The 288,358-nt window shown below is 35.3% G+C and overlaps 5 protein-coding genes across 8 annotated transcripts; 3 read left to right on the forward strand and 2 right to left on the reverse strand.

The window, feature by feature from the left end:
* Positions 1–6,812: 6,812 nt before the first annotated feature.
* On the reverse strand, positions 6,813–8,111 carry LOC127839556 (NXPE family member 3-like). Its single transcript, XM_052367944.1, has one exon. It carries the CDS (start codon positions 8,109–8,111, stop codon positions 6,813–6,815), a length of 1,299 nt encoding a protein of 432 aa, XP_052223904.1.
* A 5,414-nt stretch (positions 8,112–13,525) lies between these two features.
* On the forward strand, positions 13,526–39,787 carry LOC127839557 (uncharacterized). Its single transcript, XM_052367945.1, has 3 exons — positions 13,526–13,631; positions 37,516–39,750; positions 39,782–39,787. The coding sequence occupies exons 2-3, from the start codon at positions 37,693–37,695 to the stop codon at positions 39,785–39,787; spliced, it is 2,064 nt and encodes a 687-aa protein (XP_052223905.1). The 5' UTR covers positions 13,526–13,631; positions 37,516–37,692.
* Positions 39,788–39,791: 4 nt separating this feature from the next.
* Positions 39,792–175,007, forward strand: LOC127838592 (uncharacterized). Of its 3 annotated transcripts, none has more exons than XM_052366419.1 (11): positions 39,792–40,066; positions 166,011–166,120; positions 166,249–166,343; positions 167,709–167,777; positions 170,330–170,487; positions 170,760–171,003; positions 171,247–171,559; positions 171,903–172,073; positions 172,348–172,756; positions 173,037–173,284; positions 173,635–175,007. In XM_052366419.1, the coding sequence occupies exons 1-11, from the start codon at positions 39,859–39,861 to the stop codon at positions 174,067–174,069; spliced, it is 2,460 nt and encodes an 819-aa protein (XP_052222379.1). In that variant the 5' UTR covers positions 39,792–39,858; the 3' UTR covers positions 174,070–175,007. The 3 variants fall into 3 exon arrangements, with proteins under 3 accessions (XP_052222379.1, XP_052222382.1, XP_052222383.1); XM_052366422.1 differs by lacking the exon at positions 39,792–40,066 and adding an exon at positions 151,375–151,900; XM_052366423.1 differs by lacking the exon at positions 39,792–40,066 and adding an exon at positions 160,172–160,611.
* A 5,728-nt stretch (positions 175,008–180,735) lies between these two features.
* On the reverse strand, positions 180,736–186,795 carry LOC127838081 (uncharacterized). Its single transcript, XM_052365648.1, has 3 exons — positions 186,569–186,795; positions 183,117–183,238; positions 180,736–181,324 (listed from the first exon to the last, which is right to left on the reverse strand). The coding sequence occupies exons 1-3, from the start codon at positions 186,581–186,583 to the stop codon at positions 181,222–181,224; spliced, it is 240 nt and encodes a 79-aa protein (XP_052221608.1). The 5' UTR covers positions 186,584–186,795; the 3' UTR covers positions 180,736–181,221.
* A 13,655-nt stretch (positions 186,796–200,450) lies between these two features.
* On the forward strand, positions 200,451–268,047 carry LOC127838555 (glycerophosphocholine phosphodiesterase GPCPD1-like). 2 transcript variants are annotated; one of them, XM_052366371.1, is made up of 19 exons: positions 200,451–200,534; positions 202,433–202,515; positions 203,057–203,212; positions 204,113–204,273; positions 213,031–213,090; positions 214,081–214,232; positions 214,717–214,794; positions 215,020–215,130; positions 216,960–217,125; positions 220,571–220,709; positions 222,157–222,211; positions 225,810–225,902; positions 227,676–227,750; positions 233,520–233,556; positions 236,299–236,426; positions 238,561–238,691; positions 250,822–250,957; positions 265,969–266,129; positions 267,346–268,047. In XM_052366371.1, exons 2-19 carry the CDS (start codon positions 202,484–202,486, stop codon positions 267,413–267,415), a joined length of 1,941 nt encoding a protein of 646 aa, XP_052222331.1. In that variant the 5' UTR covers positions 200,451–200,534; positions 202,433–202,483; the 3' UTR covers positions 267,416–268,047. The 2 variants fall into 2 exon arrangements, with proteins under 2 accessions (XP_052222331.1, XP_052222332.1); XM_052366372.1 differs by having other exon boundaries at positions 200,480–200,534; positions 202,368–202,515.
* Positions 268,048–288,358: the final 20,311 nt, after the last annotated feature.

Consider the following 288,358-nt stretch of genomic DNA (forward strand, 5'->3'; position numbering starts at 1 on the left):
TGTCGCCGAAGGTACGCTAACTGGCCCGTATTGGCCCCGTTACCCCATAATAGGAGCCTATGATCGCGATTATCTCTCGGAGTACGTGACCCAGAGCGACGAAACTTGGCAGACTTGTTCGCCCCGATGGGTCACGCATGCCGAAAGTGCAATATGGCGTCTCAGTGCCATCGCTTCCGGTGAAAGTGTCGCCGAAGGTACGCTAACTGGCCCGTATTGGCCCCGTTACCCCATAATAGGAGCCTATGATCGCGATTATCTCTCGGAGTACGTGACCCAGAGCGACGAAACTTGGCAGACTTGTTCGCCCCGATGGGTCACGCATGCCGAAAGTGCAATATGGCGTCTCAGTGCCATCGCTTCCGGTGAAAGTGTCGCCGAAGGTACGCTAACTGGCCCGTATTGGCCCCGTTACCCCATAATAGGAGCCTATGATCGCGATTATCTCTCGGAGTACGTGACCCAGAGCGACGAAACTTGGCAGACTTGTTCGCCCCGATGGGTCACGCATGCCGAAAGTGCAATATGGCGTCTCAGTGCCATCGCTTCCGGTGAAAGTGTCGCCGAAGGTACGCTAACTGGCCCGTATTGGCCCCGTTACCCCATAATAGGAGCCTATGATCGCGATTATCTCTCGGAGTACGTGACCCAGAGCGACGAAACTTGGCAGACTTGTTCGCCCCGATGGGTCACGCATGCCGAAAGTGCAATATGGCGTCTCAGTGCCATCGCTTCCGGTGAAAGTGTCGCCGAAGGTACGCTAACTGGCCCGTATTGGCCCCGTTACCCCATATAGGAGCCTATGATCGCGATTATCTCTCGGAGTACGTGACCCAGAGCGACGAAACTTGGCAGACTTGTTCGCCCCGATGGGTCACGCATGCCGAAAGTGCAATATGGCGTCTCAGTGCCATCGCTTCCGGTGAAAGTGTCGCCGAAGGTACGCTAACTGGCCCGTATTGGCCCCGTTACCCCATATAGGAGCCTATGATCGCGATTATCTCTCGGAGTACGTGACCCAGAGCGACGAAACTTGGCAGACTTGTTCGCCCCGATGGGTCACGCATGCCGAAAGTGCAATATGGCGTCTCAGTGCCATCGCTTCCGGTGAAAGTGTCGCCGAAGGTACGCTAACTGGCCCGTATTGGCCCCGTTACCCCATAATAGGAGCCTATGATCGCGATTATCTCTCGGAGTACGTGACCCAGAGCGACGAAACTTGGCAGACTTGTTCGCCCCGATGGGTCACGCATGCCGAAAGTGCAATATGGCGTCTCAGTGCCATCGCTTCCGGTGAAAGTGTCGCCGAAGGTACGCTAACTGGCCCGTATTGGCCCCGTTACCCCATAATAGGAGCCTATGATCGCGATTATCTCTCGGAGTACGTGACCCAGAGCGACGAAACTTGGCAGACTTGTTCGCCCCGATGGGTCACGCATGCCGAAAGTGCAATATGGCGTCTCAGTGCCATCGCTTCCGGTGAAAGTGTCGCCGAAGGTACGCTAACTGGCCCGTATTGGCCCCGTTACCCCATAATAGGAGCCTATGATCGCGATTATCTCTCGGAGTACGTGACCCAGAGCGACGAAACTTGGCAGACTTGTTCGCCCCGATGGGTCACGCATGCCGAAAGTGCAATATGGCGTCTCAGTGCCATCGCTTCCGGTGAAAGTGTCGCCGAAGGTACGCTAACTGGCCCGTATTGGCCCCGTTACCCCATAATAGGAGCCTATGATCGCGATTATCTCTCGGAGTACGTGACCCAGAGCGACGAAACTTGGCAGACTTGTTCGCCCCGATGGGTCACGCATGCCGAAAGTGCAATATGGCGTCTCAGTGCCATCGCTTCCGGTGAAAGTGTCGCCGAAGGTACGCTAACTGGCCCGTATTGGCCCCGTTACCCCATAATAGGAGCCTATGATCGCGATTATCTCTCGGAGTACGTGACCCAGAGCGACCGAAAACTTGGCAGACTTGTTCGCCCCGATGGGTCACGCATGCCGAAAGTGCAATATGGCGTCTCAGTGCCATCGCTTCCGGTGAAAGTGTCGCCGAAGGTACGCTAACTGGCCCGTATTGGCCCCGTTACCCCATAATAGGAGCCTATGATCGAGATTATCTCTCGGAGTACGTGACCCAGAGCGACGAAACTTGGCAGACTTGTTCGCCCCGATGGGTCACGCATGCCGAAAGTGCAATATGGCGTCTCAGTGCCATCGCTTCCGGTGAAAGTGTCGCCGAAGGTACGCTAACTGGCCCGTATTGGCCCCGTTACCCCATAATAGGAGCCTATGATCGCGATTATCTCTCGGAGTACGTGACCCAGAGCGACGAAACTTGGCAGACTTGTTCGCCCCGATGGGTCACGCATGCCGAAAGTGCAATATGGCGTCTCAGTGCCATCGCTTCCGGTGAAAGTGTCGCCGAAGGTACGCTAACTGGCCCGTATTGGCCCCGTTACCCCATAATAGGAGCCTATGATCGCGATTATCTCTCCTCATAGTACGTGACCCAGAGCGACAAAACTTGGCAGACTTGTTCGCCCCGATGGGTCACGCATGCCGAAAGTGCAATATGGCGTCTCAGTGCCATCGCTTCCGGTGAAAGTGTCGCCGAAGGTACGCTAACTGGCCCGTATTGGCCCCGTTACCCCATAATAGGAGCCTATGATCGAGATTATCTCTCGGAGTACGTGACCCAGAGCGACGAAACTTGGCAGACTTGTTCGCCCCGATGGGTCACGCATGCCGAAAGTGCAATATGGCGTCTCAGTGCCATCGCTTCCGATGAAAGTGTCGCCGAAGGTACGCTAACTGGCCCGTATTGGCCCCGTTATCCCATAATAGGAGCCTATGATCGAGATTATCTCTCGGAGTACGTGACCCAGAGCGACGAAACTTGGCAGACTTGTTCGCCCCAATGGGTCACGCATGCCGAAAGTGCAATATGCGTATGTTTTTGCCCTGTCTGTTTGTTTGTTTGTTTGTTGGTTTGTTTGCGTCAAACTTTAACATTGGCCATTACTTTTGCAATATTGAAGATCACAGGTGGAAGTAACGTACCCTGGATAGTATATATATATATATATATATATATATATATATATATATATATATATATATATATATATATATATATATATATATATATATATATATATATATATATATATATATATATATATATATATATATATATATATATATATACTATTATTTTTTTTAGGAGCCCAATACATGTATATTAAAATAAATATATAAAATCATGTTTAATGAGAAACAAATTGACAAAGAGCCACGAACAAAAAATCCCCTATTCACTTAAAACAACGAGGCGTGTCACATAATGCATGCATATGCAACCACGGATACCAAAAGTTCATTCAAATCGACTTCATTGCGATCAAATTTCGGTGTTTTTGTTTGTCTTTCTCCGAGAAATATTAACAGACGCCATTCAGCTGCTGCAAGAACCGTGAATACAACGAATGTTTTCATTTGCCAAGACGTTTACCTGACTGGTACCGTTGTTCGCTGCACTTTATATGGTAAGTTGGGGAAAAAGTCGTCCCGCATGATGACCCCAAGTTTGAACTGGTCCAAATTTGATTTTTGATGTATGCGTTTTTAAATATTGATATTGACGAAAATGAGTAAATATATGACTTGGTAAGTGTTGGTGGAGTTGAGATATTTAATAGCGGTGTGATAACAGCTTTATACGATGAATTTAGACATGTTCAAGTACTGTGCATTGCTTTGTCTTCAACAAAGACCAACTTACTTGCGTTTCGCCGTTAAAAACTATATTTATGTACTGTTGGACATACTTTCATTACTGAGTATACTTAATAATATGCACCCTGAATTAAATTTGGAAAATATATGCAAAAAGTAATACATTCAAGGAAAAGGAAATGATGTCTGGTGTCATGACTCGTGAATCTCGGGGACAGGGCTTCATAGTTCAAACCATGAATCGTGGACAACCCGGACCAGAAAAATCGGGCCACATTAATGATATTTATTAATGTAATTGTTTCTGAAATTGGATCATTTGTATGAGCTATAAACATTAATTGTGCGGTGCCATGGGAAAAGGGACGGTCAGGAAAATATGACCAGCTTGAAAGGACAAGGTGATTAGGATCCCAGACTTCACCAAAGCTCAGACAGTCGGTCTGACAAGATTAAACGAGAGCGCCGATGGCGTTAAAAGCATAGGTGCAAGATACAGGGAAGAATGGCGTCACGTGGTATAATGTAGTTCGATATCGCCATCCGCGAATTTCTCAAATCAATAATTTCAAACAATTACCGACTATTTAAATAGATAATCTTTCCATTTACATCAGTGTTTGAAACGCTTATGAAAAATAATTACCCAAGCCTTTCAAAATTTAAGCACGGACAGATCTGTATCGATTCTTTTCTCTATTCTTTTCACAAATGAAAATAGACGCTACCCTATTCGTCTGCGTCAAGAATTTGTCGTAAAACTTGTGGTAAGCGTTAGATGCAGACGTGCACAACAGATTGAGTTCTGAATACAGATTTCTGAATGCAGATTTTTATAGAAACTCCTCACAGCAATTACTTCCCTTGCTTCGCCCGGTCAGTAACTTCTAGTATAAGGGAGGCCACTGCGTAGGAGATTGAGATTTATAGTGCAGATAGAATTGTTTTACGAACGAAATTTGTTTTAGGTTATAAGAAGATTTTTTGACATAAAACGGTCTTAGAAAAATTCACTAAAAATGGTGTCAGCAATATTCTTGGAAGAAAACGTTAGAAAAACGTTTCCAAAAAAAATTGTAAGAATGACCATATACTAAATCAAATAGATATTTCGTCTGATTTTTGATCAGGTAAGGCTTCATAAAGGGCAACCGATGGATGTGGATTTTCGAAATGTGGTATATACCATAAGCATAGGTGCGTAAACGCACCTATGCTAAAAATATGTCAGATGAACAGAAAACTGTCAGACCAAGCCATTTATTTATGTTATTCCTGAATTTTACCAGACAATCGGTCTGACAAGATACTAAAATCTGTCAGACCGAATGTTGAACTTACAGCTTTCGCGAAATATGGGATTTGAGCTGTTCATTATTCATTCACGCGCCGATCTGGATTCAAACTGGTCGCAATCCCTATAAATATATTATACGCTGGGTAGCTCATACTTGTCGATAGTTGACTACTTTCTTTTGAAAGTGACTTCAGTTTGTTCTTACAAGCATTGCCACTGACTGTGTGGTATAAAAAGACAGTGGATTGAAACCTGTCCTTTTTACTGTTATAATATATGTCTTTTAGGTCTTTTTTCCCATGACTATGTTCAATTATGAATGTGTTATGTTTGATAATGCTCAATAAAATTGTGCCTGGGTTGTTCATAAATGAATTTAATTATGTGGTCAAGGTTGTCACATACATGACCAGGTATCCCTATGTGGTATAGGTTGTTCCGGATCATATAGTACCAAATCAATAAGTAAAATTCTGTCACCTTACAATAAATTTGGACTATACAGCTACTTATATACTGAGTTTGGGCCATGAAAATCAAACCTATACAGCTACTAGTTTTTTAGTTACATTGAAGTAACATAAAATATATGAGCAGCATCACAGTAAAAGGGACCTTTAATAAGGCGCTTGTGACCAATTTGGATCCAGATCAGCCTGTGCATAAAAGCGCAGAATGATGCGGATCCAAACTTTCGCTATTTAGTCAGGGAAACCAAAGATTCCAATATGATTCCAATATCAGAGGGTGGGGATTTTTTGTTCATGACTCTTTGTCAATTTGTTTCTCATTAAACATGATTTTATATATTTATTTTAATATATTGGGCTCTTAAAGGGATCTTTTTACGCTTTGGTAAATTGACAAAATTGAAAAAAGTTGTTTCAGATTCGTAAGTTTTCGTTTTAGTTATGATATTTGTGAGGAAACAGTAATACTGAACATTAACCATGCTCTAATATAGCCATTATATGCATCTTTTGACGATTTTAAAACCTAAAAATTATAAAGCGTTGCAACGCGAAACGATTGAATAATTTGGAGAGTTCTGTTTTTGTCGTTAAATTTTGTGAAACTACGAAGATTGCTTATATAAGGTATAAAATACGTCAGGAATGTGTACTCGGCGGAATAGCTCAGTAAGCTAAAGCGTTTTTACTTCAGGACGCTGGCAGGACTCCAGGGGTCACTGGTTCGAAACCTGCTCCGGGCAATGTTCTTTTCCTTTTTTTTATTTTTTTTTCTTGATTTTTTACTGGAGCTTTTATGATCCAATGTTTACATTTATCAATATAAAGCATTTAATGAATACGTTAAAAAATGCCAAAATCTGTGAAAAGGCCCCTTTAAAAATATATATATATACTATCCAGGGTACGTTACTTCCATCTGTGTTGAAGATAGCAACTTGATATTTGGCATGGGTGTGTATCTCATGGAGCTGCACATTTTGAGTGGTGAAAGGTCAAGGTCATAACCACGTATGAACAACATGAATCTAAATATTGCTGTTCAAGCAAATGAGTAAAATCCTAAAAACATGTATGTTTAACAGTTTTACATTAAAACATGATATTAAAATACCAATCTAATAAAAACGCCTAAACATTTTTTTCTGAAATATCCGGCATGTTAATACTAACACTATGTTGTATGCATCATACAAATTCCAACTTTAATAACAGATTTTTTACATAAATATTATAGATCTCACGAAAAGAAAGTTGAATAACGAATTATTTGCTGTACAAACAAGGTGTCACAAATGAAACTACTGTTTAACAAACGTACGCCATAAAGTGCCTGATCTGGTTCTGCAGTGTCACGGGGCCCGGATGGATATTTCTGGTCTCGTGTATCACGTTCAGGGACCACGTGTCAAGGTAGACTACTCTGTCGTGAAGACTTTCAAACTCCTGCTGTAATATTTCTATGTAGACCAAAGTCAACGTATTATCAAACCAGTGAGTGTCGTCGAAGCAATAATTGGGGCCTTTGACGAAGAATAATGCCTTTGGTTTTAAGGTCAAGAATTCTTTAATGCTACTCACAAGTCTGCGAGTTCTATCTCTGAACACGGATATGGGGAAAGATTGAAAATGAGCATGGAAAGCGAACACAAATATTAACTTGTCACCAGTTATGCTACTTTTACTCAGTATTTGAAGTTCAGAATATACTGAAGTTATACCGCGAAAAGGCACTACTGGATTTGTGAAAGGCATTGCGTGCTTTAAATATGTCACATTTATATCAAAGCTTGAAAACGTTTTGCGCCAGTGGTAGGTGTTGTTTTCACCAAATCGTCTAAGATTAATGCCCGGCCTTGTTTCCAGTACCACGTTCACAAAGAATTCCGCATACTGTCTGGCAGTAGAATCCCCGAAGAAATACATGTATTTTCCTTTTAAACAACTCCTGTAAGTGTTGTTCTGATGTTCTATGTACGACTTGCAATTTAATAAACTCCACGTGTTATTCATCCAAAATCCGTTAATATTATTAGTTATGTTTTCCCAAGTTAATCCTTTTTGCATCTGTTTACATAAAGGCTTTTCTATATACAAATCGTGTGTATTCGCTGGAGCTTCAATATTAGCAACTGCATTAATATGTTCAACTGATGGAACGTATACTTTCAGTGGGTTGTTAGCTTTGACCACGCCATCAAACGAACCCGCATTGAATGATTGAATGTGCTCACAGCTCAACTCTTTTGGGCGTGGGTGGGCACAGAACCACGGCAATCCATCGTTGATCGAGGTATAGTTGCATACACGTGTGTGATTCACCATCATTTCACTCGGCAAGCACACTGTGAAGTCGGTTTCGTTTTTATAAAGAAATTTCCCACCAATTCCCCACACGTTTTTCATCGAAAACACAGATGTTCCGTATGTGTCCATAGTTCGCAGTCTTAAACAGGTGTTTTCTATTTTTGCCGCATTCTTGACCCTAATAACAGTCGTTCCAGCCCAAGGAATTCTAATCCGGACGCTGTACGTTCCGTTGTCATGGTCATGCATGTGACTGGCCAATTTGCCGTCACCTTTGATTTGCTGAGCAAGAACTATCATCATGTCACCACCAGCAGCTTTGGACTCATTTTCAGCATTAGCAGTCTTGACAATCACATGGAAAAGCTTGTCATGTTCACTGCCAGTTGGTATCACCGTCAGTTGTGAATATTTTGCACTTGTTACTGATGAATGTATGCTTTTAGTATTTACTCCTTTGCATTTTGTGTTTAACTGAAATGTTCTTTGACCAAGAAAAGCTCTTCTGTTGGTATGATGTTCGAGATTTTTTAATATGTTTGAATTTAAACGTAATTTATCTTTTTGATATGACGATTTGCTATTAATGTATAAATATTGTACATACATTAGGTATAATGCTATGAAAACAAGTATCGCTGAAGCAACTCTTGTAGACTTAAAGGACATAAAACTCTGGCTTCTGGAAATATATGTCGCCATCTTGGATATTTTCATTTATGGAAAAGAAGATACTATTCCACGATAAATCGTACAATTCCGCATCCGATTTTTCACGTTAACTTTTCTCGACATTAGCTCTGAAAATGGAAATGTTTACACCATTAAATTGTTTGAAGTCAATAACATGTATGCCATTTTTCTATCAAACTACGAGCAATCGTTTGTAAGAAAGTCACCACCACACCGTACACCGATATCGGAATATGAACTGAAATGTAAATAAATGGCATGTTCGTGGTGAATCTGAAAACCCCAAACCAATAGTCAATACACATGTAGTCTGAAAAGGTCATCATCGATCTTTATTGTTAGTATTTCCATGATATTTAACAGTTGGCTAAATAAACGTTTAAGGCAAACCAAATAAAGTACACTGAGTGTGTTCCAATGCGTAAAATGTATGTACAAGTAAATGTAACCTTACCATAATAATGTATAATTTGTTACTAGTTTTTTTTTAAATTGTAATTTTCTTCAAAATAGAAAGGTACTCTTCCATTCTCATAATTATGTGGAGTTGCATAGCTATCAACAACTTAATACATTATAAAGATATTTTATTGTTCCTTCATTAAGTCTTAATAAATGTTTATGTGTTTTGTCAAACGAATTTTTTTATGAGTGTTCATGGTATAATGCAGTTTAGCAAATATAGATTTCTTGTTAATATTATGTCAGTGTCAAGGTAGTGTGTGTATAAACAGCCCACATATGTACATGTATGTATAAGAATAATCAATTAATGAGTTCTAAGTCGCATGTTTACAGCCAGTTTAGAATATACTAATTGTGTACCTGTTGATTTACTATGGAACGCCTTCACTGTCGTATAATACCAAAACTTGTGATATTACGTCAATCTGCTTGTGCATGAATGCCTGTGACCATTATATATAGAAATAATCACAATATATAAATACATATTTTGAATATAAACAGATAAAGCATTAATATATAAACATATAATTTTCTTATATATAGACAAAATGTAAAAATATACAGATACGAATGTATTATACACAGATAATCTTTAATTGTATAAAGGCATTACTTCTTTATATAAAGGCAAAAGATCTTTATATGAACATAAATCTTTATGTAATAATGATAACGAATATTTTTTCATTATATATAGGCATAACTTAATTGTTTATATAAAGGTAAAATACCTTTATATAAACATAAATCGTAATTATATAAACACATATCGTCTTAATATGCAGATAAAATTTGAAAAATACTTTAAAAATCTTAAATGAATTTATGTAAATATGTAATCTCAACACGTAAAGATAAATTTATAGTACAGAAAGATTTTAATGTTTTGTATTATCCTAAATAGTTGTTTTATTAAGATAATTACGTTATTACATAAATCCATACTAAGTTAATATGCTTATGAACATCGAAATAAATTACATTAATACAAAATTTCGTCAGCAATATATATAATCTTAATGAATAAAAAGATAGCATTAAATATACGAAGCTTTTATTACACACTGGAGAACATATGTTTTGCATCATTTCACAACAGTGGATATGGGATACTTGGGCGACTTGGAGTGAAGAAGGAGTGATACGGCGCTTCAGACAGGAGAAGATAACAACGGACATCATATCACTTATGTCGCTGTACGACTGTAATTGCTTGGGTGTAAATGACAAAACAACTATCATGAAATTGCGTGTTAAATGTGTTTTGTTACCGGAGTAATCCGTGGTAAAATAATACTAATTTATGTTCATATAAAGATCTTTTGCCTTTATATAAAGAAGTAATGTCTTTATATAATGGACGGTTATATATTTATATATAAGAAAATTATATCTTTATATATTAATGCTTTATCTGTATATATTCAAAATATGTATTTATATATTGTTATTATGCATATATATAATGGTTACAGGCATTCATATAAAGATCTTTTGCCTTCATATAAAGAAGTAATGCCTTTATATAATGCACGGTTATATATCTATATATAAGACAATTATATCTTTATTTATTAATGCTTTATCTGTATATATTCAAAATATGTATTTATATATTTTTATTATGCATATATATAATGGTTACATGCAGTCATATAAAGATATTTTGCCATCCTATAAAGAAGTAATGCCTTTATATAATGGAAGATTATCTGTATATAATACATTCATATCTGTATATTTTTTACATTTGATCTATATATATAAGAAAATCATATCTTTATACATTAATGCTTTATACGTATATATTTGAATTATGTATTTATATATTGTGATTATGCATATATATATAATGGTTACAGGCATTCATGCGCAGTCAGATTGGCGTAATATCACAAGTTTTAGTATTATAAGACAGTCAAGGCGTTCCATAATTTACGGTCTCAAAACATTTAAGAAGCATATAAACATACAGTCATCTCTAAATTGTTGGTTGCTAAAATTTATACTTTTACAAAGTGTATGTAACGTAAAATACACGCACCTCACAATAGTTTAATGTCCGTTTGTTCAAGTATTGTAATAAACCTAACGCACTTAATAACCCATCATGCAATGTTGTGTTTTTTAAACAGTTCCCATACACTGAAACGAGACACTCATCTTCCACAAACCATTTGATAATGTTACTGTATGCTTAGCTCTTGTACATACTGTTAAGTACAAGTCTTATTGTGTGGCTGTTTATCTAAGCGTTAAATGCATTGAAATACATGTAATGCAAAATGTATTCAAATTACTTCCACACTATTATTGCAAATAAAGCTGTCAAATGCAGGCCATACAAAGAGAATTTTGTAGTTGTTAATGATGTTATGCGACATTCAGAACGACTCATAGGATAAGTGTGTTCATAACTGGAGCATTATTCATATTTCTCTGTTTAATCATGAAATGAAAGTTGCCGCCATAAAAAGTGACATCTGAAACCATTTCGTCAAAATTAGGGCGAGAACCAGAACGTAACAACTCCACTTTTCATCAACAATCACTCTTTTCACTTTCTGCAGGTTATTCAAATGCTCTTCAATTTGCATTTTTCCCTTGAATCATATCATGTATACAACATACTTTATCAGACAGAACCCAGGTGCACTACATTCTCATCAACAAATGTGATGTGATGAATTGAAAATTAAAAGTTGTGAAAGGTGGTGACAATTGCCTGCTTAGTGAAATTATTATGTCGCCAAATGAGTTTCATACACCAGAAATCTCATTCAATATCTATGTGATAATCTTAGTGAAAATCAACAGACATAAATTAACAAATATAGCCTCAGATTGACATTGATGGAAAATGAAAAACTGAACATTTACCATGAGAAAATCAATAACTTAACCCAATTATGCCTAGCGTCTTGAAAAAATGGCATTGGCAGGGTCTGCGCTGTTTGCTTAAAGGAATTTATGTAAACAAATTCTAAATATAGAAATAAATATACTAGACATCCCTTATTTTGGAAATAAATTGATCCAATTTAGAAGGATTGGAGAGTACACTAGGCATAAATGGGTTAATGGCAGAAAGCCACTCGTCGCACGATCATGCTGAGGCAATCCTGTTTGCTAAACCAAATTTGCTTCGGTGGATCATTGAGTCCTGTTCTGAGAAAACTGGGCATAATGCATGTGCGTAAAGTGTCGTTCCTAATAAGCCTGTGCGGACTGCACACTTTCCGCTTTTTTTTATTTTACGTTTCAAGGAAGTCCCTCCTTACCGAAAATAAAGTTAAGGCGGAAAATGTCGTTCCTGAGCCTGTGCGAACTGCACAGGCTAATCTGGGACGACACTTTACGCACATGCATTAAGCCCAGTTGTCTCAGAACACGACTTAATTTATTGCAATAACCGATACTATCCTTTCTATGAAATACAACCAGGTTTATCGATACAAGAACGAGAAAAGAAAGATGCGAGTCAATCTAGCCAGAGAACATCGTCATTTAAAGAATCTTTGCGAGAATCAAGAAGATGATTCTCACTCGATGAAGAAAATAGAGTCTGCAAAGATTACTGGAGCTTAGGGTCATATCCACGTCAGAAGGACTTTGTTTGCCTAAAAATAAGACATGATGGGTCGAGTCGTAAAAGGAAACACTAATCAAAACGTAGTGCTTGATTAATAGTATATCGCCTAGATGAAAAACTTGTTTTCAAAGCTTTCTTTCAGAGGATGTTCTAGTCTAGTATACCTGAAGTAAATAAATTTTACAAAGCGTCCTCTACAAAACCGCAAAAGTAAATGGTTTAATATTTATGACTAACATCGTGCGGTTGTACTATACAACGTTTGTTCAAATACTTTGTTTTAAACTTCTTATCTGAGACTTTTGGGTAAGATGTATGATGTTTAGTTTTTTACATCGTATGGTGGTCCCCTACCTAGTTTATTTGAATCAAACTCCTGTGATTAAAATCGGCCGCCCTAGGGATTACTTTCTTTCCTAGTATGTAAAACTTTTTTTAATCTTCTTCGCTGGAACCTTACGGTCCAGAGGTTTGTTATTAGACATGTAATTTCAAATCGAATATATATATATATATATATATATATATATATATATATATATATATATATATATATATATATATATATATATATATATATATATATATTTGATAGTGAACTTTTTTTTCCGAGAAGTAGATTTTTCGTTGTTTTTTATTATTATTTTTTTTAATTTTAAATTATATTTTTACTCATTTTTATCGTAGTCACACGCGAACCACCTGTACACATAATTAAGTAGTCATCATAATATTGTTTTGCGGCTTGTTGTTGTTTTGAACTGTGATACCTGATTTTTACTTTAAAAGTATAAGCTATCTTTTATTACTCTGCAGTCATGAAACTATTTCGCTCCTATCATTAATTTTGCATACTTCGAATCCTCACTGCCGAAATGAAGGCAATTATGGAATTTTTGCTCATTGGCCCATTCTAAGGGAAATAACTAGCACCAAACGTAGCTGAACTCAGTTGTCTGTCATCTGAAGCAGGTGCAGTGAAGACTCCCGCAAGATGGCGCATGTGACGTCATAGGCGCGCGCTGTTCAAGATTGTTTACAACGGATCCCATTAAGCGTTTATTGAGGTAAAATACGCGTCTATTCATGGTGCTTTTATCACGTTAGACGAATTCTTTTAATGTAAAATTTTAGCGTAACTTAAACACATGCTTTTTACAATGCTCTTGCAAAAATGTATTGCAAACTATGTTTAATTGAACAAAGAAATGCCACATGCGAAACGGTCACGCGCTAATTAACGGGAGCTGTCAAATTGTAAACATTGCAGATTTAAGGCCTAAATACGCTATATTATCATTAATGCATGTACAAATCCATATCATAGTACACAAACCCAAATGCATGTTTATTATTGTGAAATCCAACGATTGCTATTGGCTTAATTTTATTTCGTGGTCGCGAAAATAGGTTGCGTAGACGTCTAATTGTCAACACTAGATGTGTATATTTTCCTTGAGTGCCATTTGGTTTGGCTCAGGGCAATTTGCGAATAGTTTTTTGAAGTAAATTGAAATGATTTAAATAGTTAAATGTTTCGTGAAATACTTATTTGATTGGTTGAATTTAAAAGAAAGCAATAACTGTCCAGGATACATGTTTATTTAAGTTGCTTGCCAAATAAGCAAGGATGGTTAAACTTCCATGTGTTGTACATATGGCTGCATTCTATTCTTGTTATGATTATCATGAATACAAATGTGCCAAAATAAAAATAACCCACAAGCACTCATTATGATTTGAAAAAAATAATCATAGCATACACATAGTTGCAATAATTCAACTCTCACTTTTATAACCAAGAGCCAGCATAGCAAAAATCATCAAAGGCGCTGGGAGAACGTTTATATGGACTAAGCGTACACATACAAATTTAGTAGTATTCCATCTGTCCGTATCCGCAAAACCGCATCCGCAAACAAATAGAACAAGTTGCAATACTCTGCGCTTATTCCATACATCCACATATCCACACGCGCAATAGGCGTCGCAAAAGAACGCTCAAGCACGGAGTGTATATTGATAGGAGATGAATCGAGTATTTGACCCTTACTGTAGTAAATTCAATCTTATGCAAATACTATTCATCCGATTTTATTGGATTATACGTTAAATTGTTGCTTATTAATTCCTCTTTCAAAAAAATATAACTTTTAGTATATTCCTGTTGTTATTAATGGATTTATAGCGAGTTTAACACAAGAAATACACAGTTTATGTTTTACCACCGCGCGTTTTAACGTGTTGTGGCTATCAATCTTTTACGATTAGCGTACAGCGAAGCGCCGAGGTTATACATTTTGATATTCCCACTCACGTCTTTTGTTAAATTAGAGTTTCATTTCTCGGCCGATTTTGACAAATTATATATCATTAGAAAGCTTACGTTACGTAGTAAAAGGATATATAAATATATATTAAGTTTTTCTTCTGATTTCGACAGCCCGGCGAGTTATAACTTTAACTTTTTCAAATATCATACCGTTTTGGAGTTTTAGAATCTAGATTTACGGTTGACATGTTCGTACTTAATACCAATTTGTAGCGTTTATATTTGGAGTTCAGTTTTTAAAATTACATCTTGCTTAGGAGAATAGAATTCTGTATACGATAGCATAAAAAATTGTTTAAAAACGAAAGTAATTAAGAAATGAAGGCGGAAGAAAGTAGCGCGCGTTCCTAAATGCACTGAACTGGCGATTATGCTTTTGTTTAGAAACCGGCCATTGAATTTTCTTTGCCATGATTATTATATTTTTTATGGAATATATTGTAGTATTTTGTTCACGAAACATATCAATAAAGCTTATTATAAATGCAGTGCCTTCCCCAGGAATTTTTTCAGGCGCCCCGGGGCCAATCGGGGGTGGGTTCGGGGTGTTCCCTCCCGACGTTTTTTTTTTCATTTAACGTGTCAATTCACGTTCTGTGGTGCGTTATAACTCAAAGAAAAACAGCGTCAAAAGACGTCATTTGGTGCGCTATGACTCTTCAAAAAAATCTCCCAGTCATTTAAAAATATATTTTTCTATATTGTTTAATTGTTTTAAAACTTTTCCGCACAGATAGTAAAATCCCGAATCGAACGATTCCCCAATACATCCGTTTCAACCCGACTCTATTACTGTATACTTACTAATTTTCAAGTTTCTATTTATTACCCGATAATCCCGTTTATTCCGTTTTTATCAATCTCTTTCTGGTAAATATTTACGATAAAAGCTTTCAGTTATTTCTTTAACACAAACCTTGCCATTTTTTAAGTGACTATTTATAGATGATTTGATGAAATATTGCCTCTGAATATGCGTCAATCCCCTGACCTGTTGTGGGCTTGTTAAAACGCTCAATACACGCCATTTGTATGCAATAGACGCGACGTTGTACATGCTGCATAATTTTCGCGCTCTTTTTAATTGAGAAAAAGATTCGACACAAAATAAATCTGCACTGCACTGCTAATTTGAAGCAAAAATATTTAACCTTGCGGTAACATTTACATTCGGAAGTGTGTTTCGGATTAAAAACGCGTTAACATCGACTTACGGGAATGGGTTTCTGATTACAGATTTAATCAGTCCCATTTGAGATTTCAACAAATATTAACCGTTGCGTTATAAATTCAACGATAATTTGTTTAAACACTTTACGAGTCGAATAAATGTTTTGACGGAATTATGCATGAAATTCACGTTGTCCACGAGGATAACGGCCGGTTGCCATCATCAGTCTTCTAACTATCGATTATCGGACGAAACATTTGCAAGTGTGCGTAATTAATTCAACGAAAATTTGTTAAAGCGCATTACGTGTCGAATAAATGTCAGAAAAACGAGGTGAATCAGTTCTATAAATGGACATGTTGAAATATACATATACTGGAATTAAATAAATTGTTATCACATAATTGTAACCGGGAGTCATTTGCACAACTTACTCGCTATAATAATTAATTGTTTACCACTTGCAATTAATTTCTCGTATTAATTATGAGTCATAGGTAACACTTGTTTACAGTAAAAAGGTGTGATGATGATGCCCGAAACCGTCTTTAATGTTCTGTACTGTACTAATTACCGGTTTTATATTACTCAAATGGTACAACTTCTTGCTAATCAAGCTGCGATAAACTCTTACTTCATGCCCGACGTCAATCAAAAATAATGGTCGATAGTTAACCCCCGCCCTCATAAGCATTCGCGTAACCGATTGGACGATGAACTTCACAGTTTGACGACTGGAAAGTTACCAGATACATCATTGTCAGCATTTAAATGACCGTGTAATGTGGCTAAAATAATCGATACGCGCGTCATGCTATTCTCTTATCAGTGGATTATCCATTACCCCATGTGGTGTTTATGGCGATTACTTGTGAAAGTAGGTACCGAGTGCTCTTTTAAAACAGGGAATATTGATACACTGATAGGGAAACCTTGATTTTTTTGGACAATCTACACTTTCTTTTACTGAAGAATACACTGATCGGAAAATTTCAGGCGCCCCGGGGACTCTGATTTCGAAATTCAAGCGCCCCGGTAAGGGGCGCTTAAATGGCCTGGGGAAGACCCTGAAATGAATCTTAATAAATTAACGATTTCAGCTCTTGTTTATAACACAGAAAGGGTGTTAAATTTATGATGAAACAGCGTATATAGCGGACCCTCTCAATATTATTCAGCTTTGCATGCATAATTGAAATAAAATGGGTGTCAAAAACATTCATCGTTTGCTGTTTGTTATCAACGAGGTAATTATGTATAATTATATAAAATGTTATTTACCTTAAATTATCAATTTATTCAAGATTCTTGAAAATCACGGTCGGTGTTACGCGGGTCATTTCGTATTTTGACATCAGGTCATCATGTCCAACTATTCAAAATCAGATTTTTTTATACTGGGACGATGACGGCTTAGATTTAGACAGGCAGACAGATAGTTTATTCAGACTTATACAACAGTACATCGTCTTCAACTCAAATATATAAATTATTTTTAGACAAATTGTTAGGTGATAACACATATAGGAGTGATGATTCTGAGAATGTTGCCATGTTTCTTATCCGTGTAATCTAGAGTCCGTGGTTTGCGCATTTTTATCGCGGTGTTCAATAAAAGATATCTCAATAATCTTGTTTATTGATAGATCTGTGGTTTTATTGCCCCTGTGTTCAGCACAAACCAATTATCTCGTTATGATCAGATACTGTGCCGACCAATACTAAATAACACTATGGTGTCGTACGCCACAGCAGGGACCTATACTTGTATATTGGTCCCTAACCACAGGTGGTAATGCTGGTCAGTTTACACTTTTTATGATACCTCCATGTCTTCTCGTGGTATTGGTGGTCATTTCTTGGAGTAATGTAACGCCAAATACTCAATTTTGCGTTTATAAGATATGTAGCGTATTGAAAACATTTATAGTCATCTGCCCATACAGATTGCCATAAACTAAATACTGTATAGATGTCAGACAGCTTAATCATAATAATTATTAGTGCTTAATACCTATACATGTACATTTTAAACATTTAAAAAATCTAATACTTAACATTTAACGTATTTAGCGGGTACCGGTAAAAAAACTCCGTCATTTGGTAGTCCTATAAAGAGTGTATGGTAGTGTACGGAACAACATGATTAAAAACAGCATTCTCATTTGACCACAACGGGGTTAAATAATCTTTCTGAAAAATACAAATAATACAGAGTGATAATTTAGAATTCTATATTTTTATAACTCTGATAACTTATACAGATATTTCAATATACATGCATAGACAGTTGACCGTTATTTTAAAGAATCTTTAAAAAAAAATAATTTATTGATAATTTATGGTTAATAACCTTTCATATAATTTTACATAATTACCTTTTTGATAATAAACAACAAACGATGAATGTTTTGACACCCATTATATTTTAAGCAGGGATCATATTTTCCCGCAACCCCAATCGGTCCGGATTAAAATGGGGGAAAAAGTATCCGAAAAGTTTACATCCGAAATCATGAAAAATACGTTATTATATATACCATTGCTTTTGCCATTCACTTAATACACGTAATAAACGTACAAGTTAAATTCCATTTGGCATTTGTTTTAAACGGAACATACGAGTTTTCTCAATTGTTTTTATCATTTGCTATATCATTGTTTTTTCGTGTGTCGTTTTCAACAGACATTTTATTCATCGTTGTCAACTATTATAAAGCTGCGTAAGTTGTAAACGATGTTTTAAATCGTTGTCGACTTGATAATAGCTTACAAACATGCTTGGAAATAAACACATCTGTGCGGATGTTGGCTACTGACTATAACAAAACAACGCAATAGTAATCGTGTGCTTAATACATAAATACATAAATACAAATAAATATTTAGGACTAGGCAACAGGATATAGTACAATCATACATGAATGTCATTAATAATGAGATAAGATAAAGATAAGATTCTACTAGAGATTTCTACTAGTTTTTATATAATTTAAAAAATGTTGTGCATGAAGCCGCTGACCTGCATCTATACGTAGATCTAAAAAACTGCCATAAAATTTGCGAGCATAAAACTAAAAAGAAACGAAAACAAAATGTGGTAACGCTAAGAAAGTGGGTAAAAACGAATTATTTAAGTATCAGATCGAATCAATTTCGGAGTGAACTGGTCAGCAGCTTCCTCACAATAAAAGGTTGCAAGTACATATATGCATTTCAGCACAAGCAACAGGCAATACAAAATATTTAAACAATAAAACTCAGCAAGATAATGTTGACATGCAATACAAAAGCACAAAATGTTTAAAAAACGCAAAAAGCACCAAAAGCACAAAAAGCATGGACAAATAATGAATAGCAAATGTACACAATCCTGTCATTGTCTGCACATCTTCAACACGATGAACAATATGGGATTACATGTTTATTAACTTATCAAGCTTCTTGTTGTTGCAAAATATTTGCCGATTCTTCACTGAACGCCACTTCTGGTAAATAACCTCGGGCTCGAACGCAGACAAGTCAGGGCCATTGATGGCAACGCGCATTAAATTGTCAAGATTTTCCAAACCCATTCTGCATCATAGACAAGTTTTTATGAGGTTTTGAGCTGAAAACCCACGTTCACAGTCTACTGTACTGACAGGGAGCACCCTGCAGATGGCAAGAAGCCCGTCATGTTTGGGAACTTTGCCCACATCTCTTCTTGAGACAGTATTTTGTCAGCAAGCCCCTCGAATGATGACACTTTGAGGTCGAACATGTAATTTTTGAACAGAGAAAATTCTTGGAGGGCTCCCTCTTCACAAACGGGCGGCGATTTGCCACCGATCTCTTTTCCGAAATGCTTCAAAAGCACAGAGATTTGCTTATTGCCATAATCGGCCTTGTCTTTAGTGGAGCTTGGAAAGTCGGGCGGGTTGAACAGCATCATTGCTTCCCATATTTCAATTTTTGGGAAACGCTCCTGAATGCTGTTCAACAGTATTTCTGCAAACTCCGATTACGCAACAGGCAGTAGTGTGTCTTTGTGGGATTGTTTTATTAACACCCCATGAAACGTCTCTTGCGTCTCGTATGTTGTCAAAAATTCACGCAGGTTTGGTCCATAGGAAGGTTTCTCAACCAAATACTGCTGTTCAATGGAACAACATGCAGTTCGGATAGTACCAGTAAGTTGACTGTATGAAAGCTTCTCTAATTGCATGCAATGCCTTTGAAACCAAAGCAAGTTCCGACATGATGTCAGAAAAGAAGTGTGTCAGAAATAGAAACTTGTATGTTCTGCAAACTTGAAACAATGACAATGCCATGACATAATCATCGGAATCGCTTTCCATTGACTTCAAAAGCCAGTGCAGTGTTTTTCTCACATTCGTTACACTGTTAGCAAAACTTAACCAGCGAACTTGGTGCACAGCTGTAGGTTTGACTTGTGGGTCTTCAAGAACATCTTGCCAAACTTTCAAATGCTCAAGTCTTTTACTCGATCGACAAAAAAACGAGTAAAGTGAATGAAGCAGGCCTTCGTAATATGCGACTTCTTTCACAGACTTCGCTGCATCAAGGCTACTCAATGCCAGTCTGTGGGCAGCACAATGCATGTCAAGCATAACTGGGTTGTCCGATTTCAAGCGAACAGACACACCATTTTGTTTTCCGGTCATGACTGCGGCCCCATCAGAGCTAAACCCATACACACGTTCTAGGTTTATGCCACGGGCCTTGAGAACACCCACAAGCAAGTTGTGTACCACGCCAAAATCTGCAGCACTGAGTTTTATCAACGTAAGGAAACTAGTGTGCATGTCTCCATCGTGCAAATAGGTCACATACACAATCAAGTGTTTCTCCAAACCAATGTCTGTGCTCTCGTCAATCATGATACCGAGAGCAGGGCTACTTTTCACTTTTTGTAACAAGGTGTTGTCTATGTGGTTTGATATTATCTGTATGAACTCCACGCAAGCATTTGCATCATGGTACAAAGATCTTGTAACAGGCGTGTCATTGCTGACTTGTAACTCGCAAAGTATTGGATACTTTTCGATAGGCATGTTTGACTTAGCAACTGTAAACGCTGTGCGAATCAATCTACAGACCGCCAGTCTTATGTTGTCAGCATTTTTGCACATACTTTTGTCAACAGACGACATCCTTTGTGCTAACATGTCTGATTCCATTTGCATGGACGTTTTGTGACCACTACTATTCTCGTGGTCTTTCAATATAGATTTGCGAAAGTTGGTAGAACCTTACGAAAATTTGGACAGGTTGTTGTGTTTTACGCACATAGAGCACAACATGGCTCCATTGTCATACTGTAGCCAACTAAATTTGCCCAGCCAACTAGATGTGAAATTTTTACTTTCACTACTACTGTCATGCCTTGCCTTTTTGGAACCATGCGCAGGGGACTTGTCCCGCTTGGGCTTTGATAATGGGTTGGCACTTACAACAGCCGAATCTGTACCATTGCCACACCCGCTAGAGAGAATTTCGGAATTTGAATCGACAATTCTAGACACGTTTATGCAACTTTCATTTCTTAGTTGCAGACTAATGGGTTGCTCAAGCCGACAGTCTGTTTGAGAATCCGGTTTGCCAGACCGGTTCTCATGTGAACTTGGGTCGCTACTCCCAGTCACTGAATATGCACGTAACACCGGTTCGCTACTCCGGTTTTCATTCGGTTTCAATTGAGTTTGCAGGTTTTTTTTTCCACTTTTTGGGAAGATAGCCCATGGCTTTGGAATTGGGAATTTTATCGGCATTTTCATGAAATTGGGAAAATAATGTATTCCAAACGAAAAGTCCACTGATTAATAAGGGAAATACTAAATTTGATAGAAGTCTTTATAATCATTCAAATTAAAAGAACAAAATCATATAATACTTTGTTAGATGTAATTGATTTAAAATTGAGATAAATTAGACACTTCTTTCTAAAAAAAAAAAAAAAAAATTTTTTTTTTTGGAAATTGGGAATTTTTTGCCACATTTTGGGAAGTATACTTTTTGGGATTGGGAACATAACAGAATTTCGGCTATAAAATAGAGCCAAAAAAATCCCTGGTTTGTAACCACGCAACAATCTTGCGTTGTGCCATTTTTCAATGAAAATGATGAAAAATCTAAGATTTAAGGTCTATAAGTAATATCTTGGTGTGATAAACATACACATCAGTAAACAAATAGATAACTTATTCGCGCATATGAGCTACAAACATTTCTTTTTAATGCAATTACAATCGTAACAAATTGTTTTGTTTCACATTCACGTCAATTAACATCAAAGACCGATTATATACCAGTGCGCGCTGTCACCTTAGCCTCTATACCAATAATAACTATCAATAGACGCACAATGATACCGATAATCGATCGATATGTACATCACAGGCCTTAAGTCTCTTTAATTGTTTTGCGGTTTTTGCAGTTTGAGAAATTTTCAAACACCCTCATTAATTTCGGACACGTCTTTAATCCCCTATTCATAAGTTTGTTATTCTTGGTCGGACGTGCAATAAACCGGTCCAGACCGGTTTAGAGACTGGACTGCAGCGATAGATTTATCAGTTTATCACACCTAATCGAGATAAGACTGTCATTAGGGTGTGCTTTGACGTGTATATTGTGTAACTTGCAATCGATTTTATGGGAATTTTAGCAAACAGATTCGGACCGACTGTTTGGGATTTTCAATTGGTCTTTCATGACCCCAATCGGTCTAGGACCGACAAAACCGAAACAAATATGATCCCTGAATTGAATTATGCAAAGCCGAAAAATATCAAGAGGGTCCGCTATATACGCTGTTTCATCATAAAATTAACACCCTTTATTGTGTTAAAATCAAGAGCTGAAATCGTTAATTTATTAAGCTTCATTAATACTTAGGTTTATTGATATGTCTCTAGAACAAAATATTTCAATTTATTCCATAAAAAATATAATAATCATGGCAAAGGAAATTCAATGGCCGGTATCTAAACAAAAGCATAATCGCCAAGACCGTAGCATCAGTTCGGTTCATTAGGATCTCGCTACTTTTTTTCGCCTTCATTTCTTACTTGCTTTCATTTTTAAACCATTTTTTTCTTCTATCATATACAGAATTATATTCTCCTAAGCAAGATGTTATTTTTAAAACTGAACTCCAAATATAAACGCTACAAATCGGTATAAAGTACGAACATGTCAACCGTAAATCTAGATTCTAAAACTCCAAAACGGTATGATATTTGCAAAAGTTAAAGTTATAACTCGCCGGGCTGCCGGAATCAGAAGAAAAACTTAATATATATTTATATATCTGAAAACTACGTAATGTAAGCTTTCTAATGATACATAATTTGTCAAAATCGGCCAAGAAATAAAACTTTAATTTAACAAAATACGTGAGTGGGTACATCAAATGTATAACCTCGGCGCTTCGATAAAAGATCGATAGTTACGACACGGTCACGTGACTTAAACACAACAAGATATTTGGCGTAACGGTCCCGTTTCTTATCCGTGTAATCTAGAGTCCGTGGCTCAAGTGAGCATTCTAATGCGGATGCGGACAAGATACGGATGGCATTTAGCACGATGAGGGGGCTGTCATCTAAAAAATCAACTGAAAAACTAAGCGAATTCTTGAAAAATTACCCGGAATTATACAACCAACGCAGTTCTGCATATCGGGACTCGGATTTCACTTCAAATGTTTGGAAAAGCATAGCCAAGGCACTAGAAGAAAATGTTTCAGGTAGTTACCATTTGTATTCTTTTACAAACAAAATGATGATTTTTATCTTATATCTACTGAAATTCACGCTTGTCCTTCATTATAATCATCTCAATTGTAAATTTCAGTTTTATCCATATAATAAAAGAAAGATACGTTCGACGTATGCGGATAAATGGAATATAGCTTCTGTATTATGATTTTGCGGATACGGATGCAGATACAGATGCGGATAGATGGAATACTAGCCTTAATGTCATAATTGATATATCACCAACATGCATTTTCTAAAATCGCCACAAACACCATTATGTTTTGCAGTGACCTGTACGTGCAACTAATCAAATGGTCATCATGCCTCAATTACAGTCTACACTATGCGCTTGTGTTGCACGTCAACATTAACTCATTTGCCTACCTTTCACTAGGGCCTTTAAGCACAGGGTAGTGCAGGGGTTAATTTGCCCTATAACGCTTGCAAAACTAGGTAACCTAGCAATGAATTGATAAATGAGATGACAAAGCAGTGGTTTTTAGCTCACCTGAGCGATAGCTCGAGGTGAGCTATTGTGATCACTCAGCGTCCGGCGTCCGTCCGTCCGTCCGTCCGTAAACAATTTGTAAACATCTTCTTCTACTAAACCATTGAGCCAATTTCAACTAAATTTCATGTGGAGCATCCCTAGGTCATGGGACAAAAGAATTGTTAAAAAAAATTTGATCGCATAACCAAGATGGCCACCATGACCATATATGGTAAAAACCTTAAAAAATCTTCTTGTCAGAAACCGCTCATCAGATTTTCAAAAAATTTCACAGGGATGACCTTTGAGGGCTCCCCTGAAAAAGTTGTTCAAAGAAATTTGATTCGTCAAAAAACATGGCCGCAGGAGCTCGTTGAACTTTGCATGTTTATTCGTTTTTGCCTATTTTGTGAAAACTTTCAAAAATCTTCCACATTTTTTGTCCGATCCTTTCCAAATTTGCACAGTGTCTTTATATCAATGAGGACACGAACCCTACAAAAAATGAGCATTATTGGTCCATGAAGTACAGAATTACCTCCCCTTGAATTGAGAAAATGGTGTTTATGCAATAAAGTCCAAATTTTTCATCCAATTCTTTCCAAACTTGTAAGGATTTAGCAAGGTTCAAACAAGGGAAACAACTACGGTTTATGCATGTTCTTTTTATTACAGATTTGCCTCCCTTTAATTCATTCAAAATCTCATTTTACAGCAGAGATTCCAAATCTGACCTGTAAATGAGCCCCATATTTACTGCTGGTGCTATGTTACCTTTTCCCATTTGATCATTCTTAAGTATTGGTCTTGTAATGCTGCTACTGCTACTGCTACTGCTACTGCTACTACTACTACTACTACTACTACTACTACTACTACTACTACTACTACTACTTCTACTACTACTACTACTACTACTTCTACTACTACTACCACTACTACTACTACCAGTGATTTTTTTTGCTCAAATTTACAGCCGAATTTCGGCTGCTTCCCAATCGCAAAAATACACGTTTTTTCCCAAAATTCTGACCAAAATTTCCCAAAAAAAGCCCAACTTAAAAAAAAAAAAAAAAAATTTTTTTTTTTTTTTTTTTTTTTTAGAAAGAAGTCTCATATATCTTAATTATGATTTCTTAAATCTAGGTCTCAACTTTATTTTTTAAACATCTCACAAAATATATAACTTGAATTTAGTCATTTTTGTCCATAAATCATTCCCAAACTTGCCACTTTTATTGATTAAAAAAACAAACCAATTTGACCAGACTCCTTTTCTAGAAAACTCCCTGAACATGCACTTAAACACAATATCACTTCTATTACTTATAATCCTATTTATAATGCTTAATTTTTCCCAATTTCATGGTTTATCGCACTATTTTTCCCAATTTCACGGTTTATTGCGCTAATTTTCCCAATTCAAAAGGCACAGGCTGTAACAAATTAAAGCAAAAAAAATCACTGACTACTACTACTACTACTACTACTACTACTACTACTACTACTACTACTACTAGTACTACTACTACTAGTACTACTACCACCACCACCACCACCACCACCACCACCACGTCTACTATTACTACTTCTACTACTACTGCCACTACTACTACTACTTTTACCACTACTACTACTACTACTACTACTACCACTACTACTACTACTACTACTACTACTACTACTACTTCTACTACTACTTCTACTACTACTACTACTACTACTTCTACTACTACTACTACTACTACTACTACTACTACTACTACTACTACTACTACTACTACTACTATTACTACTACTACTACTACTACTACTACTACTACTACTACTACTACTACTACTACTACTACTACTACTACTACTACACCACCACCACCACCACCATTCACAGTGACAAAAAACGTATTCACACAATGGCTGCTACTACAACTTATAGCCCATATATGGGGGCATGCATGTTTTACAAACAGCCCTTGTTTCTATGGGATTTTAACCACAACTGTTCATGTTTATCTCCGACACATATTTTTAGGTCACCTGTCATGAATCGACACGGTGAGCTTATGTGATCGTGTGATGTCCGGCGTCCGTTGTGCGTGCCTGCGTGTGTCTGTGCGTCCGTCCGTCAACAATTTGTTTGTGTAGACAGTAGAGGTCACAGTTTGCATCCAATCTTGATGAAATTTGGTCAAAATGTTTATCTTGATGAAATCCAGTTTGGGATTGTATTTGGGTCATTTGGGGTCAAAAACAAGGTCACTAGGTCAAATAATAGAACAACCTTCTGTAGACAATAGAGGTCACAGTTTTCATCCAATCTTTATGAAATTTGGTCAGAATGTTTATCTTGATAAAATCTGGGTTGGGATTTTATTTGGGTCATCTGGGGTCAAAAACTAGGTCACTAGGTCAAATAATAGAAAAACCTTGTGTAGACATTAGAGATCACAGTTTTCATCCAACCTTTATGAAATTTGGTCAGAATTCTTGATGAAATCTGGGTGGGATTGTATTTGGGTCATCTGGGGTAAAAATCTAGTTCAAATAAATAGAAAAACCTTGTGTTGACAATAGAGGTCACAGTTTTCATCCAATATTTATGAACTGTGGTCAGAATGTTCATCTTGATGAAATCTGGATTGGGATTGTATTTGGGTCATCTAGAGTCAGGAACTAGGTCACTAGGTCAAATCATAGAAAAACATTGTGTAGACAATAGAGGTCATAGTTTTCATCTGATCTTAATGAGTCAGGTGAGCGATTCAGGGCCATCATGGCCCTCTTGTTTTCAGTTAGGGGGGAAAGGGGTCGGGTCCCCTGAGGGAGATAAAATTCGCGCGTAAAAGGGGAAATTTCAATGCTTAACAGTACACAATCAAGTTTTAACACTATAATTTACCATACATAGATAGAAAAACATTATTCCAAAATATATACGGCAAAACAACATGTTTTTTTTATCCAATATACACATTGTAAAGTTGCAATCTCGTATGTGATTGTGTGTAAATGCTCTTGCAACAATTGGCCATTGATAATACAATAGCATATAATACACTGATCAAGTTTGTATGCCTTTTCAACAATGTTGAAGTTTGTACAGGCAATATAATTCTACCAAAATCGTCCTCATTCTGTCCCTTGTGTTTAAACCATTTCTGAGAACATCTAAAATGCGTGATTTAAAAGAATTCTGTGTTTCACCTACCATTAAAGTTAAAACAGATTTTTTATCAATTTTTTTCTGATAGCTTTTGCTGTTGTGCGACATGGTGGAATACATACGTTTTGCAGTAGATGTCGTTATAGTGAACAACGTACGGTTTGCGGTAAAGGAGTAAAGGCTTAAAGAAAGTAAACCAGCAGATGCGGCAGTTCAGGAAAATTATAGTAACGAAAGACATAATTAAATGAGGTATTGATTAAAATTGAATAACACTTCCGAGAGTAGAGCTATAACAATTCAGTTCGATGCATCGAAAAACCGGTTCAATGCCGCTGATTCGCTTTTCGATACCAATACGGCCAATTTCGATTTGATTCACTGCAATCCCAACTGATCCGCATTTTAAACCTTACTTTCCAAATCCGTCGTCTAAAGTTCTTGTCATTTGTAATACCTCTTGTGATTGGTCAATAGCCAATGTGGCATCCAATGAATGAATGAGTAACATGCTGAGCATTACATCAGTCGGTAAAAAGGCTTCTGCAACCACGCCGAAAGATGCACCGTAAAAATTTAAATCAAAAGTATGGGAACCTTTCGGGTTTCGAGAAGGTTCTGATGCAAAGGCAACTTGCAAACGTGTTGTGTTGACGTAAGTTACCCATATGGTTTGTTTACTAAACTGTGTGCAATCTGGTAACATGTTTTTATGCTCCCCCAAAATTTATTTTGGGGGGAGCATATAGTCGCCACTTCGTCTGTCCGTCAGTGTGTCCGTCCGTGCAAAATTTTTGTCCGGGCTATTTCTCAGCAACTACCGGTAATGACTGGAATTCAATGAAACTTTATGGGAAGCTTCACTACCAAGAGGAGATGTGCATATTATCAGCGGGTTCTGGTCGGATGAATTTTCACAGTTATGGCCCTTTTAAAATTTTCCATTAACTGTTCATATAGTGTAATTTTTGTCCGGGCTATTTCTCAGCAACTAATGACCGCAATTCAATGAAACTCTTTGGGAAGCTTCACTACCAAGAGGAGATGTGCATATTATAAGCGGGTTCTGGTCGGATGATTTTTCACAGAGTTATGGCCCTTTGAAATTTTCCATTAACTGTACGTATAGTGCAATTCTTGTCCGGGCTATTTCTCAGCAACTAATGACTGCAATTCAATGAAACTTTATGGGAAGCTTCACTACCAAGAGGAGATGTGCATATTATCAGCCGTTTCTGGTTGGATGATTTTTCACAGAGTTATGGCCCTTTGAAATTTTCTAAAAAAAAATGTCTTGTCCCCCCAACTACTGTGCCCTCAAGACGATTCCTTTTATCGGAATATATAGTGCAATATTGTGACCAAAAAAAACTTTGGGGAGCATCGCCCGTCTCCGACGCTTTCTTGTTTTTTCCTGTTAAAAACGTGATACATTGCGCATTTTATGCTATTTGAGAATAATTGAAAAGGAAGTTTTGTTCAATAAATTTGTTACTTATAAAACAATGTTGCGTTTTTAAATTTCATTAAAAAAATAAACACTTTAAATGTACAACTTAATAAGTTAATAACAAATACCAAACATATTATATCATGCTCTGGACAAACCAAACATGAAATAGTTTGCAAAATAAGCAGCAAATAGTTTAATTTGAATCGAATAGAAAATAATCGAATCGGACCATATGGTATCGATATCGAATCGAATGATGGGTGAATCGTAACAGCTCTATCTGGGGAATTGTTCAAATGTTTGGGGGAAAAATATATACTCTAGAGATGGGGGGAATGGGGCCGAATAACGCTGAATATTTCATTTAAAAAAAACACTTCAAAGGTTTGCAAATGTTGCATAATTCCCATGAAGGGACTAGGTAGTTGCAGTATCTGAAAAAAACAACACTGAGCAGATAATTTCAAAGGGCCCTGGGACTCTGATGCCAAAATTCCAATTCCAGCACCATGGCGAGAGATTCTCAAATTGGAAAGCACTGAATGCAGACCCAATTGTGGGATGGGGGAATTTCCATCAAACATGGGTTAACTTAACCACGTGACGCTATTTAAGAGCTTAGAGCACTGTAATTATTTAGTAATTACGCAAAATCAACGACTGAATTTTTAATGTTACATGTACCTCCTTTCAGAAAAGTTTGCGAAAGTGAAAGCAAATTTCTGAGATACGCGTGTTTCGTTAAATTTTACCGAGTACACTTCATTCCGGATCGCGATATAACTTGTCAGGTCATTTATGCATGTGACCTATAATATGAATGCATAGTTTGGCAATCTCAAAACACGTTATTTACCTATATATTGCACTATGTGTTATGACCATTGGTGTAACAAAAAACATTATTCAATTGAAGTATTTTCAAATGCCTATCATGAAACGTGCTATCCAAAATCATTTCCAGATTTCATTATTCACAGAAAGTTAAGAAAATTCTAGCAACAAAGAAAAATTTCTCTGTATTTCATGTTCAGATGAAAATCATGCGAAAATTTGACTTCATGTTCAACATCACGTCATTCTCCCAAGTGGATTTTAATATTTGATTTCTGATGAAAAAAAACTTCGAAGCGCAGAGGCAATTCGAAAATAGCTTTGTGAAAACAGCATGATACCATAACAGCCTGCAAATAACTCGCAGTCTGTTCAAGTTTTATGGTGTCTGCTGCTCATCAGTATCTAAGGGTTGGAGATGAAGCCTTTTAAACTTGAATCTAGTAAGAAAGGTATTGTATTAATAACTTTCTAAGGGACCACAAATGCGTCAAAATATGTTTCTACGTGGTAAACTGGTAAACGGTTAAATACACCACTTTGTCTGTCTGATAACAAATGTCATGCTGCACATGAGTGAACATGAGCCAGTGACACATTTAAGTGCTCATTTAAAAGCCTGCCGGTACTTATGTTAACCAATAGAACATGGTTCATCTGCAGGTGTTAGATAACTTTGGGCAGGTGTATTGCTCAATGACATGTTCATGAAGGAATGTTTAAAAGGTATCTAAAGTGAATTTCATAACTGTTACCATACATTTTCATAAATAACATGGCAACTGTGTGTATCAGTTTTAAACATATTAAAATTGATGTTAGAAAGCATTATTCAAATATTTCCGTTAAAACTGCAAATGGAGGGCAATGCTATTATTTTGTCTAAGTCTAAAGGTAGTTAAAATTTTCTGTAACAAATTAATAATAACTCTTAAATTCAGTTTACCCAGTACCTAGTAAGAATTTAATAGGACAAGTTATAACTAACCTGTTGCATCGTAAAAAAATGAATTCCCATCAAAAGTAGCTCCACAAGGTACCAATATAGTTAATCAGTATAATTGTGTGGTTGTTTAACCAATATAATATAAATAAAGTTGCCTTTAAAAGGCTTAATTGCCAACAACTTGTTGTTATAAATATTGGGCAACATGCAAACACCGGCTAGCTACTGTGGCCAAAAACGTCTGGGAACCCTCTCAGACAGGTAAGGAATTCAGTTAAGGGCCATAATTTGTGTGCTTTACTCACTAATCAATTCTTAATTTAAGTATCATGCCCTTGTTCAGACTTCATCATTAATAGATTTATAATCTGATGACCGAAGCCATGATTATTATGTCTGATTTTATAGCCTAATGACCCTTAGGAATTAATTTTATAAGCCCTTGTGATGGTTGGTAAAATAGTGGCCAATAACATATACTCCCACATTGTGGAAGCAGTAAAAGCCTTATAATCATTGGTTGTAAACAATTTGTGTTTTTTTGATTACAAGAAAAGATGTCTCACCATTCAATGATCAAAGTTTACAGGCTGAATCAATATCATTCAATTAATATAATTAGCATTTAATGATTTTTTGGTGTTGAAATCTGTTTAAAGAGATCTTAGTATTTAAATGTTAGTCTTATACAATTAGTGTCCGTATGCAATAACATTAATAGCACCAATATTCATCTTAATACATGAGGGTATATTTTATCTAGTTATTATATTAATTTTATATACTGATTGAAATCCAACCATGTTTCCTTATCATTGATTTTTAGAAAATATGCTTTTTGACTCTTTAGTAGTCGCAGTAATGAAACACAAGGTATTAAAACCTAACAAAATCTGACAGACTCAAAGATGTGAGCCATTGAGTCAGTTTTGGCTCTTGACATTTTGTAATAAAGTAAAGACCTTAATTGTTTAAATCAAAGCAATCAAGTATAATTACAAAGGTTTGTTCAAATGTTTTGTATAGAGAACTAAAAAACAATGGCTTGTAATGCCAGATATTTAATTCTTAGTCATTTTCAAAAAGGGCACTTGTTTTTCTGTCCAGTGGATGTCCAGATGTGTTTGCGTTGTGTTTGCGTTGTAAAGATGTATATCTCGTTGTGAACTGATAGGCAGTGTATGTGGAAGATTGAAATTCTGATTACATTTGAGTAGAAAGTGCCCAACAGTTGAGATCACTAACTGTAATAGACTAATTGGACTTGATGATTTTGTGGTATTCATGTTGCATGATTTAAAATTAGGAAATGGAACGCGTCTGACATGTAAATTAGTGGAAGATGACAGCCTGTGAAAGTGTTGATTTATTATTTTGGTTTTGTATTATGAATGAGTCGCTTATTCGTGGTTAAATAAATTGCAAATAGTGCATGCATTGGCTTAAACATTATGCCCCCGGTAGGGTGGCATAGCAGTTGAACTGTCCGTTAGTCAGTCTGTCTGTCCGTCTGTCCGAAAACTTTAACATTGGCCTTAACTTTTGCAATATTGAAGATAGCAACTTGATATTTGGCATGTATGTGTATCTCATGAAGCTGCACATTTTGAGTGGTGAAAGGTCAAGGTAAAAATTCAAAAAATAAAATCCAAGGGCAGGGGTGTGAAAGTTCAGCGGATCGGGTTGTCCGGGTTCCGTGATTTGCGTAAATTCGAAAAAATGGGTGAAAGTACAACCGAATCCGCGGGTGTATTTCATAAGCGGCCCGAAAAATCTGCGGCCTGCGCATATTACACTGGTATTCTGTCTAAGCATTTTTTTAAACGAGCGATGTCATTTGCTGTTGTTTCCCAATCTTCCAATTAAAATCAGTCTTTAAAATGTGTTTCATATTTCTTTGCCGATTCGATTGCAAACGACAACTTTGTGAAGCTTTAATTAAGACGAACGAACAAATCTGACAAAATCTCGGAGATTTAACAATTATTGAAAAACAAATTTAAATGGGAAAGGGAAGAAACAGCAGTGGATATAAATCAGAAAGTGATACCACTTTCTGTATGGGTACGGAAGATCAACTGTCTTGGTAAGGCTGAAGTCATATTCTATTCATGTGAAAAAATATTGAGCTATGTAAACGGTAAACTGTTGTAAATTGTTGTTAGTTGAACACTGTAACATTGTTGACCTTATGTAGAATTTAAAGGCATTGGGCTCAAACGAAAGATTGCGTCAACGTTCACAGGTATCGGAACTCTCATTGATTTTGATCACAATTGATACTGGTGACTTTGCATAACATGTTAAGTGATTTTAAAATGATTTTCATAAAAAAATCTTGTTGATAAGTTTAAGATGGTGTTTATTTAAAAATCTGTTTTAAGGTTTGTCATTGCGTAATGCACGCAATTCGGGTAGTCAAAATCAGGCTACAGAATTTTCCTACCCTCAGACTTCACCCCAATCACACCCCTGAAGGGAAGTAATAAGCTTTAAAAGGGAGATAATTTCTAAACCTGCCAAATGATATATTGAAAATTTATTTCAGAGCGGCGAAATAGGAGGCATTGTGTTTTCAGGTCGGACCTCAAAGACCTCGTGAAGAGGCCGGTAGGACCTGTAAATAAACTCTGATTTAAAAAAAAAAAAAAAGGCATTGTGTTTCTGACAAACACGTCTCTTGTTTAGAATATTTCTGCTCAAATGTTCCAACTTGAAAATATTTTTGCCTAAAATGTAACACAAAACAATATTAAATCAATTCAAAACCAGATTATTGACATCAGGCCCAGCTCTGCTATGTGCTATTGTCTAATTCACATATATGAATATAAGGGAGGTTCAAATTTCAGAGAATTCTTGAACAATTTTGCATGTATTGAGACATGTTGAAGACTTTAGTTGGTGAGTTATAATATTATTTTTCGCACATGCAAAAGTCTTTCATGCGGAAAAACTCCTGAAGTAAAGTGCTGTCAAAAATTAATTCATTGTAACTTTATCATGATTATCAAAGCTTTATGGGGATTTGAGTATCAAATGTCCCCTTGCTCAGGGATTACATTTCAGTTAACCACATTGCTTCCTTCTTGGATGACCATAGAGGATGGACGTTTTTGAATAACTGGACCACTATTGAAATTGAATAGCTATCAATTTAAAAAAACTTTTCAGACTTTTTTGTGAAGCTTTCAAGTGTGAAATATTTGAGACGTTTTGATTTTTTTTATTGGTACTAGAATTGATTGCGTGTCGAAGCGAGATGAATTTCTGGTCTTAGACTAGTGAGGAGGCTGTTAAATGATATTTAAGGAGATTTGTTTTGATGTGATATGCATCATTTAAGATATTGTGTAAATTATAAGAAAAAATACTTTAAAGAAGTCACAAAGATTCAAAATTGATTATTTACCCATTAATATGAACTGCAATCAGCGCTTCCGTTAGCTTTTAAAAGTTGGAAGTCCTGACTTCCAAGCCTAAAATTTTGGACGTCCCACACATAAATTTTGAAGTCCTGATTTCATTTTATAATTTTAATATACCTACATGTTCCAACTCTATCTATTACCCGATAATCCAGTATAATAACGATTTCTATTTTCAAAACCAAAATACGGACAATAATGACGTCCGCAAACGTCTGCCATTTTACGCAAGTTGAATTGTGGGATGGGGGAATTCCTATTGAACATGCATTAATCACGTGACGCGATTTGAGAAAATAGAGCACTGTTCATATTTAGTAATTATGACAAATCAACGACTGAATTTTAAATGTTACATGAAAATTATGATCGACGACAAATACTGTATCCGAAAACGACTGTCCGAAAAAAATGTACGTGTTTTGCACATGAAATAATCTGTGCACATCGTTTGACTGCAGAAAATGAAAACCAATAACTAATTAAATACGTAAGCAATATATCATTTGGTTAACATATTGCTTTACAATATGCTATTGCACTACTTTACTTCGCTTATCGACACTTAAAATATTTCAAGATGGCGGGCATTTGACTTGTAAGATTTTTGGAAACTAGCGAAGATATTTCGTCAGTTGCAGTTCATGTCTGTACCATCTGCTAACAAATCGGAAATAAATAAATAAAATACCGGGGAAAATCGGTACTGAAAATTTCCGGAATGCCGACTATTAAATTCGTTCTCAAATTATCGCGCACTTGAACGAATTTTCGTGAATTAATTATTTGTCGGTTATTTCCATACTGTCTTCAGATTTTTTTTCATCGCAAATCAGGAGATTGATAGACAATTTTTCTATCGCCAGAGCCTAGATTTCATTGCATTGGCGATCAGGCGATGGGTTAATTTTGCAGACTGCTTATTTTCAAATGCGTATAAACAAATGTGTTATCCGAAATCATTTCCAGATTTTATTATTCACGGAAAGTTACGAAAATTCTAGCAACACATAAACATTTCTCGTGCATTTCGTGTGCATATGAAAATCATGCAAATATTAGACTTCATGTACGACATCACGTCAATCTTCCTCAGGGAAAGCGTGGACTGAAATATTTGATTGCTGAATAAACACATCCTAACGCAGAGGTTGCTAATGTATACAGCTTCACGTGGGGTCTGCGTGTATTCGGCTGCCTGAGTGCTGATTGGCTGATGCGCTTACCAATAAGACTTTGATTGACAGCTTGAGAAATCAATATTGGCCACTCGCTGTGAAATTCATTGAAAACAGTAGCCCTAAGGCGAAGTTAACGGTCTGAATAACCCGATTTACTGTTGACATTTGTACGTGTTGTGTATTAGAAAATAGCGTACATGCGGATTATCGGACGTCCAAGGGACTTCCACCATTTGCATAATGGACGTACCACTGCCGTTTTCGGGCGTAATTTACGCCCGGACGTCCACTAACGGAAGCGCTGTGCAATTAACATTTCGTGTTGAGAATTGAAGAATGGTTTTGTTCCAAGCACTTTCCCATTGAAAAGGCAATAATTGAATTTGACTTTTGGAATAGTACATGTAGTATGTTTATAGTTCTCATACTTTGTCAGCTGTGTCTGTTAAAATAAAATAAAAACAGGTTTTTAGTCAAAGGAAGAGACCTTGTTTGACTGTTTTTGCAATAATGGTTGTTGCCATTATTATTTCCATGTAAATGAGAATATTTTTAACAACCCAACCCTCTACGTAATTAAAATTTATTGCTGAACCATGAAGTAACAGTCTGTTCAGGTTTTATGCTGTTTGATGCTCATCAGTAACTAAGGGTTGGAAATGAAGCCTTTAAAACTTGAAACTAGCAAGAAAGGTCTTTAATTAAATTTAACCTTCTAAGTGACTACAAACATGTCAAAATACATATCTAAGTGGTAAAAGGTTTAACCTTCAATAGCAGGGTGTTTGAAGCCTAGAAGCACATCTGATTACCAATATTTGTTATAACCTAATAAAAAACAGGTTGGTAGCATACACAATATTTAAAATAACTTAAATATTTATTAGGCTAAAGGCCTGATGAGATAAGATTAGGTGACAAAGTCATGATATTTGAATGGAGTTGTCCCTATCTTTAATGAGATGTTTGTTACAAATTATCATCAAGGCCCCTTTGATCTTGTCTCTTGTTACCTTCTGTGCTATTAATGAGTTTCCATTCTATTTAGAGAGGAGATAATCTCCTGTAAAAACAAAAACATCCTGAATCTTAAGTTTGGATCTACCTATCTTTTGTGACCATCTTAATGTAGCAATATAGCGGCCATTGTTCATAGTAGTATGACTTCAGGTACCATAGGGCCATACAATAAGTTGATACATTTGGTGTAATGTAACTAGCGCATAATGATTTATTGTTTGATTGTAGTTTTTTTCATGTCAATGTAGTTTAACTATAGACATTTGAAAATGTTTCTGAAATTAAATCGTACTTCAAATGATCCACCGCAAAAAAGTTTTAGAAATATTTGCTATACTATGTGTATGACATTTTTGTCACAAATAACTTGTTGGTGATGTTCCACAAATAAAGTGTTGCCATTATTAATAATATGCATTTTTATTATGTAATTTGTTATAAATATCAACTGACAAGTTGACATAAAGGACTGGTGAAACTTTTCTAGCATCCTGCGTCCTGTTTCGCTTGTCATTTTAACTACACAGTACAATGTAGATAGATCTCATTTAGGAAAAGTTCAGTGAATTAGAATTGTTACTCTGCACCTCTTACTTCTGAGTATTTGCCATTTGTTTATTTTGACACTGAATTTTTGTGTGGATCATAACTCTTAAACTATTAAAGCAATCAACAAGGTAGTTGATAGGTAAAATGATATTTGTGTTGTTCTTAACAACATAACACTTAGCTATCAACATTAAGCTTCATTTGCAGATAGACGTCATGTAGTGGATTTTCAGTTCACAAGAACTGTTATTCTATATCACATACATTTGAAGTAATTGCCCTTTATTTTCATCTACTTTATTATCCAAGCATAATTGTAAGACTTCTTATTGTGCTAGGAGAGCTTTACAACATGATTGTCCATATTTTACGATAGGGATCCAGCTTCTGATCACTCAGCAGTCTCACAGAGTCATAGGTTCCGTATGGTTCATATGTTGAAGTACAATTCATATTACATGTAAAGTTTTGGTCTTGGAAAATGTAAGCTGACATAACCCTTTCCCCCATTTCAAATAGTGAATACAGTTCAAGGAACCCACAGGATACATGTACATAATAAATGGTACATGTATTATTATTTCTTTAGTGTAACTTTTATTTTATTTTATTTTTCAGATTCCAGGAAAGCTGTGATCTGAAAACTGGGTTAATTCACTTCCACAAGAGAAAGAAATGTGACGGGCAAAATCTTTACTTTAAAGTGTCTGGTACAGTGTAAAAAAACTGAGAGTTATCATAAATTATGCGTGTAGACAGGCTTATTAAAACCAACAAACAAAGTATGGTGCTGGCATGAAAAAAAAACAAAATGCCATCATGGAGAAGCAAGAAACACTTGATGATGTGTCTGAACATTGTTATCCTAATTCTATAAACATGTATTCAAAGATTTCAGTAAGTGAAATGATAAGAAAATGTGAAAGTGACACATTAATGGAGTATGATTCTGTAACAGATACAGATAGTTCTATTAGTAGCATTGATGGTGAAGTACCTGATGAATTCAACAGTTCTCTGAAAACTTTGATAAACTTGTCAGGGTGTTGTATTGACGATGATACTGACAATGAGGCAGGTGTCACAGATGAACCTGCAATCTTGGAAAGGTCTGTTGGTGCTAGTGAGCGCAAAACTTTGCAGAAACCAAATCTGAAGAAGGTAGCATGTCCATTGGCAAGTATGGAGTCGTTAACTGACCCTGTAATAAATCATAAAGGTGGCTTTGATATTTCTGTTTGTAAAACAGACAAAACTGTTGAAGTAGTAAATGAACTAGACAAAACTAAACCTGATGCTCTAATGGAGGAAATTGAAACTCAAAATTGTAGCAGACACCTGATTTCTGGGCAGCAGTTGATCACTGTGCAAATGAAGACTGAGTTAACTGACATCAGAGAGTGTTTTGAAGATTCTCAAGATAGTGCACTAAAAAACAATTGTGAAATACTAATTGAAAATGTAACAAATATTGAAATAGAAAACCCTGTAATTGAAAGAACTCTTTGTATAGGCACATCATCACCATCTGAAAGTGCATCAGGTAATGAAGAAACCAAACCTGATCATGTTGATGATGAACTCCATCAAGTGATGGAAACTGCATTAAATGCCTCTGTACCAATAGTAAGCAGAATTGTTAAAGACTATCTGGCCAGTTGTGAAATACTGGACAAGGTAGAGACTGAACTCATGCTTGAAAATGATATGGACACAGGTTCTGGTGAAATAATGAGTGACAAGATTGTTGATTCTGAGGTTTATGCATTTGCTGAACATAAAAACAATGACATGACAGGGCAGTTTGGTAGCTCTTTTTCAGACTGCATGGACAGAGATAGGTATTCAGTGTATGGAAAAGAGAGATCCAAAAGTCCAGTCACTACTATGTGCACTGAAAAATGTTCCAAAGCTGAATTCAGGGATGATTTTCAAGAAGTAGAAAATAGCAATGAAGTGGACAAAAATGTGAACGATGTTTTGCATGCTAACCACATACATTCTGAACCATTATGTTCATCAACACCAGTCCATGCAGGAAGAATAAAGCGGGTATTTGCTGGCAAGGACTTTGAGTGTTCTTCTGTATTTATAAATCAGACGTCAATAACTATGTGCACTATCAATGGGAACCCTCTTCCATTGTGCACTTCTACACCTTTAGTAAAATCTAATCAGGGTTTACAGCAAAGAGACATAAACATTCATCAGAATTGGGCTTGTGACAAAAAGAAGTCTGGTTGGAAGACAGAAATGGCAAGAAATGAAAATATATACACCCATAGCGAGGAACTTCGAGAATTAAAAGACAAAGAAAATGTTGGACTAGAAAGAAACAACAAGGAGAGGAAGTCAAAACGAGTAAGAAATAAAATCAAGGGGACAAGGAAAGAGAAATTTAAAGAATACATGGGGCCAGGTTTGACTACGCAGTTTAATACTCAGACAGAGAATAATGGAGACTTAACAACATGCATGTTAACAGAATACAAGGGCTTTGGTCTTACAGGACCTTTACCAGTAGATGAGTGTGTTTTTGGCAAAAATCTTTACAAAGGACTGACTGAAAGAAACATTAATAGTATGAATGGTGAAATAGCTGCTGAGAATAAGAAAGAGACACTGCTAAAAACAATGTCAAATGTCGATTTGATGACACCAGCTGGTTTGGAAGGTTTTGCCATGCCAAAGATCGACACAAATGCCATAAGAGCAAAATTCAATGCATTTCTTGGACCAAAACGTATCAGAGCTGTGCAGAAACCTAGAGACAATAACCTTGATCCATTGAAACAACAAATACATGCATTGAATAAACCTAATTCTCAGGCAATTAACACAGCTGGAAAGAAGGTCGTATTCAATCGCTACTTCTCTGGACCAGTCTTGAACTCCAATCCGAATCTCCACATCGCACCAGTTCAAGGTATACTTCGGACGACAAAGTCACATGGGGCTTTAATGGGTCAGTCAGAGAGAAAGGAGCAGCACATCGTGTGGCGAGACCTGAAGGATCTTGCTGGCAATGGCCCCTCTCTGCCCCCAGACGAGGTCTACCCTGGCAATGGCATGATTCAGATGGTGAGAAGCGACAGGTCTGAGAACAGCTCTGTTGACAAAGCCGAGAAAGACAGCAAGAGGGTTGACCCTGCTGTACTGCAGTCGAATGGTAAGTTGAAATGTTTTGGTGTTGTGCATGTCTTCCACATAATGTAGCAATAAGCATGCTTTTTTAGGTTTGAAGCATATTCCAGACTGTTACATTATGACAGTCTATGCCTTCAGTTCCTAAGGGAACACATTTTTTTCCCTTTCCCCCACTCCTCCTTTTCTTCTCTTCATTTTGTCATATGTAGTTGTATTTGAGAGTTTTTTTTACAGGTCGTTCCTGCGTCTTCACGACGTCATTAAGTACTGACCTGATTATCAGATGTAAGAATGATTGCAAGTCTATTATCAAGTTCTCTTAAATACTGTACAGTGAAAAGTTGAGTATAAAAAAGCCGAAAAGTCTGATCCATAAACAGTTTGCTGATAAGTGCATTCTTAGGAAATTCAATCAAACTTTGTTCTAGTTTATTGATTTATGTATTCACGATATTAAATTGTTCACACTTTAGGTAAATTGATGCAGGGCTTTTTGTCTGGTTTTGTGAAGTAGCCTTGGCTCACTTTGTGAAAAAATGAGTCTCGAACTTTTCAAAATTGTGAAAAAATGAGTTGCAAACTTCTGAAAACTGTGAGAAAACAAGTCATGAACTTGTAAAAATAGAAAATTCAGTTGGTTAAGATTTAGCATACTAAAATCATGTTTAATACTTGCATCATATTAAAATGTCTTTAAATAATGCATTAAAATCATATTTTTATTGTCTTGAACCTTTCTTTCAACAAATTACCACTTACATTTTTAGGTCAACATTTGTCAAGTATTGTGGCCTTGCTACATTTGTGAAATATCCATGTCGAAATTGTGAAATGGCCGTCCACAGCCATTCTCTTAGAAGGAAAAAAAGCCCAGTGATGAATGAAGAATGAAATGGGGGGTAATTTTAGTGTCTTTAATCTAATTTATTAGATTGGAGTTGTTTCCCTTAAGTTGTCAATCAGTACAAAATGGCTAGAAAATCCCTGTATTTATTGTATTAATTATAATAAATTTAGGTTTTTATTGATAAATAGGGTTGCAGAAGATTAAGCAATTTAAACTCTATTTTAGTAGTAGGTGTTCACTTTTTAATAAATATTTTTCAGGTGAAAGGTTTAAAAAAAGTTTGTAGACGGCAACCAAAGGATCATATTTGAGGTTTTATTAAAAATTGCATGTACAAATTAATTTGGAGTTATGTTTTTTTAATATCTGACAGACACATTACAAAATTAATGTTATTTGGAATAGATTTCTTGGCAATGGCCATTTTCATTTGCTTTTTTCTTTGGCTAGTTGCAACACATTGATCACATTCTTTCCACAAAGGGTTGTTAACACCTGAAGTTTGGGTTAAAGGCAAATCACCTTCTGGATTTTTTCCTGAGTGAATAAATCAGAAACCTGACACTTACAATCTTGTCCTTTGGCATCAGCTTGCCCTTTAGGGGTCTGACCCCATTTCTTGACCTTATCCAATTAGGATTGACACTGCTAATGGCCTGACCTCAGTATCTCTCCCAAGAAGGGGCTGCATCCTGAAAGGGAAACCCAGGGCTCAGTGTTACAGAGATCACTGCAAATTGAAATCCCAACATGTTGCTGGCAGGACCTGGTGTCAGGGAAATAGTCACCAGGGCCTTGAGGATGGGAGAGCATATTGTACAGAGCACCAGCTAATTATGAGAATTAATATGCACCTTGACCCTGATAGCAAACACACATTTAACCTTACCTGTGGCTGTCTTGTGTAGTGTGATAGGGGCATGCTCAAATTGATGACGAAATTTGTCACAGGTAGGGACAGAATGAAAATTACAACAGACAGGGTCAATCTTGGAAATCATGCTGTGGTTTTAGATGGCAAAAACAGTTTGCAGCTTTTTAAGCTTCAATGAATTAATCTGAAATGCATTTTTTATTGTCACTGGTTGCAATGTTTCCTTTGAAATAGAGCATCTTGAGTTGTCAGTTGAAATTGAATAAGGGGTCAATCAAAAGGTGATCCCTAGGACAGAGTCTTTCTAAGATTACAAATTTGATGCAAGTTAGTATGTCACCCGTTGAAAAGTGGCTTTTTAATGCCACCACTTCATCCTGTTAAGCACATGCAATTTTGATACCTCTTGAAGGTGTCAATTAGGAACAATACTGGACAGGATTTTAATGGGCATCTCCTATTTCCAGTTGAAACAAAATTATAGCAATCAGATATAAATTTACCTTCAAAGATTTGATTTATGAATGTTCAGAAGATTTATTCAAAGTCATGCAATTTTAACAAACTACAAATTGACTTATGAACCTAACATGAAAATTTGTTGTATTTATTTATACTTGAAATTTTATTAGAAAATGTTCAATGAAGGAGAAAAAAAGCAATCAATTTTAATTAATTTATGCCTTGTGGACACTCCCATCCTTCTAAATTGGATCAATTTATTTCCAAAATTAGGGATGTCTAGTATATTTATTTCTATATTTAGAATATTTCTCACAGAAATTCCTTTAAGCAAACAGCGCAGACCCAGATGAGACTCTGCGATGTGGTGTCTCATCTGGGTCTTCGCTGTTTGCAAAGGCCTTTTTCTAGACGCTAGGCATAGATGGGTTAATATTGGATTCCTACACTATTAAAATCATCATCAAAAGAAAAAAAAATACAGTAGGCCGCCATGTTGGAATACAGTAGGCCGCCATGTTGGAATACAGTAGGCCGCCATGTTGGAATACAGTAGGCCGCCATATTGGAATACAGTAGGCCGCCATGTTGGAATACAGTAGGCCGCCATGTTGGAATACAGTAGACAGCAGAGTTTTTTGCATTCAAATTCGGCAGCATTCCCAATTGAAAAAGTATATATTTTTCCCATATGAGGCCTAAAAATGCCCAATTAAAGGTTTCTAAAAAGGGACCGGCCCCATTTCCAAATTGGTGGGAAAAACACAGGAATTAGCACTTGCAATATGAGGAAAAAGAGGTACATGATCACTATAATTTAATTGATTACTCAATTATTAGTATCTTCTTGAAAACTAGGGGACCCCTAGTAGGGGTTTACATTGCATTTGGCAAATTTTAATCGCCGAACAGGGTAAAATTGCAATGGCGGCCTTAAGTATTGAACCAAAATATTTACTGAGTTAATTAAATTTAAATGAAATTTATACAAAAAAAAACGTTTAAAAAATATGGAAATAACAGTTTTACAAAATAATGAAGGATGCAAATCTAATGTAAAGGTTATACTGCAATATGCAAACTGTACATTTGAAAATTCATTAGAAGACCATGGCAATGAAAATTTAAATATATCTTGTCTATTGTTTAGATATTCAAATAATTTATAAATGTAAAGTCAGTACTTAGATTGGTTATGACCATGCAGCCTACTGAACTTGCATACCCATATTGTCCACTCATATGACCTGTTCACATGGACATTCTAATCTATCTTTAAGGTTGGTAATGTAATTGTGTTAATTGATCTATAATTGGTTCTGGATTGCCAGGTACCCTAGCATAGTCTGGCTGGGGACTGGAAATTCAACCATAAATCCCCAGTGGCCAGCTAGAATTACTACTCAAACAAATTAAGACACTTTGCAGATCCTTAAAATGTCTTGGAATGGTCCTGCTTCAATTAGGGGCTAATTTACTGATCCAATAAATGCAATCAAATCCACAGAGAATGCAGCCCACCGGACACAAACTCTTTTTCCAAGTGGGGTGAATTTCAGATGATAATTACCTGTACTCCAACTTCATTAGATGAAAATTAGTGTTGCACAAGGTTAAAGGGGTTGCAAAACATTGCTTATGTAACAAGTGGAAGGTGTTTAGATAGGACCTGATACAGAAGCTCCCTAAAGTGTCCCCTATGTAAGCACTTCCTGCCAATTGTATCAACATTGTCCCCTTAACTTGATATTTGCTAATAAGCCTGATGGCTGGGCTTGAAGTCGATTACGTTCTGTTACCCAGGAATTATTATGTGGTTTCAGAAATAGGATCGAAATTAAAATTTGCCCTTCCTATCTCTTCAGAAATGAACCAGGCATATAATGTTGTGTGGGTAATTGATATGTATTTTAAACATAAAAATGTAAATACAAAGTTTTTATTCTATAAAATATATTTTCCAAATTGTGAATTCTATTAGTTCTTTCATGATAAAAATGTTTAATAAAGGGGAAAAAACTCAAACAGTAATTATTTCATTTTCCAGTCATTTAATTGATAGTTTCAAATTACAGCCTGTCTTTGAAATAATTCTTTAAAAAAATTGTATTAAATTTTCTTTTCAGATTCCTTCTTAAATGCACTTTCATAAATTGTGCCGTTGCATTTCTTTATTGGTCGCCACCAAATTATTTCAGCCCATAGGACATCTGGCCTAGCAGAGTGTGTTCAAATGTCACAAGACCATAATAAATTACCAGCAATTAGAAGGCTATAATTATGACAGCCATAAATCTCTTAATCAATTTAATATCGCTTTTATGCCATATTGGAATTTGGTAATTTCAGAAATGCAGAATGTGCCGTATGCAATGGTTTTATTGAATTCTCTTTTTAAGGTTTCTTATTATATTTAATGGAAATTATTCTAATTTTTGCCCTTTCATAACCATAAATACATGAAAAAGCATGCTTTATAACAATTCAATTTATAATCATGTATGTATAAAAACAACTAGTTGCAAGCATAATAACTAGTCTTGATTTTGTTATGATTAGTCAGATTATTGTTACAGATGACATAAAAGGTGATAATTATACAATTGAATCCACAAGCACTTCTCAAAAAGCTAAGTTTATGTGAAATAAGCACACTAGTACTTAACCATAACTAAAGAACAGTATTTTGTTATTAAGTCTCTTTTTAACACAGCATGTGAAAGAAATGGGAAACTGAAAATGGCTTCAGACCTTTAAGAATATAAATGAGTTTTGATGTTTTAAAATCATCAAACTAGTGTTTTCTAGAACTGATTCACTGGACATTTGCAACTGTTTCTAATTAACCGCGACCAATTATCTTTATACACCCTATCACTGTTCTGCCATGCCCAATCACTGTGGCTCTATCAAATATAATCACTCTGGGCATGCATTATCATGGTAATTAAGATATGTTAGCCCTTATTTATTTTCAGGTTTCCATTTAATTTGTTCACATGAAAATCACCCAAGGTGCTTTGATAATTTTCGCATTAGCAGCTATTATTGCCCACAGTTGGTGTCTTGGAAAATTTTAAGTTAGTGATATTTGCAGTAAATCACTGTCAGGCAATTCTGGGCACCATGCAGCAGGGAGTCCAGTTCCTAGTGATAGTACACTAGAAAATAGTGTGGAAACCCTTGGGGGATATGGATTTACATTTTTAGTTGGAGCTTCAAGATAATAATTTTAACATTTCTTAAGAGGTGGCCTGTGCCTTACCTTTCTGATGGTAGTTGGTCATTTTGTCAGATCTTCTTTGTTTACCCTTTTTCTTAAATTCAAAACAATAAAAAAATTAGTAAATTGCGAAGACAAATAAAGCTGATTCAATTTTGCATCTTTAATATAAGAATCAGTGCTATTGACATATTTGAATTATGTCATTGTGTTGCTTAATCTTCCTTTTTGTCTCCGCATATCATTTTCTCACAATTTTTCTATTTGCTTCTTTGAATTTTGCATTACATATGTTAACTCTGCATTGCACTATTATTTGTAGCTTCCTGGTGTAAAATCCTTTTCTGTGTTCAATTGGTGACAATTGTCATTAAGTGTAATTTACAGAAACCTTCTGATTGATGCACAATCTTGACCAGTCCGCTTAAAACACTGCAGCACTCAATATAAGTGAGAGTCCAACAGTACACATGGCTGCTGGTCCCTAATTAGCAGAGATGTATGGCCCCTTTCAGTGGAATGACCAGCCCTGATGGTAAAATTCACAGATTAATTATATCATTAATCACAGAAACAGGACAAGTTACAAGACTCATTTCCCTTTTCTGAAGAGGAAGTAGTGAGGGTGTGCTTGATTAAAAATCTGTCACACTTCCTGTCTGGAAATGTGACTCTCCGGTTAAACCTGTTCTGCACTGATTGTTTGGTAATTTCCAAAGTAGCCTGTACATCTTTGTTTAGGTAGCTCAAAGCAGTAACACAATTGTCTATTTTTCACTCATGGTTTTAAATGAAGTACTAAAGACGTATTTCTTAGAATACATGATTGCCGGAAATTTATCAATGGCTGGGATTTGCTAAACAATGTCAGTTTTACAACAGCTTGATGAGGACATGGCAATGAAAATATCAATGAATTTGAAATGCAAATTACAACTTTTACATGTTTACAATTTTATGTGTCAAGTAAAACTGATATTTTTATGAAATCAATATATTTTTTAAATAAGATTAAAGGAAAAAATTTATGAAAATGTAATTTGCATTAAGCAGGCTAATTGCATTTGGAATCACCTGTGTTAGTGTTACATATGGAACATTATAACAGCTGTTTGCTAGGGTTGTAAACTTTAAGGTCTTAAATATAACTCAAAATGTAATTAAGCACAAGTTTGTGTACAAAGTTATAAAGATTAAGCCCTGTCTTTTTACTTTCAAACAGATTATGGCTGACAGCTAATTTGTTTTCTTGACAGACTTATGAGAACACTAGTAATGGCCCAGGGACTGTGAGGCCATTGAAGGCCCACTGGCCCCTGTGATGTGGGACACATGAAAGGGTTCTACACAGGTCCCTGGCCATATATCACAGGTAGCCATGAGGGACATCAACAGCCAGTTATTCCTACCTTGTTCCCACCCTCAATCAATAATCCAGGAACACTGGGCTCATTTAACACAGGGCCCCTTTTGAGGCCTTTCCCATAAACCACTCTTAACATCAAATTAGTGTTGACATTATAAACCCCAAAACACTGTATATTACAATTCACACAATGCATCTAGTGTTTGGCACAATTGGACTTTTTGTAGCCCTTACTTATAATGCTAAGGTGAAAAAATGCAAATGTTTAAGCAATATTAGTTTCTTTTGTACCAAAAGAGCTCTTATTTGGCTTAAAAGTTCAATTTATGTAATAAATATTCTTTGGATACATTAGCACTGGCCCTAGATAGGGTCATGGTGTGAATGGGTCAGAGGACATTTAGAGCTCTGGGAGCCCTCTTATTTAATGCAAGGGGTCAGGATAACTAGAAGGGGCTGGGTCCCTATTGCAGAGTCAAACTGGAACCACACATTGACTTTATTGTTTATTGATACTTTTATGATGGTCATTTAATGCCACCATAGTGGCAAAGGTAATTCATTGTTATCATCTGGTTTTTTAGCCATGTTTCATTTCAATATTTCTGAAACCATCTTCTTGTGTCATCAAGAAACAGTTTTTGTTTGGAAAGGTGATTCAAATGGAATTGTTTAGAAATTGGTCAGTTAATCCTAATTCAATTCATTAATGCAACATTACAAAATTCATGTAGGATATGTTTTTGTTTGTCAACATGAAACTTTCATGTTAAACGCTGAGTGTTCATACATAACCTTCTACAGAATTTTTTTACAGAGGCATTTGTAGTTATAGTTTGTGCCATTAAAGACTTCAAACAAAATGGAAGGACATTAATGAACAGGATGACATTTTGTTTATTATTTCTCAGTAGGCTTTCACACTGTGTGGTTCTTTCAACTCATTATTTTTCACTTCACTGACATTTGGGATGTCCAAGATTTGAAGAAGCTTTTTGGGCCAATTTCACCTGCCAGATTTGATTTATATTTCACTTATTTTCCCCATTTATCACTGACTGGTTTTCAATTAATGCTGGGTGGACTGGTTTTCAAGCCAACCATTTAAAATTGGACAGTTTTGTTCCTAGCTGCAAGAACAACTGCCATGGCATTGAAGTCCACTGACCCATACAATGTTTGTTTTGTTGGACTTAATTTGTTTTTCTGTTAGGGTTCACTCGCTGATATTGTTGCATGGCCTCTCAAACATGCAATCAGGCAAAGCAGCCCATGGAAATAAATTCTTATCTCCTTAATTTGAAATTGCATTATAATTTCACAGCACATCTGTGCATGTTATTGAAGGCTCTGCCTGACACATGAATGTCCTATGTGAATATAGCCATGAAACCAGAGACCTGACAAGCCCTCAGTTTCATGGACTTTGGGGAATTTATTGTGAAATAAATGTGACAATTCCTATGGTGCTAAAATCTCTTGAAGGTGGACAGGACATACTTCAGTTTTATTGAAGTAAAATACTATAAAAATACTGGAGGCCAATTAACTTGGCCTGATGGAATTAGCATGGCCATTCTTGCATTGAATGCAGTTTGGTTTCAACTGATGGCATTTTGATTGGTTTTCACCATCTGCATCAGCACTTGCGCCCCCTTTTTGTTTTATTCAAATTTTGTTATATATGTTATGCTTTTTAGTGTAATTAATGTTATTAATGTTGTTATTCGAAGAAGAGGGGGTATATTGTTTTGCTCATGTCGGTCGTTCTGTCCGTCCGTCGGTCCGTCCACCGTCCGGATGATAACTCAAGAATGCTTACGCCTAGGATCATGAAACTTCATAGGTACATTGATCATGACTCGCAGATGACCCCTATTGATTTTCAGGTCACTAGGTCAAGGTCACTGTGACTAGAACCAGTAAAATGGTTTCCGGATGATAACTCAAGAACGCTTACGCCTAGGATCATGAAACTTAATAGGTTCATCCATCATGACCTGCAGATGACCCCTATTGATTTTCAGGTCACTAGGTCAAAGGTCAAGGTCACAGTGACAAAAAATGTATTCACACAATGGCTGCCACTACAACTGACAGCCCATATGGGGGGCATGCCTGTTTTACAAACATGCCTTGTTTGATGTATTGTATTGACATACTTTGCCTGAAGTTCTATAAATATTGACTCAGTGTACTTGGATATTGTAAAAATTCTTATGCATGACACTATAAATATCAGACAAGAAGTGAGCTAGGAATTATTCCATTTCAAAGTAAAGTTTTAAATCTCTATCAGTGATATTTTTACAAATTTTTTCATCCGAGTCCTGGGACTCGGTAACTTGCAAATCTATGAGTCCCCGAATTGAAAGAATGAGTCCAAATATTAAAGATATTATTTTTTGAGAAATTTCAATGCATTTTTGGGACTCGCATAATTCGAAACTATGCATTTCCAGAGGATTTTATGAGTACAGGACTCGCAGGTAAAAAAATCACTGGACTCTATTAAAAAGCAATAATATCAGCTAAAAGCAGTGTTTAAGAAAATAGCTGCTCATGTAAGTGACCATTTGTTGAGCTTCTTTTTGATGAACTTATAAATATGTATCCAATAATTTTGAAAATTATTACACAGTCAGTGAGTAAAACAGTTGTTAGAACATCTTGAGAAAAATAGAAGGGTGCTTTATCCTGCTGCTTTTTAGTGCCCCCTCCCCCCCACACACACTCGCCCCTCTAGGTTGGCGTAAAACAAACATGTTAAAATCTGTTCTATGTTGTATACGTTTGCTAGTGGAAATGGAAAATTAAAAGACTGTTCTTAGAAAGACCTTTATTACCAGTGCAGGGTTTGGATAATTCGTAGACTTATGAAATAATAAAAAAATATGTCCCCAATCTGGTTGTGCTTTCCGTCCTACCCCTTTTGTGCAGTACCCTACCTGCGCCTTTTGTGATCCTTGATATCTTTCTGTAACCATAATAGTATTCTGTATAACTTGTAATTGCAAAGCAATGCTTCTTTCAAAAATGTTTAAACAAAGTTTATTATTTGCATTTAACATTTTTTTGATATTCTTTTAAAGTTAGAAAATTGTTCAAGTTCAGATAATTTAAATTTCTGTTTCAATTAGTTAAGTTTTAAAGGTGCTTTTTTTAAACTGGAAATCTGTATTTGCATTAGATTGTCTGTTTTAGTTACATTCGAGTTTCATAGTCGTATTTGAGTGGATTTATTATCAGAAGAACTCATTTACATATTTAAAGGTCACATGATGCTTCCATTTTGTGACAGGAGACAGTTTTTACTGAAAGTTAAGTGATTAAATTCTAATTTAGGTGAAAAATGATTCAACAAAGGTTAGAGGCCAAATTCTGCTAGACAATAATGGCAACAGGTCCATGAACAAAAACTTGGGGGTTTGGCCATCAATTGTGTAAGAAACAATAGATTTTCAGTTTGTTACCATCACTTTTCACTCGTTGGAAAACAAGATGTGTTAAAAGTCTAACCTTTTACCTGCAGTCATTTGACAAAAAATAAAATAATGAAAACTTAAGAATAACTGACTTTGATTATTAGCTTGATGCTTATTTTGAAAACGGTTTTTCAAAAATGTGCCATTGATAAATAATGATTAAAATACGAAGCAGATGGTAAATTTCAAGTAATTTTTTTAATCAAATCAAAGAGTCGCTTTTTTATTTCGGTTCAGGGAAGAAACGGTGATTTGAATGCTATTTTTTGCCTTTTAATACTGTGAAAAAAATGTGTCATTTAACAATTTTGCAATAAATAACTCTGGGACTGTTTTTAGTCAATTTTGAACATCCAGGATCCCAAAAGAAAGAAGGGGTTTCACTAGACTAATTTTAGTGCCAGAAAAGTAAAGTGTTGAAACTGTATACAAATTAATATAAGGTAGACAAACCCTTTGTCTTTTTTCGTCTTACCAAGTTTCATCCAGCCCGTTTTCAGTGGGATTCATGAATCATTTCTTTAACATGGCATTTCAAGGTTTTGAGTTCATGATCTGTACATAAACTGTTCATGATGTTCATGAAAAGTCCTTGAATCATTCGAAGGGAAATACATCAGATGGGATCTCTATTTCAAAATGTCACATAACACACAATTCAGTTCCTTAATAGCGCCTACTGGCTGACCATCATACATATCTTATTCATGAATGTAACCTTGTTCAATAACAACCATTTTATTTGTTAATATTTTAAATAATTATTCTAAGACGGAAACACAGACATCACAAAAACATTCCTTAAAGCAGCATTACCCAGATACTTGCATCAATGGCTTCTAAACATTAACAAACATTAACAAACATTTATCAAAATTTCATGATGGCCCATAACAAAATATCAAAGAAATATGACAAATGGCCTAATGTTTAAGTCACTTTAGGTCAATTTCAGGTCTCGGTTATAGCCATGCCCTTCCTGTAAGTTCCTAATTATTCATGATTATTATCTAATTAGGCTGATCATCACTTTAGGGGCCATCCTTTTGATCTGGTTACACCAAGGTCATAGGGCTGTTGGACATGAAAGGGTCCATTGTCAGGTACAAAGGAGTCTTGGGAAGTACACGAAAGTGGATTTGAGGGGATTATTGTCAAGACTGACCCCCTCACTAGAAACTGGGCTTATGAATAATGAATATTGTATTATAATCTGAGGTATTTTACAGACTTTAAATTGTGGTTACTGGTCCACTAAGAGCATGCAACATATGTCCATGATAATTATGTGTTAGATTTTATGATTCATTACTCTGTAAGAAATAAATCAGCAATCTCAAACCCAATTCTTGCCTGATGTATCAATATTGTGCACTGAATGCAGGATTATTCTCAGCATCAGTAAACAAGAAATCTGAAAAAAAGCTTTAAGAGGTTGATTTTTTTCGTGTTGGACAGTATACAGATGACCAGAATTGATTGGTCTATACAAACACTTTATTGAGTAGCTTCAATTACTGGCATGAGAGCCATAACTTACCCAACAATTTCCCCATTACTTGGTGAAAGGTTAATTGAGTGATTGGAGTGCTATTTGATTGTCTTCATTGAAACCGGGTGTGAGCCACATCCGGCTACACACCACCTTGGGCTACTTGTTTCCAGTCCATCAATCACACAAGATAGATCAAGGGCTCCAGCAAAAAAGTTCAAGTGAAGTTAGATAAGGTTATTCAGCCAACAAAGGTATGGGAATTTGGAAAATCGCTTATCTCCACAAGTTATAATGAATTCAATTAACTGGAGTGTGTGTGAGATTTTCCACATGATTAAATAGTTAGATGTAGCCTACTGAGGCACACAGCTTATTTATTCATTTGGTCAGCCACCTTGAATAAGACTGGTTTGTAAATCTCTTATGCATTCTTTTTCAGTTTGGCATTTTTTTCTCCCAGTTTGTAAGTGGAATAATATTAGCATGAGGTTGATGAGATTTTTCTTTGCATATTTGTCATATTTCTTGGTAACCAGACCAAGAATGACTGTGGGATTTGTAAATCTTATTCAGTCTTCGGAATTTACTTTCCCTTATCATTATTTATGATTAAGATGAGCACTCTGTAGAGGAGTGTTATAATGATGGTTTAATGGCTTCATCAGACCAGGACACATCTGAACTTGGTTCTCAAAGCCTTCAACATGTCCAGGACTTGATTTGCTCGGATAGGGGGCTTATAAGTTCAAGAATATATTGAATATATTGAAAATGTTGAAGTCAACAATTGCCAATAAATGGGTGCACCTCAAGCCGAGTTGATGATTTTTGTCTGCAAACGTGTGTGTGTTTGAATGAATTTTTCAAAATGTTGCAAATGCATTACTCTTGGGTTAAATTAAGTATCATTAAAACGATAAAGGAATATAATTTTATCATGATGCATAACTATTATTATCAATTTAAAATCAGTGATACCAGTGGAGTTTGTGTGGCCTTTTATGGTTTGTACCTGTGTTGCTGACTTGAGGCCCATTGCTTTTTGTGAGTTCTTTCAATTAACAGAATATGTTGAAACGTGTGGATGATTTAAATAAGTCCACAAATGGGCATCAAGATTATAATAATGATTAAATGCCTGTAGAAAATGCTAGTTCCATGAAAACTAAAAGGGATGCCTTCTGAAACCTCCTAGGTTTGTTTCAGGGATCATATTTTCTGGCAACATCAATCGGTCTGGATTTAACTGGGGAAAATGTGCCCGAAAATTTATATCAGAAATCATGACAAATTACGTTAAAATATATACAATTGATTTTGCCATTCAAAAAGGTGGTATAATAAAAGTACAAGATAAATTCCCTTAGGCATTTTTTTAAACGGTAAATACGAGTTTTCTCAATTGGTTTTATCATTTGCTATTTCATTGTTGTTTCGTGCACGGACTCAAGATGGGTCAATATACGCTCCGTGTTTCGTGTGCTGTTTTATCTGACTTTTTTTCATCGTTGTCAATATTATTAATCTGTGTGATTTGATACCACGCATCTAAACTTCCGGTCGTGGTTATTCAACAACAAACAATAAAGTACACGAATTATTTCTATCTTAAAACAATTTTTACTAAAGCTTTATACAATGTATATTATTTTTCTTGTGTACTTGTGTGAAGTTCCGCCCATAAAATAACTTTAGGCTGTTCTGTCGATCAGATCTGCGACTTTCATTCATTTATTGCCGGATTATTACGCTGGTGGAAAATGTATCGGCATGTTTTGTTTAGTTACAGCCCCTGCTTTCAGTGTATAAGGTCCTCCCACAATTATTGCAGAAAATCCGATTTTCTTCTTTGTTTATATGAAAGTTTAAATGTTTCATGCATGAAATGCACAATTTCCACGAGGATAACATCAAGATTTCCATCTCCATTTAATCGTGGACGAGTACACATTACGGACCGATTAATTAGTGTGCTAGGTATAAGCCATTGAAATTATCGATTGATATTGACACGGGTTATTCACGCATGACTAATACACAACCGCGCGAATCTTCGCTGCTTGGGGGTCATACTAGTCGGCTGACATGCAATAAATTGGTCCTGACCGGTTTAGAGACTGCAGCGAATGGTATATGACACCTAACCGAGATAAGAATGTAAATAGGGGGTGTTAGCATGTTCACTGTGTAATCGATTTCATGACATGCGAATTTTAGCAAACAGAATAGGACCGAATGTTTGGGATTTTCAATCGGTCTTTCATGACCCCAATCAGTCTAGGACAGCCAAAACCGAAAAAAATAGGATCCCTGGTTTGTTTAACTCTTTCAGTGCTGGAACCAAATTTTGAAGGCCTTTGCAAACAGTTTGGATCCAGATGAGACACCACAAAACGTGGTGTCTCATCAGGATCCAACCTTTTTGCTATTCTGATAGTATTCTTTGCAAAAATATCTAGAAAAATGCTAATTTTAGAAATTCAGCAGACAACATTTTAGCAGACGACAAATTTCCCAGCATGCAAAGGGTTAAAAACATAATGAATTTTTGCCAGTAAGAGGCTACATCATTCTACATCAATGCAGTCACCTGCTTGTCAATTAGATTGATTTTAAAGTGATTTCTAATTTAATCATTTACTGTTTAGGGTAATACTGTTGTTCTTGTTAAAAATTTCCATTTGAGATAGAACAGTTTCATGTACATGCCTCTTTATGGCCAGACCCCTGTGTGCCTTCGTGGTGTCAATCAGAATGAGTTAATTGCTCCTTGTTTTGTTCCCATTGGGATGTTAATTGGTAGGGATTGTACTGAGGTTTGTCTTCTAGACCTATTTCAATATAATTATTTTCACAGATGGTTTGCAAGGTTCTGCTGCCTTCTATCATTTTGTCAGTTTCCTTTGAAGTCTTTGACATTGCCTCAGTCACCCTTTTCATTGAAATTGATTTCATCTTTATTTCATAATAGTTTTAGATTTGTTGATTTATACTGGTTGATTTAGCATCATGCTGGTATCATCATAGTATTATAACTACCGTATTTTACCATGTATAGCGGGCTCCCATGTATAATGCGCATGCGATTTTTTAAAGCCAAAATGGAGGAAAAAAAGAATTCAAGACCAAAAACCTAAAAATTGGGCCGAAAATGGCCGCCATTCTTAAATTGCGCAATCATTTAATCTAAGTTTTTCCGGCGCTTATTTTTTTGTTTTAAAGTAGGGAGCGTTAATACGATCAGGAGCATGGGTTGCATAGCACTATATTTTCAACAATTATTCTCTCGAGAACACTGTATATGTCCTTATTGCCATGCACTGCGCGTGTTTTTTCAAGACCCCTGCGCGTTAAATTCGACCACTATTACCTATTCCTCACATTTTAACAGTGTAACATTTTCATTACCTGCCGCTCACAACATCGTATGACATAGTCTTCTGCAGACCCGCAACATTGCAATGTCCAATTTTACACAAATCGTCTGTTGATCCCATTTTATTTTTCATCGACTTAAAATATTTCCCCATTAAGAGATGCTCCCCATTAAATCCAGTTTGACCCGGTATTTCGTGCCTTCACTGTGTCTAGTTGATTAGTATTTATAGCGAGACAAACAATACACCCGAACTCTCAATTCTATACAGTTGGCGTTATCGGCGTTATCAGCGTTAAGCCATTAAACAAATATCATTTGTTTGTCTCTATTGAAAGAAAATAAAACTAGTCTATATCTCTATTGTTGGTTTGTAACCTACGTAGTATACTCGCACGGTAGCATATTAATGCAGAGATCGGAAAATCATTGATAAATGTATTCGTTGTTTCAATGCTTAGGGCCAAGTAATTTCGGCAAATCGGAACTCAACTTACGTAAAAAACTTGCTCAATTAACCGTTTAACCCCACCTCCTTTCTCTGCAAAAGGTTTGAAGGCGGAGCTTTGAACGTGCTATTATTTAATTGGACGATTGCCATTGAGGAACAAACAAACGATTGGTTCGGCATGTTGATTGCTAGACAAAGGAAGCCAATTTTGTCGGCGAGAAACTTGTCGCTTTATTGCTTCAGACAGGAAGCGGCTTTCCTTTGATGACATCAAACTGTCAATTCACATAGAGTGCAAATTTTTGGAATTGCTAACATTAACCTTTGGATTAAATAATCAAAATAAAGCAATAGCAAAGTTGAGAAATATGATTGAAATAATTAGCGTCAGTTCAAATAAGACGTTTTGCGTTGTAAATCAACGAGTTTTCATGACAACAAAAACTTTAATAAACAATACCGCGACGACGCAGGGATCGATATACCTCAATTTTTTTTAATGAACAATCAAAGAAGAAGTGTAAAAACACCAACAAAGACATTTTTTTCATCTTTTAATTTTTGTCAAAACTGTTACTACCCCGTTCATTCCTACCGTTTCCCGCTATTTGTTGTTTTGACAACGGCCTCTATAACATTATAGGGTGTAGTTTTCTGCAATAAAAAAAATGGCAGCAATTGTGAAGATTTACGATTACGAAATGGAATTTTTTGCAATTTAGCAACCAGGAAAGCGTTGTGTCAATGTATTACGCGCACTGAATTTTTATTTTGAAATTTGAAGGTAAAAAACTACGCGCTATGCATGGTAAAATACGATAGTAGTATATTTTTATAGTCTGACAGAAAGTTAAATGTCGGGAAGCTATTATGACACTTTTGAAGAGCTTTATGACCATGCCAATGGACAAATACATATTAAAACTGCACTTGTCCTGCAAGATGAGTGCCTTTCATTTTTCACTCACCCTGCAAAAAGATGCACTCATCCTCCAAATATGTGTGAAATAAAGATTGCAAGGGGCTGATATGACTTCTAAAGTTTTCTTTATCACTGCTGAAATGTTTATTCAGATTATGCATGTCAACTGATCACAAATATGTCATAATCATCTTATGAGGTAAATATCCTGTTGATTAAGTTATTGGTTAATGCCTTTGTAATCTCCATTGTAAGAAGTGAAATGAATTCCTCGATGAGAAACAAAATAAGTGTCAAACAAGCCACATTAACATCTGCACCTCTCAAGGTAGACCCACTAGCACACGCCCAACCTCAACGAAAGTCTGCATTTCGCCTGACAGCGTCACCAGCTTCCAACGACTTTTACTCCTCGCTACATTCTCAAAAGACATCCAGCGTAATAATTACCGTATACGTGCGCTTATAAGACGCCCTCGCTTATAAGACGCACCCCGATTTCGGACTTTATAATCGGTGGATTTAAGACTGACCCGCGTGTAAGACGCGGTCAAATTTTGCCGTATCATCGGCCGAAAAACGGCAGAATGTTGAAGAAAATCAATAAGAAACACATTGAGAATTTTCAAACTCGCGCTGCATACAATTAGTAATTCACGCAAGTCCGAAAAATAAAACAATCAAACAACAAAGTTAATAATATTTGTTTATTTCATGATATATAAGTAGGTTTTAATTTATTTTCAATTATTATTCATACATTATAAATAATTTTCAAATTAACACAATTTCTAACAATTGCGTATTTAATCAATTTGCCATAACAATTTCAAACATATTACGTTAGTAATTGATCGTATCAGTCATCTTAAAATCCTTCGAAATCCTCATCATCACTTTCACCAAACAGTTCGTAGAATTCCTCACTAGTGAGATTGTCATCATAAACCCAGTCGCCGATATCATCATCATCATCGTCGCAATCACTAACCTTTGCACAGGCCGATACATCCTCAGATTGATCGCGATTTTCCACAAGATCATCAAACAACTCGTCGTCCTGTGTACCATCCATTGAGTTTGAGATAATAAGAGTTTCGTTTGCGTTTCATTTTGACGATTCCAGTAGTTGTAATTTGTTAATATAATTGTATTGTTTGACGGGTATTGAAAACTAAGAGGCAGATATAGATTACCTTGATTATGCAAATGTTACGCCCATTGTCTATAGGTAATGCCTACTTTCATAAAATTAGCCTATCGCGTGATAGAGTGAAATCACGGGTCAAGAAGAAAGCCACCTGTGGATAATTGCATGCGGTCGCTCTTTGCTCCCGCTGTCGTGGGTCCCTAATAAATAAGGTGTCATCGGCATAAAGGGGTCGTCTGAATTAACGTGTTTATTTAACAATTGACAGTTGCAAACTGGTAACTATTTTCAGACGATACCCTTATAACTATTTATGTCTGAATTAACAATTAACAGCGTCGAAAAAAGACGATCAGGTGATACAAATTTGTAAAGAAGCACTTGTAATCGCGTGTTCATTTAACAATTAACAGTTTCAAGCTGTGAACTGATTTTGCTGTTATTTTAAGCATGTTTGGCATCGTGTCGCCGCTTACACACGTATACTATTATGTCCAATTTATATGACATTTAACAACGTCGCGCGCAGACTATCGGGTGATACAAACTTTTCAAGTATAACCATGGACAATATAACGCCTTACGACCCCAAAATAACAAAATTCAAATAAAAAGTAGTAGACAACAAAATCAATAACGATACATTTTATTTCAAGTAAATCGGTAACTGAACATAGCGTTCCGATACACGGTACGGGCAAATACAGACTTTAGAGAAAATGCAAATGGCTGCCGCGATGATTCAAAACAATTGACAAGTGTCCAACTTGGCCAGCGTAAGCCCAGTAAACTCGATATTTTGAAAACTTTCACTTATTTTCACAAGTATCTCGCTTATAAGACGCGACTCCCACTTTAACTTATTAATTTGAGTCTTAAAACTGCGTCTTATAAGCGCACGTATACGGTAAGCAATTATCAGGCAGGAGACACTTCTGTGGACTCAAAGACCCCTAAAATGCAGTCCCTATCCACTTACAGCTGGCCCCTTAGTGCACAGTCTGTCCCCCACTGGGCTAATCACGTGTTCAACATGTTGAAAGTGTAAAACCCTGACCCTAAGTATTGTCAACCAGAACCCTTACCGGTAATGCATCCCTACTCATTAACTTTGTGACCTTTTATTTATCCTTGTTTTTGTATCATTTCAACCTGGTTGTTATACATCATTATTTTAATCACAGGGCATTACAGTGTAAACAGGCACACTACAGGAATCAAGCAAATTTGGGCAAACATTTAACTTTATCGTCATTCAGTTTAAATTGCAACTTGTTGCAGTTCCTAAAATTGTATGGCAACAGCTGAAAAGGAGTTACATCATTTTTTAAAGCCAAACTGGAGGAAAAAAAATAACTCGTGAACAAAAAGCCTGAAAATCTGACCGAAAATGGCCGCCATTTTTATATTGCACAATCATTTAATCCAGGTAATTTGAAAGCTTAATAATGCATTCAAACGAGGAAGCGTCATTATGATAAGGAGCATGAGTTGCATGATGTACAATTAAGGCGCCCAAAACATGGACCAAATCGTAAAACACCTACTGTTACCTGCGAAAAAGACCTTGTTGACACCTACCTTTACCAGCCCACCATAAGCTGCCAACGTAGAATTGCACAAATGTTGTTTCAACAGCAGCCCCTTCAGTCAAGTGAGTTCTGGTTTTAGGTTACCAGACAACTCGCCCCAAAGCCAACTCGCCCCAGGACAAGTCGCCCCGAAAATCTGGACAAGTCGCCCCAAATATATTGGACAACTCGCCCCAATCGAAAGACAACTCGCCCCAAATTGAATGACAGCGTGCAACGAAATATTTTGTCATATATATAATACTCTTTGTGAAAAAAATGTATTAAATAACATTTTTGACTTTAAAAGGAATGCTGACTACACAAAACGAATAATACATGGGGAAAAAAATAAAAATAGAAATGTGTTATATTCATAATTTTATTCATAATTTATAACAATTACGGACTCACGATACTAACATTTGTTTTTATTGAAAACATACAAAGCCTCAATTTTAGCATATTAAATGAAATAAATAACACAGATTTATGAATGAAAAGGCAATTCAAAATATTATCAAACATTTCCATTTATTAACTCATTTTAAAAATAATTTTAAAACAGTTTGTAATGAGCCTTGATGAATACTATCAAACATTTCAAACATCCGTAATAATTAACACAAACTTTCACTCAGAAACAAGCTTTTAAACACAATGGTTGAAACATTTCTAACAATCAGAAGAAGAAAAAAACAACAAATGAGCAATAATTTATTTCAATTCAATCTAGCAACTTTCAGACAGGCATTTGGTCCGTAAATGATGAATATTATCAACCATTAAAAAATATAATAATGGTAAAACATTACAAACACACAGTAACTTTCACACACAAACAAGCTTTTCAAAAACAAGGGTTGAAACATTTCCAACTATCAGAAAGACATCAAATGAGCAACGTTCATGCATTTGGTCCATAAATGCCACTGCATTTCCTCAGTAGGCCGTTGACTGACAATTCTCCGCTCTCGTACGCTTGAAGATTTTTCCCTGGAGAGACGTGTTCTTCCTTCGTTGTCGCCTGGATAGCTTTCCTTCTGATACCATCTTCACCTGTGTTGGGAGAAGGGAAGCCTCTTCACAAAGAAGGGTCAGTAGTAGGTAGAAAGGCAAATTGGCTTTCTTGGCGTGCTGATTTAGTTTCAAGTGCCACCCTTCACAGTCATTATTTGTTCGGACACTCCGATCAAACACGCTCCAATTTTCAGGTCCCCACACCGAAGATTTAAGCCATGTCCTGTCCACATACTCTAGAAGGTCGGCCAGGCGTTCGTCTGTTGTTTTTTCTTTCAGTCTGAAACAAATAAAAATGAATCAGTACTATTACAAGAGACCAGTAATTTGTAAAGTAATAGTCTGAACGGTTTTTCGAATTATTTCTAAATAAGTGAAACGTGGCCATCCAGTTATTTTTTGTATTTCTTTGTGTATTTGTCAAATATATAATCTACCTCATAATCGCTGGTTCCACATGTTCCGCTGGCAGGAACGGTATAGACATGACCTTGCGGACAAAAGTGAATACAGTGTCGCGTTGACTGTAGGCGCTCTGTAAAATCAATGAAATACTATATAATAAGTGATATGAAACATCGGCATTTGTATGTGTTATTTTTTTCCTAGATTTATATAACGGCGAAAATTTAAATTTTCGTAAGTACAATCATAAAATTATTTATACACATCCATAATAATATTTATTACATGGAGACCGAGGCTTTGCACGTGCCGCCATACGGCCTGGTTCCAGTGAAAGGCACATCCTTTAATTGTTGGGTCGACGAAAACTGTTTAATATCGTCAGAACCGCACAATTATAATCAAACTAATTCGCGGAAGGGAATATTAAATAATATACTTACGTGATGGATTACTGTTGATTCTGCAACCGGGGCGGCCATAGGAGAATAAACGTCCCCATTCCTCAGGCACACTATGAATAGTGGGAATGCTTCTGCAACATTCTGCACATAGAAAGTGAATTTCTCTTTCGCCTCTTGTTGCTGCTTTGTATTCTGCCAGGGATATACCTATGATTTAATAACAAATTCATAGTATGAACATTCAACGACAATATGGGATGAATATTTTATAACAATTATACACATGTGTAAACGTATCTTTAAATGACACATTTTTATTTATATGTTATACATGTTATTAGAGTTAAGCAGTCAAAAGTATATTTTAAAATGCCAATATGGGTGTAAGACTCGCGTTTCTGACTTGTATGTTTACATCTCGGGTACACCATATGTATGACACCTACTGTTTGATGTTATCTATTACAGTAATTGATAGAAAACACTTATTGATTAACACGTCTGTAATTCTCAATTAAAGGTAAAGTGTGGCAATCGTTATTGTTGTAGACAACATCGGCTCATGTTTGTATCTCGGGTACGCCCTATTTATGACACATATTGATTGATGTTATAATTTACACTAATTGACAATAATTGGTAATAAACTAAATTCTATGAATCACATTTCCTTGACATGCTTTTTAATTGAAATATGTATAATGTTTATATGGCTATGTACTGATTGTATTCGACAATCAAATTGTGTGTCTGTCTGTCTTAACGATTTTTTTTATTATTCCGTTATCAGTTTAAAAATGATGGTATTAAGATGTTACTAAACAGTAAATACCCAACGCGCGGTACAGCGCAGATTAATGCATCTGTCCGCTCGATAAATAATGTTATACACTAGGTATTCTGTGCATTTATAAACGCGTAAAATTCCTAGCAATACAGGTAAAGTCATTATTTTATGTGGATATCACAGTACAGTTAATAAATTTCTATATCTTCTAATCACAGCATACGAAATTTTATAATTCCGAAGTAATCTTATTTACTGAAATATGATCTATGGTAGCGGTAGCTAGAATGGTATTATAATGGGGTACTATTAAGTTCGCAGTAATATGTTCTTTAAATAGAGATAGTTTAATTAGAGGCGATAATAAAGTGTGAAGGTGGATATTAAGAAATAAGATCCATATTCGCATGACACTGGCAGTATACACGCATTTTCAATAAGAAGGGGCCAACATAGAGTATGATATTTACAATAACTCAATCAATTATGAAAAAAATATTAATAAACATTATTGGTGGTAGTATTCGTCTTATTTGATAATATGTTGGTTCTGTTTCAATTTAAAGTTTAGCATATCCCGACAAACGAACCTTACATGTCAAACTGAACGGCTTTTTGTCAACAGCGATATCTCAATAACCAATAGCGTCAGAATTACCACAACAAAATGCTATTTTAAAAATATGTCAAGCACATACACTTAACAAACAATACGATATTTCTTTATTTAGTGTCGAGTTTTCACGCCTTTTTTCAAAATATGCGACTTATGTATATACATAGAGGATATTAAATAAAAGGTTAATGTAAATTCTTATCATTAATATAAAATGCACATTTTATCATAATATTCAATCATTTCAGCAGATAGTAATGTTCAATACTAAGGATTTATACAAACGTTTAAAATATATTTGTACTGACAAGTAAAAAAAACTGTAAACACATTCAATATTACACCATGAGCAATAGTTTAAAGCGGTATACATCACCCAAATAACGCAAAGATAACGGTCCAGTGACTTCTGACATTTATCTGAAAGGTTTTATGATCGTTATCAGGTCGTAAAAAACATCTGTTATGTGTCACCGGATTAACGGACATTGGTTGATTACCCGATAATATGCAAGTATCCAACAATTTAGATTCATTATTTATGGGGAAACAAAAGCTGCCTGACCTAAAAAATGTAAGACACAACAAATAATTATATTATAAGTTTACTTACCAGAATCATAGCCTATGTGTTGCCATCGCTCGCAGGCATCGCAAGAAACAGCACGTTGCCTCTGCCCAACTGTCTTTCCACAATATATACAATTTGCCACTTCTGCCATTGCAGAAACACAAACACAAAACTAACTAACACTAGAAAATTATTGTATCCGACATCAAATAAGCACATATATATGTTTGAACACATGGCAGATGCACTGAAACCCACACAATTATATAGCAATCGTATTCGAAGTCACAAATAGTATTGTCCGACACAAACAAAACACATACTTTGGGCTCATTCAGATACCCTCTTTATATATAGTCAGCCCTTATAATTACTTTGCAAACAGCATTGTTGTCTGGTTAAGCGTGTTACCTTATTTATTCTTTAATCACGCCAAACTGTCATACCGTTTGTCTTATTAATAAATCTTTGACCAGACAATGAAAGGATGCCGGCTTAATTAATTTTCGTCAATTTACACGTTTTCAAAACATAACTAACACAAAGACATTCCATTATTCTTTAATTAAACCAAACTATCATACAAAATGTCTCATTAAACAATCTTTGAACAGAAAATGAAAGCATGCCGTCAAAATAAACGTTTAACATTTCACACGTTTTCAAAACAAGACGAACTAAATGGGGCTTATTTTAATAAACACAATCATAAAAAAGCTAATAACAATTAATTATTAAAAGCAATCCGGTATGTAAACAATTATTGAATTACAAAGTTTAACAATATGAAATGAAAAAAAAAACATCATACAACTACATTTCCTAAAAACAATAATCACGAATATTTGTATATTGATACATTAAACTTAACAAATTTTATATGAACAAAATTTCTATAATACTATATATAAGAAACAAAATTGGGGCGAGTTGTCTTTCGATTGGGGCGAGTTGTCCAACATATTTGGGGCGACTTGTCCAGATTTTCGGGGCGACTTGTCCTGGGGCGAGTTGGCTTTGGGGCGAGTTGTCTGGCTCCCCTGGTTTTATGCTATTTGCAAAAGCCATTTTCACTTTGCTTTTTATGGAGGAACGGGTTCAAAAATGGGCATTGGCTTTAACACTATTGGTGTTTGTAAGTGCAAAGTTGACACTGTTTTGTGTAGGAAACTTATTGGCATGTTGTTGTGATCAAGTGAATAAAATATTGGCATGTATTTAAGCTGATGTGATATTTTTACACTTGTATCAGTACATTGAAGAGAATTGTGAGTCAGTCTTGCTGGTCATCAGGATATTAATTAACTTTTTAGCTCACCTGAGCGATAGCTCGGGATGAGCTATTGTGATCACTCAGCGTCCGGCGTCCGGCCGTCGGTCCGTCTATCTGTCTGTAAACAATTTGTAAACATCTTCTTCTACTAAACCATTGAGCCAATTTCAACTAAATTTCAAAAAATTTGATCACATAACCAAGATGGCCGCCATGACCATATATGGTAAAAACCTTCAAAAATCTTCTTGTCAGAAACCGCTAATCAGATTTTCAAAAAATTTCACAGGGATGACCTTTAAAGGCTCCCCTGAAAAAGTTGTTCAAAGAAATTTGATTCGTCAAAAAACATGGCCGCAGGAGCTCGTTGAACTTTGCATGTTTATTCGTTTTTGCCTATTTTGTGAAAACTTTCAAAAATCTTCCACATTTTTTGTCCGATCCTTTCCAAATTTGCACAGTGTCTTTATATCAATGAGGACACGAACCCTACAAAAAATGAGCATTATCGGGCCATGAAGTACAGAATTACCTCCCCTTGAATTGAGAAAATGGTGTTTATGCAATAAAGTCCAAATTTTTCATCCAATTCTTTCCAAACTTGTAAGGATTAAGCATGGTTCAAACAAGGGAAACAACTACGGTTTATGCATGTTCTTTTTATTACAGATTTGCCTCCCAAAATCTCATTTTACAGCAGAGATTCCAAATCTGACATTGTAAATGAGCCCCATATTTACTGCCAGTGCTAGGTTACCTTTTACCATTTGATCATTCTACTACTACTACTCCTACTACTACTACTAGTACTACTACTACTAGTACCACCACCACCACCACCACCACCACCACCACCACCACCACCACCACCACCACCACCACCACACCACCACCACCACCACCACCACCACCACCACCCACCATCACCACCACCACCACGTCTACTATTACTACTTTTACCACTACTACTACTACTACTACTACTACTACTACTACCACTACTACTACTACTACTACTAATACTACTACTACTACTACTTCTACTACTACTACTACTACTACTACTACTTCTACTACTACTACTACTACTACTACTACTACTACTACTACTACTACTTCTACTACTACTACAACTACTACTACTACTACTACTACTACTACTACTACTACTACAGTGACAAAAAACGTATTCACACAATGGCTGCTACTACAACTTATAGCCCATATAGGGGGGCATGCATGTTTTACAAACAGCCCTTGTTTCTATGGGATTTTAACCACAACTGTTCATGTTTATCTCCGACACATGTTTTTAGGTCACCTGTCATGAAGTGACACGGTGAGCTTATGTGATCGTGTGATGTCCGGCGTCCGTTGTGCGTGCCTGCGTGTGTCCGTGCGTCCGTCCGTCAACAATTTGTTTGTGTAGACAGTAGAGGTCACAGTTTGCATCCAATCTTGATGAAATTTGGTCAAAATGTTTATCTTGATGAAATCCGGTTTGGGATTGTATTTGGGTCATCTGGGGTCAAAAACAAGGTCACTAGGTCAAATAATAGAACAACCTTCTGTAGACAATAGAGGTCACAGTTTTCATCCAATCTTTATGAAATTTGGTCAGAATGTTTATCTTGATGAAATCTGGGTTGGGATTTTATTTGGGTCATCTGGGGTCAAAAACTAGGTCACTAGGTCAAATAATAGAAAAACCTTGTGTAGACATTAGAGATCACAGTTTTCATCCAACCTTTATGAAATTTGGTCAGAATTCTTGATGAAATCTGGGTGGGATTGTATTTGGGTCATCTGGGGTAAAAATCTAGGTCAAATAAATAGAAAAACCTTGTGTTGACAATAGAGGTCACAGTTTTCATCCAATATTTATGAACTGTGGTCAGAATGTTTATCTTGATGAAATCTGGATTGGGATTGTATTTGGGTCATCTAGAGTCAGGAACTAGGTCACTAGGTCAAATCATAGAAAAACATTGTGTAGACAATAGAGGAATAGTTTTCATCTGATCTTAATGAGTCAGGTGAGCGATTCAGGGCCATCATCGCCCTCTTGTATTATACTATTGGCGCACAATTACATTTGAGGCACTGACTCAATGTTTAAATATTACTATACCGTATATAGGAATGGTGATAAAAAAATTTGCCAGTTACTGTATTTCATTGGTCACATTAACACTTATACTTATTTATTTTTCATGCAATATTTCTTCAAATACCGCTTTCAAAAAATGTCTTTTAGAAAAATTGTTATTATACGCCCGTCTATGACGGGACGTATTATGGTATACCCCGCGTCCGTCCGTCCGTCTGTTAATGTCGTACGCTACGTCAAATATCCTTTGACAGATTTTCTTCAAATTTTAACACAATCTTAATATTGATAAACCCTGATCCCCTTTCGTTTTTGACGGAATTCTGAATTGTCGTTCCAGAGTTATGGGACTTTGTTCGTCAAAATTTCGTGATTTCATTGAATGTCCTACTGTAGCTCAAATATCCTTCGATGGATTTTTTTCAAATTTCAACACAATCTTAATATTGATAAACCCTGATCCCCTTTCGTTTTTGACGGAATTCTGAATTGTCGTTCCAGAGTTATGGGACTTTGTTCGTCAAAATTTCGTGATTTCATTGAATGTCCTACTGTAGCTCAAATATCCTTCGATGGATTTTTTTTATTTTTTTTTTAGTATCCCTGAAAAATTGAACAAGGTGAGCTTTTTTCTATTCCGATTGTACACTACCACTTACCCATCTACATTTCTCTTTTATTATTGGTCAAAATATCTATAACAGGTTTACTTCAACTCCATATCCTCTAAAGAAATGCATACATATACTCAAAAAAAGATATGGTATGAATGTCAAGGAGACGGCGCTCCATGCTCATGTACTTATAAAATAAACCATGTATTCAAATACAAATAAACTGAAGTAAAAAAATGATTCAAAGGGTTATTTATTACCTTACTACTTCATTGGCGAACGACGGGCGTATCATGCGCTCATGGCGCAGCTGTTTATTTTTATTTTTGTTGAAAACAAACAAAGAAACATTTTTAAGATTGTTAAACACAACAATCTGTTTAGAATTGAATGTTAACAATTAAACACTCCAATTTGTAAGCAAGAACAGGGGGTGTATTGCCATTAAATATAACTTCAAATACAATTTCAATGCATTCTTAAACATAACATAACATAACTATGATGAAGCATCTTAAGTTTGGAGTGAGACAATTTTTAGCTTGGCTGTTTTCGGAGAAAACCGGAGGTATTGTCATATCCAGCTTGCACCCGCAGCGGAGCGTTGGCACCTGTTATGCGGTGCTCTTGTTTTCGTTTTCTTTAAAGGCGTAAGTACACACACTGCTGATATTGTGCAATTAATTTTAAAGGTGTCATTAAATATTATTGTCACCTGTATCACACTTTTCAGTTGGATCAGGTTATCCTTTGCATTACAATTTTTCTTGGGCTCTTATTGACCTTGATATTTGCTGCAATTTCATTGTGGAATTTGTGGTAAGGGATGAACACATGTCACATAAAAAACAAATTAATAGAGTATACATTTTGTCATATTTGAAATGTATTGCATTTATCGGTCACATCTTGTTTCATAAAGGGATTAAATAATCCATGAAGTCATTTTAAAACTGATATAATACCTCTTGTTGTTGCTTTATTCAATTATGAACGCACGCTCCACTATAAGCCAGAATATTTTGTTAAATTACATGTTTTTTGCTTTGTTTGTTGATGGGAAAGTGTGTTATAAATGGATTAAAAAGTTGTCTCAACATGCGTTTCAGAAATACATTTTAGCCACATTTTTACACATTCATATATTTTTACCCTCCAGACAATTGATTATTTATTACTTTAATCAAGTGTTGAAAATATTGCTGAAATAGGCCGCACAATTGCTTTTTGGCTGTTGGCATAACAGTTATAAATAAAGAAAATGTGAATGTATATTAAATTGTTTTGAGTTTAAAATGTGTTAATAATCAGAATAATAAACCAAAAAAAAGAACATTTAATTTCTCAGTTTATCAATTTGGTATACTATTGCAATATTTTTAGAGGGTCACCTCTCATTAAAATAAAATATGTGTACAAAAAGTTAACACAATTCATACTGTAGTCCAATATTGAAGTATGGATTAGGGAATATAGTAATGTACTTGTTGCATTGTAACATTATGAATTCATCATTATCACATTCTTCTCCAAAGTGGGTACATAATTATATTGACATTACAATGCAGTGCATGCTAATGATGGGAGAAGGCACACCTGTCTGCTGGTAGCAATCTGGGTGTAAAATTGCCCAATATGGAGAGAGCACTGGCCTTCTATGACCACAGGGAGAGTATTTGCAGCTGAGGGCAATATTGCAGTGGAAGTGTGACATTCTCCACCCACCTTACATTGGCCTTGTACCCAGTGTTGATGGGAGAATGGTGGGCCAACAGCCCTGAAAGGAGGCTGGGGCTAGGGCAGGTTGGTGACAAATTTGACAGCCCAGCTGACCCCTATGAATGTCCCCCTTAATTGGCCCGACCTGCTTTATCTTTGGAAAGAGGATGACACAGATAAGAATTGACAGTCTTGACAAATTTCATTTCATGTTTTGTTTATGTGACTAATGTAAATATTAAGTTTATTGACTAATGTTTTTCCTCTGCTTAAAAAAATCCCTTATTTGATAAGAGATATTTGCAGATTGAAAGCTTGCGTGTGTGGCCTTTTTTGTTAATATTAAACACAGATCACCTTTTATGTTCAATTTAATACACATAACTCATTGTAAGGTTTTATGAAACAGTACTAATGATATATCTTGTTAGTTACATGTACCTTATATGTTTAAAATTGGTGCTGAGTTGATTCAAATACTTTGTATTAGTTTTCTTTGACATCAAAATTACAAACATAAATTTATACCATTGATATCTGCATTTGTAATGGCCCTTAAATTTGCTGTTTGATGCTTACATATATTTCTAAAACCAAAAACATTATTTAATGTCTTCATAACTATATACCAAAAAGGAGACACATTATTTTACATAATTGCACCCAACCTGCATCAGGTTTAATCATAGTATGTTTTAAAATCTCCTACAGTGTAACATCCATTTGGCAAATTGCTGTTGTGATTTTTTTCATCACCTGCCTTTGAATTTGAAATTTTAAAAACACACTTTCATGGGGTGCAGTCATTTATTTTGACAAGTGTTGGTCTCTGCCAATTTAATGCCCTCCATTTATTCTCCATTCAACAACCTGTTTGGCTAGATATAATCTTATCCAATCAGAACTCTCCATTTCAGCATATGTTTTCATTTTCAGCAACAAGAGACTCACTCATATTTATGGCCATATTTTCCCTCTAACGGGAGGCAAAATACGTAAACATTACTTTAAATGACAATTGCTTTATACCCTTAGCTTTTTTTAATCTTTTTACTTCTTAATGTGTTTCGCTTGGAATCATCGCAAAGTCAATATAAATCTGTATCATTTTTGTATGAATGAACAATTCATTTTTGTCAAAGTTTAATAAGAAGAACATTCAATATTATGTGCTTGTATTTACTATTAAATTAATTTTCAATGATTCTTAGTGTTTAGGTGTCAAAATCACTTAGACCTGAATAAGTTTGACAGCAGATGTTTCTGATCCCAGCGATTTTTTTAATTAAAGGTCATTCAATAGATTGAAAATAAATGTGTGGACAATAGGCAGGCAGGTGGTTGTTTAATTGGGTAAGATTGATGTTTAATAGAAGTTGTCAAGCAGGTAGATTGTTCAAGGGCATGATTTGAAAAAGCCGCAAGATGATTGTAGCTTACATATGATAATTACTTTTATTTCCCCCTAAGACCCACCAGACAACATAGAACATAAGTTCAAGGAGCAAAAGATACACATAATACTGCACAAGGATTTATATTCTAGGACATGAAAAAAACACACAATAAATTCATGGATTCATGATTAATAAAAAATCCCAGTGGAATTTGAATTGATTATGGCAAGTGTGTTGGTTACATGTCAGGGGTGTGATTTTTCCGGGGATTTCCGCGTATTGGATTGTCCAAAACCGCGGATCGGGTTGTCCGGGGTCATTTCCGCGATTCCCGTAAAATCGAAAAAAAATGGGTGAAAGTTCGACCGAATCCGCGGGTGTATTTCATAAGCGGTCCGAAAAATCCGCTGCCTGCGAAACCTCTCGGCATATTACACTGGTATTCTGTCTTAGCATTTTTTTAAATGAGTGATGTCATTGGCTGTCGTTTCCGAATCTTCCAATTAAAGTCGGTCTTTTAAAATGTGTATCATATTTCTTTGCTGATTCGATTGCAAATGGCGACTTTGTGAAGCGTTAATGAAGAGGAACGAACGAATCTTACAAAATCTCGGAGATTTAACAATTATTAAAAAACAAATTTAAATGGGAAAGGGAAGAAACAACAGTGGATATAGATCAGAAACCGATACCACTTTTTGAATGGGTACGGAAGATCGACTGTCTTGGTAAGGCTGAAGTCATATTCTATTCATGTGAAAAAATATTGAACTACGTAAACTGTGGTAAATTGTTGTTAGTTGAACACTGTAACATTGTTGACCTTATGTAGAATTTTGAAGGCATTGAGCTCAAACGAAAGATTGCCGTCATCGTTCACAGGTATCGGAACACTCATTGATTTTGAATTTGATCACAATTAATACTGGTCAATTTGCATAACATGTTAAGTGATTTTAAAAAGATTTTCATAAACAAATCATGTTGATAAGTTTAAGATGATGTTTATTTAAAAATCTGTTTTAAGGTTTGTTATTGCGTAATGCACGCGATTCGGGTAGTCAAAATCAGTCTACAGAATTTTCATCCCCTCAGACTTCACCTCAATCACACCCCTGCATGTGTCTGCGACAAATAATGGGTCCCTCTACTTATATGCATTATTATTGTATTTTGGGACTCTGTGACAAAAACATGCAAAGCAATTAATAAAAAATTGACAATCTATGAACATTTATCATTTTACTTATGTGTTAACATTGATACTCGTTCAATAATCTTTAAACTTCCCCCACACCTTGTATTGTGTGTTGTGTTTTCCCTCAATGCCCATCTATTAATCTATTCTGATTATCTCTTGATGTTCAAGCGACTGTCCAAAAGCACTGTGTGGCCTGGCGTGCCAAAGTAGATGTGGACTATAGAAAGTCACAATTGATATTTCAGTTTAATGATCCCTTTAAACGGGATGTTGTTCGGGTGTCACCCTAGAACTGAGGCAACGATTATAAAAATATTTATTATCGGAAAGAGGTGTCACAAAGGAATTGTATTGAAGTCAGAGTCACATTGGTACAAAATTGCTACTTTTCACTTTCCTTTGTCATCGTACAATTTCCATATTTCAAGTCATTATGGGCAGCTATTGTTGTGGCTCTATAAAGATTAATACCCTTGTCATTAATATGAAATCTTCAGAATCCTTTGATTTGGGGACTAGAATGGAAACATAAGGTGTCCAATCAATAACCAATGAAACCAATAATGGCAAAATAGTTTTTTATGGAGCTGCATATTTATGACAATGGGGATAACTGTTATATGCATCCGCTTGGTACAGGTGGGTTGGGTTGGTGGAGAGGGAGAGTTATTGAATTACCATAATTATGGAAAAGAAGCTGTTAACCATAGCATGCACATAGCATGTTTTGAATTTGATACAGATTCTTGGCGGAAATCAAGTGTGAATTGTCTTTTATTAAAAATCTTTATTAAAAAAATGTATCAAGACAGGTGGGCCACTAACTGTTAAAATTAATAAGACACATTTTAGGGGAACAAAACAGAGACCTTGAAATTTTAAGTGAAAGATAACTCATTTAAAATTCTTATTTTGCATCCATTGATAACATAAATTGAGCACTCTTAAGAATAGTTTACAGGAGCAAGCAGATGAGGTCAGGCCTCGACACTAACAGTGTCCCTGGAACCCGAGACCCCCAAATTTTGGTGAGGGACACTATTTTTTCGCGGGATTTTGCTCTAATTTTAATAGGCAAGGTTCCATGTGGACACCAATCTGTAGAAGTTAGTGTCAAGCCCTGGAGGTGTAATACTCCAATGTAACCTTGAACAATCATGTGTCACACGCTCATTGTGAGGACTGAATTTATTCTCATCACTGCATCTGCAAAGTTTGAAGCATTCAGTAAAAGATTATCTCTGCCACAGTTGTTGTGAATTTGCTATGAAATACATTGCCTTTTAATGCGTATTTTTCCAATTTCTTAAGGATTTTGTATCTACAGACAGTTGGAATCTTTAAATCTTGGATGATCACCACTGATATAGATGCAATATTGGTAATTTTGATTGTGATTTTAAGCGCACATTCTGAACAAAATGAGTAATATATTAAGGTTTGTACAATCTTTTCAATCATTCAGGCAATTTATTTATTTGTTCAGCATCTGCTCTTTTCTGACGTTTTGTGTTGCTGGTAATACCAAACATGGCAATGGTTTCAGTATGTGCTGGTATTTCTTAAGACAAATCATAGTGTCGAGAAACCCCAAACAAGATTAATTCTCTGAAAGTATATCCTCTAGGCTTGTTTCGAGCCAACAACAACCATTGGTAACAGATGTGTCCACATTGTGGTTCCTTGGCAACCAGACAGAGAAGCTTGCAGCATTTGTCCATAAACAATGTTTTACAGCCAAGAAAGCAAAACAGATGGTGGTCATTTTTAATGCAGGACGTTTGTTATTACGATTGTGATGGGGCACAATGTTTTAAGTACTCATCCTTGTCATATACATGTATACAGGAGTAGTGTCTCAGTTTGCTGTCATTTAAGGCCAAAATAATGATTTCCATGGTTTGGTTCTACCCGACCATACCTTTAGCCCCCCCCCCCCCCCCCCCCCCCCCCCCCAAAAAAAAACAAAACAGAAATAAATGTTTCAGAGGCCATTGCATTTGGAATTGTCCATATTTGTAAGACTTAAGCTATTTATTTGTTAAGGCCCTATGTGTCTTTAAAACAACAACAACAACTCAATCCCGACCTTAGAAAACCTTTTATACGCCAACGTTTCACAGTGACACACATTTCATGTATTAGGTCTCGAATGTTGATGTTGGGGTTCCTTGTCAGAGGCTTCACCATTTGTACTGTGTTTGTGGGTATGCCTTCTGGTTGGACATTAGGCCTGCGGCTAAGGGCTAGTAGTACATTTGACCAGCTGAGCCGAGAGTTTGTTTACAGACAGCAGGGGACTTGTTTGTTTGGCCTTTGAGTGGTAATGTGATCTGTCAGTCATCACAGTGATACCCGTAAATCATGTTTTCTTATAAAAGAATAGTTTGCCAAGTGTGAATGAATATTCAATGGGTTTGATTTTTATGTGAACAGCTTCTAAAAGCTGAATTTGCCATGCTGCTGATTCTCAAATGCCGTCATTCAAGAACCATAATTATTATTGTATATAGGTATTGGTTTCAGAGGTAACAAGCAAATTCATTGAATTGATATCCCCCGCCAATATGCTTCTGGACACAAAAAAGCTTTTTTTTCAAGATACAAAGGGCCATAACTCCGTTATTAACAGATACTGTACAATGCCATTTAGCGTGCATCATCCTAGTATCCATATATATACTCATACCAAGTTTCAATGAAATCCATCAAAGTACTTCTAAGATATGGCTCCGGACAGACGGACAGACAGACGGACAACGCCAAAACAATATCCCTCAGCCAATAGCGGGGGATAATAAAAGACAAACTATATGTACATGTAGCCAAAGAAGACATATAAGAAATAATTGGTACATTATTATATAACATATAATAGGAGGAATAATTCATTGTTTGGGACACTTTAACAACATTCAGCATTCCTTTAGTTACCACCAACATTCTACAGACCATTTCCCAATGTGAATCCAAGCATGGCATTCCTTTAATCTGAATTATTTAGCATCGAATTTCATTGACTTTATTGAAATATAGAACTAATCATGTTTGCTTTGCAAATTTTATAAAAAAAAATCATTTGATTAAAATAACATATATGCATCTATTTGAATAGCAAAGAAATGTGGTTGAATAATATCTACATGTCACGGTTGTGCTGGTTTAAATGAAATTGTACTTTCAATTTTGTGATGAGCCTGTTAATATTCAGATGGTAGTTTAGGCAACTTTAAGTGGCTGCAAAGGACAGTTTTCTTGGTTATGACAGAGATTACGCTGTCACATTGGAGGTGTTATGATGTGGGTTCAACTGAATAGTCCCCTGTCATGCTGTACACCATAGCTGCAGTTCCTTACACTTGAACATTGTCAGTTTCAAGTGGCAAGCTGCAATCATTGTACACAACTCTACTCATTAAATTTACTCCTAATGTGTACTGGTTGCTTTATTTGGGGATAAAAGGGATCCTTACCCGATAAAGTTACTTTCAATGCTGAAAGGTATTAAAGAGGGGACTGCAGTTTAAATAAAACAGGCATCCTTATATAGCTAGCTGGTACGGTCGGTTAAAATTGGGGTGTTTTGAAAATCAAGAAAATGTTGTGGAAGAAGGAGTTCTTATCTCCACACAAAACCACCAACATTGGATAGGTTGATGTGATGATAAATGTTGGGAGATGTTTAAAGTGGAACAGAAGGCCTTGTTATGTGCACATAAAACTTTTGTGTTTAATGGACTTGTAAACTCACTGACAATTGTAATAAAGAAAGAAAGAATTTGTGAAATTACAAAAACGTGCTGTTTGGTTATATCAGATAATTATATAGATCATTTTATAATTGGTTTTACTCAAGTTAATTCATCAAACAATAAAATGTCTTGAACAAGGGATTAATTGAATGGACAATATTGGATACTTAATTTGTTTAAAAGTAAAGACATCAAATTAGTTTATTTTAAATTTGTAGTGCTTATTTTTTAATAATCTACTATCAAATGAATATGATTGAGTGAATTCAGCAGTGGACTTTAATTTTACTAATTAAAAGTATGTAATTTAAATGTGTGTCAATAAATTGACAAAATATACACTGGTTTATATTGTACATTATTGAAAGAAATGGTGTCTAAAGGCTTGTTTCAAGTTGCGGAAGTATTCCCATCAGGGGAGGCAATCAGTCTGAACAGTAACATATGTGAGGAGAGTTACCTGCCCTATCAGCAGGTTTGGAAAGGTATCATTTTTTAACTTTGTGAATCTGATATAGTTTAACGTATTTAGTATTTTACCTTCCATAACTGTTAAGTCAGGCTAGAGTTTTGGTTGGTAAAATGCAATAAAAAGACATGCGTAAAAAGTATTAATAAAAAAAACACTTTCGTGATTTTTCCATCCTAAGGGCGCAAATCACTACCTGCAAAAAATCAAACAGTTCAAATGTTTTTTGTCCTTATCTCAGCAATCTGTATCTGCTTATTACTCAATTTGCAATTGTATGTCTTAAATTCATAGTAACCAGACAATGAAGTCAGGTTACTATGATTAACATATTTTAAATGAACAATGTTCAGAAAATATTACTGTTATGCATTCAGGTGGTTCAAGTATTCCATAATACATCAGCCTGAGGGGATCTATTGCACATTAATGGGATGGTGCAATAATATCTGCTCTGTCAAAAAAAGACTTAATGGCTTATAATCAAACACTGCAACTTGTGCATAATGCTTTTGATCCAGCCCTTGAATATTTTTCTGTAATCTGTTCATTGAGCCTGATCAAAGAAAAGACCCCACTATATTTGCATTAATATAAATCTCCTTGACTTGTATTCTGTAAAAACACTTAAAGCAATAAAAAATAGATTTATGGCAATAATTCCATGTTTATCATTTTCAATATGCCAGAATTAAGGTCCTTAAATCATCCTTCCTATGATTTACACAGGCCCTGTCTATGTTCTCTGCTTATGACCTGCATTTATTTTACACCCAGAAAAAAAACAAGTCTATTAGAGTTGTATCAAACACTAAATGGTTTATACTAATATCATTTAAATGGGTTAATTCATTCAGTGCATGCACTTCAACCAAAAGGAAATGCTGTTTATTTCGTGAATTATAAGTCTGTCCCTTTATCTGATAGGGTCCACAGTGGAAAAAAGGAGTTGTGATGTTATCACTAGCATGAAACCTTTCAATTTCACTGTAATTGATTCTCACATAAATTGATACAATGCCGTATACAAGAAAATATAATTAACATGTAATTATTGATGGCTGGCATCAAAGAAGTGTGCTATTTAACTGATATATAACATACACTTACACTACTTTAGCGCTTACTGTGTGACCTTTTCTATGGTGAATGAAAAATCACATTTTTCAGAGGTTCTGATTATAATTTTTAAAAGAATGAAAAGGGGTGTAATCTTGATTAGTGTTAAGATTAATCTATTTAGTGAAATGGAATGACTGAGGAAAGAGAGTTAGTACAGCCTGGTAGGGAAGATGAACTTTATCAATGTTTGACAGCAGTACAATGGACCATTTACAGAGAAAGTAAGGTCTCAATTTCACACCATCATCAATTTATTATGGTATTGGTCACCTATTGGTCTCCTTTGCATGGGAACATGTCAAAAGCCATTTAATTCTGGTCTCCTAACAAGATAGGGAAGAGTTCTTGTTGTTGTAGTGTAATTTGCCTGAACATAAATGTGAAATAAATTTTATGAAAATTTCTCAATTTCTGCGCCAATGTTTTGATAAGGGCAGCAAATTTAGCGACCTGTCACATTATTTCTTCTTAAAATAAAAGGTGAACATAGTACTATTCTCGGTGTGACTTCAATTTGCATAAAACACCATTTTATTTGCTGTATTTTTAAAACACTCCAAAGATGGAGCTAATTTCCATTGTCATCTTTGGGTTAATTCATTTTCTTCTGCTTCATTAGAATGTATTGGTGTCAATTCCATTTGGAGTCTTTGAATCATGAACATTTATTATTAATCATTGATGATGAATAAACACCTGAAGAAATGCTCTATCACCTCTTGACAATCATTTTTGATTGAAAATGTGCGACCATGACTGTTTTTTTCTACCCACCAGATTTCTTATGTGGCAATTTGTAGCTACATATCAAAGATTTATGTAAGTAAGGCAGTTGTATGCATGTAAATAGTGACATTAGAAGAATATGCAATTGATTGGTGGTCAGACCAATACTGGCATAACCCCCCCCCCCCCCCTCCATATAAAAACTAAAATGAAATTCTGGTACATTTCCTGGAAAACCACATGACCTATGAAAAGAAAGATTAAATTAATGATTCAGCTACTGTTGACTATGACAAGGGCATTTTCTTACTTCTTTTTGGAATAAATTGATAGGGTAAAATTATGAATATCTGAAGTTGCTTTACTTAAATGTGTTTATTAAAACTTAATTATTTGTATAATCATTAAAAACTTGTTTTTGCTTTAATTAACGTTAATTTTCCAATTTAATTTTGTTCTGTGGAATTTTTTTAAAATGTGATTTTTAGCTCTACTGGCCGAAGGCCTGAAGAGCTTATGTCATAGCGTGGTTTCCATCGTCTGTGCGTGCGTGTGTTAGACTGTTTCTTGTTTACGCGATAAAGTCCACAGTTTCCATCCGATTCTTTTCAAACTTGTTCAGTGTCTTTATATTAATGAGGACTCAAACCCTATTGAAAATGTGTTACATCAGAGTAAAAAGTCCAGAATTATCTCCCCTTGAATTTGAGAAAATTGTGAAATAAGGCTTGCTTACGCAATAAAGTCAACAGTTTTCATCCAATCATTTCCCAACTTGCACAGTGTCTTTCTCTGAATGATGAGTCCAACCCTATTGAAAATGAGCAATATCGGAGTTATAAGTCCAGAATTATCTCCCCTTGAATTTTAGAGAAAAAAAGAAAATCTCCAACATTTTGCCATAACTTTTGCAATATTGAAGATAGCAACTTCATATTTGGCATGCATGTGTATCTCATGGAGCTGCACATTTTTAGTGGTGAAAGGTCAAGGTCATCCTTCAAGGTCAAAGGTAAAAAAATAATAAAAATTCAAAGCGGCGCAGAAGGGGACATAGTGTTTCCTACAAACACGTTTCTTGTTTGTTTACATATAAAGTTGTATCCTTTTGAAACTTCAACGGATGTTTTATATCATCAAGAGCCAGAACCCTATTGAGATTGAAGAAAATTTGTCCAACTTATTGTTGAAAAGGAGCCATTTGAAGTTTAAATTTTACGTTTCTTCTTGTTTATGCGATAAATTTCCCATTTTGGGTCTGTTTATTTAAAACTTACTCAGATTGTTCATACTATCAAGGGCTTGAGCCCTATTGATACCAGCCAGTAGAGCGATTCAGGCCCTCATGGGCCTCTTGTTCAGTTTTGGTGGAAAAAAAAATACTTTTGGTTTGGTGGAATGGGTCAAATGTCTGGGCCCAAAAATGGACGGAAATTTGCCCTGATGGCGCTCAATCAAAACATTAGAAATATTGAGAATGTTCATCACATATCTGCTTGCATTTTTTAGTTTTCAAAATCACATTGCTCAATTGGCTATTATTTGGCCAAAAGTTAATCTTGCTGGAAATCCTCATTATATTTGGGTGTAAGTGGTTTATGGCTATTAAATCATGGGTGGTAGAGTTTCTCTTTGGGTTCTTTTCCTATGCTCAGGTTTACTTCTGCTGTAATGCTAGTCAATTATAGTGGACTATAATGCCCATTGCCAATGAAAATTGCTTGCTATCCAGCTTGGATAATTTTGGAGTTGTCATCATACAAAAAGATATAACTTTTGAGTACATTGTTCTGGTGTAAAAATACCCCACCCACTTTCTTAATGATGCTAATGAGATTATTATTCCATTTTAGGTGAAATGAGGCATTTTATATTGTTATTTTAATTTGTGGAAAATGATCTTGTAACTTTGCACAATATTAAATCTAAACATGGTAGATTGAATGAATATTACTGCGTTTACTTGCTTATTTGTAAATCTTAAGATAATGGCTTTTTATGACTGAGGGAAAATCATCTTCAATCATGAATACTTTTGAAGAAAAAAAAATGAATGCACCACTTTTTCCCACCGTTTGAACATTCTTATGTTTCCTTAATGCTTATAATGATTAAAAACAGATTCATAGCACCATGAAAAAGCATTTGGCTACATTCAAGAGTTCAGTTTTCTCATCTAAAAAAATCACATCCAATAAATGACCGGCAAATTTATTGTATAGTGAGGACACATACCTAAAATGCTTAGAAATCTATGTGAACACATTTATTGTTGGACTAACACTGCCTAAATTCCTACCTTTCAGCCCCTTAACCTGGTAAATTAAGAATATCAGGTCTGTGGTCAATAAATCTGTCATTTGTGGTTGTATAAATCTTGACATGGGTCTCTGACCACTGGCAACTGAACATGAAGGGAGCTTGAGGGATCAGATGAAATCTCTTCATTTGTGGGAAATATGCAACAATTTCTGCCCATGTGATGGATAAAATTACCATTGTAAAGTACTTACATATAATTGCTCAAATATTTAACTAATAAGAAATTATGAAATCACCTTTAAAAAAAACAACACAAATATATTTTTTACGCTGTTGATTTGTTTAAAAAATCTACATTAATATTCTGTTTGATTCAGAATCATATACCTAGAATATGAAACCTTAACCCTGCTATGATCATGTGATATACAATTCAAATTATTTGTAAAATTACAATATTAGCCAACAATTTTATGTGAATTGCAGGAAATAAAGATAGAAGTCCAAGATTTCCATCACCTGATTATGATTCAAAGAAATATGTCATGACTTAAGATTCCCAACACAACCTCAGCCCCAAAATTACTCCCTCTTAATGTGTTCCCAGCCCCTTGTATTCATTCCCATGACAATCTGTTTTGTCATTTATAATGCTCAATAATCTTTGTTTTCTTATCAGATATTCGGCCACAATACTTTTTTTCGCCACAATGTTTTATATTGATATGTCAGACAAGCCATCAGTGCTTCAATTCAATTGTTTGCTTATCAATTTTCAGAACTCATCACCAAATCCGCGCTTTAGTTTGATTTTAACTGAACATATTGCAAAATATCTTGATGGAATTTGATGGAGTCCCATGAAATTTGAAGTGTGATATTGATAGCCACTGCTAAAGATAACATTTTAATGATCATATCAAGTGTCATATTTCTCCACCTAGTCTGAAGGTGTCTATCAGTGATAGAGTTGTAACAATTTTATTGAAAATTATTTTTAATGGTAAAGATTTGATAAATATGGTCCCACAATATAAAATTCCATCATGTAAATACAAAAGGAAACCACCAACATAACAATTTTTTATGATTTATATTATTACATTAATAATCAATTTAATGTGCATTTTTACAGGTGTCCATAATTTAACATTCACCTGTGACAATCTGTAAATCAAAGATGCTTTTAAATGCAAAAGATGCGAGCAGACAGGTTCATACGAATACAAATTGTTTTATTTAAAATAATTTCATTGAAGTATGTATTTGCTATATTCATTATGCTTTATGAAAATAAATACAAGTCATGTCATTATAATTTGAGCATTTCAATATTTTGTATTCCAACAGGAGTTTATAAAATTATTAGGCTTTATAAATTATGATGAGCAGCAGATTGTTCAATTTGGTATGCATGTTTTATGACCACACAGATTATTGGGATTTTTTGTAATATCTTTTTTCAATAATAATTACTTTCAATAGGTTCATGATTGTTTTACAAACACTTTTATGATTCATTCTGTTGTAAAACTGTGCCATGGGGTTTATCAGTAGTTTTCATCAAATATCATCTCATTGCAATAATTATTTCTCACAAATGTTGTTAACACTGTAGATATCCTTTAACAACACCTAGAAATGTGCCTCAAGCCTCTTATACAAATGAGCTTCTAAAGTTGAAACTACTTGTCCCCGCTATCCAATTGGACCAGTCAGTGGATTTCACTGGTCAACACAAGTAATTTTTTAATCATGTCTCAAGTAATTTTTTAATCATGTCTCATCAATGGAAGTGAAATTATTGTCATTGCTTCCACATTATGTAGCAGTAATCATGTTGTTTAAGTTATGAAGCATATTCTAGACAGTAACGGTATGCCAGTCATGTCCTTTAGAAAATGGAACACACTATTTACCCCCACCTCCTCTCCTCCTTTTCTCCCCTTTTCAATGTCAGATGTAATTGTGATTTATAACTATAATCAAGTTCTCTTAAATATTGAACCATGTAAAGTTGATAATAAAAGAAGCTTAAAATTATTTTCAATTATTTTTTTGCTGAATATTGCCTTCCTAAGAGTTTAAACAAATTTTGTCAAGTATATAGAGTCATGTATAAATCTTAATGTTGCATAATACTAATTGGATCAGACTTTATATAAAGAAATGCATGCTCTGTCCTCCAGACATGCATACAATCATGGGAGATAATTTTAGTGCCTTTACTTATAAAAGTTGTTTCCCTTGAGGGGTCATTCTGTACAGACAGGTCAGGAAAAGCCTTGTTGAATGACATTGTTTTAAATTACATTAATTTGGAGTTTAGACTCTATTGAGCATAAATATACTTATGAATACTTATGAAAACTTATCTTTAAACACTTAATCTTAAGGTCTCTGAAATATTTTACATGTTGGTTATTCATTATATTTTCAAGATAAATATATTTACTGTATTTATATTTTATTAATTATAAAATGTAAGTTTTAATGATAAATAGGCTTGCAGAAGCTTTAGCAATTTTATTTTTTGCTCTAATGGCCTACTTATGTCACTCTCTGGAAAATGTATGCACAGTTTGTAGAGGACAACTCAAAAATCATATTTGATGTTAAATTGCTTGTTGCAACACATTTTTCTCCTTCTTAGCAAAAAGAGTTTTAAACATCATTGATTTTGGTTAAAGGCAAAGCATCTGTCTGATTCTTTCCTTAGTGAATAAATCAGGAACCTGACACTAACAATCTTGTCCTTTGGCATCAGCCAGCACTTTAGGGGTCTTGTCACTTTTCTTGACCTTATCCAATCAGGATGGAAACTGCTAATGGCTTGACCTCAGTATCTTGCCCAAGAAGGGGCTGCAACCCTGAAAGGGAAACCCAGGGCTCAGTGTTACAGAGGTCACTGCTAATTGAAATCCCAACATGTTGCTGGCAGGATCTGGTGTCAGGGAAATAGTCACCAGGGCCAGGAGGATGGGAGAGCATATTGTACAGAGCACCAGCTTATTATGAGAATTGATATGCACCTTGACCCTGATAGCAGAAACGTATTGAACCTTACCTGTGGCTGTCTTGTGTAGTGTGATAGGGGCATGCTCAAATTGATGACGAAATTTGTCACAGGTAGGGACAGAATGAAAATTATAACTGACAGGGGTCAATCTTGGAGATCATGCTGTTGTTTGAGATGGTAAAACAGTGTGCAGCTTTTAAAGCTTCAATGAAATGCATTTTTTATTGTCACTGGCTGCAATGTGTCCATTGAAATAGTGCATCTTGAGTTGTCAATTGAAATTGAATAAGGGGTCAATCAAAAGGTGATCCCTAGGACAGAGTCTTTATCAGACCTGATGTGTTACAAATTTGATGCAAGTTATTATGTCACTCAGTGAAAAGTGGCTTTTTAATTCAACACTTTATCCTGTTAAGCACATGCAATTTTGATACCTCTTGAAGGTGTCAATTAGGAACAATACTGGACAGCATTTTAATGGGCGTCTCCTATAATAATCTCATAAAATGATTTAACTTAGCAGATTTGAAGGTTTTCAAGATTCTGTCAGTCATGCAATTTTATCAAAGTAACATATTGACATACAAAAATTAGGTGCAATTTTTGTTGACTATCAATAAAAATTGGAAGTTACATTATTACAAAAAAATGAAGAATAGAACACTAATTAAAAAGTTATAATGCAAAATGCATACTTAACAACTCGAAATTCATCATCAGAAGACCATGGGAATGCAAATTAACATTTATCTTATCTCTTATAAAGATATTAAAATAACTCTTTACCACTTAAGACATGTGATTTCACACATTTGAAGTTAAATTTTATTAAAGACCTTTTTTGCTTGATTTACATTGTCAAGGCTTCATTCCCAACCCTTATATACTGATGATCAGCAAACAGCATAAAACCTGAACAGTCTGCGAGGTACTAGCTGGCTATTCTGGTTTTATGCTGTTTGCACGAAGCCATTTTCACTTTTGCTTCTGAGTGGGAAAGGGATAATTCCTAACAATTATAAGGTACAAAGATGGTAATGACCATGGGGCCTACTGAACTTGCATTCCCTTATTGTCCACTGATAATTGACCTGTTCACATGGACACTCATGTATCTACAAGATGGGTAACGTAATTGTGTTAATTGATCTATGATTGGTTCTGGATTGCCAGGTAAATCCCCAGTGGCCAGCTAGAATTACTACCCAAACAAATTGAAACACTTTGCAGATCCTTAAAATGTCTTGGAATGATCCTGCTTCAATTTGGGGCTAATTTACTGATCCAATAAATGCAATCAAATCCACTGAGAATCCAGTCCACTGGAAGCAAACTCTCTTTCCAAGTGGAGTGAATTTCAAATGATAATTACGCCAACTGCATTAGATGAAAATTAGGGTTGCATAAGATTAGTGTGGTTGCAAAACATTGCTTATGTAACAAATGGAAGGTGTTTAGATAGGACTTGATATAGAAGCTCCCTAAAGTGTGCCCTATGTAAGCACTTCATGCCGATTGTATCAACATTGTCCCCTAACTTGATATTGGCTGATAAGCCTGATGGCTGGGCTTGTTCAAGAGAGAGTGGCCATTATCTCCTCAAGAAGCTGCAGATGTTGCTATGAGATAATACTCTTGATACTGGTCTATAAATTACTTCCATGGACAGGTAGTCTTTGAACAGGGTCAGTTCACAAGAGTTGACTACCTGTTTTAACATTAGAACATATTTTGGGGTCTCAGAATAACAAGATTTTGCCCTTTCTATTGGGTCAGAAATGAAACAGGCATATAATGCTGTGGGAGTGATTGATATGTTTATTTAACAGTAAAACGTTAATACAAAGTTTTCATTCTAGAAAGTATTTTTCCAAATGGTGAATTCCTTTGCTGGGAGAACATTTATGTTATTGAAATAGTCTTTGTTATAATTTTTTTCGGCGTAAGCTGAATAAGCCAGCTTTTCACCCTGACTTGACCTTTGTAAGTGTCCAATAATACTCAAATAAAATTTCCCGCGGCTAGGTACGAATGAATACACTTCATTTATTCCATTGGCTGATTTGAGTATAACACCAGAACATTGGAAACATATCCGCGTCTTTGTAACACTGTTTTACTGCATGAAACAATTTTATCTCTAATGAAAAGGCCCAATAGATAGAACAGTTTTACAATCAATTTTCGACATAAATACAGTTTGCGCGTTCACCTTTTATTTTCAGAGAATTACCAGGGCAAAAGCGTTTAACTAAAGGCTATGTTGTCATATTTAGTACTTACTTGCATTGCATTTCAACCCGCGAGGTTTCGGGTCAATACGCGGTCATTTTGTGAAAGTCAGAGTTTATATACAGTTCATCACCGGAGTTCGCAAAAGGGGTTGCGATCATTGTGTCTTACTGACAATAACGTAGTGACTGTAATGCATTGCATTCCAATCCGCAAGGTATCAAGGTCAGTTTGCGGTCAGTTGCAGAAATCTTTATATAAACGCCGTCTCGTAAACTTTGTGCACTTGAAGTCTGTTTTGATCAGAAAGATACTAAATAAAGATATTCGGCGATATTATTGTGGTATGTCAATCATCGATTTTTAATATGGTTTCAAAATTTGCATGATAAGGACCAATTTTGATAAAATTAATTAGAAATATTTATCCATTTAGACCAGTTTATTAAGCATGACCACAATAATTCGCTATACTATAATTATGCAATTAAATAAGATTCGAGTATTGCCGGCTGACCTATATGCACTCGTTTATTTTCATGTTTCTTGTGTTTTTCTATTCTGTAAATATAGATATCTGAGTAATAATATCACATAAAGCAAAATAAGCCACGAAATCTGGCGCAACACCCCGTAATTGATTTGCTTATGATGTAGCTAACAACTGCGCAGAAAAAAGGCATCCGCTACTTTTTATCTCATAGAGATAACTTTTGATCGTTCATAAACATCGACCACAATCAACGCCGTATATCATTTTTAAAGATATTTCTTGTCTTTATATAGTGCAAAAAAATCATTTTTTCCCAAAGTAATTCAATTGCGAGTTTCACATTTCAGCCTGGGTTTGAAATTAATTCACTTTTATAAAAAAATATTGATTTTTTTTTCAGATTCCTTTTTAAATGCACTTTCATAAATAGTGCCGTTTCATTTCTTTATTGGTCCCCACCGATTAATATCCGCCCATGGCACATCTGGTGTACCCGAGTGTGTTCAAATGTCACCAGACTGGCTCAAAATAAAAGCAATTAGAAGGCTATAATTATGACAGCCATTTATTTTCAGCAAATTTAATATTGCCTTTATGCCTTATTGGAACTCAGTAATTTGAGAAATGCAGAATGTGTCATATGCACATTATGTTTTCCCCTACCGTTTCACCGGAGGGGACTAATATGGTTTGTGCTCCGTCTGTAGGTCCGTCCGTTAGTCAGTCTGTCCGTCCGTCACACTTTTCTGGATCCTGCAATAACTTTTAAAGTTCTTAATATTTTTTCATGAAACTTGTAACTTGGACAGATGGCAATATGAACATTATGCACGTCATTTCATTTTGTTCCTACGTCAAAAATTCTGGTTGCTATGACAACAAATAGACTAGAAATACTGTTGAAAATGGTGGTTTTCTGGATCCTGCGATAACTTTGAAAGTTCTGAATATTTTTTCATGAAACTTGGAACATGGATAGATGGCAATATGGACATTATGCACGTCATTTCATTTTGTTCCTACGTCAAAAATTCTGGTTGCTATGACAACAAATAGACTAGAAATGCTGTTGAAAATGGTGGTTTTCTGGATCCTGCGATAACTTTAAAAGTTTTGAATATTTTTTCATGAAACTTGGAACATGGATAGATGGCAATATGGACATTATGCACGTCATTTCATTTTGTTCCTACGTCAAAAATTGTGGTTGCTATGGCAACCAAATAATAATAACCTGAAAATGGTGGAATTTCTGACAATGGTGGAGCCGATAGGGGACCATATTGCTTGACAATAGCCTTGTTTTTCATTTTCTATTTATATTTAATGGAAACTTGTTCTTATTTATGTCCTTTTAGTACCATAGCATGTAAAAGCATGCATTACATCAAGTCATTTTATAAGCATTTATGTAAACTATACTAGCTGCAAGCTTTTATTTTGGTAAATAATTCCAGAAAAGGTGATCTTTTATAAAGCAATTCTCAAAATATTGATTTTTTGCAAAATAACCTTTCACCATGAACAATAACAACATAATAGTTTGTTTGTTTTCAAACAACTTATCTTTTATTGAACTGAACTTGTTAAAGAAATTGGAAAATGAATATTGTTGTAGACCTTTGAAAATTCAAATTTTGATGTTTTAAAAAGTAATGGATCCATTTCATCCAAACATTTTTTTCTAGAACTGACTCGCTGGACATGTGCAACTGTTTCTAATTAACCACAACTAATTATCTTTATTACAGTCTATCACTGTACTGCCATTCCCAATCACTGTAGCTCTATCAAATATAATCACTCTGGACATGCATTATCATGGTAATTAAGGTATTTTAGGCCTAATTTATTTGCAGGTTTCCATTTAATTGATTCTCATTCAAATCACTGGAAGTGCTTTGATAATTTTCCCTTTGGCAGCCATTATTGTCCACAGTTGGTGTCTTGGAAAATATTCAGTTTGTGATATTTGCAGTAAATCACTGTCAGATAATTCCTGGCATGCACAAGCAGGGAGTCTACTTCTTGGTGATAGTTCACTAGAAAACAGTGTGGACACCCCTGGGGGATATGGAGTTCTAACATTTTTAGTTGCAGCTTCAAGATAAGTTTAACATTTGGAAGTGGCCCGTTCATAACCTTGCTGAATGAAGTTGGTCATTTTGTCAGATCTCTTTTGTTAAACTTTTTTCTTTAATTCAAAACCAACCAAATATCATAACACTTAGAAAAATAAAGATTATCTAAAGTGCAAGTTGCTGAAACCTTCTAAATGATGCATCCATTGTGACCACTGTACTTTAAGCACTCAATATACGTGAGAGTCCAACAGTACACATGGCTGCTGGTCCCTAATTAGCAGAGATTTATGGCCCCTTTCAAGTGGAATGACCAACCCTGATGGTGGAATTCACAGATTAATTATATCATTAATCACAGAAACAGGACAAGTTACAAGATTCATTTCCCTTGTCTAAAGAGGAAGAAATGAGGGCTTGCTTGATTTAAAATCTGACACACTTCCTGTTTGGGAATGTGACACAGTTGTTAAACTGGTTCTGCTCAGATTGTCTGGTTATGTTAATAAAATCCTGTAAATCTTCATTAAGGTACATATTTGTTTTCCTGGCTGCACATTATTGTTAATGCAATATAAATGACATTATTTTTAGAACATATGTTTGCAGTTATTTTATCAAATGCTATGATTTGTTACATGTTAACACATTTATAAGTCAATTAAATAATATTTTCAATCATTTTTTATGGGATTAAAGTAAAAATGTATGAAAATGTTATTTGTGTGTGATTGCTTGTAGAATTACCACTAAGTGTTAACATTAAGACAGCCATTTGCTATGGTTGTAAACTTAGGTCTATAATATAACTAAACATGTTATAAAACACACTTTGATGTTCTTAGTTGTAAAGCTGCAATCAAGTCTTGAAAACAGATTGTCTGACAGCTATTTGTTTTCTTGACAGACTTATGAGAACACTAGTAATGGCCTAGGGACTGTGAGGCCATTGAGGGCCTACTGGCCCCTGTGATGTGGGACACATGAAAGGGTTCTACACAGGTCCCTGGCCATATATCACAGGTACCCACGAGGAACATCAACAGCCAGTTATTCCTACCTTGTTCACACCCTTTATCAATAAACAGAAACACTGGGCTCATTTAACACTGGACCCCTTTCAGGCCCTTGCCCATAAACCACTCTTAACATCAAATTAGTGTTGACATTATGAACCCCAAAACGCTGTATATTACAATTCACACAATGCATCTAGTGTTTAACACAATTGGTCTTTTTGTAGCACTTACTTATAATGCTTAAGTGAAAAATGCAAATTTTAAAGGAATATTAGTTTCTTTTGTACCAAAAGAGCTTCTTTTTGGTTTTAATAGTTCATTTTGTGTAATAAATATTCTTTGGATACATTAGCACTGGCCCTAGATAGGGTCATGGTGTGAAGGGGTCAGAGGGCATTTAGGGCTCTGGGAGCCCTATGATTTAATGCAAGTGGTCAGGATAACCAGAAGGGGCTGAGTCCCTATTGTAGGGTCAAGCTAGAACCCACACATTGAATTTATTGTTTATTGACACTTTTATGATAGTCATTTAATGCCACCATAGTGGCAAATGTAATAAATTGATATCATCAGTTCTTTGGGCACACCATTAATTTGAATATTTCTGAAACCATCCTGTTATGTCATCATGCAACAGGCAGTGCTCCAGCTAGGATTTGAAAAGGGCAGGGGGGCTTTTTTGTCAAAAGGGCACTTTCGACGCGCAGTATTTTGTGAAAAGGGCACTTTCGATGCGCAGTATTTGTGAAAAGGGCACGTTCGAGCGCGCGGGTGTTTCTGGAATGCTTTCTATTGCATGTTCACAGGGCGTGGCGCCCTTCGATTTAGGCCTAGCTGGAGCACTGAACAGGTTTTGTGTACAGTAAGTACAAATGAAATTGTTTGACTATAATTGAGTGAGCAAATTCTAAAACAAGTGCCACATAACATTATTTTTAAGATTATCATTTTTATTGAAAAAAGAACTTTTGTTTTGTTCACCTGTGAGTGTTCATAAAATTACTTTCTACAGAAAATATTTACAGCGACATTTTTGTATTCTATTGATTGTTTTAATGTTTAAATTTAAAGCTTGTTTAACATTGAAGACTTCAAACAAAATGGAACGACATCAACACACAGAATGATATTTTGTTTATTTATTTCTCAGTAGTTCTAGACAGGATTTCACACTGTGTGGTTCTTTCAACTCATTATTTCCCACTTCACTGATGTTTGGGATGTCCAAGTTTTGAAGAAGCTTTTTGTGGATCATTTCACCTGACAGATTTGATTTATATTTCACTTATTTTCCCCAATTATCCCTGACTGGTTTTCAATTAATGCTGGGTGGACTGGTTTTCAAGCCAACCATTTAAAATTGGACAGTTTTGTTCCTAGCTGCAAGAACAACTGCCATGGCATTGAAGTCCACTGACCCATGCAATGTTTGTTTTGTTGGAGTTAATTTGTTTTTCGTTAGGGTTCACTTGCTGATATTGTTGCATGGCCTCTCAAACATGCAATCAGGCAAAGCAGTCATGGAAATAAATTCTTATCTCCTTAATTTGAAATTGCATAGTATAATTTCACAGCACATCTGTGCATGGTATTGAGGGCCTTGCCTGTCACATGAATGTCCTAGGTGAATATAGCCATGAAACCAGAGACCAGAAGCCCACAGTTTCATTGACTTTGGGGAATTTATTATGGTGCTGGAATCTCTTGAAGGTGGACAGGACATAGTGCAGTTTTATTGAAGTTAAATACCATAAAAATACTGGAGACCAATTAAATTGGCCTGGCCATTCTTACATTTAATTCAGTTTGATTTCAACTAAGGCATTTTGATTGGTTTTCAGTAGGCATTATTTCACTATGGTTATAAGTGTTATTCTTAAAAGTATAATACATGCTATTTGGTGTATTTTATTGACAGGGTTGGCTTCAATATTCTCTCAATATTGCCATAATATGCCTGAATGTTCTCTAAATATTGACATAATTTGCATGAATATTTTCTAAATATTGACATAATTTGCCTTAATATTCTCTAAATATTGACATCATTTGCATGAATATTTTCTATATATTGACATAATTTGCCTGTTCTCTAAATATCGAGATATTTTGTCTGAATATTCTCTGAATTCTCATTAATGTAAAGAATGATTGCAGCATTGGTGATCTTGTTACTGCCTTTGTTAATATAGCCAATAACTTCTGAAACTTATTATACTGTGTTTCAGTTTAAATATTATTGGTAGACAATCTATAGCAATATATATAGCTATATCTATAGCTGCATCCTGCTCCTTTTTAGAAAAACTAACATGTTAAAATCATTATTCATAATATACTTTTGGAAGTAAATATGGTAAATGAAAAGATTATTTTTACAAAGATCTTAATTATGAGTGTAGGTTTTAGGTATTCCATAGATTTATTCAACAAATAGATGATAGTTAATACAGGGATTTTTGTGTCCCCCACCACATATTGTTTTTGCCCTGTCTATTGGTTTGTTGCTTTGTTTGTTTGCGTTAAACTTTAACATTTGCCGTAAGTTTTGCAATATTGAAGATAGCAACTTCATATTTGGCATGCATGTGTATCTCATGAAGCTGCACATTTTGAGTGGTGAAAGGTCAAGGTCATCCTTTAAGGTCAAAGGTCAAATATATGGGTCAAAATCGCTCATTTAATGTACACTTTTGCAATATTGAAGATAGCAACTTGATATTTGGCATACATGTGTATCTCATGAAGCTCCATGTTTTGAGTGATGAAAGATCAAGGACATCTTTCAAGGTCAAATATAAAATATATGGGTCAAAATCGCTCATTTTATGTACATTTTTGCAATATTGCAGATAGCAACTTGATATTTGGCATGCATGTGTATCTCATGGAGCTGCACATTTTGAGTGGTGAAAGGTCAAGGTCATCCTTCAAGTTCATAGGTGAAATATATGGGGACATAGTGTTTCACAAACACATCTTGTTTTATTCTTTGTCTGCACAGTTATTTTGAATATTTTTAAAGAGTTTAAACTAACTGTCAAGTTCAGAGAATCTAATGTATCTGTGAAATTTGTTAAATTTTCAACATGTTAATTTTCATACGGAATTCTGATTTACATTAGGTTGGCGCCTTTAGTAAGAATAGTGTTTCATACAAATTCATATTTCAATATTGAGTGGAGTAATTCATTGCCTGAGAGCTCATTTACATATTTTAAGGTCACATGACACTTTCATTTTGTGACAGATGACAGTTTTTTCCTGAAAGTTAAGTGATTAAATTCTAATTTAGGTGAAAAATTATTCAACAAAGGTTAGAGGCCATAGTCTGCTTGACAATAATGGCAACAGGTCCATGAAAAAAGAATTTGGGGGTTGGGCATCAATTGTGTAAGAAACAATAGATTTTCAGCTTGATGCCTTCATCTCTCACTTTGTAAAAATAAATTGTGTTAAATGTCCAAACTTTGACCTGTAGTCATTTAACAAAAAATAAAATAATGACAACTTAACAGTAAGTGAATTTGATTATTGCCTTGATGTTTATATTGAAACTTTTTTAATGGGTTATTGGTGAATAATTATATAAAGTATTAAGCAGATGGTTCTATTAATAGAATTTTCAAGAGATTGTTAAACTTAAAACATTTGAAAAATTTAGAAAATGGGAATGCAACAGTTAAATATATTCTGATTCTTGCCTTTAAATACTGATTAAGAAACCCCTGGTTTGACAATGTTGCAATGTATACCCTCGTTTTGTGACCTTATATGTCTACTTGAAAATCCAGGATCCCATAAGAAAGTATGGGTTTCACTAGATAAATTGAAGTCCCTGAAAAGTAGACTGTTAACACTGTAAAAAAATTAATGTAAGATAGACAAATCCTTAATCCTGCTTCCTTTTACCAAGTCTTATCTTCTGTTACCCTGTTCCCTGGGGTTCATGAACTGGAGTTCTTAAATCATTTTTAGCTCAGCTGTTTACGGAGAAAACCTGAGGTATTGTCATAGCCAGCTCGTCGTCTGCCGTAGGCATGGTGCTTAAACCTTAACATTGGCTCTAAAATCAAAGTGCTTCCACCTACAACTTTAAAACTTCATATGAAGATGCACCTTGATCACCCAGTTTTGGGTCACTAGGTCAAAGGTCAAGGTCACTGTGACCTCTAAAAAAAATAATTTTTAAATTAAAAAATTCTGACAAGCTTTCGCAGCTGAGCGTTGGCACCTGTTATGGGGTGCTCTTGTCTTAACTTGGTATCCCAAGGTTTTTAGTTCATGAACAGTAACTGTTCTTGGACTGTTCATGATGTCCTTTGATAGTCAGTGAATCATTTGCAGGGGAAGGCATCAGAGGGGAATTCCATTTCATATTTTCACATAACTCACAAATCAGTTCCTAAATAGCACTTACTGGCTGACGATCCAAAATATCTTATTAATGACAGTACTAGTTCATTAACAACCATTTTAGTTGTTGATTGTGTTAATAATGACTCTAAGCCAGAAGCACAGACATTTCAAAACAATCCTTACCTTCGTGCAACATGACACAGATGCATAAATCAATTAGTTGTTAAATTTAACAAACATTTAAATTTAACAAACATGAATCAAAATTTAATGATGGCCTTTAACTAAATATCTGGGCATTACCCTGATACTTGCATCAATGGCTTCTAAACATTAACAAACATTTATCAAAATTTCATGACGGCCCATAACAAAATATCAAAGAAATATGACAAATGGCCTAATGTTAAAGTCACTTCAGGTCAATTTCAGGTCTAGTTTATAGCCAGGCTCTTCCTGTAAATTCCTAATTATTCATGATTATTATCTTATTAGGCTGATCATCACTTTAGGGGCCATCCTTTTGATCTGGTTACACCAAGGTCTTAGGGCTGTGGGACATGAAAGGGTCCATTGTCAGGTACAAAGGGGTCTTCCGAAGTAAATGGATTTTAAGGGATTATTTTCCAGATTGACAACTGACTGGAAACTGGGCCAACAAATAGTGTTTTCCAATCTGAGGTATTTGACAGACTAATAAAAATTGTAAGGGGTCCAATAAGAACATGCAAAATAGGTATGTCTAAGATGTTGGCCAAAGGTTTTAGTATTCCATGATTATGATGTGCTGGGTTGTATGATTCATTTATTTTGTAAGAAATCAATCAGCAATGTAAAACAATTGTTGGCTGGCATTCCAGTATTGTGCACTGTTTGCAGTATTATTTCCAGCTCAAAATTAGTTTGTAAGAAATCATAATAAAGTGTTATAAAGTTGACTTTTCGTATTGGACAGTATGTGGTTGACAAGGATTTATTGGTCAATACAAACACTTAATTGAATAGACTGTTCCAGAATTCAGTCATTACCTAATTATCTCCCCTGAATACTCTCCGCATCCACCATTACACTGCTGCTAACAACCGGTAACATATATAAGAGTACCGATTATTCAACGGATGAATTTCTTTCTAAATTCTAAGGGGGTCATGACATGACCTTGGTTTTATGAAATAAAGTTTTTCTGCCAGGGGAGATGTAACGCTAAGTGTTATCACAAAAAAACGTTTGAAACACATTAAGGTATTTGTCTAGGAAAACTAACACATTGACACATTAAAAAAAGCATTTAATTAAATTAAATGCAATATTTTTCATTTGATTATTTGCACCAATCTTTAAGGGGCCTTTTCACAGATTTTGGCATTTTTTTTAGCTTATTCATTAAATGCTTTATATTGATAAATGTAAACATTGGATCGTAAAAGCTCCAGTAAAAAATCAAGAAAAAAATTAAAAAAAGGAAAAGAACATTGCCCGGAGCAGGTTTCGAACCAGTGACCCCTGGAGTCCTGCCAGAGTCCTGAAGTAAAAACGCTTTAGCCTACTGAGCTATTGCGCCGAGTACACATTCTTGACGTATTTTATACCTTATATAAGCAATCTTCGTAGTTTCACAAAATTTAACGACAAAAACAGAACTCTCCAAATTATTCAATCGTTTCGCATTGCAACGCTTTATAATTTTTAGGTTTTAAAATCGTCAAAAGATGTATATAATGGCTATATTAGAGCATGGTTAATGTTCAGTATTACTGTTTCCTCACAAATATCATAACTAAAACGAAAACTAACGAATCTGAAACAACTTTTTTCAATTTTGTCAATTTACCAAAGCGTGAAAAGATCCCTTTAAAATCGTGTAAGCCTTTGCATTCCAGTGTTTAAATGCCCCTTTGTTCTGCATAATCCGACACGGCCCTCAATCCATTTTAGGGGAAGCGGGTCGCTACCCATAGCAGGGGGAATTTTCGCGGCGTTTCCCTTTTTGGGGGATTTTTAACTTACTCTCTAATTATAACATTTGTACATGTTTACACTATATGCATTGCTTATTTCATAATTTAGTATGTTTGACAAGATTAAATTAATATAGAATTGATTTTTTTGGGGGTGGGGGGGATTTTTCCCCCCAAAAGGGGAAAAAAAGTATACTTTTCAGGGGGGGGAATGCGGCCAAATTTCGGCCGTAGATTTGACAGATTGAGGGCCCTGTCCGATTATCTCGTTTTGTTCAGCTCTAGGATAGGTGCCCCATAACCTTAACCTTGACACATAACCTTTTATTTATAAGATTATAGTGGTGAACTAATTTTCTGCAAAATGTCTAACACTGATTAAAGTGTCCAAAAATTTACCCTTTTAGTTGAAGTATAAATCAGTGCACATTGATGTTGTGTCCTTTATATATATATACTTAGAATAACAAATACTTAGAATAACAAATGGGGAAAAATAGATATCTGATACTTCATTGCCCCACCCACTATCCTGACAATCCAGATAACTTGAAGAAATTGGTGCAGTGTAGCCTCTGTACTTTTTTGCACCTTTTGAAGTTCAAAGAATATAATTAGAATGCTAGAGACAACCATTGTCATGTAAATATGTGTGCACATCAGGTAGAGTGGATGCTTTTTATTTGCAAACATTTGTGTGTGAGTGATTGCTTATATTAAAATGTTCCAAATGCATTGCTTTTGGGGAAAATTACTGCGATTAAAATATATCAGGCATAATAATTTCAATTGGATGCATAAGTATATTTAATTCTAAAAAATCTGAGTAAATTTGTGTAGCTTTTTATTTTAATGTGCCATAGAGATCTGTGTTTCTGATAAAGCTTAATTAAAGTTTAGACAATTTACAGAAGCTGTTTAAATGTAAGGATAATTTTAATTTAGTCCAAATCTCGGTATCAATATTATAATTATGATTTAATGGCTGTTAAGGAAAATTCAAACATATGCCCTCTGTAACATTTGATTTCTGTTAAAACCTCATGAATTTTGCTGGTTAGACTCTACATCATCCAACATCAATGCAGACACCTGCTCCTCAATTAGGTTGATTTTACAGTGAAGTTTTAATTAAATCATTTATGGTTAAGCTTAATACTGTTGTACCTGCTTAACATTTCCATTTGAGATAGAACATTTTCATGTTTGTGCATCTTAAGAGCCAGATCTCTGTGTGCCTTCCTGTTGTCAATCAGAATGAGTTAATTGCTCCTTGTTTTGTTCCCATTGGGATGTTAATTGGTAGGAATTGTACTGAGATTTGTCTTGTGGAATGATTACAATATCATTATTTAGTTCCACAGATGGTTGGCAAAGCTTTGCTGCCTTTTACCATTTTGTCTGTTTTCTTTGAAGTCTTTCACATTGCCTCATCAACCCTTGTCATTGAAATGTATTTAATGTTTAATTTGAAACTAGATGTGAAAAAGAGATTTTAGATGTGTTGACTTATGCTGGTCTGGTTTTGTAGCATCATGCTGGTATCATCATAGTGTAATAACCAGTCAAATATTTTCATGTCAGTGTAATAACCAGTCATTCATATTTGAATACTGAGTGTTATAACCAGTCAAATATTTTCATAGTCTGACAGAAAGTTAAATGTCAGGAAGCTATTATGACACTTTTGAAGAGCTTTTATGAACATGTCAATGGCCAAAAATTTGTCAGGACCGCACCTGCAGGATAAGAACCTTACAATGTTCACTTGTTCTGAAAAAAGTGCACTCAGCCTTCAAATATGTATGAAATAAAGATTGCAAGGGGCTGATATGATATTAAGTGTGCTTTATCACTGCTGAAATGTTTTCTCTGATTATGCATGACAGCTAAATGCACAAAAAACAATTGATTGAGTTGTTGCTTAATGACTGTGTAATCACCATTTTGAGCATTGAAATAATTTTATTTCAAAAAAATATATAAAATAAATATAGACGAATATTTTGCTGAATCTTGTGTACTTTTCAATTTTGACATTTCGCTGATGAAATTCAGACTGTTTATAACTCTACTTTGTAGTTAGACAATGCTCTGAAAAATCAGTGCTTATGATGGATACAGCCTGTCATAATCCACAGGCAAAGTTCAAACCTAAAAACCTATATTTTCTTGGAGCAAAGTCTTCCAAAACAATGCATAAATGAAATTTACCATAACAACTTCATGATCCATGCATTGGAGTTCTACTTTCTAAGTGGATATATTTTAGAAAAGGTATTTAATTCAGTGTAAAAGAGTCTTGCTATTCAGAAAATACATGTTTTAACATCAGATTTGTTCACTAGTCCTGTCTAAACAAGAAATTAGAAATTCACTTGTCCTTTCAAAATTTCACTGCTCAATATGAGCGGATGAGTTGAATTTTTGGCTCCTGAATGTATTTCATGTAGATGAAGTTATTTATGTTCCTCACTTAGGAAATACAAATGGGCTGTGCTCTGTGAAAAAGGGGTTTAATGCATGTGCAAGGATAAATAAAAGGTCACAAAGTTAATGAGTAGGGATGCACTAAGGGTTCTGGTTGACAATACATAGGGCCAGGGTTCTACACTTGCAACATGTGGAAGCATGATTTGCCCAGTGGGAGACAGACTGTGCACTAAGGGGCCCGCTGTAAGGGGAAAGGGACTGCATTTTAGAGGTCTTTGGGTCCACAGAAGTGTCCCCTGCCTGATAATTGCTCAATTATTACGCTAGATGTCATTTTAGAATGTAGCGAGGTGTAAAAATCGTTGCAAGCTGATGACGCTGTCAGGTTAAATGCAGACTTTCGTTGAGGTCGGGCGTGTGCTTGCGGGTCTACCTTGAGAGGTGCAGATGTTAATGTGGCTTGTTTGACACTACAGGGTCCTGTTTGGTGTGAGCTTGCTGTAAACCTCAACACCTTTTGCACCATGACTTATACGTGAGGACCAATTTTACCAGGTGGACATTAAGACACTAACTGATTTGACTGGCTAATTAATTTATATATTCAATGAATAATTAAAAGTTTTTTTATTAAACAAACATATATTTCTACAAATGTAGATATTTCTATATCAATATTTTGTAGAAGTTTTTTTATTAAGTCCTCTACCACTATAGTGGGGGACATATTGTTTTTGCCGTCTGTCCGTTGGTCTGTTGGTTTGTTTGCGCCAACTTTAATATATTGTAATAACTTTTGCTATATTGAAGATAGCAACTTCATATTTGGCATGCATGTGTATCTCATGGAGCTGCACATTTTGAGTGGTAAAAGGTCAAGGTCATCCTTCAAGGTCAAAGGCCAAAGACATAGTGTTTCTGACAAACACATTTCTTGTTATTACTAGGTATAAAATTATCAATATATTGTATGATTTTGTTGGATTATTGCAAGGTTATTATGTTTTAAACTGCACTAATATCTGTGTTATTAAATTAAATTAAAGTATTATTAACAATTAATTTGGTGGGCTGGTATTTTCTGATGCAGATTGTTCTTGTAGTTTTGACCTGATTTATTTAGTGAGCATGCAAACATTCCAAATTTTCTTATTTATATATACCTCGACTTTTGATCGAGTAGACATAATTTTTAATAGCTGTCTATCACTAATGTCACACAGAGCCCTTAACCCTTTACCACTTTGATATGTATTTTCACGCATTTGCAGTCCCTTAGAAAGTTTAATTTTATTAAAGGCTTCATTTCAAAGCCTTAAATACTGATGAGCAGCAAACAGCAATTAAAACCTGTACAGACTGCAAGTTACTCGCTGGCTGTTCTGGTTTTTATGCTGTTTGCACATAGCCATTTTTACTTTGCTTCTAAGTGAGAAAGGGTTAAAGATTCCAAGCGAAATTCATTAATTGAAGACTTCATTTGATAACGAGGTCCACAAAGTACATGGCAAAGAATTATATTCAGACAATTATTGTTGAAGTAACATGAACAAACTTAGCTTACATGAAATTCTGTTGACCACTAAAGGGAATAATAAACATTGATAAAAATAATTAAATGAAAATATAATGGCCCCTAGCACTTGATTTGTGTCCATAATAAAACCCATATCAATCTGGGTGTAAATTATGTCCCCAGATAATGTTTTCCCTTAAGGCTATAATATAAATGAACAGCCAAGAATGTGATATCTTGAATTGTGAAATTTATTCTTTTTGAGTGTGTTTTCTCACATTTTTGAGAACGCTTTAGAAATTGTAATTAAGTTATATATAATACAATGTACATGCATATTTGATAACAATAATGAAAAAGGAAAAATAAATCCAGGGGTGCATTCAACAATCCTTTCTTTAACCTCAGACAGAAGATTATATTTAGGACATTCTTGAATTGTTTGTCACTACAGAAGTTCAGTTTATATTGAACTTAGTATTTCACTTAAGATTATTTTTATACCCCCACGAATGGGTCATGCCGTGTCAAAAACTAGGTCACATGGTCACTTAGCGCATTTTAAACATTGAGCATGGTGTCCGGTCTCTAATTCAAGTAGTTTTCATCCGAGCTTAACCAAACTTGGTCAGAAGTTGTATCAAGATGATCTCTAGGCGAAGTTCGATTATGGGCCATGCTGGGCCAAAAATTAGGTCACAGGATAACTTAGTGCGTTTTACACATTCATCATGGTGTCAGCTCTCTAATTCAATTAGTTTTAATCCGATCTTCACCAAACTTGGTCAGAAGTTGTATATAGATGATGTCTAGGCCAAGTTCAAACATATCTAGATGATGTCAAGGCCAAGTTCAAACATGGGTCATGGCATGTCAAAAACTAGGTCCACGGTCACTTTGTGCGTTTTAAACATTGGGCATGGTGTCTGCTCTCTAATTAAAGTAGTATTCATCCGATTTTCACCACACTTCGTCAGAAGTTGTATCTAGATGATGTGTAGGTCAAGTTCCAACATGGGCCATGCTGTGTCACAAACTAGGTCACTGGGTCACTTAGTGCGTTTTCAACATTGAGCATGGTGTCTGCTATTTTTTGTGAAGACAACATGCAAAATATTCTGTGTCAATGCGGCATGTGGGGGTATTCGTCACGTCTGTGACAAAGCTCTAGTTGGGGTTTAGAAATAACTTACCAGTAAGCTTATGTTGGCATTTATAATTAAACTTTGATGACCTTCATCAACATATTAGCAAAACAATAAAGATTTTAATTTCATGACTAATTTGACAGAGAACATCCAGAAAATCATAAAAAATCTGTCTTGTTTCTTTAACCTAAGAATGCTTTAGGCATTTATTATATGCCCAGGTGCGAACACACTAGGACAGTGGTGATCACCTGGTGTGTCAGAAGCCGCCTAGAACATACCCTTTGCTGATGAGCTAGCTCAACACCCTGGGTGTGAACATGTACCAGTCTTCTCTAATAATTATGAGGGTTGTGGTTGAAAATGTTCTATCTTCATAATGTATCCATACCAGATACAAAACTTTCACATTTAAACCCCCTTATTGTCCCCTACCGGTTTCACCGGAGGGGACTTAAAGTTTGCGCTCTGTGTGTCTGTCAGTCTATCTGTCACACTTTTCTGGATCCTGCGATAACTTTAAAAGTTCTAAATATTTTTTCATGAAACTTGAAACATGGATAGATGGCAATAAGGACATTATGCACGTCATTTCATTTTGTTCCTACATCAAAAATTCTGATTGCTATGGCAACAAAAAATATATTTCTGACAATGGTGGAGCCGGTAGGGGACATATATTGCTTGGCAATAGTCTTGTTTTGAACTGGGTGGTAATTAACTGTTAGTACTTGGTTTGTGGGTTATGGCGTTAAAACAGTGGCAAGGCTTCATTGCCTTTACACCATTGGTGTTGGTAAGTGTAAAGTAAACACCTTTGGTGTAGGAAACTTATTGGCATGTTGTTGTGCTTAAGTGAATAAAATATTGGCATGCACAACCTGATGTGATATTTTTACACTTGTACCAGTGCACTGTGTTCCCTCTGGGCTTTAAAAACTTGTCGCCACTTAATCTTGCCAAATTTAAAAAGTTGTTTTGAAAAAATTGCCATTTGAGGTAATTTGTCGCCAACAATTTTTTACTGTCGCCATTGTTGATCGCCATTGGGAACCATGAGTTCATCAATCAGTGTAGCTGTCTTCAGGCTGTCTCATTTGCATTTTGTGCAGTATTGAGACTTTCTAAACATGTTTGCTGGTTAGTTTATTTAAACAATATTTTTGGAAGAAAAAAGTGACATAACAACTGCTTGAGGACAAACAAAAATGCTTATATAAAATGATATGTTTGGCAGCTTTTGATATCATTTGATATCAGCAATTTTTGTTTGTACTCGAACGGTTATTCTATGGCAAGGCCAATGTTTGGGACCAAATCTAGACCTGCTTGCTGGTGACCTTAATACTGTCTGGGCAATTTCAGGCCATGTATTGCATTTGTCGCATTGACTCGTATACTATAATACTAGTGTATTTTATCATGCAATATTTTATAAAAATACTGCATTCAAACAATGACTAACAGAAAAAAAATCTTTTTTAACAACAACACTGAAGCTATTTTGAATATTTTTAAACACAAAATTGTGTGAAGAATTAAACGTTAACTCTTGAAGACTTAAATTTGTAAGCAAGAAAAGGCGATGAATTGCCATTAAATGTAACTTCAAATACTAGTTCAATGCACTCTTAAACATAAACAGATAAAGCATTGCAAGTATGTGGTTATTGCCCAACATTTACTTCAAAGGGATAAGTACACTGATATTGTGCAATTAATTTTAAAGATGTCATTACAATTATTGTCACCTGCATCACACTTTTCAGTTGGATCAATCAAAACTCGGCTTACCAAGTCCTTGGATCAGGTAATCCTTGGCATAACAATTTTTCTTTGGCTCACATCGACCTTGACATTTGTTGCAATTTGATTGTGAAATATTGTTAAGGGTTTAAACTCGTGTCACATACATACATATTAATGGAGTTTAAGGCCACGACTTTTTTTTTTATTGGTTTACAAAAATTATTTTGAAAATGGTCCATCGGGCGGTCGAAAAAAAAAAAAAAAAAAAAACATCATTGGAAAAATAAGTTAATACTAATAACATCAGAACAAAGACATCATATCTTTTATAACCTTAACACAGAGACGAAAAATCAAATTATGCAATGAAACACATCTATATCTTCAAATGAAATGAGTCACCTAAAAGCACCTTTTGTAACATCAGGCAATTTTAAACACTCCATTAAATGACATGCGTTCTTCTCCCATTAAAACGAAAAACTGCGCTTCATTTCCGTAATTCGATGCGCACCATTACGCAATGCGATGCCCGTTGCATAGATCTTATATAAGATAAACTACTCATACACAAAGTATGTGTTTGCTCTTATTGGACTTATGACATCGTCCATGAAAAAAAATCGAGGTAGATCGATCCCCGCGTCGTCGCGGTAAAGTTGTTGTTGTCATGAAAACTCGTTGATTTACAAAGCAAAACGTCTTATTTGAACTGACGCGAATTAATACAATCATATTTGTCAACTTGGCTTTTGCTTTATTTTGATAATTTAATCCAAAGTTTAATGTTAGCAAGTGTTTTTACTGGAATTGTAAACAAGGAGCCAGTTAAAGTCTTACGAAAATGTGCAGTCTGTGTGAATTGACAGTTTGACGTCATCAAAGGAAAGCCGCTTGCTGTCTGAAGCAATAAAGCGACAAATTTCGCGCCGACAAAATTGGCTTCCTTTGTCTAGCAATCAACATGCCGAACCAATCGTGCGTTTGTTTCTCAATTGCAATCCTCCAATTTAATTATAATTATAGCACGTGCATAGCTCCGCCTTCGAATCTTTTGCAGAGAACGGAGGCGGAGTTTAACGGTTAATTGAGCTAGTATTTTACGCAAGTTGAGTTCCGATTTGCCGAAATTACTCGGCCCTAAGCATTAAAACGACAAATACATTTATCAATGAATTTCCGAGATATACCGATTTGTTCCGATTTCCAAACTTTCTGTACAGTTCCTATAAACTATGGCGGACGTGTTTACAAAATTCCTAAACACATATATCGTAAATAATGGCAGTGTTTTATTGGATTATTTATACTAATTATCAAATTGCAAGGTAATACTTTTTTATCTACTATAATATCGGGTTTGTTTAATATAATAAACATGTTAAACAATATAGTTGCGTCACAGACTCGGAAATAAATTTTGATGCGGTCGACATTTTACTGACGCTGATTTTCCTATTGTCTGTAATTAAATAATTTTTGAGAAGTGCCCATAAAAGGACTGGTCGTACTGTGTTACATTGAAAAATATCCCGATCTCTGTAATATATGTAAACCAATCGTTGATTGTACTTACTTGATTTTATTCGCAACCGTACTCAAACCGGATCGTTTTTTTTCTCGTTTCGCTCGTTTTTCAGTGCGGTCGGGAATAATATATATATAAAAAAGACGATTTTCCGATTTTATTTTTTTTCCCATTTTCCAAAAATTAGGGTCGGCGGTTTTGTAAACCAAGAAATATAAAAGTCGTGGCCTAAATTTGTCATATTTGAAATTAATGGTATTTATTGGTCACATCTTGTTACATAATGGGATTAAATAAGCCATGAAATCATTTTGAAACTGATAACATATGTCATGTCATGTTGCTTTATTGTACATAAGCACACACATTATACAAAAGAAGAATATATTATTAAAATATTTGTTTTTCTCTTTGGCTGTTCATGGGAAAGTATGTTATTCATGAGTTAAAAAGTTTTCTTAATATGCATACAATTTTTAATACGCATTTGCAGCATTTTCAAACTTTCAGTGTTTTTTCCCTACAGATAACTGATTGTTAATCAAGTGAAAGACACATCTTAAATATTCCTCAAAATTGCTTTTGGCTGTCAGTCTAATAGTTCTATACAAAAAATCCTCGAACAAATGGACAAAATATTGCTTTGTTTGAGCTATAATCACAATATGGATTCCACCAAAGTGTTACATTTTTTCATGATTGAGTTTGTTAATGTGGTACACTCTTGCAATATTTTTTAAAGGGCCACTTAAAATGTGTAAAACTGAAAACAAAATTGCATACTACAGACCAATATTGAAGTATGGATTTGAGAACATAGTGATATACTATAGCCTTATCAATTCATTATCAACACATTCACAGAACACATGATAATTTACTTGTAGCATACATTATTAATTCATCATTATCACATTCTTCTCCACAGTGGGTACATAATTATATTGACATTACAATGCAGTGCATGCTAATGGTGGGATGGGAGAAGGCACACCTGCCTGCTGGTAGCAATCTTGGTGTAAAATTGCCCAATATGGAGTGAGTACTGGCCTTCTATGACCCCAGGGAGAGTATTGGCAGCTGAGAGCAACATTGCAGTGGAAGTGTGACATTCTCCACCCACCTTACATTGGCCTTGCACCAAGAGCCACAGTCAATAGGAGAATGGTGCCTTATACAGCCGGAGTAGGAGTCCTGGGGCTAGGGTGGATTGGTGACAAATTTGACAGCCCAGCTACCCACTAAAATGTCCCCCTGAATTTGCCTAGCCTGTTTTATCTTTTGAACAAAGTGACTGAGATAAGAATAGACAGTATTGACTTATTAGATTGCATTTTTTTTGTTTTTGGGCCTCAAATGTAAATTGTAAGATTTTTTATCAACGTTCTTCCTTGCTAAAAAATCACTTTTTGTAAGAGATAGATGAATTTTTAAAGAGAAAGATACAGATTTTAAGCTTTCAGCTGGGTGGCCATATTGGTTAATTTTAATGAGCACAAATCACTTTTTGTATACAAATGGTATCAATTTAAAACATATAACGCGTCATATGTTTTTATTAAAAATTACTTGCTATAACTTGTTACTTTGGTTATATGTTTTAAAACGATGCAAAGTTGATGCAGTATCTTTTATAAGTTTTATTTGATGTTTAAATAACCAAGATTTATTGATACTTTTAATATCAGCATGTGTTATCTTTATTAGACAAGTGTTTTATACTAACATATAATTGTAAAGCCAAAATCATTATGTATGGTCTTCATAACGGTATACTGTGTACAAGAAACATTCTTTTACATAATTGCTCCAACCTGCCTTAGGTATGTTTTAAAATCTCCTACAGTGTTACATCCATTTGGCAGATAGCTGTTGTGATTTTTTTCATCACCTGCCTTTGAATTTGAAATTTTGAAACTGGCTTTCATGAGATGCTGTCATTTTGACAACTGTTGGTCCTTGCCAATTAAATGCCCTCCATTTATGCTCCATTCAACAACCTGTTGCACTAAATATAATCGTATCCAATCAGAACTCTCCATTTCAGCATATGTTTTCATTTTTAGCAACAAGAGACTCACTTATATTTTACAATCATTTTGCTCTTTAGCTGGAGGCATTATGAGTATACATTGCTTTAAATGACAATTGCCTTATACCCTAAGCCTTTTTTATCCATTTACTTCTGAATGTGTTTCGCTCAGAGAAACTCTAAACAAGAAATCAATTTGATTCTGTGTGTCTTTTTCTTTCTTTTTTTTCTTTCTTTTTCTTTCTGCCATTCTCTTGGATGAACAATTCATTTTGGGTCAACTTTTAATGTGAAGAACATTTACTATAATAAACCTGTGTTTACTATTAATTTAATGTTCAATTATTCCTATAGTATTGGTGTAAAATCACTTAAACCTGAATATAAATTTGACAGCAGATGGCTCTGATCCCAGAGAAAAAAAAATAAATTAAAGGTGGTCATTTGATAGATTGAAAATAAATGTATGGACAATAGGCAGGCAGGTGGCTGTTTAATTGGGTAAGATTGATGTTTTATAAACTTTGTCCATCAGGTAGATTTTTCAAAAGCATTTGAATGGACCACTTGGTGTACAGATTATTTTGTAGGGGGGAGGGTTAGGCTAAGTTAGACTAATAGTGTAAAGAAATAAAGAGCAAATACAACAGTTTCACTCTCAGCAGTTGTTTAAGTTTTAGTTTAGGAAGTTCTGATTTTAACCCTTTCCCCCATAAAAGCAAAGTGAAAATGGCTTTTGCAACCAGCATAAAACCTGAACAGCCTGCGAGTACCTCGCAGTCTGTTCAGGTTTTATGCTGTTTGCTGCTCATCAGTTTCTCAGGGATGGAAATGAAGCCTTTAAAACTTGAATTTACTAAGAAAGGTATTTAATTAAATGTAACTTTCTAAGGGACTACAAATGTGTCAAAATATGTATCTAAGTGGTTAAGGGTTAAAGTGGTCATTTTTATTTGCTTAAAGATCCCTGAGGCAGCACTGACAATATGTATTTGAAGGCGTAAAAGATACAACATGATACTGCAAAATGATTTATATTTGATGATATATCATATTTGATGATGTGCAATTTTGTAACTGAAAAAACAACAACACAATGTATCATATAGGCGTCAGTAGATTAAACTTTCTGTTGTTAGAAATTGTAATGAAAACAACTGAAGAGATCAAAATAACTTTTATGTTTCTTTCATGATTCCAACAAACAGAAGGGTATTTATAGTATAACAGTACTCCAGCTAGGCCTAAATTGAAGGGCGCCCTGTCCTCCCGAACCTCCGCCCTGCCCTTCCTAGGGCCCCCCCCCCCCCCTCTGCCCTTAAAAAAAAAATAAAAAAAATAATAATTTTTTTATATATGATGATTTAATATCTCTTATTACAATACATTGTAATTAATTTATTCCTCATTGTAGGCATTATATTTAAATTGTTTAATAATAATGGGAATAATATATTCTAACAATTATTAATAACATATAAATTAACATGCAAGAGGAAGCATTCTAGAAACGCCCGCGCGCTCGAAAGTGCCCATTTGACAAAATACTGCGCGTCCAAAGTGCCCTTTTGACAGAAAAGCCCCCCCTGCCCTTTTCAAATCCTAGCTGGAGCACTGGTATAATTATATGACCTTCGAGTTTTAAGTCTATCAGTCTATAAACAATAGTTATGTACTTTTGGGATTCTGTTACAAAACCTGGAAAGAAAGAAATAACATTTGTCAGTGTGCGAACAATTCCCTTTCATCTCTTTATTTATGTATGAAAATGGATACTCTTTCATTAATATTTAGATTTAAACTAAAATAAAAAGGAATTCTCAACACATTATATTGTGTGATGGGTTTTCTTTCAAAGCCCATATATTAATCTATTGTGATTTTCTCTTGATGTTCAAGGGACTGTCCAAAAGCACTGTTTGGCCTGTAGTGCCAAAGTAGATGTGGACTATAGAAAGTCGCAATAGATATTTCAGTTTATCAATCCCATTAAAGAGGATGTAGTTTTGGTGTCATCCTTGAAATGAGGCAACCATTAAAAATTATTTATTATCAGAAAGAGGTGTCACGAAGAAATGTATTGGAAGTCAGAGACATCGGTACCAAATTGCTGCTTTTCACTTTCCTTTGTCATCGTAAAATGTCCATATTTCATTTCATTATGGGCAGCTATTGTTGTGGCTCTATAAAGATTAATACCCTTGTCATTTATATGAAATCTTCAGAATCCTTTGATAATGGGACTGCATTGGAAACAATAAGGTGCCCAAACAATAACCAAGGAAGCTTCTAATGGCAAAATAGTTTTTTTATGGAGCTGCAAATTGATGACAATGGGGATAACAGTTATATGCATCCACTTGGTACAGGTAGAGTTATTGAATTACCATTATTGTGGAAAATAAGCGGTTTACCATAGTATGCATGTAGCATTTTGTGAATTTGATACAGATTCTTGGTGGCAATCAAGTGTGAATTGTCTTTTATTAAAAATTAATTTTAAAACATTGATTTACCAAGTCAAGATAAAAAAGGATGAGGAGAAAAAGTTAACAAAAATGGGCAAAACAAATCAGGGAACTTAAATTTGAAGTTAAAAATTATCTGTTAATATTTTTCTTAAAAATGCTTGACAGCATATAATAATTATTCTCAAAAATATCTTGTGAGGAGAGGTGTTATAGGTGAGGCTAACCCTATAACAAACAATTTGTGTCACACACTCATTACAAAGACTGAATGTAATCTACTCACCACATTGGCTAATTTTAATGCATTCATTTCATGATAATCTCTTGCACAGATGTTGATCAATTTTCTCAGTGACTAAGTTCCAATTTTCTAAATTAATGCGTGTTTTACCCCAATATCTTAAGTGTTTGTCATCTATAAGACAGTTTGATCCCTGAAAGCTTGGATGACCACCCTTGGTGAAACTATGGAATCTTTTAATTGGCTTTAAAGTGCTTATTTAAAAAAAAATCAACTTGTAAAATATTGTCTTAAGGTTTGTAGAATCCTGTCAATAAAAAAGGCATTTTTTTAATTTGTTCAGCAGCTGCTCATTTCTGCATTTTTTCAATGGTATATTTCACTTGGCAATGGTTTGGTGTGTGTTGCTATTTCTACAGAGAACTGACAGTATTAACAAACTTAAAGCAACGTAACACTGAGAGTATATCCTCTACGCTTGTTTCGAGCCATGTCACTTTAGCCAACCACAACCTTCTTGGGTAACAGATGCTTCCACATTTTGGTTCCATGGCAACCAGAGAGAAAAGCTTGAAGCATTTGTCCTTAAATAAAGTTTTACAATCGAAAAAGTAAAACAGATGGTGGTCATTTTTAATGCAGGAGGCCAGGTATTGTGATTGTGATGGGGCATAATGTTTTAAGTGCTCATCATTGTAATCTATGCTGGAGAGGTGTCTCAGTTTGCTGTCATTTTAGGCCAAAGTAATGATTTTCATATTTTGGGTTGACCCGGCCATACCTTAAGATATAACAAAACAACACAGAAATTAATTTTTCAGAAACCAATGTTTAAGGAATATTCCATATTTGTTAGATTTTTGCTAATTTTCTTTTTTTTGTAAACCGGCTATGTGTCTTTAAAACAACAACTGAATCCCTTCTTTAGCAAACCTTGTTTAGGCCAATTTCTCACAGTTACACACATTTCATGTATTTGGTCTCCAATGTTGATGTTGAGGTTTCTTGTCAGAGGCTTCACCATTTGTTCTGTGTTTGATGGTATGCCTTTTGGTTGGACAATAGACCTGCTGCTTTGGGCTAGTACATTTGACCAGCTGAGCCCAGAGTTTGTTTACAGACAGCAGGGGACTTGTTTGTTTGGCTTTTGAGTGGTAAAGTGATCTGTCAGTCTTCACTGTGATACTCCTAAATCATGTTTTCTTATAAAAGAATAGTTTACAAGGCGTGAATTAATGTTTAATTGGTTTGTTTTCTATTTAAACAGCACTTAATAGCTGAATTTGGAAGCTCAAAGCATGCTACTGATTTTGAAATGTATGCAGCAACTGTAATCCTTTTTTGTACATAGGTATTATTTCAGAGTTACTTTGCAAGCTTTTAATAAATGAAGTCAAAATGTATTAGTAATTAATGTCTGGTACATATTTGTATATGATATATTCTGAGAAAACACTCATTGTTAGGTGCCATTTAACACCATTCGGTTTTGCTTGAGTTACCACCAACATTTAGACCTTTTCCAAATGTTAATCAAATCATTGCATTCCTTTGATCTAAACTCTTCAGCATCCGAATTGATTGACTTTATTGAAATATAGAACAACTCATGTTTGCTTTGCACATTTTATAAATTTATTAACTTGATTAAAAGAACATGTATGCATCTATTTGAATAGCAAAGCAATCATGTTGAATGATATCAACATAACATGGTTGTGCAGGTTTAAATGAAATTTTACTTTTAATTTGTGCTGTACCTAATGTTGGGATGGTAGTCCAGGCAACTTGAAGTGGCTGCAAAGGGCAGTTTTCTTGTTTTTGACAGGGATTACCACTGTCACATGCAAGGTGGGATGATGACGGTTTGACTGAATAGTGCCCAGGTGACATGATGTACACCATAGCTGCAGTTCCTAACACTTGAACATTGTCAGTCTCAAGTGGCAAGCTGCAATCATTGTATACCACTGACTAGAAAAGGGATAAGCCTGTTAACAATGACGGCTGCTTTCAACTCAACTCCTTGAAGCTAATTTACTCCTTATGTGTACTGGATGCTTTGTTGGGGGATAAAATCCCATACAGTTACTTTCAAGGCTGAAGGGTATTAAAGAGAGGACTGGAGTTTAACTGAAGCCATTATAACTAACTGTTATGCTTGGTTAAACTAGGGACACGTTTTGAAAATCGACAAAATGTTGCAGAAGAGATCAATTCTGAACTCTTCGAACTAGAGCCTTCATTTGATAGTTTGATGTGGGTTAGAATGTTGTGTGATGTTTTAAGTGAAATAGAAAGATTTGTTTTGTGCATATAAAACTTATTTGTGTTTGTAGGACTTGTGAACTTAATGACAATTGTAATAAAGTAAGAATTTTGCGTAAAATTGTGCTGTTTGATTATGTCATCTGTTATATGATGAGTTAAACTAAAGTTAATTGATCTTCTATAAAGACCTTGAACAAGGAATTAATTAAATGGATATGATATCTGATACTAATAGTTCGTTGCAAAGTGGAGACTTAATATTAGTTTAATTTGTATTAGTTATGCATGCTCATGATTGAATAACCTGCTGTGAAATGAACATGCCGCTGTGATTTCATTAGTGGACATTTAAAAATGTTTGTCAATAATCTGACAAAATATTTACAGGTTTATATTGTACATAATGTAAAGAAATGGTGTCTATAGGCTTGTTTCAAGTTGGTGAAGTATTCCCATCAGGGGAGGCAATCAGTGTGAACAGTAACATCTGTCAGGAGAGTTACCTTCCCTATCAGCAGGTTTGGAAAGGTATTGAACTTGTGAATCTGGTATACTTTAATATATTAAGTTTTATGCTTTCCGTTATACTGAGTTGGCAAGCTAGAGTATCTGTTGGTTCAATGCAATTTAATGTGTAACTGGTTTAAATAAGGAAACAACTAAAGTGTTTTCCCATGTGCAGGGTGCAAAATCAGTACCTGCAAAATCTAATGAACAATTTAAAATCAAAGTTTCCATATCTCTGCTGAAAGCCTCATTGTGCAGTTTTATACAAAGGCAGATATCATAGTAACCTTACTATGATTAGTCAGGAAACCATTATAACATTTTTCATTAAAAACAGTCTTCAATAAATGTATTATTTTGCTTAAAACTGGTTTAAAGTTATTCCATAATACTATTAGCCTGTGGGGATCTATTGCACATTAATGGGATGGTGCAATAATATCTTCTCTGTCAAAAAACAGACTTTATGGCTTATAATCAAACACTGCAACTTGTGCATCATGCTATTGAATTAGACCTAAGTATTGTTCTGTGGCCTGGTTGATTGCTTTTCCTACACTTGTCACTTGTGCTAGGGATTGATTGGGCCTGATCAAAGGGCAGGCCCCACTCGATATTGCAATGATATAAATCTCCTTGTATTTTGTAAAAAACGCTTATAGCAATAAAAAATATATTTATGTCACAAAATCAATGTTTATCATGTTCACTATGCCAGGAATTAAGGTCCTTAAATCATCCTCCCTATGATTTACACAGGCCCTGTCTTTGTTTTCTGCTTTACGACCTGCATTTACACCCAGAAAAAACAAGTGCACTTCAACCAAAATGAAATGCTGTTAATTTCATGAATAGTCCTTCCCTTTATCGGATTGAGTTCACAGTGGAAAAAGTAGTTGTGATGTTATCACTAGCAAGATTCCTTTCAATTTCATTGAAATCGTTTTTCTAAAAAAAATTGATACAATGACCTCTCACAAGAAAAATATAATTAACGTGTCACACTATTGATGACTGTCATAGGAGAACAGTGTGCTATTTTACTGGTATATCACATATACTTAAACTACTTTAGCGCTTACTGAGTGACTTGTTCTATGGCGAATGAAAAATCACATTTTTCAGACAATGCGCTGATTATATTTTTGAAAGAATTAAAAGGTGTGTAATCCTGAGTGTTAATTAATCAATTAAATGAAATGGAAAGACTGCGGAAAGAGAATGAGTACAGCCTGGTATGGAAGATGAACCTGATCAAATTTTGACAGCAGTACAATGGACGTATACTGAAAAAATCAGGTTTCAATTTCACACCCTCATCAATTAATAATGGTATTGGTCACAGATTTGTATTCTTTGCATGGGAAACATGACAAAAGCCATTTAATTTAAAACTAATTCTGGTCTCCTAACAAGATAGGGAAGAGTTCTTGTTGTTGTAGTGTAATTTGCCTGAAAGAAAATGTGATATAAATTTTATGAAATTTCTCAGATTTCTGTGCCCTTGTTTTAATAAGAGCAGCAACAAAGATCTGTCACATTATTTCTTCTTATGAAAAAAAGGTTAACACAGCGCTGTTCTCGCTGTGACTTCAATTTGCATAGAACACCGTTTTATTTGCTTTATTTTTGAAACACTTGAAACTTGGAGCTAATTTCCATTGTCATCTTTGGGTTAATTCATTTTCTTGTGCTTCATTAGAATTTATTGGTGTCAATTCCATTTGGAGTCTCTGAATCATGAACATAAATTATTAATCATTTATGATGAGTAAACACCTGAATGAATGCTCTATCACCCCTTGACAATCATGTTTGATTGAAAACGCATGCCTGTTTCTTCTTCCTTTTCTAGCTATCAGATTTATTGTGTAGCATTGTAGAGAGTTTGTGATGAACTAGAGAGAGGTAAGCAGGTATTGGGGTCTTGTGTATGTAGCATGATAAACCATAACCCAGCCAAAGTGTGTTCTGGGCTCTGCAAAACATTTTAGAACCGTTCTATAAAATTTCTAGAATTGTACTGGAACAAATGACTAGAAGTGTTCTGGAATCATCCATAAAATGTTCTAGAATGATTTTGGAACAGTTGTTGAACGTTAAATGAGAATAATATCTAGAACAATTGTTCTAAAACAGTTCTGAAGGTTTGTTCTAGAACAGTTCTTGAACCATCATTTTAGAACTATTCCAGAATTGTTCTTGTATAAATTTCCAGAACTGTTTTAGAACAATTGTTCTAAAAAAATCTCATTTAACGTTTAACAACTGTTCCTTAATAAATCTAGAAAATTTTCAGTATGATTACAGAACAGTTCTAGTCGGTGTGTCCTAGAACTGTTCAAGGACATTTTCAAAACTGTTCTAGAACGTTTGTTCCAGACTTATTTGAAGCAAACCTTCGGAACTTTTCTAAAGTTTATATATTTTCTTATATAAACTTTATTTAATAATGTTAGGTAATTAGGTTAATCCTTATTATTTATTTTACTTGGAACTATGTTTTTATTCAACTACAACAATATACTTCAAATAGTTACAGAATTAGAAAATAAGTATAATATTGTTGACATCAATATTATGTATAAACAATAAGTATAATTAATATATGAACGAACATTTTAAATGGAGGAAATTCCCCTAACATACCGGGAGGTAATATGTAGAACAATTGTAGACCTTGGTTCTAGACCTGTTCTTTATGTGTTGTTATTCCCCATGAGAACTTTTGTAGAACTTATTAATTTGAAATTGAAGTCAAATTATCATTGTCTGAATTAGTTTATTTTAAATATGTAGAACAATTGTAGACCCCATTAGAACTTTTGTAGAACTTACTGTTTCTTAAAGAGTTCTAAATGTGTTCTAGAACTACATTTTAGAACATTTTTAGAAATTTCTTGAACTTATTTTGTCCTTGAAGTGTTCTAAAAATGTTCTTGAATATTATTGGAACAGTTTCAGAACTAAGCCATGTTCCACAAATGTTCTGGATTTATTCTATAAAACTGTTTTGGAACAATTCCAGAACATACATTCTAGAACGTGAATATGGAACATTCTAGAACTGTTCATGAGGTTCTAGAACAGTTCCAGAACTGTTCCAATTTCTAGAACAAATTTTCGCAGGGGGATGGCTGCATGGGAATCCACTTGACCCACAGGCATGTGTACAATTGCTTTATGATTATATGCTTATATAACTTTTAAAATCACTTTACCCTGGAAGAATTGGAGTAAATTAATTATTAAACTATTGTTGAATATGGCCAGGGCATATTCTCACTTCTTTAAAAAAAAAAATAAATATATGGAGTAAAATGATAAATATCTGTGGTATTTATTAATCAGGGATTTTTTCATGGGGGGGGGGGGGTGCAAATGTTTGCGCACAAAAAAGGAAGCAAATATGCCCTAAGGCCGCTCAATCATTAGAAATGTCATGAGATTCATCCCAAATCTGTTGTATATATATATATATATATATATATATATATATATATATATATATGTTATATATTTTTTAGTTTCAAAATCTCATTGCTCAACCATGGACTATTGTAGTTGGGATTAAATTTGGTTATGAAATTTAGTTATTTAATAGGCCAAAACAGTTTTCTTGACAGCCTTTTCTTCTTGCTTAATCTTGCTGGAAATCCTCATTATGTTGGGGTGTAAGTGGTTTATGGTGTTTAAATCATGGGTGGTAGAATTTCTCTTTGGGCATGGAATGGAATTTGGAAAATAACAATTCATGCCAACAAAGTCCAAGATTTCCATCAACTGATTACTGATTATATCAATATGTAACGATTATAGATTCCCATCTACCAAACACAATCTACGAACCAAAATTCCTCCCACTTCATGAGTTTCCAGCCCCTTGTATTAATTCCCATGACAATCTGCTTTGTCATTTATAATGCCCAGTAATCTTTGTTTTCTTATCAGATATTCAGCCACAATACTTTTTTTCGAAACAATGTTTTATATTGATATGACAGACAAGCCATCAGTGCTTCAATTCAATTGTTTCCTTATCAATTTTCAGAACTCATCACCAATGTGTAGGGTTCTGCGCCTTCTCCTAATTTTAATCAAATATGTTGCAAAATATCTTGATGGAATTTGATGGAGTCCCATGAAATTTGAAGTGTGATGTTGATAGCCACTGCTAAAGATAACATTTTAATGATCATATAAAGTATCATATTTTATCTACCGAGGTTTATTTTAGCTAAATCAGTGATACTGTCATACTCACAAGAGTTGTAAATTTTTTATTCCATTTTATTTTTGATGGTCAACTTATTTGATAAATATGGTCCCACTTTGTAAAATTCCATGATGTAAAAATAAATAAGGAGATCTCCCAAATAACACTTGTTTAATGATTTATATCATTACATTAACATCAATTTAATGTGCATTTTTTTATATGATGTGCAAATACAGGTATTCATAATTTAACATTTCCCCGTGATGATAATGATGAGCAGCAGATTGTTCAATTTGGTATGCATGTTTTATGACCATACACATTCTTGAGAATTTTTGTAATATCTTTTTTCAATAATAATTACTTTCAATAGGTTTATGATTGTTTTACAGACACTTTTATGATTCATACTGTTGTAAAACTGTGCCATGGAGTTTATCAGTACTTTTTATCAAATATCATCCCATCCCAATAATTATTTCTCAAAATTGTTGTTATCACCAAAGACCTATAGATAACACAGATTGGAAACACTCCTCTTCGCGATAGCGATATGCGATAATATCTAACGGTGGGCGCGGGTCACGTGACATTGATTTTGGAGATGCCCGTGTACCTGTAGATTCTTCCCTGTTCCAGCTACTGTTGGCCATTTTGTTATAAAGCAATCAATTATTCTTCGTAATTAGTCATTAATATTTGTTGTCGTAGGGTATTCTGAGCATGATCTGGTAGTTTATATTATATTGATATTGTTATTAACATTCTTAATGTATTAATTAGTGTTTTTAGCGCTCGGTTGTCAGTTTGCAGAGCAATGAATGTCTGAAAGCGCAACGTTACGAACTTCGCGTGGTGAGCAAATTCGGTCGCCGAAAAAAGACATATTGAATATTTTTTGTGTGAATAAAAATAAGTATTTATTTTCTGTGTTGATAATTCTTTAGGTTTTGGTAGTTGTTATTCTAATTAATTATTAATTTATCAGAATTTGAAAGAGAACACTGGATTCGTTCATTTTCGATAATTTTTGAAAAATTGAAAGGCCCAAAGCATTTTTTTTTAAACATCTTCATTAAGCATCACATATTGATAACGTAAGATTTTTATGCTAGGTGAGATGTTAATCTATGTATGGGAGACGAAAATGAGGTATTTTAAAGGATTTTGCCTTTGTACAATTTGTACTATTTTATACTGTTATTCCATTCAATCATTTTTCACACCTGTCGCCAAAGTGGTTTGTTTCTTTTTGACAAACTTTTCTAGTTCTCATCCCATAGTAAGATTTTTATGCTAGGCAAGATGTTAATCTAAGTATAGATTTAAACAAACCAGAAGAAAATAGTCAATTTAAAGTATTTGGCCTTATACAATGTTGGTACAATTTTAAGCTCTTTTCTTCTGTTGTACAAGATTGCTGTCAAACGTGTTTTTGTTCTTTTTGATAAACTTTTTCATTTTTCATCCCAAATAGATTAAGTCAGATTTTTATGCTTGGTGATATGTTAATCTAGGTATGAATAAACTAAACTGGAGGAAAATGTTCATTTTAAAGGATTTTGGCCTTGTACAAAGATGGTACAATTTTAAGCTCTTTTACCCTATTATACACACATGTCGTCAAAGGTGCTTTGGTTCATTGTGAAAAACTTCGTCATTATTCACCTCAAATCGAAGAAATAAGATTTTTATTCTGGGTAATATGTTTATCTTGGTATGAATAAAAAACAAGATGAAAGTACAATCAGGGACCTATACAAACATTTGTTTGTATAGGTCCCTGGTACAATGTATGGGTTTAAATTCTCATTTAATATCTTTTATTAGTATTACCAGTTTTCCTGTCAATGTTAAACATGCAAGTTAATATACAAACATATTTTAACAGATAGCTGTAATATTACTATTAAAACACAAACAAAAGCTGTGAGATGACTATAATTCGCCGGCCGCGGCCACTGATCACACAATTAAAATCAATCAACAACGCAAACTGATAATTGAAGTTAGAATCCCTTCTTTTAATTAATTCTCAAGAATAAAGAAAAAACACACAAAGCATCTTCTCCAGTTCACTAATTGATCCGACGATTAACACGCGCGTGAAATGTTGTTGTTTTTTTCTTTTCGCGAAATCCTAGCCCACGATACTGAAAGCTTAATTTAATTACCAAAAGAAAAAAAAACTGGATTACAAACAAAACTTTAATAACCTATAACTTATGAATAAGATCTAAATAAAAAGATAATTAAACAATTGAAAAAATCTACACAATCAATATTGAAATAAGTTTAACTGAAACCGTTTTTGGATCGAACGATCATAGCATTTATTATACTGTAATGTTGTTTTAATCAGAGACCTAGATCTATGTGTCCCCATATATCTATCCGTTTTGAAATAATAATATTTTATAAGGTTTTAACTGTTTGAAATACCAAATTATACAAGAATATTTTATCAGCAAAAGCCTTTCAAATAAACTATTCAACAGCATTCTCGCCGCGATTTGGAAGTTCTTAGCGCTATTTCTTCAACGATCGCGGCATTATAAATTCTTATTGTAGGTAAATAAAATCGAGATTTTATATAAAAAAAACAACATAATTACCCATGTTTCTATGAAATTTTATTTTATAAAAATCGGATCATTATTGACAAAGTTACAGCCGCCTTTCATAGCGCCGTAACATTTTCGCATAACTTTGCTCGATAATCGTAGCCGTTGCTACTGACGCGTCGCTATCTTATCGCAATCGTGATACACCGGCTATCTCCGGACTACTCCGATTGATTCATGGAAAAAATCGTCTGCTGATCCTCAGTGTACTTACCGGTTTCTAGACCACGTGACCCCGCCGAGAGATAGCCCGATAAGGCGCGAAGTTTCCAATCTGTGTTATCTATAGGTCTTTGTTATCACTCAGTTGAATCCCTTTACAACACCTATAAATGTGCCTCAAGCCCCTTATAAAAATGAGCTACTACAGTTGAAACCACATGTCCCAACTGTGCTCTCTTATTGGTAAAGTGCCAATTTGGCCAATAACTGGATATCACTGGTCAAGACAAGTGAACTTTTAGTCATTGCTTCCACATGATGCAGTAGTAATCATGTTGTTTAAGTTATGAAGCATATTCCAGACAGTAACAGACAGTATGACAGTCTTGGCCTTCAGAAATGATAACACACAATTTTATCCCTTAGCCATTCTCCCCCTATCCTCCCATTATCAATGGCAGATGTTATCATGATTTAAAACTATAATCAAGTTCTCTTAAATATTGAACCATGTAAAGTAAATAATAAAATAAGATTAAAATTATTTTCAATAAATTTTTGCTGATTATTGTCTTCCTATGAGTTTAAACAAATTTTGTCAAGTATATAGAGTTATGTATAAACCTTAATGTTGCATAATACTAATTGAATTAGACTTTCTATAAAGAAATGCATGCTCTGTCATCCAGACATGCATATTATCATGGGAGATAATTTTAGTGCCAATACTTTTGCTTATAATAGTTGTTTCCCTTGAGTGGTCAGTCAGTACAGACAGGTCAGGAAAAGCCTTGTTGAATGACATAGTTTTAAATTACATTAATTTGGAGTTTAGACTCTATTTTATCAAACATATACTTATGAATACTTTCTTTTAACTTTTTAAAAGGTCTCTAAATTTTTTTACATGTTGGCTATTCATGATATTTTCAAGATAAATATATTTACTGTATTTATATTTTCATTAATTATAAAAATGAAAGTTTTAATGATAAATAGGCTTGCAGAAGCTTTAGCAATTTTAATTTTTGCTCTAATGACCTACTTATGTCACTCTCTGGAAAATGTATTTATAGTTTGTAGAGGACAACTCAACAATCATATTTGAGATTTTATTAAAATTGGCTTGATAACATTTATGAGGAGAGTGATGCAATTTTAATATCTGACAGACACATTATAACCATGAGTGGCAATAACTTGTTCTTTCTTAATTTTTATTTTCAGTTGTTTGTTTAATTGCTTGTTGCAACACATTTTAACATTCTTAACACAAATAGTTTCAAACACCATTGATTGTGGTTAAAGGCAAAGCACCTGTCTGATTCTTTCCTTAGTGAAAAAATCAGGAACCTGACACTAACAATCTTGTCCTTTGGCATCAGCCAGCCCTTTAGGGGTTTGACCCCTTTTCTTGACCTTATCCAATCAGGATGGACACTGCTAATGGCTTGACCTCAGTATCTCTCCCAAGAAGGGGCTGCAACCCTGAAAGGCAAACCCAGGGCTCAGTGTTACAGAGGTCACTGCAAATTGAAATCCCAACATGTTGCTGGCAGGATCTGGTGTCAGGGAAACAGTCACCAGGGCCAGGAGGATGGGAGAGCATATTGTACAGAGCACCAGCTAATTATGAGAATTAATATGCACCTTGACCCTGATAGCAAAAATACATTTAACCTTACCTGTGGCTGTCATGTGTAGTGTGATGGGGGCATGCTCAAATTGATGACGAAATTTGTCACAGGTAGGGACAGAATGAAAAGTATAACAGACAGGGGTCAATCTAGGAGATCATGCTGTTGTTTGAGATGGTAAAAACAGTGTGCAGCTATTAAAGCTTCAATGAAATGCATTTTTTATTGTCACTGTGTCCATTGAGATAGAGCATCTTCCATTGTCAGTTCAAATTGAATAAGGGGTCAATCAAAAGGTGATCTTTAGGACATGGTCTTTATCAGACCTGATTTGTTACAAATTTGATGCAAGTTAGTATGTCACCCATTGAAAAGTGGCTTTTTAATTCAACACTTTATCCTGTAAAGCACATGCAATTTTGATACCTCTTGAAGGTGCCAATTAGGAACAATACTGGACAGCATTTTTATGGTCATCTCCAATGTCAAGCTCAACCAAAAGGATAAAATTATTTAACTTCACAGATTTGATAAATGAAGGTTTTGAAGATTTTGTCATGCAATTTTATCAAACTGACACATGGACATACAAAACTTAGGTGCGATTTTTGAATTATTCTCAATCAAAGATGGAAGTTAAATAATAAGCAAATAATGAAGACAAGAAAACTATTTAAAAAGTTATAATGCAAAATGCATACTTAACATCTGGAAAATCACCATCAGTAGCCCTCGGGAATGCAAATAAACATTTATCTAATCTCTTATAAAGATAATAAAGATATTAATTCATATATATATTATATACATTATTTAAGCCTTTCAGTGGGGGTAATTGGATAAATGGATTATCATCTCTAAAGGTTTTGAGTAATCAGGTGGTGATAATTGGACATGATTATCTGCTCAATCGAGTAATGTCATTGAAAATTAGGCACTGGGGGGCAAATGTCCACTTCTAAAATAAGCACTGGGGGCAAATGTCCAGATGCAAAATAAGCACTGGGGGGCTTATATCCTACCTGTTATTTCTACTGGGGGGCAATTGTCCAAATGTTCATTTTTTCATTGGGGGGGTTTTGTCCTGGGGGGCTTATGTCTGGATCCCTATATATATATATATATATATGTACAAAGATGGTAATGACCATGTTGCCTACTCAGCATGCATTCCCATATTGCCCACTGATATGACCTGTTAACATTCTTATGTATCTGTAAGACGAGTAATGTAATTGTGTTAATTGATCTATGATTGGTTCTGGATTGCCAGGTACCCAAGCATGGTCTGGCTGGGCACTGGAAATTCAACCATAAATCCCCAGAGGCTTGCTAGAATTACTACTCAAACAAATTAAGACACTTTGCAGATCCTTAAAATGTCTTGGAAAGGTCCTGCTTTAATTAGGGGCTAATTTACTGATCTAATAAATGCAATCAAATCCACTCAGAATCCAGCCCATGGGACACAAACTCATTTTCCAAGTGGGCTGTATTTCTATGATATAAAGGCCAACTTCATTAGATGAAAATTAGTGTTGCATAAAGTTCCTGCAGTTGCAAAACATTGCTTATGTAACAAGTGGAAGGTGTTTAGATAGGACCTGATACAGAAGCTCCCTAAAGTGTCCCCTATGTAAGCACTTCCTGCCGATTGTATCAACATTGTCCCCTAAACTTGATATTGGCTGATAAGCCTGATGGCTGGGCTTGTTCAAGAGAGAGTGGCCATTATCTCCTCAAGAAGCTCCAGATGTTGCTATGAGATAATACTCTTGATACTGGTCTATAAACTAATTCCATGGACAGGTAGTCTTTGAAAAGGGTCAGTTCTCAAGAGTTGACTACCTGTTTTAACATTAGAACATATTTTGGGGTCTCAGAATAACAAGATTTTGCCCTTTCTATTTAATCAGCAATGAACCAGGCATATTATGCTGTGGGGTGATTGATATGTTTATTTAACATTAAAATGTAAATACAAAGTTTTCATTCTAGAAATTATTTTTCCAAGTGGTGATTTTTTTTTTTGCTAGGAGAACATTAATGTTATTGGAAGAGTCTTTCGTCATATTTTTTTGTTGTTGATAACGTGCAAAGCATCTTAATATCAATTATTTTATTTTTCACATTCAATTAATTCAGCCTGTCTTTGAAATTCATTTACTTTTATGAAAAAAAAATTGTTTTTTTTTCAGATTCCTCCTTAAATGCACTATTCATAAATAGTGTACTTGCATTTCTGTATTGGTCACCACCCATTAATATCCTTCCATAGGACATCTGGCCTACCAGAGTGTGTTTAAATGTCACCAGGCTGGCTCAGAATAAATTACCAGCAATTAGAAGGCTATAATTATGACAGCCTTAAATCTCCTATCAAATGCAATATCGCTTTTATCGCCATATTGAAACTAGAATTTTCAATATGCAAGGCTTTTACAGAATTTTCTTTTTAGCTCCACTGGCCAGAGGCCAGCTGGGCTTATGTCATGGTCCTGTGTCTGTTGTGCGTGCGTGCGTCCGTGCATTAACTTTTTCTTTAAACATCTTCTTCTCCTACTGGTCCAATTCTGATGAAATTTTTCAGGACTGTTCCTGGGGTGAACCTCTTCCAAGTTTGTTCAAATTATGCTCCTGAGGTCAAATTTGACCCAGCCCTGGGGGGTCAAAAATTGAAAATTTGCTTATATAAGGCCTATTTTGTGAAAACTTAAACCCTTTGCATGCTGGGAAATTTGTTGTCTGCTAAAACGTTGTCTGCTGAATTTCTAAAATGCATTTTCTTGGATTTTTTTTTTCAAAGAATACTATCAGAATAGAAAACAGTTTGGATCCTGATGAGATGCCACATTCTGTCGCATCTCATCTGGATCCAAACTGTTGCAAAGGCCTTCAAAATTCGGTTCCAGCACTGGAAGAGTTAAAAATCTTCTCGTCCATAACCATTAGGCCTAGGGCTACCAAATCTGGTATGTAGTGACATCTTATAGTCCTCTACCAAGTTTCTTCAAATTATGCCCCTGGGGTCAGATTTGACCCTGCCCGGGGGGTTAAAAAATTGAAAATTTGCTTATATAAGGCCTATTTTGTGAAAACTTTAAAAATCTTCTTGTCCATAACCATTGGGCCTAGGGCTACCAAATTTGGTATGTAGTGACATCTTATAGTCCTCTACTAAGTTTCTTCAAATTATGCCCCTGAGGTCAAATTTGACCCTGCTCCGGGGGGTCAAAAAGTTGAAAATTTGCTTATATAAGGCCTATTTTGTGAAACTTTAAAAAAATCTTCCCGTCCATAACCATTGGGCCTAGGGCTACCAAATTTAGTATGTAGTGACATCTTATAGTCATCGACCAAGTTTCTTCAAATAATGCCCCTGGGGTCAAATGTGACCCTGCCCCGGGTGGTCAAAAAGTTGAAAATTTGCTTATATAAGGCCTATTTTGTGAAAACTTTAAAAATCTTCTTGTCCGTAACCGTATCGCATAGGGCTACCAAATTTGGTATGTAATGACATCTAATAGTCCTCTAATAAGTTTGTTCAAATTAAGCCCCTGGGATCAAATTTGACCGTTCCCCAGGGGTCACAAAATTGAACATATGCTTATATTGGGCCCATTTTGTGCAAACTTTAAAAATCTTCTTGTCCATAACTATTAGGCCTATTTCTACCAAATTCGGTATGTAGTGACATCTAATAGGTCTCTACTTAGTTTGTTCAAATTATGCCCCTGGGGTCAATTTGACCCTGTCCCGGGGGTCACAAAAATGAACATATGCTTACATAAGGCCTATTTTGTGCAAACTTTAAAAATCTTCTTGTCCATAACCATTGGGCCTAGGGCTACTAAATTTTGTATCTAGTGATATCTAATAGTCCTCTACCAAATTTGTTCATGACTCGCAGATAACCCCCTATTGATTTTCGGGTCACTAGGTCAAAGGTCAAGGTCACAGTGACCCGAAATAGTAAAATGGTTTCCAGATGATAACTCAAGAACGCTTAGGCCTAGGATCATGAAACTTCATAGGTACATTGATCATGACTCGCAGATGACCCCTATTGATTTTCAGGTCACTAGGTCAAAGGCCAAGGTCATGGTGATCTGAAATAGTAAAATGGTTTCTGGATGATAACTCAAGAACGCTTATGCCTAGGATCATAAAACTTCATAGGTACATTGATCATGACTCGCAGATGGCCCCTATTGATTTTTAGGTCACTAGGTCAAAGGTCAAGGTCACAGTGCCAAATAACGTATTCACACAATGGCTGCCACTACAACAGACAGCCCATATGGGGGGTATGCATGTTTAACAAACAGCCCTTGTTGTATTTTGAGATGATTCTTTACAAAGAAAGATGCTACTATTGTATTTATTATAAATATGTGAAAGGCTCTTAAGAAGGAACCAGAGATTATTAACCCTTTACAAAACACTAACAAGATTTTACAGGTTTGTAGCTGACGACTTTATAAATAATTGTGATAAAAGGAGAAATTGCTTAAGATGAGCAATTTCTCCTTTTATCACAATTATTTCTTCCCTACCTGATAATTTCCTTCAGATTCCATTTCAATTTAATTGTCGTCTGCTACCTCTTTCAAATTGGGAATGTCCAAAATGTGTCGTTTGGTAAAGGGTTAAGGCATTTTGATTCATATGGGTCTTGTGAATCTGTTTCAAATCAAATGCCTAAATTTGATCTTCAGCATCTAAAAATATGTAAAATAGAAAGAATAACAATATCTTTTGGAGAGATAAATGTACCTACGTTATAAGCAAAGGACCTGTGCAACAATTCATGGGCTTTTTAGTCTGTTTAGTTAACCGGTAGTAACTTTTTCCATATATAAAAATGCTCACCCTTCCAACTTTAAGCGCCCAGTGGGAGGAGGGATAGAAAGAGAAAGCCACACGCTTGAGTACATTTCAACCCATGCGCATTGCACGTTTTTTTCGCATAAAAAAAAACAGTGGAGCGATACAGGGCCATCATGGCCCTCTTGTTTTCTGATTGTTTTTAATGGAATATTGCCTTATGTTTATCTGTTCATTGTAATGGAATGAGAGTGCATGCATTTAAACAAATATATTTCAATATGTACATAAAACAAAACTAGCTGCAATCCTTTTAGACTAAATGTTTAGTTCGGGACGTCAGATAATTACAAATAATAAAAGGTGATGCAAGGCAAGGCATGATAAATAAATGGTAAATTGAAAATGGCTTTAGACTTTTAACATTAAAAATAAGTTTGGTTTGGTTTGCTAGCATAGATTATCTGGACATGTGCAAACTTAATGGTTTCTAATAAACTGCACCCAATCATCTTTATTATGGTCTATCACTGTTCTGCCATACCCAATTACTGTAGCTCTTTCAAATATAATCACTCTGGAAATGCATTATCATGGTAATTAAGGTATTTTAGGCCTAATTCATTTGCAGGTTTCCATTTAATTTAATCTTATTCAAATCACTGGAGATGCTTTGATAACTTTTCCATTGGCAGCCATTATTGTCCACAGTTGGTGTCTTGGAAAATTTCCAGTTTGTGATATTTGCAGTAAATCACTGTCAGGCAATTCTGGCCATGCAGTAGCAGGGAGTCTAGTTCCTAGTGATAGTACAATTGAAAACCCATTGGGGAAATGAGGGTTTACATGTTTAGTTGCAGCTTCAAGATAATAAGTTTAAAACTTGGAAGAAGCCTGTTCATAACCTTGCTGAATGAAGTTGGTCATTTTGTTAGGTCCCCTTTGTTAACTTTTTTTCTTCAATTCAAAACCAACAAAAACTCATAACACTAAGAAAAATACAGATTATCCCATGATTGCAAAATTGTGAAAGTTAAATATTAGAATCAGTGTTATTCATATTTGAAAAGTGCCATTGCATGGTTTCATCTTATTTGACTTTATGTTTGGCTTTGCATATCATTTTCTCACCATTTGTCTCTGTATTTGTTTGAAATTGAATATCATTTGTTTACCCTGCAAAAAGGCCATTATTTCAAACGAAGGCAACACCAAAGAAAGAACAAATACAGGGTTTTGGCTGCAAGTTTGATTAAGCGACAGTAAGGTTGTTTGTTGCCTCTTTGATAAAAAGTTTGTGTTGGTTCTTGTTTTGGTAATCTCCATTTGTCCATTTGAAATCCTTTTATTCTGATATTTGCAATATTAATTTTTAGTTTCCTGTCATAGAATACTCTAATGGAAACGATATTGACACATCTCTTAAATATACATAAATAGCCTTCAAATAAAGAATTGAAGCACAAGAATTTTAATGCAGATTTTATTCTACACAAAATTTCAATTTTAAAATACAGTTTTAATGATTATTTTATAAATATGTTAATGATTATTTATGACAAGGCTTTTTATTTTTATAAAAGATTTTCATTTTCAGATTAAAAACTTGTTTTTGTTATGAAAATAAAGTGCTCAGTTTGTATGCCTAGAGAATTATTTATAGCCTGTATAAATGGTGACCATTGTCATCAAGTGCAAGTTACAGAAACCTTCTAAACATCTTGACCACTCCACTTTAAACAATGCAGCACTCAATATTAGTAAGAGTCCAACAGTACACATGGCTGCTGCTCCCTAATTAGCAGAGATTTATGGCCCCTTTCAAGTGGAATGACCAGCCCTGATGGTGGAATTCACAGATAAATTATATCATTAATCACAGAAACAGGACAAGTTACAAGACTCATTTCCCTGTCTGAAGAGGAAGTAGTGAGGGTGTGCTTGATTAAAAATCTGTCACACTTTCTGTCTGGAAATGTGACACAGTTGTTAACTGGTTCTGCACAGATTGGTAATGTTAATGAAATCATGTAAATCTTCATTAAGGTACTTTTTTCTGCATATGATTGCTAATGTAATATAAATATTTTATTAGACCATATTTTTTCAAATGCTATAATTTGTTACAGGTTAGCAAATTTATAAGTCAATAAATTATTAATACATTTTTTTTTAAAGATTTAATAAAGTAAAAAATGTATGAAAATGTTATTTGTGCAGGATTGCTTTTGAAATTACCAGTGAGTGTTAACATTAAGACCTCCATTTCTATGGTTGTAAACTTAGGTCTATAATATAACTAAACATGTTATAAAACACACTTTGATGTTCTTAGTTGTAAATCTGCAATCAAGTCTTGAAAACAGATTGTCTGACAGCTAATTTGTTTTCTTGACAGACTTATGAGAACACTAGTAATGGCCCAGGGACTGTGAGGCCATTGAGGGCCCACTGGCCCCTGTTATGTGGGACACATGAAAGGGTTCTTCACAGCTCCCTGGCCATATATCACAGGTACCCATGAGGAACATCAACAGCCAGTTATTCCTACCTTGTTCACACCCTTAATCAATAAACAGGAACACTGGTGCTCATTTAACACTGGACCCCTTTCAGGCCCTTGCCCATAAACCACTCTTAACATCAAATTAGTGTTGACATTATGAACCCCAAAACACTGTATATTACAATTCACACAATGCATCTAGTGTTTAGCACAATTGGTCTTTTTGTAGCCCTTACTTATAATGCTAAGGTGAAAAATGCAAATTTTAAAGAAATGTAATTTCTTTTGTACCAAAAGAGCTCTTATTTGGTTTTTAGAGTTCATTTTGTGTAATAAATATTATTTGGATACATTAGCACTGGCCCTAGATAGGGTCATGGTGTGAAGGGGTCAGAGGGCATTTAGGGCTCTGGGAGCCCTCTGATTTAATGCAAGGGGTCAGGATAACCAGAAGGGGCTGAGTCCCTATTGCAGGGTCAAACTGGAACCCACACATTGAATTTATTGTTTATTGACACTTTTATGATAGTCATTTAATGCCACCATAGTGGCAAAGGTAATAAATTGATATCAGTTTTTTGGGCACACCATTAATTTGAATATTTCTGAAACCATCCTGTTGTGTCATCATGCAATATGTTTTATGTAAGGTTAGTACAAATGAAATTGTTTGACTAAAATTGAGTGAGCTTATTTGTAATACAACCAAAATAAAATGCCACATAACAACATCATTTTGAGATTATCATTTTTATTGCAAAAAAAAAGAAATTTTGTTTTGTTCAACTGTGAGTGTTCATAAAATAACCCTCTACAGAAAAAAATTACAGAGGCATTTTTTGTTTTATATGGATTGTTTTTAATGTTTAAATTATAGCTTGTTTAACATTAAAGACTTACAGCAAAATGGAATGACATCAACACACAGAATGATATTTTGTTTATTTATTTCTCAGTAGTTCTAGACAGGATTTCACACTGTGTGGTTCTTTCAACTCATTATTTCCCACTTCACTGATGTTTGGGATGTCCAAGTTTTAAAGAAGCTTTTTGTGGATCATTTCATCTGCCAGATTTGATTTATATTTCACTTATTTTCCCCAATTATCCCTGACTGGTTTTCAATTAATGGTGGGTGGACTGGTTTTCACCAACCATTTAAAATTGGACAGTTTTGTTCCTAGCTGCAAGAACAACTGCCATGGCATTGAAGTCCACTGACCCATGCAATTTTTGTTTTGTTGGAGTTAATTTGTTTTTCGTTAGGGTTCACTTGATATTGTTGCATGGCCTCTCAAACATGCAATCAGGCAAAGCAGACCATGGAAATAAATTCTTATCTCCTTAATTTGAAATTGCTTAGTATAATTTTACAGCATATCTGTGTATGGGATTTAAGGCCCTGTCTGTCACTTGAATGTCCTATGTGAATAGCCATGAAACCAGAAACCAGAAGTTTCATGGACTTTGTGAATTTATTGTGAAATAAATGTGACAATTCTTATGGTGCTGGAATCTCTTGAAGGTGGACAGGACATAGTGCTGTTTTATTGAAGTTAAATACCATAAAACTACTAGACACCATAAAACTTGGCCTGATGGAATTAGCCTGGTCATTCTTGCATTTAATTCAGTTTGATTCAACTAAGGCATTTTGATTGGTTTTCAGTAGGCATTATTTCACTATGGTTATACATGTTATTGTTTTAAGTATAATACATGCTATTTGGTGTATTTTATTGACAGAGTTTACTTGAATATTCTCTAAATATTGCCATAATTTGCATGAATGTATTCTAAATATTGACATAATTTGCATGAATGTATTCTAAATATTGACATAATTTGCATGAATATTTTATAAATATTGAGATATTTTGTCTGAATATTATCTGAATTCTCATTAATGTAAAGAATGATTGCAGCATTGGTGATTCTGTTACTGCCTTTGTTAATACAGCCAGCAACGTCTGTAACTTATTATACTGTGTTTCAGTTTAAAAATTGTTTTCGACGATCTATAGCAAAATAACAGGGAACTGCATCCTGCTCGTTTTTGGAAAAACCAACATGTTACAATCATTATACGTTATATACTTAGTTAAATTTTCAATGTGTAAATTTTCATACGGAATTCTGATTAACATTAGGTTGGCGTCTTTAGTAAGAATAGTGTTTCATACAAATTCATGTTTCAATATTGAGTGGAGTAATTCATTGCCTGAGAGCTCATTTACATATTTTAAGGTCACATGACATTTACATTTTGTGACAGGTGACAGTTTTTTCCTGAAAGTTAAGTGATTAAATTCTAATTTAGGTGAAAAATTATTCAACAAAGGTTAGAGGCCATAGTCTGCTTGACAATAATGGCAACAGGTCCATGAAAAAAGAACTTGGGGGTTGGGCCATCAATTGTGTAAGAAACAATAGATTTTCAGCTTGTTACCTTCACCTCTCACTTTGAAAAAAAATTGTGTTAAATTGTGTTAAATGCAGTCATTTAGCAAAAAATAAAATAATGAAAACTTAACTGTAATTGAATTTAAATATTGCCTTGGTGTTTATATGGAGACTGTTTTTTTTAATGGGATATTGATGAATAATTATATAAATTATTAAGCAGATGGTAAATAGAATTGTCAAGTGATTGTTAAAAATGAAATTCAACGTTTGAAAAAAAATTATATATCACTATATAAACAGGGAATGAAACAGTAAATTATAATAATTATGCTAGACAGATAGATAGACTTTTATTTTCCTCCATTCACGGAGAGCATAACATATACTACAGATTAGCAAGGAAGTACAATCGAGTACATACAAGAATCAAGTATATTTGAACATCTAGGATCCCAAAAGTCCCTGGAAAGTAGACTGTTAACACTGTACATAAATGAATGAAGGATACCGTAAAACGTTGTGTATAACGCGCATTTATGTATAACGCGCATCTACTTTTTAAAGCTAAAAAATCGGGAAAAAAAGTTTTTGAAGCAAAAAAATCGGGGGAAAAATTCCGTACCGCAGGCTAACTGAAAATCGTTATATTTACATTGCCGATCTTACTTATTCTTTTATTGCTTCAATTATAAATTATTTTTAAGACGATAACGATACAACTAGTTGGTGTTTTTTTTAAATCATATTATGCGTAAAAATAAATGTTTGGATTTAAATGAATTATGCATGAAATGCACACTTTCCACGAGGATACCATCAAGGTTTTCATCATATGTCTCCGAAGTAACTGTCCACGATTTTATCGTGGAGTACACATAACGGATGGATTAGTTATAACTAAAAAAATGACATTATTGATTGGTATTGTCACCTGGTTATTCATGCATGACTAATGCACAACCGCGCGTTTTATTTACAATGCCGATATCATGCGTTCTTTTCGAGTGTCTAAAATTGACAGGAGACTTTAACGACTCAAACTTCTCAACACTATCGCGACATAACCGGCGATAAACAAACAATGGAGGTGTGAAGCCGTTTGCCGGTTCGCATGTTTTGATAATAGCCCAGCTACACAAAACTTGACAGGTGACGCAAATTGCTCAATAATCACATCCTCAATCTTGACAAGACGTATGAAAACGTGTAAACAAACACAGCATCAATTTTATTAACACATTTGAAAAGCAAGAAAAATAATCTTAAATATATCGGGAAATACCTTGCCTACATACTATTGTAAATCGACAAGTGCCCCCAAATAAATTGTGTAACCCTAGTACAGTAGGGTATAATATTGTGGGAAAAGTAAACAATAACATTTAAATAAAAATGGCTTCCTCGTTTTTCATTCTCTTCTTCAAATTTTTTTGATTTCAATGCTCTGTACGTACCTGAAAAAAGATAGAAAATATATATGTTAACTTTATAATGTTTGTTCATCTTATTCAGATCGTCAATATAACACTATTATTAACATAGCTACTGTTAAAACACCGGAAAACAGAATGATGCGAATTACCGCTACTGGGTAACTGACAGCGAAAAAATGTCTTGGCATGGCTGTAGTTGTGCATAACGCGCATCAAGTTTTTAAAATGAAATTTTGGGGTAAAAAAGTGCGCCTTATACACAACTTTTTACGGTATTCAAATCCTTAATCCTGCTTCCTTTTACCAAGTCTCATCCAATCCTGCTCTCTGGGGTTTATGAATTTGAGTTCTTAAATCATCTCTTTAACTTGGTATCCCAAGGCTTATAGTTCATGAAAAGTTACTGTTCTTGGACTGTTAATGATATTCATTGATAGTCAGTGAATCATTTGCAGGGGTAGACAGCAAAGGGGAAGTATATGTCTAATTATCGCATAACTCAAAATTCAGTTCCTTAATAGCACTTACTGGCTGGCAATCATAAATATTTGTGACCATTCAAGAACAATTACTACCATTTAAGTTGTGATTTTGTTAATAATGACTCTAAGCCGGAAGCACAGACATTTAAAAACATGCCTTACCTTCATGCAACACGACACAGATGATTGCATCATTAAGTTGTTAAATTTAATAAGCAGGAATCAAAATTTCATGATGGGCTTAAACAATATATCAAAGAAATTTGATAAATGGTCAAATGTATAAGTCACTTCAGGTCAATCTAAGGTCTTGTTTATAGCCATGCTCTTCCTGAAAACTCCTAATTATTCATGATTATTATCTAATTAGGCTGATCATTACTTTAGGGGCCATCCTTTTGATCTGGTTACACCAAAGTCATAGGGCAGTTTGACATGAAAGGGTCCATTGTCAGGTACAAAGGGGTCTTGTGAAGTAAATGGATTTTAAGGGATTATTGTTAAGATTGACCCCTGCCTGTAAACTGGGCTTACAAAAATAGTCTTGCAGTCTACATGTTGTAATAACTGTTACTGGTCCAATAAGAGCATGCAACATATGTGCAAGACTTTGGTCAGCCTTTTCAGCATTCCATGATAAATATTTGCTGGAAATTTTGATTTATTATTCTCTATGAGATAAATCAGCAATCTAGAACACAATAATTGTTGTTCCAGTATTGTGCACTGGTTGAAGGATCATTCTCAGCATCAGTAAGCAAGAAATAAGAATAAAGCTTTAAGAGGTTGATCCTTTTTGTGTTGGACAGTTTGTGGCTGACCAGACTTAATTGGTCAATACACACACTTGAATAGCTCCAATTAGTGGCAATTGAGAGCCATTATTTACCCAACAATTGCCCAATTTCTTGGTGAAAGGTTAATTGAGTGATTGGAGGGCTACTTGATTGTCTCCATTGGAACTGGTGTGAGCAACATCCGGCTACACACCACCTTGGGCTATGTGTTTCCAGTCCATCAATCACACAAGATAGATCAAGGGCTTTAGCAAAAACGTTCAAGCAAAGTTAGGCAAGGTTAACTCAGCCTACAAAGGGATGCGAACTTCGAAAATTGCTTATCCCCACAAGTTATAATGAATTCAATTAACTGGAGTGTGGGTGAGATTTTCCACATGAATTAATAGTTAGGTGTAGCCTACTGAGGCATACAGTTGATTTATTCCTTTGGTCAGCCACCTTGAATAAGTGGTTTGGAGTGTCTTATAAATTCTTTTTGTCTGGTTGGCTTTTTTTCTCCCAGTTTGTAAGTGGAATAATATAAGTATTAGATTTATAAGATTTTTTCTTTGGGTATTTCTTGGTTATCAGACCAAGAATGACTGCAGACATTACAAATCTTATTCAGTCTTCAAACATTTGCTTTTCGTAGTCATTATGTATGATTTATCAACTAAATCTTCTAGTCGTATTATGACTGTTGAATCATTTGCTCTATCAGACATGTTAGACTGGGACACATCTGAACTTGGTTCTCCATGTCTTTAACATGTCCAGGAATAGGTGTGAATGCGGAGTACAATTTATATATGGGCCGCACTCTGTGAAAAAAGTGGCTTAATGCATGTGCGTAAAGTGTTGTCCCAAATTATGGACAACACTTTCCGCTTTAACTAGATTTTTGCCAAAAAGAGACTTCCTAGAACCGAAAAATATAATAAAAGCAGAAAATGTCGTCCTTGATAAGCCTGTGCAGAGTGCACAGGCTAATCTGGGAGGACAGTTTACGCACATGCATCTAACCCCCTTTTAACCCTTTCCTTGACAGCCATTTAGCCAATATAAGGCTCTCCAGTTACCACAAGACCTAGCTGCCTGCTGACCAGTGGCTGATAGCCATCTTATTAATATCAGTACCCCATCTTTACAGGCATTATTGGAAAAACGCTGTTTTATGACCCTCATTGCTTTTGAACCTAATATTCTCATAAAAATTGAAATATTATTGAAAAATACACAATATGAAAGTTTAAGCTAATAAAATTTCCTTTCCTTTGGTGTAAACTGTATGTTTCTACCTTAATTTATTGGTCAGTTATAGTCATGCAAAGTTGACCGTTGTGTGTTTTACTGCGTTTCAATGCAAATCTACCTCTTTGGAAACGCAACCGTCATTGCCTTTAAACCTGATTTTCTCATATAAGTTGAAATATAATCGAAAAACACTCAATATGAAAGTTTTAGCTAATAAAATTTCCTTTCCTGTGGTGTAAACTTGTGTTTCTACATTATTTTATTCATCAGTTATAGTCATGTAAAGTTGACCGTTGTGTGTTTTACTGGGTTTAGATACAAATCTCTTTCCAGCTCATATAGAAACTTTGCGAAGTTGGTGTGTTGAATCAAATACAAGTAATTATATTTTGGAATATTTTTTTTTTTCTTACTTTCCAAACTACAATTCTTCTTTCTTGGAGATTTTTTTATTTTATAAATTCATTCTGTAAGCCTAAAAATTCATGTAAATTCTTATAAATAACTATAGAAAAACACAGAGTTTCTCAAACAACTTCATGCATTTTCAAAATCAATTGTATTATTTCTTATAAAATTCGTACAATACTTGGTATTTCTATTACATTAATTCACCAAATGATTTATAAACATTTATAGATACCAGTAACAATTTAATTGGATGTTGCATAATGTTCCATGAATATTCATATAATTAATTTGCATTTTGCATTTTATTACCGATCGAAATCCGGCAATATCGGCGTCTTCAATAAGTCTTCAGTTCGTGTATTTATTTGCAAAATTCCAATTTTAAGCGGCTACTTTATTATCAAATACTCCAGTTTATAATCTGATCGCCAACATATAACTTTATAACCCAGAAGTCGCCGACAAACCCATGTATTCATGTACCAAATTACAAAACGCCGAGGTAACATGGCACGCGCGCGAACGTCACCTGAAGACTACTGCTGCGTCCGGTAAACATGTTTATTCAAAGTGTCTAGAACCCGTGTTTCTTATCCCTAAATGTTAGATTAGCACGTGCGCTATTAATTATTATTGGTCAGTTCAAAGGCAGATTGAAGACCGCCGACTGCGTCTTTGTTTTATTGCCCAATCAAGCACCGATAATCCAACATCCTGTGTATTACGAAACACAAACTTTAGATAAGCACGCATCGTTTGTAAAAACATTTTAGTGTACATGCCATTAAACGTATCGATGTAATTCTCGTATATGATCTCGGAAACAAACATTTACGATATAATGGAATCAAACAACAATAAGAATGAAATCGATTTACACCCAAATGATATTATATCCCTATGGAACGTGTTTATTTTTGCGACATTTTTAACGAGTTATTAATACGTTTTCGGAATATGTCCAAATTAAATACGGTTCGAGAAAAGCAGTTATTTTAGGACATTACGAAATGCCTGAAGCGCGCACATCCCGGAACGTGATTTACGCATGTCAAATGGTAAACCCTCGTCTTGATTGGTCGCCAATTGCATCATAACTTTAAATAGCAACATTACCGGATGTTTACTCGACAGTTTAGAAAAATGATGAACGCAGGTGTATATGCATTTCTGTTACACTTAAAACGTCATTTTAAGCATTTAAATAGCAAATTAAATCGTGCCGCGTATAAACGCGTATATATCAGGTAATAGATGGGGTAGTAGAAATGCGTAGATAACAGGGAATCGATACAGGCGTAGATACGCGTATTTGACAGGGAATGGATAAGGTCGTAGAAACGCATACCTGTCAAGGAAAGGGTTAACAGAGCACGGACCATATCTTCCTGTGATACACATCTACAAGAAGTTTTCTTTTCCCATTCATAATTAAAATGGTTGACACTATATCTTTCCCTTGCATCTAACCACACTTGCTCTTTGTTGTTTATCATCCATATTACTTAATTCTTTACCTCTTAGATACATATTTTTAGCTCGGCTGTTTTCGGAGAAAACCCAAAGTATTTTCATAGCTTGAGCTAGTCCGTTGTCCGCGTCATGCTAAAACCTTAACATTGGCTCAAAATCAAAGTGCTCTCACGTACAACTTTGAAACTTCATATGTAGCTGCACCTTGATGAGTTCTACAGGCAACACCCATTTTTGGGACACTAGGTCAAAGGTCAAGGTCACTGTTACCTCTTTAAAAAAAATCTGACAAGCTTTCCTTTATTCAAAACTGCACCCGCAGCCTAGCGTTGGCATCGGCTATGCGGTGCTCTTGTTACACATTTGTAGTCAATTAAAAAGTGAAATATAATTATAGACCTTTCTTACTGTATTCAAGCTTTAAAGGCTTCATTTCCAACCCTAAGATACTGATGAGCAGCAAACAGCATAAAACCTGAACAGACTGAGAGTAACTCACAGGCTGTTCTGGTTTTATGCTGTTTGCATGTACCCTTTCTCACTCTGCTTCAGAGTGGGAAAGGGATACTTACATAAAAAATATAGTTTGGAACTGTTTGTACTATGATTATCTAGTATTTAGACTCTTATAGTAAGTTAAACCTATAAAAATTCAGATTAGGTACCATTTAATTGTGATGTTGACACATAACCTTTTATTTATAAGATTATAATGGTGAACTCATTTCTGCAAAATGTTTGACACTGATTAAAGTGTCCAAAAATTTACCCTTTGTGTTGAAGTATAAATCAGTGCATATAGGATATTGTGTCCTTTACTTAGAATAATAAATGCGAAAAAAATAGAAATCTGATACTTCATGGCCCCACCCACTATCCTGACAATCCAGATACTTGAAGAAATCGGTGCAGTGTAGCCTTGGTATTTTTTTCACACAATTATATGCTGTGATGATGGCTTTTGAAGTTCAAAGAATATTATTAGAATGCTAAAGACAACAATTGTCATGTAAATATGTGTGCACCTCAGGTCAAGTGGATGCTTTTTATTTGCAAACATTTGTGTGTGAGTGACTGCATATATTAGTATGTTCCAAATGCATTGCTTTTGGAGAAAACTATTGCGATTAAAATGAAACAGGCATATTATTTCAATTTGATGCATAAGTATATTTAATTTTAAAAAATCTGAGTAAATTTGTGTAGCTTTTTATTTTAATGTGCCATAGAGATCTGTGTTTCTGATAAAGCTTAATTAAAGTTTAGACAATTTACAGAAGCTGTTTAAATGTAAGGATAATTTTAATTTAGTCCAAATCTCGGTATCAATATTATAATTATGATTTAATGGCTGTTAAGGAAAATTCAAACATATGCCCTCTGTAACATTTGATTTCTGTTAAAACCTCATGAATTTTGCTGGTTAGACTCTACATCATCCAACATCAATGCAGACACCTGCTCCTCAATTAGGTTGATTTTACAGTGAAGTTTTAATTAAATCATTTATGGTTAAGCTTAATACTGTTGTACCTGCTTAACATTTCCATTTGAGATAGAACATTTTCATGTTTGTGCATCTTAAGAGCCAGATCTCTGTGTGCCTTCCTGTTGTCAATCAGAATGAGTTAATTGCTCCTTGTTTTGTTCCCATTGGGATGTTAATTGGTAGGGATTGTACTGAGGTTTGTCTTGTAGAATTATTTCAATATCAGTTATTTAGTTCCACAGATGGTTGGAAAGGTTTTGCTGCCTTCTACCATTTTGACTGTTTCCTTTGAAGTCTTTGACATTGCCTCACCCACCTTTGTCATTGAAATTGATATCTTCTTTTATGTGGAATTTCATAAAAGATGACTGTGAAAAAGAGATTTTAGATTTGTTGACTTATGCTGGTATGGTTGTGTAGCATCACACTGGTATCATCATATTGTTATAACCAGTCAAATATTTTCATAGTCTGACAGAAGGTTAAATGTCAGGAAGCTATTATGACACTTTTGAAGAGCTTTATGACCAATATTTGTCAGGGGACCAAAAGATGTCAGGACTGCACTTGTCCTGAAGGATGAGTGCCTTTTTACTTGTCCTGAAAAAAAGTGCACACATCCTTCAAATATGTATGAAATAAAGATTGCAAGGGGCTGATATGACTTCTAAAGTTTCCTATCTCACTGCTGAAATGTTTACCAGATTATGCATGAAAACTAAACACATTTAAAACTATTGATTAAGTTGTTGGTTAATACATGTTTAATCTCATTTTGAACATTGAAGTTATTTTATGCTAAATTTAAAACATTAATTAAGACAAATATTTTGCTAACTGAATGTTGTGCCCTTTTTAACTTTGACATTTTGCTGAAGAAATGCAGACTGTCTGCATAGGCTAATCAGGGATGACACTTTACGCCTTAACTGCTTTTTTGCTAAGAAGAGACTTTCTTTAAATGACAATTATAATAAAAGCGAAAGTGTGCAGTCCACACAGGCTAATCTGGGTTGTCCGCACAAGCTATTCAGGGACGCCACAAACAAACACATGCATAATTCAGCAGCATAAAACCCCCTTTTTTACAGGACTTGGCCCAAATTTATTAATACTGTTGTACACCTCATCAGCTGTTGCCATAAATTCATAGCACTGCAACAAGTTGCAACTTTGACTAAATGACAATACAATGAAATGTTTGCCCAAGGTCCTTGTATTGCTGGATTCCGCAGTGGGCATGTTTACACTGTAATGCCCTGTGATGAAAATAATGATGTATTACAACCAGGTTGCAATGTTACAAAAACAAGGATAAATAAAAGGTCACAAAGTTAATGAGTAGGGATGCACTAAGGGTTCTGGTTGACAATACTTAGGGCCAGGGTTTTACACTTGCAACATGTGGAACACGTGATTAGCCCAGTTGGGGACAGACTGTGCACTAAGGGGTCAGCTGTAAGGGGAAAGGGACTGCATTTTAAGGGTCTTTGGGTCCACAGAAGTGTCCCCTGTCTGATAATTGCTCAATTATTACGCTGGATGTCATTTAAGAATGTAGCGAGGTATAAAAATCGTTGAACGCTGGTGACGCTGTCAGGTGAAATGCAGACTTTCGTTGAGTTCAGGCGTGTGCTAGCGGGTCTACTGTGAGAGGTGCAGATGTTAATGTGGCTTGTTTGACACTACAGGGTCCTGTTTGGCGTGAGCTTGCTGTAAACCTCAACACCTTTTGCACCATGACTTAGACATGAGGACCAATTTTACCAGGTGGACATTTCAACCCCATCTGATTTGACTGGCGAATTAATTGATATGTTCAATGAATAATTAAAAGTTTTTTATATGAAACAAATGTTTATTTCTACAAATGTAGATATTTCAATATTGTACAATTGTGTTGGATTATTTATCATTAAATTGTAGATTGTTGGATTATTGCAAAGTTGTTACATTTTAAAATGCACTAATATCTTGATTATTTAATTAATTAAAAGTATTATTGACAATAAATTTGTTTGGCTGGAAATTTTACTGATGCAGATTTTTCAATGTTCTTGTAATTTTGACTTGATTTATTTAGTGAACATGCACAAATAATTCCAAATGTTAATATATATTTATACTCCTGACTTATGATTGAGTAGACATATTACTGCGTATGATCAGTTAATTTGCAATATCTGTCTATTACTAATGTCACAAGGGGCTACCTTGAAGATTCTCACTAATGTCACAAGGGGCTACCTTGAAGATTCCAAGCAAAATTCATCAAATGAAGACTTCATTTGATAACGAGGTCCACAAAGTACATGGCACAGAATTATTTTCAGACAATAATTGTTGAAGTAACATGTACAAACATAGCTTACATGAACTTCTGTTGACCACTGAAGGGAATAATAAACATTGATAACAATAATTAAATGAAAATATAAATTTTGGCCCCTAGCCACTCAATGTTATCAAGGATCACACTTGATTTGTGTCCATAATAAAACCCATATCAATCTGGGTGTAAATTAGTTACCCAGATAATGTTTTCCCTTAAGGCTATAATATACATGAACAGCCAAGAATATGATATCTTGAATTGTGAAATTTATTCTTTTTGAGTGTGTTTTCTTACATTTTTGAGAACGCTTTAGAAACTGTAATAAAGTTATATATAATACAATGTACAAGCCTATTTGATAACAATAATGAAATAGGAAAAGGTAATCTAGGGGTGCATTCAATCATTCTTTCTTTAACCTCAGACAGAATATTATATTTAGGACATTCTTGAAATTGTTTGTCACTACCATGCACGCCATACGTCCCCGATTGTCGGGGATTGTCCCGGAAATGAAGAACATGTCCTGCAGTCCCAGAAATCTATCAAATGTCCCGGATTTTACATAATCCATATATACATGTACCTTATCTTCAGCTTAACTGCGCCTGGAATCTGTGTGCCCATTAATCCCCAGCATCTCCATGGCAATGCCTACACAAATAGGTGACTATGCTACATGTCAAAATCAATCAATTAACACTGGGGTCCTGTTATCATATGGATTGTCTCAGGTTCGCAGTCAAACCGAAAAGGCAGCATTGTTTAATGTGGTTGTTAATTGGCTTTAATATACTACATTATAATTTCCGGCTGCGTAAGGGAAAATAAGTTGTTCACACATCTGAAGTCCAACATCGTTAAGTAAAACATTAAAAGCAGGTTATGTTCACACTTTGAACCGACAAAACAAAAATCTGTCTTGTTTCTTTAACCTAAGAATGCTTTAGGCATTTATTATATGCCCAGGTGGGAACACACTAGAACATATGTGATCACTTGGTGTGTCAGAAGCCGCCTAGCCCATGCCCTTTGCTGATGAGCTAGCTCAACTCCCTGGGTGTGAACATGTACCAGAAACCTGGGCTCCAGTCTTCTCTAATGATTCTGAGGGTTGTGGTTAAATATGTTCTATCTTCATAATAAATCCATACCACCCCTTATTTTAAACTGGGTGGTAATTAGCTGTTAGTACTTGGTTTGTGTGTTATGGTGTTAAAACAGTGGCAAGGTTTCATTGCCTTTACACCATTGGTGTTGGTAAGTGTAAAGTTGACACCGTTTGTGTAGGAAACTTATTGGCATGTTGTTGTGATCAAGTGAATACAGTATTGGCATGCACAACCTGATGTGATATTTTTACACTTGTACCAGTGCACTGTTTTCCCTCTGTGCTTTAAAAAGTTGCCGCCTCTTACGGGTACTTTCACAAAATTTAAAAAGTTGTTTTGAAAAAAATCGCCATTTGAGTTAATTTGTCGCCAATATTTTTTTAACTGTCACCATTGTTGATAGCCATTGGGAACCATGAGTTCATCAATCTGTGCAGCTGTCTTCAGGCTGTCTCATTTGAATTTTGTGCAGTATTGAGACTCTCTTAAAATGTTGGCTAGTTACTTAATTTAATCTATTGGAAGAAAAAAAAGTGGCATAATAACTGCTTGAGGACAAACAAAAATGCTTATATAGAATGATATAGTTTGTATCTATTGAGATCATTTGATATAAGCAATTTTTGTTTGTAATCAAATAGTAATTCTATGGCAAGGCCAATGTTAAGGACCAAATCTAGACCTGCTTGCTGGTGACCTTAATACTGTCTCGGCAATTTCAGGCATTGACCGTCCCAAGGTGGTGACCCCAGCTTTATTCTTATATATGGCAAGCAAAATGCACATTAATTCCTTAAACCACAGTTTAACAGTTAACTATATAGTTAAGAGACTTTGAACCCGGGTTCAAAGTGCCATTATGCACATTAAAGGGGCCTTTTCACAGTTTTTGGCATGTTTTGAAATAAGTCATTAAATGCTTTATATTGATAAATGTAAACATTTGATCTTAAAAGCTCCAGTGAAAAATCAAGAATAAAATTTAAAATAGGAGAAAAAAGTAGCCACAGCTGGACTCGAACCAGTGACCCCCGGAGTCCTGGAGTAACCTGGAGTAAAAACGCATTAGCCCGCTCGGCTATTCTGCCAAGCATACTTAGTTAAAGTATTTTATGCATTATATCAGCAATCTTTGTAGTTTCACAAAATTAAACGACAATAACAGAACTCTCAAAATTATTCAATCGTTTCGCGTTGCAACGCTTTATAACTTTTAGGGTTTTAAATTGTCAAAAGATGCATATATATTTGCTATATTAGACCATGGTAAATGTTCAGTAATACTGTTTCCTCACAAATATCATAACTAAAATGAAAATTTGCGAATCTGAAACAACTTTTTTCAATTTTGTCAATTTACCAAACCGTAAACAGATCCCTTTAATTCCTTAAACCCGGGTTAAAGACTTTGAACCGCGGTTCAAAGTCTCTTAACTCTATAGTTAAGAAACGACCAATGAAATCGTGACATTTGCCTTCCAATTGTGGTTTAAGCTCCGCTGATTGGTAGTCTCAGAATTATGTAGATATTTATTTTTAGACACACTTTGAACCGCGGTTCAAACTCTTGAACTCGGGTTTGAGGAATGAATGTGCAAACGGCACTTTGAACTCGGGTTAAATAATTAATTTGCATTCCACGCGTCTTAACCCCAGTTTAGGACTTTAAACCGCAGTTCAAGACTTTGAACCGCAGTTCAAAGTCTCTTAACCCTATAGTTAAGAGAAGAATTAATGTGCAAACGGCACTTTGAACTCGGGTTCAACGTTTCTTAACTATATAATTAACTGTTAAATAATTAATGTGCATTCCGCGCCACTTAACTGCAGTTTAAGACTTTGAACCGCAGTTCAAAGTCTCTTAACCCTATAGTTAAGAGATGACCAATGAAGACGCAGCATATACCTTCTACTTGTGGTTTAAGCTCCGCGTATTGGTTGTCTCAGATAACAGATTGGTATCTATTTTTAGAACACTTTGAACCATGGTTCAAAGTCTCTTAACTATATAGTTAACTGTTAAACCTTGGTTTAAGGAATTAATGTGCATTTCGGAATTATGTAGATATTTATTTTTAGACACACTTTGAACCGCGGTTTAAACTCTTGAACTCGGGTTTGAGGAATGAATGTGCAAACGGCACTTTGAACTCGGGTTAAATAATTAATTTGCATTCCACGCGTCTTAACCCCAGTTTAGGACTTTAAACCGCAGTTCAAGACTTTGAACCGCAGTTCAAAGTCTCTTAACCCTATAGTTAAGAGAAGAATTAATGTGCAAACGGCACTTTGAACTCGGGTTCAACGTTTCTTAACTATATAATTAACTGTTAAATAATTAATGTGCATTCCGCGCCACTTAACTGCAGTTTAAGACTTTGAACCGCAGTTCAAAGTCTCTTAACCCTATAGTTAAGAGATGACCAATGAAGACGCAGCATATACCTTCTACTTGTGGTTTAAGCTCCGCGTATTGGTTGTCTCAGATAACAGATTGGTATCTATTTTTAGAACACTTTGAACCCGGGTTCAAAGTCTCTTAACTATATAGTTAACTGTTAAACCTTGGTTTAAGGAATTAATGTGCATTTCGCTTGCCATACTTATATGTATTTATGTTGTTTTGTATTGTGCTGTTTTGTACTGTTTGGGCAATCGGTCACTTGCCTTAATTAAAGGACCAACTTATTGTTTATAAAAAGAATTCAATACTGCTCCAGCAGCTGGAGTTTCACTTCTTTATATTGTATTGCATTTGTCGCATTGACTCTTATACAAAAGTATTTTATCATGCAATATTTTATAAAAATACTGCTTTCAAACAATGACTAACAGAAAAAAATCTTTTTTAACAACAACACTGAAGCTATTTTGAATATTTTTAAACACAAAATTGTGTGAAGAATTTAACGTTAACTCTTGAAGACTTAAATTTGTAAGTAGGCAAAGGTGATGAATAGCAATTAAATACAACTTCAAATACAAGTTCAATGCACTCTTAAACATAAACAGATAAAGCATCGCAAGTATGTGGTTATTGCCCAACATTTTCTTTTACTTCAAAGGTGTAAGTACACTGATATTGTGCAATTAATTTTAAAGATGTCATTACAATTATTGTCACCTGCATCACACTTTTCAGTTGGATCAATCAAAACTCGGCTTACCAAGTCCTTGGATCAGGTAATCCTTGGCATAACAATTTTTCTTTGGCTCACATCGACCTTGACATTTGTTGCAATTTCATTGTGAAATATTGTTAAGGGTTTTAAGTCGTGTGACATGAATGCATATTAATGGAGTTCAAATTTGTCATATTTGAAATTAATGGCATATATATTTGTCCGGGTCACATCTTGTTACATAATGGGATTAAATAAGCCATGAACTCATTTTGAAAACTGATAACATATGTCATGATGTTGCTTTGTAGTTAATAACCACAACATTCTACAAAGGAAGAATATATTATTAAAATATTTGTTTCCTTCTTTGTCTGTTCATGGGAAAATATGTTATTCATTAGTTTATAAGTTGTCTCAACATGCATACAAATTTTAATACGCTTTTTGCCTCTTTTTCAAACTTTCAGTGCTTTTTTCACTACAGATAATTCATAATTGTTAATCAAGTGAAAGATTGAAATATGCCTCAAAATTGCTTTTGGCTGTCAGTCTAATATTTCTATAAAAAATCTATAAAATGGACAAAATATTGCATTGTTTTACCTATTATCAGAATATTGAACACATCATAGTGTTATTTCATGCTTCAGCTTTTTAAAATTTGGTACACTCTTGCAATATTTTAAAAGGGCCACTTAAAATTTGTACAACTGGAAACTAAATTGCATACTACTGACCAATATTTAAGTATGAATTTGAGCACAAAGTAATAAACTTATTGCATGCCTTATGTATTCATCATTATCACATTCTTCTTCAAAGTGGGTACATTATTATATTGACATTACAATGCAGTGCATGCTAATGATGGGATGGGAGAAGGCACACCTGCCTGCTGGTTATGACGTACCATTTGGGTCAAAAGTCAACAAGACCTACTGGGTAAAAAGAGAAATGTACATAGACGTACAAATATTGTACTTCAATGACAAATATGAAATATACTTCGACGTATATAATTTGTATATATCTCTTGAGCCGCTTTTCCTTCAGATTTATTCATAATAAATGTTTAAAATCTCTTTTTTAATTGAGGACAAAATGAATAAAAATATAAAATTGAAAAAAAAACAAAAAAAAAACAAAGAATTAAAAATAAGTATCTACTTTACGGTATTTATTCTAAAATCGGTTTAAGTAATATATATTATACTCTTTATTAGACAGCCGGCCGATGTCTGATCTATATGTCATAACTTGACGCACAAAGGGATAGGGATTATCACAGCAGGTTGCTTATACACAGTGTAGACTTCCGCTGTTTTATTGTGGTAACACGATTGTTTAGAAAGCATAGACAAAATAATATGGAATCAAATTTTGAAATTAAAATCGTATAAAGAGTCTGAAAATAGCGCAGTGAATGTTTAACATGCGGATCAAAGCAACAGACGTACGGGGTCTTCTGATTAGCTAACACTCAAGGGTCGTTAAAAATTTAACCTCGACGTACAATTTTGTACATCGAAGTACAAAATAATGTACGTCGACGTACATATTGTACGTCGACGTACAATTCTCTTTTTACCTAGTAGGTCTTGTTGACTTTTGACCCAAATGGTATGTCATAGCTGGTAGCAATCTGGATGTAAAATTGCCCAATATGGAGAGAGCACTGGCCTTCTATGACCCCAGGGAGAGTATTGGTAGCCCAGGGCAATATTGCAGTGGAAGTGTGACATTCTCCAGCCTCCTTACATTGGCCTTGCACGGAGAGTGTCAATAGGAGAATGGTGAGCCTTATACAGCTGGGAGTGGGGGGGGTGGGGGGGGGGGGGGGCTGGGGCTAGGGTGGGTTGGTGACAAATTTGACAGACTAGCTACCCTCTAAAATGTCCCCCTGAATTTGCCTGACCTGTATTATCTTTTGAACAAAGTGACTGAGATACGAATTGGACCGAGATACAAATTGACAGTCTTGACTTATTTGATTGCATTTTTTTGTTTCTGGGACTTAAATGTAAATTGTAAGATTTTTCCTAAACGTTCTTCCTTGCTAATAATCACTTTTTTTAAGAGATAAAAATCACTTTTTTAAAGAAAAAGATGCATTTTCAAAGATAAGGGAGAGATACAGATTTAAAGCTTCCTGCTGAGTGGCCATTTTGGGTAATTTTAATGAGCACAAATCATTTTTTTTGTACAAATGGTATCAATTCAATACATATAACTTGTTATATGTTTTAATTAAAAATTACTTTCTATAACTTGTTACTTGGGTTGTATGTTTTAAATTGATGCAAAGTTGATGCAGTATCTTTGTATTATTTTTATTTGGTGTTTAAATAACCATGATTAATTGATAGTATTAATATCAGCATGTGTATTATTCATAAGACAAGTGTTTTATACTAACATATAATTTTAAAGCCAAATCATTATGTATTGTCTTCATAACGGTATTCTGTGTAGGAGAAACATTCTTTTACATAATTGCTCCAACCTGCCTTAGGTATGTTTTAAAATTTCCTACAGTTTAACATCTAATTGGCAGATAACTGTTGTTATCACCTGCCTTTGAATTTGAAATTTTCAAACTCTCTCTGCTGGGATGCAGTCATTTATTTTGGCAACTGTTGGTCTCTGCCAATTAAGTGCCCTCCATTTATGCTCCACTCAACAAACTGTTGTGCTAGATATAATCTTATCCAATCAGAACTCTTTTAATATCAGCATGTGTTATCTTCATTAGACAAGTGTTTTATACTAACATATAATTGTAAAGCCAAAATCATTATGTATTGTCTTCATAACGGTATACTGTGTACAAGAAACATTATTTTACATAATTGCTCCAACCTGCCCTAGGTATGTTTTAAAATCTCCTACAGTGTTACATCCATTTGGCAGATAGCTGTTGTGATTTTTTTTTCATCACCTGCCTTTGAATTTGAAATTTGAAACTGGCTTTCATGAGATGCTGTCATTTTGACAATTGTTGGTCCATGCCAATTAATTGCCCTCCATTTATGCTCCATTCAACAACCTGTTGCACTAGATATAATCTTATCCAATCAGAACTCTCCATTTCAGCATTTGTTTTCATTTTTAGCAACAAGAGACTCACGTATATTTACGATCATTTTGCTCTTTAGCTGGAGGCATTATGAGTATACATTTCTTTAAATGACAATTGCTTTATACCCTAAGCCTTTTTTATCCATTTACTTCTGAATGTGTTTAGCTTGGAGTAACTCTAAACAAGAAATCAATTTCATTCTGTGTGTCTTTTTCTTTCTGCCATTCTCTTGAATGAACAATTCATTTTTGGTCAACTTTTAATGTGAAGAACATTACTATACATGTAATGAGTCTGGGTTTACTCTAAATTAAATGTTCAATTATTTGTATAGTATTGGTGTAAAAATCACTTAAACCTGAATATAAGTTTTACAGCAGATGGTTCTGATCCCAGTGGAAAAAAAGGTGGTCATTTGATAAATTTGAAATAAATAAATAAATGTATGGACAATAGGCAGGTGTTTTTTTAATTGGGTTAGATTGATGTTCTATAAACTTTTTATAGATTTTTCAAAAGCATTTGAATGGACCACTTGGTGTGCAGATTAGTTTGTAGGGGGAGGGTTTAGTTAGACTAATAGTGTAGGTATAAGTTAGACTTAAAGTGTAGAGAAATAAAGACAACAGTTTTACACTCAGCAGGGTTTTAAGTTTTTGGTCTGGAAGTTCTGATTTTTAAGAAGGGTAAAGATCATCACTTGTATTTTCTTCATGACCCCCAAGGCATCACTGAAAATATGTGCGTTGAAGGAGTAAAAGATACAACATGATACTGCAAAATGATTTATATTTGATAACATGTAATTTTGTAATTGAAAAAACAACAATACAATGTATCATATAGGTGTCAGTAGATTTAACTTTCCTGTTGTCAGATATTGCAACGAAAACAATTGAAGAAATCAAAATAGCTGTTATGTTACTTACATGATTTCAACAAACAGAAGGGCATTTATATTATAATTCTATGACCTTTGAGTTTTAAGTCTATCAGTCTCTAAACAATAGTATTGTACTTTGGGATTCTGATAAAAAAAACCTGGAAAGAAATAATAAATGTCCATTTGCGAACTATTCCCTTTCATCTCTTTATGTATGAAAATGGATACTCTTTCATTAAAATTTAGATCTAAACTAAAATAAAAAGGAATCCCCAACACATTGTGATGTTTTTTTCCCTTACAGCCCATCTTTTAATCTATTCTGATTTTCTCTTGATGTTCAAGGGACTGTCCAAAGGCACTGTTTGGCCTGTCGTGCCAAAGTAGATGTGGACTATAACTAGATATTTCAGTTTAACCATCCCATTAAAGGGGATGTAGTTTTAATGTCACCCTATAAATGAGGCAACCATTAAAAATTATTATCAGAAAGAGGTGTCACGAAGGAAATGTATTGAAGTCAGAGACATTGGTACCAAATTGCTGCTTTTCACTTTCCTTTGTCATCGTAAAATTTCCATATTTCAAGTTAGTATTGGATGTCATTGTTGTTGCTCTATAAAGATTAATACCCTTGTAATTAATATAAAATCTTTACAATCCTTTGATTATGGGACTAGAATGGAAACATAAGGTGTCCAAACAATAGCCAAGGAAGCTTCTAATGGCAAAACAGTTTTTTATGGAGCTGCATATTTATGACAATGGGGATAACAGTTATATGCATCCACTTGGTTCAGGTGGGTTGGGGTGGTGGAGTGGAAGAGTTATTGAATTACCATAATTGTGGAAAAGAAGCTATAGACCATAGCATGCACATGGCATTTGGTGAATTTGATACAGATTCTTGGTGGAAATCAAGTGTGAATTGTCTTTTATTAAAAATTTATTATAAAAAATTGATTTACCAAGTCAAGGTAAAAAAGGATGAGGAGAAAAAGTTAACAAAAAACATGTGCAGAACAAATCAGGGAACTTGAAATTTGAACTTAAAAATTATCTGTTAATAATACTTTTCTTAAAATTATATACTTGACAGCATATTAAAATAATTTTCAATAATATCTCATGAGAAGAGGTGTTATTTGAGGCTAACCCTTAACAAACATGTGTCACACACTCATTACAAAGACTGAATTTAATTTACTCACCACATTTGCAAATTTTAATGCATTCATTTCATGAGTATTTCTTGCACAGATGTTCATGGATTGTCTATAAAATTAAGTGACTTTTTAATGCGTGTTTTACCCCAATTTCTGAAGTGTTATTCATCTATTAGACAGTTTGAACCCTAAAATCTTGGATGACAACTACTGATATTGCTGAAACTATGGAATCTTTTAATTGGCTTTAAAGCGCTCATTTTGAAAAAAAATCCAACGTGTATAGTTTTGTCTTAAGGTTTGTAGAAACCTGTCAATTAGAGCTGTAACGATTCGGTTTGATGCCTCGAAAAACCGCTTCAACGCCGCTGATTCGATTTCGATACCAATACGGCCAATTTCGATTTGATTCACTGCAATCTCGATTGATCCGCATTTTAAACCTTACTTTCCAAATCCGTTGTCTAAATGTTCTTGTCATTTGTAAAATGTGTTGTGATTGGTCAATAGCCAATATGGCATCCAATGAATGAATGAATAACATGCTGAGCATTACATCAGCCGGTAAAATGGCTTCTTCAACCATGCCGAAAGACAAAATTAAAATCAAAAGTATAGGAACATTTCGGGTTTTGCGAAGATTCTGATGCAAAGGCAACTTGCAAAACATGTTTTGTTGACGTAAGTAACCCATATGGTTTGTTTATTAAACTGTGTGCATTCTGTAAAGAAGTCAACTGGAAGTTGTTTATATACATGTTTTTTTCTGTTCAACACATGTGATATATTGTGCATTTTATGTTATTTAAGAATAACTCAACAGGAAGTTTTGTTCAATAAATTTGTTACTTATAAAACAATGTTGCGTTTTTAAATTTTATTTAAAAAATTAAACACTTTAAATGTACAACATAATAAGTTAATAGCAAATACCAAACATATTAATTCATGCTCTGGACAAAACAAACATGAAATAGTTTGCAAAATAAGCAGCAAATAGGTCAATCTGAATTGAATCGAAAATAATCGAATCGAATGATGGGTGAATCGTTACAGCTCTACTGTCAATAAAAAGGGCCATTTTTTTATTTGTTCAGCAGCTGCTCATTTCTGTATTTATTTTCACTGGTATATTTCACTTGGCAATGGTTTGGTGTGTGTTGCTATTTCTACAGAGAAATAACAGTATTAACAAACACTAAAAGCAACTCAACACTAAGAGTAAATCCTCTGGGCATGTTTCGAGCCATCTCACTTTAGCCAACCACAACCTTCTTTGGTAACAGATGCTTCCACATTCTGGTTCCATGGCAGCCAGAGAGAGAAGCTTGAAGCATTTGTCCTCACCTCAAACAAAGTTTTACAACCGAAAAAGTAAAACAGATGGTGGTCATTTTAATGCAGAAGGCTGGATAATGTGATTGTGATGGGGCATAATGTTTTAAGTACTCATCCTTGTCATCTATGCAGGGGAGGTGTCTCAGTTTGCTGTCATTTAAGGCCAAAGTAGTGATTTCCATGTTCTAGTTCAACCGACCATACCTTGAGATAACTCTGCCACTCGCCAAATTAGCCAATGGCTACAAATTGACTTATTTGGCTAAAAAAAAATTCTATTTGGCTACAACTTTTTCTTCCTTAAAACCTAAAAATAGCCAAAAATAGAAGAATTTTGCCATAGCAAGGCGAATTTGCCTCAAGAAATTTTTGAGCCAGGGGAAGCAACAAAACAACAAAGAAATTAAATTTTTAGAAGCCATCGCTTTTGGAATATTCCATATTAGTTAGTTTTTTGCTAATGTTCTTTTTTTTCCCCGTAAACCCACTATGTGTCTTTAAAACAGCAACTCAATCCTTACATCAGCAAACCTTGTTTAGGCAAATTTCTCTCAGAGACACACATTTCATGATTTGTTTGGTCTCAAATGTTGATGTTGAGGTTTCTTATCAGAGGCTTCAACATTTGTACTGTGTTTGTTGGTGTGCCTTCTGGTTGGACAATAGGCCTGCGGCTTTGGGCTGCTGCACATTTGACCAGCTGAGCCCAGAGGTTGTTTACAGACAGCAGGGGACTTGTTTGTTTGGCTTTTGAGTGGTAAAGTGATCTGTCAGTCATCGCAGTGATACCACTAAATCATGTTTTCTAATAAAAGAATAGTTTACAAGGCGTGAATTAAGGTTTGTTTTCTATCTTTAGAGCTGAATTTGGAAGCTCAAAGCATACTACTGATTTTGAAATTTTGTCATACAACAACTGTAATCCTTTTTTGTACATAGAGTATTCTTTCAGAGATACTTTGCAAGCTATTAATAAATGGAGCCAAAATGTATTAGTAACTAATGTCTGGTACATATGTGTATATGATATATTTGGAGAAAACACTCATTGTAAGGTGCACTTTAACAACATTAGGTTTTGCTGGAGTTACCACCAGCATTCAGACCTTTTACAAATGTGAATGAAATCATTGCATTCCTTTGATCTGAACTCTTCAGCATCCAAATTGATTGGCTTTATTTACTTTATTGAAATATAGAACTAATCATGTTTGCAAATGCATATTTTATAAATTTATAAACTTGATTAAAATCACATGCATGCATCTATTTGAATAGCAAAGCAATCCTGTCGATTGATATCTACATAACATGGTTGTGCAGGTTTAAATGAAATTTTACTTTCAATTTGTGATGTGCCTTTTAAATATTCTGGATGGTAGTCCAGGCAACTTGAAGTGGCTGCACAGGGCAGTTTTCTTGTTTGTGACAGGGATTACCGCTGTCACATGGGAGGTTTGATGATGTGGGTTGGACTGAATAGTCCCCTGTCATGCTGTACACCACAGCTGCAGTTCCTAACACTTGAACATTGTCAGTCTCAAGTGGCAAGCTGCAATCATTGTATACCACTGACTAGAAAAGGGATAAGCTTGTTAACAATGAAGGCTGCTTTCAACTCTTCTCCTTGAAGCTAATTTACTCCTTATGTGTACTGGATACTTTGTTGGGGGATAAAAGGATACCAGATATAGTTACTTTCAAGGCTGAAGGGTATTAAAGAGATGACTGGAGTTTAACTGAAACCATATAAAGCTGACTGTTATGCTTTGTTAAACTGGTGGCGTTTTGAAAATCAACAACATGTTGTGGAAGAAACAAATTCTGAACTCTTTTAACTAGAGCCTTCATTTGATAGTTTGATGAGGGGTAGAATGTTGTGTGATGTTTAAAGTGGAATAGAAAGACTTGTTTTGTGCATATAAAACTTGTTTGTGTTTGTAGGACTTAATAATGACAATTGTAATAAAGAAAGAATTTTGTGTAAAAATGTGCTGTTTTATTATGTCAGCTGTTACATGATGAGTTAAACTAAAGTAACTTTAATTTTTTATAAAGATCTTGGAACACAGAAATAATAGAATGGATATTATATCTTAAACTTAGTTCGCTTCAAAGTGGATACTTAATATTAGTTTAGTTTGTATAAGTTATGCTCATGATTGAATAACTTGCTGTGAAATAAACATGACGCAGTGATTTCATTAGTGGACATATAAAAATGTGTGTCAAATATCTGACAAAATAATTACACAGGTTTAAATTGTACATTATGTAAAGAAATGGTGTCTCTAGGCTTGTTTCAAGTATTCCCATCAGGGGAGGCAATCAGTGTGAACAGTAACCTCTGTCAGGAGAGTTACCTGCCCTATCAGCAGGTTTGGAAAGGTATTATTGAACTTGTGAATCTGAAATACTTTGATATATTAAGTATTATGCTTTCCATTATACTGCGTTGGCCAGCTAGAGTATCGGTTGGTTCAATGCAATTTAATGTGTAATTGGTAAAAATAAAGAAACGACATAAGTGTTTTCCCAGGCGTTGGGTGCAAAATCAGTACCTGCAAAAAATCTAATGAACAATTTAAAACAAAAGTTTCCATATTTCAGCAATTTGTATCTGCTAAAACCCTCTTTGTGCAATTTTACACAGAGGCAGATATCATAGTAACCTTACTTTGAAGTACCATTATACATTTTCCATATAAATATCCTTCAATAAAATGTATTGTTTTGCGTAAAACTGGTTAAAGTAAATTACTATAATAATATTAGCACAGGGGGGTCTATTGCACATGAATGGGATGGTGCAATCTTCTCTGTCAATGCCAGACTTTATGGCTTATAATCAAACAGTCTGCAACTTGTGCATCATGCTATTGATCCAGACCTTAAGTATTGTTCTGTGGCCTGGTTGATTGCTTTTAATACACTTGTCACTTGTGCTAGCTATTGATTGGGCCTGATCAAAGGGCAGGCCCCACTCTATATTGCAATGATATAAATCTCCTTGTATTTTGTAAAAAACACTTATAGCAATAAAAAATAGATTTATGGCACAAAATCAATGTTTATCATGTTCAGTATGCCAGGAATTAAGGTCCTTAAATCATCCTCCCTATGATTTATGCATGCCCTGTCTTTGTTTTCTACTTTATGACCTGCATTTACACCCAGAAAAAAAACAAGTGCACTTTAATCAAGATGAAATGCTGTTAATTTCATGAATAGTGACCATCCCTTTATCGGATTGAGTTCACAGTGGAAAAAGTAGTTGTGATGTTATCACTTGCAAAAAAAACTTAAAATTTTCACTGTAATTGTTTTTCTAAAAAAAATTGATACAATGACCTCTCACAGGAAAAATATAATTAACATGTCACACTATTGATGGCGGTCATAGGAGAACTGTGCTATTTTACTGGTATATCACAATATTACACTTAAACTACTTTAGCGCTTACTGAGTTACTTGTTCTATGGCAAATGAGAAATCACATTTTTCAGACAATGTGCTGATTATATTTTTGAAAGAATTAAAAGGTGTGTAATCAGTGATCAATCTGTTTCGTGAAATGGAAAAACTGAGGAAAGAGAGTGAGTACAGCCCAGTATGGAAGATGAACTTCATCAAGTTTTGACATCAGTACAATGGACCATATACTGAGAAAGTCAGGTTTCAATTTCACACCCTCATCAATTAATAATGGTTTTGGTCACACATTGGTAACCTTTGCATGGGAAACATGACAAAAGCAATTTAATTTAAAACTAATTTTGGTCTCCTAAAAGATAGTGAAGAGTCCTTGTTGTTGTAGTGTAATTTGCCTGAAAGAAAATGTTAAATAATTTTAAAGAAAATTTCTCAGATTTCTGTGTCCATGTTTTTATACAAGCCGCAAAAATGACCTGTCACATTATTTCTTCTTATGAAAAAAGGTTAAGGCAGCGCTATTCTTACAGTGACTTCAATTTGCATAGAACACCGTTTTATTTGCTTTATTTTTGAAATACTCCAAACTTGGAGCTAATTTCCATTGTCATCTTTGGGTTAATTCATTTTTTTCTGCTTCATTAGATTTTATTGGTGTCGATTCCATTTGGAGTCTCTGAATCATGAACATTTATTATTAATCATTGATGATGAGTAAACACCTGAATGAATGCTCTATCACCCCTTGACAATCATTTTTGATCGAAAACGCATGCCTGTGACTTCTTCCTTTCCTATCCATCAGATTTATTGTGTAGCATTGTAGAGAGTTTGTGATCAACTGGAGAGAGGTAAGCCGCGAGGTATTGGGGTCTTGTGTTTGAAGCCCGATAAACCATAACCCAGCCAAAGTGTCTTCTGGGGGCAATGGTTATGACATACCATTTGGGTAAAGTCAACAAGACCTACTAGGTAAAAAGAGAAATGTATGTTGACGTACAATATGTACACCGACGTACATTATTAATTTTTGTACTTCAGCGTAAAAAATTGTACTTCGACATACAATTTTTACTGATCCTTGAGTGTTAGCCAATCAGAAGACCCCTTACATCTGTTGCTTTGATGTGCATGTTAAACATTCACTGCGCTATTTTCAGACTCTATATGATTTTTATTTCACAATTTGATTCCATATTATTTGGCCTATGCTTTCTAAACAATCGTGTTACCACAATAAAACAGCGGAAGTCTACACTGTGTATTAGTAACCTGCTGTGGTGATCCCTATCTTATCCTTTTGAGCGTCAAGTTACGACATATAAATCAGACATCGGCCGACTGTTTAATAGTGTATAATATTTATTACTTAAACCGATTTTAGAATAAATACCTTCAAGTAGATACTTATTTTTAAATCTTTTTTTTTTTCAATGTTTATATTTGTATTCATTTTGTCCTCAAGAGATTTGAAACATTTATTATGAATAAATCTGAAGGAAAAGCGGCTCAAGAGACGAGTGTTTTGATTGGCTGTTCAGAAAATGTGTACGTACAAAAATATACATGTATGTCGAAGTAAAAATTGTACTTCGACGTACAAATTGTACTTCGACGTACAAATATATACGTCGAAGTGTATTTCACATTTGTATGTTGAAGTACAATTTGTGTACGTCGACGTACATATTGTACATCAACGTACATTTGTCTTTTTACCTAGTAGGTCTTGTTGACTTTCGACCCAAATGGTATGCCATTGATGGCTGCATGGGAATTCTACTTACACTTGACCCACAGGCATGTGTACAATTGCTTTATGATTATATGCTTATATAAATACTTTCAAAATTAGTTGTTTACCATTTATTGTGAAATTATTTCTGTGGTCATTCTCTGGCTTTATATCTAAGATTAAGTTACAGCAGTTGCAAGTTTTTAAATAGTGATATAAGTAGAATTTGCAATTTATTGGTGGCCACCATCTCCGGTGTGCGGTAAAATGCCAGAGGTAAAAATGCCACAGGTAAAAATACTACCTCCCTCCCAACCCCACCAAACATAAGATCACAACAAAATTTTGTATCTGTCTTTAACAAATATACATCTGGAAATAGAAGCTGCAGCTGTACATTCAAAATTCATAACATTTTAAGAGAGTCTAGTAGGGCTGAAGGGCTGGGACACACCCCGCAGGTCCACACAGTATTCAGCCTTTAAGGGGAGAAAACCTCATAAACTTAAAAATACAGGCTAAGGTGCATTCTGGTACATTTCCTGGCAAACCAATTTACCCTGGAAAAATTGGAGCAGATTAATTATTTAAATATTGTTGGATATGGCAAGGGCATATTCTCACTTCATTTTGGAATACAATTTAAAATTGATAGGGTAAAATAATGAATATCTAAAGTTGATTTTACAAGATGTGTTTGTTAAAAATAAATTACTTGACAGCATTTTAATACTTGTATTACTAAAATTAACATTAATTTAAGATTCCATTCTACACTGTTCATGGTACTTATTAATCAGGATTTTTTTGTAATTGGGGGGTGCAAATGAGTGTGCATAAAATGGTACGAAAATATGCCCTAGCGGTGCTCAATCAATAAAGTAACCATTAGATATGTCATATATCTGTTTTATATTTTTATGTTTCAAAATCTCATTGCTCAACCATGGGCTATTGACTAGTTGGGATTAAATTTGGTTATGAAATTTAGTCATTTAATTTGCCAAAACAGTTTTCTTGACAGCTTTTTATTGCCTAATCTTGCTGGAAATTCTCATTATATTGGGGTGTAAGTGGTTTATGGGATTTAAATCATGGGTGGTACAGTTTCTCTTTGGGTTCTTTATCTATGGTTGGGTTTACTTCTGCTGTAATGCTAGTCCATTATAGTGGATTAAAATGTCCATGTCCAATGAAAATTGCAAGCTATCCAGCTTGGATAATTTTGGAGTTGCCATCGCACAAAAAGAAAAATTAGTGAGGACATAGTTCTGGTGTCAAAATACCCCACCCACTTTCTTAATGATGCCAAGGAGATTATTTTTCCATTTTAGGTGAAATGAAGCATATTATATTGTTATGTAAATTTGTGGAAAATGATCTTGTAACCTTGCACAATATTAAATCTAAACATTGTAGATTGAAAGAATATTACTGTGTTGATTTGCTTACTTGTAAACCTGAAGTTAATGGCACACTGGGAAAATCACTTTCCATTACTTTGTGAGGATAAAAAAGAAAGAAAAAGAACATCATTTTACAACATTTTCCCACCATTCAAAAATTCAAATTCAAACATGTTTCCATATTAGTGATCAGAGATCATGATTTAAACCAGAGTTGTAGCACCACAAAAGCAATAGGCTACATTCTTCAGTCCATATTTTCATTTAAAAAATCACATCCAGTAAATGACTGATTAATTTATTGTATTATATAGTATGGACACATACCAAAAATGCTTAGAAATGTATGTGAACACATTTATGGTGGGACCAACATTGTCTAAATTCCAGAGTTTCCTCTTCAACCTGGTGAATGAAGAATATCGGTTCTGTGGTCAATAAATCTGACATTAGTCAGGTTATAAATCTTGGCATGGTTCTCTGCCCACTGGCAACTGAACATGAAGGTAGCTGGAGGGATCAGAGGACATCTCTTCATATGTGTGAAATTGTTGCAATTATTTCAAACCATTTTTATGAAATTGTGAATTGTTAAGTACTTGACTTGATAATAATTGCTCAAATATTAAACTAAGAACAAAAGAAATGTATTTAACGTAAAATTATGCATTTTTTTTACACTATTGATTTTTACTGCTTGGTGCAATACTCATCTTTTACAATCATGTTTCTATGAATAAAAGTCTATCATTGTTAAGCAAACTGATCAAATTGAGCTTAAGAGTTGGCAATAAAAAAAATCAGTTTTAAACAATAATCTTAACAAGAAATATCTTTAAAAAAGATATACGGCGTAAATAGTTTAATGAATGAGATCAAGGATAGCGAATGTCTTTTTCTGTGCAGTTCTTAGCTGCATCACACGCAGTACGGGATGTTACGCGGAGTTTTCGCGGCTTATTTTACATTATAACATATTGCTGGTCATAAACCTATAGATACAAAACAGAAAACCAAAAGAAGAATGGAAGTGAAATTTAAACATATGAGTCAACCGGCCACACGAGAAGTATCCGTATTTATAGGCGCGTTCTTCGAACAAGCCTGTTTTAGTGGTTTGTCGGGCATTGCTATTTGATTCGATTATTTACAGTATCGAGAATCATCGTGCTCATGCTTAAAGTGATATTATGGGCATTTTGCACTGTTGAATTGAGCTGAAAAGAATTAACAGGTCAAAATAGTTAGTTAAAATGTGGTTACTGATCAATTATCTGCAACTCACCTTGCTACCAGTTGTTTATAAAAATATATTTTATATTGGATATTCTTACGTGACCCACCCAGTCCTGTAAGCCGAAATGATCCGTAAAACAATATTGTGTCTTTGTGTCGTATGAACAAATCTGCACTAAAATTAAATTTAGGTTCAACTCGTAAACGCATGAACAGTTGTCAAACGAAAGAACGGTTGATATTCAAATGCATTATTTTTCTCTTTCTGGTATATTGTTTTAGTATGTTGATGCTGCATTAATTAATATAAGTGTATATGAAGTAGAAACATCAAAAATAATCAACGGTTGCGATAGACACCTATAAACTGTTACATGCTCATAATATCACTTTAGTACATTAGGCAATATGGTGGAATAATTATTGTTAAATTTATCAAAAATAATATTTATCATTGTATTGTTGAAAACACATTAAGAATCTATTATTGACATACCATAATTATATTGCTGAATATCTTCATTTAACATGTTTCTGGTCTAAATAAAATTCCAGGTCATCTAGTTCACGGATAGCGTCTTTATTATATAACGATTATTTTACTGGCCGCGAACTCCGGTGATGACCTGTATATAAACTCTGAATGTCCGCGAATTGACCCGAAAACTCGCGGGTTGAAATGCAATGCTTTAAAGTGAGGCCTCGCTTCCACTGCTCTTTATACTTTTACATGTTAACATGTTGACAGGAATATGGAAGTAAGCACTAAATATGAGAACATAGCCTTTTAAGTATAAACGCTTTTGCGCTGGTAATACTCTGAAAATAAAAGGTGTACGCACAAACTGTATTGATGTCGAGAATTGAGTGTAAAACTGTTCTATCTATTAAGCCTTTTCATTAGAGATAAAATTGTTTCATACAGTAAAACAGTGTTACAAAGACGCGGATATGTTTCCAATGTTCTGGTGGTATACTCAAATCAGCCAATGGAATAAATGAAGTGTATTCATTCGTACCTAGCCGCGGGAAATTTATTTGAATTGTATTGGACACTTACAAAGGTCAGGCTAAGGTGAAAAGCTGGCTTAATACAGCTTACGCCGAAAAAAATATAGTTTACATAACATAAATTGGTTAAGGTTTCCAAAATCGCCATGACTATTCTGTTTAATTCAGCATCATGCCTTTGGATTATTCAACCTCAAACCTACTAAGGTCATATGATATTAAGTTCAAATTATCTGTAAAATTGTAATGCTTGCCTAAATTTTAATGTGAATTGCAGGGAAAAAAATATACAAGTCCCATATTTTCATCACCTGATTAAGATGTATATCAATATGTCATGATTAAAGATTCCCATCTACCAAACACAATCTAAGCCCCAAAATTCCTCCCACTTAATGTGTTCCCAGCCCCTTGTATTCATTCCCATGACAAGCTGTTTTGTCATTTATAATGCCCAATAATCTTTGTTTTCTTATCAGATATTCTGCCACAATACTTTTTTTCGCCACAATGTTTTATATTGATATGACAGACAAGCCATCTTAATGCTTCAATTCAATTGTTTGCTTATCAATTTTCAGAACTCATCAATGAAGTGTAGGGTTCTACGCCTTCTTTTAAATTTAACCCAATATGTTGCAAAATATTTTGATGGAATTTGATGGAGTCCCATAAATTTTTAAATGTGATTTTGATAGCCATTGTTATAAGATAACATTAAAATGATTTTGTTAAGTGTCATATTTCTCCACCCAGTATTTAGGTGTTAATCTAAGCTAAATCAGTGATATTGTCTTATAGAGAAACAATTTTATCCAATTTTATTTTTGATGATCAAGGTTTGATAACTTTGGTTCCACAATTTAGAATTTTTGTAATGATGTAAATAAATATGGAAACCACCAACTTCACAAATATTCATAATATTAATGTTATTACATTACTAATAACTTGATTATATACATATTATTTGATGCGCAAATATCCATAGTATGACATTTCCCAATGTCAATCTGTAAATAAAAAATTCTCATCGCTTATGAAATTCAATGTATTTGTAAGATCCATTTAAATGTAACAATTGCGAGAACAAACTTATATAAAAATTATTGTTGTTTTATTATTAGTAAATGAATTATCTTATGATTTGAAATTTTTGTATACAAATCACAATTTATGAACATCAATAAATAAAGAATGTCATCATTTAAGCAAAATATATGTTTTTTCTAATGTCAGTTTTTATCATTCGCATGATTTGAAAATAATGATCAGCTGCAGATTGTTCAATGCAATATGCAAGTTTTATGACCACGTACATTCTTAAGAATTTTGTAATATCTTTTTCAATAATAATTACTAGATATGCATGTTTTATGACCACAAACATTATTGAGAATTTTTGTAATATATTTTTCAATAATAATTACTATCAATTCGTTTTATTGTTTGACAGACACATTTATGATGCATACTGTTGTAAAAGTGTGCCATGGGGTTTATCAGTAGATTTCATCAAGTTTTGACCTTTTGCAATAATATTTCTCAAAGTTGTTGTTATCACTCAGTTGAATCCCTTTATCAACACCTAAAATCTGTGCCTCAAGCCCCTTATACAAATGAGCTACTACAGTTACTACAGTTGAAACCACATGTCCCCACTTTGCTCTCCTATTGTGAAGGTAATAATTGAGCCAATCAGTAGAGGGTTTGCAAGCTTGCTTGGGCCAATCAGTGACCTCGATATAAAGACTGTCTAAGTGGCTGAATAACTGTAGTAAGGTAGAGAGATGTATGGTATTAGAGAGACAAGGGTGCGTGTGATGAAGTGAAATACAGAATTCTTTATAAAAATATTGTGACATTAAACAAATTTATACAGTTTTGATTTTCACACTTTGTAATGGTTATTTGTGCATGTGTATTATTTTTAAGTTTGATTTTATAAAGCATTGTTGAGAAAATAACATTTTGGACTACTGACACTTGGGTTTAACAAATAAGTGGTGTCTATCATACAGTTGCTAATTGAATACAGTTGCTGTCACAACTCCAATTAAGTACTTGCAGTGTAGCGTTCAGTGTGTGATTGGCCACATCATGGAATAGTCTTAAGTGTACACTTTCTGAGCTTTACCACTGGACTTACATTTAAGAAGTGGTGGCAAAGTGATTTACGGACTTAAATATTCAAACATTGTGAACATGATTATAAAAGACAACACATCCGACTCTGGAGACAGCAGCGTTTCTTCTAAAATATCAATGTTGCGCCAAGGTATATTAAATCTTTATCAGTTTAATTGCTCTATGATAGCTAGTTTTTAATATTATTTACTTGGGTAGTGTCTTATTTTATTGATCATTTAAAAAATACTATAAAAAGTTAATTGTGTTTTGAAAAGTAGTACAATGTCTTTCACATTTTAAATGTGTCACTTTGACATGTATGAGATTTTAATCAACTGTAATAAGTTAGTCATATTTTAACAATTTATTATCAAATAACGACCTGCAATATAATGATTCAAAATCTAATATAAGTTCAGAAAAATTATATGCGATACCTGTATTTAAAATATAAAGTATTCGTACAGTTTGTAAAATAATAGTTTAACTATAATATTCATGTTAAAATTTATAAATTAATGGGTTAGTTTTTAATAAGGTGCTATTCCATAGAAATTCTTTCAATTATTAGTTACATGATAAGTATATATAAATAAGGAAGTAAACTTATTCATGTACAAATAATGTAATTATAATTTTTAATAAAGTAGAGAATCATTAAATACATATACCAGAAAATCTATAATACTGTACTTCAATGGGGAAGAACATTGTTTAATCTATGTGAAATTTTCCAATGTTGCACTGTTCTGTAAGATTGCGTAATTTGCAGAGATAAGAGCTAGACTCATAGGCATGTTTCTTGTTCTTGGGAGGGGAGGGGGCAATCTGGTGATCTTATCCAGGGTATCACACCCCTTTGGGGAGTTGTGGGCAGCCACTTAGAGGTCTGGAAGTGGTGTCAGTGGCTAGCATTAATTCAGGTCCCAAATGGTGTTCATTGCTCTGTGCCAACAGGCTGTGCACCAGTATCGATATATATACAACTGCTGTATTGGAATACAATTTCAGCACTTTCTTTAACAATATGCATTACAACCCCTCTATAACTATGTTGTTTGAGCTATTAGAAAAATAATTTTGATGTTTTGCAACTCCAGTAATGAGCAATGTTGTATTTGGTCAGAGATTAAATAACGCCTTGATCAATTTTAATTTCATGGATAGTTAATTTGCATATTTTCCCATCCCTGCCAATAAATGTCAATTAGCACCAATTAGCAAAATCTAAAGTATACAGACAATGATTTAAACCTGCATGAAAACTATCTTAATGAATGTTCACAAGTTTCCATGAAACCTGTGACCTGTCTGCTATGTCAGAGTCCTAGTTCCAGTTGGACAAGCGATTTCATTTTAAGCATCATTTAAAATCTTGGTCTGATACATGTACAAGTGAAGTGCATTTATTATAGTGGTTTGCAACCATTGAAAACAATCCTGTCTTTACAAGCAAGGTTTCAATATGATATACTTCTGTTGTATTATATGCAACTTATTCTGTGACGGCTGCATTAGGTTATTTTAATTATTTCTGTGTACTATCTGTGTACCAGTAGATAATAAACATCTTTGTCAGTTTTTGGTGTCTTTAAATCGTATTTGGGCATCTATTAATTTCAACCAGAAATAATTAGTTTTTTATTAACGTGGTAATTGCCTCACAAAATATTACTCTAATTTGTTTTCAAAGATTTAAACTCCTCAGTTTGTAACAATATTATGTTGCTATGCTTGCATAAACCTTTTCCCACTCCAAGGCAAATTGAAAATGGCTATGTGCAAACAGCATAAGACCAGAATAGCCTTCAAGTAACTCACAGTCTGTTCAGGTTTAAAATATGCTGTTTGCTGCTCATCAGTATCGAAGGGTTGGAAATAAAGCCTTTAAAACTTGAATGTAGAAAGAAAGGTCTTAAATGACATTTAACTTCCTTAGGTACTACAAATGCGTCAACATACCTATCTAAGTGGTAAAGGGTTAAATACGTATCTAACTGGTAAGTGGTAAAGGGTTAAACTAACTTAATGATACATGGCAAGATTGAGAATAAGAAACCGTTTTATGCCACAAGTCGCATGTTTAAGTTGATAAGAAAGACAAGACCAGATGAAGAACTTAGGCAAAAGTCAAGCCCCTTTATACTTGTTCTTGGCTGTAAATGGTCTTGACTGGAATGCAAGGATAGAATCAGAGCACACGCCTATGGTTGGTTTTAAAAGTTGCCGGCGACCCCATGTTGTCTAACCTAATAATGTAATACATACCTGAGCTTGTGTTAGGGATATAGTGTACCTGTGCACACATTTACTTTTGCTTTGTTTGCTACCAACCAAGTAGTGGTCCTTTTATCCTCTAATGAATGAATGAATGGGTATTGATAGAAGTTTCAAAACATCTGAAGAATGTTGTAAGATTGGTTCTTAATACCATTGTTGATAACCTAGATTAAACAAGAGATGTTATTTGTTAAAAAGTTTCTGTTGGCTTTTGACAAGGTGATGCCCTTTTACCAAATGTGTTAGTGTAGCTATTAAAGCAATTGCAATAGTTTGTATTTAATTGCCTGCATTGTATATTCGTTTGTGTGCCAAAAAAATTAAAAGCTATATTAATAAAAGAATTAGCAAGCGTTATAATCTATCTTAAATGCAAATAAAAGATTAGTGCTGCAAACAATACGCCAAAAAACGGATTGCAATATTGTCTGTTAAAAAACCTCTATTGCAATATATTGCTAACTTGTACCAGAATTTTAAATTGCCAGCTAATCACCAAAACCAACTTAATTACACGAACATAACCTTTGTATTGTATGTTTAGGTTCTAGTTATATCCTATTGGCAAATCTTTTTCCCTTGGAATTGTCTATGAAGTCCTACTCTGCATTCGTTTTGTCTGCCATTTTGAGAACTATTATAAAAGCAGACAAGAAGAATAATAACCCTAAAGAGAATTGTGGATGTTAAAAGCCGGTTGTTTAACTTATCAGAATGCAGTTACGTAATGTTTTTTTGATCATTATTACTTCTGTTTATAATAACATCAAGTAACGATTTTATTATGTAATTCTTTTTTTTTGTATTCTGACAAGCTTCATCTTAAATTTAACACTATGACATGCAAAAGCAGATCTTGCGGACTCCCATGTAACGACGCTACTTCGTATATTAGACTTTTTAGAATGCTATTTTTAGGTAACTATTTATTTTAACTAAACACCGTTTTGTTTTGTTTACCTTGATATCATTATTTCGGATAGGTTTTCTGGACGAAATGTGGATGAATTTTTGCAGAATTTTCGTACCGGTATGATGAAAAGGCACTATAAAAGATGCAGGTGTAATTACCAAAATTTGAAAAAAGGGGCAAATCACAAAATCTGCAGTCTTAATTATCCAAGTTTAAAAAAAAGGGCAGGTCAACATGTACTTTATGGCATTTTTATTGCTCTTTTATTGCTGCCCTACATTAGGTAACATTTCAAAATAAAGTGTTGGTTTTATTATAAACAGTAATCAATAACACAAGTTTGCTGTCAAACAATCAGTGACAGAGAATTCATCACTGCATGTCAGGAAGTTTTGATATGTGGGCAATCCACCCAGCTAGAATGCCCCTGGACTGAATTGTTATCTAATAAGTAGTTGATCGTTGAGTGTATTTCCAATTATTGATTTGACAGCTTATTTGTTTTTGATGAAATTTATACAAACTGTGAAAATCCATAAAAGAATAAACCATCTGAACTGCAGTTAAATTCGAACAGAGATACAACCAATGCACAAAAATAATCAAAATTTTTATACTTATTACACTTATTAAAATAAGGATTTTCCAGGCTTTATGCTTAAACCAAATGATTTTTTATGTCATAGTTTATTTCTTAATGCACCATAGTTAATGTATAAATATATATTTTTTCCATTATAACTTTATTATATTTTTTCCACAAAATGTACCTTTGAGGAACTAAGTTGTAAAAAGTTAACTTGCTATAGACATAATTCATACTCATAACATATAATAACATGTTAAATATACTAAAAATGAATTAAACATGATATTTTAAGGGTACAATTGTGAATATATGTAAAAATATTTAGTAGGAGTGGCACTTTTTAGGTTTACATACAACCTACCTTATCTGTAAGTTTAATACAATGAATGTCAGGTGATAATTACACAAGCAAGTCCTGATAACATTGCTTGCTAATTAGCAATAATGGTGGCACACTTTAGTGGCACAAATTTCTGGACATTAAATCAGACAATGGGTCATTATGGGGAAAGGAAATTGCAATCAGGTGGCGAAATCAGCGCAACTCCAGTACACAATTTCACTGTGACCATTATGTGACACTAGCCAACAATTAGAGTGTTAATTATTTAAGGAAGCTGCTGATAGTGTGTGTCAACTAGCTGCCAAGTAACACCTTGCTCTATATAAACTTGTGAAAGCAGTTCTCACTCAATTTGAACTTGCTTTTCATCCAGTGCACATGTAGTAGCTAAATACCCAGATATGCATTGTCATTGTAGACATTTGTGAATTATTTATTAGTTCTTTATCAAATTTCTTAGTGCTAAGTTTGTTTGTGCTTTGAAGTTATTTAGTGCTCAAAAATGGTTGTTTATCAGTCAGGTAAATATGGATAGCTTATTTTTTCATAAATTGTGAAAATAGTGAAAATATTTTAATCTACTTAATGATTCATATACTTGCAAATATTTAAATTGCTATCCAAAATAATTCATGATATTTAAAAAAGTGTGCCTGGATACAATGCAATATATTTGTATATAAAACTTTAAACATAAACATTATTACATCCTTTTTTATTAACAAATTGTTAAAAAGGTCAAAATTATATGTATATTTATATGTATGGTTACAAGTCAAAATGTATGCAATTATTATAATGTTTAATGAAATAAAGCAAAGAATGTATCAAGGTTTGTTTGTGTAAACTCAGGGCACTGGACAGTGGCTATGTTGGTGATTTTATCTACTGGGTCGTATTGACAGGTACATTAATTAGGAAGCATTGGATGAAATGTCAGTTGACATTGTGAACATTAATGTACAACACTTCCTTGCTAAGATGTGCTGGGCAGACAAGACAATGTGTCTATTTTACCAGTCTGAAATGGCCCTCTTCAACATATCTCATTTATATACATGATTGTAGGATTGAGCAAGAATTATTGCATCTGCATCTACATTTATATGACATTTCTTTGTCCAGTCTGACATTACGGCTCTCCACTCGCGTTCTTGTCAAAATGTTTAAAAACAGAGTAAGAATGTTAAAACTGATTTCCCATGTTTTCAGGATCCTCGTATACAAACGTTAGTTATTTTAAACTTAGGTCTGAATCTGAACTTTAAAAGCTTTAATTGTAACAAGTGTTCTGATATTATTAAGGTGGGCTTAGTTTGAGTACATTTAGGGTGGTAGGGCTAGTGATTTTATTGAAATTACAAAACCTCATTAAATAATTAGAATATATTAAATATTTAACACAAAATGTTAATATTTCAGGTCAGCTTAAAGTGTCAGCATACATGAACTTTGGTCTTCTGACAGTCCATGTGATTCAAGGGAGGCAACTCTCCACAAAATGGAAGCCAACTTGCGACTCTTTTGTCAAGGTTTGTGTTTGTAATTGTTTCAGACTTGTTCAGTTTTTTGTCAGGTAACTTAAGAGTTTTCTAAATTTTTAGCAATAACAATAGACTCAGCAGAAGCTGTAAATGTCTTATGATGTCTTATATTTTAGTTGAGCATCATACCTGATGATGGAAAGAAACCAAAATGCAAGACTGAAATAATGTACGGCTCAAACAACCCAGTGTATGACCAGAAATTCTCTCTGTAAGTAAAACATTTTACACAATTTATGGTTATGAATTTCTAGAGGTTATGAAAAGGTAACTAACATGAATTGTTGCAAAGGACATCATTATCCTCTCTACTTGTACAAAATCAAACATGAAAAATTAGGGGGTTTTGTTGTGTGTTTGTTTAGTGCTCTCAGGCAGCTCAAAATCATCCAACATATGTCACTGCAAAAGCCATTTAAAAGCACATGAAAGCATGTTCAATCAATTTAAATGAGATTTGCATGCATTGATCTGCAATTTAAAGATGATAAAGGATTCTGCAGTCATTCAGGCATTCCATGCATGGCAACCAAATCTTGGAGATGTTGCCTGGGAATGGAATTGGTGATTAAAAGGGCATTAACAGATAAATTTAAATTACTACTCCACAATGAAACAAAAATGCTTGTATGAACAAGGTGGCACTCTTGAAGCTAAGTTGTTTGGATAATGATACAGAGCCATTAGGTCTTTGGTCTTTAGCTTCTGTCTGCACAGTGGACCTTTGATTGCTACTGTTTGATTTTCGGACCAGTTGACTGTAAAGACTATGTAGATAAGGGTATTTGTATTGTCACCATTAGTGGCGATTTTAATGCTGTAATGTGTCAGATTGTATGCCTAATCGTGCATAACTCTTTATCTTCAAATGTACGAATCTATGTAAGTTTTATTTGCAAATAAGTTCCTTTATCAATCTATCTAAAATGTCACAAGCATATCCAAATTTTAATTAAAATGAAGTAGGTCTCAAGAAAAGAGTTTAAATGAATAATCATTTTAATATTAAATAGAAATGATGGGGATTTAGTATTTATTAGTATTTCTTACTGATTTTATGCCATAAAATTGCAGTTTACAATGCAAATTTATCTTCTCATCTTACTCATTAAGGTAGTTGGAGCCTGGGTGGCTGTGTATAACTTTCTCACTGACCCTGGGCACAGGGCAATGGATAGATTTCACTGAATGCCCACTGGTCAGTGGAGACCTGTGAACCCATGGGTGGCTTCCCATCTGGGGCTCATTTTCTTGTGGTCAGTAGTGTTTGCCAACTGTCATCAGAATCAGTGATAAGAAATTTGATTTGTAGAATGTTGATTGACCTTGTCTCAAGAATCAGAAAGCAAAACAAACACAGGGGGACTGTTAACATCTATATTTATCATCATCAGTTGCCATATGGCCAGTTTGCATGAGAGTTTATTGCTGGAGAGCTTTGTGGTGGTAACGATTATGATTATCGTTGGTTTGAGGAGATTATTTTGGCGCACTCTACAGACAAAATTAACTTTGATTTAGCCAATTTCAAGAATGTAAAATTTGAATTATTATATTTACTGTGTGTTTATTTCAGTGAATTGTCAGAGGAAGACCACAACAAGAGGTTGTTCATCTCAGTTTGGCATTGTGACCAGTCTGCAAGGTAATTATTTCATTTAATCCCTTAATTATGTCACAGTAAATACACTTAAGAAATACCCCCACCAACTTGTCATTGTCACTGTACCCCACCCACATCCCATGGGCTGTTTTATTTAAAGGCATCATCCTAACATTTGACTTCTTTCTCAGTATTTCTTCATTAGTAATTGGCTTGACTATGGGCCTTTCATGTCAGGCGTCTTCATTTCAAAGTTTTAAAAATAAACAATGACCAGACAAATTTGAAAATCAATAGTTAGCTGTAAAAACAAAACATGATTGAGGAGGTTTGATTGCAGGATTGGTAATGATGGATGGCTAGACCAGACTGTAGGCTTCTGTCTGTGTGTAAGATTTGTGTGGCTGCCCAGAATTGAGTAAAGATTAACTCTTGCTAATTTTCCCTGCTGCAGCCAAACAGTCCACAGTTTGTTTTTTAACAGCCATAACAAATGTATCAGGTTGTGATTTATAGCTCATACTGAGTAGTGTGGATTAACTGCAACATTATCTGTAAATCAAGTGGTATTAACCACTGGTCTTGATTAATTACTACCATATGACACAAGTTTCCAGTCTGTGTGTCTTCTTGGTTGGATTAATTACATCAACACTGATTGAATCTTGAACAAGTTGGCTCCACCCTTTTCATTGGTCAGTTAGGCAGATAAGATGATCTGATTGGGCAAACTGTTTCAGGGTATTTATCCTTGTCTGAACTGATGCTGAGAATTATTGGTGTTATGAATTTTGACAAGTAACATTACATGGTAAAGTGGTTGTTCACTCGGCTTGATTTACTGATAGTAGAGATACACTGATGCTCTAAATTAACTAAGTGTCAGTTTTGGATAAATATTCAGAATGGTATTAATGGACACGGCCTTTTTGGCACCACCTTGCGACAAGTAAGTCTTATCATACAGGAAATATGATATTGTTTTATATGTAGAATACTAGCTATTTCTTCGAAAAGATTTGAAATAGATAAAATAACAACCGAAAATTTAAAAAGCTTAAGTTTTAATAACATAAAGGGTATTTGTGTCTTAACTGGTATGAGTTGCAACATAACTATATTTTGTTTCATGGCAGCACATTACAACTAAATATAATTATTTTTAAAAATAATATTTTGTGTTATAGAAATTACACTTGCATTATTTGTAAATGTTAACAGAGGCATTCAATGGTACCAAAGAAGTGTTTGTTTCTTTATATTTGTATCAGTACCAATTTGCTGTTGGTCTTAGTGTTAAGGTGACATTGATCCAAGTCTATTTACTTTTATTGGTTCTGTATTTGTCTGGGTACATACAAACATTGGTGACAAACAAACAGTTTGATTGTTTATGTAAACATTCTCATCAAACTGATACTATATGTGTCTTTTGTTTATTAATTGTGGACTCGAGGCAATCTTTAAAAATCACTGGTGGGCAAACATTGCATATTGGTACTATTTACACATACTAGATTTCACACTGCACTGCTTTATGAAGAGGAGTTTTGCTATCAATATTATGTATACTTCATGGTTATTCTATTTCACTGAGGGATTCAACTGTCATGGCCCTGTTTTGATAAGTTTTAATTGTCTTTAATTCCTTCAAGTGTCATACAATGGGTTAAAGGGAGTCATCAGTCCAAGTCTTAAGATAAAGGGACCATTTAGGGGATTACGTCTATTAGAAAGTTTTCAGTTTCTAGACTAATGTGGGCACTGTACAGCCATTGAGGGTACTTATCGATATTGATAAAAGGGAGTTTATCAGAGTTAATCCCTTTCACAGGGTAGTGTGAAAAGGGAAACTTAATTGAAATCAAGATTAGGATGATTTCATAAGAAGCTTTATTTTCAATGATTGTTTAACAATTATGGTAAATATATTATGAAAATAAAATTGAAACCCTTTAACAAACTTTGCTAAGACTATTTGACAGAATTTTTTACCCATAATTGTTATAATAATAGACATTTTATATGTTGACACAGCATAATATTTCAATTAAGAAGTTAATAATTTGACACTTGATAATCATGCAGAGCTTTGGGAGTTGATTTTCAACCAGACATTAATTATGTCATGAAAGCAACACAATCTTCTCTAAAAAAACATATTAATTCTTTACTAAATTACTTTTATATTCCAAATTGCTTTAATGCAGTCTGAGCTCTGCAAATCAACACGCGAATGAACACTTCAATGATCAATCAATAGTATATTTTTCTGTCAACAAGAATGTGTTAACAGACTTGTCTACAAATACAAAAATACCTTGCATTATAACTGAGTGCACTATATTGGAGTCACAGCATGACAATAAGGATTAAAAATAAAAAGTAATACCAAGAAACTAACAAATTACAGAATTGATTTGATGAAAGAAAAATTAGGTTGATAAAGATATAATTCACACACTGTTTGTTCTGCACATTTGACATTAAGAACAAGTTCTTCCCAGGAAAGAGACTCAATGAATGTCAATATTTTATAGATGCAAAAAAGCTTCATTTAATATCTTTAACCAATGCTGGTTCCCCTATTTCAGCCTAAACGAGTTCCTGGGCTGTATGTCGTTCGGTATCCGTCATCTGACCAACCCCAAGAAGGAGGTGAACAGCTGGTACTACCTGCTCACGGAGGACATTGGCCGCAAGAAGCACCTCCAGGTGTCTGCCCACAGACACCCACACCTAAAGACTAGAAGTGAGTAGTAACCTATTGCTGCACTAACTTAGGACATACTGACTTACTAAAGAGAAACCAGCAATTATTACTGAATTTTTGTATGTTTTTTTTTAGCAATCACTTTCACTAGTTAATTGTTTTGGGAGTTGAATTTAACTTTAAGCATATCAGGACTATTACTACAAGTTTAAAGATTTAAAAACTGTTTGTAAAAAACACATTGTTAAAGACCTTTTTTTGTATTTGTTAAATACTTTTTGAATACATTTTTTTTGTTTCTTCACTAATAGACAGTGCCAATGTTCCGACAGTAAACAAGGATGTCTGGGGCACAGAGTCCCTGGATCTCACCCTGCAGCGAGGCAAGAACGGCTTCGGGTTTACTGTAGTGGAAGGATGTCCGGCGCGGGTCGGGCGTGTAGACAGGGCGTCCCCCGCTGAGACTGCCGGGCTCCAGCCAGGTGACCTCATCATCCGCCTCAACAAGCAGAATGTGTCACGATCCACAGCCACTAGCGTTGCCAAGCTTATCAAGTGAGTCAACCATCAATTTGTAAATGTAATTAATGATTAAATTTAATTTTTTAATTACATTTTTGAAAAAAATAATTTAAGATAACCACTGGAACTGCAAAGTTTGTTTTCTAATGTCTTGCACAACGATATGTCCCAATGTCATAATTATATGGATACACGTTGTCAGCATGAATGGTAATTTGTGTATTTTGAGGACTTTAATTATTATGAAATTATAATATAATGGCCTTCTCTTTGTAGACACAGCAGCAATACCCTTCTCCTCGAGGTACAGAGACCCAAACCTGTGACCTGTGAACAGCTGGAGTCCTCACCATGGGTGCACCAAAGTGACATTGACCTCGGCTACGACCTGGACGACCTTGAGCCACAGGCCAGCAGCTTGGGCGATGACCACACGGTGCCCCAGATGTTCACCATACGGGAAGACCGGACGGAGAACAAAGAGAACATGATTGGTCTTGCTGATCAGACCATGTACACGAACATGAGCCCTGAGTTTGCCTCCCTAGCCACCAGCACACCTCTCCCCTTGCTTGCCCGGGGTCATAGGGTGAGTGGCAATAAATTTTTTTTATTAAAATAAATGCATCATACATAGGTGCACATTTTGTAGTGTTTTTTTTATGAAGCTGTTGTTGAGATGAGTGAAGTTTTAATTTTTGCCGTTTTTAAATGTTATTTAATCTTGCCATTTGAATAGAACAATGAATGAATTAAAGTAAAATTGGAATAAACATCAAAATTTTCAACAAAAAAATAATATTCAGAGGTCACTCTAAATCAAAATTTCATATTGTTAGTATTTTTGTCTGATAAAACCAAAATATTTTATAATTTCCTGTAAAAATTATTTTCAAATATATTCATCAAAGAATTAAAATCTGTGTTTTCAGACGGTACAGACCAGTGAGTCCCGCAAACAGGAAGCCATTCACCGCCTGCTCAGTCTGGAGCTTGACTTCATAGACCTGATGCATTCTGGGATGCAGCGCTATTCACGCCCACTGCGACACTGCATCCTCAGCCACTCCCAACATGCAACACTCTTTCAGAACATTGAGAAGGTACGGTGCCTGCATTTAGTCTAGTTGTCCTTTATTGGCTTTTTTTATGAACTTTTTTGTGTGTAAAAGAATAGATATCATACTTATTGTTTCCTCAAATATTGTTATTGAGACGTGAATTAATACTATAATACAATGTTTTGAGAAAATTGAGTCTGGTGACAGTATGTAAAATGGCACTTCCTTTAAATGAGTGTTGTCCCAGAATAGCCCTATTTTCCCGGATCAATGCTGATATATATTTTTTTACAATATTATTTTGTTCCGTTCTCAGTTGACGATGGTATCAGAGTACCACGTGAAGCAGATGCATGACAATGCCCCACAGTCTTTTACCACGTCATCCGACGACACGGACGCCTCAAGCTCCACAGAAAACAGCAGCTTCCTGCAGTCCATCGGCCTCATCTACCAGTCCAAGGTGCACATGCTGTGTCAGGCGTACGACCTCTACGCCAAGGGCATCTCTGCAGCCAATCAGCTCCTGTCTGACCTCCGCAGGAGCGAGGACTTTGTGCGGTTTATCAGTGTCGCGGCAGTCCCGGATGGTCAGCCAAGCATCAGCGCCTTTGTGTACCGTCCGGTACAGCACGTTCGGGATCTGTACCGCGTTATACAGGACATATTCCACAACACCTCGTTGGACAGCTCAGATTACAACTGCTTGAAGCAGGTGGTTGAAGGTATGTTATTGAGATTTTACTGCTTTGTATCACTGAACCTGATATTTTTTATTTTTAAATTTGTTTCGTATTAAGAATCTGTTGTTTTTTTTACCGATCAAATAAATCTTGTCAGAGTTCCTTATAGCTTCAGCTATTATTTGAATATTTTCCTTTAATTATTTAACATTCATTTTAATCCATTAAATGCTATGGTTATCTGTTTTTATTTAATTGTTCTATTTGCCCCAGTATAACATTTAAAACATTATTCAACATCGTTTCCTGCCTTATCTTCCAGGTCTACAAGGATGTGCAGGCAACATCAGTAACTACAGCTGTGAGCGAGTGGAGAGCGTGTCATCACTAGCCTCACGTTCCTCCAAGCACAGTAGCCAACACACCTGTAGCATGAAGTCTCGCTCGTCCACGGCCAGCGTGAGTTCAGGGTCGTCCAGGGGTCAAGGTCACTCGATCCAAACGTGTCGCTCTGTGGACACGGAGGTGATGAAGATTCAAGATAGGCTGGTCTTCCCTTCAAACGTACCTGTAAGTATCGATTTGTGTCTAATAGTGTTAATGGTCAAATGTAAGGAAAATTTTTATAATATGCTGCACAATATGAAATAAATAGGAACAATTTGTTATTTGAAAAAACAACACAATTAGTTTTAAGCCACAATAAAAATTTCAGTATTTTTGAAATTGGGCATTCAGTATTATGGATTCCCATTTCTTCCGATTTTCCAAATAATATCCATTCACCAATAAACTAGACAATTATCTTAATAAGATAGACTCAATAATAATAATAATCTGAATAAGTTTTACTATTTAACATGCCTTTTATGTTCATTAATGCTGGCAACTCATGTGACCCCTCTGTTGACCTTCCCCAGGTGTTCCAGCTGTGTCAGGACGACCGACACGTTCTCTACTCAGGTGAAATGTTCCAGTGGGAAGGCAGGCAGTGGCGAAAGATCCTTCTCTTCCTCTTCACAGACATGCTGCTGCAAACGGTTCCCGAGTCGGATGGCTTTCTGCGGGTTATTGGGGAGCCGACCATGCTCCGGGATGTCGTCGCCATGGACGCCCAGAGGCAACACGCCACTGAGTTTGTACTGTACTGTAGCCCCACCAAACACACCGGCGGGCATGCGCAAACAACAATGGACAGAAATGCAAAATTAAATTTCCGTGCGCCTGCCACTGAACAGAAATATGCATGGAAGAGTCTGATTGAACAGCGGGTTTTTGCTGTCCGAGGATCCATGGATTTCTACAGCAGTTCAAGCGACATCTCTAGCAGTTCTGCATCAGCCATCATACTGTAAAGGTGCAGGAATGCAAACGACTAACAAATTTAATGTTATTCATTGTTATTATTTTTACACTCATGGGATGTGATGTATATAGGTAAATAAGGTTAATTATACCTTGCTCAAGACAACTAAAACGGGATGGGTCTACAATTGATGTGTTGTTTTGTAGTACCAGTAACTTACCACTTCGACAAGATTCTAATGGTTGTTGATATATATATTACTTGCAAGTTGTAGATAAGTGACATTTGCATGCCAAGGTTCTCAGTATTTATTTATTATGACATATATCCATTGAACTAATGGACTGTGGTCTCTGTAGGTAACTAAGCCTGCAAGCTAACACAGGTTTTTGTGTTAGTTTGTACTGTTGATGATTGTCTCACCATTTCATTCTATACTCTCTCTATCCTTTCCTCTCTCAGGTTTAGTAGTAGCGTTTTACCAAATATATAATGGTGTACATTGTATGCTGTGTAAGGTTTATACTTGATTATTTTAAATGGCAAATACTGCAACATGTTAAAGATTTAAATTCTGGTCATTTTTTACTTTATTTATTAAGTCATGTATCCAATCAATACTTTTTTAAGTAGTATCTTTTTTGTATAGTTGCACATTTTGTACCATAGATGGTATTTTTTTAGGGTTTAGTTCGCTTGAAATTTTGTTGTATTTATTTATAATTTGTTTACTTATGTTACAGTAAACGCTTGAGCTTATGCTTTGTCGCGGCATTTTTTTTCTTTTTTTACATTTTGTTTGCCAATGACACTTTTTCATTTTAAGCAAAGTTCTTGCCTCTCTACCTCTTTCTTTTCTCACACATTGTACATAGGTCTGCAGCAACTAACATCGTACATGGAACTGTTTCTTAGTGCTTAACATGTATGTTGGTAGCCAAGTTGCAAGTTAGCAATGTACATTCACAAGTCTATAGAGAACATGTACAGAACCTTTGTCTCTATTTGTAATATTTCTTATTTGCTGTTTTGATGTTGTTAGTTATATGAAAACTGTATTATGAAAAAAGTAAATAAAAATGCCTAATATGTAATAAGTTTTTTTGTTTCTCTCTCTAGTCTGTTTTTCAAATAATTATTTTGTGAAGAACATATAAGAATATACTTTTGTATTTTACATACATTAACGATGCAAAATCATAATTTTAATTCACATTCTACTAAAATAAATTATGCACAAATCGTTTCTTAGGACATCTTAACAAACAATGGCGCTCACCTTATACCCAAAGGAACTCCACTATTCTGGGAAGGTGGAGCTTAAAATAATGAAAATACTTCACAAAACATAAATATATAATTTCCAGGCACATTTTTATTTTGGATTTTGCTTAAATATCATTTGAACAAATTTTCAAACAATTAAGATTGGATCAAAAAAGTTGCTTCTGAAGTGTTAACTTTTTGTTATGCCCCCTTCGAAGAAGAGGGGGTATATTGTTTTGCACATGTTGGTCCGTCCACCAAATTGTTTCCGAATGGTAACTCAAGAACGTTTAGGGATTTGGAAAGTTCCTAGGTACATTGATCTAGACTGGCAGATGATCCCTATTGATTATCAGGTCACTAGATCAAAGGTCAAGGTCACAGTGATTCAAAACAATAAAATGGGGTCTCATTGACTCAAAACAGTAAAATGGTTTCCGGATGAAAACTCAAGAACGCTTAAGCCTGGGATCAGGAAAGTTCAAGGGGACATTGGTTATGACCGACAGATGATCCCTATTGATTTTAAGGACTCTAGGTCAAAGGTCAAGGTCACAGTGACTTGAAACTGTAGTATGGTTTCGGGATGATAACTCAAGAATGCTTAGGACTAGGATCATGAAAGTTCATAGGGACAATGGTCCTGACCGGAAGATGGCCCCTTTTGATTTTCAGGTCACTAGGTACAGGTAACAGTGACCTGAAGCATTAAAATGGTTTCTGGATGATAACTCACAAATGCTTAGGGTTGTTATCAGGAAAGTTCATGGGGACATTGGTCATGACCAACAGATGACCCTTATTGATTTTCATGACTCTAGGTCAAAGTTCAAGGTCACAGTGACCTGAAGCAGAAAAATGTTTGGATGATAACTCAAGAACGCTTACGCCTGGGATCAGGAAAGTTCATAAGGACATTGATCATTACCAGCAGATGACCCCTATTGATTTTAAGGTCACTAGGTCAAAGTTCAAGGTCACAGTGACTCGAAGCTGTAAAATGGTTTCCGGATGATAATTTAAGAACACTTAAGTCTTGGATCAGGAAAGTTCATAGGGACATTGGTCATGACCGACAGATGACCCATATTGATTTTCAGGTCATTGGTCAAAGTTCAAGGTCACAGTGACTTGAAGCAGTAAAATGGTTTCCAGATGATAACTCAAGAACGCTTAAGCCTTGATCAGGAAAGTACATATGGACATTGGTCTTGACTGGAAGATGAACCCTATTGACTTTCACGTTACTAGGCCAAAGTTCAAGGTCACAGTGACTCAAAACAGTAAAATGTTTTCCGGATGATAACTCAGGAACCCTTAAGTTCATAGGGACATTGGTCATGACTGACAGATGACCGCTATTGATTTTCAGTACTTAAGGTCAAAAGTCAAGGTCACAGTGACTTGAAACTGTAAAATGGGTTTCTGGATGATAACTAATGAATGCTTAGGGTAAGGATCAGGAAAGTTCATGGGGACATTAGTCATGACCGACAGATGACCTCTATTGATTTTCAGGACATTAGGTCAAAGTTCAAGGTCAGAGTGACCTGAAGCAGTAAAATGGTTTCCGGATGATATCTCAAGAACGCTTAGGCCTGGTATTAGGAAAGTTCATAGGGACATTGGCCATGACGGGCAGATGACCTCTATTGATTTTCAGGTCACTAGGTCAACGTTCAAGGTTAAAAATACTTGAAGCAGTAAAATGGTTTCCGGATGATAACTCAAGAACGCTTCAGCCTGGGATCAGGAATGTTCATAGGGACATTGGTCATGACTGACAGATGACCCCTATTAATTTTCAGTACTCTAGGTCAAAGGTCAAGGTCACAGTGACTTCAAACAGTAAAATGGTTTTCGGATGATAACTCATGAATGCTTAGGATTAGGATAAGGAAAGTTCATGGGGACATGACCGACAGATGACCCATATTCACACAATGGCTGCCACCACAACTGACATATCATTTTGGGAGGAATGAATGTTTTACAAACTGCCCTTGTTTAAATTTACCTTGAGACCTAGTGTTCGAGCTAACACGAGGAAGGTGAGATTTCACTGGGACAAATATTCTGACAAAGTGTCATAAACATGGCGAATATGTTGCCACGAGATCCTTTGCAAGGTGTACTATAGCCATTTAAGGGAAAGTGCCGCCTCACACAGGTGGAAGTAACGTAGCCTGGGTAGTATATGGGCCCAGGAGCTCAGGATATTCAACAAATATTTATAATCGTGTTTTATAAGATAAAAATTGACAAAGAGTCCTGAAAAAAATCCCCACCCTCTGATATTGGAATCATAACAAGGTCATTGACTAGAATATATCATCGACCTGTCTTTGCGGAACGCAAAAATGTAAAAAAAATAGCTTTAATCCAAAGCATCCCTTCGTCCTCTTATGGGCAATTGGACAACCTTTAAAAAAATTACAAAGAAATCTGGCCAGCCGTTTACTCACAGTCGGCCGATAACCAAGCAATATTTCGAGACCGTTTGTCCACCCGAATAAATCTTGCACAGACTTTCAAACAATATTTTTAAGTTTTCTCCCCTTAATCGATAGATCGCGTCCAATTCCTTTAAAACAACGAGGCATGTCACATAATGCATGCAAGAACTGTTTTACCGCTAGACCACGAACCGCTCTAAAGACTATGGTATAGAAGCAATCTCTATTATTTATAGAATAGACGGTTCCAGAACATAGTAAATATACATTTACCGCCCTTGATTGTCATCTAAATTCACCATTACATGGCGGTATTGCAATTCTGCGGTTTTCGCGCTTAGGACGAAAACTATTCCTGACCTGGTAAAAAAGAACAATTTCTCTACAACACTTAAATCATAGCAAGATGCATGCAGTTTAGGCCTGAACCGGTGTGTCGACACATTTATGAACAAGATCTGATTATAAGCACTTTTATCGGAGATGTTCCTTGGAAGCAGAACGGATCCCTTGTCTAGTGGCAACACGCTGCTGCCAGAACTCAGCGGTCGCAGAATCGATGCCCCTCATCGAGGGCATCGAGGGGGGGGGGGGGGCGATGTCCATTTGGAAAATATGGGAACTTGTTGAATTAATGCAGAGAAGTTTATATGGACCCGAGCACTCACCGGCCGCCGTATGTATAAAACATTCATTTTTAACTGAAGGTAAAATTAAGTGTTTTTTTTTCGATATTCATGGAATTGATGGAAAGTCTCGGGGAAAAAATGAGACTCTTAAGATTTAAGTTTCCAACCTTTTTTGCAGATCTCTAGTATTTCTCTTATTTTGTTACTTTGCCACTGTATTGTGTAAATGTTCACATAACAAAAACATTGAAATCGTCCGTGTTTCATTCAAATGAACTTTTTTCATCGCTTTAAAGAAACTCGTTCGTTGTTTGTCAAGATTGCTCTGTTCTATCAATTTGTCACAGATTCAAACTACAGTATACTGTATGCATAATAATGAAACAAGCAAAGTACCGCATATAAGAACAAAAATATCGGTTCGTAATATTCAATCATTAATCGAAATTGATAAAATAGTAAAACTGTTGTAACGCTTGCCATCGATAATATGGAAACTTTGTTTAATACTAAAACAAGGTTTCAACTATTAATAAATAAACAGCCTAAGTGGTACAGTTGTTGAGCGTTAGGTTTTGCCCCATAAATGTCCCGGCTTCATTTTATTTAACTTTTTTTCCCTGGCTATTTATTATTTTTAACAATTCCAAATATACATTTGTAATTCTGTGTCAGAAAATACATTTAGTGACTTTTAAAAATTATCTTATAATCTAAGATCAAGTGCCTTTAAGTCAGTACGCCAAGATAATTCACTATGTCGAGAGATCAATTTGTTTACAAACGGCGACGTTCAACAAACAACGTGGTTTACAACGTACCTCTTTACCATTGTTGTTTATTTAGACAGTGAGTGATTTGTTTTGTTTATAGTCCTCGAGCAATTACTCAGCTATAAAACTTGATTCTTACTGTGCTAGAGTGTTTGTGTGTGTTTGAAAAACAACCTCTAGCCTTAAATAAATATCTTGACATAGCATGATTGATCATAACACTGGCTGTTCTTGCCGTATAGCCAATTTCTGAAATCATACATCTGAAACACGTGTACAAAATTCAACGAGCATCGATTGAAAAGCGACTGTATAACTATGTGTGTTTCAATAAGTTTACCTATATATACAGAAAAAAAATCGTGTTTACCACTAAAAATGGATTCCATTATGCCGGCGTTCTCTAAATGCTATCATCAATTGGAAAACAAATACAAACGGCTACGATGGTAAGCACGACGTTGGAACGAGTTTGGAGCCAAACGTGATACCATCGTAAGATCCCAATTTTTTTTTATCACAACCATATTTGCATATGCCATCGTCATAATGCCTTCAGTTATCGTAATCATTTTTTTAGACGATGCTATATCCAAACGTATCACCATCGCGACGATTTGCTTGATGCCTTACATACTGTTGCTCAAGATCATACACTAACGTTTATACGAACTCTTATGCAACTATCCCCTGATATAAACCGAGAATCGCCGGTTCGATGCCCGAACGGGCCCCACAAAATGTGTGGGGAATTTGTCATGAAATTCTGTCTTCGGCCATCCTCCTACTACCTCTCATGTAATCAAGTACGGCAGAGGTCAGTTACTGCATAAGTTAGTCCTATTAGTACTGATCAACTAGTTAGCACAGGACAATTGTAATTGTAGTGATTTGCCTGAAATACTTTTTAATCGGCGAAAACGCCAACTAAACAAATAAACAAACACCCCTGATATAAATTTTCTTCGTCAAAGAATGAAACACATACTCGCACATAATTTGAAACTCCATCAACTTATGTGATAAAAGTCCAGTTCACTTTTCTGTTATTAATTGTCATGTTTTAAAAATGTCTTACTCTTGTTCTTTATTGTTTTAAAAAAAGCGAACACAATGTAAAATTACATATGAATGAAGAAAATTGCATAGTTGTTTTTATTTTAATAGAATCAGCTAAAACATCGTAAACCCTTCCGATTCAGTAATATTTTACTTGTGACAGAAATATGTAATCGTCTACAGAGAAGCAAACCGCTGATGGGAATATGATCACTTGGAGCCGACGATTCGTATCCGTCATTTCACTTAACTCTTTCAGTGCTGGAACCGAATTTTGAAGGTCTTTGCAAACAGTTTGGATCCAGATGAGACGCCACACAACGTGGCGTCTCAGCAGGATCCAAACTGTTTGCTATTCTTATAATATTCTTTGAAAAAAATCGAAGAAAATGCTAATTTTAGAAATGCAGCAGACACAATTTTAGCAGATGACAAATTTCCCAGCATGCAAAGGGTTAATAAAAATTGCTGCCACTCCAAAAAAAAAATGAATATTGACTTTTAGCAATGTAGAAACATCAACCACGCTTAATAATAGTTAAATTTGTGAATTAAAGGCAAAACTGAATATATTTAATTTATTACATGTATTTGATGAATGAAAAATAAATTTAATTAGCATATATTACTTAAATTAACAATAATGGATGTTAACAATAATGTTTAATGCATGAATTACAAGAAAACTCTTAAACCATATATAAAAAAAAACAACATATTTTTATGAAATGAAATTATAATAATGAGATGATTATGCGTCGTATATTCGCAACTAACAATAATAAAACAATTTATTCACACAAAAGAGACCTACAAAAAAATCACTTTGATACAACTATATGTAACTTAATAAAACATATTTGGCATAAACAGTCCAAAGACTAAAGGCAAATAGAGAAATATAACTACGTTATTATGACTAAAAGCACACGGTATTGATTATATTGCAAATACAAATTCGCCAATAAAACCGGAAGTGATGACTTCACGTGCATCACGCGTCCCGAAGTGACGTCGCTCACATGGCGGCGGCCGGATCTTGCGTGTTCTTGGCGACTATGTTCGACTGGTAGTGTTTCTTGCAGTACAGGATGCCGTCTGCCTGAGCGTATGTCTCCAACCTGCAAGAAATAGACATGAGCCTCGTTCTGGGAGAAGTGGGCTTAATCCCAGACTAACATGTGCAGTCTGCACAGGCTAGTTGGGGATGATACTTTCCACATTTACGTAATTTTGTATAAAAATTAAGTCTCTTTAAAAAAGAAAATTCAGTATATGCGTAAAGTTTCGTCCCTGATCAGCCTGTGTCGACTAAACAGGCTACTCTGAGACGATAATTTACGGAAATGCACAAAGCCCAGTTTTCCTGGAACATGATAGAGCCTCACGTTTGTCAATTACCAGCAAAATTACACACAAAGGTTTGTTTTTGATGTCATAACTCGACAGGCGGGTTATAAATATTTCAAATGGCGATTGTCCATCTTTTAAATATTTTAATTGGACAATATTATAGTATTTTGTTATGTTGTTATATTATATGCTTTGTAAACAAGATGTCCCGGGTTTGATCTACACTATTGGCGCTAGCGTTATCAATAAGAATTTTCAAAACAACAACGTTAAGAAACGAATCACACTGATTCTGTCCTATCTTTAATAAAACACGACGCGGAATGATATGACGGAGGTGTTTGTGTCACTATGATGGCAACAAGTAACAAATATATATGGGTTCATGCTCAGCGGGGTTCACGAGGGTTTACACACGGGCTGGGTTTACACACGGGCTGGACAGAATGTAAACACACCATTAAAAACTTTACTTTTGCTAATATCTCAAGTTATTGAAGCACATTTGCAAAAATCATTGGCGCAAAAACGACAGTTTTCTTGCAGTTTGTGCTGATATTTTAATATTTCAGAATAAATCATTGAATACGTCTTAAAGGGGCCTTTTCACGTTTGGGTAAATTGACAAAATTGAAAAAAAGTTGTTTCAGATTCGCAAATTTTCTTTTTAGTTATGATATTTATGAGTTAACAGAAATACTGAACATTTACCATGGTCTAAAATAGGCATTATAAGCATCTTTTGACGATTTAAAAACCCGAAAATTATAAAGCGTTGCAACGCGAAACGAATTAATAATTTGGAGAGTTCTGCTGCTGTCGTTGTATTTTGTGAAACTACGAGGATTGATTGTATCAAGTATAAAATACTTCAAACAATATAGTCGGAAGAATGGCCGAGTGGTCTAAATGGCAGACTTTTTACTCCGGGACTCCAGGGTTCAGTGGTTCGAACCCTGTAGAGGTTCAACTTTTTTTCTTGATTTTTTGACTGGAGCTTTTTGTATCCAATGTTAGCATTTATCAATATAAAGCATTTAATGACAAGCTTCAAAACATGCCAAAATCTATGAAAAGGTTCCTTTAAATCGGTGCCAAAATTTCACGTTGCGTGCAGCATAACTGTGTAAATGATTGCGTTACACATCGAATTGTTGGCCAAGAACACAAGCTTATTAAATAAAGTAATTCTTATGTACATTTGTATTTCACATTGGCATAAGCAGCATAAAAACTGTCTTGTATTCACTAGTTGAAACTCTTAAGAAGTTATTTGAAAAAAAACGCCACATACCGGCGTGTTAACATCCATTAACTTTCAATTATGAACCACACACAGTCACATGCACCCTGATATATCAAATATACAAACTCTTGTCAGTCAAGCGCATCACTTGCCTTTATTGTCTTTTATGAAATGCGGAAGGTTATTCATTTAGATAATTTACTTTGGACAAGTTTTTCATCACAAGGGAGGTAGCTCTATGATGGGTTGGTTACGGTTGCAATGATTTTATTATCGCAAGGGAGATAACCGATGAACAGTGCTTTCTCTCTTACTTTAGCTGCAACTTGCACTCGCAGCACTTGAAGCAGAACTTGTGGAAGGGCCTCTTGCCCGCTTCAATCCTCTCCGCTGCGTACACCGTCTTTGCGCACACGTCACACTTCTCTCCTCCGCCCTGAAATGTACGTGCAGTGGTACTGACGTAAAAGATAGCGAGTTGCTATATGAGCCTTGCTCTGTGAAAAGGGGGGTTAATGCATGTGCGTATAGTGTCTTCAAGATCAGGGACGACACGTTCAGCCTAAACTGGATTTTGCTAAGTAGAGACTCTATTGAAACAAAAAAATATCATAAAAGCGGAAAGTGTCGTCCCTGATTAGCCTGTGCACAATCTAATCTGGGACGACACTTTACGCACATGCATTATCCCCCTTTACACAGAGCGCGGCTCAATTATATATTTAAACAATCGTTCGTTGTAAAAAATACTCTTGTCAAGTACGCGCTTAAGCTCGGAAAAAAAACTTACACTCGCTAAATTTGTCAAAATAATTAAACTGCCTTAATTATTAATTTTCCTATATTTTTTAAACCCTTTATTTTATGCTTTCCGGTGGTTTATATAGAAATATCAGTGAATTAATGCCGATAATTTCACTGTTTCAAACAATGAAAACTATCAGTGCAAATTATCGATAATTCTCACTGTTTACTGTGAAATGACGTCATTTTTTTTGACGAAATGACTTCATTATTCCAGCGAAATTCTTTTGTTAAACTCTTTAACAATGTATATAAACTGTGAAAAAAAAGCATAAAATAAAAAAAAAATTAGTTGGATTCGGTGGAATATCGATTTTAATTCACTCGTGATCATAGAAAATATATATTTTCTATGATCACTCGTGAATTAAAATCGATAATCCACCGAATCCAACAAATATCCTCTATTTTATCTATGTTCGTTTTTTTTTCGTGCAAGTGTTGCATACGGGAACGTGTTGCGTGTGAAATATCATGTAATCGATTCAAGATATGTCATTAATTCCGTAAATTATAGTCTACTTATTCCAGGAATGTGACTGGATATTCAACCTGAAAGGCAGACTTTTGGCCGGCTTTGATCCAAGCTAAAGGATGTCATGAGTGTACATGATTGATAAATGCACATGTATGCAACTCTCATACTCATTAAAAATAATCCTTAAGAAAGGAAATGTAATTGGGTATCCGCGAAAAAAAGGCACAGAATCGCACAAAAGCCGATGATTTCTGTCCGTATTGTTGTGCACACGGCACGATGCATTCATCATTAAAACTTGTTATGAATACATCTTTCAACCAAGCCGTTCACCGCAGGAATTCATTTCCGGTGAATTACTTGATAACACAAACACTTTCAAATTGTGCAAGCCTCCCACATGGGAATTGTAAATTGTATCTTGCACGCATAGGCTATCTGCATTATCAACAAATGAAGGACGTGTAGTTTTTACTAAATTAAACAGGTTATGCACACTCCCCGAGACTGATAAATCTCAATGCTCAAATAAAATTGAAGTCCTTTGATATTGGGAAAATAGTTAAAATATCACATTGTAACATGAAATTTAAGATGGTTCCATGTGGTCATTACGTCTCCGTTAATAGGATAAAAACCAATTATTTTCAAAAATTCAAAAGCAGAAACATTGTGCTTTCTGTTTGTTAAAACACTAAGGTGCTACATGCCAAATGTACAGATTTGTGCAATTCTTTTCTTATTGAATGACGCTTTGGCATTGAGTACCGATACACATTTCAAGTGGTGTAGAACCGCGAATGAAAATACCAGGCAGTGAATTAACCTGAAGCAAATATTTCCGAGATTATTTGCCGAATGTGTTCAAGGAAGTATTTATAGGAAACATATACAGAGCTAGTTCGGCAACCTGCAATACCGCTCGCATGCGATTTTGTGAAAGGGAATTTGGCAGTTCAGCTTTAAGGAGTTGTTTACCAACTATGCAAGCTTCTTACATAAGAAGGTTTATCTTGATATCTCATAAATTATTATAGTCAAGATAAGTCCTGAACAAAATGAACATTAACTTGGGTAGTAACTGTGGAAGCAAGAGTCATGCTTCTATTACACTACTCTACCTATTATTGGGATCTAAGTTTGAAGTAAAAACCTCGAATAAGTGTCAAGATATACTCTGAACAAAACTTATGTAATAACGGGCAATAAATCTAAAATATGGAAGCACGAGTTATGGCTTTCGTGACCTTCACATCCTCTCCATGAGATATACATACATGATTTTAATTAAGTTTCAAGTTGACACCCACCACTTGTAGTTTTGGATAAAATTAAAATAAAACATAAAAAAACATTTAAAAAAATGTCATTTTGCTATATATATATATATATATATATGTTCAAAAATGGGTATAGCCGAGCAACATACTCAGCTTGATACTCCGAGGAAGAATGCATAGGCGGATCCAAGGGGGGGGGGGGGGGGGGACGCGGCGTACGCCAAAATCGCCAAAGTAAAGTCAATTCATTTGATGTTTCACACTTAACAAGATCTAAATCTCCTATTTAAACCAATTTTTCTTCTTTTTCGTACACAACATTTCCCACTAATCACAGACAATCGCTAAATGTTTTAACTTTAGACTCTCTGTCGCTAGTTTTTTCAAGTAGAACTTAGCGATTCTGATGTATCCCTTTTTTGCACATAAGGCGTGACATCCTCGAGTAGTGGTTGTCAAAGCCTTCAAAATCACTAAAATCGTGGAGCTTCCGGGGGACTTCGCCCCCTGGACCCCCTAGCAAGGCTTTGCCCTACACCCACCTCAGCAAATCTTTCAATATCCCGCCCCCCCCCCCCACCCCCTTAACCAGAAATCCTGGAAAGTTTGAATGATGTACGTTGAAAATTATAGGAAACGCCCCCGTACAAGTTTTAGTGTAACAGCAGACATACTTCCATGAGGATTCATTATATCCCTTTTACTAGGTATATTAGGTTAAAAATAAACTATAATCAAATACAATATCAAGTAGTGTCGGTTAAATGCTTCCGGTTATAAGGATATGATGTTATTCATAAACTATTTACAGTACGGCTTATTAGAACATATTTAGTATTTGTGCATGTATTATTATAACAAACATGCGTTCTATCAAAACGTCATCCATTCAGAATATGTGCATATCAAACTTTTGATGAGAATCTCAGGTTGTCCCTTTAAATGCATTAGCATCTTGAAACGGTAATTTATTTCGATTAAATGATTCCCGCTGATAACCACTGGCGCGTGGTTAAATTTTTATAACGTCATGTTCACGAACAAGTGTTATACCGAACAACAAATACATGCCTAGGTATTTTATCATTATATTCATAGTAAGGTTCTTATTATGACCACGCCCTTAACACATGTACACAGATTTACTTTATTACACAATTCACATGAACGATTAAAATTATCATTCAATATAAATGATACTCACGAATTTCGGGGGCATTGTCTTCCGAATAAGTTTAAACCTATTTATTTAAGTTCTTCTGAACCCCACACCGTACTCCGCGGAAATTGATTCTATGTATGTATTACACAAGGTTGGAATGTATGAGCACAGGTACAATACTGGCAGTAAATGCGACTGTTGTAGATATCCTTCCTAAGCTTAATGAGTAAGCTTCACTGAGGATGCTATGTAGAGTTCCTATAACGGGTGGTACACGTCGGCTACGAATCCAACGTGTGTACTTGATGTATTGAATGACCCACTTGTAGGGCATTACAAGTACATGTAAGTTGATGAATTTGTGGAGAAAAACTCTTGGTAAAATGCTTGAAATTTACTGAACCTCTGTTAAAGGATTGACATGTAATTAATTTATCTATTTCCTGGTTACGTTGAAGTTCGCACATTCGTTTTAGTAGCAGTTCAAAATTGAATCGGGATAAAATGGTAAATTGTGTTTGCTTTACATGTAATGCATCTATTTCGACATCAAATATGAATAATTGGCTTAAGAATATGCTATTTTGAAGCGTTTACTTATTAAGTTGTGATTTAATTGTTTGGCGGAACTGTTTTACAAATCAATTAATTCGTGTTTCACTATCACATGGCGTCTGAAAGCTTTGTATCTTTGTATATTATAATACACAAATAAAAATCTTTAAATGTTAAATTTTTTCTATGCTTACCTATAGTTCAAGCTGTATATTTAGCACATATTTTGGCAATTTTACAGCAACATCCCCTTTTAATCCTTGTATATATAAACGACGTTGTAAATGACATTGAAGCTCATATCAATTTATTTGCAGACGATTCTAGTTTATTCGAAGTTGTTGACACTCCAAATTATGCAGCCGCCGTTTTAGGACGCGATATAAACAAAATTGCAAGATGGGCCTATACATGGTTGTTAAAATTCAATCCACTAAAGTCGGACTCATTTGTTGTATCGCATAAGAGGGACAAATCGAATCATATGCCTATCCATATGTACGATATTCCAACTCCCTCATGAATAGGCACACACATTTAGGCGTTTTTCTATCAAATACGAAATACCGTTAGTGCCATCGTGGTTACACATTAAAATCCAAATGGCGACAATTCGATAGTGCGATAGTACGATGTCGACAATGCGATAGTACGATGGAGACAATGCAATAGTACGATGGCGACAATGCGATAGTACGATGGCGACAATGCGATAGTACGATGGCGACAATGCGATAGTACGATTATAAAAATGCTCAATTGCGACAATACGACGGGACAGTGCGATAGTACGATGGCGACAATGTGATAGTCATATCGTACTGTCACCATCGTATCATCGCATTGTCGCCATCGTTCTATCGCGTTTTCGTACTGTCGTCGTCGTATAATCGCATTGTCGCCATCTTACTATCGCACTGTCGCCATCGTACTATCGCATTGTCGCCATCGTACTATCGCACTATCGAATTGTCGCCCTCTGGATTTTAATGTGTGACCACGATGGCACTAACGGCATTCCGTAGTCAAATGATTGAAGATTGCATCAACACATTGATTAAATTAAAGGCCTGGTATTTAACTCCTTATGATAAACATGGATTTATCACTCCGCACATTACTGTATGAAGATGAAAATCTTTCCCTTATAGATACTTTTGCGGTGTTTGATGCAGTCCATAGTTTCATCGGAGGCTCGAGAAGGTTCAGAATGCTATTACTCTCGGTTTTCTATGGTTCAACATTTTTTTTGATAAATAATGTCTCTGACTCTTATTACATTAACCCTTTTTCTTAAATACATTGTTGCAACATTTTTTCAAACAACTTTGATTCCAATTATGCTCACAAATTTGTTTAACCTCGATTTATTGTTAATTGTTGACGATGCTGCGAAGCAGCTCGTCTAAGTTATAAACCACGAAACAATTCTTCACAATGGCGACCTATGTACAAGACCGAGCCAGTCCGATTGAGATAGCTCGATTTTTCTAATCGGCATACCTCGCTGATTATCATTGATAAAGGTATAGACGAGTTAATTGTTATTGTTTACATTCGGGATTTTCCGCGCATGCGCACTGACTGGTTGGCAAAAACACTGGTTACAGTAACGTAAAACATGTATAAAGGGCTTTTGTTTAGTAAATAAATTGATAATTAAGCCGAAATAAACATTAAAACTCTTAAAAAAAGTGCAAATATAGCATATTGAGTACCAAATAAATGTATTTTCACAAATAAAATGTCCTCTTCATAAAAATACGAAGTAGTTATTAGCATAGAGTAAACGTGATCGGAAGACTAAATACTGACAATTCCACAAAACAAAACAATAAATTAGCCGTATTCTTTCTGATAATAAGACTTGAATAAATTATATTTCAACACTTATAAAACATATATTAATTGTATTATAATTTTAAGTGGTGTGGATAGTGTTTTATTTCATCAGCGATCGATCGAGTCAGAGGTGCTTTTAATCAATTATAAAACAAAGCCCTAAAAAGCGGAATACAGTACTATTTTTAAATATTGTGGTAATTTTCTTTTACATTGAATGAATTTACGTTTCGTTTAGATTGAATGAATATAAATTCAATTTACCATACAAACGGAAAAAACCCTGCATATTAATTACGCAAATTTAACTGTCTTTGCATGTATATTGAAATCTCTATTAGTAATAAGGAGTGATAAAAATATAGCATGTTATGATAAATGCATTTATTTAATTTATCTAACTGCCCCTTTTGTGACTGCTTATGTTCATGATCGTGTTTCGGACCCTGCAGTAATGTACAATCTTTACACATAATAGCGGAGTTTACTTTTGCCGGTACCCGTTAAATACCTTAATTGCATATCAGAAAAATTGCACAATATTTAAATGTATAGTTATTAAACAATGTATTATTAAGTTTAACTGGCTAATAAATATATACACTCGTTCCCGTTCATAAATTTCCGACAAATGTCTTCATTTTTGTTAAACTGTTAAAATATTTCATTTAAAAAAATTAACTTATCAGTATTTTTAGCTTTAAAATGTGGCTTAAATGATTGCTCAATATGCCAACAGACGACATTGAGGTTTCGTGACTTACGTTTACTGACCAGACACTCGTCTGCAACATGTGGTTTATGCAGGGGCCCGAGTATAGGTCCCTGGGTTTATTACACCATGTTTTCTTTGTAATTGTTTGGACAGTATCCGATCATAACGAGATAATCGGTTTGTGATAACAAAGGTGCAATTAAACACCGGGATATACATGCTGCAACAAAGAGTGCCAAAATTAGTGTGAACAATTAAAGAAAACAATTACATTAAACAATAGAATTTATTGAATGTGTAAGAAGGTAAGTTTTTCCAGACACATAAAGGTTCAAATCAGTTACCCTATGTCGCGTACATACGATTGACCTATTCGTTGCTTGTTTTTATCCTTATTTGTTTTTGTTCATTTAATTTAATTTATTATGAAAGAATTTCAATTTCTGAGATTTTTTAACTAAGAATGGTCGCGATTAAGTGCCAAGTAGAGAGATTTTTGTTTAACCACATACCGAGCTCTTAGATTGTGTTCCACTCCCCAGTTCGTTGTCAGTAAAAACAAATAATAATAACAACAATATAATCGTTCCAAAGATGCATTTCATTGCATGCTAATGTTTTATTCAGACATAATAAGTAAAATTATATTTGATATTGTGCATGATTATCATTAACAAGAAATATCTTTTAAAAAGATATACGGCGTTGATTGTGGTCGATGTTTATGAACGATCAAAAGTTATCTTTATGAGATAAAAAGTAGCGGATGCCTTTTTCTGCGCAGTTCTTAGCTACATCATAAGCAAATCAATTACGGGGTGTTGCGCCAGATTTCGTGGCTTATTTTGCTTTATGTGATATTATTACTCAGATATCTATATTTACAGAATAGAAAAACACAAGAAACATGAAAATAAACGATTGCATATAGGTCAGCCGGCAATACTCGAATCTTATTTAATTGCATAATTATAGTATAGTGAATTATTGTGCTCATGCTTAATAAACTGGTCTAAATGGATAAATATTTCTAATTATTTTTATCAAAATTGGTCCTTATCATGCAAATGTTAAAACCATATTAAAAATCGATGATTGACATACCACAATAATATCTTTATTTAGTATCTTTCTGATCAAAACAGACTTCAAGTGCACAAAGTTTACGAGACGGCGTTTATATAAAGATTTCTGCAACTGACCGCAAACTGACCTTGATACCTTGCGGATTGGAATGCAATGCATTACAGTCAGTACGTTATTGTCAGTAAGACCGGTGTACCACAATGATCGCAACCCCTTCTGCGAACTCCGGTGATGAACTGTATATAAACTCTGACTTTCACAAATGGCCGGGAGTTGACCCGAAACCTCGCGGGTTGAAATGCAATGCAAGTAAGTACTAAATATGACAACATAGCTACTAGTATAAACGCTTTTGCGCTGGTAATTCTCTGAAAATAAAAGGTGAACGCACAAACTGTATTTATGTCGAAAATTGATTGTAAAACTGTTCTATCTATTGAGCCTTTTCATTAGAGATAAAATTGTTTCATGCAGTAAAACAGTGTTACAAAGACGCGGATATGTTTCCAATGTTATGGTGTTATACTCAAATCAGCCAATGGAATAAATGAAGTGTATTCATTCGTACCTAGCCGCGGGAAATTTTATTTGAGTATTATTGGACACTTACAAAGGTCAAGTCAGGGTGAAAAGCTGGCTTATTCAGCTAACGCCGAAAAACGAAGATTTCGTCAACCTTCTCTATATGCGCTTATATAAATCGCACCTCTTTTGCCAACCAGTGGGCGGAGTCTAAACTTTGCAGGTGCGTGTGACGTCACGCATTAACTCGTCTATAGGAAGCTCAGCTATAAATAGGACAGCATATTCTGGAAAAAGGTTTAATAATAGTTTGAAAACGTTAATTTTAAATCAGTTACATTCAATCCATTATATGTTTATAGATCAATGAAACAACTATGCATTTTCTGTATTGTTTTTGACAATTGTCGTGATTTAGTAAATAAATTGCGAATTAAAACGTGTATAATTAATTTTCAACGCGATCATGAGTGTAAAGAAAACGAATTATTTCAAACCTGCCATTTGTAAACGTTGTAGCGACTATGGTATGTAAACAGCATAATAGCCGTATAACATCTGTGTAACTCGCTCTTATGCGTGCTTTCTCAATTTGCATATTTAATAAACTTTTCAAACAGAAATTACAGAGCCACATCATTGCACATACTATGTTTGATAATTCATTCGTTTGTTGGATATTGTTTGCTGTTTTAAACACATATTAGGTCATATCGCGGAGATTTAGTTAACCTTACCATTAGTTCATGGGCGAACTCTTGTATTCACGTGCTCTTACGACTATGTGCTCATACCTACTTTCGGGAATCATCATGAAATTATTGCCGTATTTAACGAACAAACATGCCTAAGCTTATTGAATTTGAGAAAAAAAACAATAATCAAAAGAGAAAAATTATATGTTCATGGGCATGTGCAATCACGTCCGTACACATAGCATCATTAACTAAGGAAAGGAAACAACGAAATATAAAGTTTGTATGATATACATGTGAAATTGAAGAGCATGGTGTAATTAAAGAGCATATCAAGTTTTGAATTTATATGCTGAAACGTAATGGAATAACCCACAAACGTTTTACTGTAACATAACGTTTTTTTTTTTAAAGATAAGTGGTACAGAAAATACACGTCGAATATCTTTTTAAAGATATTTTTTGTTATATTTGATCGAGAATGTAAAATATTTGAATGGCTACCCCAAATATAAACAAGTATATAGTCTTTATCAATGTATATTTAAACACACGGGGATTAAAAAAGCAACACACACACAAACAATATTGAAATTTTATACAAACGCATACGGAACAATGATGTCTCACAATACATTTCAATCACTTTTGTAGTTAATGCTATTCTACACCTTTTTTTCTTGCATTTGTTTGTTTACATTATTTGTTACTGGCTGTTAAGAAGTTTACCGGTACTTGCATGATGACGTTTACATGCATGATTTTTCCATGGACAATGCAGGATAATGTTCATTGGAGTGTTTCTTCAAATAGAGGGCTGTTTACAAAATGCACACCTATTCGAGTAAATTTTTGTATAGAATTAATTGGCATCCCACTTTGGAAAAACTTAACCGTAAATAACAGTTTTAAGAAGTAATGTAATTACAAATGAACATTATGTGTTTAAAAAATCGCAAACGCGATGTAGTACACATTTCAAGTATAACATAACACACAGCATGTTTTTATAGACAGCCCTCATCTTGTGTATAGGACAATTGACATGAATGTGAGAAATGCAGTTTTTCACTGAAAAGCATGGGCATTATTAACAAGAATGTAGGTCACCGTTACGAAATACAAGTAAACACATTCAATGTTTATGAATCTTGTAACTTGGAAAATCGATGATATTAAGGTATATTCGTACCCAAAACCAGTTATTTCTTAACTGTAAAACATATATCCAAAACCAGTTATTTCTTAACTGTAAAACATATACACATTTTACATAGTTCTTTCAAGATTTTACAATTGTTTTTTAAATGTTGCATGATATGCTTAATGAACAAGACATATATTTTTCAATAATACAAATAAGCAACTAAATTGTACAATATAACTTGGCATTCCCATTGATGTCAATCTATAATTATTTGACTATAAATACATTGTATGATTTTGATGCCTAAGTAAAGGATTTTTTTCTATTCTGTATTTAAAGAGGCATCATTTAGTATTATTACGGCAACAATACATGCATTCTTGTATTTATTATAGGACAAAAATCATTTATGTTTCACTTACGATGTCGGTGTCTGTCTATAAGTATTATGTATGCATTAAAACATGTGTAATATACTTATTTTTGTTATTATATATTTGTCAAATTTTTCTTTTTTGCATGGCACTGATTTTTGAGGTGTGTTTTTGTTTGCTTTTTCTGTTGTCTTTTGTTACTTTGCTTATACCCTTACCAGAATACATACTATATTATCTGAAATAATTGAATTAGATAACTTAATACTGACTAATTTTATTTACATTTTAACAATGTGAAAAAATCTTTCTTCGAATACATTATTTGTAATGTATGTATGTGTTTGAATTTTGAATTCTCATCAAGATAGTATGCAGTTAGGAATTTTAAATTATTATCTTAAACAACTGATTTAGATAACTTAATACTGACTAATTTTATTTACATATTATAAACAATGTGAACAAATCTTTCTAAAATACATTATTACACATTATTATAATTTATGTTCAAATTTTTGTAGAATTTTCATCAAGATAGTATGCAGTTAGGTAGGGAATTTAAAATATCACCTAACCTCTAATATAAATCAATATATACATAATTGCGGCTTACTAGATGGTTTTCTTTATTTTAAAGACCATTAAGAGGAAATGTCTGTCTATAAGTATTATATACGCGTTTAAATATGTATAATATGCTTATTGAAAAACTTATATGTTATTATGATGTATTTGCCAAATCTGCGTTTTGCATGACACTGATTTGTGGTGTTGTTTTGCTTGCTTGTTTTTTCTGTTGTCGTTTATTAGTTTATTTATACTCTTACCAGAATGCATTCTATATTATCTGAAATAATTGATTTATATAACTTAATACTGACTAATTTTATTTACATATTGACCATGTGAAGAAATCTTTCTGCGAATAACTCATTTGTACTGTCTGTATGTGTTTAATTTTTTTAAAATAATACTTCATCAAGAGAGTATGCAGTTAGGTAGAGAATTTAAACTATCATCTAACCTGTAATATAAATCAATATATACGTAATTGTGTCTTACACGATGATGTTTTATTTTTATCTTAAAGACCATTAAGATGAAAATGTTAATTTTTCTTTTAAGGTCACTTTTCTTTTGTTGTAAAATTCATGTATTATTAATGTAAATATATCACTCAGTGGGTGCTTGTAAACCACATCAACTCGGATCAACAGACCTTGAACCTTCTTTTGTACATTGTTTCATTTTGATAATCTTTATTTTTTTCTTTCTTTAAATTATTTTTTTCTCATTTTTGTGATTCTTTTTTTTTCTACTTATTCATTGCCATGGAACACTCATCTTTTTATATCCCTAATTTTTGTTCTCTTTTTGTTTTGTTTGTTTGTATGGACATCTTAGGTATTATAATAGAAACCAACTGGACATCTTTTAAAATAGAACCTACACCCTACACCTCTTTAAATGATTAAATTATGTACTTTGAATGTAAAGGGCTAAACAATAAAGATAAACGCATAAAAATCTTCAAATGGTTAGACAAACAAAAATATAGTATATGCCTATTACAAGAAAGTCACTTGACACCTACTTTAGCACAAACATTGAAAGATGAATGGGACGGAGATATCTATCTTAGTGGACAAAATACTAATAAACAAGGCATTGCCTTTCTGATAAAAAATAATATAGGGATCACAGTTGATAATTTTAACGAAATAATAATTGGCAGACAAGCAAGTATAGATATCAAAATACATGAAACACAATTAACATTAATCAACGTTTACGGCCCTAACATAGATGATTCCACATTTTACGAAACATTACAATCCTTTATAAATAATAACCAAGATAAAAACATAATTGTCGGTGGTGATTTCAATACTGTTCTAAACCCATTATTAGATAAAAAGAAGGGAAACCTTTATACTCATCCTAAAAATAGAAACATTTTAAATAACATAATTGAAAACTACAATATGATAGACATATGGCGTACAATATTTCCAAACGAAAGCAAATTCACCTGGCACTCAAACACAAAACCAACAATATTTTGTAGATTAGACTATTTTTTAATATCTGAGTCGCTTTGCAACATTATTGACACATGTAACATAAAACCAGGATTTATGACTGACCACTCTCTAGTTGAACTTAAACTGCACAATATACAACCTGAAAGAGGCCCAGGATACTTTAAAATTAACAACAGCATCTTATTAGATACACAATATCAAACACAAATAAAACAGGAAATATTAAATACAGTTCAAAATAATAAAGATGCAAACCCAAACACCTTATGGGAAGTAATTAAAGGAAATATACGTAACACAACAATTAGATACACATCATTTAAACAAAAAGAAACACACCAACTTGAAACTGAAACCATCAAAACCATTGAAACCCTTGAAAAACAATTACATCAAACAAACACAAATGATACCACCGACATTGAAAACGAAATAACATTAAAAAAACAAATATTAGATGGAATTTATCATACACATCTCAATGGAATAATACTAAGAGCGCGTGCACAGCATGTTGAACACAATGAAAAAAATACAAAATACTTCGCAAACATTGAAAAACGTAGAAGTGAACAAAAAACTGTACACAAATTAGTAGTCAATGGCAAAGATATAACAAACAGAACACAAATACTAGAAGAACAACGTTTATTTTTCGAAACCCTCTATAAACGAAAAAATGTTGAAAATAACACCCTTTTTAAAAATACACACCACGCTTTAAATCAAGAAGAAAAACTATTGTGTGACGGATTACTAAATGAATATGAATGTGGATTAGCACTAAAAGAAATGCAAAATAACAAAAGTCCAGGATCTGATGGCATCACCATTGAGTTTTATAAAATATTTTGGAATGATATCAAAACACATTTAATTAAATCACTAAACTATTCATATAATAATGGAAACCTAACTACGCTTCAAAAACAAGGTATAATATCACTCATTCCAAAAACCGGAAAAAACTTAGAATCCTTATCGAACTGGCGCCCAATTAGTTTACTAAACAATGATTATAAAATTGCAACTAAAAGTATAGCAAACAGAATTAAAAAAATATTACCATCAATAATTTCACAATCTCAATCTGGTTTCATAAAAGGACGTTACATTGGTGAAAACGTTCGTCTTATCCAAGAATGCATAAACTATTTCAACAATTCAAATAATCCTGGTCTAATATTCTTTGCAGACTTCGAAAAGGCATTCGATTCGCTTGATCATTCATTTATGTTCTCTTGCTTAGAAAATATGAATTTTGGTGAAAGTCTCATTCAATGGGTCAAACTATTCTATACAGATATTAACAGTTTAATCATTAACAATGGCTTCTTTTCAAACAGTTTCAACATCGAACGAGGGGTTCGACAAGGATGTCCACTCTCATCATCGCTATTTATTATTTGCATCGAGTATCTATCACATCACATCCAATCAAATAAACACATAAAAGGCATATCACTAGAACCTGACGAAGAAATCAAACAGTCCCTATTTGCTGACGATGCAACTTATTTTTTAAACGACAATTACGATTCTTTCCATAACCTAATAGAATCGCTAACCCTTTACGGAATGACATCGGGTCTTAAACTAAACAAAAGTAAATGTACTGTGCTACGAGTAGGTAAATTAAAACAAAGTAATGTCCAATATAAAAAAGAAATGAAATTTCATTGGACATCCGATGAAGCCACAACGTTAGGAATTACTTTCACAAATAATGAAAAGGATACAGTTCTTAAAAACATACTACCTAAATTACAGAATTTTAAAAACTGCTTAAAATCATGGCATCACCGTAAACTTACACTAATCGGAAAAAACACAGTATTGAAAACGTTTACACTCCCGAGATTAATTTATGTATTAACAGTCCTCCCAAATCCACCAAATGATGTTATTAACGATATAAAATCAGCAATATTTAATTTCATATGGGACGGTAAACCTGATAGAATAAAACGAACTCAGTTAATTCAATCTGTAGAAAATGGAGGTATCCAATTAACGAACATTGACGCATTCTTGAATGCAATCAAATGCAGCTGGGTTAAAAGATACCTAGATAATACCAATACGAGTAAATGGAAATTATTCTACCAGAAAATCCTAAAAAAATATGGTGACTCTTTACTCTTTGAATGTAACATCAACAATACTTTCCTACATGAAATTGCAAACGAAAACATATTTCTGTCTGATGTTCTATCAGCATGGAGTGATGTCACTCATAACCTAGAAACCCAAACCAGAAGCAAAACTATTTTATGGAACAATAAAGACATAACTTCAAACAATAAGACGTTTTTCTATAAAGATTGGTTTGAACGAAGCATTAAATATGTCGACCAATTATATGACTACAGAATTAAGGATTTCTACTCTTTTGATGATATATGCTACATATACGGAATACCTTCAAATAATTTTCTTAAGTACTACACACTAATCAAAAGCATACCCATACATATTAAATCTGAAATCAATACAAATAATACACCATGTACTCAAACAACATTCGTAGAGAACATACTTGGAAGAAAAAACAAAACGAACAAAATATTTTACACATTACAAATTAGAAACCCTACAGAAAACTCCAAAACCCAAAATAAATGGCAAGTTCTTTTCGAAGAACATGAACTTAATTGGAAACACATATTTACCATGCCATATAAAGCAACTATTGAAAGCACACTGAGAAATTTTCAATATAAATACATACATAGAATTATAGCTACAAATAAATATCTCTTTAAATGCAAATTTTCTAACTCAAATCTGTGTGACTTCTGCAGTGAAAACATCGAAACTATAGAACATCTTTTTTGGGGGTGCAAACACATCCAGCCTATTTGGAATCAACTAGTATCTTTTCTTGAACAACAGCAACTAAATGTTAAACTAAATTTCTTAAATGTAAGCTTCGGAATTTACTCATTGAAATCAATAGACTGTAATAATATTGTGAATTTTATTCTTATAATGATGAAATATTTTATCTATAACATGAAGTACAAAAAACAAGTACCAAATTTTAATTGTTTTATTCATAGTCTTAAACTAAAAATCCAGATTGAGAAAGAAATAGCCCTCAGTAATGACACATTACAAAGCTTTGAACAAAAATGGAATCGGATTAAATTCTCATAATGTTTGTCCACTTATATTACATTTCACTCTAATGTTAGTTTATCTTTATAAAATATTTTTGTATATTTTTTTCAATCTTATAAGATCATTGTGAATCTACAACAAAACACACAAATCCAGTATGCTTTCTTCCGACTTTATAAAACTCATCATTTTTCATAACTATTCTTCTGTTGTTCTTTTCTTTTCTCATAAAAAAGATATATTAGCATATCTTGTATAACATGTCTGAACTTTATTGCTTAGTACAATCACTATGTTGTATGATCATATACATGTATACATTGTATTTATTATATTGAATAAAAAAAAAAAAAAAAAAAAAAGAATGTAACCCGCTTCCCAGTTTCGCTGAATGGATCAAGTTCCCCACGGGTACTTATTCCCCGTACCCCCAATTTTTTTTCGTACCCTACATTTTTCGTACCCAATTTTTTTTTGTACCCAAATTTTTGCTCGTACCCAAATATTTATTCGTACCCAATTTTTTTTCGTAACTAAATCTTTTTTCGTACCCATTTTTTTTGGCATAATTTTTGTACCCAAAATTTTCGTACCCATTTTTTTCCTACCCAAAATTTTCGTACCCACATACACAATTGTGGTGATGTAGATAAACTTACATAGATGCTTTTATATCAATCCTCTTTAAAAGCATCGTCACACCAGTACTGTCAGTACTTTGATTTTGTATTTAAAATTCAATTACCGAGACTATGTTTTTACATATGAGTCGTGTTCTGAGGAAACTGGGCTTATAACATAACCTACGCTCCAGGAGTGAAATAACGTAATGCTCAATTTTGTTTATTACACGGGTGTTATTACACTAGTTATATAACTGTTAAAAGACGTCATTTTTGACGAAATGACGTAATTATTCAAGCGAATTTCTTCAGTTAAACTCTTTTACAATGTAAATAAACGGTGAAAAGAGCATAAAATAAAAAGAAAATGTGTTGGTCATGTTATAAATAGAATCTTAGATTTGTGGTCATTTTGTATTGAATTTATTAAACGCGTCATCTCAATAAAGATAAAAACTCGGCAAGCCGCGTTTTTATCTTCATTTAGATGGCTTGTTTGATAAATTCAATACAAAACGACCACTCATGCAAGATCCTATATATAATGCATGTGCGTACAGTGTCGTCCCAGATTAGCCTGTGCAGTCCGAACAGGCTAATCAAGGACGACACTTTCCGCCTTAATTGGATTTTTGCTAAGAAAGGACTTCATTTAAACGAAAAATGTCATAAAAGCGGAAAGCGTCGTCCCTGATTAGCCTGTGCGAATTGCACAGGCTAATCTACGATACTTTACGCACATGCATTATGCCCATTTTTCTCAGAACGCGACGCATAAATTGCTGAAGAAATTAACCCTTCTAGCTTAGCTAACTTTCCAATCCTATAAAGTATAAATGTTTGTAACTTATCTTGCAATCACATTCTGGAATATAAATGTTTAAACCAATTTAAGGCAACTTTAGTCCTATCTTAGTCGTATGTAAACGTCTGAATTTGTAGGTTAAATACTGTCTTCAAACTATTGATATTGATTTAATAATTTTAGGGTACCAGGGTTATAATCGGTGTTTAGATTTACATGTAAGAAATATGGTATGTGAAACATAAGCACTAAAATGAGCACCTACATGCAATCACAAAACCTCAAGCAAAGAAAACAACTGATACAAGAATGAGTTGTTTGTAACCCAATTAGTATACAATCGTGTTACATCGGCTTTCTCCGGACTCCTCCGATTTATGGAATAAATCGTCTGCTGATCCAGAGTTGGCAGACGAGTCGTTTTTAACCTTAACAGCAACAACAAACTCAAATACTTGTCAACTTATGATAACGTAAGTTTTTTTTTTTATAAATGCATTTCATGGTGTACAGATCAAACAGATTTAACTCATATGAGATATGTTTTGTTCTAAAGAAATAATTAGCTAAGCGATGTTTCTATTGATAGTGAATGTGAATAGTTTTCGAATGAAATATATTTCGGTTAGGGCTACAAACCACTATATCAAAGTTCACACTTGATTAAGGGTTATTAGCTGAGAACATATGCTTGGGATATGAATATCAACTGAATAATGTCATTCATTTGTTAATCGAGTCAGCGATTTTTCATTTGTAAAAAAATATACAGATCATTAATCACATATATGGTGGACGAACCAGTTATCGAACACCTAAGAAATTACGTTAAATTACCTTAAAATTGAAACACTTAAAATGACAAAAACATTTTGTTTTAACAAATGACTAACAGTTCAATCATTGAATGATTTATCTGTAAAGTTTTCCAGCAAACTACCTTCAAGAATTCATAACAATGATTCCCTGATTATTGTCAACTCTAGCAGACAAAACTAAATGGCGGCCTATGTAAACATGACCTACATGTATTACCCGACACTTCATAAATACTACTCCAGTATATACATAGTCATATGACTATCACGTGACCCGGACTCGGCGAAAAAATCTGCGTCTGCTGCAATCAAAATTGCAAACGGAAATATGCTTTTTGGTGTGTAAATGCACGTTTTGATAAATGCATTCAAAAAGTATTAGCAAAAAACACACAAAACGGTGTAAATAACAATAAATGCATTCCTTAAACCTGTTTTCGGCGCATTTGTTTCAAGCTAAGTAGGCAAGTAGGTCATGGACTTCATGTGCGACCATTTGTTTATCAATGTGACGTCATGCGTACTTTTGCGCATGTGCATACAGAACCAAAACAAAACGTTCGATAATAGGTGCTGTTCGATAACAGGTACTTACACGATAAAATGTTTTAGTTGCTAAACCACACTCTGCACTCAGGCCTCGGCATGAGATGAATGTCAAGTTGTTTTACAAAATATCAACAACAACAAAAAGTTTGTCAAATTATTTTTTACTTATATGTAACAGAAAAAAAAATTCTTTTGACTAACTTTTTGTATTTTTATCTTTTGCCTAACAAATGGAAAATTTTGAGGGTTTTGGGACGGGGTAGAAGCTGGGGGGAGAAGGGTAGCAGGGGGGGGGGGGGGTAGCAACTAATGCTGAGTGCCTGTGCTTAAATGGTGATCATAAACATGAGAACCCTCGCTCATAATTAAATTCTGTTACTGCTTTAATAGCAAACCAACATTTTTCATGACTTCAGAGTTTCAGAAACATTTTTATAGAATGACGAATACATATGCGGTGTTGCGGATGGTCTGGTTGACAATATTTCGTATTGTACTAACCAGAACTTGCACCTAGACAGACTTTAAAAATTGAACAATTTTATAGGGCAGTTTTCTTATTTTATTTATAGTACTTTAATACAAGTATATATGTGGGTAACTGTAGCTGATGTCTGGTTTGTTAAGTCACACCCACAACCTTGTATTCTTTATTGTAAAGCCATGATAATATTTTATAAGAAAATGAAACTGATATGCTTGTTTTCAAATATATATATTATAACTTAAATCCAATAGATATACATTTGATAAAACAAAGATAAAATGAGATTCATTGTTGTTTTTTCTTTTTGCCTTCACTACCATTCAGCGGAAAAGTCCGCGTCTGTTTTGACTATTATTTTTTTTAGCAAAAAAATGATGGCTATTATTTTCCGAAAGCCAGTGTGAGCACTGGTTCTTTCATGGAATATTTATGATGCGGACACTTGTACCTAGCTTGCAGCCATTGGGTACCTAGCTTGCAGCCATTGGGTAAAAGTGCCTATCCTTTCCTCTCCTAGTCAAACACATCTGGTGCTGGATACTGTTCACCTACAGAAGCCTTCGAGATCATGGCATCAATGTCGTGTGAAGTGAATTTTAGGTTTGTATTTTTATTAATTTATGAACAAGTAACACAAACAATTGTTGTTACCTTTCAATACCTGGTTCACAATTGCAACTCTTTTTTTGCTACCTTCTGGTAGGCAGTGTTTATACCTAAGTTATACCAATTCAGTTCAGGTTGGAACTAGCGGGTATCTACTTTTCCCTTTGAGGCCCAGGAGATAGTTGAATATCTTTGTGATGTACACCACAATCTGATATAAGAATCAATGCATTGATTTTCCCTTGATTCCTTTCAAAATGAAAACGAAATATAGTAAATTGTTGATGGAATGTTGCAAATATTGTGAAATCTTGTATGAAAAAATCAGAAATATGAAAAAAAGCTGTGCATTTGTGTCCCACGTATTTATTACAGAAGATGAAACTCCAAGCGCTCATATTACAGCCATAAGTTATTAATTTTTTTTCCCATTAAGGTACTTTAGCAGTAAGATGTGCATATATTTGCCAGTCATTATATCTTCAAATGGTAAAGCCTGTATACAAAGTAAGATAGGTATAACGAAACCTTTCAGGGTACGGTCAAAGACGCGACCGGGTGAGACTGTGTGCCTAGTAGGAGATACCCCAGAGCTCGGGGGTTGGGACCCTCACCGCGCTGTGATCTTGCACTGTGAGATGGGGAGGCCCAATGAGAGCAAATTCTGCCCTGAGGAGCATTCTGAGGAAGGGTCTGTAACATTTGATTAAAACTTGTCAGTGTTTCTTTTTCCCTTTTGGGGGTTATGTATGCTTGTCATTATTTTATTTAATTTTTGTGCCCCACATTTGATACGACAAGGCTTACTGGTTTGCTTATATTGGTCTACTTTTATGTCTTTTCTTGTCCTGAATCGTAACTCAGGGGTCAAAATTGTCCCATCATCGGGTTTACTTGTTCTCCTTATGTGCATATACTAAATGATATAGTGAAAACTAAAAAAAAATATATTTGAAACTGTAAGGCCTGGTGGTTTGTAGTTGTCATGTAACATTTTCTAGTGTCCTGAGCTTAGTTTATTCAAACCATGCACATGTTTTTAAAACTTTCCCCACCCCAGGGGTCGAATAATTTATATAATTTCATGTACTAAATACCTTAAAAAATATTCTTCTTTGAAACCCCAAGGGTAAGTTGTTTAATAATATTTGGTGTGCAACAGCATATGATGTTCCTCAAGAATCTAACTTTGTTCTAATATTGCTTCTGGGGTTTAAATTGGCTCTATCCTCGTGGATACTTTTTTGTGTGTATTTGTTTTAGTAAAAACTTCAATTTGTTCTAATACTGGCTTGTACCATATCAGATCTGTGTCATACAGAGGAAAAACTTTTGATTAAAACCACAGTTATTGCACAAACATAACAAAATCTGCACAGTCTTGTTTTAACATGTCTCGTGTGAGCAACATAGGCCATCTTGATTTATTGATAAATGTATTTTCCTAGTTGCAATAATCTAACTCCCAGTTGCTAACCCTCCGGTGAGCTGTACATATGTACTCATAAAGGCTCAAAGCATTCAAGAAGAACTAGGTATTCTCCTAACTGGTAGGGATTATTGAGTGAAATTCGTTATTTTACATCCACAGTGACATCTGGTCAAAGAGCGTACACCTGGAAGGGTCTAACATCCAGCACTATCGCTACTTCATCTGTCGCCTACACCAGTCAGACAGGGAGGGTGACTGTCGTAGAGTTCTCGTCAGGGAGTGGGAAGGACACATCCGCCCCAGACGGGTTTCACTGACAGGTTTAAACATTGGAGTCTTGTTCTGGCAAAATTGGGCTGAATGCATGTTCGTAAAGGGTCGTCCGAGATTAGCCTGTGAAGTCCGCACAGACCAATCAAGGGCTACTTTGTCCACAATTATGGATTTTTTTACAAGGAAGTATGTTTTAAATGAAAATCCAGTTAAGGCGAAGTGTTGTCAGATTAGCAACGGCTAATTCGGGACGACATTTTACGTACATCCATTTAGCTGCTTTTTCCAAAAATGAGACTCATTTAAAAACATTACAACTTTCATTACATTATGGTACTTCATCTCTGGCACAATACTCCAGCATATCCTGGCCAGCTTAGTTGGCAAGGCTCTTGATTGCTAATTCAATAAATTTTGAATTTCAATTTGAAAGCAGCAGAAATCTGGTGAGGATTGGTACAGAAAAAACTTGTTTCACCATTTTTTCCTTCTTCTGTGATTCAAGTTAACAAGAGAAGTGTATGCTACTAGGCTTTTTTCCTTCTAAGTTCTTTAGCAAGTGCCTTATATAGGCCCCTTCCTCCTGGAGAAAGGCCCCTTCCCCCAACATAAATTCTTTAAAATCATGCAATTTTTCGCAAATTTTTAGTTTACCTTGGAAATATGTTTCCCCTTTCTCAGTTTTGTCAATATTTGTTCCCCTAAAAGTAAAGCCAAGGCACTTTCCCCACATTAGGAAAAATATGTTCTGTGTTAACTTTCCACCATACAAACAGATTTAACTACATGTACCTAGCGCCCTATTTACATAATGCTGCTTGTGTCTTTAGCTGGACTTTTCACCAAATAGTAACAGCATGACTACTCATCCATGTTGTCTGTGCCCTTGGTGTTTTTTTGTTAAGGTAAACTTAAAACACCTCCATATCACTATTTCTACTACAGATTTTCACTTTGAGGTCACAGACCAAGGACCATATTTGCAGTCACATACAATTCAGCAGAATTATGGCTCCTATATACTTATACAAAAGTCAATTCAGGATAAGACGCGCACAGCAACTATATATCTATATGTCTATGACAGATGTTGAAATAAAACTTTGAGGTTGTTTATGAACAGTCACTGACCAAGACCAATAACTTTGACTAGCCAGTTTTTAGAACAATTATACCCACTTTTGCCCTTATAAATTTTAATGTTGAAGTTGAAATTCAGGTAAAAGTTTGCATTGAACAAGTACATATCTCTGTGACTACTACCTATATTAAATTGAAACTTCACAAATGTATTCTGGATCATCATTCAATGTCATTGACTCATTCCCATAACTCAGACTTACTTACGTTCTTAGAAAATTAATGTTAATGTTTTGTGTGGCAAACCTCAATATCTCTATATCTCGTACATAAATTCATTGAACACATGTAGCCGTGACTTCTGTATTGGGACAGTTCTTTTCAACCTCTATTTAAGGAACCTCCCTTCAGATTCCTTTCTAGTTTTCATTTTTTTGTATAAATTTCTAAATTCTCATAAGGCCAAGACTTTCCTATAAGATGAAGGTTGGATGTAAATGATGAATAACAATGAATACCGTAATTACTCTACGTTTTCGGACACTCAAAATTTTCGGACACCCCTGTTTTTAGCAAAAATAATTATTTTTCGTGACTCTTAATTTTCGGACACACGAGTTTTCGTCAATAATTAATGTCTCTAAGTTTTCGGACAGTTTATTTTAATAGCTTAATTACGTTACCTGATATCATATGCTATTTACTCCGAAGGATCGTAATTCATCCGGAATTTTCTGTCCGAGGAATCCCACACTTTTCATAAACCCGTCAGGTAGGTCAGAACGGTCACATAGTGCCGTGTAGCCGTACAACCAAAACGGGACATTACCCAGAATTCACTCTTATTCCGGATGCGATATACAAAGGCCGACATTTTTGTTATTGACTTAATTGTTGCTTCTGTTTCGCTGGATTCTTCTGTTTAACAGAATAGAGAAGTTTTTGTTTTGCGTTAAAACATTCTCCGTATATATATCCGTGTATTTCTGTATTGTTTTGTGTATTTGTTTGTTTGTTCAAGGCAAAATATGCCTCAAACACGTGGCTCATGTGGACACATAAGGGCAGCATGGGACAACCATGGTAGCTGCCTGTCGTGTGCAGGATGTACCCAGGATAACTGCTGCCCTTTCTGTGAGCATTGGTCTGCAGATACCTGGGCCATCAAGCGTCGACCCTTCAAGAGTCGTGGACACAACAAGAATAGTTCAGATCAAAGTAGGGAAAGTTCCGTGTGTCGGGACTTTTCACCACACGATCTTGACCATATGCCACCAGTAGCTGCCAGGCATCGGTCCTTACCCTGTGACGATACCGGACAAAATTTGCCCAGTCTGTTTATCGGGAATGACCAGTTGACCGGTCCGGAGACTTCACCGGTCACCGGTCAACATTGACCCGTCCGGTCACCGGTCATGCTATGACTGGTCAACCGGTCACTGGTCACTGACCAGTCCGGTCACTGACCAGTCCGGTCACCGGTCATGCTATGACCGGTCCGGTCACCGGTCATTGACCGGTCCGGTCACTGGTCATGCTATGACCGGTCCGGTCACCGGTCAACCGGTCATTGACTGGTCCGGTCATGTAATGACCGATCCGTTAACCGGGTACCGGTCTGTGCCACAGACCGTTCCGGTCACCGTAGATGTTGACACTACCTTGTCAGTACTCCACAAAGGTAGACGCAGCCGCGTTTCTACTGTGAGTCACAGACGTAAACGTGTAGTGTCTGATGTTTCCGGCTACTCCTCCACCTCGGGCTGGTCGTCGTATGACTCATCGTCTACTTCAAATAGCCCTCATCATTATCGGAGGGGACGTCGTTCACGCTCACCGAGTGTTTCTCGGCGTAGATTGCCTCGTAAAGAGCGATCAAGCCAGCGCTCGGGGAGACGTTCGATCAGGAAACATCATTCCCAGCGCCGCCGAACAGTGTCTCGGCATCGCAGGGATAAGGGACATAGACCTTCCTCTATTAGGCGCTCTCGGACTCCTAGGTCCCCTAGTCGATCCTTCTCTGAGGAATCTATTGACACCCTTCCACGTGTGTCGGCCTCTATTTTGGCCTCAACACACACTTCAGCCGTTCCTACAACCACTGAGCATAATTTGTATTCAAACACTAGTTTGCATACATATCAGGCTCAAGGTACAGGGGTTAATCTAACCACTTCGGCTGCGTTTTCAGCCCCACGGGTCTCTTCCACATTGCATAGAAGTAAACCCGGGGCTGCCGCTACACCATCAAATCCCAATACTTTGTGGATCCAACAGTCGCCGGGAATCTTTGTCCCTTTTTCGACTGATCCTTTACCAGCGACCTCTGGTATTCAAAGTGAGTCTGCTGACTTGATCTCTGAGAGACCTAACTCACCAGCTATATCTTTGATGGTGCCGGAAAACGATTCTCTCATGATAGAAGCGAATGAATCTATTATTCCTACTTCTATATCCACTGGTTTCAATCAATCCAATGCTCCCGCAGACGGTTCGATTGAGGCGGGTTCGGAGTCTAATGAGGCCGAACTTTATTATTTGGCCTCCATCAATCAGGTATACAAACTTATGTTCAATACCTTAGATGAGGACTTCTGCCTCCGCCCTTCCTTGTCTCTCACAGGATCTGCGGTTACTGTTACAGAACAGTCAGCACGCAGACGAGAGCCTGGCAGGATAAGTAAGGCTACTTCCCGAGTGGATCTACGCCTTCCTATTGGCTCTTCCACAATGGCTGTTTTCCAGTCACTTGAACCAGCCAATAAGCCTTCGCCATCTCCATGGAAAGCCCCTAAGGAGCTGACGGAGCCTAAACAGATGGATGGCGGGAAAAGTTATAAGGCCCCGGTACCCGACCCTGCTACCGGTTTGGACCTTTCCAAACTTCCGGTTCCTGATGCTGACATTAGTAAGCTGTCACTTACCATGCCTTCATCATCTACCCATACAGCAGTCCCTCTTTCCCTATTGGAAAATAGGGAGCTGAGAGAACGCCGTTCCATAGGTCTGGCTAACCAGCTAGATCTCATGGCAGCCACAGCCTTAGACTTGGTTTGGGAGCTCTCTGATTCAATCCCAGAGGAGCTCCGGGCCTTGTTGATACATTTTTCACGTACTACGCAGTGTTTATCTCACAATGCTGCGTCGTCTATGTCTGAGATGTTAAGGCTTCGGAGAGACCTCATCCTCTCTTCCTTGCCCAATAATTTCCTTTTGGAAACAGGCGTAAACTCCCTTCGAACTGCTCCACTAACAGAAGAGTCTCTTTTCGGAGGGAGGATACAGTCGGCACTTACTGCTGATCGTGAAGATCAGATACATGCCTCCTTAGCTAGGAGCAACTCTGGCCAGCGCCCTGTGGTTTTTAAGCGCCCTGCTTCTAAGCCCCCAGGAGCCCCACCGGCCAAGAACGCTAAAAGGGACAGTTTCCCTACTAAGCTTCCGTCTGCTCCACGTCAGCCCACAAATAGGCCTCCTTTTCAGAACAGAACAACTTCCTATCGGAAGCCTTCTGTAAACCAAAATTGGAGAAAGGGCAAACCCAATGCGGACAAGAAGTCATTTAATCCTTCTTCCGGCAAGGGTGGACCTCCTAAAGGTCAGCCCTAGGTCATACCCCTTTCTACCGCCACAACCTCTGATGCCGGAGGTACCAGTCGGGGCCAGACTTATGCACTTCGCAAATCGATGGCTCCAAATAACTTCGGACGCGTGGGTTCATTCTCTTGTCACACAAGGCCTCACTTTTCAATTCGAAAAAAGGCCCCCACTCTCTCGCGTCCCAATAGATCTGGTATCTCCGCATCCACAACTTCCAGACTCCATTCTCGGACTCCTGGAAAAACAGGCGGTAGAAAGGGTTCACGACCCTTGTTCTCCAGGATTTGACAGTCGCCTTTTCCTTGTTCAAAAGAAAAGCAGCTCCTGGACACCAGTAATAGACTTTAAAGTGTTCAACACGTTTCTAGTCAAACCTACTTTCAAGATGGAGACTCCTGCCTTCATTCGGCGCTCCATCAAACCCATGCACTGGGGGGTTTCCTTGGACCTGGAAGATGCATACTTCCATGTTCCTATCCATCCCAACTACCGGAAGTACCTGCGCTTCTCCTTTCGAGGCCAGGTCTACCAGTTTCGGGCGATGCCCTTTGGATTGGCCACAGCTCCACGAGTTTTCACCAAACTCATGGCCGCAGTGAGCGCACACCTCCATTTACACGGGGTTCAACTGCTTCAGTATTTCGACGATTGGCTCTTACACCAGCTCGATCATCGACTGCTTCTGCTACACCTAGAGTTTTCTTGGAAGGAGCTCCTCTCTTTAGGACTCCTTCTCAATGTAGCCAAGTCAGACCTCATTCCCTCTCAGGATTTCATATTCGTGGGAAGGAATTTTCTGACCCACATCAATCGGGTCAGGGTCTCACCGCAACATGTATCAGACCTCCTTTTGAAGGTCAGATGGGTGCTGTCCCAATCTCATATCACAGCTCAAGATTTCCTCTCACTCAACGGTATCCTGAGCGCTGTAGCAGACTTCGTGCAGTTGGGACGTCTCTTCCTACATCCTCTTCAGCACTATCTCTCAGCTCGATGGAAATGGTCTCCAGACAATCTGCTAACACAGATTCCCATCCTTCCGTCCTTAGTCCCCCACCTTCTATGGTGGCTAGACAAGGAGACCCTGTTGGCAGGAGTACCGCTTCTTCCCCCGCAACCGTCTTTACATCTCATAACGGATGCGAGCATGGAAGGTTGGGGCGCTCACCTGGAACCCCATCTTCGGGACTCCTGTGTGATGGTATCGACAGACAACACATCAGTCGTGGCTTACATCCAGAAACAGGGCGGTACACACTCTCACTCCCTGTATCTGGAAACAATGAAATTACTTGTTCTTTGCAAGAGCCTAAACGTCTCTCTCTTGTCCAAAAACTTACCAGGTCGTCTCAACACCCTGGCGGACGGTTTGTCTCGCAAACACCAGTTACTTCCATCGGAGTGGACACTTCATCAGGAAGTGGCCAATCAGATATTCCTCACATTCGGTTATCCACTGGTCGACCTGTTTGCGACCAGAGACAACCACAGACTTCCTCTGTATGTGAGTCCAGTGTACGAACCAGCAGCGTGGGCGGTAGACGCGCTTTCGTTTGATTGGGATCAACTGGACGCTTACGCTTATCCCCCACCCATTCTAATTCCCCAAATCATCTTGAAAATCAGTGTGAGCTCTTGCCGGATCCTCCTGATAGCCCCTTGAAGGCCCAGGAGATCCTGGTTCAACGACCTTCTCGGTCTCCTGTGCGAATTTCCCAGGGAACTCCCGCACAGGTCAGATCTCCTATCTCAGAGAGGCAGACTTCACTTGGATCCAGACATGTTCCACTTACACATCTGGCCGTTATCAGGCAATCCCTGCAGAAGAAACGCTTTTCTGTCGGGGCTTCAACGCTCGTTGCCTCTGCAAGGAGAAAGTCCACCAGAGCAGTCTATGATGCTCGCTGGAAACTCTTCTCTAATTGGTGTGTTCGAGGGAAAATTGATCCCCTCAATCCCTCTGCTAGACGCATAGCGGATTTTCTAATCTATCTCTTTGATGATAAGAAACTTTCTCTTAGCTCCATCAAAGGATACAGATCTGTGCTTTCGCATACCTTGGCTTTTCGTAAGTCATCACAAGTCTGTGCTGACCCAGCCATTTCGGAACTGATCCGAGCCATGGAACTTAAAAGTCCTGTGTCTCGTTCTCTTACCCCCAAATGGGATTTGGCTTGTGTTCTTGGATCGCTTATTAAAGCTCCCTATGAACCCCTTAATCAGGCTTCTTTACAGTTCCTAACCTGGAAGACCGTTTTCCTTCTTACCATGGCTTCATCCAAACCTAGAAGTGAAATTCATGCTCTTTCTATCGAAGAAAGCCATCTTCATTTTGATTCCTCCAATGGCTCTGTCACCTTGTTGTGTCAGCCAGGATTCCTTGCTAAAAATCAACTCCCCTCAATGGCTTCTAAACCCTTCAAGGTCCCAAGTCTTTCTAGAACTTGTGGTAATGAAGATGAAGATAGACTCCTCTGCCCTGTCAGGTCTTTGAAGTTCTATCTTAGTAGAGTTAAGGCTATTCGAGGTTCTTGCAAGAGACTCTTCATTCCCTTAAAAGGGGGGGGGCGATGTGTCTGCGGCTTCTATTTCCCATTGGGTAGCCTCGACTATAAATAGGGCTTACTCTTCTCTTTCTTCAAGGGATTCATCCCTTTTTAAGATTAGACAGCATGAATTACGAGCAATGTCGGCTTCGTGGGCATATATTAATCATACCCCACTCTCTGACGTGCTTCAAGCTGCTTTCTGGAGGAATCAGACCACTTTTTCATCTTTTTATCTTCGTTCTCTGGAGTGCCAACAGGACAACTTGTATTTGTTGGGGCCCCCTTGTGGTTGCACAAACCGTAGTATCTTCTACGGCATAGGTATATTACGCTTATCTGTGAATTAAGTTAATACCGTAATAACGAAGATTAGCTGAGAACCCGAGATATGGGTTCCGCTGTGATGGGGAGATTTTCGCGAACCTTCCCGCCTCGGCTGCAAAGTCAGCATATGATATCAGGTAACGTAATTAAGCTATTAAAACAATTTTTTCTAGTAAAATTCATTTTAATTAGTAATTACTTACCTGATATCGGTAAGTCCCACCTCCCACCCCGCTCTTCGTCTAATATTTCATATTTTTTATTGGAATAAGAGTGGATTCTGGGTAATGTCCCGTTTTGGTTGTACGGCTACACGGCACTATGTGACCGTTCTGACCTACCTGACGGGTTTATGAAAAGTGTGGGATTCCTCGGACAGAAAATTCCGGATGAATTACGATCCTTCGGAGTAAATAGCATATGATATCAGGTAAGTAATTACTAATTAAAATGAATTTTACTAGAAAAATTAGTTTTACAGCGCTATTTTAACAAATGTCGGTCCTGTTTTCGATATCTAATGACACTTCGATCGCGGGGTTTTACAACCGGCTTAACATCATAAAACATTGCAGGTTCATGCCTGAGGGCAACGGACCATTACATTTGTGTTATAGGGTAAATAACCTTGTAAACCAGTATTAAACAATGGTTTCGCCCGATAGCATAAGCGTTATGACAATTACCAGGGGTAGGGCCAATAAGCAGTTCAATTATCTACCGCAATGGTACTACCCATTCTCAGTAAAATAACTGTGACAAATACTTAACGTTTCAAAATTTGGTGCACCCTATTGCAAGTTTTACGAACAATGGAAGGTGTTAGACAAGAAATATTGGAAATGAAAAAACAAAGAATTCATAGTTTGCTTTTTTATTGCGTTAATTACAGGTTCGTACTAGCGAGTATCGGTACATCACATGCTCATCTTTGAACTTATTGGTCAAAGTACAACCTTGTAGTAACTATCTGTCAAATAAATTAAGCGTTTAAAATTATTTGAAATGCAGTGCACACATATATAACTGTAATTTATACTATACGGCATGGAATTTTACAAGTGCGTGCTATTACCGGTAGTGGTTGATACAATTGACGCTATTTTCGGACACTTCGATTTTCGACTCTTAGTTTTCGGACACCTGTATTTTGTGAAATGTTTTCGTATCTTAGTTTTCGGACACGAATTTTTTTTATTATTTTTAAGTGTCCGAAAACATAGAGTAATTACGGTAGTTCCTATTTTTCAGAGGAAATATCCAAAGCATCAGAGGGTGATAACAAGCTGATTGACGTCTTTGGGCATTACGGTCAGTAGTTTATCATCAAGTGAGTTTTAACACATTTTGTTATTGCCATGCGAATGATACTGGATCCTGAAAATAAATATGAACCGATATTTAAAGAGCATGATTTCATGCTGAGTTTCAGAACATGATTATGTGTTAACGTGAAGAACATGATTGGATGCTGATGTAAATAATATGATTTCATGATGAGTTTATGAATATGATTTCATGATGAGTTTATTAATATGATTTCATGATGAGTTTATGAACATGATTTCATGATGAGTTTATGAATATGATTTCATGATGAGTTTATGAATATGATTTCATGATGAGTTTATGAATATGATTTCATGATGAGTTTATGAATATGATTTCATGATGAGTTTATGAATATGATTTCATGATGAGTTTATGAATATGATTTCATGATGAGTTTATGAATATGATTTAATGATGAGTTTATGAATATGATTTCATGATGAGTTTATGAATATGATTTCATGATGAGTTTATGAATATGATTTCATGATGAGTTTTAGAACATGATTTATCCCTTAGAACATGATTCTTTATTGAATTTAAGTTCATGCTTTGGTTGTGAAACAATTGTTTACAAAGTTACGTCCCTTGAGGGCCAGCCTTCATTGTACATATTTGTTGATTTTTCAGTGTATGAATTATCATATGAGACGCATTCTGAGAAAACGGGGCTTAATGTATGTGCGTAAAGTGTCATCCCAGATTAGCCTGTGCAGTCCACACAGGCTAATCTTGGACGACACTATCGGCTTTTATGGTATTTTTCATTTCAATAAAGTCTCTTCTACATGAAAATCTAGTTAAGGCGGAAAGTGTCGTCCCTGATTTGCCTGTGCGTACTGCATAGGCTAATCTGGGATAACTCGTTATGCACATGCATTAAGCCTGGTCTTCCCAGAGCTCATATGTTCCAATATTGTGCCTGCAATTTCTTCCATGCACTCAGTCTGAGGCATGTTTTTCGTTCAGATGGTTTGCATGTGATCAATCGCGGCTGGCTGATAGATCAGCTGGAGATACAGTTACAGCTAGAAGGGGAGGCGATCCAGCTGTGGAAGTCTAAACACAAGGAGCAGTTGTACAGTATCAAGTGCACACCAATCGATAACAACTGCAGAAAGGTGCAAAGTGTGACTACTAAGTGGTGTGATGATTTTGAATATGAGCTTTGGCTGTTATTTCTCAGTTTCTGGCAGTGTGATTGCACTTAGTACAATTATATTGCTAAGGCTATCTAAGGACGCCCAGGAAAATTATGAGTTGCTTATTTGACTGATTTGATTGAAAAAAAACAGTAACAAATTCAAAAAAATAATTAAAGTCTCTAATAATATTTACGGATTGTCAAGATTTGAAGGCTAGGCCGGCATTGTTCAACAATTTGCCATAGGAAAGAGAAGATTACACATGAAGGAAACATGGTCAGTGGAAACTAGAAAGTTGCTAGAATTCCAATAATATTCACATTTTAAAATAAAAACAGATCATATTTATATTATTATGGAAGTTGACAAATACTCTCATTTAAAAATCATAACCTATTTGTTGTTTGTAGAACTTATACTGGTTTATCATTGATACATTGTTGGATTGATATTTTTGCAGACAAAGGGGGGCACGTTTGATTGCGAGCTCATTGGCGACACTCTACCTCAGTGTATACCTACAGAGATTGATGTGTCGGTGAGTGAAGCGAGTGGGGTTCATCCAGGGCTTAACACTGACAAACTGACATGATTAGCTGCACTAGCCAATAAGCACCTTATGCGCCTGCATTAATTGATTATAATGCCCCTCTAAACAGAGGGCCTTTGTGAAACCAATTATTGACAAAGAGCTAAAGAGGCAGTTAACCTACTTATGTGTGTCATGGTAAAATATAATCATGCATTTTATTGTTAATGGCAGGTTTTGGAGAATGGCAAGTCCATGCCTCGACCCCAGTCAGCATTCGGGGCCATCTTCCGGCCAGACGGATTCATGACGTTTTACGCTCAAACCTACGACCCAGAATCACTGGTAGGGTGAATAATCTGGGCTTATATTTAGGAACTTTCTTAAACCATTTCTTAACTGAAGTTGAAAAGAGGTAAGTTTCAGAAATAGTGTTCAATATACTCTGCTTTTGGTAACCAAGCAAACAAATGTTCAATATTACATGTATTACAATATAACATAGCCACATTTATTTTCCGATCTTCATGAAACTTGCTCAGAAGATTGGTCCCACTGATATCTTGGATGAGTTCAAAAATGGTAACCTTTGCTTGAAAAACATGGCTGCCAAGGGGCGGGGCATTTTTCCTTATATGGCTATAAAAGGCTATAGTAAAATCTTGTTAACACTCTAGGGGCCGCATTTATAGTCCGATCTTCACGAAACTTGGTCAGAAGATTCATCCCAATAATATCTTGGACAAGTTTAAAAATGATGCCGGTTGGTTGAAAAACATGGCCACCACGGGGGTGGGGCCTTTTCCTTATATGGCTATAGTAAAACCTTTTTAACACTCTAGAGGTCACATTTATTTTCCAATTATCATGAAACTTGGTCAAAAGATTTGTCCCAATGATATCTTGGATGAGTTCAAAATGGTTTTGGTTGCTTTAAAAACATGGCCACCAGGGTTGGGGCATTTTTCTTTATATGGCTGTATATGGCTATAGTAAAACCTTGTTAACACTCTAGAGGCCACATTTATTGTCCAATCTTCATGAAATTTGGTCAGAAGATTGATCTCAATTATATCTTGGATGAGTTCGAAAATAATTATGTTTGCTTGAAAAAAATGGCTTCCAAGGGATGGGGCATTTTTCCTTATATGGCTATAGTAAAATCTTGTTAACACTCTAGAGGTCACATTTACTGTCCGTCTTCATGAAACTTGGTCAGAAGATTTATCCCGATAATATCTTGGACGAGTTCAAAAATGATGCCGGTTGGTTGAAAAACATGGCTGCCAGGGGGCGGGGCATTTTTCCTTATATGGCTATAGTAAAACCTTGTTAACACTCTAGAGGCCACATGTATTTTCCAATCTTCATGAAACTTGGTCAGACATTAGTCCCAATAATATCTTGTTATCTCAGGTGAGCGACTTTGGGCCTTTCAGGCCCTCTTGTTTAGTTAATCCTAAGCTTGTGTTGAAAAACTTGTAAAGCGCTTGAGCAGGTACATGGAGAGAGATTTAGCAAACAATGAAACTCCAGACAAATTTTATCAAGAAAGAAAGTCTTGTTTTATCTACCACAACTATGATATAACACCAACTACAAACATAAAATGATTACAAACTTAGATTTTCACCTTGAAACGGTCAATGCAAAGCATTGGGGGTTCAAACCTTTTTAAGGGCTAGCCTTATCTCACACTTACGGTACTCCAGAATCAATCACAATTCAAGAATTATTTCACTGCCTACAATTTTTGTCTTATGTAGTTAGTCCAGAATTTCAAGTAAATTGATAATTGATAATGCAACCATTTTCTTGTAATTTCCTTTGAAATATTAAAATGTGATTGTGGAATGCAATCATTGATGTGCATGTGCCTGGTATATACAGTATTTTCTTGAGTATAAGAGGCAATTTGTTTCAGTCACAAGTTGCATGAGTCTTATATTTGGATGCCTCTTATATAAGAACAAAATCAAAAGCAGTCAAGATGATAATTTATTTATACATTTAAACTTGATTATTTATATCAAATAACAACAAACACAATATAAATCAGTTTAAAATGACCAATTGAAACGTTCATTACAAGCTTGACTATTAATTACACAACATCAATATGATGGGATTGAAACTACTGGTACTTTGTTTTATCTCTCCTAACTCTATTGCAGGGATTTCATCTTGATTTCTATGTGCATTCCTCTCCTGCTGGCACTGAAAGGGAGCCGGAACATGTGGGGTCCAGCTTCATCCTTCCCATCGACCTCCAGAATGCACGGGGGGAGCAGAAAGTGCACATAAACGGACTTTCAAATATACCCATAGGAATTCTCCATTGTAAGTGTACCAGGCCCAAAAACAGGCTCTCAAATATGCCCATAGGAATTCTCCATTGTAAGTGTACCAGGCCCATAAACAGGCTCTCAAATATGCCCATTGGTATTCTCCATTGTAAGTGTACCAGGCCCATAAACGGGCTCTCAAATATTCCCATAGGAATTCTCCATTGTAAGTGTACCGGGCCCACAAATAGGCTCTCAAATATGCCCATTGGAATTCTCCATTGTAAGTGTACCGGGCCCATAAACAGGCTCTTAAATATGCCCATAGGAATTCTTTATTTTAAGTGTACCGGGCCCATAAACAGGCTCTCAACTATTCCCATAAAAAATTCTCTGTTGTAAGTGTACCAGGCCCATAAACTGGCTCTCAAATATGCCCATAGGAATTCTCCATTGTATGTGTACTGGGCCCATAAACAGGCTCTCAAATATGCCCATAGGAATTATCAATTGTAAGTGTATCAGGCCCATAAACAGGCTGTCAAATATGCCCATAGGAATTCTCAATTGTAAGTGTGCCAGGCCCATAAACAGGCTCTTCAATATGCCCATAGGAATTCTTAATTGTTAGTGAACCCGCAGGCCCATAAACAAACTCTCAAATATGCCCATAGGAATTCTTCATTTTAAGTGCACCGGGCCCATAAACAGGCTCTCAACTATTCCCATAACAATTCTCTGTTGTAAGTGTACCAGGCCCATAAACCAGCTCTCAAATATGCCCATAGGAATTCTCCATTGTAAGTGTTCTGGGCCCATAAACAGGCTCTCAAATATGCCCATAGAAATTATCAATTGTAAGTGTATCTGGCCCATAAACAGGCTGTCAAATATGCCCATAGGAATTCTCAATTGTAAGTGTGCCAGGCCCATAAACAGTCTCTTAAATATGCCCATAGGAATTCCTAATTGTTCGTGAACCTGCAGGCCCATAAACAAACTCTCAAATATGCCCATAGGAATTCTCCATTGTAAGTGTTCCAGGCCCATAAACCCATAGGAATAATTAATTATAAGTGTACCAGGCCCATAAACAGGCTCGCAAATATGCCCATATGAATTCTCCATTGTAAGTGTACCGGGCCGTTAAACTAACTCTCAAATATGCCCTTTGAAATTCTCCATTGTAAGTGTACCAGGACCATAAACTGGCTCTCAAATATACCCATAGGAATGCTCCATTGTAAGTGTACCAGGCCCATAAACACATAGGAATAATTAATTATAAGTGTACCAGGCCCATAAACAGGCTTTTTAATTTGCCCATAGGAATTCTTAATTGTTAGTGAACCTGCAGGCCCATAAACAGGCTCTCAAATATGCCCATAGGAATTCTCCATTGTAAGTGTACCAGGCCCATAAACCCATAGGAATAATTAATTATAAGCGTACCAGGCCCATAAAGAGGCTCTCAAATATGCCCATATGAATTTTCCATTGTAAGTGTACCAGGCCCATAAATAGGCTCACAAATACCAGTATGCTCGAAGGAATTATTGTAAGTGTACCAGGCCCATAAACGTGCTCACAAATATGCCCATAGGAATTCTCCATTGTATGTGTACCAGGGCCATAAACGTGCTCTCAAATATGCCCATAGGAATTCTCCATTGTAAGTGAACCAGGCCCATAAACAGGCTCTTAAATATGCCCATAGGAATTCTCAATTGTAAGTGTACCAGGCCCATAAACAGGCTCTTAAATATGCCCATAGGAATTCTCGAATGTAAGTGTACCAGGCCCATAAACAGTCTCTCAAATATGCCCATAGAAATTCTCCATTGTACATGTACCAGGCCCATAAACAGGCTCACAAATACCAGTATGCTCGTAGGAATTATTGTAAGTGTACCAGGCCCATAAATGGGCTCACAAATATGCCCATAGGAATTCTCCATTGTAAGTGTACCAGGGCCATAAACGTGCTCTCAAATATGCCCATAGGAATTCTCCATTGTAAGTGTACCAGGCCCATAAACAGGCTCTTAAATATGCCCATAGGAATTCTCAATTGCAAATGTACCAGGCCAATAAACTGGCTCTCAAATATGCCCATAGGAATTCTCAATTGTAAGTGTACCAGGCCCATAAACAGTCTCTCAAATATGCCCATAGAAATTCTCCATTGTAAGTGTACCAGGCCCATAAACAGGCTCTCAAATATGCCCATAAGAATTATCAATTGTAAGTGTACAAGGCCCATAAACAGGCTCTCAAATATGCCCATAAGAATTATCAATTGTAAGTGTACCAGGCCCATAAACAGGCTCTTAAATATGCCCATAAGAATTATCAATTGTAAGTGTACAAGGCCCATAAAAATGCTCTCAAATATTCCCATAGGAATTCTCCATTGTAAGTGTACAAGGCCCATAAACGGGCTTTTAAATACGCCATTGGAAATCTCCGTTGTAAGTGTACAAGATGATTTTCATGGTCCTTTACCTCAGATAAAGGACTTTTGGATAATGGCAAGAGTCTCTTGGTATTAATATTTCTCTATTAAGTTGTCAATCAAAAGCATCTCTGATCTGACTGACCCATATGAGCATTTCTTTGGGAAAATGGGGCTTTATGTTGTTTGTTTTCACAATGGACTTCTGTTGATCTGGCTGTCTTGTTGATCAAAACTTGTTCTACAATTTGCAAACTTGCTTGTATTGTAAGGATATGTTCCTTATGACATGGATTTGTGCATGTTAGAATGTATGTAACATGATTATTTGATTATTACGTCTTGCGTTATGTAATGTTATGCATGTTTTTTTTGGTGGGGGTGATTGGAAACCGTTTTTTTAGCAAATTTCAAAATTTTTTGGTTTTAAGATTAGGGTAGGGAGAGCAGGCCTGTTTCCTGGTGGGCCATTTGGAACAGGTGATGCCCATTCAACAACTTTAGTTACAGTTATAGCAAGCTCAAATCTATACCTAGCTTGGGATTGTGTTGATGCTAGTTGAGTCAAAATCAATTTTAAATTAAAGCTAAAAAAACAGGTTTCTTCTTAATAACTAAAGTTTTGATTGAGGTTTTGCAATTAAAATGTGTATGGGTACATTACATACTGCTTGCAGTTGCATTTGAGCCTGAAAGGTAAAGGTCAAGGTTGCTGCTAATAAAAATAGAAAAACACGGTTCCTGCTCAATAACTTGTTTTTTGATGAGTTTATAGTGCAGATATTTTGTCTGAAGGTGCAGATCTAGCTTTTGATTACAAAATTATTTAGATTAAAGTAACTTTTTATAACATTAAAAACTTGTTATCATGTTATTTATACACTAACTGTTTACTACTGTTAAAAGGTATACATTTAGTTGCTTCGAGCCTTCAATGAATAAGTGATCAAACAAACCCTCAAATGCATTATAGGCTACTTATTTTTTAGTCACCAATCCAATACCTTCACGAATTGAACTTTCATCCTTTCACACCTGATTTCAGTTAAGTACCTGATAGTAAAGCCGATGTGCGGGGGTCCAGGGTTCGACATGAGGCGGACGTTCCAAAGCTATTGGAAGACCACGCGGAGACCGCTCGATGTCGGACATCGAGGGCTGGGCAGTTCATACAAAAGTAAAAAGTGAGGTGTTACTTTTTTAACTTTAAAAGTGGTTTGACCCAAATACTTTGCAATGACTGTTACGAGGTTGTGATCCTAGTTGTTTACTTTTTATGCCCCCCTTCGAAGAAGAGGGGGTATATTGCTTTGCTCATGTCGGTCGGTCGGTCTGTCGGTCCGTCCACCAGGTGGTTGTCATAAGATAACTCAAGAACGCTTGGGCCTAGGATCATGAAACTTCATAGGTACATTGATCATGACTCGCAGATGACCCCTATTGATTTTGAGGTCACTAGGTCAAAGGTCAAGGTCACGGTGACCAGAAATAGTAAAATGTTTTTTGAATGATAACTCAAGAACGCATACGCCTAGGATCATGAAACTTCATGGGTAGATTGATCATGACTCGCAGAAGACCCCTATTGATTTTGAGGTCACTAGGTCAAAGGTCAAGGTCACGGTGACCCGAAATAGTAAAATGGTTTTCGGATGATAACTCAAGAACACATACGCCTAGGATCATGAAACTTCATAGGTAGATTGATCATGACTTGCAGATGACCCCTATTGATTTTGAGATCACAAGGTCAAAGGTCAAGGTCATGGTGACCCAAAATAGTAAAATGATTTTCGGATGATAACTCAACAACGCTTTTGCCTAGGAACATGAAACTTCATAGGTACATTGATCGTGACCCGCAGATGACCCCTATTGATTTTCAGGTCACTAGGTCAAATGTCAAGGTCACAGTGACAAAAATCGTTTTCACACAATGGCTGCCACTACAACGGACAGCCCATATGGGGGGCATGCATGTTTTACAAACAGCCCTTGTTGTGTGTTTTTATGCCCCTGGTAGGGTGGCATATAGCATTTGAACTGTCTGTCTGTCCATCCGTCCGTCCAGCTGTCAGTCAGTTAAAAAACTTTAACTTTTAAAGGTTTTATTTCCAATCCTTAGATACTGATGAGCAGCAAACAGCTTAAAACCTTAACAGACTGCGAGTTACTCGCAAGCTGTTCTGTTTTTTTTTGCCTCCGGATCAAATGATCGGTGGTATATTGTTTTTGGCCCGTATGTCATCGTGTGTGTCTATCCCAAAACTTTAATCTTGGTCATAACTTTTGCAATACTGAAGATAGCAACTTAATATTTGGCATGCATGTGTATCTCATGGAACTGCAAATTTTGAGTGGTAAAAGGTCAAGGTCATCCTTCAAGGTTAAAAGTAAAAAAGTACAATCCAAGGGAAATAATCATCTTTAAAATGAATATTTTTTACAAAACAACTTATGTGGCAAAATTATGTTTTTAAAACTGGTCCAACATCATTTACAACTTTTGATATTTAGAACTTAATTCTTAACAATAGCTGACGACCAGTCTTGACAATAAGTTACATAATTTGACAAATTTTATTTCAAGTTTATGTAATTTGTGTATTTCTCTATTTACTGTGTTCCCAGATTGGCCACCGTGCGAGAGAACACTATCGGGTCCTTCCAAGGTGCAGCAAACCATGTAAGTCCCTTGAGCTTCTGGTATCTGAAGAATAGAGTATATATGAGCCGTGCCCTGTGAAAACGGGGTTTAATGCATGTGTGTAAGGCGTAATTAATCTTACATTAGCTTGTGCATTCCACACAGGCTAATCAGGGATGCCACTTTTCGCTTTTATGATATTTTTCGTTTCAAGAAAGTCTCTTCTTAGAAAAAATCAATTTTATGCGGAGTGCACAGGCTAATCTGTGACGACACTTAACGCACATGAATTAAACCCCCTTTTCTCAGAGCGCGGCTCATATGTTACCTGGTTACGGAGTAAAGGGCTATACTGGAATCACTGTGGATGTCTGTCAGTTTATTTGTCTTACTGCCTGTCTGTTTGTCCATTGGGGCCCACTTACATTCTTCTTTGCTTTTCAATGTACAACATTCCAACTTACTTGTCCATTATGATATGAATTTGTGCATGGGGGATTTTAATTGTGCTGCATCAAACATAACTAAACTCTGAAACTGGATCATCCATCTGTGCTATATTTGGTAGGGAACATTGTATATTAACCATCTACAGTCAATCTTGTATTTATAGACCACTGAAGGGAGTAACCAAAAGTGGTCTCTTAATAAAATGGTCTTTAAATAATAAAAAAGGCCATTCGTGATGAATGCGGACCTTTGATTTTAAATCCAGATATCGGATTATCTCTTTTTGACACAGCGATTTCTGCTTTTGTAATCAAGTGAATCTGAATATAAATAAAATGAATAAAACTATTTTTTACTTAAAATAAGTTGTATTTGTTCTCTCTAATTTTAAATACAATGTAAATGGTTTGCACGCATATGGGTTTTTCCGACTCCAAACTCATTTGCGATTAAATTTACATGCACTTTTACTATTCGACACTTCCAATACCCGAATTTTCTCATTTAACGTTAATACTTTCCGTTTTGACATTTTAATTTCTGCATGTAAGCTTATATATATCTGACTCGATTATGGTACATAGGGAAATAAATAAAACACCTTGATTGAAAACTAAATAAACACGCCTGATTGGAAAATTTGCTAACACAAACTAATTAGCATAATAACAATTACATTTTTTAATGAATAGATTTCGCTACATGTTACCGATAAATAGTTTATTTTTTACACATCTCGAGAACACTGTGAAAATGTTTGTCGCATCGGCGCATTGTTTCTTCAATAAAATCGGCGATCAAATTTGTCACTTAACGTTTCAGATGGTAAACTCTTTAACCTGTAGACTGTTGGCAATACCTCACTGTATTATTCGACACCAAAAATTGATACGCAGTCAGCATTAACACCGGTCAGAACCGGTCATCGAGACAAAGGAAAATGGCTGGTGTGAAATCACAACAAAGGTGTCATCGTTCATGTTATCGGCTTAGATAAACAATCAACACTGATTTGTTCCTGAACGGTCAACAGATTTACCACTTTTACCTTAAAGCGGTCGCTTAATTCAAGACTCGGGCATCAAAATACACTAAAATCAGCGGTCGCTGGTCGCGTAAGACAAAAGTCGCTTAATACAATATGAAAATATAGGTAAAACACTCGGGCGGGATTTAAAGTGGTCGCATAAGACAAAAGTCGCTTAATTCAAGTGGTCGCAAGCACAAGATTGACTACTTAGTTTGTATCAAGACATTGAGGAGACTACAGGAAAGAGGGGCAAGTGTTTATTTGGTAAATATCCACACTGATAGGTTCTAGTTTGAATCCGGATCTCATACTCAGCAGTATTATTTTTATGCCCTCGGATCGATAGATCGGGGATATATTGTTTTTGTCCTGTCTGTCTGTCTGTCTGTCTGTCTGTCTGTCTGTCTGTCTGTCTGTCTGTCTGTCTGTCTGTCATTCTGTCCAAAACTTTAACCTTGGTTAAAGTTTGATAACATTTGCAATAGTGAACATACCAACTTGATATTTACCATGCATGTGTATCTCATGGAGCTGCTCATTTTGAGTGGTGAAAAGTCAAGGTCAAGGTCATCCTTCAAGGTCAAAGGTCAAATATCATTGTATTTGTCTTTCCTAAAACTTCAACCTTTGTTAAAGTTTTATCATAACTTTTTTAATATTGAACACAGCAACTTCATATTTGGCATGCATGTGTATCTTGTGGAGCTGCACATTTTGAGTGGTGAAATGTCAAGGTCAAGGTCATCCTTCAAGGTCAAAGGCCAAAAAAAAAAATAAAAATAAATTCTCCATTCAGTCTCTTACTTACTTCTCGTGGAGCTGCACATTTTAAGTGGTGAAAGGTCAAGGTAAAGGTCAACCTACAAGGTCAAAGGTCAAAATATAAAAAAAACATACATTTTCATAACTTTTTTAATATTGAACACAGCAACTTCATATTTGACATGCATGTGTATCTCGTGGAGTTTCACATTTTGAGTGGTGAAAGGTCAAGGTTATCCTTCAAGGTCAAAGGTCAAAAATAAAAAAATAAAAAAAAATCATTTGTCAATTCAATCTCTTACTTACTTCTCGTGGGGCTGCACATTTTGAGTGGTGAAAGGTCAAGGTCAACCTTTAAGTTCAAAGGTCAAAATATAAAAAAACATAAATTTTCATAACTTTTTTTAATATTGAACACAGCAACTTCATATTTGGCATGCATGTGTATCTCGTGGAGCTGCACATTTTGAGTGGTGGAAGGTCAAGGTCATCCTTCAAGGTCAAAAATAATTTTTTTTTTTTTTTCATTTCTCCATTCAATCTCTTACTTACTTCTCATGGAGCTGCACATTTTGAGTGTTGAAAGGTCAACCTTCAAGGTCAAAGGTCAAAAATAAAAACCATAAATTTTCATAACTTTTTATGCCACCGGATCGAATGATCGGGGGCATATTGTTTTTGGCCTGTCTGTCTGTCATTGTGTCGTTCTGTCCCAAAACTTTAACCTTACGTAAAGTTTTGCAATAACTTTTGAAATATTGAACATAGCAACTTGATATTTGGCATGCATGTGTATCTCATGGAGCTGCACAGTTTGAGTGGTGAAAGGTCAAGATCATCCTTCAAGGTCAAAGGTAAAAAAAAGCAAGCAGCGCATTAGGGGGCATTGTGTTTCTGACAAACACATCTCTTGTTTCTGATGCTTTGTTTATTCAACAAGAAAAGAGATATTATTGTTAATAATACAATCAATACTATTTACACAGAAAAAGTTTCCTGTGAAATAAGCATGTTATATTTTTCAAAAGAAATAACAGATGTTTAAACTGAATTGAAATATATTTTACTAGTTTTGGGGAAAGATCTCCGGTCACAAGATACTTGCGGTTGCTCAAAAGTTTCAGGGTGGAACATTGACATTTAAGTGACATTATTTAAATTTGTATTTGATCTGTGGCATGTGTTAGACCATGTCTTGTAATTAAGGTTTAAGATCATATTCATAATCATTTGTCATTTAATATTTGCAAAATTATATTTAATTTAAACAGCTTTTAAACATTTTTTGTGTTGACCAGCCGAGAGGCGCGGAGGGGGGAACTAAAGAGAATCTGGGTACAGCACCATGCCATTTCACTCTACATAATTTTGTGGACTGGGACTTTTAATTTCCAGGGTGCAGATTTTGTAGAGTTCGATGTGCACCTCACCAAGGACGAAGTACCTGTGATATACCATGATCTCAAAGCGTTAATCACCTATAGAAAGGTAAGTGCAGTGAATCCACTTATGAGCCTTGTTCTTGGTAAAGTGGGCTTAATATTAATCAAGGACGACACTTTCCACCTAGACTGGATTTCGTTTAGAAGAGACTTCCTTTAACCCTTTACCACTTAGAAACGTATTTAAAGGGACTGTCAACCACGAATGACAAAAAAAGAAAAGTTCTAAAATACCGTATTTTTTTACAATTATTAGTTTAAATTGATTAAAATTTCACGACTGGTCTATTACATTACTTGAAAAAAGTTCATATTTTCAGTATATTCTATAATAAAATTTTGCGATTTGAAATTAAAAGTACATCGCGAAAATAGGTGACATAACGATATACACACTATAAATAACGCAAGTAAATTGATCATTTTATATATAAAATATATACAATTCACTACGCATGCACAATTTGCATTCCTGGGTTAACCACGTGACGATGATGATCAATATACTGGCATTATTTATAGATAACTGGTAAGTTACCTGGTAGACATACCCAGTAAAATTTATTACCGAATATATACTGAAAATATGAAAACTTAACACATTTTCAAGTAATGTAATATACCAGTCGTGATATTTTAAACTCAATATAAACTAATAATTGTTAAAGAATAAGGTATTTTACAACTTTTCTTTTCTTCGTTGTCGTGGTTGACAGTCCCTTTAAACGCTTTTGTAGTCCCTTAGAAAGTTAAATTTAATTAAAGATCTTTCTTACTAGATTCAAGTTTTAAAGGTTTTATTTCCAATCCTTAGATACTGATGAGCAGCAATCAGCATAAAACCTGAACAGACTGCGAGTTACTCGCAGGCTGTTCTGGTTTTTTGCTGTTTGCACATAGCCATTTTCACTTTGCCTCTGAGTGGGAAAGGGTTGAACACAAAAATAAAGTGTTGTCCCTGATTAGCCTTTGTGGTCTGCTCAGGCTTATCTAGGAGACACTTGACGCACATGAATTGAGGCCATTTTTTCCGAAGCACTGCTCATATTATTGTAATGTTCAGGTGTTTGACAGCCCAAAACTCCTCATAATTTATATCACAAACGTTAGCACAGGATGTCAAAAAAACAGGGTCAATTGTGAGATGAGAATTAATCCGATGATTTTTTTTAAGGGGGAGGGGGGATAGGGACAAATTCTTTGAGTGTGCGATCATTTAAAAACGAATATTGTTATAGCCTCGTCGACCTTCCGGACATTTGCGCTCTGATTGGTAAGCGGCTGGCCCTGACATGAGCAGTTATTTATCGTAAAATTCTACGAACGTTGCAAATGTCAGCCATCTTGAGATGACAAATTATCTAAAAATGAAAATGGCTATGTGCAAACAGCATCCAGTAACTTGCAGGCTGTTCTGGTTTTATGCTGTTTGCTGCAATTCAGTATTTAAGGTTTGGAGATGAAGCCGTAAAAACATGAATCTAGTAAGAAAGGTCTTAAATTAAATATAACTTTCTAAGGGACAACAAATGGGAGAAAACACATATCTAAGTGGGAAAGGGTTAAATCTTTAAAGAGTATTCCTGCTGCTTCAACACCATTCTATTATAACTGAAACAAAATACTCTTAACCAATGCTATTCGTATGAAACTAATTTTTTTGGATTTTTGTAGGTCCTCTGAACCACAAAATAAACTGTCCAACAAAAGTTCAAGTCTTATATCAGCTATGATAAAAAACAAGGAACATACATGAATCAACAATACATTTGTTCTGATTAACTGAGGGTTCTTTAGACTAGAAATGCATTTGTTGTAGAAGAAAAGTGAGGAGCTGGAATTATTTGAGATACCAGTGAAAGACCTGATGTTTGATCAACTCAGAAATATGAAGGTAATAATTGGCTGATTTGTTATTTATTTGTTGTTGTAATAATTGTGTTTTTTTATGTATTTGTTAAAAAAGTGATTTTTTTGTTACAGAATGAAGATTATAATTTCACGTAATGCAAAAGCCCAACTTTGTTGTTTAAATATGCCATGATGACATTAATTTGATTATCAGCAAGATGTCACTACCTCTCTTCTGCACATACCTGGTCGATGTATGCCTATGGAGTATTATGCTCTTTCCCTGCCCTTAGTTTACCGGTAGTTTAAATCTATTTATTTATTGAAATGCTCTCGAATTTGATTACCAGGCCTAAAACCAGTACTTGGTGTCTTTGGGAGAGATCGAAAGAATGCCGGCGAAATGGGGATCGAACCATTGAACTTCCGGTTGCTAGGCAGACAACCTATCCAGCTCTTAAACAACAATATTTCAACAACAAAAATGAACCAAATAAAATAATGGGATAAGAGTTGCTGATAAACGTGTTATGTGCCTATTTTTCCTTTTTAGCTCACCTGTCACGAAGTGACATGGTGAGCTTATGTGACCGTGTGATGTCCGGCGTCCGTATGTGCGTGCGTGCGTGTGTCCGTCAACAATTTGTTTGTGTAGACAATAGACATTTAATTTTTCATCCAATCTTTATGAAATTTGGTCAGAATGTTTATCTTGAAGAAATCTGGGTTGGGATTGTATTTGGGTCATCTGTGGTCAAAAACAAGGTCACTAGGTCAAATAATAGAAAAACCTTGTGTAGACAATAGAGGTCACATTTTTATCCAATCTTTATGAAATTTGGTCAGAATGTTTGTCTTGATGAAATCTGGGTTGGGATTGTATATGGGTCATCTGGGGTCAAAAACTAGGTCACTAGGTCAAATAATAGAAAAACCTTTAACAGCATAATTAATTGTTTTTCACTAAGTGTATAATAATGATTTATATATCAGATTAAAGAGAATACAATTTTCTTTATTATGGTTTGTATTTCATGAAAATCCATAAAAGATAAGTGTTATTAATCGTTGCTTAATTATTGAACAAAGCGGATTATCGGTATTGATTTTTTTCCTGACAAATGCCGTCCCAGATATTAAACTCTTTCAGCTGTAGACTGTGCATCAATACATCTCTGTGCTATTGACCTGAAAAATTGATGTGCAGTCGGCATTAACACCGGTCAGAACAGGTCATCAAGACAAAGGAATATTACTGGTGTGAAAACAAAACAATGGTGTAATCGTACATCGTAGCGCCTTAAATAAACAATTACATCTGATTAAAGATTGCTGCCAATTTAAATCAATTTGAGTAAAAGCCGTTAGCGAATTATTAACTTAGTCACACAATGAACGTAAGTAAAGAAGTTGATAATTGATTTTAATTTCGAGAAGTTTGTAATGTTGTAATGATTAAAGGCTAAATTAGCTAAAGAAACTTCAGCGTACAGTTTATATATTATACCTGTAAGCTGTAGCCAACCCCGTATCGAAAGTCAACCAGAGTCGTAACATATTTATGTCACGCTATAAATCAAAGAAAGCTCATTTTCTTGGATACATTTCTACATATATTAGTGAATGAATATAAATTACTGCATCGGGGAATATTTTAAGGTTCAAATGTTTCAAATGCATCTTACAATAGATGAAAATAACTATCATCAGTCTGAAATTCACAATTATGACGTCATTGTCGCTTTGTCACGTGACGAGTTTTTATTTGGATACTTTCAGATCGACCTTGACATTTTTTGCTGAAATTGTAAAAATTACTTTCGTTTTATGTAATCTTTTATTTGTGATTAACAACTTACGTCTGGTAGATTATAAGACTGATTTCAGTGTGAATCAGGTAGTTTTAAATAATATTTACTTTGAGTTTGTATTTACACTACCATAAAAATTTGTTTACAAAACAAGCCAGAATAATCTAAAATACCGGGAAATGTCATTCTGAATTTGAAAACACTTGAGCATATGGTATGTTACTAAAAATGGAAATAACTTGATATAACCGTGAAATCTCGGTAGATTCGCATTTCAAGAAAGTCTGTCACATCGCTGTTTTTTCTCGATATGTAAGAGCAGAATAGATAAATTTTAAATGTTAAAGATAGTATTTTGTGATAGAATATATCAGTTTAATGTGAAAAATGTCAATCTTTCCAATCAAGTGGTTGATTTGAGCCAATAACTGCATTTAAAAGCTGTTTTGGACCGGTCTTTGTTATCTGTGAACTTTTCGGGAATATCAGGTTGACTTTCCTATCAGGGTTGGTCCATAACTATAAAGTCGCGCCAGTCAAAAATCATAAAAAGTGACATTTAAAGTTTTGGAAGCCAGAACTAAGGATAAATGTGTTACAATTGAGAATGATGATAGATGAACAGGAATAAAACCCTTGACATTTTCGGGTATAAAGTGTCGGAAACTGCGACTGTTATTATGGCGACCATTGGCAATAAGCGTCCTTTGGACTCTGACGAATCTAATGACCCGGTCTCAAAAAAAATCAAATCTGATAATAGATCATTCAAAGACGTTTGGCTTTCGGAATTCAAGTGGTTAGATTATAATGCAAAAGCAAAAACGATGTATTGCAAAATATGCATACAGTTTCAAAAATCAAATTCATTCACATCTGGGTGTAGTATGTTGAAACAAGAAAACATTTCAATACACGAAAAATCAAAAGGTAATAAAAAAGAAGGTCAATCAATATTCATAATAAATATATATTGACACTTTTCAAAATGAGCTTTTTGTTTTGAACTTAAGCAGATTTGATTTTGTTTATGTCAGATCACAAAGAGGCCTCACAAGCTTCTAGTCGTAAAACATCAATGACAAATGCGCAGGCTGCAGTAATATCCAAAAGTGAAGCAGCTGTAGTGTCTGCTATGACTAATGTGTACTTTGCTGCACAACATACTCTCGCATCATAGCTGGTTCCAGACCTGAACAGATTGCGTGTCTTGCAGGTAAAAAATAAATAAAACATCTTTAAAACAAATTTGAATTATTTTAAATTGATTGATAAATTATTATTTTTTTAAGTTTGCTAAAAATATTGAGCAAAATATATTTGAAATTATAAATTATATTTTCAGGTTGCAAATTTGTATTTATATATTTTCAGGGTGCAACCTAGCTCAATGACCTTCGAGTTGACAGCCACACGTCATATGAACACAGCTCCTGTGTGTCAGAATTTCAAAACTGTATGGCAGACGTTCTGAGGAGTGATCGCCTCCAGAAGATACAGACATCATGCAAGTACAGTATCACGATCGATGAGAGCACAGACATTTCAGTGAAGCAAAATTTAGTGACCTATGTTAGACTTTTGGAAACTGATGAGTTTGGAATGGCTTTGCCACATACTTACTTTTTAGGTGTGGCTGAACTTCAATGAGCAAATGCAGAGATCATACATGAGAATGTAGTTAATTTGCTTGGTAGAAAGGGAATTGACATTCAAAATTTATGTGGGGTGAGCACTGACGGGGCTTCTGTAATGGTTGGGCGAAATTCTGGGGTAGTCACCCGTCTGAAGCGTGCAGTACCAGATGTGTTGGAAACACACTTCTTAGCACATTGGTTGGCATTGAGTTGTGCCTGGGCAGCCGATACCATTCCATATTTGGTGAATTACCAAGAGATTCTGAATTCTGTTTATAAATTCTTTCAAATTCTCCAAAAAAACATGTCCACTCTTTTGCAAATTCAGATGGTACTAAATGGGGGAACAAAGAAGTTCAAAGAAATGTTTCACACTATGTACTTCTATAAATGGTTTGTTGTGAACTGTTTACTTTTGTTATGCACACATGATGATTATAGTAATAAACATAGTAAAGCTTTGTTTTGTAGTTTCGTCTTTAACACCCCTTAGCCTAGGCTTTGCTAAAACTTTGGCTACAGTTTTTAAAATTTGGCTACACAAAATTCCATTTGGCTAAAATGTTGGCTACAGAAATCTTTGGGCCAGGGGAGCCCTGTTTGGATTGTATTTGGGTCATCTGGGGTCAACAACTAGGTCACAAGGTCAAATAATAGAAAAACCTTGTGTTGACTATAGAGGTCACAGTTTTCATCAGACCTTAATGAAATATGGTCAGAATGTTTGTCTTGTTAAAATCTGGGTTGGGATTGAATTTGGGTCATCTAGGGTAAAAAATTAGGTCAAATTAAAAAACAACTTTTGTAGACAGTAGAGGTCACAGTTTTCATCAAATCTTTATGAAATTTGGCCAGAATATTAATCTTGATGAAATCTGGGTTGGGATTGTATTAGGGTCATCTGGGGTCAAAAACTAGGTCACTAGGTCAAATCATAGAAAAACTTTGTAAAGACAATAGAGGTCATAGTTTTCATATGATCTTAATGAAATATGGTCAGAATGTTTATCTTGATAATATCTGATTTTGGATCGTATATGGGTCATCTGGGGTCAAAAATTAGGTCACTGGGCCAATTCTAGTAAAACCTTGTGTAGATGAAAGAGGTCACAGTTTTCATCACGTCTTAATGAAATTTTGTCAGAATGTATTAATTAATGAAATTTGGCTTTTGATTGTATATGGGTCTAATAAAATTTAAGTTCATGAAGCAAGGTTAGTCAGGTGAGCGATTCAGGGCCATCATAGCCCTCTTGTTTTAACATGGTGACTTTTTGGATTAAACAATCTAGACAATTAGATAATGTTGATGGGTAGTTGACCGTTGACAGTTGCTGGCATAATGATATGCACTTGACTCTTGTTTACTGCATAAATCTGCCTTAAATCAGTTTTCTCAGCAAACGTATACGTAAACCTTCTTTATTATCCTCTAGCTTAACTGACTGAAGCTATACTCTATACCATTGAAATACTATTAAGCAAAATTTCAAGATGAAAGAACGATTTATAATGCAAGTTTCTTGCTTTGTACATAAACACTCATTCATAAAGCATTTGAATAAAGATAACCTGTATTTTGATTAAAGTCAAGCCAAATTAAATGTAATCTTTGCAGCATGTTTGTTGCAGATGAACAGGTATATACATGTACTTGGAATACTGTCAATTGCTAGTTTGTCAAACCCTTGTTCCTGGGATCTTGTATTCATTATCCTTACTGTCCGCAAAATCCTTTGTCACCAACCTTTGTTAGAAAGTTGTCCAGTATATTAAAAATAAATTTGGGCCGTGCTCTGTACAAAAGGGGTTTCATGCATGTGCGTAAAGTGTCGTCCCAGATTAGCCTGAGCAGTCCGCATATGCCAGTCAGGGACGACACTTTCCACTTTTATGATATGTTTCGTTTCAATAAATGCCCTTCTTAGCAAAAATCAAGTTTAAGCGGAAAGTGTCTTCCCTGATGAGCCTGTGTGGACTGCACAGGCTACTATGGGAGGACACGTAATGCACAGGCATTAATCCACCTTTTCACAGAGCACGGCACATTTTCTTAAAAAAAATAATTATCAGTTTTGTCCATCAGCGTCTTTTATGTTATTAGTACCAATGCTTCCTTCACTGATCAATGCAATCACTATCATTATAATAAATATGATCGTCGTCATCCTCATCCTCAACATTATTGTCTTCATCAGTAGTAACAAAAGAATTATTTAAATCGCAGCAATTTTAAATTAAGTTTAAACAATACTTGAACTTTGAGATTACATTTCTGGGATAAATGTTTTAATAAAAGAATTTGCCAATACTAGGTCTTTCTGAGAGCGCCTTGTTTGTAATGTTGTATGTTTCTTATTGTAGCTTTCGCATCCCGCCTTGCAAGCAGAGTATAAGTATGGTAAGTACGCAATGTGAAACAATAGTGCTTACCCCTTATATTGTCATTTTATTATCTCACCTGAGCATGAAGTCCGTTTTGGGCTCTGTTGTCTGTATCATCAACTTTTAACCCTTTCCCACTCAGAAGCAAATTGAAAATGGCTTTTGCAACCAGCATAAAACCAGAACAGCCTGCGTGTGACTTGCAGTCTGTTCAGGGTTTATGCTGTTTGCTGCTCATCAGTATCTAAGGGTTGGAAATGAAGCATTAAAATTTTTAATCTAGTATGAAAGGTCTTAAATTTAATTTAACTTTCCAAGGGACTACACATGCATGAAAATATGTATCTAAGTGGTAAAGGATTTACTTGTTACCACTCTAGAGGCCAAAATTTTCATACGACCTTGACTAAACTTGGTCAGAATGTTTATCTGGACATTTTCTAGGCTGGGTTAAAAACTGGTTGACATCTGTCCAAAAGCAAGGTCACCAGCTCATTGTGTAGAAAAACCTTGTAACGACTCTTGACTCAGTGTTGATGTATCTTTATTTGAATGAAAACCCTAATTTTCACTACTATAGAGGCCATATTTAAGACTTTATGTACAGCAAATAATACTTGGTCAGCATGTTAATCTTTTCTAGTCTTAGATTTGAAATGAAACTTGTCGCCATACGCCTCCCACATCCATAGATTCAGATATATTTAACCAGGTTTTCCGAAGGAAAAAACTGGTTATTAGATTGGCGAATGCGGGCGGGCTGGCTGGCTGGCTGAGGGGCTGGCGGGCGGGCGGGCGAAACAAGCTTGTCCGGGCCATAACTATGTCGTTCATTGTCATATTTTAAAATCATTTGGCACATTTGTTCACCATCATTGGACGGTGTGTCGCGCGAAATAATTACGTCGATATCTCCAAGGTCAAGGTCACACTTTGAGTTCAAAGGTCAAAATTGGCAATAAATGAGCTTGTCTGGGCCATAACTATGTCATTCATTGTGAGATTTTACAATTATTTGGCACATTTGTTCACCATCATGGGACGGTGTGTCGCACGAAAGAATCACGTCAATATCTCCAATGTCAAGGTCACCACAACTTAAAATAGATTTATTTTGAAACAAACTTCAAAGGGGGTTAATTTTGTTTGTTCATTTCAAAAGTTCAGTTTGAGTTGTCTCCCTTAATCAGATTTTTTTTCACAATGAAAGCCTGGTTTTGTGACAATTTTGTCCCTTGTTTCAGATTGTTTCTATTCCCAAACATATGGGCTGTGCTCTGTGAAAAGGGGGTTTATTACATGTGCGTAAGGTGTCGTCCCAAATTAGTCTGTGCAGTCGGCTTTAATGACATTTTTCCTTTAAGGAAAGTCTCTTCTTAACAAAAATCTACATTAAGCGGAAAGTGTAGTACCTGATTAGCCTGTGCGGACATTTGCTTTTAGGCACAATTTTAATAAACTTGAATGTGTTTTGTTTAATTTAAACTTTCTATTCAAATTCAATAATTTAATTTCTAAAAGTGAGTTGACAACTTCAAAAACCGTCTTCTCTAAAACCGCAAGGATCAGGGCTTTAATGTGTGGTGTGTTCGTGGTTTTCTACTAAATCTGTTTATATCATGCCTCCAGGGTCAAAACCTGCCACACTCCAGGGGTCAAATGATGTATATTGGTTTATTTAGAAAAAAACTTTAACTATCTTCTGCTATGAAACCCCACAGCTCATGAGTTAAATATTTGGTATGTTATATGCTCCTCAAAGCTTTTTTCCAACCACGCCCTTTGGCGCAAAATTGGTCTTGCTGTGGTCAATACTTCTTTTCCCTGTGTTTACTGAAAACTTAAAAAAAATAGTATTCCTCACTGAAACTGTAAAGCTGAGATGTTTGGTATTTGGCATGTAACATTGATTGGTGGTCCTCTAACAAGTTTTTCAATCATGCCTTTTGGGCCAAGACTGGTCAACCCAGGTGTCAAAAAGATCGTCACTGAAACCACAAGGATCAGGGGTTTAATATTTGATGTATATCATCTTATGGTGGTCCTCCAGTAAGTTTGTTTAAATCATAACCCAGGGGTCTAAATTGTCCCTACCCTAGGAGTGTCTTGTGTTTCTTATATTTATATTGGGAAAGTCTTGGAAAATGTTGTAAACCTCAAGGCAAGGAGGTTTGTTATTTGGCATGTAACATCTAAAAGCTTCCCTTTGCTATGTTTCTTCAAATCATGTTCCTTGGTTCAAAACACGCCATACCCAGGGATAAAATGATCTATATAGATTTAAATAGTAAATTACTTTAAACATTTTATTCTTTTAAACTTCAAGGTTTAGGTGTTTAATGATTGTTGTGCGACATCATATAATGGTCCTTTAGGGTTTTTTTAAAATCAAGCCCTTGGGGTCTTTATTGACCCCACCCAGGTTAAAAAAAAATTCTGGTAAAAACTTAAATTTGTTCTAATACTGTCTCAGACTGTATCAGATCTGTGTCATACTGAGAAACAACTAGATTAAATCCACAGTTAATAAAATACACACACACATATTTAGTTTGTTCTTTTGTGTCGAGTACAAGTGTGGAAACATCTGTTAAAGCTCATGATGTTACATTTTCTTTACCTGTTGTGAATTCTGAATATCATGATTTATAATGCCTTTTAACTCACCTAAGCATTATATGTTTTACATTATATTGTGTAAACAAATATACATAGATGTGAAAAATTCTGCTATCATTTCTGTGCCTTTATTTTCCAGAGGGTATCCATGACGATGACCTTGACCCCGTTGACCTTCAGCCCTTCCCATCCCTGGAGCAGGCCTTTCAGAGTGTGGACATACACACGGGCTTCAACATCGAGGTCAAGTTCCCACAGACAAAAATTGTGAGCATTTACCATAAGTAAGAAAGGTCTTCAATTTAATTTAACTTTCTGAGGGACTTCAACTGCGTCAAAATACGTATCTAAGTCATAAAGGGTAAATCATTCATAATTTTAAAAACAAACAACAAATGACCATCATTACAGCGAGTTCCATGTAACACCTGTTTTAAGTCCCATGTTACACCTGTTATGAGTCTGGTGTAACACCTGTTTTGAGTCCCAAGCAACACCTGTTTTGAGTCCCATGTAACACCTGTTTCCTGACCCATGTAACACCTGTTTCCACTCCCGTGTAACACCTGTTTCAAGTCCTGTGTAACACTTGATTCCAGTCCTGTGTAACACCTGTTTCAAGACCCTTGTAACACCTGTTTCGAGTCCCGTGCAACACCTGTTTTGATTCTCTTGTAACACCTGTTTCCAGACCCGTGCAACACCTGTTTCCAGTCCTGTGTAACACCTGTTTCCAGACCCTTGTAACACCTGTTTCGAGTCCCGTGCAACACCTGTTTTGAGTCCTGTGTAATACCTGTTTCCAGTCCCGTGTAATACCTGTTTCCAGTCCCATGTAACACCTGTTTCAAGACCCGTGTAACACCTGTTTTAAGTCCCATGTAATTCCTGTTTTGAGTCCTGTGTAACACCTGTTAAGAGTCTCGTGTAACACCTGTTTTGAGACCCATGTAACACCTGTTTCCAGACCCTTGTAACACATGTTTCACGTCCTGTGTGACACCTGTTTTCAGTCCCGTGTAACATCAGTTTTGAGTCCTGTGTAACACCTGTTTTGCTGCATTTTATTGGTCAGGGTCATGCTTATCGGTCAAAGGATTTTAGGAATAATGCTGTTTGTCAGGACAGGAAAGTTGTCATTCATTGTATGATTTGAGAGTAACTTGCTACAAATTTTTGCCATCTATAGATGGCTTGTTACCTGTAAATCTGCAGCAGATGATAACTTTTGTACCTAGAGCATCGTTAGTGAAGTTTTAAAAGTCCTAAAGGTTAACTTAAGCTTGGTTCTTTTAAAAGCATAATTGAGCATGGAGCATGCTTGCTGCTCTTTTAGTACCTGACCTACCTTCCCTAAGGCAACCTAAACAACTCACAATGCTCTACTATCTTAATATTTATTTCTGTATAAAAAAATTGTTTTCATAATATTTGCCTAATTTGGGAATGGATGCACACATATTTTTTACATGTTTAAAATGTATTGTATTTATGATGTTTGCATGTAATTTAAATATGCAGTTATACTCAATAGAATAAGATCAGAAACAATACAGTACCGGTAATTCTCCTAAATAACATTCCAAAATAAATATGCAGCGCCCAACAGTGTCTATTGTCACACTACCGGTAATCAATTATATAAGTTACTGTGAGTTTGTATAAACATTTGCATATAAATCATTTGGAGGCACCTTTGTTCTGCTTAATAAAAGGCTGCAATTGCCTGATGGAAGGGATTAATATCCAAGTTGGAAGGGGCTGTGTTCCATTTTAGGGGCTTATGACATACCCAGAAAGGTTGAATATCCTAAATGAAAGGGGCCATGATCGGATTTATCCATATTTGAGGCAAATGTCATAGACAAATTCTTGTTCATGCATGTATGATGTTGTGTATTATTTTGCAAACCTTCAGGATGGGACGGGCAATCTCAGTGGCTACTTCGACATGTATGATGTTGTGTATTATTTTGCAAACCTTCAGGATGGGACGGGCAATCTCAGTGGCTACTTCGACATGTATGATGTTGTGTATTATTTTGCAAACTTTCAGGACGGGACGGGCAATCTCAGTGGCTACTTCGACATGTATGATGTTGTGTATTATTTTGCAAACCTTCAGGACGGGACGGGCAATCTCAGTGGCTACTTCGACATGTATGATGTTGTGTATTATTTTGCAAACCTTCAGGACGGGACGGGCAATCTCAGTGGCTACTTCGACATGTATGATGTTGTGTATTATTTTGCAAACCTTCAGGATGGGACGGGCAATCTCAGTGGCTACTTCGACATGTATGATGTTGTGTATTATTTTGCAAACCTTCAGGATGGGACGGGCAATCTCAGTGGCTACTTTGACATGTATGATGTTGTGTATTATTTTGCAAACCTTCAGGATGGGACGGGCAATCTCAGTGGCTACTTCGACATGAACAGATTTGTAGACATCATCCTGGCGTCAGTGTTCAAGAATCACGGTGGCCGCCGTATCATCTTCTCGAGTTTCGAGCCTGATGTGTGCACCATGTAAGAGTTTATATGTTAACCCTTTGCATGCTGGGAAATTTGTCGTTTGCTAAAATGATGTCTGCTGAATTTCTAAAATCAGCATTTTCTTTGTGTTTTTTTCAAAGAATACTATCAGAATAGCAAACAGTTTGGATCCTGATGAGACGCCACAAGTGTAGGAAGTAAATAATTTGTTATATGCAAATATGGTTCATTGATAACTCCTGAAATTCAATGTGGAGTAGCAAAAACATGATTTTAAATTACAATAAAATGATCCCGGGGGGTAACTTCCTATATACGGGCATATAGGGGTGTGCCGAAAATATGGGGTGTGTTTTTCAACTAAAATTATAGATATGGGTATGGTTTTGAGCTTTTAAGTATAGAAACGGGTTTTGAAATCAGAAATTTGCTTGTATATAAATGGATATAGATTTGAAAGTATCAGTATCAAAATGGGTATGATCAATTTTATTATTGTATATAAATGGGTATAAAAAAGTACATTTCAGTAGCGACAAAGATGCAGAAACTTGACTGTTTTTATCAGTTTGTACAATTTTGACGGACGGGATTGTGTGCACATTTTTTCTTTTCCTGTCGAGGAATGCAGTTTGCTGGTTGACGGTAAGAAATGGGTATTGAAATGGGATGGGATTACTCCCCCCCCCCCCCCACCCCCCCCCCCCCCCGGTAAAAGGATACGAGAATTTAATGTAAATTGCACTGGAGTGAAAACAAGGTAAATGTGAGATTGCGTAACTTTGTTTTCAATATCACCGCCTTATATCACATTCTTGCATCATGAGTTTGCAACTTCAAATTTTTTCTTAATTTCTTGTACTAACTGCCTTGTAACCTAGATGTGAATATTTTGAAACAAGTGTTACTTTTTTTTGGTCAAGGTTCTTAATTCTTCAATCACTGCCAAGATTCCTTAGCATTGCTGGTTTTGTGTACCATAATAAGAATGTTATATTCTTAAGGATTGTCTTATAACCCAGGGATTTTTCACCATTTTGGTAATCCATTTGGGATACTTTAATTTCGAAAAAATGCGTTGCTTAGACTAAACATGGGAAATTAGTTTTTTTTTTATTTTTTAACAAATTCTTAAATATTGAGAATGAAAGTGATTTCCAAAAATGTACTATGGTTTAACTTATAGAACTTGATGGGAGAGGAACTAAATGTTTAGATTTATTTATATTTTCCCTCAAAAAAGAATTTTTAGGTCCCATTTGGGAAAATTTACACTTTTTTCCATTGGAAATTGGTCCCTCTTCTGGCCCCAAATTTAAATGAAAATAAAACACTTTATAATTTTTGTTGAAATGTCTGCTTTGAATCTGATGACAGTGTCTATGAAAACTGTTGTGAGGTTATTATACATTATCACATCAGGACAGTTATTGCCTTTTAAGAAGTTGATACGTTAGAGTATTTAAACCTTATATAAAAAAAAACTGTCATTCCAACTGTCGTCTTATTCAGACTCTTCTCATTTATCTCTGCAAACATTATCATCTAAAATTAACAAAACTTGTCATTTTCTCAGAAATAGTCTGCACACCAGTCATTCACCATCATGATGCTATCAAAAATGGTTTTCGATACAATGCCTTTTGGGACTTAAGATAAAAAATAAAGTATTATGAAAACACGATATACACAGAAAAGAGATGTGAAAAATGCATACAAGAATACAAAAAAAACATTTTAAAAAAGCAACATAAAAGCAAGTGTCACACTTAGCAAACACCTGTCAAATGATGCCCAGAATTACATCAATGTTCATTAGCAAATATGTTCAATTCAAAGTGGTTTACACATTTTGTTTGGTCACTTGTCGGGTTATTTAGACAGGGAATGATTACATCAGTTTTTTTTATATTGAGGTATCAAATTTACCTCACTTGGCCCTATTTAAAAGTAACATTTCTTACACCCACTTAGAGCATTGGGCTTATTCATACCTATGTGCATTATTTACCTATCATAGTATCACCAGTACTTGTACCTATCTATAGCATTTTCACTTACAATGGTTAAGATTGGAAACCGTAGGTTTAATTACGAAGTTTGATTTATGATCTTCAAAATATTGAATGAAAATTTAATGTTGACAATTCACAAATCTAGCACTGCCGCAATTTTTTACAAAAACGTCCGTTTTGAACTGTTAAAGACTGACTTTGTGCTTAAAACTGTCAAAAAAGGCCATTTCACAATTAAAAATACATTTCGTTTCATCGCTTTTAATTCCAACTTTGCAAATTTTGTTTATGAATCATTTAACTGTCATCGCTTGTTTTAATTGATTACAAATGGGAATTGATTAAAAATATAAATCGGTGAAACCAATGTATTTGTTCAAGCGTTTCCGATCAACCTCACATTTAAACAAACAAAATGGCGTTGTGTAACTTGCGTTGCTATGTTAAAAAGATTTTAAAAAACATAAAATAATCCCAATTTATTGCAATTCGCGATTGCAATAAAGAAACAAAAGATTTCTAAAGCGTTTTTACAATGCACTATTATAAGGGACATGGATTAAATTATAAGGAAAGTCAATTGTAATTTTGCTGAAAGCAGATGATTCATGTATTGATAACTGAGAGCAAGACATGTTATTCTTTATCTTATCTGTTTACAATTGTAAATATTGGTTAAACTAAAGTATAACTGTGATCAATTTATGTGGTCATTAAGTTTAATGCATTTTCATGATGCGCAGTAATATTCAAACAGTGTATGTATTTATGCTTTGTAAAATCTGAAAAAATAAAATAATTGGTTTTAATTTCTCACATAAGTTTATTAAGCGAGACAAGACAAGATATTGACGGGGTTAAGCTTTTCTATGGTTTTAGATAGATTTTACCAGTCAGAATATTGTTGATCTAACTGTAAGTGTTTTTTGTTGAAATTAAGTGTCAAGACAATGAAAATATGATTTTAATGAAATATTTACAGACATTGCAATATGATGCAAGTATTAAACATGTTTTAACTAAACTAATTCTTAAACAACTCAATTTCACAATTTGTACAAGTTTGCCACTCTTTTTTTCACAATTTTCAGAAGTTCGCGACTCATTTTTTTCACAATTTTGAAAAGTTTGCGACTCCTTTTTAACAAAGTAAGGGGGCTAGGGCAGCTTCACAAAATCAGGAAAAGAAGCCCTGGAGAATATTGAGTGACACAAAGCAGACTTGCCGCTTCAGTGGCATTTGCTGCCTACATAGTGGACAGGTCATTGTGACAGATTTCTCAAATAACAAAGTGAAGCGTTTGTACAAGCATTACAATGTGTCCAGTAACTGTGACGTGTCTGGTAATCCATGGGACATTTGCCAAATCACATCCAGTGAGGTTGCTGTAACTGTTAATAGAGGCTTTCAGTTTATATCTGTGATCAATGGGCAGCTGGTGAGTGGGAGGAAGTTCCAGTCACCCAATGAGGCTCTTGGTATTGCCCTTCCATGAGGAAGCGTTGTATGTCACCTCTGGCATTGCCTTGTACCTCTACACTCGATATGGATAACTTGTGGGAAAAGGTGTACAAGTCTGCTGGTGGCTCTCATTCAGGTAAATTTATTTATGTATATATGCAAACAAACAATAATCTCTATTATTGATATTTTAATCACTTATGAACTTTTTTTAATTTCTTTTCTAGATGAAAAATTTAATAAAGGACCAATAATAGTAATGCATATATTATAATCCTGATCTACTTATTTATATCTTCTTTAATGTTTTTCAGTGTATAAATGTGCAGTTAGTCCTGCTGGGGACAATATCTATGTCACCAACAACGTCATGCACTGGCATAATCACTCTGGCTACAGATGGCACCCTGATATCCACCTTTCAGGACCCTGAACTACAAGGCCCATGGTATGTTCATGTTACACCTGCAGGACAAGTGCTTGTCCTTGGATGCAGCGGCTCCCATGCTGTCATGAGGGTGGATCATGAATGAAGAAAGAAACTGACAACACTGGTATCACAGAAAGATGGGCTCAGCAGACCAGTGTCTGTTTGCTATAACACCAAAACTGTACAATTTTGGTAATGGATTTGGAATAAATGTACCTGTGGAAACCAAATGATATAAACACTGTTATCAATCTTGTGTCACTTAGTCATTGAAACACAATTAATGAAAACAAGTCCATTTCTGTTTTCATTGTAATTTATTTTTGTTTATTTAATGTTAACACAAAGTTTTACAATGTTCATAAAATACAAATTAACAGCAAGACTCTTGAAGAGCCTCACCAGCATTAACAAGAAATTATGACCTCTCTGTACAGTGGACAGTGGTTCATCGTGGACTGACTTTCTCTCTAATACTAACAGTTTATATACCCATTTCACCCTAGATGGTTGTATTTCATACATGGTAAGATGCGTAACTTAAACTGCAAAGGTCTAGCTTATTACTGAGTAATGTAATCAATAAATGATGTTTTTGCCTATTGGCTTGTCAGTACATGAGGAAGTCAGCTGGGTAAATAAATTAATAACTTTTAATAAGGCCATGCCATTAAATTGTTGTTCTTGTACACACAAGACTGCACCATGAAATTTTTGTTTTTGTAAATAAATGATTTTTTAAATGTTTAATAGATAATGTTCAAATATTGTTACGTTACACAAGTTTCCTTTTTTAAATGGCACATTTAGTCATACAATGTTTTATATAGGTAAGAAAAAACATGTGTACAGTTTGTTTTGTTATTAACTATAAATTCATCTTTTTCTTGACAATTGGTTGTTTTAATTCTGTAAAGAGTGTACCATTTAATTTATGAATGTATGATAGCAATCTATAATGTTGTTGCTAATATCTTCTTGATTCTTGCTTCCTATTAAACAAACAATAAAATATCTTTGTTTGCCAATGCCTTCTTTGCCAATGAATCTACTCTAAAGATTTTCTGGCAGAAAAATTAAATCTTTTTATTAAGATTAATCTAGCTTGCCATAGACTTTAAATTATTAAATTAAATGTACCGACTGAACACCTTATATTGGTCAAAGATTGATAAAACCTCCTTGTATGTCATAGAATATCTCGTTTAACCATGGTCTTATGTATTTGTTACAAAATAACGTCATAATTTAAGTACAGTTAAACTTAAACCGGCCTTATGTTAGGTAATTATTTTAATGTTTTAATATTTGATGATTATTATTCTGATTAATCTGTTTCATTATCCATCAGTAATTTTAGAGAGATAAATATGTTATTGTTATTTATTTATTTTCCAATGATGCTAATGGTACTTGGCATATATTTGCTATTTTTGTATGTGTCCCTTTCGAAGCGTATTGGAGTCATAATGCCACAAATTTTATGTTTTGAAAGATTAATACTATGGAATTCTATTAAATTTTTACAATCAGTTGGATGCGTTTCTTTTACAATAACTTCTTTAGGCTTACATTTTTAGTGTGGTCAAAATATAGCCAATTGTTGTTTATTTTACCACTTAAATAATATATGCACTTTTGTGTATCTGACTTTTTGCAAAAATATACACTAAATACTGCTTATTGCTATTATCCTGGAATAGTTTTGAGGACTTGAATCAGAACAGATGGAAGTATTTACATATGAGGGCCATATGGAGTGCTATGACAAAATGTTGCTAATTACTGCTCACACAATCATACAGCAGTTTCTATTTCTTTAAAGGCTTGATATCTTAAGTACCTTATGAGCTTTTGTCTAAGTCACCATTTGGCAGGAATGTCCCTGAAAGGGTCATTGTCTGCGCTTGCAGAGAGCCTAATAAAGCAGACACAATGGTCGAGTGTGTTTGTGTGTCCCAACTTAGCTTTTCTGGACTGTAATTTTGTCATTCAAAGTGCAATTATAAAGTAATACAAATGTTTACCATCATACGACCACTTGGGACATGTAATACCCATCTTCTTACCTCAAAGGTCAAGGTGTCTCGTAATCGTTCATTGTTCATGGACGACACATTGTTATAACAACGTTCATTACTAATTTTTTATTAATCTCTATTAATGTTAATTTCTCTGCATAATGTGGGATAAAATATTCAACAACATCATATATCAGTTTCTAATCCAGTTAAATGTCTTACATAACTAATATTTTCAGTTGTACAAATACGTTGTGATTGCAACATGATTGTGTCTTTTTCCATCTGTTCACCTCTAGATCTAAATGCTAACTGATTATTTTCCTCCAACATTTGTCCCGTGAAACTCAGTTATGAATTCCATTGGTCAGTGTTCTATAGTGCTTATTGCTGGTTGGCTAGATTACTAAAGATAAGTAGATTTCTTGCATGGCATATGCATTTCCCAATAAGTGGCATATGCGAGGGCCAGTTCATGAATTTTCTTCTTCAACAAACATAACATTTGCCTAAATAGTAATAAATTATTTAAACAAGTTTGCTTCTTTCATGAATTAGGCAAAAGATTTTGTTTGCAACATTTTTCAATTTATAAACAATTAAGTTTGGTTTAGAAATTATATAATGTTCCTTGAAAAAGTAATAAGTTAAAAGAATTTCACATCAGTTATTTTACAAAGAAGTTTTAAAACAGTTACGTAAAATGTAAGTATACCAAAGGGGATACTATAATGCTGTTTATAATCTGATTCAGGCTAGTCACTTAATTATGACTTGGATTCTCTTAATAATACTTTTAGTATTTACTATTGTTTAGGATGTTGAGTTTTTATCATAAGTCAATAATGTATCTATTTAAACTAATTACTTCTTTAAAGTAATAGCTGTAATAACTATCATATTATTATTCCCCGCAAAAGGCAATTGGATATATTTATTCCATTGTCAGTCCATCAGTCGGTCTGTACAACACTTTTCATGGCTGCATCTCAGAAACTCTAAAACAGGTGTTTGAATATAAACAATGATAAGTGCAATGTATAAAAATCATAACCCTACACTTTCTTAAATAAGAGTTATTAACCTTTGTTGTTTTTATGCCCTTGGTAGGGTGACATATAGCATTTAAACTGTTTGTCCGTCCGTCCGTCCGAAAACTTAAACATTGGCCATAACTTTTGCAATATTGAAGAAAGCAACTTGATATTTGGCACTCATGTGTATCTCATGGAGCTGCACATTTTGAGTGGTGAAAGGTAAGGGACAAGATCATCTTTCAAGGTCAAAGGTCAAAAAACAAATCCAAGGGATGTATCAAGCTTTAAAGGGAGTTTCTATTTATCATTTGGCAGGTACAGAACATTTTTACAAGGGAAGTAATATTTTTTATTATATCCCTTTAAAAAATATTACTTCCCATGTAAAAATTATTTGTACCTGCCAAATGATAAAAAAAAGCAGAAAAGTAGGGGGCATTGTGTTTCTGACAAACACATCTCTTGTTGTATGATGTGACTGTTTTAATGCCCCCTTTCGAAGAAAAGGGGGCATATAGGGATCGGACTGTCTGTCTGTCTGTCTGTCCGTGTGTCTTTCCGTCACACTTTGCGTTTACTGGTTAGCGAGTATTTGTGGGACAGCAGTATTTACCGGACTTTCTATTTATTTCGTGTATTTCGCAATTTTCTTCGTCAGATACTTACGGATGTTTGTTCTCTTGAAGTTGACAGCAAAAATTTGTTAAACGCTTGTATTAAAGTTAAACAAGTGTGAGGTTTTCAAATCTCGTAGGAATGTAATGCGACTTCCTGGCGGGGGATATTAATAGCCCGCGCATGCTCAAAAGAAATCCCTTACTGAAACCCGAACTGTGTGCTTGAGATTTTCGTTTGTCTACTGTAATAGAGCAGGTCTCAATTATTTGTATTACAACCTTTTATTTTACCAAAAACTTATGTGTTTAACACGCACACATGATTTAAATTATAGATTTTTATACCCCCACAAATGAAGTTTAGAGGGGTATATAGGAGTGAACTTGTCTGTCGGTCGGTCGGTCTGTCTGTCGGTCCGTATTAAGTGTCTGCTCTATAATTCAAGTAGTTTTCATCCGATCTTCACCAAACTTGGTCAGAAGTTGTATCTACATGATGTCTTGGCATAGCTCGAACATGGCCCTTGCCGGGTCAAAAACTAGGACACGGGGTCACTTAGTGCGTTTAAAACATTTAGCATGTTGTCCGCTCTCGTGTTCAAGTAGTTTTCATCCAATCTTCATCAAACATGGTCAGAAGTTGTATCTACCTGATGTCTAGGCCAAGTTTGAACATGGGCCTTGCTGGGTCAAAAACTAGGTCACGGGGTCACTTAGTGCGTTTTAAACATTCAGCATGTTGTCCACTCTCTAATTCAAGTAGTTTTCATCCGATCTTCACCAAACTTGGTCAGAAGTTTTATCTAGATGATCTGAAGGCCAAGTTCGAACATGGGCCATGCCAGTTCAAAAACTAGGTCAAAGGGTCACTTTATACGTTTTACACATTGAGCATGGTGTCCGCTCTCTATTTTAAGAAGTTTAAATCCGATCTTCACCACACTTGGTCAGAAGTTGTAACTAGATGATGTGTAGGTCAAGTTCGAACATGGGCCATGCTGGGTCAAAAACTAGGTCACGGGGTCACTTAGTGTGTTTTAAACCTCACCATGTTGTCCGCTCTCTAATTCAAGTAGTTTTTATCCAATCTTCACCAAAATTGGTCATAAGTTGTATCTTGATCAAGTCTAGGTCAAGTTTGAATATGGGTCATGCCGGGTCAAAAACTAGGTCAAGGGGTATCTTAGTGCTTTTTTTACATTCAGCATGGTGTCCGCTCTCTAATTCAAGTAGTTTACATCCGATCTTCACCAAACTTTGTCAGAAGTTTTATGGAGATAATGTTTAGGCCAAGTTAGAACATTGGCCTTTCTGGGTCAAAAACTAGATCAAGGGGTCACTTACCGGTAGTGCGTTTTAAAAATTGAACATGGTGTCTGCTGTTTTTTGTGAAGACGACATATGCAAAATATTATGTGTCAATGCAGCATGTGGGGGTATTCGTCACGTCTGTGACAAAGCTCTAGTTTACATTAAAATTCCACACAATTTGGTGTATACATACATCTGCATTGCTCACAAAATGTACTAAGTAAACAATTAAATATAATAGAAACAAATCTCATTTAACATTATAAATTCACTGTTTGGATTTTCTCCCTTGAAAAATAATATTCTTCTTTCCACAAATATCTATAAATAAACATGCTTATTTATAGATATTTGTTCGAACTGATATTGGAATTAAATTATTAATCTATTAACACACTCAGAAAGCGACATATTTCACTATCAAAGTAATGTATTTACGTCATTTTAATGTTAATGTTAAAAAAAGTGTTATTTAAACTCTTATTTGTTTTAAAATACTAAATTTATATAAATGTCCAGTAAATACTTCTTGAAAGTGGAAAATTACCTCCCTTTAATGACTCCATATACGGCCCATGTACATACGCAAGCACACATCAAAAAATGTTTTGTTTACATTTGCTTGTAGATGACAAACCCAGGATATATCAGTAATTATTTTATAATTTTTTTTGTATTATTTTGAAAGTTATTAAATAATAACCGTAACTTTCGGCCGAGAAATACTCGCTGACAAGTAGGTTTCGAAAAATGCTCATAACTTCTATGTCCCTTGAGATATAACCTTCATATTTGGTATGCATGTGTATATGGACAAGGCCTTTCCATATGCACACAATTTTTTACCCCTGTGACCTTGATCTTGAACTTAGGGTCCGCGTGTAGGTTTCGAAATCTGCGTTTAGGTTTCGAAAAATGCTCATAACTTCTATGTCCCTTGAGATATAACCTTCATATTTGGTATGCATGTGTATATGGACAAGGCCTTTCTAAACGCACACAACTTTTTACCCCTGTGACCTTGACCTTTAACGAAGGATCCGCGTATAGGTTTCGAAAATCTGTGTTGAGGTTTCGAAAAATGCTCATAACTTCTATGTCCCTTGAGATATAACCTTCATATTTGGTATGCATGTGTGTATGGACAAGGCCTTTCCATATGCACACAATTTTTTACCCCTGTGAACTTGACCTTGAATTTAGGGTCTGCGTTTAGGTTTCGAAATCTGCGTTTAGGTTTTCGAAAAATGCAAATAACTTCTATGTCCCTTGAGATATAACCTTCATATTTGGTATGCATGTGTATAAAGACAAGGCCTTTCCATACGTGCAAAATTTTTTACCCATGTGACCTTGACCTTGAATTTAGGGTCTGCGTTTAGGTTTCGAAATCTGCGTTTAAGTTTCGAACAATGATCATAACTTTTATGTCCCTTGAGAAATAACCTTCATATTTGGTATGCATGTGTATATGGACAAGGCCTTTCCATTGGCACAAAAATTTTGACCCTGTGACCTTGACCTTTAAGTTTGGGTCCACGTTTAGGTTTCGAAATCTGCGTTTAGGTTTTGAAAATGCTCATAACTTCTATGTCCCTTGAGATATAACCTTCATATTTGGTATGCATGTGTATATGGACAAGGCCTTTCCATACGCACACATATTTTGACCCCTGTGACCTTGACCTTGAAGTTAGGGTCCGTGTTTAGGTTTCTAAATCTGCGTTTAGGTTTCGAAAAAAGCTCATAACTTCTATTAAGCGTTTATAGGGGGCATAAGTCATCCTATGGTGACAGCTCTTGTTGGCTATATCTCGGATGCCATAAAATATTTCAAAATGAACCTTGATAGGTGTATAGTTATCCATGATTAGAAGTGTCATGTGCAAGAGCCATAACCCTTAACTTTCTTAAATTAGAGTCACTGCCCTTTTTATCTTTAAAAATAACCATTATTAGATATTATCATGCCTTCATTCTTTGATCTTATGGAAACAAAACCTGACAAAATGTTGACTAATGCATTACATTATTGGAGGAGAGCCCTAAATACTAGCCACCTGAATCCTGTGGGCCCCCAAATATTAAATAAACAGGCCTACTAAGTCTTAAACATTTTGATGACCTTATAACCTTTGCCATTAGTGTAGTTCAACACTACATATTGCTTCAATATCTCTAATTTTACATTTAACACTTTATTGGCCTAATAACCATTATGATATTTAACTCAACACTACATATTGCATCAAAATCTCAAATTTTCATTAATCTCTTTATTTATCTAATAACCATCGCCATTATTTAAGCTCAACACTTTATATTGCATCAATACCTCTATTATCTCTAATTTTACATTCAACACTTTATTGGCCGAATAATCACCTTCCTTATTGTAGTTCAAAGGTAGATATTTTATCCTTAGCTTTAAGTCTATATTAAACACTGTGGGCGTTATTGCCATCTTCTGTTTAGTTGCTCAATGCCAGATATGCAAAATTAGCTTTTATATGAAAAAACACTTTGTGGGCTTAATAATCATTTCCATTATTGTTGCCCCGGGCAACATGTTGCTATATTTAAACTGCTTCTGTAGCCTTGGACAATGGCTTTCAGAGAGAGAGGTTGTTCCGACATGGCCAAGTGCAAGTGATATCCTGGGGTTCCCTGCAAAGGGTTTTCCATACAGTATTATAATTCTAAGGAGTCGAGAGAGAAAAGTTGTTTACTAGTAAAGGTGTCTCATAAGTCAAAACTGGCTGGCCTTTAATCAAGAGGGATGAAACTATAATGAACACAAACTTTATTTTGTTGCTTATATTTTATAGATAGATAGATATGCATATTCAGCTTATCATCATTAAAACAATGCAGCAATAATAAATACACATGTGTCAAAATAACAACAACACAATTTTAATGCAATCGTAACAAATATATGAATTATATAAACTTTGTCAAAATGAAGAATGTAAGCGAGGTATCTTTCTGTTAGTTCATCATAATAATAACAATAAAGCAAACATAAATACACATGCTTCAAAATAACAACAATGCAATTTTTATGCAATCGTAACAAATATATGAATTTTATAAAACTTTGTCTGAATGAAGAATATAAGTGAGGTATCTTTCTCTTTAAACAAAGTAAAGTGAATGCTTAAAATCTGTAATTGATTGAGAATTCAATTGAGTCACTAGATTTAATATACAAAATTTCTGGCTATAAACATATATATTCTCCCATGAATTTATATATTGTATTTCTAGGCTCCAACTCAAGCAGAACGTCTACCCAGTACTTTTCTTGAGTCAGGCTTGCACCACCCGCTACGTTCCCTATGCAGGTATCAAGAACCAGAGTGTCGTCATGGCAGCGGAGTTTGCCCTCAGTGCAGGCCTGCTGGTGGGTGTAGACTTTCAAGATTTTTTCGAATTAGTTATGAATTAAAATAGTAATCAGCCAATAAACTATGATTGGGTTGAATAGGAATGACACAGGGTTGTTTATTTACTGATAAACTTTATGCAGGAAACTGTATTGATGATGTCAGGCGTCAAGGGTTTTTTCTTATTGCTTATTTTATGAGTTAATTATGATGGTTTTAATCGTCTCGGGAATAACTTTTGCTTCAAAACAGTAAGTCAACGTTTAAAGTTTATTATCCCCCGCCATAGGCAGAGGGATATTGTTTTGGCGTTGTCCGTATATATATGGATAAGAGGATGACGCACGCTAAATGGCATTGTACACATTCTGTTAATAACGGAGTTATGGCCCTTTGTATCTTGAAAAAATGCTTTTTTTGTGTGTCTGGAGCCATATCTTGGAAGTGCTTTGGCCGATTTCATTGAAACTTGGTATGAGTATATATATATGGATAAGAGGATGATGCATGCCAAATGGCATTGTACACCATGTGTTAAAAACAGAGTTATGGCCATTTGTATCTTGAACAAATGCTTTTTGTGTGTGTCCAGATCCATATTGGCGGGGGATATCAATCCAACAAATTTGCTTGTTATACCCCCACAAACCAAGTTTAGGGGGGTATATAGGAGTGAGCTTGTCTGTCGGTCAGTCTGTATCAAGTGTCCGCTCTCTAATTCAAGTAGTTTTCATAGGATCTTCACCAAACTTGGTCAGATGTTGTATCTAGATGATGTCTAGGTCAAGTTCGAATATGGGTCATGCTGGGTTAAAAAATAGGTCACGGGGTCACTTAGTGCCTTTTAAACATTGAGCATGTTGTCCGCTCTCTAATTCAAGAAGTTTTATTCCGATCTTCACCAAACTTGGTCAGAAGTTGTATCTAGATGATGTCTAGGCCAAGTTCGAACATTGGTCATGGCAGGTCAAAAACTAGATCACGGGATCACTTAGTGCGTTTTAAACATTGCACATGGTGTCCGCTCTCTAATTCAAGTAGTTTACATCCGATCTTCACCACACTTGTTCAGAAGTTGTATCTAGATGATATGTAGGTCAAGTTAGAACATGGGCCATGTCGGGTCTAAAACTAAGTCACGGGGTCACTTAGTGCATTTTAAAAATTGATCATGGTGTCCCCTGGTGTTTTTTAAGACAACATGCAAAATATTCTGTGTCAATGGGGCATGTGGGGGTATTCGTCATGTCTGTGACAAAGCTCTAGTTTGTTTTTGTAACCACTTTATGGTGTATGTTGCTTGTTGTCTGTGTCAGTCAACACCACCACGTTACCAGACTTGTAGTGGTCTTGACCTGTAACCCTCTACCAACCAGATACACACTTTGATGTGTTTGTAGTCCCTTTGAAAATCTAATTTAATTCAAGACCTTTCCTGCAAGATTCAACTTTTAAGGCTTCATTTTCAACCCTCAGATACTGATGAGCAGCAAACAGCATAAAACCTGAAACAGACTGCGAGTTACTCGCAGGTTGTTCTGGTTTAATGCTGGTTGCATACAGCCATTTTCACTTTGCTTTTGAGTGGGAAAACTTTTAAAGAGACGGTTTCACACAACTCTTTCATAATGTTAGTTACATTTACGTCTGTCAAAAGGCACTGAAGCTTGGCTAAATAACCTTTTATTACCTTGCACTATGCTGTTTTAATGTCTATAAATGTTAATTCTCTCTAACAATTAAGAGCCAGTTAATTACTTTATTTATATTATTTGTTTTTTAGTCCAGTAGCGGTTTCATGGCAGGAAACTATAATTTTATCTGTCATGTGTCTGTCCGTCTATCTGTCATTCAGTTTGTCTGCAAATTTTGTTCCCACAGTTTCTCACAAACTACTGAAGTTACATAGATGTAACTTGATACACTAAAAGTGTACGGTCAAAATTGTGCGTGCCCCCTTTTTCATCAGAGGTCAATGGTCAGATTGCTGTAACCAAAAATAAACTTTTAATATAATACTAAAATAGAACAAAATGCAAATTAATATAAACATTTAGCAATAGATTTTCTGTTTGTCTGTATGCTTTTCCTTCTTCTGTTCAACCGACTGTCTGTTTGTTGTCTTCAGAAATGGAAATATTTAATAACTCAAAATGTACATATGATATTAACATCCAAACTTTGTTTTCACATTCAGTTTTCTCTTTTCTGTCAGTCTGCAAAAACTTTAACAACTAGACAAGTTTTATACTGTTTGCTGTTCATCAGTATGTCAGTGTTAAAAGTCTAATCTACTCAGAAAGGTCTTTAACTTTATTTGATTTTCTAAGTTAAAATGCATATCTGAGTGATTAAGTGTTTATACATGTTCTATACCAGGGATTGGACTCGATGTCTTATGTCACATTTTAGACATGTTCTATACCAGGGGTTTGACTTTGTGTCTTATGTCACATTTTAGACATGGTCTATACCAGGGGTTTGACTTTGTGTCTTATGTCACATTTAAGAAATGTTCTATACCAGAGGATTGACTTGGTGTCTGATGTCATATTTTAGACATGTTCTACACAAGCAGGCCTTTTCCGCTCCCTTTTGGGAAAACGCCACACTGGAATTTTAGGAGTTTCGCGTTGTGAAAAATCCCAATTTGGGAAAAAAAAATTAATCGCAAAACTGGCTCAATTGGGAAAAATAATCACATGTAAATAGTGTTTCTTATATGTATTTCAAAGAAGCAGTTAACTGGTAAATAACGACTTTTTTGTAACCATGTTATTAACATTTTACAAATTATTATGAACATTTGTGATATGTGTACATTATCATGCCTATATAATAATGCATGCATGTTTAAGATTTTTGGACTGCTTTAATACCTTAAAATAAGATCAATATCAAAGTTATTTTATAACACAATAACTAACAATTTGTTAGTTATTGTGTTATAAAATAACTTTGATATTCTTCTTATTTTAAGGTTTTAAATCAGTCCTAAAATCTTAGTCTTATGTTAGTAACAAATGAATGGATCTATAATCAATTTCAGATTAAAAAAAATAATCTTATGTCACATCTTGTTGTTGAATTTCGGAAATCATTTATAACGATCTTTGTTTATTACTATAAATATTTTTGTGAATTCTTATACTTACCTCATCCGATGTTGTTTGTTTTTCTTTTTGCTTGTTGAAAAGGGACAAAATTGTTGCCGTATTTTTCGTATTTTTTTTTCTTAAAAAAAATCAACTTTGCAATCGTTGGAAGTTGGAATTGGGATTTTTTTTCAATTGGGAAAAAAACAACCAGATTTGCATTGGGAATGGGGCCCATATTCAGACCGGTGGCATAGGGCCGAAAAGGCCTGACAAGGGTATGGACTTGGTGTCTTATGTCACATTTAAGACATGTTCTATACCAGCGGGAGGGAGGGGGTATTTTAGACATGTTCTATACCAGTGGGTGGACTTGTATTTTAGACCTGTTTAATACCAGGGCATTGGACTTGTATTTTAGGCATGGTCTATACCAGGGGAGTGGACTTGTATTTTAGGCATGGTCTATACTAGGGGAGTGGACTTGTATTTTAGACATTTTTTTACCAGGAGGTGGACTTGTATTTAGACATGGTTTATACCAGGGGAGTGAACTTGTATTTTAGACATTTTCTATACCAGGAGGTGGACTTGTATTGTAGACATGGTCTATACCAGGGGATTGAACTTGTATTTTAGACATGGTCTATACCCAGGCCTGATAATTTTCCGGCCTGGGCCGGATTTCCGGTTTTTCAAATTTGCTCAGAACCGATTTTGAGATTCACGCAAATCCGTTGAGAAATTTTGGAGGAGGGGGGGGGGGGGCGAGCTACCTTTTTACGACAAGGGTTCTCGGAGATACCTTGGAGAATCTGGACCGGTAGCCGGTAAATATACCGCACCGATCAATAGCCGATAAACGCTTATGACGTCATGTTAGTTTTTTAGGCTTTCAAGTAACTCGGATACATGAAGAAAATTTTACGGAAAATTTTGAATTTTGGCGAACTAAAACGAGCAGCAGCAAATTGTATCTTCAATCGCATTACTTCTTCAGGTAAGTTTGTTTAAATTAATATTATCTATGTAGCAGGAAGAGTTTTGTTTCTGTCTTAGACAGAAACAAGCATCCATGACGAATATGCCTACATTAATTATTCAGAAATGACATGTCACGATCATTTAAAGTTTCATGATTGACTCGTGAAAGTTTGAATTGATAATGCTATTATAGTTTTGAGAGCGTTTAATATTTGAAGAAATATAATATCAAGGCATGAATGTCATGGCTGCAGTCCCATCCTCTTCCCTTTCTCTGCCTTTTCCCTGCTTTGCTGGCCATGCACTTTGATGCTGATTGGGACTGGTCCTATTAAAACCATTTGTCCAGAAATTATGAGCCCAACAGCATCAAGTGTCACCGATAAAAACACAGATTAGAAGGGGAAGTCATGCCCAATTTTTCAATTTAATGGAAACTTTTTTTAAAATTTGTAATGGATCCGTGATTTTTTTTGTATCTGCTTAGCATAGTTGCCACTGTCTGTGTATGCTCTGTAATATATGTTTACACCTCTTATTTACTTACAAGAATTTTAGTGGATATTTCATTCTTCTATAAATGTCTAGAAACTAATTTGTATTTATTTGAAACTTTATTTTAAAGAAATTAGTGGATATTTTGTTTCTTAAAAAAATATCTGACTTTGAAGCAGACAATTCTAAACTTTTTAAATTACCACATCTGATGTTATAATATCATTCATAATAGTTTATGTATATTTGCCTTTTTAAAAGCATCGGGCCAATCGGCAGTGAAGTATTTTGCCAGAGCAGATGTACTGTATAGTCCAGTCCAGGCTATAATGGTGCAGAACATTACAAACGCCAGTGGAGAATACTGTCACATTATTCAGAGGAAGAAACAGGAGAAAGACCAGGTCAGCAAAGAACTGACCATTAACACACAAAATCCACCCTCCAAAAGAACAGCCATGGATATGATCAGCCACCTAGCTAAAAGACAGAGGCAAGACCATGTTGACAAACTTGACAGTGTACAGACTGGTGGGAACAAGGAATGAACATCAGAAAAAGCCATTTGATATAAACAAATAGAAAGATTAAGTAATCTAACTCATTTTTCAAAGGCATCATATGATTTCAAGATTCAATTAGTTTGCCATTGGTTTGAGATTGATGCTATCAATGTATAAAGTGTACATCACCTTAGTTAGTTAGTTACAAGTTTATCAAGTGTTTGAACAATTGTTGTTAAATATTGAAATAATTAGATGTTCCTGTATTCTTTATCTAGTCATTTATTGATAATGCAAGTGTTGGAAGTGTTCAGCCTCTGGACTAGTCATTCATTTAATTAGATCAATGTGCTATCGATGTAGTTATCTTGTGTTCATAACCTCAGGACAAAATGTATGTTACAAGTTTATCAATTGTTTTAACTGTTGTTGTTTTGTATTGAAATACTCAAATGTTCCTTGTCTTCTTGTTAACAACTGAAAGTCATTTCTTGATATCACAAGCGTTCAACTCTTTTGACTAGTGTTGCTTTGAATTACAACTATGTGCAATCAATGAATGAAGTGTACATAACCCTTGTACATTTCAAAAAAAGTCAATGGGTTTAACTATTTCGTTTTGTTTTGAAAGAGCGTTGAATTTACTTTGACTCTTTTTAACAAGACTTTTAATGAAACATAGCAAAGTAGCTCAAATATTAATACTACAAGTATATGCACTTAAATATTGAAATTGCTTGCATATTTATTTTTAAAGGATATGATGTACCTCAATTTTGTATTAGTCATATATTGAAATAATGAGCCTTCAGCTCTTTTAACTAGTCATGAAATGAATTGCACTCATTATGTAGCTCTGCTTCAACTCTTACCTAGGTAGTCAAATAATAAGTAAACACTGTGCAGCTATATTTCAACAAATGAAACTGTTTTAACTAGTCATATATTGAATTATATGTGTCATTGTGTATCTAAACTTGTTATGCTGTTGGTTTGAAATATACTTGAATAACTTGACAATGTGTTACTTGTATGACTTAATTATGATAGTTTAGTTTTCTTTGGGTGCAAGGAACATGAATGTTTATAAAATTTAGATTAAGTACATTGTCTTAAAACAAGTCATTTTTTGATCAGAAGTAAATGATTTCTGTTTATTTTAATGAGAGAATGATACTGAATTTATTTTTATCAGAAACAGAGCCCCCAACACCCAAAAGCAGTTATGTGCCAGAGATGTAAGATATGTGTCAGACAGCATTGATTTTCAGTATAAAATAGATTAATCATTCAGAGTCTAAAGGCTTTCTGAGAGCCTGACAAATAGGTTTTAGAATCAAAATCATTTTCGTCCGGGGGGCTTTGCCCCCCTTGCCCCGCTACCAGGGCATTGCCCCTGGACCCCCTTGGGGACCTAGGCGGCCCCCAAACCCCCGGCCATAGTTTTTCAGGCCTGGCCTTCAGCCCTTAATATCAGGCCTGATACCAGGGGGATGGACTTGTATTTTAGACATGTTTTATACCAGGAGAGTGGACTTGTATTTGAGACATGTTCTATACCATTGGGAGTGGACTTGTATTTTAGACATGTTTTGACTTTGCTACACTTCCGTTTCTCCTTAAAAACAACAAACTCATGTTTGCAATACCAGACGAGACGTTTATTTGCGGGACACTGTGCAGCCAAGTTCAACATTGAATACATACATGACAAAATTATGACTACAAAATGTTAACCGACCGGCCAGGAAAAACCAGAGACGGTTAACTCTGGAAACCTGTGCTGGTTTGCCAATTGTCGGAACATAATACAAATGTCGAGCCTCATTCATGTGTCTGGTTTCATATAAAAATCAAAACATATACAATCACAACAAAAAACAACAACAAATTTTTCTTAGCACATAGAATTAAAATAAAACCTGTCCGCACTGACTGAAGAAGCCTGGTAGAATGAACTCTACACAACATAATCATACGTTTGAGATCCTATTGCAAGACTGACCAATCATTTTATTACTGTAAAACAGTCTCGTTTCGCGTCAGACAAATATATCACGCTATACTATCGAAACGCGTGAAATAAAAAGTCTTTGCTACACTTCTGTTTCTCCTTAAAAACAACAAACTCATGTTTGCAATACCAGACGAGACGTTTAGAAAAAGAAAAAAAGCGGCTGGTGGGACAAACAAATAAAAAAGATAAAAAAATATTAACTTTTTAACATCACAATTCTATTTGAGAATGAAAATGCCAATATTTATAAGGCCAGAGCCTAAGACACACTCAGTCTCCTCTCCATGGAGTCACAGACACATCTATCCTTACTATTTTCGCTCTACCAGGGACCATGCCGTTTCCAACAACGGTCTTTAACACCCGCGTTCGCCGCGTTCGCCGCGCATGTTGCGCCTCCGGCGCGCAATGAATGCAAGCCAATATTTGCATTACCTACCACTTCTCTTAATCCAGCCGTTATACACTCGCGACTTCGGGTATAACTCAGTGGTTTGTCTTTCTGAATCAATTTTAAATTGCCTTTTGAATTATTAATAGGTCTAAACAAGAAACTATTGTCACTCGTCGATAATCCAGCAATTTATAAATATCTATTTAAAATAAAATACGGGCAAGCTGCAGTTTCGCCCTTAGCGATATCGATTTTTTCGCCGTTACGATATTGGTCAGTCTTACTTTTTCTTATGGTAATTGTAAAATATTCGTTAAAAAATTGAATATCATCACATCTCAAATGAACTAGCTAGTTAAATCATAAAAAAACATTAAATGCTAAAGATATCATGCATAAATCCCTCAATACAAGCAAATCTGTATTGTTAGAGTACTTTTCACAAAGCTCTTTCAACGATTCTAAAGAAATCGGTTCCTTGTGAGAAACAGGTTTTGACAATGTTCTTTTTGCGGATTCAAGCAAATTCATCACAAATGCATTAGCTGTAGGATCAGGGAGATTTCTAAGAGAATGAGCCCACTTAATGCTATATAAAGAAGCACTTATAACAGAACTCGATACTTGCTTGTCAATAAGATCAGTCAAATACAAAGCCACATGAATAGGAGAAGCTGGAACCGCTAAGCCGTCCTTAGAAGATATAAAGGATTTCCACTTATTAAAATAACTAAAATACTTTATATTTGTATTGTCACTTCTTGAATACACAAGTTGTCCCGACATCTTTCCCGCCAAATCTCCAAACTCGCATACGCTAATCCCGCTGTCCTGAATCTCCGTCTCAATAGCCGTCTTGAGATTTAAACCTGCAGAAATAAATGATACGTCACTCAATAAATCGTAATGCAATCAATCCAAAATTTAACGGTCTCCCATCAAATATGCCGTTCCTTCCTCTACCTCAAATGGTAATATGACCCGCTGGAAATAAAGTGAAATCATGCACAAAGTATGCTTTATCATTCCCTCCAGGAAAACACAATGGCCAATAAGGAGCCGACTTCCAAATAGGCAGCAACACAGATGCATTACACTTTTCATGTTTTATCTTAAGAATACAATCACATGCCAATCGAGGCAGGGGAACAATCCAGTTGTTCTCGCTTTTCCACTCCACACTAAATGCGTCTATAGCGGAAGTACCAGGGCACCAATATCTAGAATTAAATTTGGCGCATTTAGTATTGTAATTACATGCAAAACAATCACATGTATGTGGACCCCAAGTTGTTTCTAAATTTTCGAAAGTATAATTTTCAATTGACCAATCATCACTATCAGTGGACCTACTAAAAAAATCGGCTTGATCGTTGCTTTTTCATGGAACCCAATTTGGTACCAATATTATACCATTACTTTTACATACATCATCAACATGTACTGCAATATCTTGCTGATATGGCTTTCTACTACCTGTTTTTAAAATACTTGTTACATTCCTGTAATCGGAGTTTAATTTTACTACAGATCCTTTTACTTGTTCCAAAGAACTATTAAGCACTCTGCGTACAGCTTCAAACTCCCACCAGGTAGAACTGAGTCTTGTTTCAGACTCGGACCAACAACCCACAACATCGCTTTTGTTGTGATTCTCTACATAACCTCCAAATCCAGCTCCACTGGCGTCACAATAGACGACGGTTTGCTCATTTTCACAAAACTAATCAAATTCCTCTAATTTCCTACAATTCAGCGAACGTATGTTACATTTCCAAAATAATATCTCATCAAAAGCCTTGCTTGTCACCAAGACAGGAGCGTCCCAACTCGCTCTGGACAATACGCACTGATAAAGAGACCTTGACCTTAAATGTACAATCGGCCCTATAGCGTTTGCATCGAAATCAGCTGACCTATCAGTCTTGCAATAACACGTACATGAAACATATTTTAACCTTTAACAATTTTAGATGAAAGCTTATTTAATAAACAGACTGCGCTTTCTATATGCTCATCATTTACTCACACAGTACCATCATGCATATGCCAAGTATACCCTAACCAATCTATGCACTGCCGAGGTTCCCAATGACATTTTTCATCAGCGATTAAGAACCCAAAATTCCGCAAATCTTCCCGTATGAACCTTGAAAAGTGAGAAGCGTTTTCAAATGAATTTGAACCTCCGAGACCGTCATCCAGAAATACAACTTTTTTGTGACCCATCGACCTCCATTTTGTTGCAAGAACTCTCAAAATCTTAGTAAAAATGAAACCCGCTGTAGAGATCCCAAATGGCAACACGTTGTAAACATAATATCCTTTTCAGTTTTCGGTTTCCCAGCAAAAACCTAGAAATCGTCTATGTTCTGGAAAAATCATTATATGATGATAAGCGGATCTAATATCAAATGAAAATAAATAGTCTCCTTTACAAAAGATTTGTTTAGCAACTGATTGATCCTCGAAACAGACCTTGTATTTAAATAATTCTGGATTTATATAACGACAATCTAAAACAAGCTCGGTTTTCCGTTTTTTCCATAAGCCACAGTCAAAGGATTAACAACGGCTGGAGGTTTGTTCACTTGAGAAATTCAACCCTAAGCCAATAAACTTTCAATTTCGCTCGACACAAATGACCAATTATCATTAGCAGATTTGTTATTTGGTAAAATAACAGACCGTGGTACATCTCTAAAAGGCAACTTGTATCCATTATTCACAACATCTAATATGTACTTGCTTGCATTTGCGTTTTTCCAATACTCGTAACAAGATTTAAACCTACAGGCGTTTTTACTGATATTTTGCAATTGAATTCTACTTTTTTCTCAACCACACTAAAATAAAAATGGTTACTTATCTTGTTATCTTTTGAAACAACGGCTCCACCGTCTGGGACTACAGCCTTGCACTCTGCTCGCCAATGTCCTGTACGCCCACACCGGAAACACGTCCCAGGCCGTCTAGTCTGCGAAGCTGCTGTTGACTGATTCGATGCCGATGCTACATTGCCATCGCCTTTGACCGGAAGAACGTATGGAGAAAAACATCGTGCGCGGATCCGATGCTCTTGGCGCAACTTCCGGTCTTCCTTCTGCTGGGCTCTGTAGATTTTCTTTTCGTCATCGGAGTCCTCTGCTAATGGATGTGCTTCATACTCATGCACTACTATTCATCTATCTGATGAGTCTGCTAATCTTATAAGCTTCTGTCTATGCAATAGAATGTCCGTACCTTCTGCAATCTTCTTATTTGCGGCTACCACAGACTCGGTGGGCTGCAACCTGACGGGTTCTTGCAAAAATCCTTCTGCCTGTCTTAATTTGTTCAAAACTTGGTTGTTGATCTTGTACTGCTCCTCGTTACGCTTCTTACGAAACATGTAATTCTCGTTCCTGGACAAATTTTCTTGAACAGAATTTAACTGGGCTTGCGACAACTGTTGATTTTCACTCATTCGTCTTTCCAAACTCTCAAATTTCCTTGAAATAATGTCCTCCAAATGAGAAAGAATGTCATTCTCTTGACTCGCCATGGCTGCACGACCACGTGTAAAACGAACTGTGTATTAAGAGAAGAAAATAAAACCTGTCCGCACTGACTGAAGACGCCTGGTAGAATGAACTCTACACAACATAATCATACATTTGAGATCCTCATGCAAGACTGACCAATCATTTTATTACTGTAAAACAGTCTTGTTTCGTGTAAGACAAATATTTCACGCTATACTATCGAAACGCGTGAAATAAAAAATACCAGGGGATGGACTTGTATTTAAGACATGTTCTATACCGGGGGGGACATGTATTTTAGACATTTGCCTACTAGGGAGGCAGACTTGTATTTGAGACAATCATGTTCTTTACCCTTGGGGATGGACGTGTATTTTAGACATTTTCTTTACCAGGGGGACGGACTTGTATTTTAGACATTTTTCTATACCAGGGGACGGACTTGTATTTTAGACATTTTCTATACCAAGTGGACAGACTTGTATTTTAGATATGTTCTATACCAGGTGTGGGTGGACTTGTATTTTAGACATTTTTCTATGCCAGGGGGGACGGACTTGTATTTTAGACGTGTTCTATACCAGGTGTGGGGGTTAGACTTTATTTTAGACATGTTCGTTACCATGGGGACCGACTTGTATTTTAGTCATGTTCTATACCAGGGGGGTGATTTGATGTCTGATGTTTTGTTTTAGACATGTTCTTTACCAGGTGTGGGAGTCGAACTTGTTTTTTAGTTATGTTCTGTACCTTGGCGATGGACTTGTATTTTAGTCATGTTCTATACCAGGGGGTTAACTTGGTGTCTGATGTTATATTTTAGACATGTTCTATACCAGGGGAGGGGGCAGATTGTATTTTAGACATGTTCTATACCAGGGGGGGGATGGACTTGTATTTTAGACATGTTCTATTCTGGGGGGGGCAGACTTGTATTTTAGACATGTTCTATACCAGGGGTGTTAGTGGACTTGTATTTTAGACATGTTTTATACCAGGGGGGCAGACTTGTATTTTAGATATGTTCTATACCAGAGGGTAGACATTGTGTCTGATGTCATATTTTAGACATTTTCTATACCAGGGAGGCATACTTGTATTTTAGACATGTTCTTTACCAGGGGATTGGGCTTGTATTTTAGACATGGTCTATACCAGGGGAGTGGACTTGTATTTTAGACATGGTCTATACCAGGGGGATCGACTTGTATTTTAGACATTTTCTATACCAGGTGGATTTGTATTTTAGACATGGTCTATATCAGGGGGATGGACTTGTATTTTAGACATTTTCTATACCAGGAGGTGGACTTGTATTTTAGACAATCACATGGCCTATACCAAGGTGATTGACTTGTATTCTAGACATGGTCTATACTAAGGCGATTGACTTGTATTTTAGACATGTTTTTATACAAGGATAGTGGATTTGTATTCGAGACATGTTCTATACCAGGGGGTGGACTTGTAATTTAGACATGTTCTATACCAGGGGACGGACTTGTATTTAAGACATGCTCTATACCAGGGGGGGACTTGTATTTAAGACATTTGCTATACCAGGGAGGCAGACTTGTATTTGAGTCAATCATGTTCTATACCATTTGGGGTGGACTTGTATTTTAGACATTTTCTATACCAGGGGGGCGGACTTGTATTTTAGACATTTTTCTATACCAGGGGGACGGACTTGTATTTTAGACTTTTTCTATACCAAGTGGACAGACTTGTACTTTAGACATGTTCTATACCAGGGGTGGGTGGACTTGTATTTTAGACATTTTTCTATGCCAGGGGGGACGGACTTGTATTTTAGACGTGTTCTATACCAGGTGTGGGGGTCGGACTTTATTTTAGACATGTTCTTTACCATGGGGACGGACTTGTATTTTAGTCATGTTCTATACCAGAGGGTTGATTTGATGTCTGATGTTTTGTTTTAGACATGTTCTTTACCAGGTGTGGGAGTAGAACTTGTATTTTAGTTATGTTCTGTACCTTGGCGAGGGATATGTTTTTTAGTCATGTTCTATACCAGGGGGTTAACTTGGTGTCTGATGTTATATTTTAGACATGTTCTATACCAGGGGAGGGGGCAGATTGTATTTTAGACATGTTCTATACCAGGGGGGGGGATGGACTTGTATTTTAGACATGTTCTATTCTGGGGGGGGGGGCAGACTTGTATTTTAGACATGTTCTATACCAGGGGGGTTAGTGGACTTGTATTTTAGACATGTTTTATACCAGGGGGCAGACTTGTATTTTAGACATGTTCTATACCAGAGGGTAGACATTGTGTCTGATGTCATATTTTAGACATTTTCTATACCAGGGAGGCATACTTGTATTTTAGACATGTTCTTTACCAGGGGATTGGGCTTGTATTTGAGACATGGTCTATACCAGGGGAATGGGCTTGTATTTAATTTTTAGACATGGTCTATACCAGGGGGATCAACTTGTATTTTAGACATTTTCTATACCAGGAGGTGGATTTGTATTTTAGACATGGTCTATACCAGGGGGATGGACTTGTATTTTAGACATTTTCTATACCAGGAGGTGGACTTGCATTTTAGACAATCACATGGCCTATACCAAGGGGATGGACTTGTATTTTAGACATGGTCTATACTAAGGGGTTTGACTTGTATTTTAGACATGTTTTTATACAAGGATAGTGGATTTGTATTTGAGACATGTTCTATACCAGGAGTTGGACTTGTATTTTATACATGTTCTATACCAGGGGATGGACTTGTATTTAAGACATGTTCTATACAAGGGGGGGGGGACTTGTATTTAAGACATTTGCTAAACCAGGGAGGCAGACTGTATTTGAGACAGTCATGTTCTATACCATTTGGGGTGGACTTGTATTTTAGACATTTTCTATACCAGGGGGGGCGGACTTGTATTTTAAACAATTTTCTATACCAGGGGACGGACTTGTATTTTATACTTTTTCTGTACCAAGTGGACAGACTTGTATTTTAGACATGTTCTATACCAGGGGTGGGTGGATTTGTATTTTAGACATTTTTAATGCCGGGGGACGGACTTGTATTTTAGACGTGTTCTATACCAGGTGTGGGGGTCGGACTTGTATTTTAGACATGTTCTATACCATGGGGACGGACTTGTATTTTAGTCATGTTCTATACCAAGGGGCTGATTTGATTTGATGTCTGATGTTTTGTTTTAGACATGTTCTATACCAGGTGTGGGGGGTCAAACTTGTATTTTAGACATGTTCTATACCTTGGGGACAGACATGTATTGTAGTCATGTTCTATACCAGGAGGTTAACTTGGTGTCTCATGTTATATTTTAGACATGTTCTATACCAGGGAGGGACGGACTTGTATTTCAAACATGTTCTATACTGGGGGGGGGGGGGGTGGACTTGTATTTTAGACATGTTCTATACCAGGGGGGTGGGTGGACTTGTATTTTAGACATGTTTTATACCGGGGGGGGGGGGGGGGCGGACTTGTATTTCAGACCAGGAGGATGGAGTTGTATTTTAGACATTTTCTATTCCAGGAAGTGGACTTGTATTTTTAGGCATGTTCTATACCAGGGGGGGACGGACTTGTATTTTAAACATGTTCTATACTGGGGGGGCGGGGGCGGACTTGTATTTTAGACATGTGTTATACCGGGGGGGGGGGGGGGACTTGTATTTTAGACATGTTCTATACCAGAGGATAGATATTGTGTCTGATGTCATATTTTAGACATTTTCTATACTAGGGAGGCATACTTGTATTTAAGGCATGTTCTTTACCAAGGGTTTGACTTGTGTTTTAGACATGCTCTATACCTGGGGATTGAACTTGAATTTTAGACTTGTTTTATACCAGGGTATGGATTTGTATTGTAGACATGTTCTATACCAGGGTGATGGACTTGGACTTTCGACATGTTCTATACTGGGGGGGGGGACTTGTATTTAAGACATATTCTATTCCAGGGAGGCATACTTGTATTTTAGATATCTTCTATTCCAGGGAGTTGACTTGGTGTCTGATATCCTGGTCAATGAGATGTGGCTCATCCAATACATCAAGGATGCAGGCCTCGTTCTGTTTGTGTGGGGAGAGGGCTGTAACGACAAGTCAGTCATACAGAAATTCAAGGACAACAAGGTGGATGGGGTGATATATGACAGGTAAGAACCAGGGCCATGTATTATCAAAGATCTTATGACAGACGTAAGTTATGACTGAGTATTCAGCTGACACGATATAAGTAAATGATTAAATTTTTCTTGAAAAACAGGAATGTGGTAAAACTTGAAAGATAATTTATCGAATAACTGAAGCAGACTCATCTTTAATACAAATGTAACTTATTTATCAAACTTCGTAAAAATTGGCATCATTACTTACAGTTGTTGTGCAGTAATTGCTTTTATTTAAGACATAATAATGTTTCCATATGAGTAACTATTGTTTGTCATGTTTGTTAAATTTCAGCAGTTGTTTTACCTTTTTATGCCCCGGTAGGGTGGCATATAGCAGTTGAACTGACCATCAGTCCGTCTGTCAGTCCGTCAGCCTGTCAGTCTGTGTGTCCATCCGAAAACTTTAACATTGGCCATAACTTTTGCAATATTAAAGATAGCAACTTGATATTTGGCATGCATGTGTATCTCATGAAGCTGCACATTTTGAGTGGAGAAAGGCCAAGGTCATCCTTCAAGGTCAAAAGTAAATAATTCAATCCAAGGGAGGTAATAAGCTTTAAAAGGGAGATAATTTCTAAACCTGCCAAATGATATATTGAAATTTTATTTTAAAGTAGCGCAATAGGGTTATTGTGTTTCTGACAAACACATCTCTTGTTATATTTATTACATGCCTTTATTTCAATTATATACTGTCACAATTTTGATGTTATAAACACTTAACACTAACACAAACATACTGTTACATTCTCATGATTTGAAAACTAAGCTTTAATTTTTAAGTGTTAATCGGCCAATAAACAATCATGGGTTGTATTAGAATTACAAATAGTTGTTCATTGGCTTACTGTATAAACCTTATGCAGGAATATGGAATGATGATTTAAGTCTCACAGTTTTTTCTTCTCGCTTATTGTTTAAGTAAATGATAGTATTTTAAGTCATCTAGTGAATAACTTTTGTTACAAAACCGTATATAATCTTTTAAAGTTTATGTTCATTTGTCAATACTTTATGATGTTTGTTGCACGTAGTGTGTATCAATATAAAGTCAGCTCAACTTATGACAACCATGTTACTGGTACTTTCAAATTTTGTTCAAAATTCTACTTCCATTTGTTCACAATACTTGTTTACTTTTACACTTAAAAAAGATATTGGTCACCGCCTAGTCTTTAATATATTATCACCCTTTCAGAATCGACTTCTACAAGACCGGTGAAAAGGAAAGCATTTTCAAAATAGAAGAAAGGCAAAAGTGCAAGTAGAGGGTGTGGTATCTGTCTGAGGAATCTCACAACTCAGGAAGGGAATCTCTCAACCAAATGCTTTTAGTTTAGTACATTTATTGTTGTAATAGAGACATGGTTTTATTGAATGGTCGAGTTACTCGCAGATTGTTCTGGTTTTATGCTGTTTGCACATAGCCATTTTTACTTTGGCTCTTAGTGGGAAAGCGTTAATCTCCTGCTGAGGTAATATAGATGTTGTTGTTTATAATGCTGCAAACATGCTTTTAGTGCTTTAAGTTATTGATTTTGTTGTAACTTATTCAAGTTATTTGATATTAATTATTTTTTAAATTAACCATGGTGAAACATCAAAAGCCTTATTTCCTCATTTGTACTTTAGAGGTTCAATGTTATTTCTATGTTCTATTAAGTATTTATTAGTTATTAGGTATTATTAGGTATCATGTATTTATTTGGTGCTTATGTCTTTGATAACTTTTCACAGAGCTGGCGGCTAGCCTAGTTGATATTGCCCTTAACTGTCAACCCAAAATTCCTTACTTCACCCCTGGTCTCTCCATGTAACCTGTGTGTGATTGAGTCACAGCTTTTTATCTGTTTGATATGAGCATGTTGGTATCATTACATTAAAGGGGCCTTTTCACAGATTTGAAGTTTGTCATTAAATGCTTTATATTGATAAATGTAAACATTGGATCTTAAAAGCTCCAGTAAAAAATCAAAAATAAAATTTAAAAAAGGAAAAAAAGTAGCCGGTACCAGGGCTCGAACTAGTGACCCCCGGAGTCCTGGAGTTAGTCTGAAGTAAAAACGCATTAGCCCTCTCGGCTATTCCACCGGATATGCACAGTGCAAGTATTTTATACCTTATATAAGCAATCTTCGTAGTTTTGAAAATTTAAACGACAACAACAGAATTCTCCAAATTATTCAATCTTTTCGCGTTGCAATGCTTTATAATTGTTAGGGTTTCAAATCGTCAAAAGATACATATAATGTATGTATTGGACTATGGTAAATGTTCAGTAATACTGTTTCCTCACAAATATCATAACTAAAACGAAAATTTGCGAATCTGAAACAACTTTTTTCAATTTTGTCAATTTACCAAACCATGAAAAGATCTCTTTAAGAGTAAAGTTTGATTTAGTCCTGATGTGTCGAAATTACCCTGCAAGTGCCCAAACTTAATGAAAAACACCGGTTTGACTTGTAGATTTGCTAACGAACGTTCTTATCTATGCCGGCATAACTCAAAACTTCAAGCGATTTAACTAAACGCGGCGGAGTGTAATCTCGACAGTAAGCGGCTTATTTCAACAGTTAGCGGCTTATTTCGACCCTTGTCTTTGTTAGCTCATCTATTTTTTGAAAAAAAATTATGAGCTATTGTCATCACCTTGGTGTCGGCGTCCGGTTAAGTTTTGCGTTTAGGTCCACTTTTCTCAGAAAGTATCAATGCTATTGCATTCAAACTTGGTACACTTACTTCCTATCATAAGGGGACTGGGCAGGCAAAGTTAGATAACTCTGGTGTGCATTTTGACAGAATTATGTGCCCTTTTTTTACTTAGAAAATTGAAAATTTTGGTTAAGTTTTGTGTTTAGGTCCATTTTATTCCTTAAGTATCAAAGCTATTGCTTTCATACTTGCAACACTTACTAACTATCATAAGGGGACTGTGCAGGCAAAGTTATGTAAATCTGAATGGCATTTTGACAGAATTATGTGCCCTTTTTATACACTAGATTTCGCTTATTTGAATAGCCCATTTGTCACGTCCGAATATTCAATTATCCGAAGTATTCAATTATACGTAATCAGTTATATTCCCAATGTTATCACTGACCAGGTGTAATCCTCCTGGAAATTGTGCTGCTTTTCGTGCATAATCAAAACATCGTTTCGACACGTAAAGCGTCGTAAAAAAAATAATATTGGAATTAAATTTTGAATCCTTTATAAATATAATATACATGTTTTGTTGAATTCCCAAATCAGAATACAAATTTTGTAATCCAAAACACACATTTCTAGCTTTAAATAAAACGTCCACATGTATTTCCTTTGCCCCCAACAAAAAGCTAGCGAAAACTATGCGGCAATGTACAATGTCACGCCATACGGTGCGTGTAACGCCTTCCCAGGCGAGGTATAAAACCCGGAAATATCCGGAAAACCCGGAAATCTTTTAGGTAAAACCCGGAACCGATATAAATGGTTATAACTTCATTATTATTCGTCCGATATTAATTATAATGGTACCGTTGTAAAGAAGATCCTCTACAGTTTCTAACCATATCAAAATATTTTATGGCAGGGTCGTAGTCGGCCTGTAAATCGCGGACAAAGTCGGCCTGTTTTAACAATTTTTTTTACACACGCAAATGCCGTAAAGAAAACCCGGAACCGATATAAATGGTTATAACTTCATTATTATTCGTCCGATATTAATTATAATGGTACCGTTGTAAAGAAGATCCTCTACAGATTCTAACCATATCAAAATATTTATGGCAGGGTCGTAGTCGGCCTGTAAATCGCGGACAAAGTCGGCCTGTTTTAACAAAAAAATTTACACACGCAAATGCCGTAAAGAAAACCCGGAACCGATATAAATGGTTATAACTTCATTATTATTCGTCCGATATTAATTATAATGGTACCGTTGTAAAGAAGATCCTCTACAGATTCTAACCATATCAAAATATTTTATGGCAGGGTCGTAGTCGGCCTGTAAATTGCGGACAAAGTCGGCCTGTTTTAACGTTTTTTTTACACACGCAAATGCCGTAAAGAAAACCCGGAACCGATATAAATGGTTATAACTTCATAATTATTCGTCCGATATTAATTATAATGGTACCGTTGTAAAGAAGATCCTCTACAGATTCTAACCATATCAAAATATTTTATGGCAGGGTCGTAGTCGGCCTGTAAATTGCGGACAAAGTCGGCCTGTTTTAACGTTTTTTTTACACACGCAAATGCCGTAAAGAAAACCCGGAACCGATATAAATGGTTATAAATGCATTATTATTCGTCCGATATTAATTATAATGGTACCGTTGTAAAGAAGATCCTCTACAGTTTCTAACCATATCAAAATATTTTATGGCAGGGTCGTAGTCGGCCTGTAAATCGCGGACAAAGTCGGCCTGTTTTAACGAGTTTTTTTACACACGCAAATGCCGTAAAGAAAACCCGGAGCCGATATAAATGGTTATAAATGCATTATTAATAGTCCGATATTAATTGTAATGGTACCGTTGTAAAGAAGATCCTCTACAGTTTCTAATAATATATAAAATAGTTTATGGCAGGGTCAGAGTCGGCCTGTAAATTGCGGACAAAGTCGGCCTGTTTTAACGGGTTTTTTTACACACGCAAATGCCGTAAAGAAAACCCGGAACCGATATAAATGGTTATAAATGCATTATTAATAGTCCGATATTAATTGTAATGGTACCGTTGTAAAGAAGATCCTCTACAGTTTCTAATAATATATAAAATAGTTTATGGCAGGGTCAGTGTCGGCCTGTAAATCGCGGACAAAGTCGGCCTGTTTTAACGGGTTTTTTTACACACGCAAATGCCGTAAAGAAAACCCGGAACCGATATAAATGGTTATAAATGCATTATTTTTCGTCTTATATTAATTATAATGGTACCGTTGCAAAGAAGGACCTCCACAGTTTCTAATGATGTTAAAATATTTTATGGCAGGGACAGTGTCAACCTGTAAATCGCTGTGCGGTAAAAGTTGACCGAAAAATACCGTGTTTTTTTACACAGAACAATGTCTTGATGAAAACATGGAAAAGCTAAAAGCATCCTTTTCCCAACCGACCATACATTTTTGGTACCGTTGTTACGGTATTCTTCCACTGTTTCTAAATATGTAAAACAATATTATGAGAAAGCATAATATGAAATAAGGCGAAGCATCAAAGCGAAAATGGTTATAAATGCATTATTATTCGTCCGATATTAATTATAATGGTACCGTTGTAAAGAAGATACTCCACAGTTATTAACCATGTCAAAATAATTTATGGCAGGGTCAGAGTCCGCCTGTAAATCCCGGTCAAAGTCAGCCGGTTTTAACGTTTTTTTTGCTTTAGATTCACATGTTTGTTTTTTTAAGATATGAAAGATGCAAATGTGTCTAACTTATATTGTTTTCTGGCCTTTAAGCTATCTTATATATGTGACTACGTGCTATTTTGTTGGAGAAATGAAAGATTCAAATGTGTCTTATTTATATTTTATCCATGTATCGTGTGTATTCAGTGTCATGCGAAAATATATCTTATTTCCACCTTCACACTTTATTAGCGCCGTCTTTAATTAGTTCATTAAATTAATTAATTTAATATAATGTGCAACGGTGAGGTGGATCAATGCTCGTTGTTAATTTAAATTACACACCACTTCAGCAATAAATGAAATCAGTTATTTTGGCTGTAAATCCATTTTTTTCCGTACAGTAGCCATGTTCCTGTGTATTGAGCTGATAAGATCACCACAGCAAGTTGCTAATACACAGTGTAGACTTAAACGAAATTGGTTATTTTGACTGTAAATCCAATTTTTCCAGTACAGTAGCCATTATGGCCATGTTCCTGTGTATTGAGCTGATACGATAACCACAGCAGGTTGCTAATACACAGTGTAGACTTCCCCTGTTTTATTATAGTATTTGTTATTTACCTGCTTGGAATAAATGACGTGTATTCATTCGGGTCTGATGGCGTTTTGTTAAAGGTCATTTAATGCAGAAAAGCTGGTTTTCTGACATAATTTTTCAATCATTTAAATTAAAAAAAAAATGAAACAATGAATGTGTAATTTAATTCTCAACTCTCGCTTAACTCAACGTTCAATGGGACGCGCATAGTTCTTTTTATAAATTATGTACAAATATAATATGCTATACATTGTTGTTTATTTACTCAAGAAGTACCAGAAAGAAGCATTGTTATGTATAAAGCGCTTTACTTTTTCAAAATTCTACATTAAGTGAAGAAATATCGTATTTTTTGTTAAGTGTACGTGCTTGATATATATTCATAAAATAGCAGTTTTGTTAAACAAACGGTCTTTAACCTTTAATTTGATGCAAATGAAAAGAAGAACTGCCTTTTTCATGTTTAAACTTAAATCAATATTTTACGAAGTCATTATTGACTAAATAAATATGTACATTTTTTCACTCCATTAAAATCGGCCCATATAATTACTTTCATGTATATATAGAATAATTGAGTGCTTTTCGGTGATTCTATGCTGGCGCGATAGTGCTTATCGGTTGCAAATAAAAATACTATTGTGCGTAATCTTTAAACTTAAATCAATATTTAACGAAGTCATTAATTACCTAATTAATACGTACATGTTTTCAATCCATTATAAACGGCACTTATGGCTTACTTTCATGTAAATATGAAGAAATTGAGTGCTTTTCGGTGATTCTGTGCTGTCGCGGGAGTGCTTTTCGGTCTTCACATGAAGTGCTTTTCGGTCGGTATATTGCCGATATTTATCCAATTTTGGGCATTAATACATCATAATAAACACAAGGTAGTATAAATATGCATGAAATAGAACCATTTATAACTAATTTAGTCCGTTTACACACAATAAAAACGCAAGTTTTCATATATATAGCGAGAAATTGAGTGCTTTTCGGTCGTCACATGAAGTGCTTTTCGGGCGGTCTATTGCCGATATTTATCCAATTTTGGGCATTAATACATCATAATAAACAAAAGGTAGTATAAGTATGCATAAAATATAACCATTTATAACTCATTCAATCCGTTACACACAATAGAAACGCAATTTTTCATTTATATAGCGAGAAATTGATTGCTTTTCGGTCTTCACATGAATTGCTATTCGGTCGGTATATTGCCGATATTTATCCAATTTTGGGCAAAATGTAGTATAGACATACATTCATATAACCATTAATAACTAATTAAACCCGTTAACACACGCTAGAAACGATATATTGCAAATAGAGAGAGAGAAATTGAGTGCTTTTCGGTGCTTTTCGGTGATTGTATGGACCGACTTAAATACCAATAGAGCGTGACACAAACACAGCACAATTGTTTATTTCGGCAAACATTTTGATATTATTTGCTTTTAAACATAGCTTTTAATGACCATTGATAGTTGAATAATGTTATACTATTATTTGTAATTTCAAAACATGTTACTTGGTGATGTTATTCACGTTCAATAAATACATCAGTTATTCTTATTAACCTGACGCCTGTTGTCTGCTTCTGTTACAATACGACGCTTAAAAATGTGGATTGCATAAATTTAAAGGTCAAATTCCGTTTGCACTATAATACTTGTAATAATGCATTATAAATATGTCAAGCATGTTCACTTTAACAAATACGATACTTCTTTATGTAATGTAGAATTTTGCAAAGGTAAAGCGCTATATATATGACAATGTTTTATTTTTTCTTGTTGATTAAAAACAAAAACAAAATATACCAATACATATAATATGTGTACATACTTTTTTAAACAAATATAATGAATCACGTGATGTTTTTATAATTTTGTTAAGCGTGCGTGACATTGAACGTTGATTTAGGCGAGTTATGCGATTTAAAAACTGATACCACTCAGCTTGATTTATAATTCATGTTCCAACGCGCCAATGTATTTAATTAAATGGTTTCATGAAATTGTGTTTAAAAGCATTGAAAGTATGTAAGAAACACAGTTTTGCACATAAAATGATCGCCAACAGACCCGAATTAATACACTTCATAAATGCCAATCAGATAAAAAACAATTCCAATAATAAAACAGGGGAAGTCTACACTGTGTATTAGCCACCCGCTGTGGTTATCCCTATTTATCAGCTCTATCTCAGGCACCTGGCTACTGTTATGAACAAATTGGATTTACTGAAAATAACTGATGTCATTTATTGCCAAATTGTTATGTACATTTAAAATAAACAACGAGAGTGGACCCACATCATTGTTGCACATTAGTATAAACTTCACTGTAATCTAGGCGCCCCGTAATCTGTTCTTTAAATAGACATAGCCTTAATAAAGACGGCGCTAATTAAGTTGGATATTTAGAAATAAGATCCATTTTCGCATGACCCTGGCAGTATAGCATGTAGTATTATATCAATAAGACACATTTGAATCTTTCATTTCTTCGAAAAAATAAGCACGTAGTCACAGGTAAAGAAGCTACATTAAGCGCACTGACAAAGATGAATTGGACACATTTGCATCTTTCATTTATTACAAAGCATGTGAATATGTACAATACTTTTATTACTGACACATTATTCTTAAAGTCGACGGACAACATAAGAGGGAACCACAATTAAATAAGATCCATTTTCGCAGGATAGTGGTTTTTTAGAAAGCATTCACATATTAATTTTAGCTTGCATTAGTTACAATAATAAGTGCGCGTGCCATTGAACGTTGAGTTAAGCGAAAGGTGCGAATTAAAATCTGAAACTATTATGTCATCTGTACTAACAGCATTAACTCAATGGTGTCAAATCCTCTATAGTCAATTAAAGGGACATTTTCATTTTTTGAAGTAGTTAAAAACCAACTTGTAGTGAGTGATATTTTGATGCAACCAATTGAAACTTTTGACTTTAAATGACGAAAAATCGGATATGGGTGCATTGTGTGTGCTATGTATAAAACATGACAGTCACTACAAAATCGTATATATAATATACTCTGTAAGAGACGTTACATATTATGACATTTCAAATTTAAACCACAAAATTGACAACTATCCAAAGATATATCATTCATTTTAGTGAAGGAATGATATATAATAATAACCATGAAAAGTTTTTCCGTTTGACTATGCCTTTTACGGAATAATTTTTCATAATAATATATATAAAATAAACGAGATTAATGATACCTTCATGTATAGTGTACATATAAGACAAACAGATTCTTTCAATTCATCGCTGTCATTACATCAGTCTATTAGCATCTCATTCGCAATGAAATAATTTGCATTTCACGTGTGCAGAAAATGATTCATATTTTGGTATTGATGGAATCTGTGATAAACGCACGGTTAAAAATCTCACGCTTCTTCGAAAAAATAGCAAACCGCGTGTTGCCAAAAAAACGGGACAAAAGAAACCGAAAAAAGCCGACTTCGAAATTAACCCAGCATCCGATTCAATACTCATGACACCAACTGGAAAATCTTGCGACACATCGCTGAAACAAAAGCTCGCCAATTTAATAGCATCAACCCCCAAAACACCAACGTCTAAAAAAAGAAGCCGGAACACCAACAATTCATTCACTTCTTGTAAACAAATAAAGCTTGACAACAATTTAAGTTCAATTGCAGAAGACGTTCTCGAAGAAGTAAACCATTTAAATATAAGCAGCGATTATTCATTTACCAGTGAACAGACGTGTTTTAATCAAATGACCATTGATGACGCGGAAGACGATAATGTAGAAATTGCAAATATATCTACAATAGATTTAGAGCTAGTTAAAAATCCATCTGGGTGGCTGAACGACCCAATAATAAACAAATGTCAGCAAATGCTAAAAGAACAATTCGCGCTTGACAGTGGGATGCAAAACACACTTTTTGCTCCGTACTTTAATCATGATTTAGGTACCTGGGATATAAATAAACGTTTAACGAAACAAAATCCCCCGTCCGTCCAAATACATTACAACGCCAGTAATCACTGGGTATTATCATACCAATCACAGAAAGATCGACATGTTATTGTGGTGGACAGTTTGAATCTCCAAGAACTCTAAACAGTAGTATTTCAATTCAAATCGCTCAAATCTATGAAAATGGAGAGCGCAGTGTACAAGTACAAATACCCGACGTACAACGTCAACCTAATTACACAGATTGTGGTGTTTTTTGCTATTGCAAATCTTACTGAGGTGTTACACAAATGTAGATTTTTCAATTATCAGATATGATATACCAAGAATGAGAGCACATTTATTAGAATGTATTACTAAACAACATTTTACAACATTTCCAAAAATAGAAAAAATGCCAAAAATGCCGTGTAAAGTAGCAAAAAGTTGTTCTATTAAGATTTTTTGCGCTTGTAAGTTGTCTGATATAGTTGGCGATATGGTGGAATGTGACAATAAAAGATGCAAATTGAATAGATGGTGTCACAAAAGATGTGTTGGGTACACAATGACAAACCAAGATGAAAAATGGTTGTGTCCATACTGCACATGGTAATTTGAGATGAACAAGCACTGAGATAAAGGTATGTGATTATGGTACAACAATTATATCTTAATGTGTAGATATATGATATCTATTTAGATATAATGTAATGATATCCGCCAGTACAGTTACTTTTGAAGTGTCATTTCCATTATAACAAATTAATCTATCTCGTCCAATAAAATGCAATTTATGCCTTCGACATCCAGCCCCGGAAAAAGGGGGGGGGGATAACTTCCTATATACGGGTATATAGGGTTGTGCCGAAAATACGGGGTGAGTTTTTCGACTAAAATAACTGATATGGGTATGGTTTTGAGAATCTAAGTATAGATATGTGTATTGAAATCCGAACTTTGCTTGTATTTAAATGCATATATATTTGAAAGTATTTTAAGTATCAAAATGGGTTTGATAAATTTTATACTGGATTTACAAATAGACAGATAATTCAATAAGTATACTGGACAAATCGTCATTGATTGCATTGGACTCCGAATATACAACGAAAAAAAGTCTAAAGGTATATTTACAATGATATGCACAACCATTTTTGTACTTCCGTCACTTTTTCGGAATTTAATTTAAACCACACCATTATTGATAACGTTTGTTTCGAACGCTAACCATTCTGACCATTTTTTTACAAACCCGCGATCACGTAGAAGCGAGTTATTTTATGCCTATGGAAGTTTTCTAGTATGCATGACAAACACAAGATCCAAAATGCGTTTTGGGCTCGTTCGATGTTTTAACAAATATTTTACTGTTAACTAAAATGCCACGTCCGACTTGTCATTAAAATCCAGAGAGTCAAACGAAATGCACATCCACATTATGCTCTCTTTCAATTTATCTTAATTTTTTTTTAACCACATACACATGTATGCTCTTTTTTAATCTTATCGAAGTTTACAATAATGCATGACAAACAAAAAAATCCTAAATACGTTTTGCATTTGATGATGCTTTGAATAAATAATTAACTGTTAAAAACAAACCACGTTCATATGTCGTCGCTAATTCTATCGAAAATGCGTTTAAACTATGTGTCGTATTCTGAGAAAACTGGGCATAATGCGTGTGCGTACAGTGTCGTCCGAGATTAGCCTGTGCAGTTCGCACAGGCTTATGAGGGACGACACTTTCCGCCTTAATTGTATTTTTGCTAAGAAGAGACTTCATTTAAACGAAAAATGTCATAACAGCGAAGAGTGTCGACCCTGTTTAGCCTGTGTGGGCTGTATGTTAAATATTTTGAGGTTAAACTAGTTTTTTTTCGTCACTGAAATGACCACACACGATATACGTCACAAATCTCATAATTTAAATTTAAAGACACAAGGCAATGCAAAATTAATAAAACATTATCTTATGAAAATGAATGAAGATGTTTCGATTTAAGATTTATAAATTTACGGAAAAAGATTTTATGTTAGTCAATTGTGTTTTGCTATGAGCAGGGATGTGCGAATAACTGTAAACTTTTGCTGAGCAAGTCATTCATGCTATTATACAGAATTGCAGTTTACCTACATATTTTTCAAAAGGTCAGATAGCTTAATTGGTAGAGCAACCCAGGCCGGTATCATTAGATGGCTCATGGGTGGGTTCGGGTTCGAATCCCGATCTGAACTTCGTAGGTAAACTTGTGGTTGCAAGACTGGAAACGGATAGTGTGACAATTTGTTTTCGGCGGGGTTTTGGGCTAACCGTTCAGTTCATCAGTTCGTCCGGTCACATGAAACCGTTTAATATGGCCTGTTTGTTGTTTAATTGCTGATTAACATATTTTAACAAACAGCAGCTTTTGTGCGATTTTAAAACAAAAAAGTTACTTAGTTACAAGGACTGTTATGTTGCTCTTATCTGCAGTTGGTTTTCGATCCATATATGTTTCTTCCAGATTTGTGCAAACATTGCCTCGTGTGGCCTTTTGAACTGACAATATATCGTTCTAAATCATAAAACAATTTCAATGAAATGTACATGTAATTCTTTGGAAACGTTTTTCTAAGCAAGTTAATCATGCTATTCAACAGAATTGCAGTTTACCCATATATTTTTCAAACGGTCAGAATAGCTTAATTGGTAGAGCAACCCAGGCCGGAATCATATCTTATTTAGATGGCTAATGGGTGGTTTCGGGTTCGAATCCCGATCTGACCTTCGTAGGTAAATTGTGGTTGCAAGGCTGGCAACGAATAGTATGACAATCTGTTTTGGGCGGGGTTTTGGGCTAACAGTTCAGTTAATTAGGTCACATGAAACCCTTTAATATGGCCCGTTTGTTGTTGAATTGCTGATTAAAGTAATAATTGAAAGTTCATTTCCTTACTTTTTAATAACAGTCTTTACGAACTCCAAGTTCTTCTGCTAGGAAGTGCCTTTAATGATTTAATTCAAATATTATCTGTATATAAGTTGTGTGTTAGTTTCTTCACGGTGCGTATATTGTATATTGTCATCTAGAGTCCGTGGTTTCTTCTATTACAGATTAATTGAGTCGCTTTGATGCATCGCCTTATTTCATATTATGCTTTCTCACAATTTTTTTTACATATTTAGAAACAGTGGAAGAAAACCATAACAACGGTACCAAAAATGTATGGTCGGTTAGAAAAAGGATGCTTTTATAGCCCCTTTTAGCTTTTACGTGTTTTCCTCAAGACATTGTTTTGTGTACAAAAACAAAACGGTATTTTTCGGTCAATTTTGACCGCGATTTACAGGTTGGCACTGACCCTGCCATAAAATATTTTAACATGGTTAGAAACTGTGGAGGTTCTTCTTTGCAACGGTACCATTATAATTAATATCGAATCAATAATAATGTTTTCATAACCCCTTTTTCCTTTTCAGGGTTTTCTTTACGGCATTTGCGTGTGTAAAAAAACCCCGTTAAAACAGGCCGACTTTGTCCGCGATTTACCGGCCGACTCTGACCCTTCCATAAACTATTTTATATATTATTAGAAACTGTAGAGGATCTTCTTTACAGCGGTACCATTACAATTAATATCGGACGAATAATAATGCATTTATAACCATTTATATCGGTTCCGGGTTTTCTTTACGGCATTTGCGTGTGTACAAAAACAGTTAAAACAGGCCGACTTTGTCCGCAATTTACAGGCCGACTACGATCCTGCCATAAAATATTTTCATATGGTTAGAAAATGTAGAGGATCTTCTTTACAACGGTACCATTATAATTAATATCGGACGAAAAATAATGCATTTATAACCATTTATATCGGTTCCGGGTTTTCTTTACGGCATTTGCGTGTGTAAACAAACCCGTTAAAACAGGCCGACTTTGTCCGCGATTTACAGGCCGACTACGACCCTGCCATAAAATATTTTGATATGGTTAGAATCTGTAGAGGATCTTCTTTACAACGGTACCATTATAATTAATATCGGACGAATAATAATGAAGTTATAACCATTTATATCGGTTCCGGGTTTTCTTTACGGCATTTGCGTGTGTACAAAAACCCGTTAAAACAGGCCGACTTTGTCCGCGATTTACAGGCCGACTACGACTCTGCCATAAAATATTTTGATATGGTTAGAATCTGTAGAGGATCTTCTTTACAACGGTACCATTATAATTAATATCGGACGAATAATAATGAAGTTATAACCATTTATATCGGTTCCGGGTTTTCTTTTCGGCATTTGCGTGTGTAAAAAAAAAACGTTAAAACAGGCCGACTTTGTCCGCGATTTACAGGCCGACTACGATCCTGCCATAAAATATTTTGATATGGTTAGAATCTGTAGAGGATCTTCTTTACAACGGTACCATTATAATTAATATCGGACGAATAATAATGAAGTTATAACCATTTATATCGGTTCCGGGTTTTCTTTTCGGCATTTGCGTGTGTAAAAAAAAACGTTAAAACAGGCTGACTTTGTCCGCGATTTACAGGCCGACTACGACCCTGCCATAAAATATTTTGATATGGTTAGAATCTGTAGAGAATCTTCTTTACAACGGTACCATTATAATTAATATTGGACGAATAATTATGAAGTTATAACCATTTATATCGGTTCCGGGTTTTCTTTACGGCATTTGCGTGTGTAAAAAAAACACGTTAAAACAGGCCGACTTTGTCCGCGATTTACAGGCCGACTACGACCCTGCCATAACATATTTTGATATGGTTAGAATCTGTAGAGGATCTTCTTTACAACGGTACCATTATAATTAATATCGGACGAATAATAATGAAGTTATAACCATTTATATCGGTTCCGGGTTTTCTTTACGGCATTTGCGTGTGTAAAAAAAAAGTTAAAACAGGCCGACTTTGTCCGCGATTTACAGGCCGACTACGACCCTGCCATAAAATATTTTGATATGGTTAGAATCTGTAGAGGATCTTCTTTACAACGGTACCATTATAATTAATATCGGACGAATAATAATGAAGTTATAACCATTTATATCGGTTCCGGGTTTTACCTTAAAGATTTCCGGGTTTTTCGGATATTTCCGGGTTTTATACCTGCCCATTTTTCCCATTTTCATTTTATTGCTTACCCAACGCTTACGCTAGCAACATCTATTGCTCATGTATTGTCCTGGTAAAAAGCGCGCGAAAATTAGCGTGGGTGTATATACACTGTCAAAAGAAAACTTTGTAGCGAGGCGAATGCTGTATCTTTGACGTTGCGCTCTTTCAGGTAGTTTAGTATTGAAACAGATAATGTACTGTGTACTGATTTACCGGAAAATCTGGTCAATACTGGATTTAATTTTGGTTATTGTGAAAACATGATCAGCAGTGTTAAGACTGCAAAGTTTTGACAAATGTGCGCGTTTTCTATTGTTCAACATCATGTTTAGATATGATTTACTGTGACGCAGTTGTGTAGGTTTATTAACACGAACTAGTATAGTGTAACATTCCATCACCTATTGCAAACTGTCGAGCAAGACACGTCAACAGTTTGTTTCTAATCAGCAACACACTCTTTAATTGTTTCTAAGCGACAACAAACTGTTGAAGTGTGTTACTCGACAGTCTGCATTCGAAAATTTGCATCTGACTGCACACCTGAGACTCCAGTGTTTACATTGTACTTGCTCGCTTACTACACCTGTTAGTCCAAGACGCTTGACAGACGCTGCATACATGCATGGTGTGAAATGAAAACAAAGGCAGTCAATTGAGCGTGTCTGTCAAAATCGTCGATACGATGCGTATCCTTGGAGGTTTATGACATTCTTTGCTGGATTATAGTGTGCCGTGATATTGACTTGACACATAGGTGCATGCTATAAATTGTTATATCAGTAGCGATGGTGTTTACATCAGTCTATGTTTAGATACGATGCGAATCCTTGGAGATTTATGACATTCTTTGCTGGATTATAGTGTGCATCAGAAAATTGGCTATTGAATTAACCGAATTACGCCATATTTTCTATCAAAATATGTGGAATATTTACAACAGGAAGAGATGCAAATGGTTTGGTGTTTTCAATTTCTATTGAATTAACCTAATTATTCGATTATCCGATATTCAATTAAGTGGAATCTACTGTACTTAGAAAATTGAAAATTTGGTTAAGTTTTGTGTTTATGTCCACTTTATTCCTACAGTATCAAAGCTGTTGCTTTCATACTTGCAACACTTACTTACTATCATAAGGGGACTGTGCAGGCAAAGTGATGTAACTCTGACTGGCATTTGGACGGAATTATGGGCCCTTTATACTTTGAAAATTGAAAATTTGGTAAAGTTTTGTGTTTTGGTCCACTGTACCCCTAAAGTATAATAGACATTGCTTTCATACTTGGAACACTCGCAAACTATCATAAGGGGAAATTAAAAGGACAAGTTGCATAACTCTGGTTGTCATTTTTACAGAATTATGGCCCTTCTTTGACTTAGTAACTTTAAATATATGTTTAAATTTTGTGTTTCGATCCACTTTACTTCTAAAGTATCAAGGCTATTGCTTTCAAACTTCAAATACTTTCATGCTATCACGAGGTTACTGTACCTGGCAAGTTGAATTTTACCTTGAACTTTGAATGACCTTGACTCTCAAGGTCAAATTATTAAATTTTGCTAATATTGCCATAACTTCTTTATTTATGATTAGATTTGATTGAAACTTTGACAAAACAACTCTTACCTGACATACCACAATAGACTCCACCCAAACCATCCCCCACGCCCCCCCCCTCCCTGGAATCCCCCCCCATTTTTTTAAGATCATCTCACAAATGACCACCACACCCTCACACTATACCCCCCCACCCCCATCCCCCCCCCATTTTTTATCCCCCGCCAGAGGCGGAGGGATATTGTTTTGGTGTTGTCCGTCCGTCTGGCTGTCCTTCCGTCCGTCCGGCCGGCAATTTTGTGTCCGGATCCATATCTTGGAAGTGCTTTGGCGGATTTCATTGAAACTTCGTATGAGTATATATATGAATAAGAGGATAATGCACGCCAAATGGCATTGTACACCGTCTGTTAAAAACAGATCTATGGCCCTTTGTATCTTGAAAAAATGCTTTTTACTATAGGCACTTTTGTGTCCGGCGCCATATCTTGGAAGTGCTTTGGCGGATTTCATTGAAACTTGGTATGAGTATATATATATATGCATAAGAGGATGATGCACGCCAAATGGCATTGTACACCATCTGTTAAAAACAGAGTTATGGCCCTTTGTATCTAGAAAAAATGCTTTTTACTATTGGCACTTTTGTGTCTGGAGCCATATCTTGGAAATGCTTTGGCGGATTTCATTGAAACTTGGTATGGGTATATATATGCATAAGAGGATGATGCACGCCAAATGGCATTGTACACCATCTGTTAAAAATAGAGTTATGGCCCTTTGTATCTTGAAAAAATGCTTTTTACTAAAGGCACTTTTGTGTCCGGAGCCATATCTTGGAAGTGCTTTGGCGGATTTCATTGAAACTTGGTATGAGTATATATATGCATAAGAGGATGATGCACGCCAAATGGCATTGTATACCATCTGCTAAAAACAGAGTTATGGCCCTTTGTATCTTGAAAAAATGCTTTTTACTATAGGCACTTTTGTGTCCGGAGTCATATCTTGGAAGTGCTTTGGCGGATTTCGATGAAACTTGGTATGAGTATATATATGGATAAGAGGATGATGCACGCCGAATGGCATTGTACACCATCTGTTGATTACAGAGTTATGGCCCTTTGTATCTTGAAAAAATGCTTTTTTCAGTGTCAAATATAACCCTTTTGTGTCAAGAAGCATATGGTCGGGGGATATCAATTCAACGAATTCGCTTGTTTTTTTAAATGGTTAAAAAACAATATTTATTTTTATTATTTTATTTTTGAAATACCGTCCAACCATCGCACCCAAGAATCCCCTCCCCCCCCACCCCTCCACTCCCTCACTCCCCCCCCCCCCACCCCGAATTTTTTTTTTGGGGGGGGCCTTTTTTTCCCCGCATTTTTGGAAGATAATGTAATAAATGACCACATCCCCACACTATACACCCCTCTTCACTCCACCCCTCCCTCCTTTGTGATTGAAATTGAGAGTCCCTTCACCTTTAAAAAGAAAATAGATGAGTGGTCTGCACCCGCAAGGCGGTGCTCTTGTTTTAATTTTCAACAACTGTTCTTATCAGTTATTTACATTTATCTCTCAGAAAATAGAATGTCACGATCTATTTAATGTCTAGTGTTAATAAGCTTGCGGTGGTGTAGTCGATGTGGTGTCCGCCTAGCGATCATGAGCGACTGTCTCAATAAGCCGATGGCATTTCTTAAATAAATAGGATTATACTAAACTAGTGTTAAAGGGGCCTTTTCACAGATTTTCGCATGTTTTGAAGTTTGTCATTAAATGCTTTATATTGATATATGTAAACATTAAATTTTAAAAGCTCCAGTGAAAAATCAAAAATAAAATTTTAAAAAGGAAAAAAAAGTAGCCCGCAGCAGGGCTCGAACCAGTGACCCCCGGAATTCTGAAGTAAAAACGCATTAGCCAACTGAGCTATCCTGCCAAATATACATTAATTGCGTATTTTATACCTTATATAAGCAATCTTCGTAGTTTCACAAATTTAAACGACAATAACAGAACTCTCCAAATAATTCAATCGTTTCGCGTTGCAACGCTTTATAATTTTTAGGTTTTTAAATGGTCAAAAGATGTGTATAATGGCTATATTAGACCATGGCAAATGTTCAGTGATACTGTTTCCTCACAAATATCATAACTAAACCGAAAATTTGCGAATCTGAAACAACTTTTTTCAATTTAGTCAATTTACCAAACCGTGAAAAGATCCCTTTAAGGTGTCGAAATTACCCGACTTTGCTCTATACTATTAATATAAGAATTAGATCTAAAACGGTGTATTCTTTATCTCATTATTTTTATTTGCAATTGTTGCTATCAATTTTAAATGAAAATATCAAATGTTATGAATCAGTCAAATCTTTGTTATTCTTTATCTCAGTATTTTTGTTAGAAACGGTTATTATCGATGTTAAGCTCAAAGAAACATATCATATGTTATGAATCAGTTAAATCTTTGTTCACTTCTACCATTACTTAATTTTCATAATTATTATCATCCATGTCACCACACTTGTGTTTTCTTGCAATTGGCTAAGAAGCAAGTGTAATACTTAAAAGCTAATAAATGTTGTTGTTGTTAAATAAATAATACGTACTTAGATAACATTGCACTCATGGTAGGTCTCAAATAGGTTTTCATAATGTCGCTTTTATTAAGCTCACCTGAGATGTGCGTTCGTCCGATAACTGTTTATTATAACAACTTCTCTTGAATCGTTTTTTTATATTATGTTATGACACTTCACATGGAGGACTGTTGGGTGTATCTCTCTCAAAGTGATTCAAATCGTTCCGGTCCGTAATATATATAGATCATCGGAGATAAATATTGATTTAAAAAAAAATAAAAAATCAAAACTCGTCTTCTTTAAAAACACAAGGGTCAGGGGTTAAGCAACACGTGGTCTTTTAGTTTGTTTGTTTCAAATCATGCCCTTAGGGTCAAAACTGACACGCTCCAAGGGTCATATTATGTACCCCTGGCATTTATATTCAATATGATAATAATCAAGAATGCTATCTGATTTGTGAGCCGAGTTTGAAATCTAGTTAGACAGTAAGAACTTCATGACTAATTATGTTTGATTAACATGTTTTTGTTTGATACTCATAGACTGTAATTGACTTTGTTTAACTACGTTGATTTATCCGTATATTTTGTCATACCTTTAATGCAAATGTGCAGGTTGCTGTTTGTCTCCTTTTTAGCTCATCTATTTTTATGAAAAAAAATTATGAGCTATTGTCATCACCTTGGCGTCGGCATTGGCGTTGGCGTCGGCGTCCGGTTAAGTTTTGCGTTTAGGTCCACTTTTCTCAGAAAGTATCAATGCTATTGCATTCAAACTTGGTACACTTACTTGCTATCATGAGGGGACTGGGCAGGCAAAGTTAGATAACTCTGGCTTGCATTTTGACAGAATTATGTGCCCTTTTTATACTTAGAAAAATGAAAATTTTGTTTAAGTTTTGCGTTTAGGTCCTCTTTTCTCAGAAAGTATCAATTCTATTGCATTCAAACTTGGTACACTTACTTACTATCATGAGGGGACTGGGCAGGCAAAGTAAGATAACTCTGGCATGCATTTTGACAGAATAATGTGCCCTTTTTATACTTAGAAAATTGAAAATTTTGGTTAAGTTTTGTGTTTAGGTCCATTTTATTCCTTAAGTATCAAAGCTATTGCTTTCATACTTGCAACACTTACTAGCTATCATAAGGGGACTGTGCAGGCAAAGTAATGTAACTCTGACTGGCATTTTGACAGCATTATGTGCCCTTTTTATACTTAGAAAATTGACAATTTGGGTAAGTTTTGTGTTTAGGTCCACTTTATTCCTACAGTATCAAAGCTATTGCTTTCACACTTGCAACACTTATTAACTATCATAAGGGGACTGTGCAGGAAAAGTTATGTAACTCTGACTGGCATTTGGACGGAATTATGGGCCCTTTATACTTAGAAAATTGAAAATTTGGTTAAGTTTTGTGTTTTGGTCCACTTTACCCCTAAAGTACCATAGATATTGCTTTCATACTTGGAACACTCGCAAACTATCATAAGGGTACAGTAAAAGGACAAGTTGCATAACTCTGGTTGTCATTTTTACGGAATTATGGCCCTTTTTTAAATTAGTAACTTTGAATATATGGTTAAATTTTGTGTTTCGATCCACTTTACTTCTTAAGTATCAAGGCTATTGCTTTCAAACTTCAAATACTTTCATGATATCATGAGGTTACTGTACCTGGCAAGTTGAATTTTACCTTGACCTTTGAATGACCTTGACTCTCAAGGTCAAATTATTAAATTTTGCTAAAATTGCCATAACTTCTTTATTTATGATAAGATTTGATTGATACTTTGACAAAACTACTCTTACCGGACATACCACAATAGACTCCACCCGAACCATTCCGTGTGCCCTCTCCCCCCCTCCCCCCTCCCTCCCGCCCCTCCCCCCTGAATTTTTTTTTTTTTTTAAACATCATCTCACAAATGACCACCACACCCTCACACTATACCCCCCCACCCCACCCCCAATTTTTTTTGAAACGTTAAAAAACACAAATATTTATTTTTATTATTTTATGTTTGAAATACCGTCCAACCATCGCACCCAAGAATCCCCCCCACACACCCCCCTCCCCCTACCCGAATCCCCACCCCCCTAATTTTTTTTAAGATCATCTCACAAATTACCACCTCACCCTCACACTATACCCCCCCCACCCCACCCCCAATTTTTTTTTTTGGAAACGGTTAAAAAACACAAATATTTATTTTTATTATTTTATGTTTGAAATAACGTCCAACCATCGCACCCAAGATTCCCCCCCCCCACACTCCCCACCCCCCCCCGAATTTTTTTTGGCGTTTTTTTTCGCATTTTGGAAGATAATGTAATGAATTCCACACCCCCACACTATACACCCCTCTTCACTCCACCCCTCCCTCCTTTGTGATTGAAAATGAGAGTCCCTTCACCTTTAAAAAGAAAATAGATGAGTGGTCTGCACCCGCAAGGCGGTGCTCTTGTTATACTATATTATATCATACTCTTTTAGGAGGAGCATGTCCCCTGTCCTTCTTAGCATCTCGTGCGTTACTAAATATATACCATAAATACGTCCGTGGTTTATCAATGTATTTCGCTTATTTAAGTTATTGCAACCACAAAGTATCGGCGAATATCCCGCAAACTAACTATAAATATGTTTATAAAACACAAAATAAAGGCCCAATACAAAAACGTTGGATTCGTGGACAATTTCAGCTTCAAAACCGTCAAAGCAATGCTCTGATTGGTTTAATGATTTAATGAAATCGTGGCTTTCTTTTGGTCGACATCATATCGTGTTTTTGTTATAAGATCATCAGGCTGTCCGGCCAGCTCATTAGTTGTTACAATCGCTGCTCACCTAGGCGACCCGGGATCAATGCCCGCTCCCGGCAACATGTGAGTTTGGTTGGTGGTCACCACACCGGACATGAGGGGTTTCCTCCGGGTACTCCGGCTCCATCCCCCCTCACACACAACACCAGAACACACCCAAAAATGAAAAATA

This window comes from Dreissena polymorpha, chromosome 7 (genome assembly GCF_020536995.1).
Source record: "Dreissena polymorpha isolate Duluth1 chromosome 7, UMN_Dpol_1.0, whole genome shotgun sequence".
Classification (NCBI taxonomy): domain Eukaryota; kingdom Metazoa; phylum Mollusca; class Bivalvia; order Myida; family Dreissenidae; genus Dreissena; species Dreissena polymorpha.

Coding starts and splice junctions, on each gene's coding strand:
- LOC127839556 (XM_052367944.1), bottom strand. CDS start 8,111: ATGATAGTTCTTGCTCAGCAAATCAAAGGTGACGGCAAATTGGCCAGT.
- LOC127838592 (XM_052366419.1), top strand. CDS start 39,859: ATGGGTCAGTCAGAGAGAAAGGAGCAGCACATCGTGTGGCGAGACCTG. Junction 166,344..167,708: donor TATGACCAGAAATTCTCTCT/GTAAGTAAAACA, acceptor TGTTTATTTCAG/TGAATTGTCAGAGGAAGACC. Junction 170,488..170,759: donor CCCACACCTAAAGACTAGAA/GTGAGTAGTAAC, acceptor CTTCACTAATAG/ACAGTGCCAATGTTCCGACA.
- LOC127838081 (XM_052365648.1), bottom strand. Junction 181,325..183,116: donor GAGTGCAAGTTGCAGCTAAA/GTAAGAGAGAAA, acceptor TATTTCTTGCAG/GTTGGAGACATACGCTCAGG.
- LOC127839557 (XM_052367945.1), top strand. CDS start 37,693: ATGAAAAAAAAACAAAATGCCATCATGGAGAAGCAAGAAACACTTGAT.
- LOC127838555 (XM_052366371.1), top strand. CDS start 202,484: ATGGCATCAATGTCGTGTGAAGTGAATTTTAG. Junction 214,233..214,716: donor TCGATAACAACTGCAGAAAG/GTGCAAAGTGTG, acceptor ATATTTTTGCAG/ACAAAGGGGGGCACGTTTGA. Junction 250,958..265,968: donor CCCTCAGTGCAGGCCTGCTG/GTGGGTGTAGAC, acceptor CTTCTATTCCAG/GGAGTTGACTTGGTGTCTGA.